Here is a 288,358-nt window from a genome sequence, read left to right as displayed (position 1 = left end):
TTGATTCGTTTTTTCAAATCGAATGTATTTTTCACTTAAATACCACGTCACAATACCTTGCCAAATTACATTGAAACAACGTTGATTCAACCAGTTTGTGCCCAGTGGGATAAAACTCAAACAACATCGGTCAACAAAATCATTCATGAGACACACAGACAGATGTTTTTCACGTAAACATCAAAGTGAATGTTTACACAAATGCTTCTAATGATATTCCATTAAAAGTCTAGCTTGTACCGAAATAGATATGTGCTGGTAAGGGCAATGAGACACTAACTCTATTAGAATACATTACACATGGGCCTCCAGAGGGGCACAGTGGTCTAAGGCGTCACTACAGACCTGGGTTCAATCCCAGGCTGTGTCACAGTCGGCTGTGACCGGGAGACCCATGAGGCGACACACAATTGGCCCAGCATCGTCCGGGTTAGGGGAGGGTTTGGCCGGCCGGGATTTCCTTGTCCCGTTGCCCTCTAGCGACTCCTTGTGGCGGGCAAGGCGCCTGCCAGCTGACTTCGATCACCACATTGGTGCGGCTGGCTTCCAGGTTAAGTGGTGGTGTTTCGGAGGCCTTTGCCTCTCCGGAGTCCATAGGGGATTTGCAGCAGTGGGACAATCAATCAATCAATCAATCAAATGTATTTATAAAGCCCTTCTTACATTAGCTGATGTCACAAAGTACTGCACAGAAACCCAGCCTAAAACACCAAACAGCAAGCAATGCAGGTCTAGAAGCACGGTGGCCAGGAAAAACTCCCTAGAAAGGCCAGAACCTATGAAGAAACCTAGAGAGGAACCAGGCTATGAGGGGTGGCCAGTCCTCTTCTGACTGTGCCGGGTGGAGATTATAACAGAACATGGCCAAGATGTTCAAATGTTCATAGACGACCAGCAGGGTCAAATAATAATAATCACAGTGGTTGTAGAGGGTGCAACAGGTCAGCACCACAGGAGTAAATGTCAGTTGGCTTTTCATAGCCGATCATTCAGAGTATCTCTACCGCTCCTGCTGTCTCTAGGGAGTTGAAAGCAGCAGTTCTGGGACAGGTAGCACGTCCGTTGAACAGGTCAGGGTTCCATAGCCGCAGGCAGAACAGTTGAATCTGGAGCAGCAGCACGACCAGGTGGACTGGGGACAGCAAGGAGTCATCAGGCCAGGTGGTCCTAGGGCTCAGGTCCTCCAAGAGAGAGAAAGAAAGAAAGAAAGACAGAAAGAAAGAGAGAAAGAAAGACAGAAAGAAAGAGGAAAAGAGAGAGAGAATTAGAGAGAGCATACTTAAATTCACACAGAACACCGGATAAGACAGGAGAAATACCTCTCGACACAAACTATTGCAGCATAAATACTGGAGGCTGAGACAGGAGGAGTCGGGAGACACTGTGGACAAGACTGTATCTACCAATTGGAGTCAAACATATTTCATTACCCATACAGTAGGTTCCTCTTATGTAACTTTGTAGTGGATGTCATTGCGCTGATTCATAGCCTTCTATAAATCAAATCAAATATAAAATGTTGGTCACATATTTCGCAGATGTTATTGTGAGTGTAGCAAAATGCCTGTGTTCATAGCTCCAACAGTGCAGAAATATCTAACAATACAAAATAATACACACAAATCTAAAAAGTAAAAGAATGGAATTAAGAAAAATATAAATATTAGGACGAGCAATGTCTGAAAAACAAATAATATATACAGTACCAGTCAAAAGTTTGGACACACCTACTTATTCAAGGGTTTTTCTTTATTTGTACTATTTTCTACATTATAGAATAAAATTGAAGACATCAAAACTATGAAATAACACATATGGAATCATGTAGTAACCAAAAAACTTTTAAACAAATCAAAATATATCAACCTTTATCTTGATTACAGCTTTGCACACTCTTGCAATTCTCTCAACCAGCTTCACCTGTAATGCTTTTCCAACAGTCTTGAAGGAGTTCCCACATATGCTGAGAACTTGTTGGCTGCTTTTCCTTCCCTCTGCAGTCCATCTCATCCCAAACTATCTCAATTGGGTTGAGGTCGGGTGACTGTGGAGGCCAGGCCATCTGATGCAGCACTCCATCACTCTCCTTCTTGGTCAAATAGCCCTTACACAGCCTGGAGGTGTGTTGGGTCATTGGCCTTTTGAAAAACAAATGATAGTCCCACTAAGCGCAAAGCAGATGGGATGGCGTATTGCTGCAGAATGCTGTGGTAGCCTTGCTGGTTAAGTGTGCCTTGAATTCGAAATGAATCACAGACAGTGTTACCAGCAAAGCACCCCCACACCATCGCTGCTTTCCTGTGACACCTCCATGTTTCACGGTGGGAAGCACACATGCAGAGATCATCTGTTCACCTACTCTGCGTTTCACAAAGACACGGTGGTTGGAACCAAAAATCTCAAATTTGGACTCATCACACCAAAGGACAGATTTCCACCGGTCTAATGTCTATTGCTTGTGTTTTTCTCTCCCAAGCAAGTATCTTGTTCTTATTTGTCACCTTTAGTAGTGGTTTCTTTACAGCGATTCGACCATGAAGGCCTGATTCACTCAGTCTCCTTTGAACAGTTGATGTTGAGATGTGTCTGTTACTTGAATTCTGTGAAGCTTTTATTTGGGCTGCAATTTCTGAGGCTGGTAACTCTATTGAACTTATACTCTGCAGCAGAGGTAACTCTGGGATTTCCTTTACTGTGACTTCCTTTACTTTACATAAGAGCCAGTTTCATCACAGCACGGGATGTTTTTTGTGACTGCATTGAAGAAACTTTCTTGAAATTGTCCAGATTGACAGACCTTCATGTCATAAAGTAATGATGGGCTGTCGTTTAACTTTGCCTATTTGAGCTTTTGTTGACATAATATGGACTTGGTCTTTAACCAAATAGGGCTATCTTCTAGATACCACCCCTACCTTGTCACAACACAACTGATTGGCTCAAATACATTAAGAAGGAAAGACATTCCACAAATTAACTTTTAACCAGGCACACATGTTAATTGAAATGCATTCCAGGTGACTACCTCATGAAGCTGGTTGAGAGAATGCCAAGAGTATGCAAAGCTGTCATCAAGGCAAAGGGTGGCTACTTTGAAGAATCTCAAATCAAATATATTTTGATTTGTTTAACACTTTTTGGGCTGCTACGTGATTCCATACATGTTATTTCATAGTTTTGATATCTTCACTATTATTCTATAATGTAGAAATAGTAAAAATAAAGAAATGAGTAGGTGTGTCCAAACTTTTGAATGGTACTATATATATATACAGTATATATAATGGGATGTATAGACAAGATGGACAGTATATGCATAGAATATGTAGTATATCTGCAGAGTAGTACAGTCGTGGCCAAAAGTTTTGAGAATTACACAAATGTTAATTTTTACAAAGTCTGCTGCCTCAGTTTGTATGATGGCAATTTGCATAATCTCCAGAATGTTATGAAGAGTGATCAGATGAATTGCAATTAATTGCAAAGTCCCTCTTTGCCATGCAAATGAACTGAATCTCCCAAAAAACATTTCCACTGCATTTCAGCACTGCCACAAAAGGACCAGCTGACATCATGTCAGTGAGTCTCTCGTTAACACAGGTGTGAGTGTTGACGAGGACAAGGCTGGAGATCACTCTGTCATGCTGATTGAGTTCGAACAACAGACTGGAAGCTTGGAATCATTGTTCTTCTTGTGTCACCCACAAGGAAACACGTGCCGTCATCATTGCTTTGCACAAAAATGGCTTCACAGGCAAGGATGTTGCTGCCAGGAAGATTGCACCTAAATCAACCATTTATCGGACCATCAAGAACTTCAAGGAGAGTGGTTCAATTGTTGTGAAGAAGGCTTCAGGGCGCCCAAGAAAGTCCAGCAAGCGCCAGGACCGTCTCCTAAAGTTGATTCAGCTTCTGGATCGGGGCACCACCAGTACAGAGCTTGCTCAGGAATGGCAGCAGGCAGGTGTGAGTGCATCTGCACGCACAGTGAGGCGAAGACTTTGGAGGATGGCCTGGTGTCAAGAAGGGCAGCAAAGACGCCATTTCTCTCCAGGAAAAACATCAGGGACAGACGGATATTCTGCAAAAGGTACAGTGATTGGACTGCTGAGGACTGGGGTAAAGTCATTTTCTCTGATGAATCCCCTTTCCGATTGTTTGGGGCATCCGGAAAAAAGCTTGTCCGGAGAAGACAAGGTAAGCGCTACCATCAGTCCTGTGTCATGCCAAAAGTAAAGCATCCTGAGACCATTCATGTGTGGGGTTGCTTCTCAGCCAAGGGAGTGGGCTCATTCACAATTTTGCCTAAGAACACAGCCATGAATAAAGAATGGTACCAACACATCCTCCGAGAGCAACTTCTCCCAACCATCACCAGTTTGGTGATGAACAATGCCTTTTCCAGCATGATGGAGCACCTTGCCATAAGGCAAAAGTGATAACTAAGTGGCTCGGGGAACAAAACAGCGATATTTTGGGTCCATGGCCAGGAAACTCCCCAGACCTTAATCCTATTGAGAACTTGTGGTCAATCCTCAAGAGGCGGGTGGACAAACAAAAACTACAAATTCTGAGAAACTCCAAGCATTGATTATGCAAGAATGAGCTGTCATCAGTCAGAATGTGGCCCAGAAGTTAATTGACAGCATGCCAGGGCGGATTGCAGAGGTCTTGAAAAAGAACACTGCAACACTGAAAATATTGACTCTTTGCATCAACTTCATGTAATTGTCAATAAAAGCCTTTGACACTCATGAAATGCTTGTAATTATACTTCAGTATTCCATAGTAACATCTGACAAAAATATCTAAAGACACTGAAGCAGCAAACTTTGTGGAAATTAATATTAATATGTGTGTCATTCTCAAAACATTTGGCCACGACTGTATGTGTACAGCAATAGTTAAATAGGATAGGCCTTGACCAGAATACAGTATATACAACTGAAGTGGGTAAAACAGTATATAAATATTATTTAAAGTTATCAGTGTTTCATGACTATGTACATAGGTCAGCAGCATCTAAGGTGCATGGTAGAGTAACCGGGTGGTAGCCGTCCAGAGACGGTGACTAAAGTTCAGGGCAGGGTACTGGGCAGGGACCGGCTAGTGGTGACTATTTAAAAATGTGATGGCCTTGAGTTCGAAGCTGTTTTTCAGTCCCTCGGCCCCAGCTTTGATGCACCTGTACTGACCTCGCCTTCTGGATGGTAGCAGGGTGAGCAGGCCGTGGCTCAGGTGGCTGAGGTCCTTGATGTTTTTCTTGGCCTTCCTGTGACACCAGGTGCTGTAGATGTCCTGGAGGGCAGACAGTGTGCCCCTGTGATGTGTTGGGCATACTGCAGCACTCTCTGGAGAGCCCTGCGGTTGCGGATGGTGCAGATTCCATACCAGGCGGTGATACAGGATGCTCTCAATGGTGCATCTGTAAGTTTGTGAGGGTCTTATGGGCCAAGCAGAATTTCTTCAGCCTTCTGAGGTTGAAGAGGCGCTCTTGCGCCTTCACCACACTATCTGTGTGGGTGGACCATTTCAGTTTGTCAGTGAGGTGTACGAGGAACTTTAAGTTTTCACCTCCTCCACTTCACCTTCTCCCCGTTGATGTGGATGGGAGTGTGTTCCCTCTGCTGTCTCCTGAAGTTTTGTTGACGTTGTAGCGAGAGGTTATTTTCCTGGCACCAATCCACCAGGGCCCTCACCTCCTCCCCGTAGGCTGTCTTGTCATTGTTGGTAATCAGGCCTACCACTGTTGTGTCGTCCGTAAATTTGATGATTGAGTTGGAGACGTGCGTGGCTATGCAGTCATAGGTGAACAGGTAGTGCAGGAGGGGCTGAGTACGCACCCTTGTGGGGCCCCAGTGTTGAGGATCAGCGTAGTGGAGGTGTTGTTGCCTACCTGGGGGCGGCCTGTCAGGAAGTCCAGGACCCAGTTGCACAGGGTGGGTTTCAGACGCAGGGCCCCGAGTTAAAAGATGAAATAGACTAGAACTATGTATTAATCATCTGTAGCCTATGACGTCATTTGTTGTCATCCAGTAGGTGTGTACTTGAAAACACTCTTGTATAATAGTTATTTTGATCAAATCTATTTTTAATAGAAAAACCAGACACTTCATGCTCACGCACACAAACAAAATAAATTGCTTTGTATTTAATGTGAAGGACAACATTAGTAACACAGCCCAGCCATGGTTGTTCTGGCCTTTCTGGCCTATCTGTGAGTGATTAGGGCCCATGGACAGTAAATTAAGCTCTTACTTGTTTTGACTGAGCCCTTGGCCCAGCTGGGAGACGCACAGCACAGCTCAGCACAGCACAGCACAGCGCTCCAGTCCAACCTCCAGTTCTCAGTACTGAGGAAACTGATCATACTCAGCTTCAGCTGGACACACCAGACCAGAGGGATAATACAAGACGTGTTAACCAGATTCTCTCTCTCTCTCCCCCCACACCCCTCTCTCTCTCTCTATCTCTCTCTCTCTCTATTTTTCTTTGTCTCTCTTTCCCTCTTTCTTCCTCCTTTTGTTCTCTGTCTATCTCCCTCTCTTCACAACAGCACAGGTAACTGTCTGAGTTCTGAAAAGGTCTTTCTGAAATGATAGCTCCATAGTAGATGAAGAAAACACCATGTCAACATTCAAACTGTTGTGAAGTACTGCTATGCGGTCAGGTCCTATACACTTTGACAATCAGCACACACAGGGCTAATTTGCGGGCCATGTGTAGGTGAAATATGCAAGTGCACTGTTTATTTTCATATAGTATACATACCATGGTTATTACTCCCAGCTAACAGAGGAAGGGGGTTGGATTGAGCGTTACCCATTGCAACACAAGCCATATAAGGTGAAGATTGGAATGTGGCAAATTCTATATCTAAACAGTAGCTAGGTTTCCATCAAATTGGTCACAGATTTTTCTGTGAATATAAAAAAAATCTGCATAAAGAAAATATGCACATTTTCCTACTAGTGGTTTCCACCAAACGGACTTGTTGCAGATAAAAATAAGTAGTTCACACAAAATTAATTTTACACTTAAAGACGCATTATGCTGAAATTGCTCTGCCATTTCTCGGTTGCTAAAATTATAATAGTAGCCTATTTTCAGTTTATGTGACAAAACAAGCAAGTATAGTGTAGAGAATCATTTCCCCATCTAAACCACTGTGGAATATCTTTTCCATAACCAAAATATTGTATTTTCAGCTGTTTGACACTGGTGTACAAAACCAAAAGTAAAAGATGCAAAAACTAAACTTAAGAACAGGAAGCATAGAAATAGAGTATATAGAACAGATATACCGCTGCTTAGACTTCTAAGTGAATTTGGTTGGGTCGCCCAAAAAGTTAAATATTGCAGCTTTTTGTTTTCATGTACCGAATAAAAATTGTGTTTCTATCGCATTTTCAACTCTACCAATAGTTTTGTAGATTTCGTATGATATGTTATGAATTGCAATTCATACAATATGTTACAAATTGCAATTCATACAATATGTTACGAATTTGCTAAATGTATGATGTGTTATGAATTCCAATTTGTTGTGGCTAATGTTAGCTAGGTGGCTAATGCTAACGTTAGCTGGGTGGCTAACTTTAGCTAGGCTAGGGGTTAGGGTTTAAAGTTAGGGTTAAGGTTAGGATTAGGAGTTAGGTTAAAGGGTTACATCTGCTTTTACATCTGAATTACTTGCTGTATGGGGTTTTAGGCTGGGTTTCTGCAGAAGCACTTTGTGACATTTGGTGGGGTAAAAAGGGCTTTATAAAAATATTTGATTGTATTTTATTTTACTTAAGGTTAGGGGAAGGGTTAGCTAACATGCTAAGTAGTTGCAAAGTAGTTAAAAAGTAGTAAGTAGTTGCAAAGTTGCTAATTAGCTAAAATGATTAAGTTGTCCATGATGAGATTCGAAAATGCAACCTTTGTGTTACTAGACGTTCACGTCATACATGAAGAGCAAGAATATGTTAATTTGTCAAACAGCAGTCAAGCATCAATCATCATGTCACCAGAATAAGACCCTCAATATTTATTGGAAAGGAACATCAAGCTCATCCCCGTGCACTTTCACCACCCTGTGAAGTTCATCATCATCATTATTTATTTCATCTGTAGCCTAGTAAACTGTAGGGTTTCCTGAGTTTTCGTGGGACGACCACACTCCAATTTGACTTCGATATGATGGTTATTATATCAATATTTGCTCATAAAGGGGTTTCCACCACCATTTCTTCCATAGTTCATTTTACCAACAGAAAGAGATCCCGCCATGTTGAACAAAAAAATTATCTGTTGGGATTTCAAAAGTTGTACAGAAACGACCTATTTCCATCAAAGCTGTTATTGTATACGGTATGACTTTAGTGAGGGGGATATGACAGAGGAGATACTACACTGATATATTTGTTTTTCTACATGGCAAATTGCTGTAAACTGCCATTCGCCCGCCCTAGAGTATCCACCTCCGAACGAAGGGAGATACCATAGCTGTGGAATTATGATTACAGGAGACAGAGGGAAGGAATGTAACTAAAACCGGGTTACAGTGTAGCCCACAACTCCTTCTATACCCACACACAGCAGCACCACAGCCCACCACCACAGTGTTTTGACTCTGCTCTGGGCACACTGTAGACACACACAGACTGGTGAAGGCTCACAGTGTGCCCTTTCTCAATGTTAGACTGTTTGAGTATCAGACGCTTTTCCAACTGCACAGATGTTCTAACGGGTAGGGTGTTCCCAACCCGTCATCCTTGTACAATGGGCATCTGTGTCTCATCTGAAGTCTGTGGTCTGATCGAGGGCCAGTCACATGACCTCTATGTCTGCCAATGTCGGCCCTCTGTTTGGTACATGCTGGTACATCCCCGACCTGACGGATGGTTTTCAGAACAGTGGATTAATAACATTGACCTGAAAAATCCTTTCTATTTTACCTCGTGTGAGTCACCTTAGATATCAATGTAAATGTTTCCAGAGTGGAACATGAGAGAGACATGCTTTTTGTAAAGGCTAGATTTGAAAGATTACTCATACTCACTGGAAAAGTAAATGAGACATTGGATATAGATCTGTATGTGCCTATCTGTGTTCTCTCCTACACTGGGTAATGGTTTTTCAAATTAGATTGAACTGAAGGCTTTTCAACTAATTTCCCAACCATAAAGAAATTCTGAGGGCAATCAGTACGTATATTATGGACAGCAAACCTAGGAAATTCACTCAGTAGCAGCAGTGTGGGTTGAAAGAAATAATAATTTGTAAATGGCTAGTCATGTACCATATCTTACTAGGAGAGCCTGTACCTATGTTCCTGCCTGCCTACCTGACTATCTGCCCAAAAAGTCCAAAAGCTGTTATTCTTTTCTATTCTAGTGTGATCCTGTTCTCCTCTTGTTGCTGAACATTGACGTGGAACCAACGTGGAATAGATGTTGACATCTGTGCCCAGTGGGCAGAGCATCTGGGCGTAGACATCTGGGCGTAGACATCTGGGCGTACACCCACAAAGCTCTGACTGGCCTGTTAGGAGTGATTGAATAAGGCTTCAACCAATGACACGCATGAGGGCGTGTGTAACGCCTGTCGTCGGAAGGAGTGAACCAAAGCGCAGCGTGAAAAGTGTTCATGATTTTATTTATTATCAAAAAACACTCGAACAAAGTAACAAAACGAAAGCGAACAGTTCTGTCAGGTAACAGACTACCCACAAAACACAGGTGGGAAAAAGGCTGCCTAAGTATGATTCCCAATCAGAGACAACGATAGACAGCTGCCTCTGATTGGGAACCACACTCGGCCAAAAACAAAGCAATAGAAAACATAGAAATAAAGAAACTAGAATGCACACCCTAGTCACACCCTGGCCTAACCAAAATAGAGAATAGAAACCTCTCTATGGCCAGGGCGTGACAGCGTGTCCCATAATGAGATGACCAATGAATCGACTGAAAGAGAACTGACAACCCCTCCAGCACACCTGTTCATCTGACTGGGAGACACATTCTGAAGCTCTATTTCAGACTCGAGTGAAAGCCAGTCGACATCATGTACATTTCCATGGCAGAGCAAGGCGATTATGCATGATGCAACTATTCTGTATCTGCTACGATAAAGTACATTTTGAGCATTATCATTATGAACATCTGTGACAGAACACTTTTAATCAAATTTGGCAACTGACAAACTCCTTGTGTTGAGTGAAACTATTTTGAAAGGGCACTACTATGTTTTAATTTTTAGTAAAATTATACAGACAAACGCTTGGGCGGGAGGAATTGAAAACAGGCCAGTCTGAAAATAACCAAGGAGAAAAAATGGTTTCCCTCCTATTCCTTTATGGCTTGCCTAGATGCATTAGCAAATGAGAACAATGTGGACAGTGTACTTGAACCAGTTGTCTTATAAATCAAACATGGAGATCATGCAGTGGCGTTAAAGTCCCTCTCTAGAACAGCACTTCAATCTTTTCACGTGGATTCTGCTCTGCAGTAGTGTGCTTCCGAACTGAAAGCTCCAACCTGGTCATAGAGAGTGTGGGTGTGGGAGGCCTGTATGTCACATGCAGCACAACACAGGAAGCCCTGTTGAGAACAGCTAGCCCCCACCTCCTCCACCCCTGAGACAATGGCACACTTCAAAGGGCTGATTTGTTTGGACATTGCTGTTAAGGAGGGAATAATTACAGGAACTTTCCTGCTCTTTCACGGGAAGAGGTTGCAAGCTAAAAACAGAACGAAAAGAAAGAAAGAAAATAGGATTAGAGAAAGAGGCCTTTGTTATCCTGTGCATCATTAAAGACCTTGTCGCAAAAAAACAACAACATCCAAGACGTCTGACATCTGGAATGTGAGGCATTTACCAGAAATAGGCCAGAGCCCTGACTGTTTGTTTGCTATAAATTAATGGTCTATTTTTTTGCCCTGGGGGTTTTCATGTTGAGAATGACAGGAAGGGGAAAGGGAAGGGGAAGAGATAAAGGCATCAACTTGACTAAGACGTCCGTGCTTCCCAGAAATGTTGGGCGGAAGAGTAGGCAACGCCATGGATAGATGTGACCATTACGCTTGCACACGTATCCCACCTAAAATAGACCCATTCCATGACGATACAAAATAACATTTAAAAGGGATCAGTAGTAGGGGAGAGTGGGGTAAGTGGGGGAGGTGTTTTACATTCAGCATAACTCATATAGTATTCTTTCTAACTAAGATATTGTCACGTTCCTGACCTATTTCTGTTAGTTTGTTGTATGTGTTAGTTGGTCAGGACGTGAGTTTGGGTGGGCATTCTATGTTGTCTGTTTCTATGTTGGTTTAAGGGTTGCCTGGTATGGCTCTCAATTAGAGGCAGGTGTTTGGCGTTCCTCTAATTGAGAGTCATATTTAGGTAGGTTGTTTCACAGTGTTCGTTGTGGGTGGTTGTCTTCCGTGTCAGTGTTTTGTCGCACCATACGGGACTGTTCGGTTTGTTTGTTCATGTCATTTATGTGTAGGCTATTTTCCCTGTAAGTGCGTTCTTCGTTTTTATGTGAGTTCGTCGTCCAGGTCTGTCTACACCGTTTGTTGTTTTGTTAGTTTTAGTCAAGTTCGTGTTTTCGTGTTTTCTTTAATAAATTATGTGTTCACAACCCGCTGCGCCTTGGTTCCATCACTACTCCTCCTTTTCGATTGAAGAGGAGGAGGACCACCGTTACAGAACCACCCACCAATCCAGAATCAAGCAGCGGTGTAAACGGAGTAAGGGACATCGCAAGAAGGAGGAATGGACTTGGGACGATGTATTGGACGGTAAAGGTTGCTACACATGGGAGGAGATCCTGGCTGGAAGGGATCGCCTCCCATGGGAACAGCTGGAGGCACTGAGGAGAGCAGAGGCTACCGGAGTGAAGAACCGGAGTTATGAGGGGACGCGTCTAGCACGGAAGCCCGAAAAGCCCGTGAGTAACACCCAAAAATTTCTTGGGGGGGGGTTAAGAGGTAGTGGGCTAAGGGCAGGTAGGAGACCTGCGCCCACTTCCCAGGCTAACCGTGGAGAGCGGGAGTACGGGCAGACACCGTGTTACGCAGTAGAGCGCACGGTGTCTCCTGTACGTGTGCATAGCCCGGTGCGGGTTATTCCACCTCCCCGCACTGGTAGGGCTAGATTGGGCATTGAGCCAGGTGTCATGAGGCCGGCTCAACGCGTCTGGTCTCCAGTGCGTCTCCTCGGGCCGGCATACATGGCACCTGCCTTACGCATGGTTTCCCCGGTTCGCCTACATAGCCCGGTGCGGGTTATTCCACCTCCCCGCACTGGTCGGGCGACCGGGAGCATTCAACCAGGTAAGGTTGGGCAGGCTCAATGCTCAAGAGAGCCAGTATGCCTGCACGGTCCGGTATTTCCGGCGCTACCTCCCCGCCCCAGCCCAGTACCACCAGTGCCTACACCACGCACCAGGCTTCCAGTGCGTTTCCAGAGCCCTGTTCCTCCTCCACGCACTTTTCCTATGGTGCGTGTATCCAGTTCGGTGCCTCCAGTTCCGACAACACGCACTAAGCCTCCTGTGCGTCTCCAGAGCCCTGTACACACTGTTCCTTCTCCCCGTACTCGTCCTGATGTGCGTGCACTCAGCCCGGTGCCACCAGTGCCGGTACCACGCACCAGGAATATAGCACGCTTTGAGAGTCCAGTGTGCCCTGTCCCTGCTCCCCGCACTAGGCTTGAAGTGCGTGTCTCCAGTCCGGTGCCTCCAGTTCCGACACCACGTACCAGGCCTATAGTGCGTCTCAGCCGGCCAGAGTCTGCCGTCTGCCCAGCGGTGCCTGAACTGCCCGTCTGCCCAGCGGCGCCTGAACTGTCCGTCTGCCATACGCCGTCTGAACTGCCCGTCTGCCCAGCGGCGCCTGAACTGCCCGTCTGCCCAGCGGCGCCTGAACTGCCCGTCTGCCCAGCGGCGCCTGAACTGCCCGTCTGCCCAGCGGCGCCTGAACTGCCCGTCTGCCCAGCAGCGCCTGAACTGCCCGTCTGCCATACGCCGTCTGAACTGCCCGTCTGCCATGAGCCTGTAAAGCCGCCCGTCTGCCATGAGCCTACAGAGCCGTCCGCCAGACAGGAGCCGCTAGAGCCGTCCGCCAGACAGGAGCCGCTAGAGCCTTCCGCCAGACCGGATCAGCCAGAGCCTTCCGCCAGACCGGATCAGCCAGAGCCTGCCGCCAGACCGGATCAGCCAGAGCCTTCCGCCAGACCGGATCAGCCAGAGCCTTCCGCCAGACCGGATCAGCCAGAGCCTTCCGCCAGACCGGATCAGCCAGAGCCTTCCGCCAGACCGGATCAGCCAGAGCCTTCCGCCAGACCGGATCAGCCAGAGCCTTCCGCCAGCCATGACCGTCCAGAGCCTTCCGCCAGCCATGACCGTCCAGAGCCGTCCGCCAGCCATGACCGTCCAGAGCCGTCAGCCAGCCATGACCGTCCAGAGCCGTCAGCCAGCCATGACCGTCCAGAGCCGTCAGCCAGCCATGACCGTCCAGAGCCGTCAGCCAGCCATGACCGTCCAGAGCCGTCAGCCAGCCATGACCGTCCAGAGCCGTCAGCCAGCCATGACCGTCCAGAGCCGTCAGCCAGCCATGACCGTCCAGAGCCGTCAGCCAGCCATGACCGTCCAGAGCCGTCAGCCAGCCATGACCGTCCAGAGCCGTCAGCCAGCCATGACCGTCCAGAGCCGTCAGCCAGCCATGACCGTCCAGAGCCGTCAGCCAGCCATGACCGTCCAGAGCCGTCAGCCAGCCATGACCGTCCAGAGCCGTCAGCCAGCCAAGAGCGTACAGAGCCAGCCAGCCAGGATCCGCCAGTCATTCTGGTGTTGCCCCTCATTCTGGTGTTGCCCCTCATTCTGGTGTTGCCCCTCATTCTGGTGTTGCCCCTCATTCCGGTGTTGCCCCTCATTCCGGTGCTGCTCCTTATCCTGATGATGCCCCTTAATTTAGGTGGGGTTATTTGGAGGGTGGGCATTGTGAGGGGGATAAAGAAGCGGGGATTGATTATGGTGGGGTGGGGACCTCGCCCTCAGCCTGAGCCACCACCGTGGTCAGATGCCCACCCAGACCCTCCCCTGAACTTTGTGCTGGTGCGCCCGGAGTTCGCACCTTAGGGGGGGGGGTTATGTCACGTTCCTGACCTATTTCTGTTAGTTTGTTGTATGTGTTAGTTGGTCAGGATGTGAGTTTGGGTGGGCATTCTATGTTGTCTGTTTCTATGTTGGTTTAAGGGTTGCCTGGTATGGCTCTCAATTAGAGGCAGGTGTTTGGCGTTCCTCTAATTGAGAGTCATATTTAGGTAGGTTGTTTCACAGTGTTTGTTGTGGGTGGTTGTCTTCCGTGTCAGTGTTTTGTCGCACCATACGGGACTGTTCGGTTTGTTTGTTCATGTCATTTATGTGTAGGCTATTTTCCCTGTTCGTGCGTTCTTCGTGTTTATGTGAGTTCGTCGTCCAGGTCTGTCTACACCGTTTGTTGTTTTGTTAGTTTTAGTCAAGTTCGTGTTTTCGTGTTTTCTTTAATAAATTATGTGTTCACAACCCGCTGCGCCTTGGTTCCATCACTACTCCTCCTTTTCGATTGAAGAGGAGGAGGACCACCGTTACAGATATCTACAAATATTTCACGATGTTGTGTATCCCTGGAAATAATCAGAATTCATGTAAGCATTACAGTTTTGAAAACATTTCTGTACTGAATGAAATATTAACACTACCTTTCAAATATCACTATCTTTATTTCCGAAACATAATTCAACACAATCACAATCACTTGTTTGTCTTATAATTATTTGAATATTTTTTTAACACAGGCTTAACACCTAACAAACAGTTTGTACTTTTTTCTACACTTTTAACATAGGCCAGGCCCTGTTGTTACCTCATATCCCAGCAATAATACCTTGCATTATGCCTGGGAAGAAAACACTTCAATTTGATCAACTTGCCATTGGCTCAATCATTGTTTCAATTTACCCCATCACCATTGGCTCAACTCAACACAGCTACACCTTTCAGGATGCACTTTCATGCTAGGTTTAGGACATCATATTGAAGCTTATAGAGACCCCAACTGATGTATAGAACAATCTTGATATTATTTACTTTGGTTTAGATACAAGCATCATGAAACCTCCAACACAATACATTAATTTGATTTACTAAAAATCTGTTTTTTGGACAACTTGCTTACCACTTTTTCCATGTGGTTTCTTCCTTCACAGACTCCATGAAATGACGAACTCTTCATAAATATTTGGTAAAATTATTCATTTTGTGGATGGTTTCCTAGAAACAAGGTTGGCTCAACTTACCCCTTTGGCTCAGCTTACCCAACTATCCCCTATTTAAACCTCTATAGCTGCAGTCCCGATATCGGGACCAATATGACAACAGCCAGTCCAAGTGCAGGGCGCCAAATTCAAAAACCAGAAATCTCATAATTAAGATTCCTCAAACATACATGTGTCTTATATCATTTTAAAGGTAATCTTGTTGTTAATCCCACCAAAGTGTCCGATTTCAAATAGGCTTTTCAGCGAAAGCACTACAAACGATTATGTTAGGTCACCACAAAACCAAAAATAATCACAGCCATTTTTCACAGCTAAATATAGCTTCACAAAAACCAGAATAGAGATAAAATGAATCACTAACCTTCGATTATTTTCATCAGATGACACTCATAGGACTTCATGTTACACAATACATGCATGTTTTGTTTGATTAAATTCATATTTATATCAAAAAATCTGAGTTTACATTGAGGCTACAAGAGGCTACAAGTGACTTTGCATAGCCCATCGTTTCAACATGAATACTCATCATAAATATAGATGATAATACAAGTTATACACATTGAATTATAGATATACCTCTCCTTAATGCAACCACTATGTCAGATTTAAAAAAGACTTTACGGAAAAATAATTGCACGCTATAATCTGAGACGGCGCTCAAAGTAGCATACCACAGCTGCAAAGATAGCGTCACTATAAACAATAAAATACATGATAAATATTCCATTACCTTTGTTGATTAGGATCAGAAAGCACACCAGGAATCGCAGGTCCACAATAAACGTTTGTTTTGTTCGAAAAAATCCGTTATTTATGTCCAAATACCTTATTTTGTTAGAGCGTCTGGTTAACATATCCAAACGCTAATTCTGGTCAGCGTTATATCGGACAAAAACTTCAAAATGTGATATTACCGGTCGAAGAAACATTTCAAACTAAGTACTGAATCAATCATTAGGATGTTTTTAACATATAGCTTCAATAAAGTTCCAACCGAAGTATTCCTTCTTGTCTGCATGAGCAATGGAACGTCAGTGCCTTGCATGAGGAAAATGCATGATCAGCGCATGACTGCTTGATGGACACCTGACTGATTCTGCTCTCATTCTCTCCCACAACATCATAGAAGTCTCATTGGAATTTATATTGATTGCTGACATCTAGTGGAACCCCTAGGCAGTGCAACATCAGTCATAACTCAATTGGATTTCTTAAAGGACTCTGGTGAATACAGACAAGCTCAGATTTCTGACTTCCTGTTTTGATTTCAACTCAGGATTTTGCCTGCCAATATGAGTTCTCTTAATCTCACAGACATAATTCAAACAGTTTTAGAAACTTTGGAGTGTTTTCTATCCAATACTAATAATAATATGCAAATATTAGGAACTATGACTGAGGAGCAGGCCGTTTGAAATGGGCACCTTTCATCCAAGCTACTCAATACTGCCCCTGCAGCCATAAAAAGTTAAAGATGAGACAGGAAAGTGATTAAAAGTAATATGCGAAGATGGTGCCGATGGAGAATGGAGTCATCTCCAACCCGACTTTGCTATTTAGTGACTTTTTTCTTGTTTATCTTTACTTTTTATGTACAGAAGGTTCATACTATTGTCGCATATGACCGCCAAGCACTTCTGAACAGATCGACAGTCACTAACCTCGATTTTGACTACAAATCCGACTTCAACTTCGACTCAGCTGTTCCTTGTTCATACCGAACCCCATTCCTTTGTTTCATGGACTACCAAAGCGCTGCAGGCGTAGATTCGGGAGACATTGCGGTATCCTTGTGAGATTGCGATGAAGAGAATATCGACATGCACTCCCCTCCGTTCTATTGACAAATGTCCAGTCATCCGAGAATAAGATGGACGAGCTTCATTTGAGAGTCTCCTACCAGAGAGACTTGAAAAGCTACAATATTATATGCCTTGCAAAGACGTGGCTGGAGAACTCTATGTATGTAGAACTCAGTGGTTTTTTTCCCAAGCAGTGCCAGGGGGGTGGGGTGTACTGCTTCCAATGTGAAGGAAATCTTGAGTTTTTGCTCACCTAATAGACAAACAAAAAAACGCTCACCCAGAGGCAGCATTATTGGTGGGCGGAGACTTTAACTCAGGGAGACAGACGTAAAACTGTTCTACGTCACTTTTACCAACACGTCCCCTGTGCAACGAGAGGCGCTAAAACTCTACACCACTTTTATTCTACCCACAGAAATGCATATAAGACCTCCCTGATCCTTCCTTCTGAAAATCTGACCATGACCCTATTCTCCTGCTCCTTGTTTACAAACAAAAGCTAAAACAGGAAGTACCCGTGAGAGGAAGTGGTCCGATGAAACAGATGCAAGGCTACAAGACCGTTTTGCTTGTACAGACATTGATATGTTCCAGGATTCATCTGATAGCATTGAGGAGTTTACCACATCAGTCACAAGGTTCATCAATAAGTGCATAGACAACGTCATCCCCGCAGTGACTATACAAACGTATCCAAACCAAAAACCATGGATTATAGGCAATATCCGCTCCGGGTTAAAGGCTAGAGCTACCACTTACAAGAAACAGGACACGGACATGTACGCATACAAGAAAGCCCGCTACGAGACATCAAACATGCAAAAGGACAAGTTAGGAGGAAGGTGGAATCCTATTACCCAGGCTCCAACGCTCGTTGTATGTGGCAGGGCTTGCAACCGATAAGGAATTACAAACAGAAACCCAGTTGTGAGATACCCAGTGATGCAGAACTACCATAGAAGGCTAAATGCCTTTTATTCTCGCTTCGAGGAATACAATACTGAGTCTTGCTTGAAAGCCCCTGTTGTTCACGACGATAGTTTGATCTCGCTCTCTGTGGCCGATGTGAATAAAATTCTTAAACAAGTCAACACTCGCAAGGCCGCAAGACAAGACGGAATACCAGATTGTCCCAATCTGTAATTCCAGTATGTTTCAAGCTGAAACCCACATACATTCCTACTGTATACATTACATATGCACACACTTTCATAACACACACACACATAATGACAACACCAACACACATACACACACACACATGCACACCAGCACAACACAAACACACACACACACACACACATACACACACTTTTACACTCATTATATGCTGCTGCTACTCTGTTCTTTATTTTACTCTTATTATCTATCCTGATGCCTAGTCACTTTACCCTGCCTTCATGTACATATCTACCTTAATTACCTCGTACCCCTGCACATTGATCTGGTACAGGTACTCCCTGTATATAGCTCCATTCTTGTTTATTTTATTTCTCATGTGTTACTATTTTTCTTTTTAATTATAATTTTTTACTCTGCATCGTTGGGAAGAGCTTGTAAGCAAACATTTCATGGTAAAAACTACACCCGTTGTATTCGGTGCATTTGGCAAATACATTTTTATTTGTATGTGTTTTTCCTCAGTTTACTGCAAAAACACAGCTTTCCAATCTATGGAGTCTGCTCCTTAAATCAGGCTCTTTTCATGAATGGTTATTGAATAAATCCAACATTTCCACTTTGACTGTTTGAGCTCAACCTAATGCAATAGAAAAACAGGGTGAGGATGAATGAGTGTGGCCTTCCATCCAACCCTCCTCCTTCCTGCCAAATGGGTTTATACCAGAAGCTGGTATAAACTATCCAGAGGTGAGGTTCACTTTGTTAATACAATTTTATGGCTTTTGCCCAATTCAAATCCTGGGAATGCGCCCGCAAAATCATAGCTTTGGCTTGATATTGTTATGAATTGTATGACACACACACACTCCTAAGAAAAGCACAGCCTGTCTGTTTGTGTCCTTATGGCTCTGTGGGGATATTTTTGACCATTTTAGGCGTCATCAGTGTGGTCACTGGTGTGAGTAAGCACTAAGCAGGAAGTGTGATGTCAGAGCTGAAACAGTAGGAGGTTCCGGTCACAGCAGCTAAGTACTATGCACTTGATATGGAACCACAATGGATGAGAGTTATCATGGATCTAACCCATAACGGAAACGCTGCGTCCATAACTCACACACAGCATGAGACAGGCAGGACGGGGATTTTTAAAATTTTAATTCAGGGCCATTACCAACTCTACCAGTGTATTTTAGAAAGTTAAGCACTTACAGTAAGTCATTCTATTAAGGGGAAGAGAGGAACAACTACACAATGGATGCATCCCAAATGGCACCATATTCCCTATGGGCCTTGGTCAAAAGTAGTGCGCTAAATAGGGAATAGGGTGCCATTCGGGACACAGACAATAGCTTTCACAAGTAGGCCAAGCAACTTAAAATACCTGACTTTAACTTATTTAGAATCCAATGGATGTAGATGATTTATCTGTCTCCCAGAGAACTATGCGAAGGGACAGTCTATAACACCAGGTGTTATGGGAAATGACCGTCATTGAAGCTCAACTGATCGGTTACATTTAGTAAGTGCAGTGCTATTATTAGCTTCAACCTCTGCTCTGCTTTAATTTGACATACTGTATTGTCCCACTAATACCTCCTATGAAAAAACACTACACGTAGGCCTCGACTCCAGTAGGGTCATTTGTATTGTCTCATGCTCAGTAGTAATAGCTAGAAAATTGCTCTCTGAAGAATTTCATAGCAGTTCAAGAAAGGGAGAGGTACATAAATCAACCATCAGTTGCTGTAGAGGAGAGGTTTCAGAATCCATCAGAATGTGTCTATGCAGCACAAATCATCTATTAAAAAACAGTTGCAGAAAAGCTCTGTATGTGAGAGGCCCACCACACACCATGGAGAATTATTTGGCCTGTCAGAATTCTGCGGGCCCGGGCTCCCTGCACCCCATCCCCTTCTCTCTCTCTCTCTCGCTCTCTCTCTCTTTCTGTCTATCACTTTGTCTCCCTGTCGCATCAAATCAAATCAAATCAAATTGTGTTTGTCCCATATGTAGAATACAACAGGTGTAGACCTTACAGTGAAATGCTTACTAGAAAAAAAGTGTTATGTAAAAAATAGATAAGTAAAACATATTTTTAAAAAGTTAAAATAATTAAACAGCAGCTGTAAAATAACAATAGCGAGGCTATATAGAGGGGGTACCGGTACAGAGTCAATGTGTGGGGGCACCGGTTAGTCGAGGTAATATGTACATGTAGGTACAGTTAAAGTGACTATGCATAGATAATAAACAGAGAGTAGCAACAGCGTAAAAGAGGGTTCTGGGTAGCCCTTTGATTAACTGTTCAGGAGTCTTATGGCTTAGGGGTAGAAATTGTTAAGAAGCCTTTTGGACCTAGACTTGGTGTTCCTTTACCGCTTGCTGTGTGGTAGCAGAGAGAACAGTCCATACCTAGGGTGGCTGGAGTCTTTGACAATTTTTAGGCCCTTCCTCTGACACCGCTTGGTATATACTAGGTCCTGGATGGAAGGAAGCTTGGCCCCAGTGATAGATGGGGTCGTACGCACTACCCGCTGTAGTGCCTTGCGGTCAGAGGCCCGAGCAGTTGCCATACCAGGCAGGGATGCAACCAGTCAGGATGCTCTCGATGGTGCAGCTGTAGAACCTTTTGAGGATTTGAGAACCCATGCCAAATTTTTTCAGTCTCCTCGGGGGGAATAGGCTTTGTCGTGCCCTCTTCATGACTGTTTTAGTGTGTTTGGACCATGATAGTTTGTTGGTGATGTGGACATCAAGGAACTTGAAGCTCTCAACCTGCTCCACTGCAGCCCCGTCGATGAGAATGGGGGCGTGCTCGGTTCTCCTTTTCCCGTAGTCCACAATCATCTCCTTTGTCTTGATCACGTTGAGGGAGAGGTTGTTGTCCTGGCACCACACGGCCAGGTCTCTGATCTCCTCCCTATAGGCTGTATCATCATTGTTGGTGATCATACCTACCACTGTTGTGTCATCGGCAAACTTGATGATGGTGTTGGAGTTGTGCCTGTCCATGCAGTTGTGAGTGAACAGGGAGTACAGGACTGAGCACGCACCCCTGAGGGGCCCCCGTGTTGAGGATCAGCATGGCGGATGGGTTATTACCTACCCTTACCACCTGGGGCGCCCCGTCAGGAAGTCCAGGATCCAGTTGCAAAGGGAGTTGTTTAGTCCCAGGGTCCTTAGCTTAGTGATGAGCTTTGAGGGCACTATGGTGTTGGACTACGGACTACTATGGACTACGCTGAGCTGTAGTCAATGAATAGCATTCTCACATAGGTGTTCCTTTTGTCCAGGTGGGAAAGGGCAGTGTGGAGTGCAATGGAGATTGCATCATCTGTGGATCTGTTGGGGCGGTATTCAAATTGGAGTGGATCCAGGGTTTTTGGGATAATGGTGTTGATGTGAGCCATGACCAGCCTTTCAAGGCACTTCATGGCTACAGACGTGAGTGCTACGGGTCGGTAGTCATTTAGGCAGGTTACCTTAGTGTTCTTGGTCACAGGGACTATGGTGGTCTGCTTGAAACATGTTGGTATTACAGACTCAGTCACGGACAGGTTGAAAATGTCAGTGAAGACACTTGCCAGTTGGTCACTCTCTCGTTCTTGCTCTGTCTCTGTGTCACTCTCTCTTTTTCCTGCTCTCTCTGTCTCTCTCTCACTTGCTCTCTCTCTCCTTCTCTCTTTGTCTCTCACCCCAATTAATTCAATTCAATAGACTTTATTGACATGGCAAGTTAAATCACTTAAAAATACAATGGTCGGACTAACAGTAATAAAGTAATGATAATTATAATCGTAGTAGTGCTAATGATATCAATATTAGCAGCAACTACAACAATAATGACAATAATAGTAAACGTAATTGTAGTAGGCTAGTTATCACATGATTGAAAGGCTGCATGACATGAAAGACAACACAAAACAAAATGGCAAATGCTATTGTTACATTGTACTTTCCACTGTCTGTCCCTCAAGGTTGTGGCAGGAGGCCACATATTTCTCTCTCTCTCTCTTCCATCCTTTTGCTTTTGCAGTTCCTTGGGATGTTGCAAAGTGCTAGAGCAGATGAAGAGCAGTGTCTTTAATTGCAGATGAATCAGGTAACAGACATGCATCCCTTGTTTCTCTTCCGGACCAGCAGAGGTAAAAGGAAAAGCATGCACACACAAATGTCAACAATGCGCCTCTGTTTTCATAATAAGAGGCTAAATATGAGGAGGAGAGGGGTCCTCTGGGGGCATGTGATGGGGGGATTGCAAGGCAAGCAGGGAGAGACAGAGATAGAGAGAGAGAAAGAGGGTGAAAGATAGAGAAAGAGACAGCGAGGTGGAGTTACGGAGGAGTGTTTGTGCAATTTACAATGGATTTGTCTACAGCCATGACAGGGGTCTGTCAAAGTATTTTATGGTGGCGGGATCTTGGCTGCAGCCTCGCTGGGGGAGTCCCAGAGGAAGCTATTGCTTGTTCAGTTTACATTCAATGGTTCTCTTCCTGCTCCTGCCACAGCCCCCGGAGGCTGGAGGCCAGGGTGCAGGGCTCTGTGTGCGTGTGTGTGTGTGTGTGTGTGTGTGTGTGGGTGTGGGTGTGGGTGTGTGGGTGTGGGTGTGTGGGTGTGGGTGTGCCTCTGTGTGTGCCTGTGTGTGTGTGTGTGTGTGTGTGTGTCCACAATAATAGTAAACAAACTCAAATTTGACCATCTGGGGACAGTTTGTAAGTCCCCACAAGGTCAAATGCTATTTCTACGGGGTTTAGTATTAAGGTTAGAATTAGTGTTAGGGTTAGGGTTAGTGTTAAGGTTAGGTTTTGGGGTTAAGGTTAGTGTTAGGGTAAGGGTTAGGTTTATGAATGGGACTGACTTCTGTGTCCCCACAAGGTTAGTTATACAAGACTGTGTGCGTGTGCAAGTATGTACATATGTGTGTAAGTGTGCACATGTGTGTGCCTCCAGCGTCCGGGGCCTCCAGCTTCCGGTGCACCGCAAGCGGTACCGGAGCACCAAGTCTAGGTCCAAGAGGCTTCTAAACAGCTTCTATCCCCAAGCCATAAAGACTCCTGAACATCTAATCAAATGGCTACTCAGACTAATTGCGTTGCCCCGCCCCAACCCCTTTTATGCTTTTTACACATATTACCTCAATTACCTCGACACTGGTGCCCCTGCACATTGACTCTGTACCGGTACCCCCTGTATATAGCCCCGCTATTGTTATTTTACTGCTGCTCTTTAATTATTTGTTATTCTTATCTCTTACTTTTTTTTTGTATTTTCTTAAAACTGCATTGTTGGTTAAGGGCTTGTAAGTAAGCACTTCACTGTAAGGTCTACACCTGTTGTATTCGGCGCATGTGACAAATAACATTTGATTTGATTTGAGAGAGAGAAAGAGAGAGGGAAAGTGAAAGAGATAGAGGGAGAGAGAGCGGGAGAGGGAGAGAGAAAGAGGGGAGAGAGAGGGGGGGGAGGAAGGGCCCTGCCTGACCAGCTTGCTGGGATGTGTCTCATTGTCCAGTGAACCTATCATCAGCCATAGCCTTTAACACATGGAGCAGAATGGCCAATAGCAGGGGGCACACTTAACTACAGTTACCAGTGCTGTTAGCCATTTGGCTCAGCTGCTTCAGCCCACCGCCAAGCCTAAAGTATGTCTGCACTGGCCAATCACTGAGGAGATACTGTAATGCCTGCTTCCTGCTTGTGATCACTTCCTGCTTTATTGCAAATAAACTCTTAATCAAGAGATAGTGATACATTTTAGAATAATTACGTTGTATGGTTATTGAGCAAGACAGTGCATAGACACTCTCTGGATAGCAGAATACTCTTTTTATGTAACTGTACATACATAAAATGTCAAAATAAGGAATTATTGCAATCGAGTTGCTTTAAGGTAGTAATTGTTTACCATATTCAGTCTCTCTGCCTCCTGCTGCTTGCAGAATCATCGTCATTGCTTACTTTCACTGTATAGGACAGGGCTACATTTAAATGTGTAAGAGAGGAGGAGTGTTACCATTTTCTGTTACAGAAAAATAAGTGAACAGAAACTGTTTTTCTCATCATTGTGTTGCAAGACAAAGAAGATGATTGCGGACTACAGGAAAAGAGCCGAACACGCCCCCATTCACATCGACGGGGCTGTAGTGGAGCGGGTCGAGAGATTCAAGTTCCTTGGTGTCCACATCACCAACAAACTATCATGGTCCAAACACACCAAGACAGTCATGAAGAGGGCACGACAAAGCCTATTTTCCCTGAGGAGACTGAAAAGATTTGGCATGGGTCCTCAAATCCTCAAGTTCTACAGCTGCACCATTGAGAGCATCCTGACTGGTTGCATCACCGCTTGGTACGGAAACTGCTCGGCATCCGACCGTAAGGAGCTACAGAGGGTAATGCGTACGGCCCAGTACATCACTAGGACAAAGCTTCCGGCCATCCAGGACCTATATACTAGGCGGTGTCAAAGGAAGCCCCAAAGAATTGTCAAAGACTCCAGTCACCCAAGTCATAGACTGTTCTTTCTGCTACCGCACGGCAAGTGGTACCGTAGCGCCAAGTCTAGATCCAAAAGGTTCCTTAACAGCTTCTACCCCAAGCCATAAGACTGCCATAAGCATTTCACTGTAAGGTCTACCTACACCTGTTGTATTCGGCGTATGTGACAAATAACACTTGATTTGATTTGATATCTACAAGTACTGTATCTATACTGAAATAAAAAAAAATTAACATGCAACAATTTCAACGATTTTACTGAGTTACAGTTCATATATGGAAATAATTCAATTTAAATAAATAAATTAGGCCCTAATCTATGGATTATGGGCTGGGGCACACGATGGGTGGGCCTGGGAGGGCATAAGCCCACCCACTGGGGAGCCAGGTCCAGCCAATCAGAATTAGTTATTCCCCACAAAAGGGCTTTATTACATTTTATGTATCTACAGTTACATAAAAAGAGTATTCTGCTATCCAGAGAGTGTCTATGCACTGTCTTGCTCAATAACCATACAATGTAATTATTCTAAAATGTATCACTATCTCCTGATTAAGAGTTTACAGACAGAAATACTCCTCAGTGTCATCAGCTGTCTGGGTGGCTGGTCTCAGACAATCCTGCAGATGAAGAAGCCGGATGTGGAGGTCCTGGCCTGGCGTGGTTGCACATGATCTGCGGTTGTGAGGCATGTTAGACGTACTGTACTGCCAAATTCTCTATAACGACGTTGGCTGCGGCTTATGGTAGAGAAATTAACATAACATTTTCTGGCAACAGCTCTATTGGACATTCCTGCAGTCAGCATGCCAATTGCACACTCCCTCAAAACTTGAGACATCTGTGGCATTGTGTTGTGTGACAAAACTGCACATTTCAGAGTGGCCTTTTATTGTACCCAGCACAAGGTGCACCTGTGTAATGATCATGCTGCTAAATCAACTTCTTGATGTGCCACACCTGTCAGGTGGATGGATTATCTTGGCAAAGGAGAAATGCTCACTAACTGAGATGTAAACAAATTTGTGCACAACATTTGAGAGAAATAAGCCTTTTTTTGTATATTTAATCTCAGGAAACATGGGGCCAACACTTCACATGTTGCATTGATATTTTTGTTTAGTATACTAACCAACACTTCTATTTCAGAAGTGAGTCTCTTTGACACGTTTCCTAAATAGGCCAAATGAATTGATCAAGATACAATGCTGCCACCCTATGGCCATTTTCAACATCTCTTCTCAGTATTCATAATGAATATGACAATTCTGTACTAACAAACACAAGTGTGACAAAATGTACAAAGGTACATTCTGAAAAAATAAGAATGTGACACAAAGGATTTCAATAGGCCTAATGTAACATCAGTATAATAACCTTTGTAATAACTTTGTATAGGCTATTTGTTATGGGACAGGCTATGAACCATATACATACTGAAAAAATATATAAATGCAACATGTAAAGTGTTGGTCCCATGTTTAAAGAGCCGAAAGAAATGTTTCATAAGCACAAAAAGCTTATTTCTCAAAAATGTTGTGCACAAATGCGTTTACATCCCTGTTAGTGAGCATTTCTCCTTTGCCAAGATAATCCATCCACCTGATAGGTGTGGCATATCAAGTAACTGATTAAACAGCATGATCATTACACATTACATCATTACACCTTGTGCTGGGGACAATAAAAGGCCACTCTAAAATGTGCAGCTTTATCACACAATACAATGCCACAGCTGTCTTAAGTTTTGAGGGAGTGTGCAATTGGCATTCTGACTGCAGGAATGTCCACCAGAGTTGTTTGCCAGAGAATTGAATGTTAATTTCTCTACCATAAGCCACCTCCAATGGCGTTTTAGAGAGTGGGTGGGTCTATGCCCTCCCAGGCCCACCCATAGCTGCGCCACTGCCCAGTCATGTGAAATCCATAGATTAGGGTCTAATTTATTTATTTCAATTGACTGATTTCCTTATGAACTGTAACTCAGTAAAATCATAGAAATTGTTGCATGTTGCGTTTATGTTTTTGTTCAATATATTTCCAACATATGCTCCAATATTTAACATGAAATTGTATTTCAATGAAAATATGCCCATTCTCTTGTAAAAACAAACATTTGATAGGTTATTAGCAAAATTGTATTAATATATATTCTCCAACAAACATGACAATTTTTTTTATATAAATGTGAGTGTGTTTGTGTAAAACTAAATGCTGTTATCATACAAAAGGAATACAAATACAAATTATAATATCATGATTGTTACCGATACTTTTACGTAATGGGTAGCCCTTCCCTGCAGTCAATTACCAACAGTGTCCTTTTTCGCCTCATGGGTGGAATGTAATTAATATTTTGTATAATTTCATAATTAATAAAGATATATTTTTTTTAACAGACAAAAATCTGATGTTTTTATGTCAAACGGTTTTGTTATATTTCAGTCTTCTGTGATGTATATAAAGTGTAAAATTGGGATGCAAACTCAAAATTGAATAAATGTCAACTCTATATCTGACATGGTACCCTAACCGTGTGTGAGGTGTATACTTTTGTTTCAAACTAGATTTGTTTAAGACTAACAAGGATCACTCTGTGTGACCCTGATTACGCCCACTGCAGTAAAAGGTTTTTAAGAGCACATTGGTCAAAGTGAACGGAGGTGATTGATTTCTGTAGCATGGTCCTTGTTGACATTTGCTGTCTTTTGCCTTCACATGGGGGTGTTGTCAACAGGTCGAGGCAGAATAGATGGTTTTGTGGCCTATGTGTGTTCTTGGGCCAGCTTTAGGCTGCCCGTTCCTCTGGAGCCCTAGGAACCAGTCTTTGTCCTGGTACTTTTGAGACCTGTTCGTGTTGTAATAGTTCTCCTCCGTCTTCTCCGGGAAGTAACACTCATCCTTCAAAGTTTCCTGGAATAGACAAGGTTAGATTAAGAACACATAAGGCCTCGTCCACATAAGGCCTCCTCCACGTAAGGCCTCCTCCATTCAAGCTACACAGTATTTTTCCACCTGACTTCTGACTTGTAACTTTTTGATTTGAGGCAGAGTTCAATACAGTCATTTATACACTGTGTTACCAGTCACTATTGATCCATGGAGATTACAATCTTTGTCTATGGCCAGGTAGCGGCCCGACTCATGGTCCTTGATGGCCACCACACCAGCACTCACTGCTTTAACATTTAGAATGTCTAGAGCACAAATACACAAGCATGGTGTCAAAGCTAAGGGGTGATTGTATTGGTAGTTGCCATTAGGTTGTGCCATAATGAGAGCATCATTAGAGAGGCCTGAGAATGAGGCTGCTCTCTCCAAATTCTTCCTAAAAGTGATATAATTTCATAATGGAATAAACATATTCAACAATCTATTATGTACATAACATATTATAGATCAGTAGCTTATAGGCCTATAGGCTATTCCCTAACTGTAAACAAAAGGTGGAAGTATGCTGTCTATACCAAAACAAAACATTAACTATATACATTTTTGTAGGCTAATCTAAGTACAGTAGTGTGTACCATATTTGTTTTCATCTCTGCCACCCGCTACAGTTCCATCCGGTAAGATCTGAAGATGTCCTCCGTTCATACAGTAGAGCCTTGTGAGAGGTCTGCAGTCTTGCTTTGACAGTCCTGTGTCGTTGGCCCCAAGGATAGTAAAGTGATTTCACCCTCCGCCATTCTGTAGCGTGCCTCTGGATGTGCTGTGCCCGTTAAATGCCCCTGTGGCTGGAAACAAGCGACCAGACCATTGTTGATTCTTGTATCGCGAAACGTTTTAGAAATGTTATTCAAGAGGGGAAAAAAGTTATAAATGGGGATGTAAAACCGCATTATAATTTGATTATAATAAAAAGCCGGCTGCCTTACATGGACCTTTGTTTTGTGTACGAAATGATGCATGAATCAGATTGTGTTGCGAGTCAAGCAAACCACCACATGTGCAGACTTGTTTGCTTTCATTGTATAAACCAATGTGAATAAATTCACATAGAAATTAGTTGCAGATGGTAGTGATTTAATATTACACATTTTGAAACAAATCAGTAACATTAGAAAGCAAAGTACTCAGAGAAAATTATATTTGTATTAGGCTATGTTTGTACAAAAAATTAAATATAGGAGCTTTCTAAAATGACTCAAATGACAACACAGTCATAAAACTTTACAGCATATCAACATGTCTCTGGCATGCTCTAATGCAGAATGCACAGCCACAGGTGATCAGTCTATTCCCAGCAGTTTGGCTCCAAGGTTACCTGTAGTGTCAATCACTCTAATCAGTCAATCAGGCAATAGAGTCAACCTCTAGAGACCGATCCCTGATAAAATCAACTAGGTTCCTGGTCCGAATCAGTAGCCAGCACTGTCACTTTCACCCCAAAAATGGAGACGACTTGCAGTGGAAATCTTCATAATTTTATCCCCTGGAAAAAGAGTGCTGTACAGCTGTCATTGAGCCTTGTTCTAGCCTATTTAATTTTAAGCGGAACGGTAGCTATGTTATCATTAGCATCCACAGGCTTAGCCAGACTCCACATCCGGAATGTCTTGGAAATCCATCAGGCCTTGGTTCAGAAAAAAAGCCACAGGAGGAATGCGAGGCCTACCCATATAGAGCCTATTTTTCCAAGCAATAAGAAGTAGAAGGAAGAGGAGAAGGAAAAGAAGCAGTGAGTCTCCTGGGAGATCTGGCCCCTCTGGTGCAGTGGCTGCCTGGGTGACTGTCTGTATTTCTGCTCCATCATCCAGGGGCCGACCAGCGTCACCAAAATCTATTTCAAGAGGGAAAGGCTGTCGTCAGAGCTATATTCAGTGGTGGATACTTGAGTAAAAGTAAAGTTACCTTAATAGAAAATTACTCAAGTTATAGTGAAAGTCACCCAGTAAATTTCTACTTGAGTATACTTAATAAGTATCAAAAGTAAAAGTATAAATCATTTCACGTTTCTTATATCAAGCAAATCAGACTGCACGATTTCCTTGTTTTGAAAATGTACGGATAGCCAGGGGCACACTCCAACACTCAGACATTATCCTGGAAACAGGAGGAAAAGGGCTGTGAGACATGGGTTTTACTCTGGACACATGAAAGGTGGGATGCATACAAAGGGTACGGGGCAACAGAAGACGAACAGCAGAGGGGCTAATGGAAATGGGGAACTCGCCGATAAACCGGGGGAGAGTTTGTTGGATTCCACCCGGAGGGGCAGATCCCGGGTGGATAGCCATACCTTCTGCCCGAGACAATACCGGGGAGCTGGAGTCCGATGGCAATCCGCGTAACGTCGATACCTAGAGGTGGTCTTAAGGAGGGCAGACCGGGCTCTCCTCCAGGTACGACGACAGCGGCGGACAAATATCTGGGCAGAAGGTATGCCGACCTTCTCTTCCTGCTCAGGGAAGAGCGGGGACCGATATCCCAGGGAACACTGGAATATCAGTGGGTCAAGGGTGTTGCGGGCATATTCCAACCACACCAGCTGCTGGCTCCAGGTGGTTGGGTTGGCAAAGACCAGGCAGCACAGAGGGGTCTCGAGGTCCTGGTTGGCTCGCTCCGACTGGCCGTTAGACTGGGGGTGGAACCCGGAGGACAGGCTGGCCTGATGACCCAGTGAGGGTTCAGAACGCCTTCCAGAACCGGGATGAGAAATGAGGGCCGCAGTCGGAGACCGTGTCCACTGGCAGTTCATGGATCTGGAAGACGTGCTGCACCATGAGCTGGGCCGTCACCTTGGAAGAGGTGAGAGGAATGAAGTGGACGGCCTTGGAAAAGCGATCCACCACGGTCAGGATGGGGGAGACCCGTGACAAAGTCCAGGGAGATGTGAGAGCAGGGGCGATGGAGGAGGCCAGCCGGAGCTTGACGAGGGGTCTGCTTCCATGTACAGACCGTGCAGGTGGCAAAGGCGGCCACGTCTGGAACCACGGTTGGCCACCAAAAGCATTGTCGCACGAAGACCAGGATCCAGGAGCCTGGGTGGCAGGCAAGCCTTGAGGAATGGGGCCACTCCAGGACCGCGGAGCAGACAGCACAAACATCCGATTATCTGGACCCCCCAGGGTTTGGCTGGGACCGCTGCGCCACCCGGACCTGTTTCCAAATACCACAGCTGGGTGCCGTCGCCAGGCACGAAGTGGGAAGGATGGTCTTGGGCTCCGAGGTGGTAGCCGTTGGGTTGTAGTGGCGAGACAGGGCATCCGCCTTGACGTTCTTGGACCCCGGCCAGTAGGAGAGGGAAAAGTTAGACCGGGTAAACAGCAGGGACCCTCACTCCAGGTTTTTGTGGTCGGTCCACAAATGCAGCTTAAGGTCCAGGGCAGAAAGTTGGGACAGGACAGCCCCCACTCCGACATCCAAAGCATCGGCCTCCACCATGAACTGATGGGAAGGGCCGGATGAACCAGGATTGGAGCCATGGTGAAGCGGTGTATAAGGTCCCGGAACGCCCGGTCAGCGGCCGTAGACCACGTGAACGGAACTTTGGTAGAGGTGAGGGCAGACAGGGGGGAGGCCAGGGTGCTGTAACCCCGGATAAAGCGGCGATAAAAGTTTGCGAACCCCAGGAAGAGTTGCAGCTGCACCCTGGACGTAGGCTGAGGCCAACCCACCACCGTTTTCACCTTCTTGGGATCCATTTGGACACTCCCAGCAGAGACGATGTAGCCCAGAAAGGGAATGGGGGAGCGATGGGGCTCGCACTTTTCTGCCTTAACGAACAACTGGTTCTCCAGAAGGTGCTGGAGAACTTGCCGGACATTGAACACCTGTTCCCGGGGGGAGCGGGAGAAGACGAGGATGTCATCAAGGTAGACGAAGACGATCCGGTTCAGCATGTCATGGAGAACATCATTCAACAGAGCCTGGAACACAGCAGAGGCATTGGTGAGGCCAAAGGGCATGACCAGATATTCGTAGTGGCCGCTGGCCGTGTTAAGGGCGGTCATCCACTCGTCCCCCTCTTGCATCCGCACCAGGTGGTAGGCATTTCGTAGATCCAGCTTGAAGACAATTGTGTTCCCCTGGAGCGACTTGAAGGCCGAGGAAATGAGTGGTAGCAGACAACGTTTTTTCACAGTGATGTCATTGAGTGGGCGCAGGTTCTTGTCCTTTTCCACAAAGAAGAACCCTGCGCCAGCGAGAGAGGAGGATGGATGAATAAATCCTGTAGCTAGGGAGTCCCCAATGTAATTCTCCATAGCCTTGGTCTCTGGTCCCGGCAGTGAGTATAGACTTCCCCGGGGCGGCGTGGTACTAGGGAGAAGGCCAATCCCGCAGTCATAGGGGCGGTGCAGCGGAAGGGAAGTGGCCCGGGGCTTGCTGAACAAGCAAGGAAGGAAGTCCTGGTACTCCGTGGGAATGGAGGAGAGGTCCGGAGCCACCTCCGAGGATCCAGGAAGACGTCCCGGGCAGGTTGCGATGATTTCAGACAGTGCGCGTGGCAGAACGGACTCCAGCCCATGATAGCCCCCGTAGACCAGTTGATGAGTGGATTGTGTCACTGGAGCCAGGAGAATCCCAACACTATGGGAATCTGGGGGGACTTGATGAGCAGGAACTGAATGGTCTCGCTGTGATTCCCTGATGCACGTAGGTTGATGGGAGTGGTGGTATGGGTGAACCGACCAATAGAGCACCCATCCAGCACGCTAACATCCATGGGAATGGAGAGAGGCTGAGTGGGGATGTTCAGTTCGGAAGCCAGTGTGGCGTCCAAAAAGCTCTCATCGGCCCCAGAGTCAATGAGGACCCGGAGAGATCTGGACTGGTTCCCCCGCAGCAGAATGACATGAAAAGGAGTGGAGTAAAGGAAGCAGAAATGTTCTCCATATGGCCCAGCAGTGTACTCGCTCCCTGGTGAGCCTGGTCCTTTACCGGGCACGAGGACACAAAATGACCAAAAGTCCCGCAATACAGACAACTCCTTGTGCTGATCCTGTGTTGCCATTCCGCTGGCGACAGCCCAGATCTGCCTAGTTGCATGGACTCGGGAAACAGTGCCTTGGCCCTCTTCACTGACTCTCGAGGAAGGTCGGGAAACCTCAGGTGCTCTCGGCCACGGGACCATCGTGAACTTCCGGGATGGCTCGGAGGCAAGGTGGAATCCTTGGACGTGTGAGTGACGTCAAATTCCCTCTCCATCCGTTGTTTCCACAATCTCCCATCGATGCGGAAGGTCAAAGTGATGAGGGAGTCAAGATCTGTGGGCAATTCCCGAGCCGCAAGCTTGTCCTTAAGAGCTTCGCTTCATGCAGTTATACATATGCTTCATTACACAATTGCATTTATGGATTCTAGCTATGACATTTCTGCTGGAGCTTTTGTCGCGAGTGGCATGTTAATGACAGATCGGTATCTCAATGCATTTTTTTGTCTAAATTACTATATATTTTGCAGTGTGCAGACCTCCACAATCAACCTGATACCCAAAATATTTTGGGGGGATAAGCCTCAATCAATTATGGACATGTTGACCACCCCCTCCCTCCCAGCACTCATTCTTCTGCCGAGGTTGTTGTCCTGGTATCACACGGCCAGGTCTCTGACCTCCTCCCTATAGGCTGTCTCGTCGTTGTCGGTGATCAGGCCTACCACTGTTGTGTCATCGACACATTTAATGATGGTGTTGGAGTCATGCCTGGCCGTGCAATCATGAGTGAACAGGGAGTACAGGATGGAATGAGCATGCACCCCTGATGGGCCCCGTGTTGAGGATCAGCGTGGTTGATGTGTTGTTACCTACCCTTACCACCTGGGGGCGGCCCGTCAGGAAGTCCATGATCCAGTTGCAGAGAGAGGTGTTCAGTCCCAGTGTCCTTAGCTTAGTGATGAGCTTTGAGGGCACTATGGTGTTGGACTACGGACTACTATGGACTACGCTGAGCTGTAGTCAATGAATAGCATTCTCACATAGGTGTTCCTTTTGTCCAGGTGGGAAAGGGCAGTGTGGAGTGCAATGGAGAATGCATCATCTGTGGATCTGTTATGGTGGTATTCAAATTGAAGTAGGTCTAGGGTTTCTGGGATAATGGTGTTGATGTGAGCCATGACCAGCCTTTCAAGGCACTTCATGGCTACAGACGTGAGTGCTACGAGTCGGTAGTAATTTAGGAAGGTTACTTTAGTGTTCTTGGGCACAGGGACTGTGGTGGTCTGCTTGAAACATGTTGGTATTACAGACTCAAACAGAGTGAGGTTGAAAATGCCAGTGAAGACACTTGCCAGTTGGTCAGCGCATGCTCGGAGTACACGTCCTGGTAATCCGTCTGGCCCTGAGGCCTTGTGAATGTTGACCTGTTTAAAACTTCATCGGGATAGGGGGCAGCATTTCGACTTTGAACAAATTGCGTGCCCAAACGAAATTTCCTCCTACTCTGTCCCAGAAGGTAATACATGCATATTATTGTTACTATTGTATAGAAAACACTCAGAAGTTTCTAAAACTGTTTGAATTATTTCTGTAAGTATAACAGAACTCATTTGGCAGACAAAAACCTGAGAAGAGGTCAAAACAGGAAATGAGAACTCGATTTTCAAAACAGTGTCAAATGAGACCCATTGTAGATATGGCTGAACAAACACTGCCTAGGGCTTCCACTAGATGTCGTCGTCTTTAGATTTTAGTCTTATTATTCTACTATAAGGGAGGGGCTCACAGGAGCTGTTCTAGTAAGTGGTCATCAGAATTCTCAGTCAGGATTTGCGCGCGAGGGAGAGAGAGAGCTCTCGTTCCAATGCTCTATCTTCAGACAATGAAATTCTCCGGTTGGATCCTTATTGATGAATAATGTAAAACACATACTAAATATGGATTGCAAACATCATTTGACCTGTTTCTACAACCTGTAACCAAACTTTTTGAGTTTTTGTCTGGAGGTTTGCTCGTGTGTCATGAAAATGGTTTCCTGGGATGAACATGCTAACAACAAGTGGCTAAATGATGGGCTTTATGGAACTTTCAGTCATTTATTGTCGATCTGGGAATCCTGGGAGTGCCATCTGATGAAGTTATTCGAAGGTAAGTGCATATTTATAGTGTTTTTGTAGCTTTTGTTGACGCCAAAATGGTGACTATTTCTTTGGCTGGTTGGGGCTCTGGGCGTCGTTCTCAGATTAATCTTTTTCCGTAAAGTTTATTTTGAAATCTGACACAGCGGTTGCATAGAGGATAAGTCTTTAATTATGTGAATAACACTTGCATCTTTTATCAATGTTTATTATGAGTATTTCTGCAAAATCACCAGATGTTTTGGAATCAAAACATTACTGCACATAACGCGCCAATGTAAACTGAGATTTTCTTTATATATATATATGCACATTATCGAACAAAACATAAATGTATTGTGTAACATGATGTTATATGTCTCATCTGATGAAGATTTTCCAAGGTTAGTGAATAATTCTATCTCTATTTGTGGGTTTTGTATAAGCTACCTGTGCTGTGAAAGAAATGTCTGTGCTTTTTTGGATTTGGTGGTGAGCTAATATAAATATACGTGGTGTTTTCGCTGTAAAACATTAAAAATATCGGACATGTTGGCTGGATTCACAAGATGTTTATCTTTTATTTGCTGTATTGGACTTGTTAATGTGTGAAAGTTAAATATTTCCCCAAAATATTTTTGAATTTCGCGCGCTGCCTTTTCAGTGGAATGTGGGGGGGGTTAGCGGAACCCCAGTCCTAGACAGGTTAAAAGTCTCACTCACATCGGCTGCAGAGAGCGTGATCACAGTCGTCCGGAACAGCTGATGTTCTCACGGATGTTTCAGTGTTACTTGCCTCGAAGCGAGCATAGCAGTAATTTAGCTCGTCTGTAATTTAGCTTCCCTTCATAGTCTGTAATAGTTTGCAAGTCCTGCCACATCCGACGAGCGTCGGAGCCGGTGTAGTACGATTAGATCTTAGTCCTGTATTGATGCTTTGCCTGTTTGATGGTTAATCGGAGGGCATAGTGGTATCTTCCGGGTTAGAGTCCCGCTCCTTGAAAGCAGCAGCTCTATCCTTTAGCTCAGTGCAGATGTTTCCTGCAATCCATGGCTTCTGGTTGGGGTATGTACGTACTGGCACTGAGGGGACGACGTCATTGATGCACTTACTGATGAAGCCAGTGACTGATGTGGTGTACTCCTCAATGCCATCAGAAGAATCCTGGAGCATATTCCAGTCTGTGCTAGAAAAACAGTCCTGTAGCTTAGCATCTGCTAAGTGGTGCTTCCTGCTTAAATTTTGCTAGTAAGCAGGAATCAGGGGGATAAAATTATGGTCAGATTTGGCAAATTGAGGGCGAGGGAGAGCTTTGTACACGTCTCTGTGTGTGGAGTAAAGGTGGTCTAGAGTTTTTTTCCCTCTGGTTGCACATTTAACTTGCTGGTAGAGATTTGGTAAAACGGATTTAAGTTTCCCTGCATTAAAGTCCCCGGCCATTAGGACGGATCAGCGTTTTCCTGTTTGCTTATGGCGGAATACAGCTCATTGAGTATGGTCTTAGTGCCAGCATCGGTCTGTGGTGGTATGTAGACAGCTACAAAAAATACAGAAGAAAACTCTCTTGGTAGATAGTGTGGTCTACAGCTTATCATGAGATACTCTACCTCAGGCGAGCAAAACCTTCAGACTTCCTTAGATATCGTGCACCAGCTGTTATTTACAAATATACATAGACCGCCACCCCTTGTCTTACCAGAGGCTGCTGTTCTATCCTGCCGATACAGTGTAAAACCTGTTCTCATGTCGTCGTTCAGCCACAACTCGGTGAAACATAAGATATTACATATTTTAACATCCCATTAGAAGTTTAATCTTGCTCATAGGTCATCAATTTTATTTTCCAAGGATTGCACATAGGCCAATAGGACGGTTGGCAGAGGGGGTTTACTCGCTCGCCTACGAATTCTCAGAAGGCAGCCTGACCTCAGCCCACTTTTTCTCCATCTTCTCTTCACGTAAATTACCGGGATTTGGTTCTGTTCCCAGGAAAGCAGGATATCCTTCACGTCGGACACGTCGGACTCGTTAAAGGAAAATGCTTCTTCCAGCTCGTGGTGAGTAATCGCTGTTCTGATGTCCAAAAGTTATTTTCGGTCATAAGACACGATAGCAGTAACATTATGTTTAAGTTGTAAAATAAGTTACAAACAACGCAATTTTCTTTACAAAATATAAACTTCTTCCTTATTGTCAGTGTTCACATATTACATCTAAATATTACCCAATGTCTCTAGCCTTTCTAGTGAGGGTGATCAGGCTTCACCAGAAAGTCAGGACAGATGTCAGAGGTCATTCAACCACATGATTAAGATAATGTTTCTTTCCCTGTACCCCAGATTAATTATTTAAAGAAATGTTTCTGATCATCCATAGTCCCTATAGTCAGTCTATAGCATCTATAGTCCCTCAGAATTTATAGTCTCAATAGTTTATAGAGTCATAAATGCTATAGTTACTATTTTTAGAAATGTTATTTAACTAGGCAATTCAGCTAAGAACAAATTCTTATTTACATTGACGGCCTAGGAACCGTGGGTTAACTGCCTTGTTCAGGGGCAGAACGACAGATTTTTACCTTGCCAGCTCGGTGATTCGATCTAGCAACCTTTTGGTTACTGGCCCAACGCTTTAACCACTAGGTTACCTGCCACCCAATGTAATTATATAGTCTTGCTACCTTCTATACATATAGAATAACACATCATGCTATTAAAATACCCTCCGTAGTCCTTACCGATGACAAGCATACCCATAGCATGATGCAGTCACCACTATGCTTGAAAATATGAAAAGTAGTACTCAGTGATGTGCTGATTTGCCCCAAACATAATGCTTTGTATTCAGGGCATAAAGTTAATTTAGTGCCTTATTTCAAACAGGATGCATGTTTTGAATATTTATATTCTGTACAGGCTTCCTTATTTTCACTCGGTCATTTAGGTTAGTATTGTGGAATAACTACAATGTTGTTGATCCATCCTCAGTTTTCTCCTATCACAGCCATTAAACTCTGTAACTATTTTAAAGTCACTATTGGCCTCAGGTTGAAATCCGTGAGCGGTTTCCTTCCTCTCTGGCAACCCTGTCTTTCAAAGATAAAAATCCAAATAACTTCACAGATCTTCATTGTAAAGGGTTTAAACAATGTTTCCCATGCTTGTTCAATGAACCATAAACAATTAATGAACATGCACCTGTGGAACGGTCGTTAAGACACTAACAGCTTACAGACGGTAGGCAATTAAGGTCAAAGTTATGAAAACTAGGATACTAAAGAGGCCTTTCTACTGACTCTGAAAAACACCAAAAGAAAGATGCCCAGGCTCCCTGCTCATCTGAGTGAACGTGCCTTAGGCATGCTGCAAGGAGGCATGAGGACTGCAGATGTGGCCAGGGCAATAAATTGCAATGTCTGTACTGTGAGATGCCTAAGACAGCGCTACAGGGAGACTGGACGGACAGCTGATCGTCCTCGCAGTGGCACACCATGTGTAACAACACCTGCACAGGATCGGTACATCCGAACATCACACCTGCGGGACAGGTACAGGATGGCAACAACAACTGCCCGAGTTACACCAGGAATGCACAATCCCTCCATCAGTGCTCAGACTGTCCGCAATAGGCTAAAAGAGGCTGGACTGAGGGCTTGTAGGCCTGTTGTAAGGCAGGTCCTCACCAGACATCACCGGCAACAACATCGCCGATGGGCACACACCCACTGTCGCTGGACCAGAAGGACTGGCAAGAAGTGCTCTTCACTGACGAGTCGCGGTTTTGTCTCACTAGGGGTGATGGTCGGATTCGCGTTTATCGTCGAAGGAATGAGCGTTACACCGAGGCCTGTACTCTGGAGCGGGATCGATTTGGAGGTGGAGGATCCGTTATGGTCCGGGGCGGTGTATCACAGCATCATCGGACTGAGCTTGTTGTCATTGCAGGCAATCTCAACGATGCGCATTACAGGGAAGACATCCTCCTCCCTCATGTGGTACCCTTCCTGCAGGCTCCTCCTGACATGACCCTCCAGCATGACAATGCCACCAGCCATACTGCTCGTTCTGTGTGTGATGTCCTGCAAGACAGGAATGTCAGTGTTCTGCCATGGCCAGCGAAGAGCCCGGATCTCAATCCCATTGAGCACGTCTGGGACCTGTTGGATCGGATGGTGAGGGCTAGGGCCATTCCCCCCAGAAATGTCCGGGAACTTGCAGATGCCTTGGTGGAAGAGTGGGGTAACATCTCACAGCAAGAACTGGCCAATCTGGTGCAGTCCATGAGGAAGCGATGCACTGCAGTACTTAATGCAGCTGGTGGCCACACCAGATACTGACTGTTACTTTTGATTTTGACCCCCCTTCGTTCAGGGACACATTATCACATTTCTGTTAGTCACATGTCTGTGGAACTTGTTCAGTTTATGTCTCAGTTGTTGAATCTTGTTATGTTCATACAAATATTTACACATGTTAAGTATGCTGAAAATAAATGCAGTTGACAGTGAGAGGACGTTTCATTTTTTTGCTGAGTTTATGTGTGGGGTACAAAGATGAGGTAGTCATAAAATAATAATGTTAAACACTATTATTGCACACATTATTTCTATTATTTCTCTATTTTGGGTAGGTCAGGGTGTGACTAGGCTGGGCATTCTAGTTTCCTTATTTCTAGGTTAGTGTGGTTCCCAATCAGAGGCAGCTGTCTATCGTTGTCTCTGATTGGGGATCATATATAAGTTGTCATTTTCCGTTTGGGTTTTGTGGGATGTTGTTTTCTGTTTAATGGTTTTTCCTGACAGAACTGTGCGCTTTCGTTTTCACCTTTTGTCAATTTGTTTGAGTGTTTTTTTTTACATTAAATCATGAACACTTTCCACGCTGCACTTTGGTCTCATTCCGACGACAGCCGTTACAGAACATCCCACCACCAAAGGACCAAGCAGCGTGGCCAGGAGGAGCAGGGATCCTGGGCCCGGGAGAAAAGGGAGTACAGAACATCCTGGACCGTGGAGGAGGTAATGGCAGGGGCCAAGACCCTGCCATGGAAGCAGGCGGAGGTAGCGAGAGAGGAACGGCGACGCTATGAGGAGTTGAGACAACAACGGAAGCCCGAGAGGCAGCTCCCCAAAAATGTTGGGGGGGGGGGGGGATCACACGGGGAGATTGGCGGAGTCAGGGTTTAGACCTGAGCCAACTCCCCGTGCTTACCGTGGGGAGCGTGTGACCACTCAGGCACCGTGTTATGCGGTGATACGCACAGTGTCTCCAGTGCGCATTCACAGCCCAGTGCGCTCTGTTCCAGCTTCCCGCAGTTGCCGTGCTAGAGTGGGCATTCAGCCAGGACGGATTGTGCCGGCTCAGCGCTCTTGGTCTCCGGTGTGTCTCTTCGGCCCAGGATATCCTGCGCCAGCTCTACTCACGGTATCCCCAGTTCACCAGCACAACCCAGTGCGGCCTGTTCCAGCTCCCCGCACTTGCCGGGCTACAGGGGGTATTCAGCCAGGACGCGTTGTGCCAGCTCTACGCTCCAGACCTCCAGTGCGCATCCACAGCCCAGTATATCCTGCGCCGGCTCTACGAACTATGCCTCCAGTGCGCCTTCATAGCCCAGTGCGTCCTGTGCCAGCTCTCCACACTCACCGAGCTAAAGTGGGTATCCAGCCAGGACGCGTTGTGGCAGCTCCACGTACCAGGCTTCCAGTACGTCTCCTCAGTCCGGTGAGACCTGTTCCGGCTCCACGTACGAAGCCTCCAGTGATGATCCATGGCCCGAAGCCTCCAGTGATAATCCATGGCCCGAAGCCTCCAGTGATGATCCATGGCCCGAAGCCTCCAGTGATGATCCATGGCCCGAAGCCTCCAGTGATGATCCATGGCACGAAGCCTCCAGTGATGATCCATGGCACGAAACCTCCAGTGATGATCCATGGCACGAAGCCTCCCGTGATGATCCATGGCACGAAGCCTCCAGTGATGATCCATGGCACGAAGCCTCCAGTAATGATCCATGACACGGAGCCTCCAGTGACGATCCATTGCCCGGAGCCTGCAGAGACGATCCACGGTCCGGAGCCTGCAGCGACGATCCCCGGTCCGGAGCCTGCAGCGACGGTCCCCGGTCCGGAGCCTGCAGCGACGGTCCCCGGTACGGTGCCTCCAGCGACGGTCCCCAGTCCGGAGCCTGCAGCGACGGTCCCCAGTCGAAGCCTCCGGCGATGATCGGTGTTCTGGTTCCTCCGGCGATGATCTGCGGCCCGGTTCCTCCAGTGAAGGTCCATGCACCAGGGCCGCCACCAAAGCGGAGGGATCTGCGGGCGGAGGGGGGTCTACGTCCCGCACCGGACCTGCCGCCGTGAATGGATGCCCACCCGGACCCTCCCCTTTAGAGTCAGGTTTTGTGGTCGGAGTCCTCACCTTTGGGGGGGTACTGTCACGCCCTGGCCATAGAGGTTTTTATTCTCTATTTTGGGTAGGTCAGTGTGTGACTAGGGTGGGCATTCTAGTTTCCTTATTTCTATGTTAGTGTGGTTCCCAATCAGAGGCAGCTGTCTATCGTTGTCTCTGATTGGGGATCATATATAAGTTGTCATTTTCCGTTTGGGTTTTGTGGGATGTTGTTTTCTGTTTAGTGGTTTTTCCTGACTGAACTGTGCGCTTTCGTTTTCACCGTTTGTCATTTTGTTTGAGTGTTTTTTTGAACATTAAATCATGAACACTTTCCACGCTGCACTTTGGTCCCATTCCGACGACAGCCGTTACACAGAGTGAGTCCATGCAACTTATTATGTGACTTGTTCAGCAAATTTCTACTGAACTTATTAGTCTTGCCATAACAAAGGGGTTAAATACTTATTGACTCAAGACATTTCAGTTTTTTATGATTTATTCATTTGTAAAAATCTAAAATGATTCCGCTTTGACTTTATGGGATATTGTGTGTAGGCCAATGACACAAAATCTCAATGTAATCCATTTTAAATTCAGTCAGTAACACAGCAAAATGTGGAAAAAGTCAAGGGGTGTGAATACTTTCTGAAGGCACTGTAAAGTAAAACCGTCACATAAACAACATTAAATTGAAACAGTGTTGAGTGACAGTGTTACACCGTAACTCCCTCCATGACATTGCAGTAAGAGAAAAGTAAACCTCTTGTTATCTTCTGTTTGTTTCTATTTTTACTGTGGTAGGCAAGGTGAAGCAAGGCAGTGAGTGTTGCTGTGGAGCCACACTGTCACCAACATACGAAGTGCAGGCTGGATTAATCATTTACTCTACCTCATGTGGACTGCTGCTTTAAGTCTTCAAGGGTGCTTTCCCAAACTGTGGCCATTCCATCATTCATACTCTAATCATTTATAATACAGGCTAAGTTGGAGAAACAAGAAAAAGTCTCCACAAACTTCCATTTAGATGCAAATGTGGTTAATTGTGGCTGAGCTTTCAGTCTGTCATCATCAGTATGTCCTCACAAACAATAGTGGGACAAATAAGGCCACACAGGCTGCATTTATGTTCTGTTCTGTTCTATCTAGTCTTTATATGGCCCATTTGGGTACTTTAGATTACCACGGGTATCTGTAATTATATCTGGCTCACAGTGACTGCGTTTAGACAGGCAGCACAATTCTGATCTTTTTTCCACTAGTTGGTCTATTGACCAGTCACATTAAATTTTTTCATATCAGATCAGCTGATCTGATTGATGAAAAGACGAATTAGTGAGTGAAAAAATGCAGAATTGGGCTGCCTGTCTAAACGCAGTCACAGTGAGCCAGATATAATTACAGACACCTGTGGTAATCGAAAGTACCCAAAATGGCCACTAGATGTCATAATATTAGATAGAAAAAAACATATAATAGATGTATTTCTACTAGAACAAAACACTGGGTTACTAACAACATTTTTTTTGTTCTAGTAGAAATACATCTATAATATGTTATATTCTATATAGTTAGTATAAGGAACCCATACTCTCAAAAAGAGTAACACAGTTGAAAAGCGTAAAAAAAAATGAAGTAAAGGTAAACACTTATACAACACTATATACATATGTAGAACCAGGAGAAATCTAGAAAATAACTAGATAAATGTAAAGGTTAATTAAGGTAACCTGTCGGGGACGTATCGGGCCAATAGGCCGTCATGAATACAGGACACCCTAATACGAGGAAGCTGAGATGATGACAATAGGAATTCACAACATGACCCTCATATCAAAAACCTCATTAAGTCCTAACGGCTGTAGTATGGATACGGTCGTTATCTTCTGTTCTTGGTGATACTTCCACCTTCTCAATGTTCTGGAATTGTTGAGAAGAGACACTGTGAGAGCATTTGGGCAGAGTGAAAATAAACATTTTCATCCTTTGCGTCTTACAGAAAGAAGTCTTACCTTTGCTTATTCTCTGTGTCAAGCATCTGGATGTCTTGCACAAGTACATTTTGTCACAAACACAGTGTAGAATGTAAATCAAATGTTTTGTGTTGCATGTGACCACACCTTTAACACAGTATGTTTTTTTCCCGACCTAGGCTGTCAGAACTCAAGTTGTTTTTGGTGTTGTTGCACTGAGCACAATTGCCACAAGGGTAGCTTCCATCTCTCAGGGGAGTAAGGGGGGTTTTGTTTAGGACCGTGTTAAAGCTGGTTTGGACTAGTCCACTGTGAAGATTGGGGGCACGTTTGTTGGGGGGCTCCTTGAATTCCTGGCTGAGTGTTGGGTCTGAGGTGAGCATATGCCAGTATTTCATCCATATGTTTTTAATCATAAGGATTTGGGGTGACGGTAGTGATGCAAGTGAAAGAATGTTGAAAATACATCAGGCAACTTTAAAGCTAGAATCCTTAAATGAAACAATAACACATCTGTTTCTCTGAAAAGCTGAGGGATGGGCCTGGAGAAATGTAACCACTCTCAAAATTATAGACAGAGCTATATGGATGCAAGGACTGACCATGCATGATATCAATATTATAGTTTTAACCATGTTTTGAGGCTATAAAGTGTTTTTTTTAATATTTTTTTTTACATTTACTTTGTTTACAAACATTGGAGTAAAACAAGCTTATATTTTGGGTTCTGATGGGGTAAAACAGTTGAACTCAGCTCATGAGATATTTATAAGTCATGTTCTTCAAGAACCAATGGGTATATATAATACATTCATAAGTCAAAAAATGAATGAAGCAATTATGGATTCTAGCTTTAAACACTTAGATTGGAGGCAGGATAAATGGAGTGTATCCAAACATAACAGATTTCCATAGAAAAATCTAAATGTTACAGTTGATTAAGATTAAGATCACTTTACTGATCAATTGCACACAAGATCCAACTGAAATTTGACTTCCTCTTTTAACCCAACCCCTCCAAAAGACAAACATACGTACACATGTATACAGGTGTTGGAGAGGTGCGAACGTGTATCCTCACGCTGTTGATTAGTATGGTTAAAGAGGGATACTTTGGGGGAGATGTGAACTTCAAACATCATGATCGTTGCATGTTAATAGCAACACACACACACACACACTCTCTTACCTACTTATTCCTCACCTATTCATTTTTCACAGCAACTTGAAAGTCCTGGATTTGATGAGCCCCCCTGCAGTACTTACTTCAACCAGGAGACGGCAAAACAGATCAATGGAAATATAAGCACTCCTTACAAATGCCTCATACTGCAAATACAGTAGATTCCAATCACAGATGACTGTACATGAATAGTAAGTGTTCTCTGGGGGCACTATGCAGAGGAAGTAGAGGTAGTCATTACCAATAAGCGAGGCGCAGCCCATGCCTTAGGGCCGGCATGTTAAGACTTCCTTTGGTGAATGACACCCAGTGTAATCCATTTGTGAATTGTATAACCCCAGCAGAAATGACAGAAATGGGCCCCTGGCTTCTCTGGAAAGAAGAGAAGAGAATATGGCAGGTTCTTAAGTGTCTTTCCCATCTACGAGTGTTCTGGAGCCTAGCTGAAATGTCCCAGCTATGAGATCACCCCTGGCCGGCCTGGCTGATGAGTGTATGAGAGTGCTCTCTCAAGACTTCCTGATAGGGGTTTCTAACCACCTTGTGTGAGAGGTTCCCTCTATGGAAAAAAAGCTTTTGGATGGATACCAGGGGGACTCAAAGGTCCACTGTGTCTCTTGCTACCTCTCAGTGGGCTGGGGCTGGATTACCCAGGCTAGCCCTGGTTTAGACTGGAGAGAGAGAGGGGCATTCTCCTTCCCAGCATGTCAACCAGAGGGGAAGACTTTCTCCTCTCTGTATGAGTCACTGGCTCAGGCCCCAGGGAATGGTGCATGTACTTAGTTTCCTGACATGGTTGGTTAAGAGTTCCACATGGGTGATTACACACCACTCATTCAACAAGGAATACTATTTTGGATGAACTATGTGATTCCAAAATTCATTCTTAGCCTATACAATTTTGTTAAACTGCTCCCATATCTTGTAGAACATTCAATGTGAATGTTTATTATGGTATTGTTGCAGTGGAGGCTGCCGAGGGGAGGACGGCTCATAATAACAGCTGGAACAGGGCGAATGAAATGGCATCAAATATATGTATTTGATACAATTCCACTGATTCCGCTCCAGCCATTACCACGAGCCCGTCCTCCCCAATTAAGGTGCCTCCAACCTCCTGTGTTTAGTTGAAAGCAGCTGGAACAAACCACCCCATAATATAATACTATAGACTACTGCACTCTTAGAAGAAAAGGTGCTACCTAGTCCAGAAAGGGTTATTCATAGGAGAACCCTTTTTGGTTCTAGGTAGAACCCTTTTGGTTCCAGGTAGAAAACGTGTTCCTTCCATGGAGAACCCGTTCCACAGAAGATTCTACCTGGAACCCAAAAGGGTTCTACCTGGAACCGAAAATGATTATCCTACGGGAACAGCCGAACCCTTTTGGAACCTTTTTTTCTAAAGTGTACAGAATGGGTTACTGGGACACTACTACAATAAATGGAACACTGTACTATACAGCAGATATGGAACACTGATATAAAACAAACAATTCAAATTTGATTTGTCACATGTGCCGAATACAATGCTTACTTATGAGCCCTTAACCAACAACGCAGATATTTTCAAAAGTAAGTAAAAAAAAAGTACTAAATAAACTAAAGGAAAAATTGTAACACAAAAATAACAATAACGAGGGTCCATACAAGGGGTACAGGTACTGAGTCAATGTGCAGGGGTACAGGGTAGTCGAGGTAATATGGACATGTAGGTACACATAGATAATAAACAGAGAGTAGCAGCAGCGTGTGTGTGTGTGTGTGCGTGTGTGTACGTCGAGCCTGTGCAAGAAAAATAAGAATAGATTTAGAATAAAATAAGGGGGTCAATGCCAACAGTGTTCCAGGGTAAGTAAAAAACATGCAAGGAAGTGAATGATCCAGAGTCACGTTATTTACAACGAGAGGGCTGGTTGAAGGCCCTTCACAGATGTAAAATGATATGATTAATTCTAGGAGCGTATGGAACCCATTGGTAAAGTAGACCCCAAGCAGTAAATAATTTTTTATCTTATCTTATTTATAGGCTCAAATCGGTATGAAATCCCTAAAGTTGCAGATTTTTAGCACTATTTGCAGTTGCAAATTAAAACTGTATGGAAACTGAGTAGCCTAATTAGCATTCATCATGATCATACTGTGTTGGAGGAAGTTGCACATCTAAATCTGGAGTTGCCAACACAGTAAGCACAAACAAGTGTGGACTTGTATCTCCAATGCACTGCTAAAATCTTAAGTGAAATAACAATTTTTCCTGACATGAGGTGATGATTTGTTACATAGATAAACAGCACAGACTCTGTCTAGACTGACACAAACACGCGCGCACGCGCGCACACGCACACACTATGATTTACAAAGGGGTTATACATAATTTATAAACAAGCCAATTTATTAGTTTCAAACTGTAATAAACAGTTAAGGCATTAGTTGAGTTTGTGATTGATTTACGGTCCTATTATTGATAACATTTCCATTTGCAAGTGTAGCAGATTAAATAAAGGCCTGTGATGTGTGGAATTACCAAGGCCTAACACTTGCTCACTAAATGGGCTCTTAATTTAAACAGTTTAAGATTAAACAACAATTTGTCGCTTTGCTAATCCGAGCCTGAGCAGGTTGATGTAACCCCCCCAGAAAAATTCCCCTTTCTGAAGTGACTTCGATGCGTTCTTGACCAACCAGCCCGTTCTTTACGCACCCATCTCCTGCAACTGTAGTGCAGTCATTGGTAGTGTGGCTTGCCTCCTCGGACCGTTTTGGAACTCAGCAATACTATTGGTCTACAGCCGCATCCATCATAAGATTATCTGTTTCGGGGTAGGTTGGTACGGACGCCAAAGCTTGAGAGAAAGGGACTGCATTTAATCGCCCAGTCGAAGAATTCGCAACTACTACCGTGTCTCGTTGTTTCACTTTCCTCCCCTTTTCATCACTAATATGATGTTGTCATGAGGAATGCACAGAAGGTTTACCTGGATTATTTGACAGCCAAGAACTGAATATTATTTCAGCACGTCCCTCCCGGACAAGCACAGTTTTTCGCGTGCAGTTTTTTGGTGATGCCTTTTGGATCCTAGGCTAAAAGAAGCCAGATCCACGTTTGCCCGCCTGCATGTTGTCAGAAAGGTTATTGGGTGTGTAGTGTAATGTAACCAGGTATCTGAATTTTGCTCTCTGTGTTCTGCTACCTTCTTATAATTGGATTGCACATCATAAGTCAAAGATTTCTTCATCCTCCGAACTCGGGTACTGTGGACTGGGAGAAAACATGGGACTGCCTGCTCTGGAGTTTAGTGACTGCTATCTGGACAGTCCCCAGTTCCGAGACAGATTGAAGTCTCACGAACTAGAACTGGACAAGACCAATAAGTTCATCAAAGAGCTGATCAAAGATGGGAAGGCGCTCATCCAAGCACTGAAAAGTAAGATAATCCATTTGCTCTTTGTGGGGGAAGAAAGGGAGTGTACACATGACATTGACACGGTTGCAACAATGTAGCACTTTATTGTGACGATGACTGCGCTACTGTGTTCAGCTAAATTCCCAAACAATTATGAATGAAGACATTGCCCAATGTATTAGAGACGTATGTGTTAGCTCTCTAATGATCTTAAGTAGTTTACCCAAAATATTTTCACTAATAGCAAAGTGGATTTTAGATTTAAAGTAGCATACAGTTCATTCAGAAAGAATTAAGAACCCCTGACTTATCCCACATTTTATGTTACAGCCTTGTTCTAAAATGGATCAAATGTTTTTTCCCCCTCATTGATCTACACACAATACTCCATAATGACAAAGTGAAAACGTGTTTTTAGAAATGTTTGCAAATGTATTAAAAATAAAAAAAACAGAAATACCTTATTTACATAAGTATTCAGACCCTTTGCTATGAGACTCGAAATTGAGCTCAGGTGCATCCTGTTTCCATTGATCATCCTTGAGATGTTTCTACAACTTGATTGGAGTCCACCTGTGGTAAATTCAATTGATTGGACATGATTTGGAAAGGCACACACCTGTCTATATAAGGTCCCACAGTTGACAGTGCATGTCAGAGCAAAAACGAAACCATGAGATCGAAGGAATTGTCTGTAGAGCTCCGAGACAGTATTGTGTCGAGGCACAGATATGGCGAAGGGTACCAAAAAATGTCTGCAGCATTGAAGGTCCCCAAGAACAGTGGCCTCCATCATTCTTAAATGGAAGAGGTTTGGAACCACTGACTCTTTCTAGAGCTGGCCGACCGGCCAAACTGAGCAATTGGGGGAGAAGGGCCTTGGTCAGAGAGGTGACCAAGAACCCAATGGTCACTCTGACAGAGCTCCAGAGTTCCTCTGTGGAGATGGTAGAACCTTCCAAAAGTACAACCATTTCTGCAGAAATCCACCAATCAGGCCTTTATGGTAGAGTGGCCAGATGGAAGCCACTCCTCAGTAAAAGGCACATGACAGCCCTCTTGGAGTTTGCCAAAAGGCACCTAAATGACGCTCAGACCATGAGAAACAAGATTATCAGGTCTGATGAAACCAAGATTGAAATCTTGGGCCTGAATGCCAAGCGTCACATCTGGAGGATACCTGACACCATCCCTACGATGAAGCATGGTGGTGGCAGCATCAGCATCATGCTGTGAGGATGTTTTTCTGAGGCAGGGACTGGGAGACTAGTCAGGATTGAGTGAAAGATGAACGGAGAAAAGTACAGAGAGATCCTTGATGAAAACCTGCTCCAGAGCGCTCAGGACCTCAGACGGGGTGAAGGTTCACCTTCCAACAGGACAACGACCCTAACATGCTGACCAGACCTGTCTGCGTGCGCCATCACGCACATTTTGATTTTGTCCACCCACACCAGACGTGATCAGGACACGCAGGTTGAAATATCAAAACGAACTCTCAACCAATTATATTAATTTGGGGACAGATCGATAAGCAAACATTTATGGCAATTTCGCTAGCTAGCTTGCTGTTGCTAGCTAATTTGTCCAGGGATATAAAAATTGGTTTGTTATTTTACCTGAAATGCACAAGGTCCTCTACTCCGACAATTAATCCACAAATAAAAGGGTAAAAATGTTTGTTTTCTAGTAATCTCTCCTCCTTCAGGTTTCTTCTTCTTCTTTGGACTTTATATGGCAGTTGGCAACCAACTTTAAGGTGCATTACCACTACCGACTGGACTGGAGTGTGGACCTCAGTTCATCTTTCAATCACCCACGTGGGTATATGCTTCTAAAAATCAATGAGGAGATGGGAGAGGCGGGACTTGCAGCGCGTTAAGCGTCACAAATAAAACCACGTTCTATTTTAGCACCTGTCCACACAGACACGCGCGAGCAGTGTGAGGGCGATGATTGAATAACATTTATGTGTACATTTATTTTGCAACGCTCACGCACGCCACACAAGCGATGTGGTCAGCATGTAAACACACAGCCAAGACAACGCAGGAGTGGCTTCGGGACAAGGCTCTGAATGTCCTTGAGTGGCCCAGCCAGAGCCTGGACATGAACCCGATCGAACATCTCTGGAGAGACCTGAAAATAGCTGTGCGGCAACGCTCCCCATCCAACCTGACAGAGAGGATCTGCAGAGAAGAATGGGAGAAACTCCCCAAATACAGGTGTGCCAAGCTTGTAGCGTCATACCCTAGAAGACTTGATGCCCTCTTCCAAAGGTGCTCCAACAAAGTACTGAGTACAGGCTCTGAATACTTATGAAAATTTGATATTTTAGTTTAAATTTCAAAAAAATCTGTTTTTGCTTTGTCATTATGGGGAATTGTGTGTAGATTGATGAGGGGGGGGGACTATTAAAATCCATTTTAGATTAAGGCTATATGGTAACAAAATGTGGAAAAAGTCAATGGGTCTGAATACTTTCCATACCAATAATTTGGTATTTATTTTATTTTACCTCTATTTAACTAGGCAAGTCAGTTAAGAATAATTTCTTATTTTACAACGACGGCCTACCGAATGCACTGTGTATTGTGTGTATATATAAAGTGTGTATGGTAATGTGAAACATTTCCATTATCGCCTGATCTTTTCCTGCAGAATACGGTTGTAAGATGAAGGACTTAGTCATTAAACAGCATCAGTCAGTGACGGTTCAGATAGAGGGGAGGAGAACACTGCCTGAGTTGACAGGTGCTTGCTGGTCAGAGTTGGGATTTGGAACAATCCACAGCATCAAGCCTCAAACAAAAGTCCCATGTTCACAAGTCACCAGGCAGCTAGTGTGAAGTACAAGCGCTAGTCTTTACATTTAGCTACTCTTGCCTCATACAGTAACACACTGTTACGACACTACTATACATTACCTAAAGTTTTCACTCCACTCTAACTCATGATAGATGTTCAAAACCGGCCAAAAAACGCCATGCTCTTCTGTACAGTCCACTGTCAGCTAACAGTCACAGTCTGGACAGTTCTGCTTTTGTCTATCAGGGACATCTAGAAACAGAATGACCCGTATTGACCCTAGTCCCAGGTCAGAGGGGAACTGGGGTTAGGGATCGTCAACTATTGTAACTACTGCTGTTTGTGTAGCTGCAGAAACCACAGGCCATATAAAGTGTGTTTTAATTGCATATTACATGGGGATAATGTAAGCCTATGTTACAGTTCCCTTTTCACATTATTTTGAAGCACTCTACTTTAGCGAGAATTGAATCCAGAATCAACTTGTCAATCCTTGTTCTGGTTGCTAGCGGTGATTGCACAACAACAAGCACATGTTTGTAACCTCTAACATACATGAGGTGTCACTACTCGCCACAAGAGAATGTAAACCATACGTTACACCTGAGGAGTGACTTTAGGCTACTATTCAACCCCCTGTCACATCTGAAATATCAGTGTCATTTACCGCCTCCCCATCCTGTTGGTTGGAGTGTGGTTCCTGTGGGCCAGGCCTACAGTCAGTCACAGACTTCACAGAGCACCAACACCAGCTGTAGTCCACAACCAGCCAGCCAGCCACACCAGCCCGCCTCTGGTGCAAGATGGATGTTCTGTAAGCAAAGGGCAACCTGTCATTAGGGATCCAGGTGAAACGTCTTACACCTGACCTTAAACATGACATTTCGTTAATCACTCAAATTAACCCAAATTAGGGTTTACCGAACGCTGTTCTGCGGATGGGAAGGCTACATATTTTGACATAAAATGTTGCCTGTTTTGAGTAAATGGGATAAAATGAAAACCAGGTTTTGTTTGAGTTTGCTTTGTGTAAAAGGAACGGCTCTTGAGTTTAACCCCTGCCATTGGTTCACCTACTGCGGTATGTCACTGTCACAATAACATAGCTCGAACACACAGGCTTTGCAATTTTAGTGTGAGGTCATCATCGTCTAGAATGGCAAAGTTGTCACAGGGGTTTTCTGAGGTGAAGAATGCTTCAGCACCCTTGAGTATTTTTACATGGCGATGACTGAGAAGCATATATCGATTTCCACACGGGTTTAAATCATTTAACAACAGACACAGCATTTCAGCGAGGAGAGGTGAAATGAACGTCTCCCGTTGCAGGTTTTTATGGACTGTCTTCTAAAGGAGTCTTTCGTGAGTGTGAATCCAAGGCCTATGAAACATGAGTTTACATGTATTCACATGTATTCTGTCCTACAGTGGGTTGATGAAATGACACCAGATGGAGGATTAGGGAGTATGCCTGAGTTTCCCCCTCAACTCAGCAGGCTGTTTGTTTCTCATAGTTAACTGTTTATATTTTGCCACCTTACATAAGATCATGTCCTCTCACACTGTCGACGACTGGTATTATTAGGATCAGATGACCAAATTATACATTTTAGGATATTGTAGTTACATAGTTATTGTAGTTACATAGTTATTACCGCAGTATTTGCTGTAGGTAGGTGTTACCTTTCTCACCTACACACTCTGTCCCACAAGGATGTACTTAACGCTTGGTTCCTAATGGAACCCTATTCCCTATGTAGTGCACTACAGGTCCTATGGGACCTGTTCAAAAGTAGTGCACTGTAATAGGGGATAGGGTGCCAGTGTTTGTTTAGTTGATGCTGTTGTGAAGTGAATGCAGCTAAGAGAAAGTGAAATGGTCCCTGCATTCTTTCACGTAGCCGTTAAACATCCAGGTTCAGCTATAGAAACAGGCCTCTATAAACAGAGGCTCTAAATAGTCTACTCCACTATGTTCCCCTGTTGAAGCATCTCCAACCCTTTGAGAAGCAGAGTGAGAATCCCCAGGACAGAAGTTAGGCCTACCTCAAGAGCACTCTGCTTGGAGGTCCCCCAGTGTGTTTTATGAGTGGTGATGATAGAGCTGGTAAATTACTATCTCTCTACTGTGGTGATGGATGAACCCAATGCATCCACACAATGTGACTGTGACTAATATACACACAACTACTGGCCCAGCGAGTCTCTTTCTCTGTAGGCCCTTTCAGAGGTGTGTGTGTGTGTGTGGGGGGGGAGGGGGGGGGGGGAGCTCTTGCCTTTCAGAACAGAGTCACATTATCCCAGTTTGCCTGTGGGAGGGAGAGAGGAGTGGGTGGTGTCATGAGGAGTGGGGGGGGTGTAGTGAGGAGTGGGGGGGTGTAGTGAGGAGTGAGGGGTGTTGTGAGGAGTGGGGGGTGTTGTGAGGGAGTGTAGTGAGGAGTGGGGGGGTGTAGTGAGGAGTGAGGGGTGTTTTGAGGAGTGGGGGGGTGTTGTGAGGAGTGGGGGGATGTTGTGGGGGGTGTCGCTAGGAGTGGGGGGGTGTCGCGAGGAGTGGGGGAGTGTCGTGAGGAGTGGGGGGTGTCATTGCGTCTCAGGGCATTCTACTGAATGCATCAAATGGGAACAAAGGACAAGAAATATGTGCGTGCACGTATGTGAGCGCAAGTGTGTGCGTGTGTGTGAGATGTGGGGGTTGGCATGGGCGGTATTCCTTAAGCAATGACGTAAAGGCGGGGAAATTAGGGCACCCTCACCACACAGCTCTGTCTACTATTGCCATTTCTTTGTCAGGGGAAGCTTCTCCGAGCCCTGAACCTACAGTGGCAGAGCTGCACTTATCACGTATGCTCAGATGGTCCAATCATGTGTTTGGGTTATTTTGGCTTTCTACCAAGATGAGCTAACACAATCCAGGTGGACACAGAGTTGGTAAATATTTGAACTTTAGAAGCTTTATTTAGTTACATGCTTCATAATTGCATAGTCATTCAGCCACTCAGCAGTTTGTGTTCAGGCATATTCCTTCATGTGTTTCCACTCACAAAGACGTGAAACGTATTTCCATGGTATGCACCAGTCTAATTCTCTCTATAGGCTATATACATATAAATGTATGCACATGTTGGTTGCTTTTTCCACCACATTCAGCTTGCTGTTCATTTTTCTACAGAGTAGTGTTACTGAAATTGAAAGCCTGCCCTGCAAACCTCCTGCCATGAATTCAGGCCTATTTTGTTTTGTGCAGGTGGACTTCTTCCAAGCGGGCTTCACATAAATGTTGTGAGTGAAACATAGCTGGCCTCTCTCTCTATGTGCGGGAGAGCAGAAGTGCTGGAGGCACTATTGATGACCCAATGACAATGTCTGTAGGGGATACACTTAAAGAGGGGATACACATATGAAGAGTGCGAAAGAGAGAGGATGAAAGGCAAAAGAAAAGGGGAATTGAAAACCATTAAGACCTGTTTGGTTCTTTTTAGAAACATGAACATTTTCCATCTGGCGAAAGTATGCAGGTAGGCTATGGTTTCTGAGCTGGTCTCCACTCTGGCCTCCTAACTGGGAAAGAGGAAGTGGGATTTACACATACAACGTGGAGTTTATTTTCAGGGCTCCCACTCTTGAAAAGGACCTTTCTAATGGCCTTTAGTTACATACAGAGCTGTGTGAATTCTTCACACAAACAGTTGAAGTCAGAAGTTTACATACTTAAAAAAAAATATATATTTTACCTTTATTTAACTAGGCAAGTCAGTTAAGAATAAATTCTTATTGTCAATGACGGCCTAGGAACAGTGGGTTAACTTGCTCAGGGGTAGAATGACAGATTTGAACCTTGTCAGCTCGGAGATTTGAATTTGCCAACTTTCGGTTACTAGTCCAACGCTCTAACCACTAGGCTACGCTGCCGCCTCGCGGCATTGAAGCAACATCTCAGACATCAGTCAGGAGGTTAAAGCTTGGTCGCAAATGGGAATTCCAAATGGACAATGACCCCAAGAATACTTCCACAGTTGTGACAAAATTGCTTAAGGACAACAAAGTCAAGGTATTGGAGTGGCCATCACAAAGCCCTGACCTCAATCCTATAGAACATCTGTGGGCAGAACTGAAAAAGTGTGTGCAAGCAAGGAGGCCTGCAAACCTGACTCAGTTACACCAGCTCTGTCAGGAGGAATGAGCCAAAATTCACCCAACTTATTGTGGGAAGCTTGTGGAAGGCTACCCGAAACTTTTGACCCAAGTTAAACAATTTAAAGGCAATGCTACCAAATACTAATTGAGTGTATGTACACTTCTGACCCACTGGGAATGTGATGAAAGAAATAAAAGCTGAAATAAATCATTCTCTCTACTATTATTCTGACATTTCACATTCTTAAAATAAAGTGGTGATCCTAACTGACCTAAAACAGGGACTTTTTACTAGGCTTAAATGTCAGGAATTGTGAAAAACGGAGTTTAAATGTATTTGGCTAAGGTGTATGTAAACTTCCGACTTCAACTGTAGACATTGGCTACACTGAATCATTCTCACCCTAGCTACCCACTATCCTGGTTCTAGTCCTCCTTCAGCATTATGGCCTCTTACAGTAAGTCTGCTTTGAAAAATAGAACCCTTACTGGACCAATAGAGAAAGACATGAGTGTGTGTTGTCACGGATCCCCCGGAACTTTCATTGCGCACACCTGGCCCCTATTCCCACTGATTGTATTTGTATATACTGTATGTGCCCTTTGTTCACCATAGTGCTGTCAATTATTGTTACTATGTCCGTTGGTGCGTGTCAGTGCCTGTGCTGTGTGTTTTTGTCACATGAGTTAACGCTGGAGAGACGAATTAGGCACGGGGAGTAAAACATTTAATAAAGAACGTACAAGGAACAAGACAGGAACAGCGTCAGCATACAAGAAAACAAAGACAAAAAACAATCAATGCAGAACCGCTTCTGCATTGATTGTTTTTTGTCTTTGTTTTCTGATGTGCTTGACGAGGGAAGGCAGGTGTGCGTAATGAAGGAGTGCGTGATGCAGGGCAGCCTGGCGTGCTCAATCGCCAGTGGGGGGGGGGGGGAGCAGACGTGACAGTTTTGGGCTTTCGTGCCCTTCTGGATTGCGCAGATGATTACGGGTCTTGTCCTGTGTGATAATCATTTTGCGCTAGGGTTATTTATTCAAGGTACTCCTCGCTCTTTTGTTTGGGTTTCAACCCTGTGTTTTTGTTACGTGTTTGTTTAGAGTATCCTTTACACGGCACGCCGTAATTTGGGGCTTAAAAAAACTCCTATTACGCATTCCTGCGCCTGTCTCCCGAATCCATTCGTACCAACGTGCAGAATAATCGACCATTGCGGCACCGCCGCAATTTCAGCAGCTGCAACTGGGTCGTCCGACGTCGCCACAACTGGTCTGTCCGATGACGCAACTTCAGCAGCCACAACTGGCCTGTCCGACGCCGCCACAACCGGTCCGTCCGTCCGACGCCACTGCAACTTCGGCAGCTGCATCGGGTCCTGATCGACCCGCACTGCGTTCCCTGTGATCGTCCTCGAGACCGGTGTCGTTGCGCTGCTGGTGCAGCGCGTTGGTGGGGGGGACTGTCACGGATCCCTCTGGAACTTTCCTTGCGCACACCTGGCCCCTATTCCCACTGATTGTATCAGTGGCACTATATGCACTGAACAAAAATATAAATGCATCAGGCAACAATTTCTAAGATTTTACTGAGTTACAGTTCATGTAAGGAAATCAGTCAATTGAAATATATTCATTAGGCCCTAAACTATGCATTCCACATGACTGGAAATACAGATATGTATCTGAAAATCACAGATACTTTTAAAATAAGTAGGGGTGTGGATCAGAAAACCAGTGTGACCACCATTTGCCTCATGCAGTGCGACACATCTCCTTCACATAGAGTTGATCAGGCTGTTGATTGTGGCCTGTGGAATGTTGTCCCACTCCTCTTTAATGGCTCTGCGAAGTTGCTGGATATTGGCAGAACTGAAACGCTGTCATGCACGTCGATCCAGAGCATCCCAAACATGCTCAATGGGTGACATGTCTGGTGAGTATGTAGGCCATGGAAGAACTGGGACATGTTCAGCTTCAAGGAATTGTGTACGGATCCTTGCGACATGAGGACGTGCATTATTATGAATGGTATGATAATGGGCCTCAGTATCTTGTCCCTGTATCTCTGTGCATTCAAATTGCCATCGATAAAATGCAATTGTGTTTGTTGTCCATAGCTTACCGCAAAAATAATATTTTTGTGCATATGGAGCATTTCTGGGATCTTGAAACATGTGACCAACACTATACATGTTGTGTTTATATTTTTGTTCAGTATAGATGTACTGTGTAATGTAGTCGTGTTGCGTCCAGTTGTTGTGACACCAAAGGCAGGCTAGGGTCATTCAGGGGACTCTCCATAATATAAGCTGTGCTTTGTGTCATTTGGGTGTTTCTGTACTTTGTGCTTTGATACACATTGATTGGATCTGTGTGCTGACTTCCAACATTCTTTTTCTGTGGAAACATCATAAAAGACTGGGGGAATAGAACAGTGCAGGTCAGGAACAGGAAAGTTCTGAAGGAGGAAGGCCTGTTTACAATCTCCTGGAGGTTATCTGATGGATAATGTGTGGTCATAAAGAAGGAACAAGGTTAAGATCTGAAACAGAACACATGGTTCAATCTGAATAGGTAGCCGTAAAGTATACTTGGTTTAGTCACTTTAAAGGCATTGCAATTGTTGTTTTGACGTTTAGAGCAAACCTACTGTATGTATGGTGATCAGGCTGCCCTACCTCTGGCTCTCTGTCACCACACACGCATGTGCACACGCACACACACATACACAACACAGCCTACTGTATAGTCATCATCAGGTGATGATGCCAGTTCTACCTCTGGCTGTCTCAGGGATGTTTACTGTAGGAGTTGCTCTGAGGGATGACGTGGTGTAGGGCCTATAAAATACATTCAATTTCTTTTGCCTGATTTTGTTTAGTTTTTTCCCCAAATTCCATTTTCTTAGTTGTTTTACCAGGCTTCTGTTTTTTCAGGTTTTCGCTCTCAAAATCACACTGTTTTAACAGAAAAACAACAAAATGGAATGTTCTAAGTCCAGAACAATGTTTAAACCACATCAAGAGACAATTTTTTAGATCTGGAAAAAATTGAAGATATTTCAATTTTGGGGTAACAACCCTTTAATGCAAGTGCACATCAGGAAGAGACCATTGTTTGGTTAAAGGGATTCCTTGGGATTTTGGCAATGAGGCCATTTTACCATTCATCTGACTCTGGGGAAGTAGATAAAGGGCATCATTGCCAAAATCACGAAGTATCCCTTTAAGCGGTGTTGCTGTAGCGCGCATGGGATTGCAGAGTTTGCAAAACAAATTGCCATTTGGTTTGATGAAAATAATCTTAATATTATTCTGCCAGGTAGGCTACTTTGTAGTCACAATTTAATTGAGAAGGTTTTTAGGAAAGCCTTTCCATCTCCATCAAAAGAAGGTGATCATTTGCATTATCGCTAACGGCTACACAAATTATAGACATAAGCAAGCCCCGCACACATACACACAGACAGGGGCATTCCTGTGCCATTTCAGAAAGTTGCTGATGCATTTTGTTCATGTCTTACATTCAGTGTCGGTAATACCGGCTGTTCTAGCTGGCTAACTAAATGCTAAACGAGCGCATTGCCAACATTTTATACGGTCTCTGAACTAAAGTATTTGCAGGACAGACATCCCAGCTCATAAATTTATACAAGTAACAAAATGCTACTCACAGTTTGCTGCACGCACAAAACATATCTTAGACAGCAAGGCTCTTGATTCATGAGGTGATTCTCTGCTGTTACCAAGGGAACCTTCATTTTGGAAGAAGATATCCACTTAGCTAGATAGCTAAGTAGCTATTAAATTAGCAAACCAAATGCACAACTGCAGAGCATTTAGCACATTTTAGACCGTTAACTTAATAGTTATAAGATATCTAGCTGGCAAACATTTAGTTGTGAATTCCATACTGTACCTAGATCACCTGGCGCATGCTGCACAACAGTGCTGCACAACACACTCATAAGGCTCCAGTCACTCGTCATCGTGTGCTTGTAAACAAACACCCCGTGACAGGGGACTACCGGTAAGCTTCATAATGAACAATTACAGTGGCTTGCGAAAGTATTCACCCCCCTTGGCATTTTTCCTATTTTGTTGCCTTACAACTTGGAATGAACATTTATTTTGGGGGGGTTGTAACATTTGATTTACACAACATGCCTACCACTTTGAAGATACAAAATATTTTTTATTGTGAAGCAAACAAGAAATAAGACAAAAAAAATGACTGTGCATAACTATTCACCCCCCCAAAGTCAATACTTTGTAGAGCCACCTTTTGCAGCAATTACAGCTGCAAGTCTCTAGGGGTATGTCTCTATAAGCTTGGCACATCTAGCCACTGGGATTTTTGCCCATTCTTCAAGGCAAAACTGCTCCAGCTGCTTCAAGTTGGATGGGTTCCGCTGGTGTACAGCAATCTTTAAGTCATACCAGAGATTCTCAATTGGATTGAGGTCTGGGCTTTGACTAGGCCATTCCAAGACATTTAAATGTTTTCCCTTAAACCACTTGAGTGTTGCTTTAACAGTATGCTTAGGGTCATTGTCCTGCTGGAAGGTGAACCTCCGTCCCAGTCTCAAATCTCTGGAAGACTGAAACAGGTTTCCCTCAAGAATTTCCCTGTATTTAGCGCTATCCATTGTTCCTTCAATTCTGACCAGTTTCCCAGTCCCTGCCGATGGAAAAACATCCGCACAGCATTGTGCTGCCACAACCATGCTTCACTGTGGGGGTGGTGTTCTCAGGGTGATGCAAGGTGTTGGGTTTGCGCCAGACATAGTGTTTTCCTTGATGGCCAAAAAGCAAAATTTTTGTCTCATCTGACCAGAGTACCTTCTTCCATATGTTTGGGGAGTCTCCCACATGCCTTTTGGCGTATACCAAACGTGTTTGCTTATTTATTTTCTTTAAGCAATGGCTTTTTTTCTGGCCACACTTCCTTAAAGCCCAGATCTATGGAGTGTACGGCTTAAAGTGATCCTATGGACAGATACTCCAATCTCCGCTGTGGAGCTTTGCAGCTCCTTCAGGGTTATCTTTGGTCTCTTTGTTGCCTCTCTGATTAATGCCATCCTTGACTGGTCCGTGAGATTTGGTGGGCGGCCCTCTCTTGGCAGGTTTGTTGTGGTGCCATATTCTTTAAAAAAATTTAATAACGGATTTAATTGTGCTCCGTGGGATGTTCAAAGTTTCTGATATTTTTTATAACCCAACCCTGATCTGTACTTCTCCACAAATTTGTCTCTGACCTGTTTGGAGAGCGCCTTGGTCTTCATATTGCCGCTTGCTTGGTGGTGCCCCTTGCTTAGCAGTGTTGCAGACTCTGGGGCCTTTCAGAACAGGTTTATGTATACTGAAATCGTGTGACACTTAGATTGCACACAGGTGGACTTTATTTAACTAATTGTGTGACTTCTGAAGGTAATTGGTTGCACCAGATATTATTTAGGGGATTCATAGCAAAGGGGGTGAATACATATGCACTCACCACTTTTCCGTAATTTTTGGGGGGGAATTCTTTGAAACAAGTAATTTTTTTCATTTCACTTCACCAATTTGGACTTTTTTTGTGTATGTCCATTACATGAAATCCAAATAAAATTATATTTAAATTACAGGTTGTAATGCAACAAAATAGGAAAATCCCAAGGGAGATGAATACTTTTGCAAGGCACTGTATGTGACAGGTGAAATGAAGAACACAATCTTCTTTGTCTCCTAACGTATTGCACAAGTTGACTACAGGTATTTACTTAAAAAGTAGCTACAAATATAACAATTTATTTAAAAAACTTCAAAGAAATAGTTTCAACGGTATTGAAAAACCATCCTGTGGCTATTTCCAAATACCCCGGTATACGGTATACCGCTCAAGCCTAATATGTTTGTGTGAGTGCTCATAAAGAACCACACAGTGCCATAGAGCGTAGTTGATGGTGTCCGTATAACAAACATGGAAATCCTAAAACAAAATATTCAGTTGTGGGCTATTGTAACAGTAATATTTTATCTCCATGTAGGTTAGGGGCATTTTCATGACAAATGAACCATGAGCAATAACATGTGAAGTTCATAGGAGCACATCAAATTTGGTGTCAAATTAAAGCTAAGAGTACATTTTTTTTAAATGTATAATTAAGGCAAAAACATTTTTCTACCATTTTTCCATACATTTTTCCAGTTACCAAACTTTACATCTGCACTGTTCTTCGAGTAAATGTGTTTTTTGTAAAATGTTGAGTGGAAATTGTTAAAAGTAGGTGACATCACCAGGTGGGACATTGGTAAATAAACCAATAAGAAAGCGAGTTCCAAACCTCTCTGTCAATAACAGCTAGTTTTCAATTTTCCCTCCCCACTCAGACCACTTCCAGGCAGCCCTAGCAGAATTCTTGCTTGAGAAATTGCTCCTTGCTAAGATGCTATTTTTGATAATTTTTGACCATTTTAATTGAAAATAATCACAGTAAGGTACTTAATTGTTACCCAGAAATGATTAAATATTGAGATAAAAACGGCTTTGGACCGTCAAAAGGTATTAGAAATACATCAAAACACAATAATATTGAAGTAAAAACCCCTGCCAACTAATATCAATACTTATATTTAGTTTTGGATAAATTATTTGCCTTTAATATGTTTAAGAAACATTGCCTTGTGCCTTGTAATTCCGTTACCAAAAACCCACATACAGTATCTTAAAGATATTTTCTAATTTCTCTCCCTCATGAGGAGGGAGGCTAATGAAAGTTCCCATAACTAACAAGTAAAGGAAGACCTACCAAATAGTTCTAGTGTTTTTACTGATAACAATTTGGTTTATGATTTATTAAGTGATAAAAAATGTGCCATTCTGTTACCAAATAGGTAACAGAATGACCAGAAAAATCTGTAACAGAATGACTGCAACTGAATTGGCTACAATGTGAAATCATATTATTCACAAACCACTGTTGGGTCACCTGCTAATTTCTGTATAGTACAGATCAGGAGCCTATAGAGTCATTCTGTTACCATCATTCTGTTACCGGGTGTTAATCCACTTCACGTACTGTAGTTCAGTAACCCAAATTGATTTTTTTTTAAACTCAAGATGTCATATCATAGCTGACATCCCATTCTTTCAGCAGACATCTTAGAATCTGAATTCGGAGTAGATATTTAAGTTTCGGAAAACTTCAGCACATAAAAAAACTGAGGACGATTTTTACTCTCATTCTGTTACCAAACTTTACATCTGCACTGTTCTATGAGTAACTGTGTTTTTTTGTAAAATGTTGAGTGGAAATTGTTAAAAGTAGTCGTTGTGTTTAAATTTGCAATCAGTGGTTTTTGTTTGAAATACTTTAAAAGAAAAAATCGGAATCTTAGCTTCATTCTGCTACCATGAAATTGCCATTCGTCTGCCACCAAGAAAACAAAAAAATTGGGCTCAATTTCTCGCCATTCGTCGTCATCATCATCATCATCATCATCACATAGCTTTGCATTATGCTCCCCTCCATATTTTTTACTTTTTTATTTAACCTTTATTCATACAGGCTTTTCTCATTGAGATTACATCTCTTTTTCAAGAGAGACCTGGTCCAATAGCAGCAGGGGTAGTAACAAAGTTTCAGACAAAACAACTTACATACACTAACACAACATTAAACAAAACTATAGACAGACATACAGTACAACAATTACATATTACGGTAAAAAAACACGAACGTCTTGACTAAAAGACAGCTGTCCTAAAGACAATTACACTCTTCTATGATATTTATATCGATCAACTGTTTAAACTCCACCAACGCATTTTTAAATGTTCTGGAGAGAATTCCAGGACCACGGAGCTGAGTAACTAAAACTATTAAGATAGGCCTGAGGACAGGTGTACTGCCCCCTCCCTTCCTTCATCCTCTCCTCCAAAACAAGGCTGGTGACAGCGGCCTTTGGTCTGTGTGATTTCCCCCTCTCCCACCTCTCCCCCTGTATGAATGGTGATCATTGTGTGGGCAGGCCTTTTCACCCATTGCAGTCAGTGGGCTCTGTGTCTGCTCTGTCTGCTGAAGACAGGCTTATGTCTGCTGCTGTCCACTCCATGAGGGCCAGAGAGGGGGTGGATAGGAGAGGGCGGAGAGAGGGAGCAGAGAAGAAAGACTGAGGAAGGCAGAGAGACAGCAAGACAGTGTTCCACTCCACCCAGAGAAAGAGAGAGGTGACAGACCCCAAGGTTTGGTGTCATGGCAGGCCAGCTTATGTTTTTTTTTCTCTCTCTCTCTCTCTCTCTCTCTCTCTCTCTCTCTCTCTCTCTCTCTCTCTCTCTCTCTCTCTCTCTCTCTCTCTCTCTCTCTCTCTCTCTCTCTCTCTTTCTAGTCTCTCTTTCTAGTCTCTCTCTCTCTTTCTAGTCTCTCTCTCTCTTTCTAGTCTCTCTCTCTCTTTCTAGTCTCTCTCTCTCTTTCTAGTCTCTCTCTCTCTTTCTAGTCTCTCTCTCTCTAGTCTTTCTCGCTCTGGTCTCTTGTCTCTCGTCTCTTGTGTTCCAAGTCTTGAATGTGAGGAGTTCTGGAAATCGAGGTTCCCCTCTTTCTATATCCTCCATCTGAAGCTTGCCTGTCTTTTTATTGATGTTCTATCTAAGAGCCAGTAGCCATAAATACAGTAATAATTGTGATCCAGGACAAGCCTTTTAATCGTTACTACTGGAATGTGTGTTCGTTTTGTAACACAGAGGCTGGAGCAGTGCTGTGGTAATATGGAGCCAGACGTTCCCTGTCCCCTGTGCGCTCTTACTCTTTCCCCCTGCTAATAAGTGCATTCTTCGCCGAAGACACAATTCTGCATGCTCACGCCACGGTTTGGTTTACACTCCACTAATAAATAACTCTTACCGACCCCTAAATACCTCTTTAGTTTAATAACTATAGAAACTGTATGTTGGGATGATTTGGAAAGCGCACAGCTTGGTCAGATAGTTCCCTCAGCTACACCCAGAGCTCTACTGAACATGGTAATGTATTGTGAGAGTGGTTGGTGACTGTAAAGTGGCTAAAGGGAGAAGGGGTGGTGTGGAGAGAGAGAAGTGGTGGTGATGCTGAATAATTTATTTTATTTATTGTATTTTTTTAACCCTTTCTCTCCTCAATTTCGTGATATCCAATTGGTAGTTACAGTCTTGTCCCATCGCTGCAACTCCCGTGCGGACTCGGGAGAGGCGAAGTTCGAGAGCCATGTGTCCTCCGAAACACGGTACCCCGCCAAGCCGCACTGTTTCTTGACACACTGCTTCCCAGGAAGCCAGCCGCACCAATGTGTCGGAGGAAACACCGTACAGCTGGCGACCGAAGTCAGCCTGCATTTGCCCGGCCGCCACAAGGAGTCGCTAGAGCGTGATGGGACAAGGGGATCCCAGCCGGCCAAACCGTCCTCTAACCCGGATGACGCTTGGCCAATTGTGCACCGCCTCATGGGTCTCCCGGTCGCGGCCAGCCTCGACACAGCCCGGGATCGAACCCGGATCTGTAGTGATGCCTCTAGCACTGACCGCTGCACCATTCGGGAGGCCGATGCTGAATAATTAACCAGTTGCCTTAACTGGGTGGGTTGCAGAGGTCCAGCCTCTATGTGGCCTCCCTCTCTCTGTCTCTGTCTCTACTCTTACCCTGTCAACATGGGCGTCCCACCTGTTGCTGCTAGTTACAGTTGAAGTCGGAAGTTTACATACACCTTATCCAAATACATTTAAACTCAGTTTTTCACAATTCCTGACATTTAATCCTAGTAGAAAATCCCTATTTTAGGTCAGTTAGGATCACCACTTTATTTTAAGAATGGGAAATGTCAGAATAAGCGTAGAGAGAATTATTTCTTTCAGCTTTTATTTCTTTCATCACATTCCCAGTGGGTCAGAAGTTTACATACACTCAATTAGTAATTGGTAGCATTGCCTTTAAATTGTTTAACTTGGGTCAAACATTTCAGGTAGCCTTCCACAAGCTTCCCACAATAAATTGGGTACATTTTGGCCCATTCCTCCTGACAGAGCTGGTGTAACTGAGTCAGGTTTGTAGGCCTCCTTGCTCGCACGCGCTTTTTCAGTTCTGCCCACATATTTTCTATAGGATTGAGGTCAGGGCTTTGTGATGGCCACTCCAATACCTTGACTTTGTTGTCCTTTAGCCGTTTTGCCACAACTTTGGAAGTATGTTTGGGGTCATTGTCCATTTGGAAGACCCATTTGCGACCAAGCTTTAACTTCCTGACTGATGTCTTGAGATGTTGCTTCAATATATCCACATACTTTTCCTGCCTCATGATACCATCTATTTTGTGAAGTGCACCAGCAAAGCACCCCCACAACATGATGCTGCCACCCCTGTTCTTCACAGTTGGGATGGTGTTCTTTGGCTTGCAAGCATCCCCCTTTTTCTTCCAAACATAACGATGGTCATTGTGGCCAAACAGTTCTATTTTTTTTCCATCAGACTAGAGGACATTTCTCCAAAAAGTACCAGCTTTGTCCCCATGTGCAGTTGCAAACCGTAGTCTGGCTTTTTTATGGAGGTTTTGGAGCAGTGGCTTCTTCCTTGCTGAGCTGCCGTTCAGGTTATGTCGATATAGGACTCGTTTTACTGTGAATATAGATACTCTTGTACCTGTTTCCTCCAGTATCTTCACAAGGTCCTTTGCTGTTGTTCTGGGATTGATTTTAACTTTTCGCACCAAAGTATGTTCCTCTCTAGGAGACAGAACGCGTATCCTTCCTAAGCGGTATGATGGCTGCGTGGTCCCATAGTGTTTATACTTGCGTACTATTGTTTGTACAGATGAACGTGGTACCTTCAGGCATTTGGAAATTGCTCCCAAGGATGAACCTGACTTGTGGAGGTTTATAATTCTTTCTGAGGTTTTGGCTGATTTCTTTTGATTTTCCCATGATGTCAAGCAAAGAGGCACTGAGTTTGAAGGTAGGCCTTGAAATACATCCACAGGTACACCTCCAATTGACTCAAATGATGTCAATTAGCCTATCAGAAGCTTCTAAAGCCATGACATTATTTTCTGGATTTTTCCAAGCTGTTTAAAGGCACAGTCAACTTAGTGTATGTAAACTTCTGACCCACTGGAATTGTGATACAGTGAAATAATCTGTCTGTAAACAATTGTTGGAAAAATTACTTGTGTCATGCACAAAGTAGATGTGCTAACCGACTTGGCAAAACTATAGTTTGTTAACAAGAAATTTGTGGAGTGGTTGAAAAACGAGTTTTAATGACTCCAACCTAAGTGTATGTAAACTTCCGACTTCAACTGTACCTACTATCAGCACTATCAGCAGTCCAAGTCCGAGAACAGATCGATGGGTGGGTCGCTTGACCTTTCAGATATAGCCACACCCTTATTGTCTGAGCGTCACCACCAGGCACATACACTGTCTGGAACAATAGAAGGACATCTATAGTACAGTACTAGTCAAAAGTTTGGATACACCTTCTCATTCCAGGGTTTTTCTTTATTTTTACTATTTTCTACATTGTAATAGTGAAGACATCAAAACTATGAAATAACACATATGGGAATCATGTAGTCACCAAAAAAGTGTAAAACATATCAAAATATATTTTATATTTGAGGTTCTTCAAAGTAGCTACTCTTTGCCTTGATGACAAGTTTGCACACTCTTGGCATTCTTTCAACCAGCTTCATGATGTAGTCACCTGGAATGCATTTAAATTCACAGGTGTGGCTTGTTAAAAGTTAATTTGTGGAATTTCTTTCCTTCTTAATGCGTTTGAGTCAATCAGTTGTGTTGTGACAAGGTAGGGGTGGTATACAGAAGATAACCCTATTTGGTAACAGACCAAGTCCATATTATGGCAAGAACAACTCAAATAAGCAAAGAGAAACGACAGTCCGTCATTACTTGATTTTTTTTTGAACGTTTCTTCAAGTGCAGTCGCAAAAAACTTCATGCGCTATGATGAAAATGTCTCTTATGAGGACCGCCACAGGAAAGGAAGACCCAGAGATATCTCTGCTGCAGAGGATAAGTTCATTAGAGATACCAGCCTCAGAAATTACAGCCCAAATAAATGCTTCACAGAGTTCAAGTAACAGACAGAGCACAACATCAACTGTTCAGAGAAGACTGGGTGAATCAGGCCTTCATGGTCCATTGCTGCAAAGAAACCACTACTAAAGGACACCAATAAGAAGTTGAGACTTAGACCATTGGAAATCTGGCCTTTGGTCTGATGAGTCCAAATTTGAGATTTTTGGTTCCAACCGCCGTGTCTTTGTGAGATGCAGAGTAGGTGAATGGATGATCTCTGCATGTATGGTTCCCACCTGGAAGCATGGAGGAGGTGTGATGGTGTGGGGGTGCTTTGCTGGTGGCACTGTCTGTGATTTATTTAGAATTCAAGGCACACTTAACCATCATGGCTACCACAGCATTCTGCAGCTACAGTGGGGAGAACAAGTATTTGATACACTGCCGATTTTGCAGGTTTTCCTACTTACAAAGCATGTAGAGGTCTGTAATTTTTATCATAGGTACACTTCAACTATGAGAGACGGAATCTAAAACAAAAATCCAGAAAATCACATTGTATGAGTTTTAAGTAATTAATTTGCATTTTATTGCATGACATAAGTATTTGATACATCAGAAAAGCAGAACTGAATATTTGGTACAGAAACCTTTGTTTGCAATTACAGAGATCATACGTTTCCTGTAGTTCTTGACTAGGTTTGCACACACTGCAGCAGGGATTTTGGCCCACTCCTCCCTACAGATCTTCTCCAGATCCTTCAGGTTTCGGGGCTGTCGCTGGGCAATACGGAGTTTCAGCTCCCTCCAAAGATTTTCTATTGGGTTCAGGTCTGGAGACTGGCTAGGCCACTCCAGGACCTTGAGATGCTTCTTACGGAGCCACTCCTTAGTTGCCATGGCTGTGTGCTTCGTGTCGTTGTCATGCTGGAAGACCCAGCCACGACCCATCTTCAATGCTCTTACTGAGGGAAGGAGGTTGTTGGCCAAGATCTCGCGATACATGGCCCCATCCATCCTCCCCTCAATACGGTGCAGTCGTCCTGTCCCCTTTGCAGAAAAGCATCCCCAAAGAATGATGTTTCCACCTCCATGCTTCACGGTTGGGATGGTGTTCTTGGGGTTGTACTCATCCTTCTTCTTCCTCCAAACACGGCGAGTGGAGTTAGACCAAAAAGCTCTATTTTTGTCTCATCAGACCACATGACCTTCTCCCATTCCTCCTCTGGATCATCCAGATGGTCATTGGCAAACTTCAGACAGGCCTGGACATGCACTGGCTTAAGCAGGGGGACCTTGCGTGCGCTGCAGGATTTTAATCCATGACGGCGTAGTGTGTTACTAATGGTTTTCTTTGAGACTGTGGTCCCAGCTCTCTTCAGGTCATTGACCAGGTCCTGCCGTGTAGTTCTGGGCTGATCCCTCACCTTCCTCATGATCATTGATGCCCCACGAGGTGAAATCTTGCATGGAGCCCCAGACCGAGGGTGATTGACCGTCATCTTGAACTTCTTCCATTTTCTAATAATTGCGCCAACAGTTGTTTCCTTCTCACCAAGCTGCTTGCCTATTGTCCTGTAGCCCATCCCAGCCTTGTGCAGGTCTACAATTTTATCCCTGATGTCCTTACACAGCTCTCTGGTCTTGGCCATTGTGGAGAGGTTGGAATCTGTTTGATTGAGTGTGTGGACAGGTGTCTTTTATACAGGTAACGAGTTCAAACAGGTGCAGTTAATACAGGTAATGAGTGGAGAACAGGAGGGCTTCTTAAAGAAAAACTAACAGGTCTGTGAGAGCCGGAATTCTTACTGGTTGGTAGGTGATCAAATACTTATGTCATGCAATAAAATGCAAATTAATTATTTAAAAATCATACAATGTGAGTTTCTGGATTTTTGTTTTAGATTCCGTCTCTCACAGTTGAAGTGTACCTATGATAAAAATTACAGACCTCTACATGCTTTGTAAGTAGGAAAACCTGCAAAATCGGCAGTGTATCAAATACTTGTTCTCCCCACTGTATTTGACCAAGGAGAGTGATGGAGTGCTGCATCAATTAACCGACCTCAACCTAATGGTTTGGGATGAGTTGTACAGCAGAGTGAAGGAAAAGCAGCCAACAAGTGCTCAGCATATATGGGAACTCCTTCAAGACTGTTGGAAAAGCATTCCTCATGAAGCTGGTTGAGAGAATGCCAAGAGTGTGCATAGCTGTCATCAAGGCAAAGGGTGGCTAATTTTAAGATTCTGAAATACAATTCATTTAACACTTTTGATTTGTTGAACACTTTTTTGGTTACTACACGATTCAATATGTGTTCTTTCATAGTTGTGATGTCTTCACTATTCTTTTGCAATGTAGAAAATAGTACAACTAAAGAAAAACCCTTGAATGAGTAGGTGTGTCCAGTCTTTGACTGGCACTGTCAATGGGAAGTAAGATCCCTGTCTGGTAATATGATAGCCATGACCATAATGTCATGTTAACTTGACTCCATCTGGTGAGAGGAGTATAACGGCAGCACATATCGCTTATCTTTATACCCACTGTTGCAGTAGTTGCAGCAGCATTGCTCAGCTCATTCTTTTTGTCAGAGACTCCTTTTGGCAGATGGCTACCCACCAACACCCCACAACCCCCCATCCTTCCTCCCCACAGCCATCCATCGTAACACCTCATCCACCCTACCATCTTCCACCCTACTCCCTTTCTGCAGTCTTCCACACTACCACCTTCCAGGCTTCCACCCTCCCTCCCCTCCTTCACAGCCTTTGATGAATTACCAGATTATCAGTCTTCCTCAGCACTGCTGCAGGTCATGCTGGGGTTATTTTTCTCCCTGTGTGTGTGCGTGTGGGTGTGTGTGCACCGCTTCTGTCTGGAGAGGGAAGAGCCGTCTCTGGCACTGCCTGGGTCAACTCAAACAAACACAACACACTGGCAACTAGAGCAGCGAGAGAGTGTGTGTGAGTGACTGTGTGTGTGAGCTTCCGGCCGTTTCCTCCAGCCAACTCCAAAAATAACCCCCGCTAACAATATTTAATCCCCGGGCCGCCCACTTTCTGCTGGGGTGAGTGGGGAGGTGCAGGCAGGCCTAGGTATTGTTCAAATTCAGGCTTAGTGGGTAATCTGGGTCGGGGGGCTAGTGGGAGCCTAGCATGGACTAGGAGCTGTTGGATGGAGAGAGGGGGATGACAGTGGGGTGATGAGGTTAGAGTGTGTCCTACATGGTAGACTGACTGATCCTGAACATCTCCTCTCTAACCGCCATGATAAACCTTTAATCTCTCACTCCGTCACGACACAGATCACCTTCTAATGGTCCCTTCATCAACCGGCCTGGGCCCAGATCAGATCTGTAGCCTAGTATGTGCTTTATCCTAAGCCATCTCCTCTGGCTATGGCTGTTATTGTTTTATTGAACCTTTATTTAAACTAGGCAAGTCAGTTAAGAACAAATTCTTATTTACAAGGACAGCCTACCAGGCAACAGTGGGTTAACTGCCTTGTTCAGGGGCAGACACATTTTTACCTTGTCAGCTCGGGGATTCAATCCAGCAACCTTTCGGTTACTGGCCCAAAGCTCTAACCACTAGGCTACCTGCCACCCCATGTAGCATATGTTGGCTAAAGCACATACAGGTCTGGGACCGCGCTATGCTAAACTCTCTCTCTGTGTGTGTGTGTGTGTGTGTGTGTGTGTGTGTGTGTGTGTGTGTGTGTGTGTGTGTGTGTGTGTGTGTGTGTGTGTGTGTGTGTGTGTGTGTGTGTGTGTGTGTGTGTGTGTGTGTGTGTGTGTGTGTGTGTGTGTGTGTGTGTGTGTGTGTGTGTGTGTGTGTGTGTGACTGCTGGTTTCTGTAACCATTCGAATATCCCTTTATCATTGACTGTGTCATCACCCTGTCTGCCTGTTTTTATTAGGCCAGAGATACTGTTACACTACAGCAGGTCATGTTGAAGCAGCGATGGCTCCGCAACGTTATAAGTTGTCGTCGACTTGTAACGTGAGACTTGAGGTCAAAGAGGGTTTGCCGTGTACGATGTCTCTCCAGACATGGGTATACACGTGTGTTGCTCCAGGAGAAAACGGTGAAAGCTTTAAAGATGTGATTGGGTTTAGTGTTTCATAGATAAGTCCTTTATTTAGATAAAAGGACATCCAGTCTAAATATAGGCAATTGAATAACCCAAGAAGTTAGATGTCTAATAGACTCTCTTGTTGTGACAATCTTGGTATAAGGATGGAGAAGATTGTGTAAAGTTAAGTGGTGTCCCCACAAGGGTTGGTGGAGATAGGCTCTGATGAAGGTCGACTGAGCGAACGCTCAGCTATATTAAGATACATTTGCATCTGACTGGGAAGTGTGCAAAGACTTTTTCCTGTTTCACCAGTTTTGCCTTATGCCTCCAGCACCTTCACAAATCAGCTTTGGGTGTGCGGTAGATTCTGCCTATTGTCTACATTCCATGGTTTACAAATCAACCTTGGAATGACTTGTCATGTGAGATAAATCCGATTTATGTGATTTGATTGTATAACTCTTGGCAGACATTGACCATATTTTATTACACCACTACTTTCATGATGTCTTTATGTTGCCTTGTGACATGAATACCTCGTAAAGGCACATAAAAGCACCTTAATGGAACATACTGGAACATTACTAGTCAGTGGTCAGGTCACCTCACATTTTATATGATGGTATTATCTGTTTAGTTGTTTTTACAGTGAACTTCTCTAGCTGACACAGAATTTGGCCTCTGCTGAGAGTGCTGAAAGTATTACTTTCTTAGCTACAGTATACATATCTCCCTGGCATGTTACATCATTTATGCAGCAGCATACAAGACATTTTTGGACTCACCTTGTTGTGCTGTGCTCACTTGAACAGGAAGGTGGTGCGGCGGTCCTTCTTGTGGGCAAATTTTGTCATCAAACTTTGTCATCAAAGTCTGGCATTCTCTGGATTTATGGTGCTTTCAAGACAACTGGAAACTTGGGAAAAAACAAGGTCGAATCATGACGTCAGTGATCTTTAGGTTGGAGCTCTAGAATGAGGCCTGAGTTCCCGACTTGGAATTCCGAGTTGGATGACCGTTCAAAACTTATTTTCCCAGTTGGAGCTCATTTTTTTTCTGAGTTCCCAGTTGTCTTGAACTCACTGAAGTCTGAGATTTCCCAGTTCCAAGTTTCCAGTTGTTTTGAACGCGGCAGAAGTCATTCTGGATTGACAGCATGGCCAATGCATTCAACCTTTTCTGGCCCGTGGCATGTGAATGTTTATCCTTTTAAGCTTGGAAAAGAGACCCTTAAACCCAGACTTGGACCACACACCCACTCCACTGAATATCAGACTAGTGTTTGCTTTACAACACTTGCAGTTAGCCACTGATTCCTTCCAAACCACTCATTGTTGAATTTGCGATTTCCAACTTGTTGTGTAATGTTTATGGCCGATGATGCACCGATACGTTTGATCTATCATTTCTCTTCATATGACAAGGATTGAAAAGGATTTGCCAGTAGATTGCCGACGTGATTCATGACGACGACGGCTTGTCTAGCTGGCTAGCTAAGATTTTGAAAGTATGATGTTGACATGATCAGTCCAATCACAGCTACTGTAGATATAACGTGATTTGACATCATTTTATCTGTTGCCATTGACCTAGAGCCTTCTTGGATTGGCACTTATAATGTAACTCTATGGCAGCACCCAAGAGGCTTGAATTGTTTTGCTCTCCCCGTAGATTTTGCAGTGACGTAGTGTCCCCATGAGTGACAGAACTAGAGAATATTACAAAACCCTACGCTATGTATTTTCCGCATGGCTGCCCCACCACCACAGAAAGCACTGGGCTAGGCTGAAGCACCTGCATTTTGGAGCTGCCTTACTCAAGAAAGCATTAAAGAGACCATGTTTGTATGCGGCTTTATTAACGCAATGATTTTTTTCTTTTTAATATTGTTTGCAAATTGATATGTGACACGTATTAATGACAAAATAACATGCAACACAGGCAACAACAAAAAAGCTAATTACGTGGTCCTCAAAACAGGTGGGGCTCTGCCCTCTGAATAGCACACATACACAATCCTTGTCTCAATTGTGTCAAGGCTTAAAAATCCTTCTTTAACATGTCTCCTCCCCTTCATCTACACTGATTGAAGTGGATTTAACAATTCACATCAATAAGGGATCATAGCTTTCACCTGGATTCACCTGGTCAGTCTATGTTATGGACAGAGCAGGTGTCCTTAATGTTTTGTACACTCAGTGTATAGGGTTGTAGTTGTAGTGCAGGATAGAGGACATCTTTTGTATTCGTGCTTTAATGTATGTAGCCTTTTCTGAGAAGCTCCAGGTTCTGTAGGCCATCTGGGCAACTGTATGTCCTGTCCTCCTGTCATCCCTCTATCATCCTCCTCTTCTTTCCCTCCGTTCCCGTTCTTTCCCCCCCCCGATCGTCTGGCTCTGTCTCCCGCCTTATGGTCTGTACTGTCTGTCCGTCTTTGGGACTCCCTCTCGAAATGTTTACCCCCTCTCCCTCCCTCTGTATTTCTTGGGCTTTAAATGAAAGGTTTCTACCTGCCTTTGACTCTCTCTTTTTACTGTCTCTCTCTCTCTCACTCGCTCTCTCTATCTCTCTCTCTCTTTGTGAGGGATAGTAAAGCACTGTCTGCCACCAACTAAAGACCACCATGCATGTCCACAGGCATCCTTGATTTAAACTGACTCCGACTCCGGAGTGGAGATAGCTAGCGGTGCTAGCGCAGAGTCCCAGACTATAATAGCTCCATCACAATGGAGTGAATGTGAACGCGAGCCTGGCCTGCATCATGGTCTGGTCTCTCTCTATGTCGGGCCGCTCTGACTCCCTTACCACATTGGCTGGGATTGAGAGTTAATGGTTTAGAACGTTGCTAAGGCTGCTGATGCCAGAGGGCAGTTTTGAGCTCCCGGTTAGAGGCTGTTAGAGAGAGACTAGGACTGGGAGGGAGAGGGAGAGTGGCTGGGCTTAGGCTGGCTTGCCAAACAGCCATAGGGCTCTCACAGAGTTGAAGGCTACTGGAGCGTACACTCACTGTGCCACATCGTGTCCATTTTCTCCTCATTATGTCCCAGAGTGCTGTCCACTGTACTGGCTGTACATATCTAAGCCTTTCTGACTGTACTGTTATATTGTCTTCTCCCTGATCCCACATTTCCTCCAGTAATTCATCGGTATAGTTACATATTGCATATAATTTTTGGACGATTTATATCGACGTTTGTAGAAACATTTATAATAATAATACTTATTCTACTGTGGGTAGCGTTTGTTAGTGCAAGTTGGTTGTACCTGCGGCAAAACATTTTCATCATGTAGCTTGTTCTCCATCTTCTTTTTAATTAGTGAGCCAACATGTTTTCAGCACTTTAATTTCCACACTTTTATTTCCCCTCGTTTTGTCAAATCAAATCAAATGTTATTAGTCACATGCGCCGAATTCAACCGTAAAATGCTTACTTACGAGCCCCTAACCAACAATGCAGTTAAAAGAAATGCGGATAAGAATAAGAGATACATGGGGGTACCGATACAAAGTCAATGTGCGGGGGCACCGGTTAGTTGAGGTAGTATGTACATGTAGGTAGAGTTATTAAAGTGACTATGCATAGATGACAACAGAGCGTAGCAGTGGTGTAAAGAGGGGGAGAGGGGAGCGAAGGGGGCAATGGAAATAGTCTGGGTAGCCATTAGACTAGATGTTCAGGAGTCTTAAGGCTTGGGGAAAGGAAGCTGTTTAGAAGCCTCTTGGGCCTAGACTTGACGCTCCGGTACCACTTTCCGTGCGGTAGCAGAGAGAACAGTCTGTGGCTGGAGTCTTTGACAATTTTTAGGGCCTTCCTCTGACACCGCCTAGTATAGAGGTCCTGGATGGCAGGAAGCCTGGTCCCAGTGATGTACTGGGCCGTTCGCACTACCCTCTGTAGTGCCTTGCGGTCGGAGGCTGAGCAGTTGCTATACCAGGCAGTGATGCAACCAGTCAAGATGTTCTCGATGGTGCAGCTGTAGAACCTTTTGAGGATCTGAGGACCCATGCCAAGTCTTTTCAGTCTCCTGAGGGGGAATAGGTTTTGTCGTGCCCTCTTCACGACTGTCTTGGTGTGCTTGGACAATGTAAGTTTGTTGGTGATGTGAACACCAAGGAACCTGAAGCTCTCAACCTGCTCCACTGCAGCCCCGTCGATGAGAATGTGATTGTGCTCGGTCCTCTTTTTCCTGTAGTCCACAATCATCTCCTTTGTCTTGATTACGTTGAGGGAGAGGTTGTTGTCCTGGCACTACACAGTCAGGTCTCTGACTTCCTCCCTATAGGCTGTCTCTTTGTTGTCTGTGATCATACCTACCACTGTTGTGTCATCAGCTAATTTAATGATGGTGTTGGAGTCGTGCCTGGCCATGCAATCATGAGTGAACAGGGAGTACAGGAGGGGACTGAGCACGCACCCCTGAGGAGCCCCTGTGTTGAGGATCAGCGTGGTGGATGTGTTGTTACGTACCCTTACCACCTGGAGGCGGCCCATCAGGAAGTCCATGATCCAGTTGCAGAGTCACAGTCATGCTCTCTCTTGTGTTTCTAATGCAGACATATAGTGAGCAATATGTTTGGAAGATCAAATCGCAATAAAATCGCAGTATCGAATCGCAATACATTTAGAATTCTGAGAATTGTGAGAATTGCAATACGTATCCTAGCCTCTCCCAGCCTCCCTCCCCCACCACGCTGTCTGCCCAGCCCAGATAACAAACCTGCCCGCCTGCTCCACCGCCTGCTCACCCCTTTACAGCTCAACCCACAGCTTCCTGCGGCTGGCCAAAACCTGTGAAATGTGTTTACAGGCCCTAACAGCACACACACACACACACACACACACACACACACACACACACACACACACACACACACACACACACACACACACACACACACACACACACACACACACACACACACACACACACACACACACACACACACACACACACACACACACACCAGATCAGCAAAAAAGCAAACCAACAAAGACACACACACTCCATAAGTGCTCGTAGACAGCCACGCTTAGACCCACAAACACAAAAAGACGCTTTATTCTCCTTTGTCTCTCTCTCTCTCTTTTCCTCTCTCTTCTGTGTGTTTCCCTACCCCCCTTTGCACCCTCACTCGCTCTTTGTAACACACACAGAAGCGAGCGCTTAGGGGTTTAAAGTTAACCGTCACGACTTGCTGTAATAATACGATTATCCTCCCCGGCAACCCCAGGCACGGAGGAGAGGAGAGGAGAGGAGAGGAGAGGAGAGGAGAGGAGAGGAGAGGAGAGGAGAGGAGAGGAGAGGAGAGGGAGAGGGAGAGGGAGAGGGAGAGGATGAAGTGAAGGGTGGCAAATGAGGTGAACTGAGGAGGAGGAGGAGAGAGAGGGAGAGAGAGAGGATGAGAAGAGAGAGGAGGACGAGAAGAGAGAAAGAGAAAGCAGGAGAGAGAGAGAAAGATGGGAATACTAAGTCCGGTCCCCTGCAGCAGCCACACCTCCGGGGAATGGGAGATGCTCCTGTATCCTGGTCTCTGTGGGACCGCCATGCCTGGCACACTCTGCATCAGGGACAAGCTGTTTTAAGGGAAGGATGGTCTAGAGATGCAGCCAATTACTAATTTGAATGCTTAAGGCCCTCTTTCTCTTCTCTCTCATGCTGTGGGGATGCGCTGATGGGTCTGAAGAGGATCAAAGTGCATTCTGATTTACGAGCTCAAGTTCTGTTTGAAGTGGGATTTCAGCATCATTATCTCCTTAACAACAAATGATTTGCTGCTTTATGGCAATTCCATGGTAATGAAATCTTACCCAAACAAAAACCATTGATTTCGAAGTTTAATAATCCATACAACAACTCTATGCGCAAGGACTCATTTTAACAATTTCCACAGAATATTTTTACAAAAACACGTTTACAGGAAGAACTGTGCAGATGCAAAGTTTGGTAACAGAATTTCGTTAAAATCTCCCTCAGTTTTTTATGTGACGTCGTTTTCCCAAAACTATGTTAAATATCTCCTTAAGGGTGTTTTCACATTTATACCTCTTTAAAAGAACCGATCTCAGTCCTCTTTAAAGTGAACTCTGGGGTAGAAAAACCCAAAAGAACTCAGATCTTTGTATTCACACTGCATTTGCCTTTGAATGAGGATTCAATGCTTTTGCCAGTTCACTTCACCTATTTTGTGGTCCAAGTCCTCTCTGCATTCACATTGCTATGTTTAGAAAGGAACCAAGATCTTTTTCCAACATTCACGCAATGCACTCTGGGTTTTTACAAAGTGCAGGACAAGCCCTTCCATCAGAATGTGTTATCGGACAGCTACATACAGTACATTCTGGAAACGAATAGATTGTTTTTAGTTAAAAGATTAGTCATAATCATTGTAATCAGAAGATATTCAAATCAAATCAAGTTTATTTTATATAGCCCTTCGTACATCAGCTAATATCTCGAAGTGCTGTACAGAAACCCAGCCTAAAACCCCAAACAGCAAGCAATGCAGGTGTAGAAGCATATTAACATGTAAATATTATTGGTAACAGAATAAATAGCAGGATAATAAATGCAGATTAAATAATGCTGTAATTGAAAATTGTACACCCAATGTCGGCTACTGTCCCTTTAAGAGCTAGAATAGATTTTGTACCCTGCGTTGGGATTCTTCTCACTATTCAAACCCTAGTTTATGAAGCTCTCTTAGCCTATAGATCACATCTTACAAACAAATAATCTGAACTAAAGACTGCACACGTTTTGGAGTTTCTGTGCATCCCTGACAATCGCTAATCAATAGGCCTAACCAAAAACAGCACACCTTTTTTTTTCTGTGAACCTGCACACCATCATCTTTTGTCGTTTGTGACACCAACGTGAGGGGTTATAGCAGGGGAAAAGGTGTTGCAGTAGTCTAGTTTGTGGTGCGGGAATAATAACAAGTGAACCTGGGGAGCTTTGTTTTCACAATTGCCCTGAAAATGGGAACTGGTCCGCGGAATTCAAGCGAACCGAACTCAGACCACCTCTCGAGATGGTCTCAGTTCGGTTCGCTTCAGGGGGCTCTTCTGGGGGGTCTGAGTTACTTTGGAGTGTTCACACTGCACAAAAAATGAAGCGAACTGCACTGAGTTCACAAATTAGCTGAAAGGGACCAAGTGTGACAAACACACTAAGATTCAAGAAAGAATGGGGTGTTAGCTATGACATGACACCTTGACTTTGAAGAAATCTCTTTTGGTTATTGACCTACAGTAAGTTAAGTGGATTTATACCCTGTAATGGAATTACATCATTGGTCCCTGATCTGTACTATACAGAAATGCTAATCATGGATATAAATATAATTTATCATGGATATAAATAGAATTAACTTCATGGTGATGCATCCTGAGTAGGTTCACAAAGGTAGAAATATGCAATATCCTCCTTTGCATATTTGGGTATTATTCTACACTGGCTACTATTCTAATGAGATCCGCCCCCAAACAACCACATTTTGGTTGGTCCGGACCAGACCAAATCTGAACCAATCATAGACGTCTATGTATCACAAGTTTGGACATCACAGTAGTAAGCACAGTAGAGTACAGTAAAGTAAAGTAGATATGTACAGTAGAGTACAGTACAATACAGTACATTATACTTTAGTGTAATACTGTACTCTACTTTTCTTGACTTTACTGTTCTGTACTCTACTGTACTTTACTTTGCTCTACTGTACTGTACTGTGTTGTCCAAACTCGTAAAACATAGACGTCTAGTAGGAATGGAACGATTCACTGATACACATCGGTCCCCGGTTCAAATGTATACGGTCACGTGTCTCTCTATTGAGTGTGGGAATACTTGGGAACAGATTTCTTCAATTAAAATCACTTGGAGCTGATTTCCTGATTTGTTTTTACAGTCTTTTATGTCCAACTATTAACAGAAATGTGTCCCGCAGGCCGCCAGTTGAGGAACCCTAGTCTAAACCATTAGATTATGAGACGGGGCTGAAATCCAACGTGGCGCTATATATCCGTTGCCTATGTCATAGCAAATGTTTTCAGATGCATATTGATGCATTACTAGCTCTAACACTTTTAATCTGCAAAAATGACAAATAAATGAGTGGGTGATGGTGATTTCACATCGAAAGTGGGCCCCTCCCCCTTATCTGATAGTGGGGTGGTGCTCAGCTCAGGTGCCTACATACACCATAGACATATACATAATCCCCCCCCCCCCCCCCCCACCCCCACCCCACCCCACCCCACACACACACACACGCACACGCACACGCACGCGCACGCACACACACACACAGAGAACTCTCATAGAGGCCCAGCAGCAGATTTTTTATTTAGAATGAAAAAGGAATATGTTGATGCATTCGTGCTGCAGCTGTAATAAATTAGTAGCCAAGAGTGTCGATAGCCCTGGGTTTTTACTATCATTATTAGTGTCGTGTCTATTTCATGTCAAGGAATATTTCACTTTCTCTGGTCATAGGAACAACATGGATTTGTGCATGAGGCAGATGCGGTGTGACTCAAGTTTTGCCATCGGTTGGAAGACAGTGTTCCTTCTCTCTGGTCAGTCTCACTGGTGGAGAGGAAAGGAAGGACTGTCTGCTGTTGTGGCATTTTGCGTCATTCTGATTGGTCACAATTTTTTTCTTTTTTTTTCTTCTGAGACTATCCGGATATCTCATAAAATGTATGCTATTATTTGAATAATTTCAAATGCCCATCCCTAGAGGACGGTAGCAGGGGACCCAACTGTGGTTTGTGACTACTATGATTTCCCATTGTAGCCAATGTTTTAATCACTGAATAATTTATATACAAACTTGATATCAGTTAAAACACTATAACTAATTGGTACGTCTAGCTTTACTTGTTACTACCTCTGTGAACTTTCATTATCCTCCCTCCTCATGAGGGAGAAAAATTTGAAAGAAACTTGAAGATACATTATGTCAGTTTTTGGTAATGGAATTACAAGGCAATGTTTCTTAAACTTACAGAAGGCAAATGATAATGTAAGTGTTGATATTAGTTGGCGGGGGTCTTTTACTTCAACGTTAATGTGTTTTGATGTATTTTTAGTACATTTTAAGACTTTTTCTAGTAGATGCCGTATAAGACTCCTTTTCCATTTGTTTGACCAGAAAACAAAGCCTTTGCTTATTCCAAATTTTTAGGATGGTAAATGGTTGAAAAATGTATTTTTTATAGAGTATTGGCTTTCCATGGGTTCATGGGTCCTTTTGAACCATGCTGCCAGGGCTGGGTATAGGCCTAGCTGTCAGGACTGGTAAATGTCAGATCGAATTGGAAACACACCAAAAGGATTCCTTTTGTGTCATGACACGTTCTCCAGAGCTGTCGTGATGCCTCCGTGTTCACTGAGTCATTTAATCAGCTTTAGAGTGAGACGACTTTGTTGTTGTGGAGCTCTATCAGTAGTGATATGTTGCGTCCCAATTGGCAACCTATTCCATCCAAAGTGAACTACTTTTGACCAAGGCCTATAGGGGACACAGTAGACCCAGTGTTTGCCTGTTCACAATCACAAGTACTAGTCTGTCTGTGTGGATGGATGAAAATGCAGTAATTTTCAAGAATTCCTGTCACATTCTTCACATTCATCACTTGTGTGTCACTAATAATGTTTCATATTCATACACAGTCTAACTACAGCTTGCTGCTGACTCTATGGTCATAGATGGACGTCTGTTTTGATTGGCTGTGAGTGAGGAAATCACTTCCTGTTGTGCACTTCCTGCCCTGGGCTGAGGAATATCTGATTGAATATCACTACAATGACGGCCTCACACCTCATGTTTGGTTCGTACATCTTACACATTGGCTGTCTTACAGAGCTCTGGTCCACTCCACAACCGTGCCCCCCCCCCCCCCCCCCTTGCCTCCCATCAGGGCACTTTCTCTCTCTCTTCACACATCTGTCTCCCCCTTGTCTGACTGGCTATTGTACAGCTCCATTTGTAGCTCTCTGCTTTCTACCTCTTCATGTCTGTCAGTATCCTGTCTGACTACTTCAGTCTTACTCCCAGCTCTCTCCCCATGCTGTCAGCCTGCTGTACACCTCCGGGCCTGCCCGCCCCACGCAGCCTTGAGCCTTGCCCTCCTTACCACTCAAACTCACTGCCCTCTCTCTCCTGTCAGTCAGTCTAACTGTCTCGTGGCTGTCTTCAGCCTTGCTCTCTTCCTTCCTCTCCTCCTCTCCTCAGCTCTCAGTCTCTTTTAAGGCTCCGTCGCACAGGCTCGGCCCACAATGAGAGAGCTGATGGAATGGGGTCAGATGATCGCCGTGGCAACCAATCAACCTGGAAACGGTCAATTTTCAGGTCAAGTGTCACACCAAGGGGCCACTGCTGTGTCTGTAATGCAATGTGCTGGAATGCTGAGAAGTACTACACCCGAACTAGCACCACTTACAGTAAACTGTCAGAAGAAGCAAGTATGTAACATAACATGAGGTCTGTGTTTGGCTTTAGAAGATAGCCTATTATCAAGGTCTTTGAACTGGAACAGTGTCCTTACGAGTGCATTCATCAAGGAACTGGTGTTGACACGGTTGTCACTAGTATTTAGCATTTTATTAGGATCCCCATTAGCTGTTGTTGAAGCAGCAGCTACTCTTCCTGGGCTCCACGTGATTCCAATCCTTTTCCTGTTGTGTTTGATTTCTGTAGTGTAAGCGGTAAACCACATGATATATTAGAACTGTAGGATACAGCCAATTGTATTTGCAGTGAACTATTTTAAACCAATCCCGTTGATTGTTTATGTCCAAGAAGGCGGAGCCCTCTTGCTAAGTCTCTGCGGTGACCTCCGTGTAAGTGACCTCACTGCTATGACCTGCTCCATGTGTGACAGAAGGAGTGTCTCAGAGTTCTTTGTTGTACCAATCTATGTCTGCTGTTTCTGTTGTGTTTCAACAGCAAACTGAGAGGCCCTCCTGTCCTTACTCCAATGTTCTAGCTGTGTCTGAATCAGTGGGGGATGCTGGGAGGAGAACGGCTCATAATAATGGCTGGAATGGAGTATAATGGAATGGTATCAACCACATGGAAACCATGTGCTCCATTGACTCCATTGCAGCCATTATTATGAGTCGTCCTCCCATCAGCAGCCTCTAACTGGTCTAAATACACTTGAAACCAGCACAGGGTCCCTGTGTTGTTGAATGATGGTTGAAAACCGTTTTACCGTTTTATTTTAGTCTCGTTTTTCACAAATAAATGTACACTTTTGTTTCTGGCTCCCAAAATGAATCATGCATAGTGTTTATGTCTGTTAGTAAGTGGCTGAAGCCAAGGTCAAGTTTGTGGTAGCTGGAGAGGCTGGCTTTTTGGAAATGGCCCTGGACTAATCTGGTTTGTGATATGCAGCAACTCATCCCTCCAACCCCCCCCCCCCTCGCCCCCCTCTTTGGCATTTTATATTTTGTGAAGTGCCCAAAAGACCCTCACAGTGCTAAACACGAGGAGAATCACTTTGTTGTATGTTCCTCAGCAGCCATGCTTTGGCTTGTGTCGCAGTCTCGCTCTTTAATAGATATTTTTTTAACTCTCTCTAGTCTCTCTCTCTCTCTCTCTCTGCTGTCCTGGAAGAGAACAAGCTTTTTGGGGCCATATGACTTCCTGTTTTCAAGAGGGAGGGGTCACAGTTAAATTATCGCTGCTGCACCACATGAAACGTCATGGACGCACAGAGGAAATGGTTTCCATTCTATGGTTCCTGTGTATCTCATGTTTAATGTGCTGCTGGCTGCACTGCTGTTTTTGTGATAGTCGTTGGATGATTTCGTTCATACCCGGTTTCTCTACTTGCTGTATCTTTGGAAGAGACAAAATTAAGAAATCCTCCTGTTCTTTATGGTAGCCTTTGTTGTGCCCGTTGATAGGAGACGGAACGAGCTATGTGGCCAAACATTGAGCCTGGTTTCGGACAAGAGAACAAACACCGATCAGAGAAAGAAAGAAAGCAGTGGAAAGAGGAGAAACCTCTGGGGCTGTACTCTATTGTGCTCTACTCTACTGTACTGACCAAACTTGTGAAACATAGATGTCTATGATTGGTTCAGATTTAGTCCGGTCTGGACCGGACCAAATCTGAACCAAACATTGACCAGACCAAAAATCAACGTCCTTGGACTTTGAAATCAAGGCCAGTCCGGACCGCACCAGAAAATGAACAAAAAAAGACAGCCGGTCCTGACAGGATCAAATAAAGATGTCCAAAAAACGTTGCTGTCGTTCTGTTCTTAGTGGGACAGTCCTCCTGTGTTCCTTGTTCTTTACTTCTGTCTCCAAGTCACTCTGAACTGGGCTCTTAACTTTTTATTTTAGTTCCCAATAACTGACAGACATTCTCACTGTTCTTCCCCATTTCTCTGGGCTTCCTAGCAGGGCCTTTGTGGTACTGATCCATTGTCGTCTTGGTTTGAGTTAGCCATTGTTACAACTCTTTGTTTGGTTCCAAGGAGCATTCTGTTTGTGATGAGGCTTCAGCGTTCAGGGGGAAAACAGCAGCCACTAAAATGCTAACAGTCTTTTTCTCATTGGTTTTTGTCTGATTGACTCCCTGGGATGCTCTGTTTCGGTTTGTCAGTCAATAAAGCACTGGAAGAGTGTAGCAGTGAGAGTGTTGTGTTTGTGTGCGTTTCCCCCTAAAAGTATTTTCTAGGTTGCTTCGCTGATGATAGTAATGAGGCAAGCAGGGTGTGACAAAATCCTCGCATGACCTGCTTTCATCACTCATCAAACTTGACACACGCACACACACACACACACACACTCCCATGCCTTCATTCTGCATGCTGACACATGCAGATGTGATGAAAGCCAGCTGTTCAGAGAGACAAAGGGCGTGTTTCCAGTGTATTTGTTCAAGGGCTCTATTTTGTCAGCCAACGCGGTGTCATGAGCTGCCCTGTTTGCTATTGTAACTAACCAAATCAAATCAAACACTTGTATTGGCCACATACACATATTGAGCAGATGTTATTGCGGGTGTAGCGAAATGCTTGTGTTCCTAGCTCCAACAGTGCAGTAGTATCTAACAATTCACACCAATACACGCAAATCTAAAAGTAAAACAAATGAATTAAGAAATATATAAATATTAGAACGAGGAATGTCGGAGTGGCATAGACTAAAATACAGTAGAATAGAATACAGTATATACAGTTAAAGTCGGAAGTTTACATACACTTAGGTTGGAGTCATTAAAACTAGTTTTTCAACCACTCCACAAATTTCTTGTTAACAAACTATAGTTTTGGCAAGTCGGTTAGGACATCTACTTTGTGCATGACACAAGTAATTTTTCCAACAATTGTTTACAGACAGATTATTTCACTTACAGTGAATTATATCACAATTCCAGTGGGTCAGAAGTTTACATACACTAAGTTGACTGTGCCTTTAAACAACTTAGAAAATTCCAGAAAATGATGTCATGGCTTTAGAAGCTTCTGATAGGCTAATTGACATCATGAGAAAATCAAAAGAAATCAGCCAAGACCTCAGAAAAAAATTGTAGACCTCCACAAGTCTGGTTTATACTTGGGAGCAATTTCCAAACGCCTGAAGGTACCACGTTCATCTGTACAAATAATAGTACGCAAGTATAAACAACGTTGGACCACGCAGCCGTCATACCGCTCAGGAAGGAGACGTGTTCTGTCTCCTAGAGATGAATGTACTTTGGTGCGAAAAGTGAAAATCAATCCCAGAACAACAGCAAAGGACCTTGTGAAGATGCTGGAGGAAACAGGTCCAAAAGTATCTATATCCACAGTAAAACGAGTCCTATATCAACATAACCTGAAAGGCTGCTCAGCAAGGAAGAAGCCACTGCTCCAAAACCTCCATAAAAAAGCCAGACTACGTTTTGCAACTGCACATAGGGACAAAGATCGTACTTTTTGGAGAAATGTCCTCTGGTCTGATGAAACAAAAATAGAACTGTTTGGTCATAATGACCATCGTTATGTTGGGAGGATAAAGGGGGAGGCTTGCAAGCAAAAGAACACCATCCCAACCGTGAAGCACAGGGGTGGCATTATCATGTTGTGGGGGTGCTTTGCTGCAGGAGGTACTGGTGCACTTCACAAAATAGATGGCATCATGAGACAGAAAAATTATGTGGATATATTGAACCAACATCTGAAGACATCAGTCAGGAAGTTAAAGCTTGGTCGCAAATGGGTCTTTCAAATGGACAATGACCCCAAGCATACTTCCAAAGTTGTGGCAACAATATCAAGGTATTGGAGTGGCCATCACAAAGCCTTAATCTCAATCCAATAGAAAATGTGTGGGCAGAACTGAAAAAGCGCGTGCGAGCAAGGAGGCCTACAAACCTGACTCCGTTACACCAGCTCTGTCAGGAGGAAGGGACCAAAATTCACCCAACTTATTGTGGGAAGCTTGTGGAAGGCTACCCGAAACGTTTGACCCAAGTTAAACAATTTAAAGGCAATGCTACCAAATACTTCTGACCCACTGGGAATGTGATGAAAGAAATAAAAGCTGAAATAAATCATTCTCTCTAAATTTATTCTGACATTTCACATTCTTAAAATAAAGTGGTGATCCTAACTGACCTAAGACAGGGAATTTTTACTAGGATTAAATGTCAGGAATTGTGTAAAACTGAGTTTAAATGTATTTGGCTAAGGTGTATGTAAACGTCCGACTTCAACTGTACATATGAAGTTAGTAAAGCAGTATGTAAGCATCATTAAAGTGACTAGTGTTCCATTATTAGAGTGGACAGTCATTCCATGTCTATGTATATAGGGCAGCAGCCTCTAAGGTGCAGGGTTGAGTAACCGGGTGGGAGCCGGCTAGTGATGGCTATTTAACAGTCTGATGGCCATGAGATAGCTGTTTTTCAGTCTTTCTGTCCCAGCTTTGATGCACCTGTACTGACCTTGCTTTCTGGATGATGGCGGGGTGAACAGGCCGTGGCTCAGGTGGTTTATGTCCTTGAAGATATGTTTGGCCTTCATGTGACATCGGGTGCTGTAGGTGTCCTGGAGGGCAGGCACTGTGCCCCCGAGGATGCGTTGGGCAGACCGCACCACCCTCTGGAGAGCCCTGCATGTGTAGGTCCCTGTATCGGTCACTGTGCCCTTGCCAGAGTTCCTGCATGTGTTTGTGTGCATGTACTGTACTATCTGTGCGTATGTCCTGGCTTTAAGTCTGCTAAGTCAAGGTCTGCCCTCTCTCGACCCTCTTAAAGTGGATGCCACTTTAACGTTTGTCAAGTTTTAATAATTGGATCATTGTGACATATTGTAATCTCCTGAACCCTGATTTCCTTCCGTCTTTCTTGCATTTGTCTGAAAGTGTGGCAGTGTGAGACTATACTGATGTATGTGCTGTGTGGACCGACTTCACTGGACAGACTACATGGAAGGCCTCTGTGTAGAGCGCATCCATTCATTCCCTGTGGGAGAACCACAGTACATCTGTAGCATAGCTCTATGCCTAACCTTACCTTCTCACTGTCTTCATGAACATTCAGGTAATTGTTCTGTCATCTGTAGTGCTCTCTCTCTCTCCCTCCCTCTCTCTGCCTGGCCTCAGGGAGTGCACCTCGGGCCTGTGTCTCACGCTGCAGTCAAACCACCAGCGGGATATTGACACAAGTGAGAATAATTAGCGTTTGATTGAGAGGTATGTGTGTAATGTGTGTGTGTCAGTGTGTGTGAGAAGTGAAAGAGTGTGTTTCTGTGTGTGTTTGTGTAGCGTGTGTCACTATGTGTGTAGCGTGTTTCGGCCTGTGCTGTAGTGGGCGCGGTGGAGCAGAGCGAAGCAGGGGGTGCTTCTACTCTCCTCTGGGCTCTGCTAGTTTGTTCTCTGCTCTTTTCTCAACTCTGCACGCTGGTTTGGCAAGGCCGTAGGGGGAGAACACTGGGGAGCAAGTGGGGAGAAGAGGGAAGAGGAGAAAGGGAGTTAGGCGTACAGGACTTTGAGTATTTTGGCAAGACCTGTGTCTGTTGAAACATGCTGCTCTGACCCCGGCAGGTGATGATGGGAAATGAGTCTCATTCTTTCCACTTCTCCTTTCCTTCAAGCCTGGAGGAGGCTACGAAGCAACACCAAACAGTAACAATGTGTTGTAGTTTTGTATACCCACACTACCTTCTCAACAAGGGCACAGGGAGAGAATGGGAGCCTGGATGTGATTGGCACACGAGGGAAGAGGGTAGAGAGCTGTATTTATATTAGCATGGATAGTTTTGCTTTAGGAAATAGTTACTAGAGAAAGAGAGAGAGAATCTAAGACTGGGCATCTGAATTAAATATCAGGATTAGAAATCAACCCACATACATTTAGCTAAGAGCCTCATCGGAACCCTGATTATCTGGAGGTATTAATATGACTTATAATACGTGTGCATGCAAATCATATTACAGGAAGTTAAATGGACTAGGGCTGTGACGCTCATAGAATTTTGGATGACGTTTATTGGTTAGCCAAATGACTGCGGTCACCGTAATAACCGTCTGACCTGTTTCAAAAAGCTAGGCGTATCTCACACGTCACCACAGTACTTCACAGGAGAGGCATTTAAACGTAATTTAAAAAAAAATGCCTTTATTAAAAACTTGATTGCCATCTGTAAATACGAATAAAATTTGGCCACAGAAAATGACAGGAACCTTCCTGCTTTCCATGATTGGCTGAGATAATGGATGGGCTGGACATGCCGAAAGATGAGTTCGGATTGGTCTGCCATGTAGATTGCTTCTGTCTATAACCTGAGCTGTTCAGTATGTGTACATAATCCTTGCTACTGCGGCTTTTTTGAAAGATATCACAGAGAACTGCAGAAGTGTTGCTACTGCTCTCAACATTCCTGCCCTGAATTTAACATGCACTATAGACAAAGATCAGTGGTAACATTTGTGATGGACTACTTTCTGGAGTACGATCATTCTAGCTAACGTTACGTGTATGAACATTGTTTAGCTCACTCTGTTTAGCACATGGCCTCACAGAAAAATCCTTAAGGAGATGGGTGGGACTAAGGCTTAAGAGGGTGTGAACGATGCTGAATGGGTGTGGACAAAGAAGACCGTCTCCAGTAGACCAAAACATTCAAGGTATGTATGATATACATTGTATGATATACAATGTTCTAGCTCTGAGTCTCTACTTTTATCCAATGTAAAACCATAATTTCCAATTTTTATACATATGACCGAATCGAGGTGGTGGGTCACATATGGTGCCGCTGCCGTTTTACAGGCTCCTAACCAATTGTGCCATTTTGTGTGTTTTTTCGCATTGTTTGTAACTTATTTTGTACACAATGTTGATGGTACAGTCTCTTATGACCAAAAAAGCTTCTGGATATCAGAACAGAGATTACTCACCTCAAACTGGACAAATACTCTTTCTTTAATGAGTCTAATGCGAAGGATATAATGTTTCTCCAGGACAAGGCCCAAATCCCTGTCATTCGCATGAAGAAAAGAAGGAAATACAGGGGGCGCAGTTCAGGGTGCCTTGAGAGAATTCGTAGGCGAGGGGGTAACCCACCTCTACCATCCATTATATTGGCCAATGTGGAATCACTGGAGAATAAACTGGATGAGCTCCGTTCGAGAATATTCTACCAACGGGACATTAAAAACTGTTATATCTTATGTTTCACCGAGTCGTGGCTGAACGATGACACGGATAATATACAGTTGACTGGGTTTTCTGTGCATCGGCAGGACAGAACAGCTACGTCCGGTAAGACGAGGGGTGGGGGTGTGTGTCTGTTTGTCAATAACAGCTGGTGCGCGATGTCCAATATTAAGGTAGTCTCGAGCTATTGCTCGTCTGAGGTAGAGTACCTCATGATAAGCTGTAGACCACACTATCTACTAAGAGAGTTTTCATTTATATTTTTCGTAGCCATCTATTTACCACCACAAACCGACCCTGGCACTACTACACACTCAACAAGCTGTATATAAGCAAACAAGAAAATGCTCATCCAGAAGCGACGCTTCATCCAATGGCATTGAGGAGTATATCACCTCAGTCACCGGCTTCATCAATAAGTGCATCAACGACATCGTCCCCACAGTGACCGTACATACATATCCCAACCAGAAGCCATGGATTACAGGCAACATCCACAACGAGCTAAAATAACTTTTATGCTCGCTTCGAGGCAAACAACACTGAAGCATGCATGAGAGGACCAGCTGTTCCAGATGACTGTGTGATCACGCTGTCCGTAGCCGATGTGAGCAAGGCCTTTAAACAGGTCAACATTCACAAGGCTGCGGGGCCAGACGGATTACCAGGACATGTACCGAGAGCATGCGCGTATCAACTGGCAAGTGTCTAAACTGACATTTTCAACCTCTCCCTGACTGAGTCTGTAATGCCTACATGTTTCAAGCATACCACCATAGTCCCTGTGCCCAATTAAGCGAAAGTAACCTGCCTAAATGACTACCGCTCCGATGCACTCACGTCGGTAGCCATGAAGTGCTTTGAAAGGCTGGTCATGGCTCACATCAACACCATCATCCCGGGAAACCCTAGACCCACTCCAATGTGTACGGCCCAGTACGCACTACCCTCTGGACGATGCTAGAGCTGTGGTACGTAGAGTGATCATAGTCTGTGTCATTAGAGTGGGAGGCTCTTGTGAACATTATGTCAGTGTCATACGATTCAACAACCACGCTCCGTTCAGAGTTAAGGGTTGGGTTTGGTACCGGTTGGGGAAGCCTGGCCAGGATGTGCTTGAGGGCAGGCTCAAAGGTTGCCATTAGACTGTCCAGTGACTTAATCGCCTTCTGCATCTCAGTGCAGTGATTGCAAGAGCTGCTATCCTGTGCAGCCACTTGAGCATGTTAAACTCCCAAGCAAAGAACGCAAAGTGTGTGCTCATCTGATGCTTGGAGTTGTTTTTTCACACTGTTGACATGGGTGTTCAGCACTGAATCAGTGTGCACGTAAGATAAGTGTGTTCCAAGAAAAAGTGGAAAAAATGTGCCTCTGTATCACTTCGGATGCTTTGAGAGAAATTTATACTTACCTTTGTCTCTGACCCGTTGTGCTTCGTCGTCGAGACTTCCGCCTAAATATATATCAAGGTCAGGGTTCGAAAGTCACTTCTATATGAAGCTATTTGACTGGCACAGTCAAGCGTGGACTGTCAGGTTTGGCATTGGTGGACTCTGTCACGCAGCCTACAGCATCGCTGAGCTCTGTGATCACAGCAAAACTCCAAGTGAGGTAGTGGTAATGCTTGATCAACAGGCTGGTGTTTCAGTCAAGCTGGCACAAAGTGCTAACAACAGGTACAACAAGCTAACTAGCTACAGTAGCTATGTGTGGCTAATTTAGCTAGCTAGCTTCTGAGGTAACGGGATAGGCCCGAAGCTAACCAGCTAACTACAGTAGCTAACACACAAGGATAGAACTGCTCGACAAAAAGCAATAAAAGATAGCTAAAATGGGAAGGCACAATAACGAGGGAGAGGGGGAGTAGATTAGATAAAAATCAACTTGTAATTCCATAAGAAAGTAATCTGAAGGGGATTAATAGCAATCTCGTGATATAAAACACATAAACGTGAGAGTGAAGAAAAGACAGTATGTCACACCACACCGACTTTTATAGTGACAGGTCATGTGGGTACAGTAAGGGTGTAGCATGACTGTAAACATCTTTGATATATATATATATATATTTTACCTTTATTTAGCTAGGCAAGTCAGTTAAGAACAAATTCTTATTTACAACGACAGCCTAGGAACAGTGGGTTAACTGCCTTGTTCAGGGGCAGAACAACAGATGTTTACCTTATCAGCTCTGGGATTTGATCTAGCAACCTTTTGGTTATTGGCCCGAATGCTCTAACCACTAGGCTATTAAGCATCTCAATCACATCGCGTGAAGGGGAAAGAGTTCCCATAGTTCGTATGGCGGTTACACAGTTATACAGTAATTGTGCCAGCCCTACTTGGGACTGGTGGCATGTTATGTTGTTCTCTTTTACACAGTTTGAACTCCGTCATCCTGGGGTCATATAAGGGGAAGTCAGTGCCGTTTCTAGGCATAAGCGACATAAGCGGCCGCTGCTAGGGTGCCCGCAAGATGGGGTGGGCCCCAACCAAATCTCACTTAGGGCTCCAAAAAAGCTAGAAACGGCCCTGGGGGAATTTCCTGTGCATCATGTCCGGGGTAATGAGAAGGTCACAAGCCCACAAAAAGAGAGCACAGGCCCAACATTGACTTCTCCCCATTCATGTAACCAGCCTCCTCAGAGAGAGAGAGAGAGAGAGAGAGAGATGGCTGTGACTGATAGAGCTGACAGAGCAGAACATAATGATGACCCCTGACCCCTTGCTTCCTGTTGACAGGGTCACCTGGCACATCCCGGAAGTGGAATACACTCATTTCCACTCCTCTTACCTCCCATTTGTCTCTGAGAACAGCTCTGAGACCTCTGTTTCCTCCCTGGGCCACGTCACAGAAACACGTGTTGTCTGTATCCAGATCAGTTTATAATCATCATTCTGACAAACAGATACAAACGAAAGGACTCAAACTCCAAGACTTGTATATACTTGTAGATACATTACATGTTTCCTTAAGTTAATGGGATGCTAAGGTCATTGCCATAGAGATTGAGGAGGAAGAACATAGTTGTCTGTTGTCTCACCCCTCCTTCCCTTTCTCCCTTGCTCTCTCTGGAGAGGAAACTGTGGAATTGGCCTGTGTTGTTTTTGGGTCAATTTCACAGCGCTGCGATTTCTGCTCAGTCAGTTTGAAGTCAGCAAGATATGATTAGAGGGACTGGGTGGCGATGCTCTTGTTTAGCTTGATTGCTGTTAGAATACTCATTATGTGTTATATTCCTTTGTTTGATGGAAGGTCTATGTATAGAAATGTGGGTTTAAATGAACAAACGTCAGAGAAATCTGTAATTGTCAGCTGGAAGTAACACGAGATGATTTTGTTGGTATTCTATCTGAGTGACAGCTAAGGGACACACTGTGAGGATCATTTTCAGGAAATTCTGTGTCTCATTTGATAACTATCTACGCCTTGATACACTACATGACCAAAAGTATGTGGACACCTGCTCGTTGAACAATCTTATTCCAAAATCATGAGCATTAATATGGAGTTGGTCTCCCCTTTGATGCTATAACAGCCTCCACACTTCTGGGAAGGCTTTCCACTAGATGTTGGAACATTTCTGTGGCGACTTGCTTCCATTCAGACACAAGAGCATTAGTGAGGTCGGGCACTGATGTTGTGCGATATGGTCTGGCTCGCAGTCAGCGTTCCAATTCATCCCAAAGGTGTTCGCTGTGGTTGAGGTCAGGACTCTGTGCAGGCCAGTCAAGATTTTCCACACCGATCTTGACAAAACATTTCTGTATGGACCTCACTTTGTACATGGGGGCATTGTCATGCTGAAACAGGAAAGGGCCTTCCCCAAACTTTTGCCACAAAGTTGGAAGCACAGAATCATCTAGAATGTCATTGTATGCTGTAGCATTAAGGTTTCCCTTAACTGGAACTAATGGGCCTAGCCTGAACCATGTCAAATCAAATCAAATGTATTTATATAGACCTTCTTACATCAGCTGATATCTCAAAGTGCTGTACAGAAACTCAGCCTAAAACCCCAAACAGCAAGCAATGCAGGTGTAGAAGCACGGTGGCTAGGAAAAACTCCCCAGAAAGGCCAAAACCTAGGAAGAAACCTAGAGAGGAACCTGGCTGTGCCGGGTGACAAATAGCCCCAGTCCATTATTCCTCGTCCTCCAAACTTTACAGTTGGCACTATGCATTGGGGCAGGTAGCATTCTCCTGGTATCTGCCAAACCCAGAGTTGTTTGTCGGCCTGCCAGATGGTGAAGCGTGATTCATCACTCCAGAGAACGCGTTTCCACTTTTGGACAGTTTGGAACTTGGTAGTGAGTGTTATAGCCGAGGACAGTTGATTTTTAGGCGCGACGCGCTTCAGCACTCGGCACTCTGTGAGCTTGTGTGGCCTACCACTTTGTGGCTGAGCCGTTGTTGCTCCTAGACGTTTCCACTTCACAATAACAGCACTTACAGTTGACCGGGGCAGCTCTAGCGAGGCAGAATTTTGACGAACTGACTTGTTGGAAAGGTGGCATCCTATGACAGTGCCACGTTGAAAGTCACTCAGTATGGGCCATTCTACTGCCAATGTTTGTCTATGGAGATTGCATGGCTGTGTGCTCGATTTTATACACCTGTCAGCAATGGGTGTGGCTGAAATAGCCGAATCCACTAATTAGAAGGGGTGTCCACATACACCCCTTCTACATACATACTTTTGGACATGTAGTGTACTTTTCAATGTGTGCTGATGCTATTCCTCTTATTAGCCCTAAGACTGTGGTCTTATCTTTCTTTTTCACACAACTGTATTTGCCAAGCCCAAACAGAAGTGAATGTAGTCACATATCCAAGCCCTAACTGAAAGGACGGTAGTCACATATCCAAGCCCTAACTGAAATGACTGCAGTCACATATCCAAGCCCTTACTGAAATGACTGCAGTCACATATCCAAGCCTGAGCTGAAGTTACTGTAGTCACATATCCAAGCCCTAGCTGAAGTGACTGTAGTCACATATCTAAGCCCTAACTGAAATGACTGTGATGTAGCCACACTTCCTTCAACTTAGCACTGTTCTCATGTTTCCTTAGCTGTCTGGGTCAAGTCGGAAGTTGAGCCACATCCGATGGTGTGTTGCTGCTAGGGCTGTTGCGGTCATGAAATTTTGTCAGCTGGTTATTGTCATGCAAAAGCCTGCCGGTCTCACAGTAATTGACCGTTAATTAACATAAACACTTTTAGTATCTCCAGGCCTCCACCCATACAAAAAAGTATAATAAATCAATTGAATATACGCCACCATAATAAATCCATTTATGTATTTTTGTCAGGTCTAAAGAAACATTATGGTATGAAGAAAATGTATTTCAGAAGAACAGAATATGAGTTGGCATACTGTATGTTATCTGGCTATGCTCCATGCCATAGGCTATAGGCTTGTTCGTTTAGCTGACAAGGTATGCTTTTAACTCCCGTGCCATTATTTTATATTATATGATTTTATAGTAAGAAGAATATATTTGAACTTATCTGAGTAAAATAGAAAGGATATTTTTCCCCTTCCGGAGCTAGTGAGCATATGAAGTGGCTATGTTGAGCATAAAAGTGATAATTTGAAACAGGTCCTATATGCTAGATTTAGAGATATTTGGAAACTTTAGTTGTGAATGACACGAACCTTAGAATGTCTTAGAAAATCCAAACATATATGGGCTGCATGACTATCAGCTATTGATGATTTGAGAAAGTAGCAAAAAAAAGCTAGTGCTCTGTTCCGCGCCTCATCAAGTGATCATATTTTCACGTTCCCGCTTGGCTTCTCAAAGATTTCAGACAAGGATCATTCCTGGTCGACCGTCACTGCCAGGCCGGCAGGCTGGGACTGGACAATGCCGTACATCTGTCCAGTGACTTATTTGGCGACTTCCGTTGTGAATAACACAAACCTTGGAATGTCTTAGAAATCAAAACGTATATATGGGCTACGTGATGCGACTATAGGCTATTGATGATCAGACTATTATAAATGTAATCTTCCCAGGGTTGTGGGTTCATTCCCCACGGGGGGACCAGGATGAATATGTATGAACTTTCCAATTTGTAAGTCGCTCTGGATAAGAGCGTCTGCTAAATGACTTAAATGTAAATGTAATGTGGAATTGACTCATGACTGCCGGTGTGGCGGTAATACGGTCACCGCGACAGCCCTAGTCGCTGCTGTAATATGCCTTTGTTTTCCGAAATGAATAGTGCTTCTATTCAGATCCGTGTGCAAAAAAGCGCTGCATAGGACTCTGGGTACTTGTGGATATCCTGTTGATATGGTTACAGGGCACGGGCTTTATACTGAGGGAGCCTCTGTACAGACACATGCGCGCGCACGGACACGCACATACTCACAGACAGGACTGTATTTGTTTCACTGGTATTTCCCCAGCAATCTTTAATGATACAGAGCTAGGACCGCAGCAGGGAGGATGTGTGTGTCTGTGGTACAGTTGAAGTCGTAAGTTTACATACAGTTAGGTTGGAGTCATTAAAACTAGTTTTTCAACCACTCCACACATTTCTTGTAAACAAACTATAGTTTTGGCAAGTCGGTTAGGACATCTACTTTGTTCATGACACAAGGAATGTTTCCAACAATTGTTTACAGACAGATTATTTCACTTATAATTCACTGTATCACAATTCCAGTGGGTCAGAAGTTTACATACACTAAGTTGACTGTGCCTTTAAACAGCTTGGAAAATTCCAGAAAATTGTCAGGGCTTTAGAAGCTCCTAATAGTATGCAAATATAAACACCATGGGACCACGCAGCCATCATACCGCTCAGGAAGGAGACGCGTTCTGTCTCCTAGAGATGAACATACTTTGATGCGAAAAGTGCAAATCAATCCCAGAACAACAGCAAAGGACCTTGTGAAGATGCTGGAGGAAACAGGTACAAAAGCATCTATATCCACAGTAAAACGAGTCCTATATCGACATAACATGAAAGGCTGCTCAGCAAGGAAGAGGAAGAAGCCACTGTTCCAAAACCGCCATAAAAAAGTCAGACTGCACATGGGGACAAAGATCATACTTTTTGAAAAAATGTCTTCTGGTCTGATGAAACAAAAATAGAACTGTTTGGCAATAATGACCATCGTTATGTTTGGAGGAAAAAGGGGGAGGCTTGCAAGCTGAAGAACACCATCCCAACCGTGAAGCACGGGGGTGGCAGCATCGTGTTGTGGGGGTGCTTTGCTGCAGGAGGGACTGGGGCACTTCACAAAATAGATGGCATCATGAGGCAGGAAATGTATGTGGATATATTGAAGCAACATCTCAAGACATCAGTCAGGAATTTAAAGCTTGGTCGCAAATGGGTCTTCCAAATGGACAATGACCCCAAGCATACTTCCAAAGTTGTGGCAAAATGGCTTAACCTTTCTCGCCCAGGGGTTCCGCTAGCGGAACACCCACAACATTCCGCTGAAAAGGCAACGCGCGAAATTCAAAAATATTTTTTTGAAATATTTAACTTTCACAAATTAACAAGTCCAATACAGCAAATGAAAGATAAACATCTTGTGAATCCAGCCAAAGTGTCCGATTTTTAAAATGTTTTACAGCGAAAACACAACATATATTTATGTTAGCTCACCACCAAATCCAAAAAAGCACAGACATTTTTTCACAGCAAATATAGCTTTCACAAAACCCACAAATAGAGATATAATTAATCACTAACCTTTGAACATCTTCATCAGATGAGTCATATGACATCATGTTACACAATACATTTATGTTTTGTTCGATAATGTGCATATATATATATAAAAAAAATCTCAGTTTACATTGGCGCGTTACGTGCAGTAATGTTTTGATTCCAAAACATCCGGTGATTTTGCAGAAATACTCATAATAAACATTGATAAAAGATGCAAGTGTTATTCACAAAATTAAAGATAAACTTATCCTCTATGCAACCGCTGTGTCAGATTTCAAAATAAACTTTACGGAAAAAGAATAATCTGAGAACGGCGCTCAGAGCACAATCCAGCCAAAGAAATAGTCGCCATTTTGGCGTCAACAGAAGCTACAAAAACACTATAAATATGGACTTACCTTCGAATAACTTCATCAGAAGGCACTCCCAGGATTCCCAGTTCGACAATAAATGACTGAAAAGTTCCATAAAGCACATCATTTAGCCACTTGTTGTTAGCATGTTCAGCCCACAAATCCATTTTCATGACACACGAGCAATCCCTCCAGACAAAAACTCAAAAAGTTCCGTTACAGGTCGTAGAAACAAGTCAAATGATGTATGCAATCCATATTTAGGATGTGTTTAACATTAATCATCAATAAGGATCCAACCGGAGAATTTCATTGTCTGAAGAAAGAGCATTGGAACGAGAGCACTCTCTCTCGCGCGCAAAATGAGACTGAGAATTTCTGAAGACCACTCAGTAAAATAGCTCCTATGAGCCCCTCCTTTATAGTAGAATCATATAAACAAAATCTAAAGACGGTGACATCTAGTGGAAGCCCTAGGAAGTGTTTGCTTATCCATAACTATATGGGGTATCATTTGGCACTGTTTTGAAAATCGAGTTCTCACTTCCTGTTTGGAAGTCTTCTCAGGTTTTTGTCTGCCAAATGAGTTCTGTTATACTTACAGACATAATTCAAACAGTTTTAGAAACTTCAGAGTGTTTTCTATACAATAGTAATAATAATATGCATGTATTACCTTCTGGGGCAGAGTAGGAGGAAATTCCGTTTGGGTACGCAATTCGTTCAAAGTGGAAACACTGCCCCCTGTCCATAACAGGTTTTAAGGACAACAAAGTCATGGTATTGGAGTTGCCAATACCCAAACCCTGACCTCAATCCCATAGAAAATGTGTGGGCAGAACTGAAAAAGCGTGTGCGAGCAAGGAGGCCTACAAACCTGACTCAGTTACACCAGCTCTGTCAGGAGGAATGGGCCAAAATTCACCCAACTTGTGGAAGCTAGTGGAAGGCTACCCGAAGCGTTTAAACTATTTAAAGGCAATGCTACCAAATACTAATTGAGTGTATGTAAACTTCTGACCTACTGGGAATGTGATGAAAGAACTAAAAGCTGAAATAAATCATTCTCTCTACTATTATTCTGACATTTCACATAAAATAAAGTGGTGATCCTAACTGACCTAAAACAGGGAATTTTTACTTGGATTAAATGTCAGGAATTGTGAAAAACTGAAATGTATTTGGCTAAGGTGTATGTAAACTTCCGGCTTCAACTGTTTGTCATGCATCTGTATCACAGGGGCCATGCTCATTGAGGGTGCACTGAGGGTGAGATTAGACCAACTGTGTGGTGAACTATAGATGGGGACATCATTAACAAACCATGGCCATATCTCAAACGTGCACACACACACACACACACACACACACACACACACACACACACACACACACACACACACACACACACACACACACACACACACACACACACACACACACACACACACACACACACACACACACACACACACACGAGAGGGCATATCAGGGCCTGAACTACACAGCGCTGCTGGCACTACCAGGCCCCTAACCACTCTCCTAACCACTCCAGCCTAAAACACACACAGCCTAAAGAGCTGTGATAAGATTCATTAATGTTTCTCTCATACCCCCCACACACTGCTTCTCCCACTCCACCCTACTGTGGACTGACTTTCACTGACACGGTCAATGTGTACTGCTGCTATCGTTTGTCATATTTTACGTTTCTTTGTTCTGGGTGCAGGCACTCTGGCGGATTCCCGCTCTCTCCCTCTCTCCCGGCCTGTGTCTGTCACTGTGGGAATGTGTTCCGGAGGCTAGAGAGCAGGACTGTGCGGCACCATTGTGTCGCGGGCCGGAGATCAGGAAGCAGAGAATAGCGTAGGAGAAGAATGGGGGAAATTTTGATGCTGAAGTGGGGGAAGAGGGCTGGAGAGGCGGGTGTCAATAGGGTCATTTATTTTTAGCGAGTGTCCCTGGCCGCTATCCTTCCTCCTCTGGCCTCTCAGGACATCCAGACGTCCAGTGGCAGAACAGCAGTGGCAGCAGTTAGCTTAATGCTAATGTTGCGCTTAGGTAAACAGGGCAATTGACATATACTGTACAGATAGATCCATAGTTTGCAATGAACAGAAATCCCAGACAGTGTTATCAATGCTCCTCTCTGTATGAGCCAGTTATCCAGGCAGTTATCCAGCTAGACACATGGGACTCATTTGTTGACGGTGTTTTCCTTTGCCTTGTGATTGAGTTAGAGCACCTCTCACAAGAGACCTCTTTCCAAAAACCCAACTGGCTGCAGAGGTGATTCATATTATTTCATTTGTGTTGGAATGATTGCAAATGGCTAGAATGAACCGAATGCGCCAACAATGTGGTTTTGATTTCACAAAACATTGTAAATTCAGCATGCATCTCAGTTCTCTTGATGATGAGTGATTCTTCTGGTAAAATGTAGTGTGTATATGTATTGATGCCAATACACAGAATAATGCTAGTGTGACTGTGATGTATTGCTGTCCATTAGCCAGAACGTATTGGATGTTTATTTTGCCAATTTGGGTTGGGCCGATATATGATTAAATCGATATTTTGACATTGACGCTATATCGTGATGTGCAAGACTGTACTGTATTTGAACTTTACAAATCAAAACTGTGCAGTTTTATCAGTTTGGCTGTATCAATAAGTTGAAAATGAAGTCTAAATCAATTAACTAAGCCTTATTTTTTTAGTCACACAAAGATTATTTAATGAGAATGTGACTATAATGTCGTAAATAAGCACAAATATTGCACAGTCAGGAATTATTTAGTCAGTAAATGCGCAAAACAATTATATTGGATATCGCGATATTTGGAGTGGCATGCCGTAGAAGCTCAACCCTAGTGCCAATATGTCATACAGGGCCCTACACACTTTGGAAAAAAAGGTGCTATCTATAACCTAAAAGGTTTCTTCGGCAGTCCCCATAGGACAACACTTTTTGGTTCCAAGTAGAACCCTTTTGGGTTCCATGTAGAACCATCTGTGGAAAGGGTTCTACATGGAACCCAAAAGGGTTCTACTTGGAACCAAAAAGGGTTGTCCTATGGGGACTGCCAAAGAAACCTTTTGGAACCCTTTTTTCTAAGAGTGTAGACACTCCCAGAAATGCATAAGTGCATGAAACAACCCATTAAGAGACTTATTGTCGTCAACGTTGACCAGACCTCTCCCAATGAATCAACTTCTCGAGGAAGTCCTGGAAGCCTGTTTTATGGCAGCATACTTTCTGGAGCAGGCTGGGTTTTTAATGCTCGTATAAATTGTAACATCCAATCCATGTCTCAGGCCGCCACGTCCATGCCAATATCCAGTCTGGGTATGGGGCCTGGGGTAGGGGGTGCAGGAGCTGGGTTACCCTGGCCATGAAGCTCCGTGCTGGGACTCAGGCCAGGGCTTCTCCTGGTCACGACCTGGGTGAGGATGGTTTAAGAAGGTTAAGAAATCGGTTTGTGCATTAGCTAACTATGTCATGTTCATTGTCAAAGCAAACATATACACTGAGTGTACAAAACACTGAGTGTACAAATCCACTTCAATCAGTGTAGATGAAGGGGAGGAGACAGGTTAAAGAAGGATTGTTAAGCCTTGAGACAATTGAGACATGGATTGTGTATGTGTGCCATTCAGAGGGTGAATGGGCAAGACAAAATATTTACGTTCCTTTGAAAGGGGTATGGTAGTACAGTAGGTGCCAGCCGCACCGGTTTGAGTGTGTCAAGAACTGCAACGCTGCCGGATTTTTCACACCGAACAGTTTCCCATGTGTATTAAGAATGGTCCATCACCCAAAAGACATCCAGACAACTTGACACAAAACTGTGGGAAGCATTGGAGTCAACATGGGTCCTTGTAGAGTCCGCGCCCTAACACATGGAAGCTGTTCTGAGGGCAAAAGGGGGCGCAACTCAATATTAGGAAGGTGTTCCGAATGTCTTGTGCACTCAGTTTATGTTGTCATGCTGCCTACAGAGTGGCAATACAAGTCTGAAGTTGATGAAAAGCAGAGAAGAGAGAGAGACTGAGCGATAGAGGCAGGATAGAGGCAGAGCGGGAGATAGAGAGATCCAACGAGGGATTCAGTGGAGGACGTGCTGGAGAAATGTGTGGAAAACCTCACGGAGGAGAGGTGGCATGACAGGCCTGCTGTCTGATATATCTACAGTGGAAAAGTCAGGCCTTTCCCAGTCCTAGCTCCAAGTCTTTCTCACATCTGTTACCCCGTACTGCTATTTGTGTGACAGGGTGTTTGGCTTACCTATCCTCTACAGCACAGTCTGTCACTCACCTAATCCTTCTTCAACAGTCTCCAACATTCCCCTTACCGAGAAACAACAATGCCGAAACTCGTAATATCTCATTTGAGCCATTTCAGAGGTGTAGTGAAACATGACAAGGACCTGGTGTTGGATCAGGTGGCCAGCCTGATGTACATCAGCTTTACTACCAGCGACACATTGTGACTCACTTTTTTACGAGAGTGAACTCTGAACCAATTGGCGTTTTATAGTCAGCGCTGAGGTCTCACTCCTGAGGTGAGAGCTTACTTGAAATGCTGAGGCATCCAGTATTTATGAAAAAGTGCAAGGGCCTGTTTCATTTATTCGGACCGGCAAGAGATTGTAAATCTTTCCGCACATAGGGCCGCAGGAAGGGCTCATGCTATTTACACAAGCATGGCCAATTTCTGTCCCTCCCTCCCTCTCTCTCTCTGGCTGTGTGAGAATGGTTGACACAAAACCTGTGCAAAGTAGAGCAAAAAAGCTGGAGCTTTTGTCTCAGAGGAACCTTTAGCATCTCGTGCATAAAAAAAAAAAAAGATGCCCACATGCCTCCCTCTTTTTGCTAACGTGACGTGCCCTTTCTCTGTCCCCGTTCAGATCTGTCCACAGCCAAGAGGAAGTTTGCAGAGTCTCTCAATGAGTTTAAGTTCCAGTGCATAGGAGACGCAGAGACGGACGACGAGATATGTATCGGTGAGCTAGTAACGCCCTCCATCACATTCTGCTGTACCACACTCGACTGTCCTGCATGCTATTGTTGTGTAGTAATAGTTACCACCCTCAACTGTAACCGACTGCTGCACTACATTCATATCAACTGTAGTAGTGCTAATGCACTCAATTAGTCTGCACTCAGCTGTACACATTCTGGCCTGGCTGTCTTGTTCCACCTAATTGCACTTATAGTGCACCTAATTGGTACAGGAAGGCTGTTATAAACACAATTAGGCTCATTGGATGGAGTTGGATGAAATGTAATAACCTCAAATAAACTTGCCATTATGTTGAAAGTACATTCCTGGAATATTTTTACAGTAGGAATTAAAGTTATAAGCGACTTGAGGTCTACATTTGGAGAGTACTATTCTGTCAAGTGGAAATGTTGGAACAGGATTGTGGCATCTCAAGTGGAAACTCTGACCCAAAACAATGCAGTCATTCTTGGCTAGACCTAGAGCAGGGAAGGAACAGGCAATAGCTTGCTAGTTGAAAACACACTATGGTCTAAAGCAAGCATGTAAACTAGGATTTCAAATGAAAAGCCTTGTTATGCAAGCAAGGTCACTAATGTGGAATGGTAGATTTTGTATGGAGCCAAATGATGACCACTGACTCATTATATATTGTTATCTTCCCTCTGTATCCCCTCTCTGCCCCTGTCTGTCTGTCTGGCTGGCCTGTTTATCTCTATCCATCTACAGCAAAGTCTCTACAGGAGTTTGCTGGAGTTTTACAGAACCTGGAGGATGAGAGAACGCGGATGGTGAGTGTCAGATATATGCTGGAGCATGGGCTCACTGCTTTGGAATTCAAGTGTTGCATAACCAATAAGTGAAGGTCTGGCGGCAGGCCTCTCTGTGTTTATCCAGTATGTCAGTAGAGGGACTTCCTGTCAGCTGTCTTGTGACTTCCTGTACCCCTCCTCAGATTGAGAATGCCGATGATGTGCTGATCATGCCACTGGAGCGTTTCAGGAAGGAGCAGATCAGTGCTGCCAAGGTAAGGAGATATTATGATTTGACTCCCCCCATGCTAGGGTGGGGGATCCCCCTCTAAATGTCCTGATAATCCCTACTACTGGGTCTCCCTTGTGGAGTATAAAGTGAATTATAGTCTTTTTTTGGGTTATGTAGCCATCTCATAATCCCTATTAAACCTTGAAAGACAAGGGACTTTTGAACCTATCCGGTGCTACAGTACCAGATTTTTAAGAAATGCACTGATCACTCAAATATTAGCAGTTTCCCCCTCGGTCTGGCAGGTAACTGACTTTGTCCTGGTTGTTCCGATTCCAGAAGTTACGTTTGTGTAGGTCTAGAATGTATACACCACAAGGAATAGCATCCCTTTATTAAATCCCCATTGATGACAGCCTTCAGAGCTCTCCCTATACTGTACCTCTGAGTCTAAACTGCTCTCCGCTCTGTCCGCCAGAGCTGACGGGCCTGTTGTGATAAGACACTGCCACCATCTGGTCAATTCAGGTATCACATGAAGGGCATCAGGATTTACTTGGTTGATTGTCAATGAAGACATGTTAGTGAACTTAAATACATATTACATATTGAAATAACGCTTTCTGATTTTACCTCTCACCATATCATTATTTTGAAGTCTAAGTTAGAAGAATGTGTAGGTTAATTAAATGTTTGAAGAATAATTTAGTGTTCAAAAAAGGGATACATGAACTCAAAGAGCCCACATTGAAACGTGTGGTATGGGTTAATTTATTATTAAGGGTTAGAGCAAATTGAAGGGTCCTTTGTTAATTACATTAGGATGCTCTGTAATGACGTGTTGTGCAGCTGTTGGTAGTGGTCCTTCTGTTCTGAGGAGGGTTGGTTCTACGTCCTGTGGAAACTGGCAGGCGATGAAAGGCCGGGTCATGTGACCGGGTGGACAGGGATGATGATGACATCAGTCAGTAGTAGGTGTGGACACAGTCAGTGCACCCCAGGGCGAGGAGTGCTGTACTGTATGTTACTGACACACCCTGCTCTATCTATCCGTCTGTCTGTGAGAGAGCCTGGGAGAGACACCTTGGTCTGTCTGTCTGTCTGATTACTGTACGTGAGAGAGGCTGGGAGAGACATCCTGTTATGTCCGTCCGTCTGTCTAACGTGCGGGTTTAAAGTGCTCTATTGTTTTCCCACCAGCTGTGGGCTGTCTCTGTTGGCTTCATTAGCACTAGAGGAGATGTGATTTCAACCTGCATCTCACAATATGTTCCTCTAAATCTGTCTGTAAAGCTAAGCCCTGGACATACCAATAATACCCATGACTCGTTGGAAAGGATGGTCTGTCGGAAGGCGGCAGCGATGATGCCAAAACAGAGCTCTATGTGTTATATATAGAGGTTTTCCCTGAGAAAGAGGTCTTCTGACCTCAATGGGACATCCTCTTCAGTAAAATGTCCATAGAAATTGTACTATGTGGTGTCCAGGACCTGGAAACAAGGTGACTGGTGGTGACCTTTTGACTGTCTATCACAGGAAGCCAAGAAGAAATACGACAAAGAGACAGAGAAGTACTGCGCTGTCCTGGAGAAGCACCTAAGCCTATCGGCAAAGAAGAAAGAAGCACATCTTCATGAAGTAAGCATACATTGTTCTCCTTTCCCACAATCAACATGGGCTAGAGTTGGCTAGGCATTAAAATGTGTGTTTATGTTAAGATGCTTGTGTATGAGTGTGGGCAAGTGTGTGTGTGTGTGTGTGTGTGTGTGTGTGTGTGTGTGTGTGTGTGTGTGTGTGTGTGTGTGTGTGTGTGTGTGTGTGTGTGTGTGTGTGTGTGTGTGTGATGTAAGTCAGTTCAAACAGAGTCAGAATCACGTTTATTGTCCTACGAGAGGAAAATCTTGTCACAGCTCACACATAGATACTTAAAACAAATATGAGAACATAGAAGAAACAAGCAACAGCCAGGCAGGTATAGTCCCCCCACCCCCCCGTCCATGGGAGAAATTACATGGAATTGTTCTCGATGGTGATAGCCCTCGGGATGAAACTCCTCCTCGACACGCACAGTGCGCCTCAGAATTGTCCGGTATCTCACACCTAATGGGAGGAGATCAAAGCAAAGTTGAAGTGGGTGGAGATAATGTGGACGAGCATTCAGATGGGAGAGCAAACAGCATTACCTCACTATGTGTTTCACCTGAAAGTTATTTAAAACAGCATCCCATCATTTTGTGTGCGGTGCAGGCAGACAGTCAGGTGGACCACGTGCGGCAGCATTTCTACGAGGTGTCTCTGGAGTACGTGTTCAAGGTGCAGGAGGTCCAGGAGAGGAAGATGTTTGACTTCGTAGAGCCGGTGAGTGAGCACGTCAATCTCCCTCAGCATGCTGTCTATACTGTTTAGGGTTGCAAAATGCCCCTAACTTTCCTAAACTTCCAAGGTTTTCCAGAAATACTGGTAGGAAGTTGCCGATTTCCTGCTTATTCCCTCCTGATTCAGGTTAATCTTCCAACCAGGATTTTGGGGAAATCTGGGAATTTTGGGAAGTTTACTGGAGTTTTGCAACCTTAATACTGTTACTGTACTCTATATACCTTACATGCTTAGTCATCTCTCCTTGATCCACACTGTCTACAGAATAAATGTAGCTGGCAACAAGTACCTTTCAAATCAAATTACAGTAGATTAGGTTGATGGAATTGAATTACGTTTCTCAACCATGTTTCCTTTCCGTTTCGTCCTTTGTGTCAATTCTAGTTGCTGGCATTTCTTCAAGGGCTGTTTACTTACTATCACCATGGGTACGAGTTGGCCAAAGACTTCAACCACTTCAAGACAGACCTCACTATCAGCATTCAGAATGTAAGATACATATCAATGCCATACATTACAGCCATTAGGTGCTGGTGAGATTTCATATTTTGCTACACCAAAGACATTTCAAGGCTGGGCTGGGCATTGTATTTGACTATATACCTGTATTGATGCATGGACCGGTTTGTGTTTTTACTTTACCTTCAATAACGGTATTTCAATGTTTGGTTTGTTAAATGTGATACGCAACTCAGCACGTGTTATGTCAGTTTTCATAGTTTACTCCGTTTGCTAGTTGAGTTGTCTTTCTCCCTCCTCCTGCTGCATGCCTCTTCCTACACCAAGCCCCGCCCCCTGTCACTCAAGGAGAGAGCAGTTGTTCGACCACAGAGTCGCGAACACTTTCTTGTCGCCGTCTGCATAGGCAGATAGATGCTACAAGATGTTGGTGAAAACAATGCTGCTTTCCACGAGCGTTCTACAATTCCACTATTAGTTTGTGTATCTTACTGTTTGCAAACTACTGTCTGCTAGTTCGTCTTTTCTTAGCAAGTTGTGGCTAAAATACATCTGGTTAGCCGCTAATGCTAAACACTAGTTAGCTAGCTTGCTAAATGTACTAAGAGTCAGAGCAAATGTAGATAGCTAATGAATACAGCCTGGTACTAATGCTGGTCTAGGCCTAGATACGTATGTTGTTTGTGCAATTGTATCTTAAAAAAAGATAGGAATAGGTGAAACATGAATATGTTAGCTATGTTTTATTTGTATTTATTATGGACCCCCATTAATTGCTGCCAAGGAGCAGCTACTCTTCTTGGGGTCCAGACACATTAAGGCACATCACAAAATAAATCAACAAAAAACAAAATAAAACAGTACATCACATAACCACACCACTACATATCCACAACACAAAATGTACAATACCATACAACAATATTAAAATGTGTTTCTGTGCCAGTGTGTCTCTTCACAGTCCAGTTTACATACACTTAGGTTGGAGTCGTTAGAACTCGTTTTTCAACCACTCCACAAATTTCTTGTTAACAAACTATAGTTTTGGCAAGTCGGTTAGGACATCTACTTTGTGCATGTGTAACGGATGTGAAATGGCTAGCTAGTTAGCGGGTACGCGCTAATAGCATTTCAATCGGTTACGTCACTTGCTCTGAGACCTGAAGTAGGGTTTCCCCTTGCTCTGCAAGGGCCGCGGCTTTTGTGGAGCGATGGGTAACGACGCTTCGTGGGTGTCAGTTGTTGATGTGTGCAGAGGGTCCCTGGTTCGCGCCCGTATCGGGGCGAGGGGACGGTCTAAAGTTATACTGTTACATTGATGCTGTTGACCCGGATCACTGGTTGCTGCGGAAAAGGAGGAGGTTGAAAGATGGGTGAGTGTAACGGATGTGAAATGGCTAGCTAGTTAGCGGGTACGCGCTAATAGCATTTCAATCGGTTACGTCACTTGTCTGAGACCTGAAGTTGGGTTTCCCCTTGCTCTGCAAGGGCCGCGGCTTTTGTGGAGCGATGGGTAACGACGCTTCGTGGGCAACTGTTGTTGACGTGTGCAGAGGGTCCCTGGTTCGCGCCCGTGTCGGGGCGAGGGGACGGTTTAAAGTTATACTGTTACACATGACAAGTAATTTTTCCAACAATTGTTTACAGACAGATTATTTCACTTATAATTCATTGTATCACAATTCCAGTGGGTCAGAAGTTTACATACACTAAGTTGACTACCTATTTCAAGGCCTACATTCAAACTCAGTGCCTCTTTGCTTAACATCAAAGGAAAATCAAAAGAAATCAGCCAAGACCTCAGGAAAAAATTGTGGACCTTCACAAGTCTGATTCATCAGGAAGGACGCGTGTCCTTCCTGAGCGGTATGACGGCTATGTGGTCACATGGTGTTTATACTTGCGTACTATTGTTTCTACAGATGAACGTGGTACCTTCAGGCATTTGGAAATTGCTCCCAAGGATGAACCTGACTTGTGGAGGTTTATCATTTTTTCTGAGGTTTTGGCTGATTTATTTTGATGTAGGCCTTGAAATACATCCACAGGTACACCTCCAATTGATTCAAATGATGTCAATTAGCCTATCAGAAGCTTCTAAAGCCCTGACATCTTTTTCTGGAATTTTCCAAGCTGTTTAAAGGCACAGTCAACTTAGTGTATGTAAACTTCTGACCCACTGGAATTGTGATACAGTGAATTATAAGTGAAATAATCTGTCTGTAAACAATTGCTGGAGAAATGACTTGTGTCGTGCACAAAGTAAATGTCCTAACCGACTTGCCAAAACTATAGTTTGTTAACATGAAATTTGTGGAGTGATTGAAAAACAAGTTTTAATGACTCCAACCTAAGTGTATGTAAACTTCTGACTTCAACTGTATATACTAAATAAAAATAAAACCCCTGGAAACCCCCTTTCCAGGTTTTAAAAAAAGCTGGTAATCCTGAGGTATCATAGTTGCAATCTGATGCCGCGTTCAAAACAACTGGGAACTCGGAAATGTCCAACTTTTGACTTAAGTGCGTTCAAGACAACTGGGAACTCGGAAAAAAACAAGCTTTGACTGGGACAAATCGTTTTGAACGGTTATCCAACTCCTACCTGAAGATCACGGACATTGTGATTTGACCTCGTAATTTTTCAGAGTTCCCAGTTGTCTTGAAGGCACCTTCAGTCAGTCAAGTGAACTATCCCTTCACCTAATTTTTTATAACATCTTTGGTCTGACAGACCAGAATGCATTGTATGATGTAAACAAACATGGCGCCACACATAGCTGGCAAATAGCTTAGCATTAGCTCATAATAATCAGTGCAGTCTTCAAAAATGTATTTTACACACATCGTGTTTCCATTACAATATATGCAAGAGTTGGAACGTAATGATTTGTCACCAGTACATGAAAACGTGAAAAAACTGTAAATACATTATGCTCCATACATATATACGGTATGCTACAGTAGAAACAACAACACGGTATACAGAAAATAAGGCATTTACTTTGATAGGAACGGACACATGACCAAAGTTATTATTTTTAAGGAAAATAACAATGAAGGCAATGCAGGCGCAGACAGAAAATGTGTTCTGACTAGAGATGCACATTGTCTTCATACTTGATCTGGGGAAACACTCGGGAAGTACTTGGGCTTGGCTAGCTCAATAAAACCTCAAACATAAATTGTCTGCAACAGTGAAATGGGCTACTTCTTATGTGAATTAATGAGGAGGCGGAACACACATCAATTCAAACTGTTGTTCGAAAATAATTTTAAATTGACAAGTTTGAACAAAGCTTATAGATAATTAGCAGGCAGCGTGCCCTGGTTTGAGGGCAGCGCGGGTTAACTGTCCTGGTGCGTAACACATTTTGGAACAGTGAGTGCGTTCTGATAGCACACACATAAAACAGCTGACTGTAGGGTGACCGTTAGAGACATTTGGAATTCACATGTGAAAAGGTTATGTTGCAGTGATTTCACTTGCTGTGGTAGCTGACGTGTATAATGTCGAGTCATGGCGTACATACAGATAATTCGGAAAGTATTCAGAACCATTTACTTTTTTAACATTTTGTTACGTTATAGCCTTATTCCAAAAACAATCGTCATCAATCTACACACAATACCCCATAATGACAAAGAGAATATCATTTTTTTATTTTTTATTTTAGCACATTTCTTAAAAATAAACACATACCTTATTTATATAAGTATTCAGACCCTTTGCTATGAGACTCAAAATTGAGCTCAGGTGCATCCTGTTTCCATTGATCATCCTTGAGATGTTTCTACAACTTGATTGGAGTCCACGTGTCGTTAATTGAATTGATTAGACATGATTTGGAAAGGCACACACCTGTCTATATAAGGTCCCACAGTTGACAGTGCATGTCAGAGCAAAAACCAAGCCATGAGGTTGAAGGAATTGTCGGTAGAGCTCCGAGACAGGATTGTGTCGAAGCACAGATCTGGGGAAAGGTTACCAAAATATGTCTGCAGCATTGAAGGTCCCCAAGAACACAAATCAAATCAAATGTTATGTCACATGCGCTGAATACAACAGGTGTAGACCTTACCGTGAAACGCCTACTTACAAGCCCTTAACCAACAATGCAGTTCAAGAAATAGAGTTAATAAAGTATTTGCTAAATAATCTAAAGTAAAAAATCGAATCAATCAAAAAGTAACATAATACATTTTCATAACAATAACAAAGCTATATACAGCGGGTACCGGTACCGAGTCAATGTGCGGGGGATACAGGTTAATCGAGGTAATTTGTAGAGTGACTATGCATAGATAATAAACAGCGAGTAGCAGCAGTGTAAAAACAAAGACGGGGGTTCAATGTAAATAGTCCGGGTGGCCTCCATAATTCTTAAATGGAAGAAGTTTGGAACCACCAAGACCCTTCCTAGAGCTGGCCGCCCGGCCAAGCTGAGCAATCGGGGGAGAAGGGACTTGGCCAAGAACCCGATGGTCACCCTGACAGAGCTCCAGAGTTCCTCGGTGGAGATGGGAGAACCTTCCAGAAGGACAACCATCTCTGCAGCACTCCACCAATCAGGCCTTTATGGTAGATTGGCCAGGCAGAAGCCACTCCTCAGTAAAAGGCACATGACAGCCTGCTTGGAGTTTGCCAAAAGGCACCTAAAGGACACTCAGACCAGGAGAAACAAGATTCTCTGCTCTGATGAAACCAAGATTCAACTCTTTGGCCTGAATGCCAAGCATCACATCTGGAGGAAACCTGCCACCATCCCTACTGTGAAGCATGGTGGTGGCAGCATCATGCTGTGGGGATGTTTTTCAGCGGCAGGGACTGGGAGACTAGTCAGGATCGAGGGAAAGATGAATGGAGCAAAGTACACAAACTCCCCAAATACAGGTGAGCCAAGCTTGTAGCATCATACTCAAGAAGACTCTAGGCTGTAATCGCTTCCAAAGGTGCTTCAACAAAGTACCGAGTAAAGGGTCTGAATACTTATGTAAATGTGATATTTCAGTTTTTTTAATACACATTTGCAAACATTTCTAAAAACCTTTCTTTGCTTCATCACTATGGGGTATATATTTAATCAATTTTAGAATAAGGCTGTTATGCAACAAAATGTGGAAAAAGTCAAGGGGGCTGAATAACTTCCGAATGCACTGTAGGTACACAGGCTTTACTCAGTGCCAGTGGCAGGTCATTAGTAAATATTTTAAACACTAAGGGGCCAAGACAACTTCCCTGGGGAATGCCCGACTCTACCTGGATTTTGTTGGAGAGGCTTCCATTGAAGAGCACCCTCTGTGTTATATTAGACAGGTAACTCTCAATCCACAATATAGCCAGGGATGTGAAGCCATAACACATACGTTTTTCCAGCAGCAAATTATGATCGGTCTAACAAAACAGCTTCTTATTATCAATTTCTTTCAGCTAATTTCTTTTCAGTCATTTGTTTACTATGAAATATAATTATCTGGCCAAACACATTTTTTCCCAAAAGTTTACTAAGGGTTGGTAGCAGGCTGATTGGTCGGCTGTTTGAGCCAGGAAAGGGTGCTTTGCTTTTCTTAGGTAGCGGAATGACTTTTTCTCCCTCCAGGCCTGAGAGCACACACTTTCCTGTAGATTTAGATTGGAGAGATATAGTCTGTTGTCATCCGCAGTAATTTTCCATCCAAGTTGTCAGACCCAGGTGGCTTGTCGTTGTTGATAGACAACAATAATTATTTCACCTCTTTAACACTCACTTTACAGAATTCAAAATGACAATGCTTGTCTTTCATAATTTGGTCAGTTATGAATGGATAAGTACGTTCAGAGTTTGTTGTTGTCATGACATGCCTAAGTTTGCTAATCTCTCACTAATTAGGGTCCCCTGGAAACATTGGCCAACACTTTGGTTCCTACCCTGTCAATAATTCCTCCCTGGCTTATTCATTCATTGTCATGTCAAACAACAATGCATTCAATGTGCTGCCCACTTTATTTGAACTATAGAGTTAGAATAATCATTTTATTTCCATGATTCCAACAGTTCAGCTTTTAACTAGGCCAAGATGTTTTGCACATATCATGCATCTCTCCGTGGCACAGTGTGGAAATTATTACAAAAGTACAGGAAATGCAGAGATTGTAGAAAATGCTAAAAATGTATTTAGTTTGAACAGTATAAAACAATCAAAATTAAGAAATCCCAATTACAATCAATTATAATTTATGTGTTGCCACTCTAGGTCATGACCTACTCATAAAGCATATTTAGAACTTTTATTATTAAAAAACATAAAATACCATAATAAATGTGAAAAATATTGTGATATAAGGTTTTGGCATAGCCCTAACACACTGACTGCAGACAATGGTGAATTGCACAGAATGCAGGGTGTTAGGATGTTTCCATCAGTGTCTGTCTCCTTTCCTGCCCCGTTCAGACGCGGAACCGTTTTGAAAGCACACGGTCTGAGGTGGAGTGTCTTATGAGGAAAATGAAGGAGAACCCCCATGAGCACAAGAGTATCAGCCATGACACCATGGAGGGATACCTGTTTGTACAGGAGAAACGTGAGTGTCCCATCCTGCTATCTCTCTTCTCTCTTTCTCTCTCTCTCTCTCTCTCTCTCTCTCTCTCTCTCTCTCTCTCTCTCTCTCTCTCTCTCTCTCTCTCTCTCTCTCTCTCTCTCTCTCTCTCTCTCTCTCTCTCTCTCTCTCTGTCATGCTGCAATGGGATACAATTTCACTACTCAGTGATTTATTTTTACCGCTTAGAAAAGCATGGTGGCGGTAACATCACGACGACCGTTTTAGTCACACCAGTGTTGTTTAGACACCAGTGTTGTTTGAAATAGATTTCAATTTTCCCATAGGAACAACAAGAGTAATTCTATTCAGGATGAGAATATCACGCTCTTAGAGGTGACGGGGGACCCAGCGTGTGCAATAACCATGGTAACACACAAAATGTGTTCAATACTGCCCCCTCTCTGCTTCTCAATCTGCTCCTCTCTCTTCCCTCTCTCAGGCTCTTTCGTGTCAACCTGGGTCAAGCACTACTGCACCTACCATCGAGAGCCCAAACGAGTCACCATGGTCCTGTTCGACCAGAAGTCCGGTGGCAAAGTGGTGAGTTGACTCGGAGAGGAAGAGGTAAAGCCAGAGGCATAACTGGGCCCAAAATCTGTCTTTTCCAGCAGCAAGGAGTTTTTGTATGGAGGTCAATGAGAGAGTGTCGAATTTGGTTGACAAAAAATGTAACGGCTTGATTTGCTACGTATAGCTTTATTTGATCAAATAGAAGCTTCACAATGCTTCGTTTGTTAGGAGTGTACTGATATAAGTAGGACACGTGACAACATTGAGATAAAACACTTGTTGTTCACACTCGTATCTGCTCACTCATTGTCTAGAATGGTCCCACCTGACTTTGCCTCCTCCTGACTAAATGTATCCGCTGTTATTTAGTATAACCGACAATAACATTTGAACATCAGATCGGCAATTAGTTACCTCAATCCCAGCTTCAACTTCGACTCATCTGCCCTGGGCTCTTTCTGTAATTCCAATTCCGGCGTTACAGAGGCAAGAGAGGGGGAGTCCTGGCGAGATTGAGGTGAAGGGAAATCCGGACACCTCTTCCCTCCATTCTATTGGCCACTTAATAATAAGATGGATGACCTCCGATCGCGGATTTGCTACCAACGGGACTCTTGTCACTTCAATATTCTCTGCTTTTCTGAAACATGGCTTTCGAGCAAGACACCCACCCATGGCTATCCAACTTGATGGATTCTCCATTCACCAAGCGGAGAGGACATTGGAGTCAGGGAAATTGAGAGGGGGAGGGATTTGCCTCTTCATCAACAACAAATGGTGTGCTGACTGAAGCGCAGTGAAAGTCTCAACCTATTGTTCACCCGTCTTGGAATACCTGATGGTCAAATGCCGACCCTTCTACCTCCCGAGGGAGTTTTCAGCTGTTATCCTGACTGTTGTATACATTCCACCTCAGGACAAGAAAAATAACAAGCTAGCACTTAACAAAATTCTCAGAGCAGGCTCAGAACAGCTGGCAGGCATATTCACGGTCATTTTCAACCTCTCCTTGTCCCAGTCTGTAATCCCCACATGTTTTAAGATGACCACCATCATTCCTGTCCCCGAGAACTCCAAGGCTTCATGTTATAATGAGTACCGTCCTGTAGCACACATCTGTAATCATGAAGTGGTTTGAAAGTCTGGTTATGGCACACATCAACTCCATCATCCCAGACACCCTAGACCCACTCCAATTTGCATCCTGCCCCAACAGATCCATAGAAGACGCAATCTTAATTACACTCCACACTGCCTTCACCCACCTAGATAAGAGGAATACCTATGTGAAATGCTGTTCATTGACCACAGCTCAGCGTTCAACACCATTGTCCCCTTCAAGCTCATCACCAAGCTTAGGACCCTGGGACTGAACACCTCCCTCTGCAACTGGATCCTGGACTTCCTGACGGGCCGACCCAAGGTGGTGTGGTGAGGGTAGGCAACATCATCTCCACCACTCTGACTCTCAACACGGGGGCCCCACAGGGGTGTGTGTTTAGTCCCCCTCAGGAGGCTGAAAAGTTTTGGCATGGGCCCTCAAATCCTCACAAAGTTCTACAGTTGCACCATTGAGAGCATCTTGACTGGCTACATTACTGCTTGGTATGGCAACAGCACCGCCATCAATCACATAGCGCTACAGAGGGTAGTGCGGACAGCCCAGTACATCACTGGGTCCGAGCTCCCTGCCATCCAGGACCTCTATATCAGGCGGTGTGAAAGGAAGCACCGTAAAATGAGTCTCCAGCCACCCAAGCCATAGACTGTTCTCTCTGCTTCCGCATGGCAAGCGGTACAGGTGCATCAAGCTTGACACCAACAGGCTCCTGAACAGCTTCTATCTCCAAGCTATAAGACTGCTAAATAACTAAATCTGAGTTGACCCTTGTACTTTTTGTTGTTGTTGCACTGTCTCTATGCACACTCACAGGAATCTAAGCACTCACGCACACTGACATTCCAACACTCACTTAATTTGCTCACACACACATAACATGCACTCACATTTATAATTACTTTACACACACGCACACACACACACACACTCACACACACACTCACATATTCATCATATACGCTGCTGCTGCTACTCTGTTTATCATATATCCTGATGCCTATTCACCTTACTACATGAAAGTATGTGGACGCCTGCTCGTCGAACATGTCATTCCAAAATCATGGGCATTAATATGGAGTTGGTTCCCCTTTGGTGCTATAACAGCCTCCACTCTTCTAGGAAGGCTTTCCACTAGATGTTGGAACATTGCTGGGGGACTTGCTTCCATTCTGCCACAGAGCGTTAGTGAAGTCGGGCACTGATGTTGGGTGATTAGGCCTGGCTCGCAGTTGGCGTTCCAATTCATCCTAAAGGTGTTTGATGGGGTTGAGGCCAGGGCTCTGTGCAGACCAGTCAAGTTCTTCCACACAGATCTCGACAAACCATTTTTGTATGGACCTCGCTTTGTGCACGGGGGCATTGTCATGCTGAAACATTAAAGGGCCTTCCCCAAACTGTTGCCACAAATTTGAAAGCACAGAATTGTCTAGAATGTCATTGAATGCTGTAGCGTTAAGATTTACCTTCCCTGGAATTAAGGGACCTAGCCCAAACCATGAAAAACAGCCCCAGACCATTATTCCTCCTCCACCAAACTTTACAGTTGGCACTATGCATTGGGGCAGGTAGCGTTCTCCTGGCATCCGCCAAACCGAGATGTGTCCATCGGACTGCCAGATGGTGAAGCGTGATTCATCACTCCAGAGAACGCGTTTCCACTTCTCCAGAGTCCAATGGCGGCGAGCTTTACACCACTCCAGCCGACGTTTTACATTGCGCATGGTGATCTTAGGTTTGTGTGCGGCTGCTCGGCCATGGAAATCCATTTCATGAAGCTCCCGACGAACAGTTCTTGTGCTGACGTTGCTTCCGGAGGCAGTTTGGAACTCGGTAGTGAGGGTTGCAACCGAGGACAGAAGACTTTTACGCGCTACACGCTTCAACACTCGGTGGACCCGTTCTGTGAGCTTGTGTGGCCTACCACTTTTGCGACTGGATGTTTCCACCTCACAATAAAAGCACATACAGTTAACTGGGGCAGCTCTAGCAGGACATGGTGAAATTTGACGAACTGACTTGTTGGAAAGGTGGCATTCTATGAAGGTACCACGTTGAAAGTCACTGAGCTCTTCAGTAAGGCTATTCTACATCCACTGTTTGTCTATGGAGATTGCATGACTGTGTGCTCAATTTTCTACACCTGTCAGCAATGGGTGTGGCTGATATATCCAAATCCATGAATTTAATGTGAAAGGAAGCACCTCTATCCGTCCAGTATCCTTGCACATTGTAAATATGGTATTGGAACTGACCCTGTATATAGCTTTCTTACTTTCTCATGTTCTTCTTCTTTGTATTTTTTTAACGTGTTTTTGTTTTACCTTATGTTATTTGGAGTGTCACGTTGATATTGATTAATGCGTTGTTGGGTTTGAGCAGAGAGAGAAATGTTTCTCTCTCTTCTCCCTCTCTCTCTGCTCCAACAACTACAAGGTCACACGGCATGGTAGAGTGGCATTTTGGGCAGGTAAACAAACAGACAACCACAAATGATCCATTATATTGACAGGATACTCAAGTAGTCGTTTTAATGTCACGTGCCTTTGGACACATAGCTGGCAAGTTAGCAAACCATATGAATAGCTGGAGCCCTGAGCTAAGGACTGGGGAAACAGCCACCCAGTCATGATTTCAAGCAGAAATCATGTGTGACATCTGTCTCTAGAGATTTGAATGACTGCAGTTGATTAGTGCTTCATAATACATCTGTGTGCTGGAGTCTGGCCTTGTGGTAGTGCTGCCGACTCCGGACTATAACTTGACCTTTCTGGTATGGGTTCAAACCCCGCCTGTGTCTTCATGTCTGTATTCCTTTACCTGAATGTCTTCCCCTTTCGTTTGTGACTTTCTATCCCAATAAAGAGAAAATACTACTACCGATATTTACTGGCAAAAATATAAATGCAACATGCAAGAATTTCAAAGGTTTTACTGAGTTACAGCTCATATAAGGAAATCAGTCAATTTAATTAAGTTCATTAGGCCCTAATCTATGGATTTCACATGAATGGAAATACAGATATGCATATTTTGGTCACTGATACCTTAAGAAATGGGCCTCAGGATCTCGTCACGGTGCAGTGTCTCTGTGCATTCAAATTTCCATCAATAAAAGGCAATTGTGTTTGTTGTCGGTAGCTTATGCCTGCTCATACCATAACCCCCATCTCCCCCCACCACCATGGACAACGTTGACATCAGCAAACCGCTCGCCAACACAACGCCATACACGCGGTCTGCGGTTGTGAGGCCGGTTGGACGTACTGCCAAATTCTCTAAAATGACATTGGAGGCGGTTTATGGTAGAGAAGTGAATATTCAATTCTCTGGCAATAGCTCTGGTGGACATTCCTGCAGTCAGCATGCCAATTGCACACTCCCTCAAAACTGTGGCATTGTGTTGTGTGACAATACTGCACAATTTAGAATGGCCTTTCATTGTCCCCAGCACAAGATGCACCTGTGTAATGATCATGCTGTTTCATCAGCTTCTTGATATGCCACAACTGCCAGGTGGATGGATTATCCTTGCAAAGGAGAAATGCTCGCTGACAGGGATGTCAACTTTTGCGAACAACATTTGAGAGAAATAAGATGTTTGTGCGTATGGAACATTTCTAGGATCTTTTATTTCAGCTCATGAAACATGGGACCAACATTTTTACATGTTGCTTCTATGTTTTGTTCAGTGTAAATGTAAAAATGCATCTGAAAGAGTGATTCCTGGTAGGCACATCTGCCCCCGACACCTCAGTGTTGTCACTGTCAGTGGGCAAGGACAAACACTCAGTGGTAGTATATCGCTCCTCATGTCACTGTTCCTCTCATCCTCTCGCACTGATTGAAGTGTACTGTGGAGAAAAGGATGGCAGAAAGAGGGCGATGAAGTGATGGAGGAAGAGGACAAAGGGATAGAGGATGAGACACGGGAGGAGAAAGAGCAGGGGAGGAGAGAGGTGATGGTGGGAGAGCAGAGCAGTAAAGTAGGAAGGGCAGAAAAGGATCATGGACACGAAGGAGGAAGGATCAGAGAGGAGAGGAGGTACCATTCAGAACACATCAGCGTGGCTTGATGCTCCGTCTCAGGATTGCTGCCATGTGTCTCCCAGGATTCTCTGTGCAAACAGTGGTGACAGTTCAGTTGCTAATGCACTCCCTTTGAAGGAGCGAGGAGGTGGGGAGGAGAGGGAATGACGGGGAGATGGGGAGGAGATGGGCTGTGAAATGGTTGCACTGAAATAACCTACATCAAAGTTTCTCATCTGTTTTTTTCCAAAGACAAAGTCCATCCATCCTTGTCCACAATTCACTATGAGAATCAAAGACATGTATCTTAAAATGACTTGGTTCCATACACGTTGCGAAAGGCACTTCACATTGTTTGAACTTGAGTGTCATAAATGTCTCTTCTTAAAGGTTGATTAAGGTTTCCGCTGTCTTTCAGGGGGAGGAGGAGAGCTTCACTCTGAAGTCCTGCACAAGGCGGAAGACGGATTCTATAGAGAAGAGGTTCTGTTTCGACGTGGAGGCTGTAGACAGGTGAGTCATTGCTGCTGGCTAGTAGCTTGTTGTTACCCATTACAACCACATGGTGGTGCTCACGAGTGTTGCTGGGCTGAGGCTGTGGCCGACTGACTGTGGGTCGGAGCTCAACACAGAGGATCTTAATAGGGATTGGCAAGCGGTGGATGTTAGATGACGAACGCTAAGTGAGATATCTGCCACCTCTCCAGCCCGGTCATAGAAGGGTGTTGTCTGACTGTATATAAAGCAGCAGAGCCAGTGACTCCCTAACTCTAACGCTAGCTCTACTGTGGCCGCTTCAGCCACTGATCTCCCTCCTCCTGCATCGGCCCATTCCTTCACTCAACCCTCGTAATTTATTCATGGTGTTTGTTTGTCCTCTGCCCAGAGTGTTTGTGTATGTGTGTGTGTTTGTTCGCTCGATGCCGTGCACTGCTGTTGTTAGCAGCAGGAAAGTAAAAGCTGGCCTCAACATGCTTTAGCACGCAAAGGCATCGCAAAGACATAACTTGAGGGTGACTGTTAGTGAGAGCGTGCGTTATGGCGTCCTCTGCCCCAGAGTGTGTGTGTGTGTGTGTGTGTGTGTGTGTGTGTGTGTGTGTGTGTGTGTGTGTGTGTGTGTGTGTGTGTGTGTGTGTGTGTGTGTGTGTGTGTGTGTGTGTGTGTGTGTGGGTGTGTGGTTTTAATGGAGGACTGTGTTGACAGCTGAAGGTGAGCCTGCTGCCAGGGCCAGGTGAAATATGGTAACGCCGGCCAGAGATGAGCGTAGCTTAGTTGTAGTTTCGGATAGGGCCGGGATTGGATTGATAGAGGTGTCAGTCTGTGTTGGGATGTTCGTGGTGGACGCAGCAGATTGACTTGATGGGGGATAATGTTTAATAATGTCAGAGGACCTAAAGAGGGTGGACAACCCCCTTATGTAGCAGTGCTTTCCTTCTGTCAGTCACTGCTACATGGTGTGTTGCGCTTGATTAAAGACTGATCTTTGTGCGTGTTTGTTTGTGTGTGTTTGTGTGTTGCAGGCCAGGGGTGATCACCATGCAAGCTCTATCGGAGGAAGACCGCAGGCTGTGGATGGAAGCTATGGATGGGAGAGAACCGGTACGTTGCCAGCGTTACACACTCATCCTGTGCGTGTGTGTGCGTGACTGCGTGCGTGTGTACTCATATGCGTATAGCTCACCACAGGGATTCCAGGCATAGCTGACTAACTAACCTTCAACTCCTTTAGGAAGCCACTTCAGTCCGTAGCAACTTCCATTGATGTCAATGTACCGTACTACTACTCACCAGGCAGGCAGTGTGGCATGCTGTGTACGACACTGTTTATTACAGCATAGTGTACATGGGCTTATGCAAGTACAGCCTGTGTTCAGTTCACGGATAGGTGTTTGTGACCGGTGGTGGTGGTTGATGGCGGTAACGCTAAGCTGTGTAACCGTGGTAACTGGGTGTCTCTGTTCCTTCCAGGTCTATAACTTAAACAGAGACAGCCAGAGTGAAGGCCGTAAGTGACACATCGGTATTATTTTGCTTTACTCTACCATCCGTCCGTATGAATGCACACTGATAATTGATGGGGTTCATTCACTTCTCTACCTCCGTTTCTCCCTCTATTTGTCTCTCCACCTATCTCTCTTCCTCCCACTCTTTCTCTCTCTACCTTTCTCTCTCTCGTCCTCCCCCTCCCCCCTCGCTCTCCATCTTTCAGTGGCCCAGCTGGATGTGGTTGGCTTCAACGTTGTGAAGAAGTTCATCTACGCTGTGGAGACCAGAGGTAATGAACTAAGGCTTGGCTGCTTAAAGGCTTCACAGGTCTCTAGTACTACTGTTATTGTGAACCTGGTGTCACTGGTCACTCTTACAAGTCCTATACAATCTTTATAGATATCTGTCCTGTTCTGTCCCACAGGCATTGACGAGCAGGGCCTGTACAGGATTGTTGGAGTAAACTCCAGGGTGCAGAAACTCCTGGGTCTTGCCATGGGTAAGACAGAGAGATAATGGAGCTGTGTGTGTGTGTGTGTGTGTGTGTGTGTGTGTGTGTGTGTGTGTGTGTGTGTGTGTGTGTGTGTGTGTGTGTGTGTGTGTGTGTGTGTGTGTGTCTGTGTGTGTGTGTGTGTGTGTGTGTGTGTGTGAGAAAGATTGAGTCCTTGCCGCAAAAACAAATCCAAACAGGTAATATTTGGGGGCAAGATTGAATCGAACTTATTTAACATTTATGCAGTAGTTTTGTTTGCACAACCTGTCTTATTCTGATAGCCAGAATTTCCTGCTCCTCCTGTTAGGGGAGTCTATACTGTAGTAGAAAACAGTAGAAAACCATCCTGCGGATTTATGTGAATAGCTATGGGGAATAGGCAATTTATGCAACTGTATAAATAATGCAAAACAAGTTGAATTACTGTAGATATACCGTAGCTCTGAGACTGACAGACGGAAAAACACAGGAGGAGGTGACCATAGAACTGGTAGAGGACTGGATGAGAGAATATACTGACAACTGGAAAATAGAATACACGAGATAGGTTCAATCACAAACGTCTGAAATCACAAAGCTCCTCAAATGACAGCTGATGACATCTATCCTCTCCCTCTGACAGATCCTAAAACATGTGCTGACGTGGAGCTGGACAGTACAGAATGGGAGATCAAGACCATCACCAGCGCAATCAAGTACTACCTTAGGTACAGTACTGTGAATCCATTGCCCAGGTCTCGTCATGGAAATGACTAAAGATAGTTAAGAAACACAGGCTCTCTATGAGTACTGCAGTTCGTGTGTACAATAACGCTGCACTGAGTGAGAGAGGGCTGAGAGCATGTGGTTGTCCATTATGGCCCTGGCCTGCTGAGTAGAGTTAAGGAGGACAGGATCGAGGGCCATGGGAGAGAGCAGAAGGGTTAAGTCTAAAGAAGAGGAGATGAGAGAGGAGGAGGGGGTTGAGGGCTAGGACTGAGGAGACCCACATACACAAACAGCCCAGTTTTCCGCCTGCCTAATGAAGAGGGAAATCAGCCTGATGAGTGGAGGGCCATGACTCCCTGCCTGCCTGCCGCTGTGCCCATTGACTCTCTGTGTCTTCTCTCCTCAGAATGCTGCCCGCGCCCCTTATGACTTATCAGTATCAAAGGAGCTTCATCAAGGCAGCCAGTGAGTCTTTTCTCTCCCCCTCCTTCCTCTCTCTTTCTCGCTCTCTCTCTCTCTCTCTCTCTTTCTCTCTCTGTCTCTCTCTCTCATAACAGTTGATCTGGTTCCACTTCTTTTGCCCTCTTCCTCTTCCTGATAGCAGCTCCGCTGACTTTGTTTTGATAAACCAGTCTGGTTTTGAATTTGATGGCCTGGTTTAGCTCCGTTGGGCTGTAGTGGGGTTGACGTGTGAAGGAGAAGCAGGACGTAAGGGTGTGTGTCCTTGGCAAGCCATAAAGGAAATGGCTTTATAGTGGGGCCAGCTGGGATGATGGAGGATGGGAAAGATAACCAACAACAACAACAAGTATAGCCTATAATATATTTATTGCCCCCTCCCCCAAACTTCCCTTTACCATCTCCCTGTCCAATAATTGGTCCTTACATTAGCCAGAGCTGCATTTCTCTCTCTCTCTCTCTCTCTCTCTCTCTCTCTCTCTCTCTCTCTCTCTCTCTCTCTCTCTCTCACCCCATCCCCCTCTCTCTTCCCCCCCTCTCCCTCTCTCCCCGTTCATATCTGCTGTGTCATTGGCTGCCGCCTACCTGCCTGCTCTGAGATGTCTGTTTCCTCCAGGCACTGCATGCTGGTTGACATCAGGCCATTGCCCCAAGATGAACTCTTTTTTTACGAGCACCTCCTCTTCCTCCTCCTGAGCCGCCCGCCCCTCTTTGCTCTGCTCCGGTTTTGGGAGGGAAGGCTGCGTGCAATCAGGAACCTAGTCTGAGGCATGCACCAGCAGGAAAACACACACCTACCAGACACGAACACTCATACTCATACACTTTCTGTCACACACAAACTCACTTAAATGACCACAGACACACACCACACACTAATCTTAATCTTAACCCGAAAACTTAACCCTAAACTTACTTCTAACCTTACCACAAAATATTTTTTTTCATTCTTTTTATTAAAAAAAAATACATTTTTCTCCCCAATTTCATGATATCAGATTGGTGGTTAGTCTTATCCCATCGCTGCAACTCCCCGGAGGAGGAGCCGTGCGTCCTCCGAAACACGACCCTACCAAGCCGCACTGCTTCTTGACACACTGCTCACACACACACACACACACACACACACACACACACACACACACACACACACACACACACACACACACACACACACACACACACACACACACACACACACACACACACACACACACACACGCCCTCCCAACACAGTCTGACTCTTGCTATCTTGCTTTCTTCTTAGACTTCATATCCTTCATCTTAGATTCAGATAAGCTTTATTGGCATAAATGACAAGGCCACTGTTGCTAAAGTGATGTGAGATAATGACGTCAACAGTAACAGTAAAAACATTTATAATAGTTATGGTGATTCGAGAAGGGGGACTCAGCAGCGTTGCAGTTCTTGACACAAACCGGTCTGCCTGGCATCTACTACCATACCCCGTTCAAAGGCGCTTACAGTGCCTTCGGAAAGTATTTAGACCCCTTGACTTTTTCCACATTTTGGTAGGTTACAGCCTTGTTCTAAAATTGATTCATGTTTTTTTCCCCTCATCAATCTACACACCATACTCCATAATGACAAAGCAAAAACAGGATTTTAGACATTTTTGCAAATTTTTATATATATATATTTAAAAAACTATCACATTTCCATATGTATTGAGACCATTTACTCAGTACTTTGTTGAAGCACCTTTGGCAGCGATTACACCCTCGGTTCTTCTTGGGTATGACGCTACAAACTTGGCATACCTATATTTGGGTAGTTTCTGCCATTCTTCTCTGCAGATCCTCTTAAGCTCTGTCAGGTTGGATGGGGATTGTCGCTGCACAGCTATTTTCAGGTCTCTCCAGAGAGATGTTCGATCCGGTTCAAGTTTGGGCTCTGGCTGGGCTACTCAAGGCTTAGGGTCGTTGTCATATTGGAAGGTGAACCTTCACTCCAGTCTAAGGTCCTGAGCACTCTAGAGCAGGTTTTAATCAAGAATCTCTCTGTACTTTGCTCCATTCATCTTTCCCTCGATCCTGACTAGTCTCCCCAGTCCCTGCCGCTGAAAAACATCCCAACAGCATGATGCTGCCACCACCATGCTTCACTGTAGGGATGGTGCCAAGTTTCCTCCAGACGTGATGCTTGGCATTCAGGCCAAAGAGTTCAATCTTGGTTTCATCAGACCCTAAAATCTTGTTTCTCATGGTCTGAGAGTCCTTTAGGTGCCTTTTGGCAAACTCCAAGCAGGCTGTCATGTGTATTTTACTGAAGTGTGGCTTCCATGTAGCCACTCTACCATAAAGGCCTGATTGGTGGAGTGCTGGAGAGATGGTTGTCCTTCTGGAAGGTTCTCCCTTCTGCACAGAGAAACTCTTGAGCTCTGTCAGAGTGACCATCAGGTTCTTGGTCACCTCCCTGACCAAGGCCCTTCTCCCAGAATTGCTCAGTTTGGCCGGGTGGCCAGCTCTAGGAAGAGTCTTGGTGGTTCCAAACTTCTACCATTTAAGAATGATGGAGGCCACTGTGTTCTTAAGGACCTTCAATGATGCAGACATTTTTTGGCACGCTTCCCCAGATCTGTGCCTCGACACAATCCTGTCTCGGAGCTCTACGGACAATTCCTTCTGACATGCACTGTCAACTGTGGGACTTCATATAGACATGTGTGTGCCTTTCCAAATCATGTCCAATCAATTGAATTTACCACAGGTGGACTCCAATCCAGTTGTAAAAACATCTCAAGGATGATCAATGGAAACAGGAATGCCTTGAGCTCAATTTCATGTCTCAAATCAAAGGGTTTGAATACTAATGTAAATAAGGTATTTCTGCTTTTAATTAGTAATACATTTGCTCAACTTTTGTGTAGATTGATGAGAAAAAATAAACATTTAATCAATTTTAGAGTAAGGCTGTAATGGAACAAAATGTGGAAAAAGTCAAGGGGTCTGAATACTTCCCGAATGCACTGTATATACTGTATATATATATATGGGGCTGCAGGTAGCCTAGTGGTTAGAACATCCCCAAATCCCCATGCTGACAAAGTAAAAATCTGTCATTCTGCCCCTGAACAAGGCACTGTTCCTAGGCCGTCATTGAAAATAAGAATTTGTTCTTAACTGACTTGCCTAGTTAAATAAATTAATAATAAAAAATATATATACACACTGCCGTTCAAAAGTTTGGAGTCACTTGGACATTTCCTTGTTTTTTAAAGAAAATAAAATTTGTCCATTAAAATAACATCAGAAATCAGAAATAACATCAGAAATACAGTGTAGACATTGTTAATGTTGTAAATGACTATTGTAGCTCGAAATGGCTGCTTTTGTTATGGAAAATCATTATCAGCAACCATCACTGCTGTGTTCCAATGGCACGTTGTGTTACCTAATCCCGGTTTATAATTTTAAAAGGCTTATTGATCGTTAGAAAACCCTTTTGCAATTATGTTAGCACAGCTGGAAACTGTTGTGCTGATTAAAGAAGAAATAAAACGAGCCTTCTTTAGACTAGTTGAGTATCTGGAGCATCAGCACTTGTGGGTTCGATTACAGGCCCAAAATGGCCAGAAACAAAGCCATTTCTTCTGAAAATTGTCAGTCTATTCCTGTTCTGCGAAATGAAGGCTATTCCATGCGAGAAATTGCCAAGAAACTGAAGATCTCGTACAACGCTGTGTACTACTCCCTTCACAGAACAGCGCAAACTGGCTCGAAACAGAATAGAAAGAGGAGTGGGAGGCCACGGTCCTCAACTGGCAGCTTAATTAAATAGTAACACCAGTCTCAATGTCAACAGTGAAGAGGCGACTCCGGGATGCTGGCCTTCTAGGCATAGTTCCTCTGTCCAGTGTCTGTGTTCTTTTGCCCATCTTAATATTTTATTTTTATTGGCCAGTCTGAGATATGGCTTTTTCTTCTAGGCAACTCTGCCTAGAAGGCCAGCATCCCGGAGTTGCCTCTTCACTGTTGACGTTGAGATTGGTGTTTTGCGGGTACTATTTAATGAAGCTGCCAGTTGAGTACTTGTGAGGCATCTGTTTCTCAAATGTTACTGACAAGAAGCACATGGCTGAGCTCTTTAATCAGCACTTCATTAAGTTAGAATTCCTATTTGACTCGGCTATGCCTCCTTGCCCGTCCAACATTTCCTCATCTCCCACCTCTTCTAATTTTTTATTTTACCTTTATTTATCTAGGCAAGTCAGTTAAGAACATATTCTTATTTTCAATGACGGCCTAGGAACAGTGGGTTAATTGCCTTGTTCAGGGGCAGAACAATAGATTTTTACCTTGTCAGCTCGGGGATTCAAGCTTACAACCTTTCGGTTACAAGTCCAATGTTCTAACCACTAGTCTATTCCCCTGCCACGCTACAAAGTTTATCCCTGCAGGCAGTCACTGAGGAGCTCCTTAAACTTGACCCCAAAAAACCATCTGGGTCACTGCAACCTTAAAGGTCCTCAAAGATGTCACCATTGCCCTTGATTCTAAGCAATATTGTGCTGCTATTTTTATTTACTTGGCCAAAGCTTTTGATACGGTAGACCATTCCATTCTTGTGGGCCGGCTAAGGAGTATTGGTGTCTCTGAGGGGACTTTGGCCTGGTTTGCTAACTACCTCACTCAAAGAGTGCAGTGTATAAAGTCAGAAAATCTGCTGTCTCAGCCACTGCCTGTCACCAAGGGAGTACCCCAAGGGTCAATCCTAGGCCCCACGCTCTTCTCAATTTACATCAACAACATAGCTCAGGCAGTAGGAAGCTCTCTCATCCATTTATATGCAGATGATACAGTCTTATACTCAGCTGGCCCCTCCCCGGATTTTGTGTTAAATGTTTTATAACAAAGCTTTCTTAGTGTCCAACAAGCTTTCTCTACCCTTAACCTTGTTCTGAACACCTCCAAAACAAGGTCATGTGGTTTGGTAAAAATAATGCCCCTCCACAGGTATTATTACTACCTCTGAGGGTTTAGAGCTTGTGGTAGTCAACTCATACAAGTACTTGGGAGTATGGATAGACGGTGCACTGTCCTTCTCTCAGCACATATCAAAGCTGCAGGCTAAAGATGCATCTAGACTTGGTTTCCTCTATCGTAATCGCTCCTCTTTCACCCCAGCTGCCAAACTAACCCTGATTCAGATGACCATCCTACCCATCCTAGGTTACGGAGAAGGGTGCTCTCGAGCGGCTAGATGTTCTTTACTATTCGGCCATCAGATTTGCCACCAATGCTCCTTATATGACACATCACTGCACTCTGTACTCCTCTGTAAACTGGTCATCTCTGTATACCCGTCTCAAGGCCCACTGGTTTATGCTTATTTATAAAACCCTCTTAAGCCTCACTCCCCCCTATCTGAGATATCTACTGCAGCCCTCATCCTCCACATACAACACCCGTTCTGCCAGTCACATTCTGTTAAAGGTCCCCAAAGCACACACATCCCTGGGTCGCTCATCTTTTCAGTTCGCTGCAGCTAGCGACTGGAACGAGCTGCAACAAACACTCAAACTGGACAGTTTTATCTCAATCTCTTCATTCAAAGACTCAAAAATGGACACTCTTACTGACAGTTGTGGCTGCTTTGTGTGATGTATTGTTGTCTCTACCTTCTTGCTCTTTGTGCTGTTGACTGTGCCCAATAATGTTTGTACCATGTTTTGTGCTGCTACCATGTTGTGCTGCTACCATGTTGTTGTTATGTTGTGTTCCTACCATGCTGTGTTGTCATGTGTTGCTGCCTTGCTATGTTGTTGTCTTAGGTCTCTCTTTATGTAGTGTTGTGTTGTCTCTCTTGTTGTGATGTGTATTTTGTCCTATATTTATATTGTATTTTTAATTAGATTTTTTATCCCAGGCCCCCGTCCCCGCAGGAGGCCTTTTGCCTTTTGGTAGGCCGTCATTGTAAATAAGAATTTGTTCTTAACTGACTTAACTTAACTGAAATGTGAATGTGTGTACGCGCGCAGGTATGTGTGTGTGCGAAGACACTGGGAGTCGATGGCGGTGGGGAGGTGACAGTGGGGGTATGATGTAGTGTCACCCCCTGTGAACGCTCTGTACACTGGCTTTGTGGTGACTGATGAGGGCCATCCATCAGCTGTCTGCTCCCCGAGGCCTGGCTGGCTCTCTGGCTGGAACCTAGCTGGCTGGACCACACTGATTCAGAGCCCAGGAGACAGCACAGTGCACTGACCTGCAGACACACAGACCTGCCCAGTGACCCATTTTTGCAATGACCTGCAGTCCTGGGTTCAAATGGCATTTGTCTTATTTCAAATGTATCTGTGTTTCGAACTTCAGCTGCTTTTCATTGTGTTTGCCTGGCTGGCACAATGGAACCAATGAAATATAACTATATGCTCAAATTATTTGAAAGATAACCAATTCGATTTGATTCTATTCTATTTGAACCCGGTTGGGCAGCCCTGTCCCAGTCCAGAAGACACTAGAAGAGAGAGAGAGGTAGCCTCAACTCCAGCTGTTGTTCAGTGTTGACTGGGGTTCTGGTAGGGTTCTGGAGTGAAGGTGTTCTGAGGCAAACCTCTCTCAGGTTAATGGAGGATAATGATAATGCTGGCTGCATTCAGAAGCTACGTGCAGGTTGTAACCGATAGTATGTTTACCACAGTCTCCAAGGAATAAGTGCTTTGATCAAATCTGTAGTATGATAAGCTCTTGTGGTAAGCAGCAGTATAGTATATTGGCCGTCTGGGCAGTTAAAGGGGAATTGAACTAAGGGCAGGGTATTATAGTATTATTTTCACCAGGCTTCTGGTAAATGCAATAGCGCCAATATGTTATGATACTGGCGAAAAGAGTATTCTACATGAAGTTGTCACTGTTGTTTAGACAGAGGATTACCGGAAGCCAGTGTCCTTACTAACCTCACCTTCCACCTTCATCTCTCCCCCTCCGCTCCATCTCTTCCCTCTCCTCCATCTCTCTCTCTCGCACTCTCTCCCCCCTCCATCTCTTCTCTATCTCTCCCCTCCTCTCTCTCTCTCTCTCTCTCTCTCCCCCCATCTCTCCCCCACCATCCCTCCCTCCATCTCTCCCCCCCCCCCCTCTCTCTGTAGAACTAGACAATCAGGAGGCGAGGATCACAGAGATCCACAGCATCATCCACCGGCTCCCAGAGAAAAACCGCCAGATGCTGGACCTGCTTACCAAACACTTGGCAAAGTAGGTTAAGTTTAGGCCCGTTTACTGTGTTACAAATCCCCCTGACCGCACTGCGCTGATGACCATGACTACCTCTGAGTCCCAAATGGCACCCTTTTCCCCTATACAGTGCACTACCTTTCACCAGAGCCATATGGGGCCTGGTCAAAAGTTGTGCACTCAATAGGGAATACGGGGCAATTTGGGACTCCGTTGTAGTCGTGGTCATCAGCGCAGTGCGGTCAGGGGGATTTGTAACACATTAAAAGGGTCCGGCCATGACCATGACCACACCTATAAGAGGATTGGCTTGGTAATGAACTCTGCACTGTATTGTTGACAGCAGTATGCAGTAATGGCTCCTAGCTTTCCCCTGTGTTCCCCCCCCTACTACACGCCACGATCAACACACAGCATTAGTTTGGTCCTGGCCTCATTCTATCCTTTTTGGTATTGTTGTCCAATTGAGGCAGTGGAGCCATCTGTCTGTCTCAATGATCCTCCAGCATTAGGATTATGTCAGGGTGACGGTAGGATACTGTCAGAGGCAGGCTGCAGACCTAATACTCTTACCCTCTTTGTTGTTGTCCAGCATGCTGAGATAGGATTACGGATCATCCCAAACTGGTCTTGGTGGGTTAGATTTCACTTGCATACACCATGTCTATTTACATATCTATTTGCATTTCATGTGCTGTTACCTATGAGATGGTAAGTCCAGAAATCGTAGATTTCAGTGTTTTCTATAGATCGAAATGGGCAGATGTTGGATTATAACGGTGTTGAAGTGTTGGAAATATAGCTAAAAGAAGGGCTCGACTTTGTTGGCATGTGCACTATGATGCAGCAGTTTTTTTGGGCCAACTGGCAACTAGCGTTAGTGATATGTGTCGCAATTAAGGAACACATCAGCGACAGCGAAGGGTCGTCCGCTAACGAACGGCTCTTTTTAGAACGGTTATTTTTTGGTTATTTTTTTTGTGATCGTCGGGAGCCAAATCGCATCTTTGAAAGAGCTGTTCATTTGTCTCACTCATTTGCATACTTTAACTACTGCTTTTTGAGCTCCAAACAACAATTATCTGCACATGAGTTATAAAAACATTCGCTAAAGATTGCAATTCCTCACTGCAGGAACAATATATAGTGAGGAGAGAGCCTTTTTCTGGTCCACACATTTTTACAGTGCGTGCGTATTGTTTTTTGCAGGCCATCTAATCATTTGGTCAGGTAAAAATGTATTTGAACTTGCATGTCACAATCGGACGTAATTTGTTGGCTTTAAAATGTATTTGAACGTGCATGTCACAATCGGACGTAACTTGTTGGCTTTAAAATGTATTTGAACGTGCATGTCACAATCGGACATGACATGGTTTTAGGTACATTTTAAGCGCTACTGAATAAAGAGCCGTTTGGAAGCCACATCATCATATCTTTTAGCTAAACAGAGCCAAATAAGCCAGCTCACTGAAAGACTTAGATTCTAATAAGAATCACTTATTTTGTGTCTTATATGGCACTCTATTCCTATTATAGCACACTAGCTAGATGTTGTTGTTGTTGGGGGTGGTCAATTTATTGTATTTAATTACATTTATGGTAACACAGACAAAAAACTGAACACCCACTCATTCCCACCCCGCACCCACACAGGACCCCATTTACTGAAGATATCATAGCAATTCTCTTCTTTTTTTCAGTCGACCATAGCTCAACATTTGTCTCTTTAGCACCATGCATATGGGACACAGAAAGTTTCATGTTAGCTGGGTCCATAAATGAAAGCGCCCTTTTGACAGAGAGTAAGGCTCTTGCCAACGCAACACGACCATCTTTTTGGCTGCCGTAAGTCCGGCTAGCCATATTGTTTTTTCGCCATCGGTAAGTTCCATTGAAGAATCGTCATTGATTGTTGTTGGTGAAAAGGGTATATTTTTAGAAACAAGGGTGGATAAAGACATTAAAACCTGATTCCAGAATGGGAGGACCTCTGGGCATTCCCAAATCATGCAAAAACATGCCTTGGGCATGTCTCTCTCTCTCTCTCCCTCCCTCTCTCTCTGTCTCTTTCTCTTTGTCTCTCTCTCCTTCTCTCAGTTTCTCTCTGTCTCTCTCTCGTTCTCTCTCTCTCTCTGTCTGTCTCACTCTCGTTCTCGCTCTCTCTGTCTCGTTCTCTCTCTCTCTGTCTCTCTCTCTCTCTCTCTCACACACACACAAACACACCTTTTCATCTTTCTCCTTTCTTTCCCATCCCTCCCTCCCTGCTCCTCCCTCCCTCCCCCAGTGTGGCCAGTCACCACCAGCAGAACCTGATGACTGTGGCCAACCTGGGCGTGGTGTTCGGCCCCACTCTGCTGAGGCCCCAGGAGGAGACTGTGGCCGCCATCATGGACATCAAGTTCCAGAACATTGTGGTAGAGATCCTCATCGAGAACCACGAGAGGGTGAGTCAGACGGTCAGTTGTTCAACACAGTCCAACACCCAGACGTGAATGACGGCACAAGTCTCTAAGTCGCAGCCCCTATCACTCACCGCTTACCACATTTCTCTTTCCCTGGACATACACCATTGTGTGTAGGGCAACTGTTCAACCTCTGTCCAATACCCAGTACCTAAATTTGTTTGTAAGTTAAGCACATTCTGAAAAGGGGCCCACGAGAGGAAGGGAGGAAGGGTGAGAAAAGTCACAACTATAATCCGGTTAGCCAGGGTGGAGGAGTATTTCTCACTAAGCATACCGGTGAAAACTAATGACCCACTTTTACTTGAGCAGTGATTGATCTGAGATTCATCAGCCCCAGAGTTTTGATTTGATTATCTGAATGGAACGGGAGCAGTGTTGTCAGAGGAATGTCGGCTGCAAGACAGTGTTGGGAACATAAGCATCAACAGTATTACTTGCTGATAACATCTCTGAAAACCTGAAACCATTATGGGAGTGAAATGGAAAGTATTACGCTATGTATAACTGATCATTCTAGTCTCCTCTCTTCTCACAAAGGGCCTACTATAGGACTGTCAAACTAATTATAGTTGTGTGAACTAATGTATAGTTAGTTGTGTGAGTAAGTTATATTAGCCATGGGTGGGTACCGGTAGTCTGTATGTGTAGGTTGAATTTGCCAGTCCTGTGTGTGCAGATATTCAAGGATATGCCAGTTCCGGGAGGTGGCCCGGCCAACCTACAGCTCAACCTGCAGCCTCGGAGGAAAAGCGCAGAGAGCAAAGCCCCGTCCTGCAGTGAGAGACCCCTCACCCTCTTCCACACACCCACACACACCCAGAAAGGTAGGCAGGAGCACAACACAGTCTCTTTACCACACATACCCTTCTTCGATGTTCAAAGTGTCAGTCGGGACAGGAGACATCCACATTGCCTGAGATTTGTTCGTCCTCCTTATAAGAAATGACTTTATAGGCAGAAAAACATCTATTGACAGTATTTACTTTAGCGGCTGACACGTTGATCACCAATCTTAAATATCCTCCTCAGCCACTCACATTTTGTATACTCAGTGTACATCTTCTTCTTGCTGTTACGTAGTGGAGAAGAGGAACAGCGTGGTAGTGAACTCTACTGCAGAGCCCCAGCAGCTTCAGCCGGCCCAGGCCAATGCCCCCCACAACAACCCATCAGCCACCCGCTCTTCCTCCACAGCAGCGGTCAACCATAACAGCAGCGGCAGCCACGGCCACAGCTGGACCCAACGCAACAGCCTGACTAGCACTGACGGAGATCAGGATGGGGGCCTGATGGCCAGGCAGAACTCACAGAGCCGCCCTAACTCACTGTGAGTACACATGCATAAGCACGATGCACGCACACACACACACACACGCACACACACGCACGCACGCACAGACACACACACACACACACACACACACACACACACACACACACACACACACACACACACACACACACACACACACACACACACACACACACACACACACACACACACACACACACACACAGCTCTCTTTCTCTCCCCCTCCTCTCTCTTTCTTTCTTCAGCCTCCTCTCTTTCTTTCTTTCTTTCTCTTTCTCCTCACCAGACAAGGGGGTTTCTCTGCATTGACATCAAAATAACATTTTATTGGTCACATACACATGGTTAGCAGATGTTATTGCGAGTGTAGCGAAATGCTTGTGCTTCTGGTTTCGACAGTGCAGCAATATCTAACAAGTAATATCGAACAATTACACAACAAGTACCTAATACACACAAATCTAAGTAAGGAATGGAATAAGAATTTATAAATATAAATATATGGATGAGCAATGTCAGAACGGCATAGGATAAGATGCAATAGATAGTATAGAATACAGTATATACATGAGATGAGTAATGCAATATATGTAAACATTATTAAAGTGGCATTATTAAAGTGACTACTGTTCCATTTATTAAAGTGGCCAATGATTTCAAGTCTGTATGTAGGCAGCAGCCGCTCTGTGCTAGTGATGGCTGTTTAACAGTCTGACATAATACCAATTCAAGTGATGATAGAAGACATGTTTGATGGAATTTGATCTTGCCTTGTGAAATCTCCCAAAGGTAGACAAAAGTAATATTGCCCACTGGGAGTTGTGAGATGTGTTCATAAAGGCAGCCTCTGGCACATTCAACCTACACATACTACAGGTACCCACCCATAGCACGTGTGCGTCCTCTCTGATTACAAAAATACTGGAATTGTAATCCATTACATTACAGGCTAAAATATTGTAACCATATTACAGATACTTTTGAAAAACTAGATGATTACTTCTAGGATTACTTTTAAATTCAGAAAGGATTGTGAAAAGATTCTTTGACACTTTTCTATTTTGTCAATGACATTCAAATCAGCATTTAAAAAAGTGTGATTCACCTGAGCGAGTCTGACCACAAGTCTCACTCTCCCTTGCTCAGCATAGGAGGTGGACACAGCAGATTGAATAAGAGCAGATTGAATAAGAAATACATTTTAAGCCACAAACGGATGTCATGTGGCTTCCATCTGGCCACCCAGATTGTGCTGTAGAGACTTTTGTCCTTCTGGCAGGTTCTCCAATGTCAGCTAAGGAACTCTGTAGTTCTGTCAAAGTGGTCATTGGGTTCTTGGTCACTTCCCTGACCAAGGTCCTTCTTTCCCGGTTGCTCAGTTGGACGGCCAGCTCTAGGCAGAGTCTGGGTAGTTCCATATTTTTTCCAATTTTCCAATGATGGAGACCACTGTGCTCTTGGAAACTTTCAACACTCCAGAAATTGTTTTACACTCTTCCCCAGATATACACTGAGTGTATAAAACATTAAGGACACCGGTTCTTTCTGTGAATTCAAGTGAAAGCTTTGATCCCTTATTGATGTAACTTGTGCTCATGTAAATCTGAGGAGGAGCTAGATGGCACCGATAAACATGGTTTCAGGCTCCTAAGCAAATTTTGCAGTATTTAAAAATATATATATATTTCTCACGTTATTAGCCCAGAACTTTCTTTGCATTATTAAATATAGCTGGAAAGAAGTTTTGATTATCAGAGAGGTGGTAACTCACCAGCATTTTGACCAGGAATACGACTTTCCTGAGTTGGATCCTTTGTTTGTACCTTCCAAGGAGATGGAACTTATGCCAGAGGCTGCTCCAAGACGCCGCCGGCGTATTCGGAGTGGACCTTTAGTCCAACTCAGGAGGCGTGCACACCATCCACCGCTTCCGAGTATATTACTTGCTAATGTTCAGTCCCTGGACAATAAAGTAGACAAGCTCAGGGCGAGGATCTCCTTCCAGAAAGACATCAGGGACTATAGCATACTCTGTCACAGATCATAGCTCACTCCAGATATACTGACCCCGTCCATACATCGTGTGGATAGGAATAAAGTTCTCTCCGGGAAGAAGAAAGGTGGAGGTGTATGTTTCATGATTAGCTACTCATGGTGTGATTGTGGTCCTTTTGTTCACCCAACCTAGAATAGCTCACAATCAAGTGCCGACCGCATTACCTCCCTAGATAATTTTCTTCGGTTATCGTCACAGCCGTGCATATTCCCCCTCAAGCCAATACCACGACAGCTCTCAAAGTACATGACTGGACCGAGAAGGCTATCCAAAACATCCAGTGACTCTGAATTTTTCAATCTACTCTGCAGTACCCAATCGTCGAGACCAGGGACTTCCTCCTCAACATGCACGGACACAGCATGACAAACAGAACGTATCAGTACCGGCCAAAAGATCCGGGTTAACGTCCTCTGCGAACTCCCATTGTTCGGCCCCAGAGGAACATGCATAATAGGATTTTAGTAGATTTACATGGCACAGTTGGTGCGCTTTCCTCCATTCCCAGAGTGGTAACTAGATAGTTTTGCTGATTACACTGGCGCACAACCGTGTATGGACCTTGAAAAAGAGAACCAACAATTGGCAGCAGAGCAAGAACCTGGTCATCTGGACTAAAGTGACGAGACTCAGCTCGCCGATTAAATATTCCTTTCATCCTCCCCTGTGAAGATGACAGCTTCTCTTTGGCCATCTCACCGGCGTGACCGGAAATCAGGCATCACCTGAAATCACACACAAAAGATAACAGGCACTGAGGTGGCTTGGGAGACTTCCAACCATCCTGGAGCACTGCTAGAAGCCCACACACACTATGTCCGAACACTAGGTCGTTTGGACTGAAACCTGTGCTCTCCTGTGAAACCTCCCTGGCGGCTAACAGTAACCATGGCAACCCCTCCTCCCAATCCTTGTCCATCTCCGTACAATAAGCTCTCAACAAAGACTTAAGTGTGTGATGGAAACGTTCCAGCGCTCCTTGACTCTGCGCGTGATAAGCGCTAGCCAAATTGTGTTGAATATGGTGCTGTTGGAGAACCTGACCAAACAGATGAGAGGTGAAATTAGAACCTAGGTCACTCTGAATGACCTTAGTTTATCTCGCTGTTTGGAATCCCTGAGTCAAAGCTTTTAGCACGGACTTAGTCATGATAGACCGGAGAGGATAGGCAGCAGGAAACCTAGTGATCTGACACATCACAGTGACCAGTTAACTACTACCATTCTTAGAGCGAGATGGCCAACACAGTCAACAATCAGATACTCAAAAGGCTGGCTGACTACGGGAATAGGAAACCGCAGTAGCGGCTTAATAGCTTGATGAGGTTTACCCGTTAATTGACAGTTGTGACAGGTTTTGATGAACGCAGAAACATCCCTATTTAACCTAGGCCGAAATAAATGTCTCAGTATGCAATTGTAGGTTTTCCTCATGCCCAGATGTCCAGCAACATCATCGTGGGAAGTTTTCAACACCAACTCACGAAGCTTAACTGGTACAACAACCTGACTAATAGCCTCCCCCACAAAACAACTACTATGAGGCACCTATTTTCTCATCAGGACGTCATCCTGGAGAAAATAGCCATGAGCACCATCTCCCAACTGTTCGGCAAGTACAATTTGGTCACGCAACGATTGTATTCTAGGGTAAGCCAACTGCTCCTTGATTAGATCGGAGCGGAGCACTGATAACGGGATAACAGGGAAAGTAGTGACAGATTTCTTTAGAACATTATTGTCACCCGGCGCAGTGACCAGGTCGCCCAGGCTCATGGAATGTGTCACCGCTCGCGCAGAGAACACTCTGCGTGCTCTCATCGGGAATCCTTACAAACGACGGCTTAGCGGAAACCACTAGAGGTGGAGACACAACAGGCCATACACGCTCTCCAGCCAAGTTATTCCCAAGGATAACGTCGATACCCTCAACAGGCAATGAAGGACGCACCCCTACAACAACCTCGCCTTTCACCAGTTCAGAATCCAACATCAGTTTATGCAAGGGAACTGACAGTGTTCAACCCGATTCCCCTAATTAAAACACTGTTCCCCGAATCGGTCTCATCAGGGAAGGGTAACAAAGACTCTAACACAAACGACTCAGAGGCACCTGTGTCCCTCAGGATCTTCACTGGCACTGGGTTGTTACTTCCTAACAGAGACACAAAACCCTCTGTAATGAAAGGTAAATAATCTGGGTCAATTGGGAATTTCACATGTACCTGGGCATGAGACGGAGTGAAAGGAGAGAACGGATGTGGGACAGTGCGAGTACTACATTTACCTTTAGCCCTGAGAACAGGACATTAGTTTTTCCAATGACCTGAACCCTGACAGTAGTGACACCCTTGACAGAAGCCAGCTTTACCACGGGAGCCAGGCTCAACCCTAGATGAATGAAGCTCTGCCTGTGAACCAGAGTGTCTAGGTGGGCAAAAACCAAATCTCTCCGAACGCTCCCACTCACTCCGAATACGTGGCTCTGCAAAGCCACTTTTGTGAGTCAAAACATACTTGTCCGCCAAAACCGCAGCTTCAGAGACAGTCATCACTTTTCGTTCGTTAATATACGTCGCTATTCGATCAGCGATTGTGTCCTTAAATGTCTCTAGGATCATCAGATCACACAGCCCCTGGAAAGTCTTAACTGCAGAGGCAGAACACCAGCGATTAAACTGTAAACTCAACATGAGTCTGTTTATCAGCCTTTTGTAAAGTTCTAAATTGTTGGTGGTAAGCCTCAGGAACCAATTTGTAAATCTGTAACACAGCCATTTTAACCTTAGCGTAGCTGATGCTGTCGGCTACACCAAGAGCTGAATATGCTTCCTGCACTTTACCAGTCAACACACACTGCAACATTAAAGTGCGATCAGAATCAGGCCAACTCCTAGTGTCAACAACACACTCAAACAACAACAAAACATTTCTCGGGGTCCTTCTCATTACATTTTGGCAACAGCTGTAAGTTTCCAACAATATCAAATGTGTCCGGGGCACGACCGAGAGAGGAGCGACCCCTATGTAAATCAGGGTCACCTTCCCTAAGCAAACTCTCCCCCGAGAGCTTTCCATTCCTAACCAATTCCAGCCGCTCTTGTTGCAGCTTGATTTTAACGCTCCAAATCCTGTTTACATTCCAATTCATTTTCATACTTAACACGATCATGTTCTTCTAGCTTAGCACAATCATGCTCTAGCTTAACACGATCATGCTCTAGCTGTAACATAAGCAGTTCTTTCTGCTGTTCAAAAGGAAGACTACTATGGCTAACAGATGGATCGGCCATTGTAGCGATACGGGGAGACAGCTGGGGGAGTGGGTAGTCCTTGGCAGAGGCTGCCTCAGCGTTAACTACGAGTATACCACTCTCCATCAGATTGGCCTTCAATATCAACTTAACAGAATTTTTTTAATGTTTATCACTAATTTCAACCTGGTAGTGTTCAGCGATCTTCAACAGCTGTTCTTTAGTACATAATTCTCACAGTTCCTCTGATGGAACACAAATGACCTCGTCTACAGTCATGGCCAAAAGTTTTGAGAATGACACAAATATGAATTTTCACAAAGTCTGCTGCCTCAGTTTGTATGATGGTAATTTGCATATACTCCAGAATGTTATGAAGAGTGATCAGATGAATTGCAATTAATTTCAAAGTCCCTCTTTGCCATGCAAATGAACTGAATCTCCAAAAAACATTTCCACTGCATTTCAACCCTGCCACAAAAGGACCAGCTGACATCATGTCAGTGATTCTCTCGTTAACACAGGTGTGAGTGTTGACAAGGACAAGGCTGGAGATCATTCTGATTGAGTTCGAATAACAGACTAGAAGCTTCAAAGGGGTGGTGCTTGGAATCATTGTTCTTCCTCTGTCAACCATGGTTACCTGCAAGGAAACACGTGCCGTCATCATTGCTTTGCACAAAAAGGGCTTCACGGGCAAGGATATTGCTGCCAGTAAGATTGCACTTAAATAAACCATTTATCGGATCATCAAGAACTTCAAGGAGAGTGGTTCAATTGTTGTGAAGAAGGCTTCAGGGCGCCCAAGAAAGTCCAGCAAGCGCCAGGACCGTCTCCTACAGTTGATTTCAGCCGCGGGATCGGGGCACCACCAGTACAAAGCTTGCTCAGGAATGGCAGCAGGCAGGTGTGAGTGCATCTGCACGCACAGTGAGGCGAAGACTTTTGGAGGATGGCCTGGTGTCAAGAAGGGCAGCAAAGAAGCCATTTCTCTCCAGGAAAAACATCAGGGACAGACTGATATTCTGCAAAAGGTACAGGGATTGGACTGCTGAGGACTAGGGTAGAGTCATTTTCTCTGAATCCCCTTTCAGATTGTTTGGGGCATCCGGAAAAAAGCTTGTGCGAAGAAGACAAGGTGAGCGCTACCATCAGTCCTGTGTCATGCCAACAGTACAACACATCCTCCGAGAGCAACTTCTCCCAACCATCCAGGAACAGTTTGGTGACGAACAATGCCTTTTCCAGCATGATGGAGCACCTTGCCATAAGGCAAAAGTGATAACTAAGTGGCTCGGGGAACAAAACATCGATATTTTGGGTCCATGGCCAGGAAACTCCCCAGACCTTAATCCCATTGAGAACTTGTGGTCAATCCTCAAGAGGCGGGTGGACAAACAAAAACCCACAAATTCTGACAAACTCCAAGCATTGATTATGCAAGAATGAGCTGCCATCAGTCAGGATGTGGCCCAGAAGTTAATTGGCAGCATGCCAGGGCAGATTGCAAAGGTCTTGAAAAAGAAGGGTCAACACTGCAAATATTGACTCTTTGCATCAACCTCATGTAATTGTCAATAAAAGCCTTTGGCACTTATGAAATGCTTGGATTTATACTTCAGTATTCCATGTTATGTTTTTAATTTGTACACTTAGTGGCGTTATTTTATGTTTTTAATTTGTACACTTAGTTTACAAACATTCTGCCAACCATGGATTTCCAGTGGTGGGGTGTTGGACTGATCTTGTTGATCGTGTACATACCCGCTACGAACGGACTAAATAATGAAAACGCTGCTGGCAGCGGAATCCAATACAGCAGGGAGTTTTTACTACAATGCAACTCAAATACGAACGCGATGGATATCCCAATGGCCCATCTAATACCTGATTGTCTGCGAGTGGATTACAAACCCAAATGCAAACGTGGAAAACGCGGGGGAATCAGACAACGACTTAAAAAAATTAAGAACAAACTTCCCTTACCCACCACCTTGCTGATTAATGCCCAGTCACTGAGGGGGAAAGCGGATGAGTTGTCAGCGAATCTGCGCTTCCAACACGAATACCGGGAGGCCTGTTTGCTGGCATTTACTGAGACTTGGCTGGATGACAGAGTCCCGGACAGAGAAGTGGAGCCGGCCGGCTTCACCCTGGTCAGAGCGGACCGCGATCTGACAGTCACAGGGAAACTTCACGGCGGGGGCGTCTGCCTGCTTGTCAGGGACCAGTGGTGTAAATCGATCCTGGTAAGAGAGCGACTCTGTACCCCCGACATTGAACTGCTTTCTGTGTCACTGCGACCTTACTATCTGCCCCGTGAGTTCCCCCAATTGTTTGTTACCGTTGTGTACATTCAACCAAAAGCTAATATAACAAAGGCATCAGAGATTATTTATAATCTGTCACAGAAACTGGAATCCATCTCCCCCGACGCACCCAAATTTATTTTAGGGGATTTTAACAACTGTACCTTGCGCAAAGTTTTGCGCACATACCATCAGTATGTGAAATGTCACACTAGGAAAAATAGGACTCTTGATTTGTGCTATGGGACAATACCAAAGGCGTTCTCTGCCACCACCAGACCTCCTCTGGGGACATCAGACCACAATGTGGTCTACCTCAGGCCAACTTACTGTCGCCTCCTGGAGAGGGAGAAACCCACAGTTAAAACTGTCCAGATCTGGAATGACAACAGTAGCACTTGTCTCCAGGGGTGTTTTGACTGTACAATGTGGGAGGTATTTGAGGACAGCAGCTCTGATCTGGATGAACTCACAGAGGTTATTTCAGACTATGTAAACTTCTGTGTTGAGTCAGTTGTGCCTACTAAGACCTGTAAAATCTTCCCTAACAACAAGCCTTGGGTATCAAAACATCTAAAATCACTACTTGATAGGAAGAAGGCAGTTGATGCTGGGGGTGATAGACAGGCTTTAAGAGATGTACAACGTGAGATAAAAAGACAGATACTGGTGGACAAGGAGGCATACAAGCAAAGGGTGGAGAGGACGCTCTCCTCAGGAAACGCAAGGGTGGCCTGGCAAGGGATTAAATCCATGGCAGGGGAAAAACCAGTGCTGACCTTGGGGGATATGAGGGCCAGAACATGGCTAATGAACTGAATGTTTTCTTCTCAAGATTTGAATCAGACAACTTCGTGTCGGAGGTAACAAACAAATGGAAGCATCATTACAAATGTTTGAGAGAGTTGTTGTCCAACAGTCTGATGTTCTAAAGTTGTTCAGGGGATGTAACACATACAAAAGCCCAGGCCCAGAAAAAATAAGTGGGCATGTGTTAAAGCACTGTGCTGAACAACTGGCTGGTTTTTTAACAGACATTTTCCAATCCTCACTCAACCAGCAACACGTTCCAGTATTGTGGAAAAAATCAATAATTATACCAATTCCTAAAGCATCTAATCCCTCTGTGCTGAATGACTATCGCCCTGTCGCTTTGACATCCTTAGTAATGAAATGCCTTGAGAAAATTGTGAAAAAATTGTGAAAAGTCATATTCTCAGTGTCACCCAGAAGCTCCTCGACCCATTTCAGTTTGCCTATCAGACCAGCAGAGGAGTTGATGATGCTTACCCTCCTTAACATGGTCTATAGACATCTAGAAGGTACCAAATCCCATGTCAGGGTTCTGTTTGTTGACTTTTCTTCTGCCTTCAACACAATCCAGCCCTACATTCTGGCACAGAGACTCATTCGGGACTTTTCCTTAGATGGGGGGCTGGTTTTGTGGCTGTTGGACTTCCTGAGCCAACGCTCACAGCGAGTCAAAATAGGTCCCCATGTGTCGGATATACGCAATACCAATACAGGCTCTCCTCAGGGATGTGTTTTGTCCCCACTTCTGTACATCTTGTACACTAATAGTTGTACTAGTTCCCATACTGACAGACACCTCGTTAAGTTCGCTGATGACACTGCCTTGATCAGCCTGTTGCATGATGACGAGGAACATCATGGCCCGGTCCTAGATGACTTTGTAGAGTGGTGTGAGGAATCACACTTGGTCCTCAATACTAACAAGACCAAAGAGATGTGCATAGACTTCAGGAAGCGTACAACACCTACCTCTGCAACATCTATCAGAGGCCAGAATATAGAAATTGTAGAGGAATATAAATATCTGGGTGTCTTTTTGGACAGTAAGCTTCAGTGGAGTAAATGTACAGACCAGATCTACAAAAAGAGCCAACAGAGACTGTACTTTCTAAAAAAGTTGGGTTCTTTTAATATAGACTGTACTATATTGACTCTGTTTTACAAATCCTTTATTGAGAGTATTTTAACTTTTTGTATTGTTTGTTGGTTTGGCAATGCCACTGTCAGTCAGAGAAACATGCTGAGAAGGATTATTACCACAGCAAGCAAGGTACTTGGAGTCAAACAGACAGGCCTGGATGAGATTTTTAAGGTCAGGGCCCTCCGTAAGGCTCACAAAATCATTTTAGACCCAAGTCAACCCCTGTACCTGGACTTTGAATTACTCCCCTCTGGGCGCAGGTATAGGGCACCCCTCAGCAGGAAAAATAGAACGAGACAATCATTTGTGCCAGGTGTGATATCCCTCTTAAATAGCTCGGGCAAATGTTCCCATTGACCCCGTAAGGCCAGCAGGCTAGTCTTTTCTTCTTTTTAAATTTTAAATGTTATTTTATTTATTGGTGCGTGACTGTTATTGAAAGTTGTATTGTCAATCTTGTTTTGTATTTAACGCCACTTTAAATGTGTACATGACACTGCAACAAAATTTCCCCATGGGGACAATAAAGTAAGTAAGTAAGTAAGTATAGTAACATCTGTGTAAGGGGTGCGTACTGGCGGCAGAGAAGTCAGGCGCAGGAGAGCAAAAACTATGTTACAACGACGCAGATTAATAATAAAGATCACCGTAAACAAAACAATCAATACAATGGGTACAAAACCCGCCGCACACCAGACAACGTGCACAAGCACTTACAATAAATCATTCCGGACAAGGACATGGGGGGAACAGAGGGTTAAATACACAACATGTAAAGATGGAATTGAAACCAGGTGTGTGAAGACAAGACAAAAGAAGTGGAAAATTAAAAGTGGATCAATGATGGCTAGAAGACCGGCGACGCCGACCACCGAACGCCGCCCGAACAAGGAGAGGAACCAACTTCGGCGGAAGTCGTGACAATCTGACAAAAATATCTAAAGACACTGAAGCAGCAAACTTTGTGGAAATTAATATTTGTGTCATTCTCAAAACTTTTGGCCACGACTGTACATTTAAAGGACTCCCAAACAATAAGGGGATTTGCTGAACCTATATTGTACTGGAGAAAGTCTGTCATAAATTATTTTGTTTTAGTCAAGAACAAGTTGTCCTCCAGTAGACTTTGATTCAAGTTAGATGGTGATCTGATCTCATTCTGTCTCCTATCAATACTTTTTAAAGATTTGATGCAAGAAAGAAAGAGACAAGAAAGTAGTCAAGACGACTAGCTTGATTAAGTATCCTCCATGTACTGTATATCGCACTAGACCAGGGTTTTTTAGTTTCCAAATATCCACTATTTCTAATGTGTCCATAATATTTGCGATCTCCTTAAGGGCACATTGATGATAGTTTGTAGAGTGATTTCCTTTACAGTCCATTGAGGTACCTAACACTGTGTTATAGTCTTCAACCATAATGATTTGATTGTGCAAGTTCAATAGATTGGTCAAAATGTTTTAGAAGAAGTGTGGATAATCCTGATTTGGACCATATAGATTAATGAGCCAAATCTGTTTTTCATCCATTTTCATAATCGAACGTAAGTATAGCCAGTTATATTCCTTTTCTATTAATCTGCTAAGCCGTTACAATTATAACTGGCTATACTTATTTCACCCCTTACCATAACTAGATACTATTCTCAGTTTAAATTTACCATAATTAGTGCTTGTAAAATTACTGCCATAAGAGGTATCATGGCGGTCAAAAACAGAGATTTCAAATGTCTAATGTTTAGAATTCAAGAAACAGGTATTAGCAATATGCACAAATAAATGGTGTTTTCATGTTCCTTTTGTTCGCTTTTAGTTTTTTTGCATTCCCTTGCCTGTTTGCCTGTGAGCCAATGCCACAGATGTTAGAAAATTGAGTTATAATATTATGTGTGTAGTAGATCTGAGTAAATTGATGTGTGTGATATTGGATGTGATTTAGTGAGTGTGTATGATGTCTGGATAAGAGTAAGACTATAATGTGTGATGTCTAAATAAATAATAAACCAGCCAATTTGCATGGTTGAGTGTCTATGTGTGTAACATGAAGTGAGTGTAGCCATAATATTCATGATGATAATTGTAATCCATATAGTATCAACATCATTAGTTGCATTAAACATCACATTCATAGAAAAACACATCGCAGAATTTCCATAGTAATTGACGTTTCACATAATTATGAAAGAGACATTGCATTACTATAGAGACGTCTTAACTACAGCCCCCTGTAATCATTTTATTTATTTTCATTCAATTGACTCTCATGACGGAAACCTGGAGTGGAGGTTTATATTCTAGGCGTGAAGATATTTCAACGTCAGGTCTAGACGATAAAAAGCTACACTGATAATTTGTGCTTGGCTGCCAAATGTATAGGTGTCCCCATAGTATTTCAATTGAGGAAGTGTAATCATAATCATTATTTTAGCGATCCATGGTAGACTTGGCGGGGTTTATTACTTTTTGGCTATGGTAACCAGTGACGACCAGGCACAACTCCGATATCAAGTGTTTTTTCTCAAAGTTGCAAGGATGTCACAGGTCCTACTTATATCAGTACACTCGTAACAACCTAATCATTACGAAACTTCTATTTGATCAACTAAGCCTCACGTAGCAAATAAGCCATTATATTTTTTGTTAACCAAATTTGACAGTCTCATTGACCTCCATACAAAAACTCCTCACCAAGAAAAAACGGAAAACTTTTTGGGGCCCAGATATCCCTCTCGCTTCACCCCTTCGCCTCTTCCTCTCTGATATCATTCTATAGGTTTTTGAGCATCTGTTTAAAATATTTACAGATGTTATTAGACAAAGACAACCAGAGCAACATATAGCAGGGAGTTCCAATATGATCATTAAACTACAGACGGGTTATATTGATCACTGAGAATGACTGTCCGTCATTTATTGTATTAGTCATCTCAGGGTTCCTACTTGAAAAAGTCACAGAGAAGCAATTTCTGGTTTTGCTCATCAATAAACAGTCGATAGACATGAAATCATAAAATGACACTAAAACTGTGTAGGAAATCATTAAAGACTTCATAATAACAACCAAAGTGTGAAAAGGAGCGGAGTTGTTCTTTAATAGCTGGCTTTTACATGGTGGCTGAAAGAGTCCCTCTTTCAAACCTGTCAAGTGAGTGGTCAAGTCTGGGAAAACCTAGCCATTAGCCAATCAGATCCAATACTACCCTTCAACGATTGCTTCAAAATAGCCAGGATGCTAGACAGTGAACGGTTGGCACCACGAACTGCCATACAAGTTATTTTAACACAGCACTTGTTTGACTATACAAACATTTTGATTAGATTTTCTGAATGAAGACAGAGACCCTGGAACCTTTAAATCTGATAAGCTGTTTAACAGTACCATGGCTCAGAAATAGTAATACTGGTAACGCTAAGAAGTACTAGGAAAAGCCTGCCCCTGACCTCAGTGGAAACCTCAGTAAAGAGGCATACTTAGGGGGTCAAAGGTTCAGGACATCCAAAACAGCCTCTGAAAGTGATACAACTTTTACCAATGCACCTTCAGTTTCGTCTCGGTCGTCTTTGTAGTTTTATCAGATGGCGAAATTATGATTTTACGCAAACCTCAGAAAACCATCTGTCTGTTTTGGTTAAGTTGAATCTTACAGATCCTTTGGTTGGCCTCAGCGATGACCCCATGGCAGGGTCAAGGTCTTTTCCTCTCGGGATCTCAGCTGTTATTGTTGCTTCCTCATCTATTATGTTTTATTAGAAGGAGCGCTGTGGAGCAAGGAAGAGAAAAAACAAGTACCTGGTGACTCAGACCTCAAACATTTCCTTTTCTCCCACTCAGCCAGTTGTACACAGAGACATCAATCAACAGGGCCAGTCAGAGCCTCAATAACAGTTGCATAAATTGCCTATTCCCAATAGCTATTCACATAAAAGAAATAGGTCTGTAAATATGGCTAAATTTAAACAGTGTAGTTATTCCCTCCACAAGGCAATCAAACAAGCGAAATGCCGGAACAGGGACAGGGTTGAGTCTCCAGTCAACGGCTCAGACACAAGACGTATGTGGCAGGGTCTACAGGAAATCACGGACTACAAAAACAAAAACAGCCACGTCACAGACAACGACGTCACGCTTCCAGACAAACTAAACACCTTTGCTCACTTTGAGGATAATACAGTGCCACCGTCGCGGCTCGCTAACAAAGACTGCGTCCCCCCCTCTCCTTCTCCGTGTCTGACATGAGTAAAAAAATGTAACTTGTTAACCCTTGCAAGGCTGCTGGCCCGGACGGCATCCCTAGCTGTGTCCTCAGAGCATGTGCAGACCAGCTGGCTGGTGTGGTTATGGACATTCAATCGCTCCCAGTCTGTTGTCCCCACATGCTTCAAGATGACTACCATTGTTCCTGTACCCAAGAAGGCAAAGATAACTGAACTAAATGATTACATCCCCGTAGCACTCACTTCTGTCATCATGAAGGGCTTTGAGAGGCTAGTCAAGGATCATATCACTACTACCTTACCGGCCACCCTAGACCCATTTCAGTTTGCATACCGCCCCAACAGGTCCACAGATGTCGCAATCGCAATCGCCATCACACTGCACACTGCCCTATCCCTTCTGGACAAAAATAATACCTATGTAAGAATAGAATTGACTACAGCTCAGCATTCAACACCATAGTACCCTCCAAGCTCATCATCAAGCTGGAGGCCCTGGGTCTCAACCTCGCCCTGTGCAATTGGGTCCTGGACTTTCTGACGGGCCACCCCCTGGTGGTGAAGTTAGGAAACAGCAATATATTCATATTTATAGCCTTAGAAATAAGGTTCATGAAATCAATAACTGATCAATAACATCAGATAACATTCATATATTAGCCATTTCTGAGACTCACTTAGATAATTAATTTGATGATACAGCAGTAGCAATACAAGGATATAACATCTATAGAAGAGACAGACATGCTTATGGGTGAGGTGTTGCTATATATATATTCAGAGCCATATCCCTGTAATGCTTAGATAAGATCTTATGTCCAGTGTTATTGAAGTGTTGTGGTTGCAGGTTCACTTGGCACATCTAAAGCCTTTTCTTTTGGGGTGTTGCTATACGCCACCAAGTGCTAACAGTCAGTATCTAAATAATATGTGTGAAATGCTTGATAGTGTATGTGATGTAAACAAAGAGGTCTACTTTCTTGGGGACCTGAATATTGACTGGTGTTCATCACGCTGTCTGTTCAAGAGGAAGCTTCTCACTGTAACCAGTGCCTGTAATCTGGTTCAGGTTATTAATCAAACTACCAGGGTATTTACAAACACTACAGGAACAAGATCATCCACATGTATCGATGACATTTTTATTAATACTGTAGAAGTTTTTTTATAAAGCTGTATCCGTACCCATTGGATGCAGTGATCACAATATACTGTCTATATCCAGGAAAGCCAAAGTTCCAAAAGCCAAGCCTAAAATAGTGTATAAGAGATGATATAGATGATTTTGCTGTGACTCTTATGTAGTTGATGTTAAAAATATTTGTTGGTCTGATGTCATTAATGAGGAGCACCCAGACGCTGCACTTGATCAATTTAAGAAATTGATTCTTCCAATTATTGATAAACATGCACCTGTTAAGAAACTGACTGTTAGAACTGTTAAGGCTCCATGGATTGATGAGGAATTGAAAATCTGTATGGTTGAAAGAGATGGCTAATATGTCTGGCTGCACATATGACTGGCTGACTTTCTGTAAATTGAGAAATGATGTGACTAAACTCAACAAAAAGAAGAAGAAACTGTATCATGAAGCCAAGATCAATGATATAAAGAATTATGGAAAACAACTTTGGAGTACTTAAAATGAAATTATGGGCAGAAAGACCAATTCATATTGAATCAGATTGCTTATCACAAAACCATTTGATGTTGCCAATTATTTTAATGATTACTTCTTTGGCAAAGTGGGCAAACTTAGGCAGGAAATGCCAACAACGAAAAGTGAGCCATCATATTCGTGCATAGAAAAAACAAATAATGAAAGAAAAGCATTACAAGTTAGAATTTTGTAAAGTTAGTGTGGGAGAGGTGGAAAAATTGTTATCGATTAATAATGACAAACCTCCTGGCATTGACAACTTAGATGGTAAGCTACTGAGGATGGTAGCTGACTCTATAGCCATATAGAGGCTGTCATATCTTTAATCTGCAACCCAAGAGTGGTAAAGCGGCCTTTACTGGTTCTAACAGCAGACATATAAGCTTGCTGCCAGCTCTTAGCAAACTGTTGGAAAAAATGGTGTTTGACCAAATGCAATGCTATTTCTCTGTAAACAAATTAACAACAGACTTCAGCATGCTTATAGAGAAGGGCACTCAACATGTACTGCACTGACACAAATTACTGATGATTGGTTGAAATAAATTGATAATAAGATTTTGGGAGCTGTACTATTAGATTTCATTGCAGCCTTTGATATTATTGACCATAACCTGTTGTTGAAAAAACATATGTGTTATGGCTTTTCAACCTCTGCCATATCGTGGATTCAGAGCTGTCTATCTAATAAAACTCAAAGGGTTTTCATTAATGGAAGCTTCTCTAATGTCAAACATGTGAAGTGTGGTGTACCGCAGGGCAGCTTTCTAGGTCCTCTACTCTTTTTTCTGTTTGTCCTGCCACTGACATTAAACAAAGCATGTGTGTCCATGTATGCTGATGATTCAACCATATACGCATCAGCAACCACAGCTAATGAAGTCACTGAAACCCCTAACAAAGAGTTGCAGTCTGTTTTAGAATGGGTGGCCAGTAATAAACTGGCCCTGAACATCTCTAAAACTAAGAACATTGTATTTGGTAGAAATAATTCCTTAAGTTCTAGACCTCAGCTGAATCTGGTAATGAATGATGGGGCTGTTGGACAAGTTGAGGAGACTAAATTACTTAGCTTTACCTTAGATTGTAAACTGTCATGGTCAAAACATATAGATTCAACGGTTGTAAAGATGGGGAGAGGTCTGTTCGTAATAAAGAGATGCTCTGCTTTTTTAACACCACACTCCTAAAAGCAAGTCCTGCAGGCTCTAGTTTTGTCATATCTTGATTATTGTCCAGTCGTGTGGTCGAGTGCTGCTAGGAAAGACCTAGTTAAGCTGCAGCTCGCCCAGAACAGAGCGACACGTCTTGCTCTTCATTTTAATCAGAGGGCTGATATAAATACTATGCATGCCAGTCTCTCTTGGCTAAGAGTTGAGGAGAGACTGACTGCATCATAAGAAACATTATTGTGTTGAAAATCCCAAATTTTGTGCATCGTCAAATTACACACAGTTCTGACACCAACACTTACCCCACCAGACATGCCACATTTTCTTAGGTTACAGCCTTATTCTAATTTTTTATTTATTTTTATTCCCCTCTTCGATCTAGACACAATACCCCATAATGACAAAACAAAAACAGGTTTTTAGAATTTAAAATAAAATAAAACCCAGAAATATTACATTTACATAAGTATTCAGACCCTTTACTCAGTACTTTGTTGAATAACCTTTGGCAGCAATTACAGCCTTGAGTCTTCTAGGGTATGACGCTACAAGCTTGGCACACCTGTATTTGGGGAGTTTCTCCCCTTCTTCTCTGCAGATCCTCTCAAGCTCTGTCAGGTTGGATCGGGAGCGTTGCGGCACAGCTATTTTCAGGTCTCCAGAGATGTTCGATCTGGTTAAAGTCCGGGCTCTGGCTGGGCTACTCAAGGACATTCAGAGACTTGTCCCGAAGCCACTCCTGCATTTTCTTGGCTGTGTGCTTAGGGCTGTTGTCCTGTTGGAAGGTGAACCTTCACCTCAGTCTGAGGTCCTGAGAGTTTTGGAGCAGGTTTTCATTAAGTCTCTGTACTTTGCTCCGTTCATCCATGCCTTGATCCTGACTAGTCTCCCCGTTCTTGCCGTTGAAAACAGCATGATTCTGCCACCACCATGCTTCACCGTAGGGATAGTGCCAGGTTTCCTCCAGACGTGGCGCTTGGTATTCTGGCCAAAGGGTTCAATCTTGGTTTTAGCAGACCAGAGAATCTTGTTTCTCATGATCGGAGAGTATTTAGGTGCCTTTTGGCAAACTCCAAGCGGGCTGTCATGTGCCATTTACTGAGGAGTGGCTTCCGTCTGGCCACTCTACCATAAAGGCCTGATTGGTGGAGTGCTGCAGAGAGGTTTGTCCTTCTGGAAGGTTCTCCCATCTCCACAGAGGAACTCTAGAGCTCTGCCAGAGTGACCAATGGGTTCTTGTTTACCTCCCTGACCAAGATTGCTCAGTTTGGCCGGGCGGCCAGCTCCAGGAAGATTGGTGATTCCAAACTTCTTCCAGTTAAGAATTATGGAAACCACTGTGTTCTTTGAGACCTTCAATTCTGCAGAAATGCTTTGGTACACTTCCCCAGATATGTGCCTCGACACAATCCTGTCTCAGAGCTCTACGGACAATTCCTTCGAACTAATGGCTTGGTTTTTGCTCTGACATGCACGGTCAACTGTGGGACCTTATATAAACAGGTGCGTTCCTTTCCAAATCATGTCCAATCAATTGAACTTACCACAGGTGGACTCCAATCAAGTTGTAAAAACATCTTAAGGATGATCAATGGAAACAGGATGTACTTGAACTCAATTTTGAGTCTCATAGCAAAGGGTCTGAATACTTATGTAAATAAGGTATTCCTTTTCTTTTTTTTTTCATAGATTTGCACAAAATTCTAAAAACCTGTTTTCGCTTTATGAGGTATTGTATGTAGATTGTTGAGGATTTATTTTATTTTATACATTTTATAATAAGGCTGTAATGTAACAAAATGTGGAAAAAGTCAAGGGGTCTGAATGCTTCCCGAAGGCACTGTATTTTTTATTTTTTTATTTATGTAATTCTGTTCTTGTCTATTAATGTTCTGTATTATGTCATGCTTCATGTTTTGTGTGGACCCCAGGAAGAGGAGCTGCTGCTTTTTTAACAGCTAATGGGGATCCCTAATAAAATACCAATACCAAACTCATATTCATTACTTGCCATTCCAAATAAAGTGAAATATTTTTTTCTCAAATAATTTAGGCAGGGCGGTAAGTAAATAGGTAATATGACTAAATAATTAATCAGGGTGATTTTTCCACAAATAGACAGATATTTACTTTTCCATGGTAGCAAGATCTCATCTATTCTTGCAAACTTTCTGTAAAAATGTGTTGTAGTATGTTCCTTTATTTCTTTAGGTATATGAATACCGAGTATGTCCACTTCACTGTCAGACCATTTTATCGGTAAACTACACGGTTATGTAAAAGTAAAAAAAAATTGTGATCCAATACGTAATAGTTTGATTGTAATCCAGATAGGCTGTGCAGGGATCCAGATTGCGGATTTAAGAGGACATTTGAGTGGTCAGCGTACAATGACACATTTGTTTTTAAACCCTGTATTTCTAGCCCCTCTATACTATTTTTGGATCTGATTTTAATAGCTAACATTTTGATGGCCATAATAAATAGATAGGCCGACAGTGGACAACAGTGTTTAACTTCTCAACAGTTTAATACTTTCTGAGAAGTAGCCATTATTTATTATTTTACACCTGGAGTTACTATGCATAACTTTTACCCATTGTATAAGAGATTCTCCAAAATTTAAATAGTCCAGGCATTTATATCTAAATTCTAGACGTACTTTATCAAAAGCCTTTTCAAAATCTGCTATGAATACCAGACCTGGTGACCAAGATTTTTTTATAGTGTTCTATTGTTTCATGTACTTGTCTATATCATCTTCCATGTAAAAAACCTGTCTGATCAGGATGAATAATATTCAACAACACCTTTTTAATTCTATGTGCTATGCATTTTGCTAGGATTTTTGCTTCACAACACTGAATTGTAAGGGGCCTCCAGCTTTTTGAATTGACTGGATCTTTATACTTACCACATGGATCCTGTTTCAGTGATAGTGAAATCAAACCTGCTTGCTGTGTCCATGATAGTTTACCATTTTTATAGAGTGGTTAAAACATAGTGGATCTTTGCATTGATCAAAGATCCCGAGTGGTGCAGCAGTCTAAGGCACTGCATCTCAGTGCAGGAGGTGTCACTACAGTCCCTGGTTCAAATCCAGGCTGTATAACATCTTTGGCCCAGTTGTCCAGGGTAGGCCGTCATTGTAAAGAAGAATTTGTTCTTAACAAACTTGCCTAGTAAAATATGTTTTATTTTTTTAAATTTCATATACCTCAACTGGTATGCCATCCAGCCCTGGAGTTTTCCATGGCCTAAAGACTGTAATTGCATCAAGAAGTTTCTCCTCTGCAATTTGGCCCTCACACAAGTCTTTCTGTACAGCTGTTGATTTTACACTATTATTATTAGAAAAATCCATACAGTTAATTTCAGTTAGTGGAAATGGAAGAGACCACATATACTTATGATCCATTGGGGTACTTAGAACTGTATTATAATCTCCCACCATAATAATAGAGTACAGTCGTGGCCAAAAGTTTTGAGAATGACACAAATATTAATTCCCACAAAGTGTGCTGCATCAGTGTCTTTAGATATGTTTTGTCAGATGTTACTATGGAATACTGAAGTATAATTACAAGCATTTCATAAGTGTCAAAGGCTTTTATTGACAATTATATGAAGTTGATGCAAAGAGTCAATATTTGCAGTGTTGACCCTTCTTTTTCAAGACCTCTGCAATCTGCCCTGGCATGCTGCCAATTAACTTCTGGGCCACATCCTGACTGATGGCAGCTCATTCTTGCATAATCAATGCTTGGAGTTTGTCAGAATTTGTGGGTTTTTGTTTGTCCACCCACCTCTTGAGGATTGACCACAAGTTCTCAATGGGATTAAGGTCTGGGGAGTTTCCTGGCCATGGACCCAAAATATCGCTGTTTTGTTCCCCGAGCCACTTAGTTATCACTTTTGCCTCATAGCAATGTGCTCCATCATGCTGAAAAAGGTATTGTTCATCACCAAACTGTTCCTGGATGGTTGGGAGAAGTTGCTCTCGGAGGATGTGTTGGTACCATTCTTTATTCATGGCTGTGTTCTTAGGCAAAATTGTGAATGAGCCCACTTTTTTCCGGATGCCCCAAACAATCGGAAAGGGGATTCATCAGAGAAAATGACTCTACCCCAGTCCTCAGCAGTCCAATCCCTGTACCTTTTGCAGAATATCAGCCTGTCCCTGATGTTTTTCCTGGAGAGAAGTGGCTTCTTTGCTGCTCTTCTTGACACCAGGCCATCCTCCAAAGTTGTCGCCTCACTGTGCGTGCAGATGCACTCACACCTGCCTGCTTCCATTCCTGAGCAAGCTCTGTACTGGCGGTGCCCTGATCCCGCAGCTGAATCAACTTTAGGAGACGGTCCTGGCTTTTTTGGACTTTCTTGGGCGCCCTGAAGCCTTCTTCACAACAATTGAACCGCTCTCCTTGAAGTTCTTGATGATCCGATAAATGGTTGATTTAGGTGCAATCTTACTGGCAGCAATATCCTTGCCTGTGAAGCCCTTTTTGTGCAAAGCAATGATGACGGCACGTGTTTCCTTGCAGGTAACCATGGTTGACAGAGGAAGAAGAATGATTCCAAGCACCACCCTCCTTTTGAAGCTTCCAGTCTGTTATTCGAAATCAATCAGCATGACAGAGTGCTCTCCAGCCTTGTCCTCGTCAACACTCACACCTGTGTTAACGAGAGAATCACTGACATGATGTCAGCTGGTCCTTTTGTGGCAGGGCTGAAATGTAGTGGAAATGTTTTTTGGGGATTCAGTTCATTTGCATGGCAAACAGGGACTTTGAAATTAATTGCAATTCATCTGATCACTCTTCATAACATTCTGGAGTATATGCAAATTGCCAGCATACAAACTGAGGCAGCAAACTTTGTGAAAATTTATATTTGTGTCGTTCTCAAAACCTTTGGCCACGACTGTAATTTGTCGCTTGTGAGCTCGATAGATTAGTAAATATTTTAGAAGAAGTGTGGGTCATCCTTATTTGGACCATATAGATTAATTAACAATTTTTTAACATGACATGACAAAATAAACATGACATCTATTGGTGATTGTATGTCCCGCCATCCCCTTCCTGTGTTCTCCCTATTCATGCAACAAGGCACCCTGAGCAGTAATATCCTGCATTACATTTGACCAGAGGCAGCTGAGTAACCTAGGGCAGTCATTTTTATTTAGTCTGGCAGTGTTGAAACCCCATCTTATAAAGCTCTCTGGGCCTGGCACTATGTAATTTAATGATGTTGTCGAGATTGATGGAGTCTGTAAAAAAAAGCGTGGGATCAATTTCATTAAGCCAGCTCAGGGGTAGCGTGCCGCTCTGGGAGGAGGAGGAGAAATGTGCTGCTAGGCTAGAGATATACAGTGGTGTTGAAAGATGCATTCAGAAGACGCTGCTTTACATAAAATATGGTAGACAAACAAAGGGAGAGATGTACCTGATGTAGATTATAAAAAATAAATAAAAATCTTTAAAAGAAAATACTAAACAATTGATCTGTACACCTTGGTATGTGATTTAGTGTGTTTGAGTTCATTACTAAATTACTTAATGTCATCACCATGGCAACACTTGCTGGAATCACTGAAGAGGGATCAGGTGGAGCCTATAAATAATGAGATTGATGCGTATGAATTCAATTATCCTTGATCTGTACATCGATGGCTATATATTGGGAACCCATATAGGCTACCTATAGATTCTATGGTGTACTTATTGAAATCAATGGTCTCCACACTGTTAGTGAATGGTGTTGTGCTCTCTGAAAGACCTCTACTAATTGGGGTTGTAGAGTGTAAAGTGGTGTGCTGCTCTAGTGTCGGGTCTCAACCCACAGTGAGCTCTGTGTGGGTGCTTGGAACCCTCTCTCCCCTGTCCTCTCCTGCTCCTTGGTGCACAACCCTCCACCACCACCTCTCATGTTGGCAATCTTGACAGGGCCCATCCCCATGTCACTGCCTTCACTGACGGATGGAGTAGGTTGCATGTCGATATCACACTCCCGAGGAGAGAGAGAGAGAGAAAGAATAAAATATGACTGTGCACTGGCTGGAAGATGGACTTCCAAGTGGTTTGCAGTGAATCTCCCAGCTCCATTGCTGGGAAGGAGGGATGACTGGGGGGAGAGAGGGATGGAGAGATGACTGAGAGGCATAGGGATGACGACCCGTACTATTCTCCACTCTATTTCTATTCTGTTTGGCAGTGGTGCTCATGCTCTAACACATACCAACAAACAAACTCTTCATTGAATGGTGACTAGCTCGCAGCCATCTAGCCACATGCCTGCTATGTTGGTGTATCCGTGTGGCCTGGGGCATTTCACGCAGCGCAGATTGGGTCAGTGAGTTTGCTGAAGGGTGTTATGTTGCAGCAGGCAAAGCTAGCTATGTGGAAGCTATGCGGAAAGTGTTATTCGTGGTCTGCACTGTTGTCACTGATGGGCGTGTTTCTAAATCTGACAGCACCTACTGTGTAGAAGCACAGTGCCCATATATTAAATATAGGCTTCAGCCTGCCTTATATAACCACTGTATTCAACTGTAATGTGAAGCAGCATGACTAACTCGATCTCCTCCTTTTGTGACTCCAGGCTGAACCCAAAGAGCCGCACCAGTATCCCAATGAGGTATGGATGTGTTCTTCACGCCCGTTCGTCACTAACCAATGACGCAAATCCATCACAAATAACACGACAATTCAGTTATTGCATGAGGCAAGATGTGTCTGTGCAGTCACAATAACACATCACCTAGCATCAGTATTGCAAGCACTTACCAGTTCCAGTTCCCCCCCCCCACACATACTGATCTATAATTAAAATGCACCCTGATCACAATCAGATATATTTGATCACAGATGCCATCAAACTACAACCACTCTAGTGTAGTGGGAATTGTCATCATATAAAACCAACAAAGAACAACCAAATTCCAGCTGATGATTAGTTCCACTTGATGCCTGTATGTGGCCTGTCCAGTTTGCCTCACGTCCCTGCACTCGATACTGGGTATAGCCACTTCATGCTGTCACTGTAGTCATTGTGGCTGTTGTTTGTGTGTCTCTCAGCCCAGCCTCACCGCGCTCCCCCTCCTGGCCGATGTTCTCTGCATCCTCCAGCCCCCAGCCGGCCTCCTCCACCTCCAGTGACTCCTCCCCCATCAGGTGTGTCACCACGACACGCCAACTCTGCCCACCACTCCAGCTTCGCTCGCACCTCCTAACCACAATGCTAATCCTGGAGCTTTGCACTGCAGCACCCCCTCCTCTTCTCCCCCACCACCGTGCATGATAACTGACGGGCAGTTCCTGATCACTCTGAGGCTTACCCTTTTCACACTATCCTGCCAACTTGAACGGCACTGTACTAGCTCGGATTCATTATTTCCTTCCCAACAAGAATCCAGCAACTACGGCAGATGTGTAACCAGGCCCTCAAAGTACAGCTTGGCTCAGCTCAGTAGTGTGAAAAAGGTATTAGTAACGTGGATCAAGGGCTCATCTTTGGTTAATGCACTTTACAGCCAGTCGATCAGACTTCCAAAGGTTTCTATGCATGTAGCCAGGTAATTCAGATGAACTCCAGATTATAAATACCTCGAGTCAGGTCTAGACAGGTTTAGAATAACCTTGGGCCATTTTCTTGGAAGCTGTGTAAATATCTGTCGGAAAATAAGTCTACTGACGGTAAATCTTGCAGCCAGATTTATAGCATAATTCGTTGCTGCATTTTGCTTTACAAGGACATATTTTCTTGTCCAACTATATAAATGTATTTATATGGCCGATGATTATGGGGGAAAAGTGAATTGTAGGCACACCGAGACTTTCCATACGGGAGCAATGATGATGTTATGAGACACTGATACAGTCGGTGCTTTACCTTTCATTGCTCCCAAGAGATAGTTAGGAGTGGAGGGACACTCAAAGTGCCCAATGTGATATCCTGGTGAGTTGGATTATAACATGTCATTCTCTCTCTCCCTTTTTAGTGGGCCAGGCAGGAAGGCTAGGGCCCTCTACGCCTGCAAGGCAGAGCACATCTCTGAGCTCTCATTCATCGCAGGGACCATCTTTGAAAATGGTGAGTATGGACCACTGTGACTGTTATATAAGTGAAAAATGTGGGATGGTATTATTCTAAAACCTTACATTGGTTGGTCAGATGAGAAATGAACCATGGGCTTTCTCTGGCCTGCAATGTGAGTATTCCTCCCTCTTCTTCATCCTCCCTGGTACCAGTGTGTGGTGGAGGAGGAGCAGCAGCAAGGAGGGCCAGGCTGAGGCTTGTCATTACCTTGCCTTACCTTTTTTAAAATCTTCTCCAGGGATGAATCTGATCCTAGCCAGGCTTCCAGGGTCCAGTGATCCGCTCGTACCTTATCTTAATTGTCCCGCAACCACAGTGATTTACACTGAATCACGTCTCTGTCTTAATTTTTCTCCAATGTTCTTATAAAAACCACATTACATTTAAAAAAAATAATAATATTAAAGCTAGCTGAGGAGATTTGCCTCTCGCCGATCAGAATGGCATTTACTGTAGACAGAGGTGCAATTTGAGCGAGTAGGGTTATAGATGAAAATAGTTATTTCGATTTGATGAAATACACTGTGTGAATGTCAAAACTCAGTGTAGCCTGTCTTCACAGGTCTCTTAGTACCAGAAGGATTATAGTGTATATCTGGTTGTGTCCAGGGTCTTATGCTTAGGGAACAGCCACACACCCACACAGGTTGCTGAGGTGCAGGAAGAAAGATGGAAAAATTATTGAATGAGGCCCTGGTCAAAAGTAGTGCACTATATAGGGCAGGGGTTGGCAACAGGTGGCCCATGGGCCAAAACCAGCCCATGAGAGGTTTTAGTTTTGGTGCAAAAAATAAATAAAAATCTATTTCATTTAGTAAATCTGTTCACCAAGTATTCCCATGAATAAAAATAGATATATGATCGTGTCTCAATATAATCAAGGTATGAAATTGTTATTTTCAAATACACTATCTTTTTGGGCTTAGTTGTGGTCAATTTGCTGCGTACAAATTAAATATAATTATGTTCCGGCCCCCCGACAAAAATTGTCCCGCGGGTGAATCTAGTTGCCTAGCCCTGATATTGGGGATAGGGTCCCATTTGGGGCACACCCTAGGTCCATAGCTCTGGGGAGGGTTTGCCGAAGCCTTCCTAGATACAGTTCCTAGCTACCAAAACAAGACTAGGGGCTCTATTCAATCCGTATCGTGGAAATTCAGCGTTACAGTGTGATTGAAATTTAAAGGCAATGTTGCCACATTAGCGGTGACTGCATTCACGGCAAACGCTGCAGATGTCAGCTCAATAGGAAATTACCTTTACATTTCTGTAACTAATCTGTAACTTATCAGCGATACATATTGAATAGAGCCCTATGTCATTCAAGACCTAATTGAAAGTTTACACATTCATTTGTTTGCAAAAGTTCTCTCAACTCTGAGTAACCTGTAATTTATTAGTCCCTATATTTGATTTGTTCAAAATGTTTTGGGAAAAATATATATAGAAAACACAGGCTAAATGGACTGAGACATTTACACTTTTAATTACCCATTTAAGTACTTTAAGTTGTCATTTCAATGACCCCTTATGTAAATTCTATCTATAGCAAGCCCGATATGGCTCTTCGGGTTTCACACGTCATACTAGCTTGGGTTATTTCAGGAAGAGGGTGGTTTGGGGTCTCAGTGCTGCAAGGGGTCACAGTTGTACACTGGGGTCTTGTTCATCCTATACCGCCTTCACAAAAAGGTACGCAGCGGTGTGTGTTGCCCCTTCTCCCATTCTTCCCAAAGCCACCAGAGTGCAACCATCCCAGCTGTCAGTAGCCACTCACCATATGGATCTCTGCTTTCAAATGGGGACTCTCTAATGTCCTGTTGGTCCCTTAGTTCATCCCTCGAGGGAGCCTGGCTGGCTGGAAGGCATCCTAGACGGCAAGAAGGGCCTGATTCCAGAGAACTACGTGGAGTTTCTGTAGCCCTGGACCAGGACTGTACTGGACTGGGGAGACCACGCAGTTACACTGTGCCCCTACAACTTATTGGAAGAGTCTGGAGTACAGAGCGCTTCCTGCTGTGCATGGTCATGAATCTGGAATTCAGCAGCAGACTGATGTGTGTGTGTGTGCGTGCATGCATGAGATGCATTGAGTTGTTGCGACGAAGGCTCATTCCCATATTCAGATAGTCCTTGTGTCATTAAAATGCACTGCCACTTCTTTTAGCGTCTTCTATTATCAGTTGGGAGGGACTTCAGAAGACGTTTTAGTTTTGGGATACGAAAAGGGGAAAAGTTCACTCTGCAGCCCTACTTCTCTTCCAGTGTACAGTACGGTCTGTAGGAATGAAGATGATTGTATAGGGAGCTTTCATCTCTAAATGATGGGGGGTGTTTTTCATTGAACACTGCTATAAATGTGAGCACTTGCTGCCTTGCCCGGTATTCCCCTAGACAAGACAGAACACAACTGCTGTTTACCTACCTGCACATTATAGAGGTGGGAGCATCCTGAATGTCTTTACTCCCTGTTCGACAGATTTTGTAATAGCTCTTTTTTTTGCTCAGAACTACTAGGTGAAATTGTCTCGATAAACCTGGAAAGGAAGTTAACCGAACTGTTTTCATTTAGGACAATAACAATTTTTTTGTATTTTTTTTTCCATCTCTTAACATGTATATAAATGGGGAGTGTTATGTGAAACTAGACTACTTTGTTCATATGTAAGCCTCGTATTTATAATAATTTTCAAAGATGAGATCCCGAACTGTATTCTTTTGGGGTGTAATAACATTTGTAAATACATGACATTTGATAAGATCAAATTTTTTAACTAGCAAATTTTATATTTTGTATTGTAGCATACTAAGTTAATTTTAGCATCTCAGTTGCTAAATTTGTCGTCATTTGGTTCATGGCCATTGGGAGCCTTAATATTCTTTCTGATCAAATAAATCATGAACAAGGTTGTACAGAATTTCATCTATTAAAGATAAACAAACTGGCAGTGCTGTCCTAGTTTCTTCATGTCTCGGTGCCTTGGATTTTATAGACCTGTTCTGAGTAATGCTAACCCTACTTCATACAACGGATGGGTCTAATGATGAATGCTGAATGGTTAAAAAACACATTCCAGCCGGCGTCTACTCAACAAGTTACCACCAGCTAAATCTATGACGTTGAAATGCCTATTTACTCTGTTCCATCTGATTGCGCAATCTACTGTCTCATCATCCCAGCCAGGCAATTTAAATACTAGATCTACACTGTAAAAAGCATCTAGACATTATCACCAATTTCTTTTAGACTAGCATTTGATTTTCAGGAGATTTGTATTAACCTTGCTGTCTGTCTCGCTGACATGTTGCAACATTGTTTCAATATTGAAATTCGATCTCCAGCTGTCGCAAGACACACCTGGGTCATATTCATTAGGCACCAAACAGAACAAACCGGACTATGGGCTCGATTCAATAGCACGATTGAAATGTAAAGGTAATTTTCAATTGAGCTGACATATGTAGCATTTACGGGGAATGCAGTCTCTGTGAACGTTTGAACATTGCCTTTAAATTTCAATCGTGCTATACTGCAGATCTTCCTCTATGGTTTGAATCAAGCCCTGAAACAGGGAGGGACCACCTGAAGATGTTCAATAGGACCCCCCCCCCAAAAAAAAACGTTGGGTTGCAAAATGATACATTGTGCCCGACTAAATATGACAGAATAGGATTGTGATTACAGAGCTGGCTGAGATAAAAGCGACACTTCACCGGAATAAAAAATGTGCCTCATAATGGACGTTGTAGATTCCCTGTTAGCATGCTCCAGATAACACACCTCCTATCCATGACCTCATACTTCAAACAAGCTATGTTAGCAATGTATGGTGCGTTCAAGAGAACTGAGAACTCGGGGGAAGGGGGAACTAGCTCTGACTGGGAAAAATTGTCAGTGATTTTCAGGTCGGATGAGTTGGAGATCTAGGATGATGCCAGAGTTCCCGACTTGTAATTTGAGTTGGATGACCATTCAAAACCATTGGAGCTTGTTTTTCCAAGTACCCAGTTGTCTTGAAAGCACCAGTAATTCCTTAAACACAGAGGATAGGCTTACGGTCATTTCTCAAGTGGTGAACAGGTTCCCAGCCCCAGAAGGTTTTTGACAGGGAGTCAAAACATTTTCATAATATACAGTGATATGGAAATGTGACTTTTTTTCAGCTCTTTTTGACTTTTATGTACATCTGACGCATTTGATGTCATCCAGCACAGTTAACAAAAAATGGTCATCCATCAAGACATATTTGGAGACCATAGAAATTACTTGTGAATGAGAAACCCTTTATTTTAGATTTATATGGAGAAACAACTGATAACCATCGGAGGTCATGAAGCGAAGCTAGAGCACCCAACCAAAGAACTACACAGATATTTTAGTCAGGAGAAAATATCGACATTGACTACAGAAGAGGTGTAATACAGAGGTAATACATTTTTTTTTTTTTAACAAATACACAACATATATTCTTTACATTGGATTACATTTACAGAACTGAAATACGAACAACAGACTTTAATGAAAGCCATATACCAGTGAAATATGATCTGCCCTTAATCTTTAAAGATAATATTTGTATGTATTTTATACAGAAAATAGACTTTGTCAACTAGTATGAAGTTGAAACGAGGTAGTGAATGAACATTATAGATTATTTTAGGCAGTTTGTGGTGCGTAGACCAGGAAATAAGGAAAGTCAAAGACTGAGTGACGACCTTCCTCATTTCCTACTCATTATGAAACGTGGTAGTGCAAATTCTCTCCGGTAGATTACGTTCAAACACAGTTTTTACCTAAAAAAAACATTTAAAAAAACAAACATTCGAAGCGACTGGTTAATTCTCACAGCAATATACAAAAGACCAAAGCCTAGACCATTACAAAATATTTTAAAATAAAATAATAAGCACTATAATTGGATAATAAGTGCTACTGTAAATGTAACTGCTCGAATACTTATGTTCTCTCTGCTTTGGTCACTCTGTTGTACTATACAAAATATACTCCAGTCCCTCTTCCCCTCCCAATACCCTGATTTTCTAATTTCCTAAAACACAGTGCTTTCATAGTCTTTCCCATTGATTTATATAATTTATAGTTACTTACTAACAAGTCAGACATGTTTTAACAATGTCTAAGTACATATGCAATACATCCATCTTTGTCAAACACAAACAGAAAAATAAAATAATGACCGTCTTACTCATCCAATGTACAAAAATACTGAGTAAAATGATTCATATCAAAGAGGATCAAACTGATATTGAAAATATTGTATTTTTTAAAAGAAACCCATTTTCTAAAGCATCGATAGTTAAGTTGTCCTGAATTTAAACCCAATTTTTATGGCTCTTGGTCTCCCTTTCGCAAGGCTTTAAGTCTAACTTTCTTTCCCTTTAAAAAAAAAAGAAAAGAAAAAAAGATAGGGACATACAGGTATGTAAAATTATTCTGTAAAAGTTGTCATGAAACATGTTATAGTCAAGAAACTGCTTCACTTTCATGAGATATGTTATGCTACTGTATGTACATCTATGGCAATGCAGTGATCATTAGGATGTGATCAAGCTGGTTTGTCCAATTGAAAACCAGAACTGAGACAAAGTCCTCTGTAAAACTTGTATGAGAAAGTATTCCAAAATATGTCAACCTCCCCCCCAAAATACACGATAGACACATACAGGGAACGCATACAGAGAGGAGCACCAGGGGATCCTTCTCACATGGTCATTCCACAAAATAGTCCAAATTGGTGAAGTGAAATGAAAAGATATATATAAAAATAAAAACAGAAAAGTGGTGTGTGCATATGTATTCACCCCCTTTGCTAGGAAGCCCCTAAATAAGATCTGGTGCAACCAATTACCTTCAGAAGTCACATAATTAATTAAATAAAGTCCACCTGTGTGCAATCTAAGTGTCATATGATCTGTCACATGATCTGAGTAGATATACACCAGTTCTGAAAGGCCCCAGACTCTGCAACACCACTAAGCAAGGGGCACCACCAAGCACCATGAAGATCAAGGAGCTCTCCAAACAGGTCAGGGACAAAGTTGTGGAGAAGTACAGATCAGGGTTGGGTTATAACATGGCACCACAACAAACCTGCCAAGAGAGGGCCGCCCACCAAAACTCATGGACCAGGCAAGGAGGGCATTAATCAGACGCAAACAAAGAGCAAAGATAACCCTGAAGGAGCTGCAAAGTTCCACAGCGGAGATTGGAGTATCTGTCCATAGGACCACTTTAAGCCATAAACTCCACAGAGCTGGGCTTTACGGAAGAGTGGCCAGAAAAAAGCCATTGCTTAAAGAATAAAATAAGCAAAAACGTTTGGTGTTCGCCAAAAGGCATATGGGAGACTCCCCAAACATATGGAAGAAGGTACTCTGGTCAGATGAAACTAAAATTTTGCTTTTTGGCCATCAAGGAAAACGCTATGTCTGGTGCAAACCCAACACCTCACATCATCCCGAGAACACCATCTGTGGGGATGTTTTTCCATCAGCAGGGACTGGGAAATTGGTCAGAATTGAAGGAATGATGGATGGCGCTAAATACAGGGAAATTCTTGAAGGAAACCTGTTTCAGTCTTCCAGAGGTTCACCTTCCAGCAGGACAATGACCCTAAGCATACTGCTAAAGCAACACTCAAGTGGTTTAATGGAAAACATTTACGTTTCTTGGAATGGCCTAGTCAAAGCCCAAACCTCAATCCAATTGAGAATATGTGGTATGAGTTAAAGATTGCTGTAAACCAGCAGAAGCCATCTAACTTGAAGGCGCTGGAACAGTTTTTCCTTGAAGAATGGGCAAAATCCCAGTGGCTAGATGTGCCAAGCTTATAGAGACATACCCCAAGAGACTGGGGTATGACTGGGGACTGTAAATGCTGCAAAAGGTGGCTCTACAATGTATTGACTTTGGGGGGGTGAATAGTTATGCACACTCAAGTTTTCATTTTTTTGGTCATATTTCTTGTTTGCTTCAAAAAAAAATAAAAAAAAATAATAATCTGCGGTTTGGCACTAGAATAATACATACAGGTGACTTTTAAACCATCATGATGATGTGGCAAGTGACACGTTGATTTTTGAAAATCCTACATCTTGAAAACTTGACTGGTGACATGCAAATAATTTTGGGACTGTTTCAACAGTAGACCAATGAAAAAAACAAAACAAAATATCACTTGAGTGGATTTTTCTTTTAAGCTTGGGTAATTTAACAATTTGTTTGCAACTCCCAGAGAATAGTGACTGTGCGTATGCTCTCTAAAATTCAGCTTGACGGATCATATAAAAAATAGATACATACGTTTTAATATCATATGAACAAACAAACGTGTTCAGGCCGTTTCCTTTTTGCGCTCTCTCACTCACATATACACACCAATCATATGATCATTAGCCAATTCTGCAAACTCCCATCCCATCTCCCTAGCCCAATGCTGCCCTTTTCATTTAACTCGCAAATCATGGATGGTTTTAAGATGGAGTCTTGCTTTTATCATGAAGACAACCTATTACACACATAAAAGTTGATCTGATCTTTTTTTTTTCTTACTGTTGAATTATGATGTACTACAGGGTTTCCCAAACTCGGTCCTGGGGTCCCCCCTGGGTGCACATTTCGTTTTTTGCTCTAGCACTACACAGCTGATTGAAATAGTCAAAGCTTCATGATGAGTTGGTTATTTGAATCAGCTGTGTATTCCTAGGGCAAAAACCAAAACTTGGACCCAGGGGGGCCCATTACTGACTGGGGAACCCTGATATACTGTCTGTGACATACGCTCAGACATGGGCAGGAACCTTCTATTCAACCTAATGTTTGCGCATAACAACTGCTGAAAGGTTGCGGAGAATGGAATTGAACATATTGTTGGTTTTATTATTTACTGTACACTTCACTTCTGGGGATCATTTAACTACACATTTTAGAAAATAAACATGGCTGCTTAGAAAGAGAACAGACACAAATACATACAAAGGTGTTTATATTAAATTCCTATGCAAAATACTTGCTTTTGACAGTTTGAGAAAAATGGCTATGGAAAGCTTGTAAAGCTAAAAAAAAAAGGCACGTTTTCCCTTTTCTGATATTCTTGCGTAAACGTTTCAGCGGTCTGTGCATGCATTAAATCAATAGAAAATATTCCTTTCTCTTTTTGTTGTTAAAATTTGATTCCTCCAATCTCACAATAATCAAGTCTTTTGAAGTGATTCACGGTCTAAACACGATTCTAGAACAGTTGAATCCTTGTTTCATCCAGAAGGGTCAGTTAGTTTGTCGCCATGTCGCTCATGGTCAGTGTCAATCTTACACTCCTGTTCTCTCTCTTTTTCACATTCTCTCTCCACCCAAGTCCTCTGGGAACCAATTTGAGTGCACACTCTCACTACATTAATCCGTACTGGTAGGGGACCTGGTGGGACGTCTGCAGGGAAAACAGGTTGGTCTGGCTGGCGAAAGGGGAGGCTGGGGTTTTAAGGCATTGTGTCATGGTTTAAGGCATGATGAAACAGAAGCGGCTTGACACTCCCATCTTTGAATTTTGGTATCTGGTTGCTGATGATCTCGGCCAGCATTTCAGGGAACTCCACACTAAGAGATTTATTCACAAAAGTGTAGAAGCAGATCTGCAGGAGGCCCCCCACCATCTGTGGAAACAACCAGGTATTTCTTAGAGGTCTTTCAATAAGAGCACAATGGCAACAACAGAGCAACATGCCAGGGTGCGTAGCTACAGTTTGGTAGAGCACACACTATGTCAAACCACTCATTGATGCCATGATGAACAACTTTGATATTGATAGCATAGCTGGAAAATTAAGCTTGTAATACATTCTAATGGTCTCATCTCTAACTTAAGAGGTTCACAAATACACACACAAAAAAAAACAGTCTTGCTTGCTCTTAATACATATTGGATCTCTAACAGGTATTCAAGTCACACTCTTCCAGACTTGACTCCCTGATATAAGGTACTCCAACCAAAAGGAAACAGGTTGATTTATTGGTATGCTGACGAGTAGAAGAGGGGATGAGTATGCATGTACGCTCATTCATTTAATTTTATTTGTGTTTATTAAGCCAGGATAGTCCTGGGTTCCATAACTACCTGGAAAACGTCGGCAAGTGTTACTGAGTGTTGCTGAATGCTGTTGTGTGGCTGTGGGAGCAGGTGGGCTCAAACTCACCTCCTGCATGGAGTCCAGTAGCTTAGTGAGTTGGTAGAACCTCTGCCAGTTCTGGCTGGAGTTCTCTTCCCGCTTGACGATGGCCTTCCCCAGCTCCTTGATGTAGGTCATGCGGATCTCATCAAACACAGCCTGGCTCTTCAATCCATCCTTTGGTACTGTGGGGGGAACAAGCAGACATAACATCTTACTCATCGTGCATGATTTGTTTTAGGCAATGCACGTCAATATAGTCCTCACGTCTCTGTCGTTACAAAAAGGCATAATAAAGAGTTTCGGATGTCAAGAACGCAACCTCACTCAGTCAACCAATATTCACACAATAGAAACTCTGACATTGTTAGGTTAGGCCAGGAAGGAGTCTATCAGTTTTTACCCAGTCTCCCAGTCTGAACACTGCCCGTTATCCTGCCACTAACGTCTCGCCACTACCGTCTCATACAAACCACCCTCCGTCCCATCACAACCACACTTAGGTATATGGAAAATATGCAAAACCACAGGTAACAATGGGTTTTATGAGGCCCCATTCTTCCCTGATGAGAGCCAGATGAAGGATCTACCCTGGACTGAAGGGTTCTGGGATCTTGGACTTGGGCCCAGGCAAAACTGCACTCAATGGACAAGAGATTATGCAAAACAACACAGGAGGTAAAAGGTAAAATACTCTCCAATTGTCTTATCAGATGAGAGATACAAACTGGCTTTCTCCTGTATATTTTTCTGGTTTGGATGTAGCTAATGATGTCCTTTTTCAAACATGAAAGAGAAGGATTTTATGCCTCCAGTCTAGAATAACTGACAAATGACTATTTACTAATGGTGCAACGGATCACAAAACTCACGGTTCAGATCACGGTTTTGAGTCACGGATCGGATCAGCCCCCCCACCCCCCAAAAAGTGAGACAAATATAACTTTGCTTTCCATTTATTACTTAAAGAACACTTAAAGCGAGGAACTTTTCAATGTTTAAATAAAATCTTAAAAATTAAATATTCAATGCGCAATTGTTAAATTAAAGTGCAATATGAGGAATGATACCTTTGAACAATAGTGAATGAAAAAAATAGCCTGTGTCAACATAAAAAAAAAGTGAAAAAAGAAAGAAAGCAAAGCAGACCTGAGCATATAACTTCAAATTATATATAAAAAAAAAATGAGGATGTCTACATTGTCTGGGGAGAGGGTAGACCTCTTTGCAGTCACTATGTCCCCTGTCGTGGAGAACACCCTCTCGCTAGGAACTGAAGTGCCAGGCACAGCCAGGTAGCATCTTGCCATCATGGCAATGTGAGGTTATTTACACTCATTGCTTTTCCACCATGCCAGTGGATCACCACTGGAATGCTGCTTGCTGCCTTGTAGGATGCCACCTCCTCTTTGATGGTGTTGGCAAACGTTTTTCCTGTGTCCTTGCTCGCAAAGGTCTCCCCGAAAAGCTCCTTCATGGCCAAATTATTTTGGAGGAGATTCCTCTGAGTCTGCTCTGTTGCTTGACCCTGCAGAAAAAAATACTTGATCTATTAAACTACCTAATTATTTATTTTCATATTTCATAGAACTATAATTGTGGCAATAACATTTAATAAAATATATTATTATTCTAAATAAAACATGGATGATTCTAATAGCAATAGCATAGACTAAGATTAGACTGCAGTATATTTAAGTAATTCACTCATTTGTTTTTTTACATTTACATTACATTTAAGTCATTTAGCAGACCTCTTCAGTGGCCACAATCTCAGTGGTGAGATCACTGTATGTCCTCTGGCGTAGGACAGGGTCTAGATGAGACAGGGACTTGAAGCTTGGATCCAGTGCAGTAGATCTATGAAGGTAGTCCTGTACATTAGGGGGGTATCTGGGGTTCAGGTCATCTAATGGCAGCCTTGACATCTCTAGTGATGGTGCTGTCTTCCTCACTTGGGGCCATGGATTGTAGAATCCTTGTTTTCAGAGGTAGCATCATGGACACAGACGGTGCAATTCCAGTGCTCAATAGGGTTGTAACCGTTTTGAGGCGTTTGAGCACCTGGAGGACCTCCTCTGCCACTTTCACATCATCATCAGACAAGGTGACGATGTCTTCATTTTTTTTCAGGGTCTTGTCTGTCAGTGCAGCGTATACAGCTGCCTGCTGCTCAAGATAGCGCTCCAACATGTCATAAGTGGAGTTCCATCTTGTTGTGACATCGTGTATGAGGTTGTGGGTCGGTAGCTGTAGCATTTCTTGCTTGATCTTAAGCACATGAGCGGCTGTTGTGCTTCGGTGGAAAAAGAAACCACCTTCCTGATCCTCCCAAGGAGGCGGTCCATCTGGTTCACTGAGATTCCCCTTCGGGATGCTAAATTGATCACATGTGCAAAACCAAGCTACCTGTGGCACCAGTCCAGCTTCTATCACTGCACTTACTTGGTTATTGCATTATCTGTGGTGGTTGGGATATTGCTATTGGGCCTCTCTAGCCTCCACTCTGCGCCTAGCAGTACCTGCGCCAGATTTGTGCCTGTGTGACAGGAGGTGGCGTGTCTGTAGCACCAGACTTCGCATCTGCCACTCCTCTGTGGTGTAGTGAGCAGTTGCAGTCACGTAGCTTTCTGTTGCCCTGGAGGTCCACCTGTCTGTGGTGAGGGCAACAGAGGATGCCTTGGATAATTCATCGACAATTTTGATCCTTTCCTTTTCATAAAGATCTGGCACGATCTTCATACTGAAGTGGGTGCGAGAAGGGATTTCGTAGCGTGGCTCAAGCACTTTCACCATATTTTTAAACCCTTTGTTTTCCACAACAGAGTACGGCCTCATGTCTGCAACGATAAACATCCCAATAGATTTGGTGATGGCTTTAGCCCGGTCTGATTCTGCAGCAAAGGGCTGCTTAAATGCCGTGGTGAGAAGTTGTTGTCTCTTGGCTGACTTGGCTCCCGTCACTGACCCACCAGGGTGATGACGCTTTAAATGTGTGGCCACGCTCGATGTATTTCCATGATCAGCTTTGTTGTGGCACAATGCCTACACACCGTAATGGTGTTGTCCACTACCCTTCTTCCATCATCATATTTGACAGGGAAGCCAAAATGCTCCCATACATGAGACTTAAATGAAGCGGGAGGCTTTTCCAGTTCTTCAGCTCCTCCGCTAGCCATGTCTGTCACTGCTCTTTTTTCTTCTTTGCAACACGAGCATCGAGGATTGATTCGTTGGGATTCAACATGCCCCGGTCACGTGAACAGTACACACAACTGATAAAAAAAAAAAATCAAATCAACCTTCAGGCTTCAGAGTAAAACACAGCACGCATCTGTCTTGTCTTTATCTTTTCACTGCAACTCTGCATCGAGATTTAGGGAATTATTACTTTAAAAAGTAACAGCGGCAGTAAAACTGTATTTCACACTATGATGGTTAAACTTTGCAATTGATCCGCGGTTCACATGCGTGCCGAACCGTGGGGGGGAGTGATCCGTATGGATCATGGATCAACTCCGGTCCGTAACATCACTACTATTTACAATACTAACAGGAGAGAGGTCTATAGGTCTATAATAGCAGGCAATAGGTCTACATCTGTTACACCCTGACCTTAGAGAGCCTTTTTATGTCTCTATTTGGTTTGGTCAGGGTGTGATTTGGGGTGGCCATTCACCACGCTCACAACGCTGCACTTTGGTCCACTTCTTTTGACGGCCGTGACAGAACTACCCACCACCAAAGGACCAAGCAGCGTGGCCAGGAGGAGCAGGGATCCTGGGCCCGGGAGAAGAGAGAATGGAGGACATCTTGGACATGGGAGGAGGTTATGGCAGGGGACAAGACCCTGCCATGGAAACAGGCTGAAGTAGCGAGGGAGGAACGACTTCGCTACCAGGAGTCACGGCAACGGAGCAGGCACGAGGCACCCCCCCCAAAAAATTGGGGGGCACACAGGGAGATTGGCTGAGTCAGGTTGGAGACCTGAGCCAACTCCCCGTGCTTACCGGAGGGAGCGGCGTACTGGTCAGGCACCGTGTTATGCGGTGGAGCGCACGGTGTCTCCAGTGCGCGTTCATAGCCCGGTGCGCTACATTCCAGCTCCCTGCATTGGACGGGCTAGAGTGAGCATCCAGCCAGGACGGAAGGTGCCGGCTCAGCGCATCTGGCCTCCAGTGCGTCTCCACGGCCCAGGATATCCTGCGCCGGCTCTGCGCACTGTGTCTCCGGTGTGTCTGCACAGCCCAGTGCGTTCCTGTGCCAGTGCCCCGCATCTGCATGGTGAAAATAACCATCCAGCCAGGACGGGTTGTGCAGGCTCTACGCTCAAGACCTCCAGTGCGCCTCCACGGCCCAGTGTATACTGTGCCTGCCCCCAGACCCAGGCCTCCTGTATGTCTCCCCAGCCTGGTAAGTCCAGTGGCAGCTCCACGCACCAGGCTGCCAGTACATCTCCTCAGTTCGTTGAGACCTGTTCCGGCTCAACGGAGGAAGCCTCCAGTGATGATCCATGGCACGAAGCCTCCAGTGATGATCCATGGCACGAAGCCTCCAACGAGGGTTCCCAGTCCGGGGCCTCCAGCGACGGTCCCCAGTCCGGGGCCCGCAACGAGGGTTCCCTGTCCGAGGCCCGCAACGAGGGTTCCCAGTCCGGGGCCCGCAACGAGGGTCCCCAGTCTGGGGCCCGCAATGAGGGTCCCCAGTCCGGGGTCGGCGACGAGGGTCCCCGCACCAGAGGTGCCACCAAAGTGGGGTGAGCCAGAGGTGGAGTGGGTTCTGCGTTCCGCACCTGAGCCGCCACCGCGGATAGATGCCCACCCAGACCCTCCCCTATAGGTTCAGGTTTTGCGGCCGGAGTCCACACCTTTGGGGGGGGGGGGGGGGGGGGGGTACTGTCACGCCCTGACCTTAGAGAGCCTTTTTATGTCTCTATTTGGTTTGGTCAGGGTGTGATTTGGGGTGGGCATTCTATGCTTTGTTTTCTGTTTCTTAATTTCTATGTTTTGGCAGGGTATGGTTCTCAATCAGGGACAGCTGTCTATCGTTGTCTCTGATTGGGAATCATACGTAGGTAGCCCTTTTTCCCTCCTTTCAGTGTGGGTAGTTATCTTTGTTAGTGGCACTATAGCCCTGTAAGCTTCACGGTTGTTTTTTCGTTTGTTGTTTTGTTGGCGACATTTCTTTAAATAAATAAGAATGCACGCTCACCACGCTGCACTTTGGTCCACTTCTTTTGACGGCCGTGACAACATCGATCAAAAGTGGTCGCCTGGCGTATTTCTTTTACATTTCTAGTTTGAATTCTTTAGATAACATTATCGATGAGCCAATCAAAATAAAACACTTGAAAACGTGTACATTCTGTCCTGGTTGGAAATAAAATCAGGGAAGATTGCTCACTGGTTTAAAAAAAGCACAGCTCTGCATGTAAATGTAATTTTCATTTCCTTAGGAAGCAATCAAAACACACTAAGTGTGTGCGCTTTCCAAAACCACTCATTTTGAGTAATTTGAAAGGCATAAAATCGTTTTTTCCCCCAGTCAATCCAAGTCAACAGTGTTGCAATAAACAGTATCTTCTGCTTAAATATGGTTTTGTAATGGCTTGTCACGCTGGGAGTCCCCCCCGAGGCCTCATTTGTACAAAGCTCATTCAAAAGCTGCAGCTTTAGTTTGTCTGGTTTCCCTCCTCTTTTTCTTTTCTCTATTTATTTTTGAACACATCTGAGAAGTCAAAAAAATGTGTTCTGCTTTTCCCCAGCAAACTGCATCGGACGGCCATAATGAATAAGTGTTTTAATCTATGGATTCATTTATGTTATTTAAGATTTGAAATGTAAATATGTTATACCTGTGCTGAGCAGCAGCAGGACTTTCATACACAGGTACTCGTCGTAGGACACCTGCAACCTCACAAACTCAGTGGAGATCTTCAGCATCTGCTCACACTGGTCGGTCATATAGGGCAGCTTCATCCTCTCACTGAGACACACACACACAAAGTGACAGTTATAAATCAGACCAACACCCCGTTTCCCTCTCTGCAATTCACATAGTGTATTTTTTTTTTTTGTCAATGATCTACACAAAATACTCTAATGTCAAAGTGAAAGACCATTTGTACTTTTAAAGATTAAGATTTGTTTTTTTAAAGATTAATGAATAATAAAACACTAATAGAACTTGATTAGGTAAGTGTTCACCCCCTGAGTCAATACATGTTAGAAACACCTTTGGCAGTCTTCTTGGGTAAATCTCATAAGAGCTTTCTTTGCACACCTGTATGGTGCAATATTTTCCCATTATTCTTTTCAAAATTCTTCAAGCTGTCAAGTTGTTGGGATTCATGGCTAGACAGCAATTTTCGATTCTTACCATAGATTTTCAAGCAGATTTAAGTCAAAACTGTCCACTCAGGAAGATTCACTGTCTTCTCGGTAAGCAACTTCACTCTAGATCTGGCTTTTGTGTTTTATGTTATTATCCTGCTGAAAGGTGAATCCCTTTCCCAGTGTCTGGTGTAAAGCAAACTGAAGCAGGTTTTCCTTTAGAATTTTGCCTGCGCTTAGCTCCATCTGGTTTCTTTTCATCCTGAAAAACTCCCCAGTCTTTGCCGATGTCAAGCATACCCATACCATGATGCAGCCTCCACCATACTTGAAAATAAGGAGGCAGTTACTCAGTTATGTATTGTGTTTGCCCTAAACATAAGGCTTTGAATTTAGGCCAAAAAGTATATTCCTTTGACATGTTTTTTGTTGTTGTTGCAGTATTACTGTAGTGCCTTGTTGTTTTGGAATATGTGTATTCTATATATTTGTATTCTTTCCACTTTGTCATTCTTTCATTGACCAATCCTCAGTTTTCTCCCATCACGGCCATTGAATTCTGTAGCTGGTTTAAAAATCACCAATGGCCTCATGGTAACATCCCTAAGCAGTTTCCTTCCTGTCCTGCAGCTCATTTCAGAAAAACGACTGCATCTGATGTGTCTGGATGGTTTTAATACTTAATCCACAGCAGAATTATTAACTAATAAACTTCTTAACTAATTTAGGCTGGCCTAATCAAAGGGGGTGAATACTTATGCAACGACTATATTTTACTTATTGAATTTTTATTAAATTATATACAGAATTATCTTTTCACTTTGACATGGAGTACTGTGTAGATCAATGGCCATTTAAAAAAATTGATATATTTCAATCTCACTTTGTAATGCAACAAAAGGTGAAACAAGTTAAAGGGGGTGTAGACGTTCGGTAGACATACCTTTTTCATTCCAGCAATATAGTTTTCCTTCCCTCCCTCCAGAAAGGCTCTGCTTGAACTAGCTATCTATAGAACTCCACCCACCATCCAGGCTACCTTTCTCATCTCCAGAGCCCCCAGCCAGCTTCAGCCCTCCAAGGTGTCTCTCTGATGCTCTTACTCAGAGAGAGTACTGGACTAAGTACTGTAAGTAAGTACTGGACTTACTCATTAATAACCAGGTCAGGGGCGAAGCAGAGCATGCCCCCATTACACTGCTGGTAGGAGCGCCAGCCCAGGCCGAATGACATGAGGAACAGCCAGGAGCACTGCAGCAGAGTCATCTGATCATCCAGGTGAAGGTTCCGGAACCCTGCATGAACACACAACACACAGAGCATTGGTCAGGATTGCAGTGTTGTTAGTGCTGGTCTTTTGAGTAATATAAACTCAGCCAAAAAATCAACATCCCTTTTTCAGGACCCTGTCTTTCAAAGATAATTTGTAAAAATCCAAATAACTTCACAGATCTTCATTGTAAAGGGTTTAAACACTGTTTCCCATGCTTGTTCAATGAACCATAAACAATTAATGAACCTGTGGAACGGTCGTTAAGACAATAATAGCTTACAGACAATAGGCAATTAAGGTCATAGTTATGAAAACTTAGGACACTAAAGAGGCCTTTCTACTGACTCTGAAAAACACCAAAAGAAAGATGCCCAGGGTCCCTGCGTGAATGTGCCTTAGGTATGCTGCAAGGAGGCATGAGGACTGCAGATGTGGCCAGGGCAATAAATTGCAATGTCCGTACTGTGAGACGCCTAAGACAGCGCTACAGGGAGACAGGACGGACAGCTGATCGTCCTCGCAGCGGCAGACCATGTGTAACACCTGCACAGGATCGGTACATCCGAACATCACACCTGCGGGACAGGTACAGGATGGCAACAACAACGGCCCAAGTTACACCAGGAACGCACAATCCCTCCATCAGTGCTCAGACTGTCCACAAGAGGCTGGACTGGGGGGTTGTAGGCCTGTTGGTCCTCACCAGACATCACAGACAACAACGTTGCCTATGGGCACAAACCCACCGTCGCTGGACCAGACAGGACTGGCAAAAAGTGCTCTTCACTGACGAGTTGTGGTTTTGTCTCACCAGGGGTGAAAATTGGATTTGCGTTTATCGTCGAAGGAATGAGCGTTACACTGAGGCCTGTACTCTGGAACAGGATCGATTTGGAGGTGGAGGGTCCGTCATGGTCTGGGGCGGTGTATCACAGCATCATCAGACTGAGCTTGTTGTCATTGCATGCAATCTCAACGCCGTGCGTTACAGGGAAGACATCCTCCTCCCTCATGTGGTACCCTTCCTGCAGGCTCATCCTGACATGACCCTCCAGCATGACAATGCCACCAGCCATACTGCTCGTTCTGTGCTTGATTTCCTGCAAGAAAGGAATGGCCAGCGAAGAGCCCGGATCTCAATCCCATTGAATTTCCCCCAGAAATGTCCGGGAACTTGCAGGTGCCTTGGTGGAAAAGTGGGGTAACATCTCACAGCAAGAATAGGCAAATCTGGTGCAGTCCATGAGCAGGAGATGCACTGCAGTACTTAATGCAGCTGGTGGCCACACCAGATACTGACTGTTACTTTTGATTTTGATCCCCCCTTTGTTCAGGGACACATTATTCAATTTCTGTTAGTCACATGTCTGTGGAACTTGTCCAGTTTATGTCTCAGTTGTTGAATCTTATGTTCATACAAATATTTACACATGTTAAGTTTGCTGAAAATAAACACAGTTGACAGTGAGAGGACATTTCTTTTTTTGCTGAGTTTATAATGATAAAATTATATGTCTATTTGATCAAAACATTGATAGAATAAGACAGACAAGACTACATTTAAAACATTTTTTCAATCATGGCCGGTTGTGATACAGCCTGGATTCAAACTAGGGTGTCTATAGTGACGCCTCGAATACTGAGAGACAGTGCCTTAGACCACTGCGCCACTCGGGAGCCCCATAGAGACTAAGATCGGGCATTGTAATTCTAATACACTGTATTGCAGCCATGTAGTGACCATGTTGAATGTGCAGCACACACTGATGCGACCAAGTAAAACTTTTACTCGGACAGCCAAGTCAAAGGGTCGCCAAATGTGACTAAATGGTTGCAGTCTGTAGCCCTGAAAGTGGCCTTTAATTGCAGTTCAATTATCTCTCATTGTTGACACTTTAAAAGTGGAAGTCTTTTCAGATCATATTTGCTTAACCACTCAGTGGTTATGTAAGATTTCTCCACGTCCTTCCCTTCCATGCTAGCTGGCTGCTGGGCGAGACCAAGGCAGAGAGTAAATACTTGGGGGGGGGGGGCGATTACCAAACCATGTGCCTTCTTTCTCATGATTAGGGGCTGGGGATCAACTCAATCCCATTCCATGATCGATAAAATAGAAAATCATGAGATGAATTGAAAATATTATAATTCATTTGAAAGTCACTGGATTGACTTGATTTAGACCTAGATCATTTCCTGAATAAACTTGAGTTGAAACGGAATGGACCAAGCCTAGCCCATTATGGTTAGTCAAATTAGTGCTAAAATGGTCCCTGCGGTCTATGGTCACAGTGTTAATGGAGGTGTACCAGGTGGTCTTACCTGGTAGGGACTTGGCCCACTTGACGGCTGAAACGACCTGCTGTCCGCCCAACCTGTTGAGGGTGGTCATAAGGCGGGTGGAGGTGTCGGGGATGGTGCTGTCGTAGCCAGAGTAAATGGCCTCTGGCTCGATGGCTTTAAGCAGGGACAGCATGGTGGGCACCAGCTGGGGCATGGACTTTGGGATCAGGGTGCATGCCCTTTCATCAGGTGCGTTCGGCTCTGTCGTGGCCTGCTGACCTTTAAATCGGATCAGCTTCTTGTTTTTCCTTGCTGCAAAGACCGAGAAGAGAGAGCGAGAGAATAGAGAGAAGAAAGCGCTAATCAGTAATTTTCCCTGTTAACCCATAACAGTCTAAGCCCTGTCTAAGCCAGAGGAGGGCGGGGGGGGGGGGGGGGGGGTTCTACTAAGCTATATGAAATTGTTTTAAGAAGGTCATACCAAGGATCATTTAGCAATTTGATTTAGACTCCTTGAAGTATCAAAAAAATATAGAAAAAAAACATTTGATTTAACGATTATTTTTCCCCTTATTTGCCCATACAAATGCATTGAATAACAGATTCACTACATGGAACAGATAATCCGTTCCAAAAAATTCAAAAGGAAGTTTGTTCTGAAGTGTCTGTCCTATATCTAAGAGATATAAGAAAGATCAGGAAACATTTGTTATTTAAAAAAAATATAAAAAATATTTAACCCCTTATTGAAGGGGATTGTTTTATTATGCTAATTTGATTTCCGCGGGGGCGTGGACATCGACCTTAGAGGGTTATGGCTAGCTATTGTTTCCCACCTAACCCAGGTGGTGACAGTGTATAGACCACACATACCCTATTCATAACAAAAATATGCAGCCTATAAGATGCTTCATCAGATTACCTCAGCTACAGTTTGCTCATAAAGGTAGGTCATCCACATTGTGTTACGCTTCAAAAGAGTACAGAGTTCAAGGTTTAATTCATTGAAACGAAGAAACTTACTTTCTTGTGTATTTCTATGGGTCTTTAAAAAGAGCAGCGCAACACAAAAAAACACAATGTATTTTGGATTTGTTGAAAAACTTTGATCGATTTATCTTTTCTGTTACAATATGTGCTGAATGCCTCCGGTTGAGAGGGTTACCATCAAAAACGATGTATTTTTTCCCCTCCTTTTTTAATTTCCTCCATAAATGTTTCTATGGCAACTAAGAGCCTTTCTGGTACGTCCCCAGGTTTTGGTTGTCTGCTGATGCACCCGCATCCGTCAATGTATTTTTTCCGCCCACTCTGATTCGTACATCTAAATCATTAACAATTTCATACCCTGCAGCCCTGAATTAATGAACATATATAAATAACAAGAAGTGCATCAACGTGAATTATTGTCCATTTCCATTTTTTGTTGAAGTCCACAGTGGCAGAGTAGAGCTAATGTGAGCCTTCAATCTTTCTATGGCTCAGGGACATGGGAGGAACTGGGTCTGAGCGAATGATTGTTGTTGATCACTGGCTCTGACCCTTGTTTGAAACACTGGGCCAGAGATGATACATTAGGTTAGCTCATGTCAACATAAACTCTGGGAATCAAGGCCCTCTACTGGTTTATGTGAATCCAATACTAAATCCTACCTCTAATCACAACCTCTATAGGGGACAAAACATATAAAGCCCTGCCTTTCAGAGACAACACATGCTGAAAATGTCCTCTGATTCAACTTTGCTGAATAACTATGCTTGCCATAAGACTGTGTATATACACTACACTTCCACTTATATGAGAACAATATGAATGTGGTGGTGCCACTTACCTTCCAGGTTCATCCCTGCTTGGAGACACTTGCGGAAGCGGCACGCCGGACAGTTCTTCCTGCGGATCCTGTCTATGATGCAGTCATTCCTCCCGGCACACAGATAGTTGTGTTGTCCTGGCGATGGAGGAATAAGGTAATTACTAGCAAGAGGGTTGAAGATGATTAGCCCAAGCACTACAGGTTGCCCGCACACCAAACACCTGTTTGACTAAACCTGCCGGCATCATGACATAACAGTCAGCAGCCAACAGTTAAGGTGACAGCTCGTTCACTTTCTGTGGTTGACACCCCTCCACGGCCAGCCAAAATAGTAGCCTGTTTTTTAAAACGGGGATGAAGAGATTTTCACGTATTCTTTTTATACTCTGCCTATGCTCTGGGTGTAATGTTTTTAGCTGTTGACAATGTGTCTGAAGTCAGATAAGTAGTTTTAAATGAGTGGGGGTTGATTGTTTGACAGAGCCTGGATAATGTCAGCGGAACATAATCTTTTGCCAGATTAACAAATTCTTTGAGGCATACTTTAATATAAGCAACACGTAACCAACTCAGTGGTCCCTTACAACATTTCACAGTTTTTAAAAAAGGACCCTAGTTAATCTATTAATATACTGATAACATTTTTAAAACCAACTAAAAAAAATAATACTTATTAATGAAATCAAATGCTACAGGACAATCTTCCTATGTGATATCTTTAAAAAAAAAAACGTTAAAAAATAATGTAGTCACATTTAGTGAAAGCTAAGAGTCAAAGCTCTGCAGAACAATGCCAACCTGGAACCTGCAACGTCAAATCCAGCTAACTGTAATGCAGTGCTAACTCAGCCTCTAAGTCAAAATTATGTTCACAGTCCCCAAATCCAGAACAAATTCAAGAAAGCGTACAGTATTATATAGAGCACTTATTGCATGGAACTTCCTTCCATCTCATGTTGCTCAAATAAACAGCAAACCTGGTTTCTAAAAACAGATAAAGCAACACCTCGCGGCACAACGCCTCTCCCCTATTAGACCGTTTTTGTGTATGCATTGATATATCGGCTGTTTGCCTTTTTAAAAAAGTATGTAGTTCTGTCCTTGAGCTGTTCTTGTCTATTGATGTTCTGTATTATGTCATTCTGTATTATATTTCATGTTTTGTGTGGACCCCAGGAAGACTAGCTGCTGATTTCGCAACAGCTAATGGGGATCCTAATAAAATACCAAATACCCAAAAAATTGGCTATATCGTCAAAAACATTTTTGGTTATGAATTTAAGTTTAGGCACGTGGTTAAAGAGAAATTTCAAAATATTTCAACTTCATATTCATCATTTCCAGCACCACCCTAACACCAACATATGTGAAAATGGCGCATTTCTATGTTTTGTAGATAAAAACTGAGTGTTTCCAATGACATGGATGTGCATCATGTGATTTTAACCAATTATGATGATGAAATTGGAAACACATCTTACTCTGTATTTTTTACTACAAAACATAGAACTGCGGAAATTTCACAAACACTACATGACCAAAAGTATGTGGACACCTGCTCGTCAAACATCTCATTCTAAAATCATGGGCATTAATATGGAGTTGTTCCCCCACTTTGCTGCCACTCTTCTAGGAAGGCTTTCCACTAGATGTTGGAACATTGCTGTGGGGACTTGCTTCCATTCAGCCACAAGAGCATTAGTGAGGTCGGGCACTGATGTCGGGCGATTAAGCCTGGCTTGCAATCGGTTTTCCAATTCATCTCAAAGGTGTTTGATGGGGTTGAGGTCAGGGCTCTGTGCAGGCCAGTCAAGTTCTTATACACCGATCTCGACAAACAGTTTCTGTATGGACCTTGCTTTGTACACGGGCATTGTCATGCTGAAACAGGAAAGGGCCTTCCCCAAACTGTTGCCACAAAGTTGGAAGCACAGAATCGTCTAGAATGACATTGTATGCCGTAACGTTAAGATTTCCCTTCACTGGCACTAAGGGGCCTAGCCCGAACCACGAAAAACAGACCCAGACTATTATTATCCGGGTCCCGTTCTGTGAGCTTGTGTGGCCTACCACTTCGCGGCTGAACCGTTGTTGCTCCTAGACGTTTCCACTTCACAATAACAGCACATACAGTTAACCGGGGCAACCCTAGCAGGGTAGCAATTTGACAAATTTACTTGTTGGAAAGGTGGCATTCTATGACTGTCCCACGTTGAAAGTCACTAAGCTCTTCAGTAAGGCTATTCTACTGCCAATGTTTGTCTATGAAGATTGCGTGGTGGTGTGCTGAATTTTATACACCTATCAGCAACGTGTATTGCTGAAAAAGCCAAATCCAATAATTTGAAGGGGTGGCATTGACCCTATAAATAGTACTGTTAGGAGATCTGGAGAGACCGGGTCAGTCAATTACTAATACGCTTATTGAAAGTATTTATCTTAAATTCACAATCTGTGGATTCTATCCGATTAGAAAGATTGAAATTGTACGTTAAACATCCCAGCATAGTTGAAAGATATGTGTTGCGTAGAAACCCGAAGTGGGTGGCCAGCAGAGATAGATGGGATGGGCTAAGGGAAGCTGAGGGTTGGGATGTGGAATTGGAGACAAGTCGGAGTAGAGTTGCTGTGTGGGAGATAGAATGATGGTCAAAGATAAAAGTTTTAAAAAGTCTAAATAAAACACAATATAAAGTCAGTTTGAATGACACGGAGGGGCAGTGTTTTTACAACTAATGCCGGTTTGCCTGAGGCTGATGCCGTGCATGTGTTTGTACACATGCATATACACACACACATTCAAATAAACACACACAAGAATACACACATACATGTAATAGTGCCAGGCATGCACACAACCATATAGAGTTGGCATTGCTGTTATGATTTTAGTTGTCCTTGATGTCCTTTGTTCAAAATGTATTATTTTGTTTAATTATTATTTGTTGCATTTTTATTTGCTGTTTTCTTCTGTCTTTTCCTTGTTTCTTTTTAGTTAATTCTCTTGGTTATTGGAGCATTGGGGGTTCTTGGAGTGTGGAATGGAATTAATTGTATTTTTTAGTTTTCTTCTTGGGGGAGGGTTGACTGTGGGAGGGGTCTCGAATGGTTGAGGGAAAACTATTGGGGAACTGTGGGGGAATCGGGTTCACGTTTTTGTCCTGGTGGTAGATCTGTCCATTGATTGCTTCTGTGTGTCGCTCTGAATGGGAATCTGTTGAATGACTGGTATGATGTAGTTGTGGAGCGGCTTCACTGCAAGTGTATTGTATGTTTCGGATATTCAATAAATAAATAAATAAAAATAATAATAAAAATAATAATTTGAAGGGGTGTCCACATACTTTTGTATATATAGCGTAAGAACTTTGAAGTGAGGCTCAACTTCTCAGCTGTTTTGGTGCCCTGACTACCATGCCGTGAATAGCGTGAAGCGAACCTGTGCACATGCGTAGATACTGTGTGTGACTTTGTGAGAGCGAAGTGTTGAATCTCGCTTTTCTCAATATCTCCGGTGCTGCCCGTGGCAACTTCATTTTGATGAGTCTACCTTTAAGAAGAGAAATAGGTGGGGTTAAGCCATTTGTGGCTGTGGTAACTAGTGACAACTGCAGCCATTGCAAACAGCAGTGCAAACAATCCATCCATAAACTAAACAAACAGTGCCAGCTAGAATCCCAGAAGCATCCGCTCTCTAATCCATTCGTCATACTATAGGCTAGTGAAGAGGACTTGGCTGGCGGTGCGAGGCTAGCCCTGTTTGCCAGGCTACCTCCAGTCCTACTAAGAACATGATCAGGATTAATGGAAATAGTGGGAGATGGAAGAGGGACGGGAACTCTTGTTGGAAGCAATTGCCATCCAAACATGACTTGGGTGTCCTGTTAGTAAGAGAGCTCCTGCGAGAATCCCAGGGGTGCCTTTATACACAATATCATGCTATATCTTACAGTGCCTTCAGAAAGTATTCACACCCCTTGACTTTTCCCACATTTTGTTGTGTTAAAGCCTGAATTTAAAAAGGATTAAACCCCCATAACGTCAACGTTGGATTATGTTTTTAGAATTTTGTACTAATTAATAAAAAATGAAAGGCTGAAATGTCTTGAGTCAATACGTTTGCAATGCCTTTGTTATGGCAAAGCCTAAATAAGTCCATGCGTCAAACATTTCTTAAGAAGTCCCATAAATTGCATGGACTCCGTGTGCAATAATAGTGCTTTAGTGCTTAACACAATCGTTTCTTTATGACTACCTCGTCTCTGTACTCCTGTGGTGGTTCATTTATTTACTGTCAAATGAGGAGAGACTAACTTAACACACAAGTCAGAGTTATACTTAAACTAGGATCTTTAATAGTGAGAGCTTTGCAATAGCGATGGCAGGTCGACGAATCACCGTTTCTGATGATCCGTTGAGAGCGGCGAGACAAAAGTACAAAGGTCTTTTATTGCCAAGATACACCCCTTTCAACCTACATGACGAACAACAGATATATAGAACGGGTCACAAGGTTAAGATTTGTATGAAAAATACCTATAATATATAGCAAACAGTATCTGCTGTGTCAACAGTTTTCATTGTATAGACCAGTGTCTGTCCCTCCGACTCCAAACTGGAACCATCTCTCCCTGGTACGGTATAGAACAGAAACATTAACTCATGCTCTGGAATGCTCTTTAGGTTTTATCACCCAAAAGACATCGTAAATCTCCTGTCAGTGTGATCTCCCAGAGGCCCATCGTCAGTAGAACACACACACACACACACAAAAGTTAAGAATACTCTATTCTGTTCAATAAAACAACCATGATGCAATAAAGGTATTTTAACATAATCTTGCCACCATACCCCACACATACAATTATCTCAGTCGAGCAGTGATTTTTAAACACAGATTAAACCACAAAGACCAGGGAGGTTTTTCAGTGACTAGCAAAGGGAACCTATTGGTAGATGGGTAAAAAAACAAAACATGGAATATCCCTTTGAGCATGGTGTTATTAATTACACTTTACACGCAGTCAGTACAAATATACATGCGTCCTTACAAACTAATTTGCCAGAGAGGAAGGAAACCGCTCAGGGATTTCACCATGAGGCCAATGGTGACTAAAGCTGCAATATGTAATATTTTGGGAGAACTGACCAAATTCACATAGAAAGTGAGGTATATATATCTGTCATTTTTATTCAAAGCAAGTCTAAGAAGGTTATGGAAAAGATATTTCACAGCGGTTAAGATGGTATAGAATAGAGCTAAGCACAGGCAAAATCCTAGAGGAAAACCTGGTTCAGTCTGTTTTCCGAAAGACACTGGGAAATAAATTCATCTTCAGCAGGACAATAACCTAATATACACTGTAGTTGATTATCAAGATGCCACTGAATGTTCCTGAGAGGCCTAGTTACCATTTTGACCATTGTCTTGAAAATCTATGGCAAGGCTTGGCTGTCTAGCAATGATCAACAACCAACTTGACATAGCTTGAAGAATTACAAAAATAATGCAAATATTGTCAAATCCAGGTGTGCAAAGCTTAGAGACTCACAGCTATAATCACTGCCAAAGGTGATTCTAACATGTATTGACTCAGGGGTGTGAATACTTATGTAAATGTACTTCTGTATTTCAATAAATGTGCTAACATTTCTAAAAACATGTTTTTGCTTTGTCATTATGGGGTATTGTGTGAAAAAATTATATTTAATACATTTTCAATTCAGGCTGTAACAACAAAATGTGGAATAAATCAAGGGGTATGAATACTTTCTGAAGGCACTTGTTGGTATGATTTACCTAAAAAAAAATATTGTATTGTCACTAATAACACACTTATTTTGAATATTTTCGTTCCAGTTTTCAATCCATCACAGGGCGATGAAGAGGATAACTACTGTTAAGTCCAACTGAGTGGTTAGTTATACAAAAAAATAGCAAAATAGAAAAAAGCCCCATTACACTAACACTGCGACCGTGGAAATGTTTGTAATGACCAGCAGCATACCACCCTGCATACCACTGCTGGCTTGCTTCTGAAGCTAAGCAGGCTTGGTCCTGGACAGTCCCCTGGATGGGAGACCAGATGCTGCTGGAAGTGGTGTTGGAGGGCCAGTAGGAGGCCCTCTTTCCTCTGGTCTAAAAAATATTCCAATGCCCCAGGGCAGTGACACTGCCCTGTGTAGGGTGCTTTCTTTTGGATGGGACATTAAACGGGAGTCCTGACTCTCTGAGGTCATTAAAGATCCCATGGCACTTATCGTAGGGGTGTTAACCCTGGTGTCCTGGCTAAATTCCCAATCTGGCCCTCAAACGGTCACCTAATAATCCCCAGTTTACAATTGGCTCATTCATCCCCCTCTCCCCTGTAACTATTCCCCAGGTCGTTGCTGTAAATGTGTTCTCAGTCAACTTACCTGGTAAAATAACGGATAAATAAAAAAACACAACACGGTAATGGCTGAAATGGGCTACGATGGAATACATTGGCTTTCTGTTGAATATATAAGAACGCTAAAGTTTCACCTGTGACTTAACGCACAAAAACAACCTTATTTTGATGGTTGTTAATTTTTTGTGGAATTGAAAAAGTAATAATTTAATACAGTTGAAATGTTTACAAATTAGATGCGCTGAAATGAAAACAACTTCTGAAAATGGACACTCGAACTATAGTGATACAGTGCATTCAGAAAGTATTCAGACCCCTCAACTTTATCCACATTTTCTTACTTGACAGGATTATTCTAAAATAGATTAAATAAAAAATAAAAATCCTCATCAACCTACACAAAAAACAGGTTTTTAGAAATGTTTTCTAATTTATAAAAATAAAAACAGAAATACCTTATTTACATAATTCTTCAAACCATTTGCTATGAACCTCGAAATTGAGCTCAGGTCCATCCTGTTTCCATTGATCATCCTTGATGTTTCTACAACTTGGTTTGAGTCCACCTGTGGTAAATTCAATTGATTGGACATGATTTGGAAAGGCACATACCTGTCTATATAAAGTTGACAGTGCATGTCACAGCAAAAACCAAGCCATTAGGTCGAAGGAATTGTCCGTAGAGCACAGAGACTGGATTGTATCAAGGCACAGATCTGGGGAAGGGTACCAAAACAATGTCTACAGCATTGAAGGTCCCCAAGAACACAGTGGCCTCCATAATTTTTAAATGGAAGAAGTTTGGAAAGACCAAAACACTTCCTAGAGCTGCCCGCCTGGCCAAACTGAGCAATCGGGGGAGAAGGGCCTTGGTCAGGGAGGTGACCAATAACCGATAGTCACTCTGACAGCACTCCAGAGTTCCTCTGGCGAGATGGGAGAACCTTCTAAAAGGACAACCATCTCTGCAGCAACCCACCAATCAGGCCTTTATGGTAGAGTGGCCAGACGGAAGCCACTCCTCAAAAAAAGGTACATGCCAGCCCACTTGGAGTTTTCCAAAAGGCACCTAAAAGACTCTCAGACCATGAGAAACAAGATTCTCTCTGGTCTGATGAAACCAAGATTAAACTCTTTGGCCTGAATGCCAAGCGTCACGTCTGGAGGAAACCTGGCACCATCCCTACAGTGAAGCATGGTTGTGGCAGCATAATGCTGTGGGGATGTTTTTCAGCGGCAGGGACTGGTAGACTAGTCAGGATTGAGGGAAAGATAAACGGAGCAAAGTACAGAGATCCTTGATGAAAACCTACCAGAGAACGCTCAGGACCTCAGATGGGGGTCAAGGTTCACCTTCCAACAGGACAACGACCTTAAGCACACAGCCAAGACAACGCAGGATTGGCTTCGGGACAAGTCTCTGAATGTCCTTGAGTTGCCCAGCCAGAGCCAGAACTTGAACCCCTTCTAACATCTCTGGAGAGGCCTGAAAATAGCTGTGCAGCAACGCTCCCCATCCAACCTGACAGAGCTTGAGAGGATCTGCAGAGAAGAATGGGAGAAACTCCACAAATGAAGGTGTGCCAAGCTTGTAGTGTCATACCCAAGAAGACTCGAGGGTCTAATCGCTGCCAAAGGTACTTCATCAAAGTACTGAGTAAAGGGTCTGAATAATTATGTAAATGTGATAGTTTTTTGTTTTTAATACATTTGCAAAAATGTCTAAAAAGCTGTTTTTGCTTCGTCATTATGGGGTATTGTGTGTAGATTGATGAGGAAAATTAACAATTTAATCCATTTTAGAAAAATGCTGTAACGTAACAAAACGTGTATTAAGTCAACGGGTCCAAATACTTTCCAAATGCACTGTATGTCTGGTTTCGCAAACAATGTAAAGTATGTTTAGATAGGTGTAATCTAGAGCCAAGTGTGTTATTTAGAGGGTATCCTGCTATTGACACGCTTGTTGAATTATACAAGAGAATGTAACAACAACAGTCATTAATAAGGCAGTCTAGACAGCGCAGGTGAGTGCAGGTAGGTTAGACAGCAAGTGTCTGGTGGATGCACCCCTGTGGCAAAATTTGAGATTGTGTTTTTTTACATTGGATAAAAGTAGTGACTCAGAGCAGCTAGAAAATTGTATATCATACACTACAGTTGAGGAACAATGGGAAAGTATTTCTGCTTTGAAAGTTGATAAACTTGTAACCTCACTTTTGAGAAAATGGCCCATGAATGTTTTGGTAAACCTACCTCTTTGTCTATACCCATTTAGCATCGTTCACACCCTCTTAAGCCTTAGCCCCACCCATCTCTATAAGCATTCACATGTGAGGCCATGTACTAAACAACCAAAGACTAAAGGCTGGTTTATACTACAGGTGCATTTGTAAATTCAATCTGGAGTGCCAGAGTGCAACCTGGGCGTTCGTAAAATTCAGAGCGTTTCGCTCTCGGAGCACTGGACGCTCTGGCCGAGGAGTAGGGTTGATCCGAGCCTTCTGACCTAACAACAGCAGTCAAGCTCCCAAGCTAACTGGCTAACATTGTCTAGCTTGCTAGCTACAGTACTTCCAGACATATGAGAGAACAGCTCACTCACCCTATCAGAGCTGGTTTGACTGTTTTTATGTTATCATGAGCGTTGGTGACTGCGACTATGTTACTGGCAACAATTTAATCACCCTTTGTTTACCAATGTTTACTGACACCGGCCATATTCAAATGGGTTGTTGAGTGTTCGTAAATTCGTCAGTTATTCTGCGATCTGGCACTCAGGCGAGAGTGCTCTGAAATCGGAGTAGATAGCCAGGCAAATGTTTTATGTGCTATAATTGAGTTAATAGCTGATGGATTATAAAAATTCATCCATTGTCCAACTGTAGCATTTATTACAATTGTTTTTAAAACCTTTTAACAATTTTGATGACCGTTGCTACTAACAAATTCACAAAGACCTTATCCAGTAAAACCAAATAATGTGAAGTGCATTTTTTATTTAGGATGACAACTTGATCAAGTGCCCACAAATCATTAGAATCATTGCAGTTATAACGCTATTGGGTTTTGTGCATAAATACATTTCTTAACTCTCCTAGCGAAGTGATAATAGACCCACATTCCAAGCAGGAATTAAAACAGGATTTAAAGCCAAATTAGATGATGAATGATCAAATCACTAATTCATGCAAAGGAGGGCACAGGAGAGACTGTTGGTGTTTAATATTGCATATCAGGTCAAATCAAATTTCCAGTACAGTGATTGAGGGACATTAATAAAGTAGAAGCATTATTAAAGGTGGGTTTTATTTACCATCTGTGTTTTGTCGTGCTCTCCATCCTTCACCATAGCGACATCAACCATAGAATGGGGGAAGAAAGACAAAAATAACAGATATAACATCTTATTGCTTAAAGTACACCTAAGTATTACAAATGCATATTTACAAATGGTTTAAAAAAAATGACTTGGTAATTTACAGTTGAATAATGTATACAATATGTTGAGATTATCCTTGAAATAAAAATAATGCTCAAATATTGAATTTCACTCGCTGATATTTAAACTCAAGGTTTTAATTTGACAAATGGAAAGTAATTTCAATTATTTTGAATACAATTAACACACTCATGTATGCACTTTCATGTGAATGAAATGGTTGTGTTAAACTATACTGTAAATACACCTACAGTAACCTAAATAAATATATTCAGATGGCCATGAACAATGACAATAGGGGTAACAATAGCATTGCTGCCGACTTTTCAAATATTCAGAACAGTTCAATGGACTTCAAAAGGGATTGTAGTGACTGGTACATTGGTAGTGACTGTGGTAGTGAGCTTGGAATAACAATGTAGGCTACGTTAAAGCTGCGATATGTAACTTTCTGAGCGACCTGATCAAATTCACAGAAATGTTAGTTATAGATCTGTCACTAAGCAGCGGTAGATCGGTTCTGTGAGCGCCATTTCTATGCTTCCCGTTCTTAAGTTTCGTTTTTGTGTCTTTTACTTTTGGATTTGTACACCAGCTTATTTTTTAGTAGAGAGCGCTGGCTAACAAATACATTTTGGGTTATAAAAAAATATTTACGTGGTTTACATGGTACGATGACTTTCCACACTATACTTGCTTGTTTTGTCACAAACTGAAATTAGGCAAACTAGACCTAATTTGACCTAATCCGCTCGCGCGCATTTTGATTTTGTACACCCACACCAGCCGCGATCAGGACACGAAGGTTGAAATATCAAAACGAACTCTAAACCAACTATATTAAATTGGGACAGGTTGAAAAGCATTAAACATTTATTACAATTTAGCTAGCTAGCTTGCTGTTGCTAGCTAATTTGTCCTGGAATATAAACATTTGGTTTTTATTTGACCTGAAATGCACAAGGTCCTCTATTCCGACAATTAATCCACAGATAAAAGGGTAAAAGTTAGTTTTGTAGTAATCTCTCCTCCTTCAGGCTTCTTCTTCTTTGGACTATATGGCAGTTGGCAACCAACTTTAAGGTGCATTACACTAACAACTGGACTGGAATGTGGACCTCAGTTGATTTTTCAATCATCCACGTGGGTATATGCTCCTAAAAACCAATGAGGAGATGGCCCATGGGTATAAGCTCCTAAAAACCAATGAGGAGATGGGAGAGACGGGACTTGCAGCGCGTAAAGAGTCACAAATAGAACCAAGTTCTATTTTAGCGCCTGGCTACGCAGACGCTTGTTGACGCGCGTGAGCAGCGTGGGTGCAATGATTGAATAACATGTATGTGTACATTTATTTTGTAACGCGAGCGCACGCGACGCGAGCGGTGTGGTCAGCATGTAAGAGTCCAACTAACTCCAGACACTGGTCTGAACGACAAGGCAACTTCCTTGAGGGGAAATGCTTAGTTTGGCAGGAAGTGCCTAGGCTATATAAACAAAAAAAACACAGCGAGGGAGCAGCATTGTGTGTGTTCACCTCCTGCAAAGCACACGTCCTTATCATCTAGCTCCATGTGCGAGCCGCAACAGCCACACTTCACTCATTCTATATAGCCCCTTTGCCTCATTAGATGAAACTAATGTAAAGACCATTTCTTTTCCTAAAACAGTAATTATACAAAATACAAACTCAAGATCATGTCAAGATAACCCCTTGAAGATGTAACGCAAGACACACAACGCCACAGCATCTCTCGCATATGGAACAAGTAAGCAGATCATGTAATTCTAATGACCAACAGTAGTTTGGACAGGCTGTTCTGAGGTATAGGACGCAAACAATCCATTCTAGTGTTGCATACAGTGCATTCAGAAAGAATTCAGACCCCTTGACTTTTACCACTTTGTTATGTTACTGCCTTATTCTAAAAATATTTTTTTCTTCTCATCAATCTACACACAAAACCCCATAATGACAAAGTCAAAAAAGGTTTTTATAAATTTTTGCAAATGTATAAAAAAAGAAGAAATATCACATTTACTTAAGTTTTCAGACCCTTTTACTCAGTACTTTGTTGAAGCCCGTTTGGCAGCAATTACAGCCTTGAGTCTTCTTGGGTATGACACTACAAGCTTGGCACACCAGTATTTGGAGAGTTTCTCCCATTCTTCTCTGCAGATCCTCTCAAGCTCTGTCAGGTTGGATGGGGAGCATTGCTGCACATCTATTTTCAAGTCTCTCCAGAGATGTTAGATGGGGTTCAAGTCCTGGCTCTGGCTGGGCCACTCAAGGACATTCAGAGACTTGTCCAGAAGCCAATCTTGCGTTGTCTTGGATGTGTGCTTAGGGTTGTTGTCCTGTTGGAAGGTGAAATTTGCCCCATCTGAGGTCCTGAGCGCTCAGGAGCAGGTTTTCATCAAGGATCTCTCTACTTTGCTCTGTTCATATTTCCCTCAATCCTGACTAGTCTCCCAGTCCCTGCAACTGAAAAACACCACCACAGCAATATGCTGCCACCACCATGCTTCACTGTGCCAGGTTTTCTCCAGACGTGACGCTTGGCATTCCCCGATTCCTCAGTTTGGCCGGGCGGCCAACTCTAGGAAGAGACTTGGTGGTTCCAAACTTCTTCCATTTAAGAATGATGGAAGCCACTGTGTTCTTGGGGACCTTCAATGCTGCAGACATTTTTTGGTACCCTTACCCAGATCTGTGCCTTGACACAATCATGTCCCGGAGCTCTACGGACAATTCCTTTGACCTCATTTTATTTAACAAGGCAAGTCAGTTATGAACAAATTCTTATTTACAATGAAGGCCTACCCCAGCCAAACCTGGTACAATTGTGCGCCGCCCTATTGGACTCCCAATCACGGCCAGATGTGATGCAGCCTGGATTCGAACCAGGGACTGCAGTGACGCCTCTGGCACTGAGATGCAGTGCCTTAGACCGCTGCACCACTCGGAAGCCTCATGGCTTGGTTTTTGCTGTGACATGCACTGTCAACTGTAGGACCTTATATAGACAGGTGTGTGCCATTTCAAATCATGTCCAATCAATTTAATTTACCACAGGTGGACTCCATTCAAGTTGTAGGAATATATCAAGGATGATCAATGGAAACAGGATGCACCGGAGGTCAAATTCGAGTCTCATAGCAAAGGGACTGAATACTTAAGTAAATAAGGTATTTCAGTTTTACATTAGCAAACATTTCTACAAAACTGTTTTTGCTTTGTCATTATGGGGTATTGTGTGTAGATTGATGAGGGAAAAAAAACAATTTAATCCATTTTAGAATAAGGCTGTAACGTAACTAAATGTGGAAAAAGTCAAGGGAAGGGAGAGGAAAGGGCGATACCTAGTCAGTTGGACAAATTAATGTATCCAACTGAAATGTGTCATCCGCATTTAACCGAATCCCTCAATCAGGTCTGAATACTTTCCGAATGCACTATATATGAACATTATGGGTTGGACACAAAAATAGCAACACAGACACCACAGCCTTATGGAACACCATGAGACACTAGCCTACCCCTAGCTGGTGTAATACTAAGGCAACCTTTTCTGATTATTGTGTGGACCTAAAATGTCTCTCCTCCTAATCTTACTTTTTTTTTTAAAGAACATTTGTTCAATAAAATATTATACTCAAATAAATGTTTTAATAAAGAACCAAGTGGTATGCTTTTGTTCTAATATCTAGGCTATCCTATAGGTAAGGACAACACTTAGAGAGTCCACATGTTGTGTCAACGAAAGGATATACAAGTGTACTGCTGCAGAACTCAATGTATATATCACCACAATAGATGTGCCATTATGTATGTTCTACTATAGTCGGTCAACGAAGGGTAGGACTGTGCATGAATGGAGTTGTGTGCGTGAGTGTTTAGTATGTCACCAACCTTCAACGGCCCTCTTGAAGAAGACCTTGCAGCTTCCGCAGGTGAGGACTCCATAGTGGCAGCCAGAGGCCTCGTCAGAACACACCAGGCAGATCTTATGGGTTGGACCGCTGTGCTTGGCAGGGGCTGAAGATGTGGAGCTGCTGACCTCGGGTCTGGCCGTTGGACTGCAACACAACAAATACAACACAGAGGTCAATATATCACATCAATTCCAAATGTATTTATAAATTTTTCAACTGCATTTATTTGGCTTTTATCACAGATGAATGTCGCTCAGATCCAGACTGCTTAAGGCTAGAGTCTTGCCTCGGGTCAGTTCACCGCAGTTGAACCTCCCCCAAAAAATCATCTGGCGGGTGGACTGAAAACTTTATTGCTGTTCAGAACAATTAAATTGCGGTTCGAAACATTTCAAAACATTATTTTCATTTTTTTTTTAGTCAGGAGCTTCTTATGTTGAATTATGTTGCAAATTCCATTAGGCTATGTGAGCGGTGAGGCAGACCTACCCTAGGCTACCAGCCACGCAGCGAGAAAGTGGAGCAGGGAACTGTCCATTAGTAGCCTATGTGTGTGGTGCTGGAACATTCATAATTTGTTGCTGCACATGGAAGAGCTTTGTTCTCCTCTGCCACGTGACAATATGTCGCCAAGTTTGTTTTCCCTGACTCCTAGCTCATGCGAAAATGGCGAACATAACAGTTTTGAGTCATTGTGGACAAGGATGACAACAACCTGGTAGATGGATACACAGCCTGCAAAAATGCAAACAGGTATTTGTTTACAATAATTCAGTTAATTATCAGTTTGGTCGGCGAGGGGAGGGTGCAGCTCCAAAAAACGGATCCGTGCAGAACTCTAATATAGGTAACTTCTGAGAGATTATTGAATGTCTCTGCAAAAACAAATCAAAGAAAATAACACGAGCCGAAAACAACTAGTGGAGATTTTACAGTGAAATGCTTGCTTATGAACCTTTCCCAACAATGCAGAGTTTAAAAATAACAAAGAATTTAATTGTAACTGACACAAGAGGAATACAATAAAATACACAAGAATGGAGCTATATACAGGGCTCAATGTGCAGAGGTACAAGATATTTCAGGTAGATATCTACATAAAGGCAGGGTAAAGTGACTAGGCATTCAGATAGATAATAATACAAGTAAAATAAAGAACAGAGTAGCAGCAGCAAATGATGAGTGCAAAAGTGTGTGTGTACGTATGTGTGTTTGTGTTGTGTCGGTGTGTGTGTACACTCGCGCACGCGTATGTGAATGTGTGATGGTTGTGTGGGAGTGACAGTGTAGTGTGTGTGTATACAGTGCATTCAGAGCCTGTTGGTAAGAAGGACGCTCCGGTAGCAGAGTGAAAGGTAGCAGAGTGAACAGTCTTTGGCTTGGGAGTCTGGCAATTTTTCAGGAACTCGTAGGCCAATACAGCAGTAAGGCTATAACTTTCATTGTCAACTAAGTCAAAATACATGAAGCTGACAAAAAATAAAAGTAGAAAATTAAAAATTCTGGTTCTTTCAATTGCATTCATCTCTCTACTCAGCCTTTTCTATAGGTCTTTAACTACTCTTTTTAGCAATTCCGCATTACATATCTTTACTAATGGTGACATACAGTTGAAGTCGGAAGTTTACATACACCTTAGCCAAATACTTTTAAACTCAGTTTTTCACAATTCCTGACATTTAATCCGAGTAAACATTCCCTGTCTTAGGTCAGTTAGGATCACCACTTTATTTTAAGATTGTGAAATGTCAGAATAATAGTAGAGAGAATTATTTATTTCGGCTTTTATTTCTTTCATCACATTCCCAGTGGGTCAGAAGTTTACATACACTCAATTAGTATTTGGTAGCATTGCCTTTAAATTATTTACTTGGGTGCAAACGTTTTGGGTAGCCTTCCACAAGCTTCCCACAATAAGTTGGATACATTTTGGAATATTCCTCCTGACAGAGCTGGTGTAACTGAGTTAGGTTTGTAGGCCTCCTTGCTCGCACACGCTTTTTCAGTTCTGCCCACACATTTTACATGGGATTGAGGTCAGGGCATTGTGATGGCCACTCCAATACCTTGACTTTGTTGTCCTTAAGCCATTTTGCCACAACTTTGGAAGTATGCTTGGGGTCATTGTCCATTTGGAAGACCCATTTGCGACCAAGCTTTAACTTCCTGACTGATGTCTTGAGATGTTGCATCAATATATCCACAATTTTCCTACCTCATGATGCCATCTATTTTGTGAAGTGCACCAGACCCTCCTGCAGCAAAGCACCCCCACAACATGATGCTGCCACCCCTGTGTTTCACGGTTGGGAGGGTGTTCTTCAGCTTGCAAGCTTCCCCCTTTTCCCTCCAAACATAAATGGTCATTATGGCCGGACAGTTCTATTTTTGTTTCATCAGACCAGAGGATATTCCTCCAAAAAGTACAATCTTTGTCCCCATGTGTCCCCATACTTTTGTACCTGTTTCCTCCAGCATCTTCACAAGGTCCTTTGCTCTTGTTCTGGGATTGATTTGTACTTTTCGCACCAAAGTACATTCATCTCTAGGAGACAGAACGCGTCTCCTTCCTGAGCAGTATGACGACCGCATGGTCCCATGGTGTTTATACTGGCGTAGTATTGTTTGTACAGATGAATGTGGTACCTTCAGGCATTTGGAAATTGCTCCCAAGGATGAACCAGACTTGTGGAGGTTTTTCTGAGGTCTTGGCTGATTTCTTTTTATTTTCCCATGATGTCAAGCAAAGAAGCACTGAGTTTGAAGGTAGGCCTTGAAATACATCCACAGGTAAACCTCCAATAGGCTAATTGACATAATTTGAGTCTATCAGAAGCTTCTAAAGCCATGACATCATTTTCTGACATTTTCCAAGCTGTTTAAAAGGCACAGTCAACTTAGTGTATGTAAACTTCTGACCCAATGGAATTGTAATACAGTGAATTATAAGTTAAATAATCCGTCTGTAAACAATTGTTGGAAAAATTACTTGTCATGCACAAAGTAGATGTCCTAACCGACTTGCCAAAACTATAGTTTGTTTACAAGAAATTTGTGGAGTGGTTGAAAAACAAGTTTTAACAACTCCAACCTAAGTGTATGTAAACTTCCGACTTCAACTGTATATACCATTTCCAGCCTTTCATAATAAAATTAATTAGACTGCACACAATGCCCACAATTCTTCATTATCATTACACTATTGTTCTAAATTCAATCATTCAGTTCATTGAAGTCACATGCACCATTATCCGTTTCTATCTTGTTTGTATAGCCCATTCATCCATTGATGACAGAATAGCATATTTTTATTTTACCTTTATTATGTTACTAGTTTTTGCTTAGTAGCCAGAGCAATGCTGCCACACGAGTGGTCATATGCTGAATGCATGGACAGCACAGACATTCTTGGGAAAAGTGCAATTTTGGAAATAGAGCTGCAACTCTTGAATTTTGAGAATTATTTGACAAAGGTGTCATAGAAACTTCAGAATATGCCCTTTCTGATACTATACAGAAATCTAAATGTTTTACCTGCATGTGACTGAAGGAGGATTGGATAAAGTGACGCTCCTTTCCCTGCATCTGTCAATTACAAGACGCGCCCATCTCTTCATGTACAATTTGACAACTGATAGGCCTACTATTGTCACTCATCAGATAGACAAGATTAAATTGACAAACTTATTTGTGAAATTAGTTTTGGTATAGTTAAGGTGTAGTTTCGATGGGCCAGCTGTGCAGGCTGATTGGCATCGTTTGTTTCCTACTCATTCATTTTGATCGAGTCAAGAATACGTTTTGCATTATTCTAAAAGCCTACTGCAACACAGTAGCATGTTTTCTTTCCCTTACAATACATTTGATTAGTAATATAGTTACAGTAAATAAAACAGTTCTGCAACAGCTAATTTTTTTAAAGTAAAATTTAAGAGAATGGTATCAACCAGCAAGGTGAGGTGCACTATCCAATTATTAACATGAGCGCCAACGCTGATAAATAGGCATAACACAAACTCATCTTCTAAATTAAATTAAAATCAACCTCTTCACCCTCATCATTCCGTTAGGCCTAATTTAAATTTGATTGTGAAGTAACTTGCACAATTATCGCCCATTCTATCCATTTGTCATTCAGTGGACTGGCATTGTTTGGTTCACTGGATAGAGTCAAGGATATGTTTTGCGTTATTCTTAAAGCCTACTGCAACATGTAGCATGTTTTCGTTCCCATTAGAATACATTTGATTAGTAATAGAGTTATAGTAAATAAAACAGTCCCACAACAGCTTGTTTTTACAGAGTAAAACGTAAAAGAGAACGGTATCCATGCCCAAGGCACGCAGTCAAATTATTTGCTGCTGATAAATAGGCATAACACAAAATCAATACACTATTGTCTTTCTAAATTAAAAGAAAATCAACCTCTTCACCCTCCTGATCATTCAGTTAGGCCTAATTAAAATGAAATTGTGCAGAACGATGCACAATTATCGCCCATTCATTCAGTAAGGAGAGAGATGCATTAGCACCTGGCTGGGTACCAAAATCCTACAGCACATTGTCTTGAAGGGTACTTTTGGGAATGTGTGTATTTTTTTTTATATATACTGTATATAAAAACAGGTAATAAGGCTCTAAATACTTTTCGGTTTGTGATTTCTAAATTCTTACAAATAAGTAGTGTACAATACAAAGATTTAGGAAAAGTAGGGGTAGGAGCAGGACACAGCTTTTTGGCCAGATTTTTTAATTTACTAAATCAAACAACATTGGCCGTGTTAAGGTAGCCTAGCGCCAGGCTATCCAGAGTTTAAGGGAGTATGTGTCCAAAAACATAAGGGGAGAGAGTGTGGAGTGAGGTCACATTCTATCTGACTAAATGTGACTCGTTTCAGGAAACTAGGCGTATGTCGCAAGTCACGACTTCACAGGAGAGCCATTTTAACGTTTTATTTATTTTATTTTATCAAAATACATTTTTTGGCAGAAATGTATTCTGGAACATGTGAACTTTCATGTGCCTTAATAACAAACTTGTATGCCATCTGTAAATAGGAATACAATTGTTAAATTACGAGCCTTGTTGGTTAAGCCACACAAAAAGTGAGCAACCTTCCCACTAGCCATGATTGGCTGAGGTAATGAGTGGGCTGGACTTTCCGAGAGAGGAGTTCGGATTGGTCTGCCATATAGCAGGCTTCTGTCTATTTGAGCTGGTCAGTCTGTTGGTAATCGTGACGAACGCGGCTTTAAAAAAAATGTATTGTGGAGTGTAGCTGCATAAGTGTTGCTCTCCACTTTCTGGAGGATCGAGTTTTGAAATAAGTGGAATTAGAGTGCGATAACTAAAGAGATGGAGAAAACACCTGTCTCTAGATTACATCTTCAAAACTAAAGGGCAACCGTGGCATGGCATCCGTGACAGAAAGACGCGTCCATCATGCATGATGTATACGGGTAAGATAGTCTAGCTAGCTACTTTCAGATATTACACGTTTCTAATTTTGACAGAAAGTGGTTTCATTTCAAGCTAAAGTGTATTGTTAGCTAGCTAGATAACGTTAGCTAGGGAGCCAGACAACTAGCATTACGTGTATGACGTTATTATTAATATCCCAGAACCGTTTGCTTTTCTAGTTAGAGCCTAATGTTAGCTAACACTGAACCTGGTGGTTAGCTCGCAGCAGATTCATGCAGGGTAGTAACGACATGATTTGGCACTATGTTCATTGTTGTTTAACTTACCTAACATTAGCTGGCTGGCTCGTTAGCTAACATTACCTGTGTGATCTTACACATTATTTACCAAGCTATGTTCATTGTTTACCTAGCTAGCTGGCTACATGTCTTAAGCTAAAGTGTACAACACCCGTTAAATATGGCCGGGGTCAGTAAACATTGGCAAAAAAGTGTAATGAAATTGTTGCCAGCAGAGCTGGTTAGGCTGTTTTCCTGTTATCCAGAGGTGAACAAATTATTGCCCAGAGCGTCAAGTGTGTGTGCTCTGAACACTCCAAGAGCGAAACAAGATGGGTGGGGCTAAAGGTCAAGCGGGTGTGAACGATGCTGAATGGTGTAGACTAGATACAAAAACATTCAAAAAAGGCCATTATCTCAAAAGTGAGTTTACAAGTTAATCAACTTTCAAAGCAGAATTACTTTCCCATTGTTCCTAAAAAATGCAGTGTATTTACCATTTTGTAACTGAGACTACTTTTATCCAATGTAAAAAAAACACAATTTCAAATTTTGCTACATAAGACCGAATCCAGGTTGTGTGTCACAAATGTATTGGGCATGTCAAATGAGACTTTGCTAGTCCCCCTGAAGTTTAGCAGGTATTGATAGTGAGGCTGTCAAAGTGCACCTGGTCGGTACTCTCATCCTTTCTCCAAATAATTCAAATACTGAGCTACATTGTTTGCTCCAAAAAATTGGGAAACTATATTATTTTATACTAACACAATTGCACAGAGAAAGATATTTTAACAACATTTATTTTTCTCAAAAAAGGTAGGGGTCAAAATTTAACACGGTTATGCCTCAAATCTTTATTAACATTTTCATTTCGGATCCCACTGTATTTCACTGCACCCAGTGGTCTGGAAAAAAAGATCCTTAAAGAATGCAAACAAAAAAATACCAGGAAAAAGAGGACGGTCTATGTTGATGTACTGTATTTGCTAAACATAATATAACAGGCTGAAAACAAGGGTTTTTCAATAGAGCTCTTCCCAGGCAAACCCGTCCCACTACAAGCAGCGAGTATAAAGGAGGTCAGGCAAATCATGGGATAATCCGATTCATCTACTCAAAGACAGCCAGACACATACATATTTCTGTGTTGCACTGCCCTGTGATTTAAAGGGGCCTTTGGTCACTAAAGAGGAACCTTATGAGCATTATAAAGCTTCCCTTGTTTGCTAACTCATGTGATGCATTCATGAAGCCAGACTGGGCCGAGTGGGGATTTTTAACACAACATTAACGGCCATTGGACTACTAGGCTATTGTAAAGATAGGGACTAAAAACTAAATCTAGCCTACAGAATCACCATATCAACCCATTTCAGAGGTGTTTCTGCCTGAAGCTGACTTTGAAAACTGGTAAAGAATAGTCACCAAGAGCGACAGACTATTGAAAGCACTTCAACTTCCTCCGGGGTTGAACGTGGTGTGTGTGAATTTGCCCGTTAACCAATAAAGGGTTACTATCAAAGCATCTATGTAGTGGGGGGGGGGAAATCGATAGTTACATAATCACAATATTATTTGCGGGACAATATTATATTGATATTTAACTCCAAGTATCAATTTGTGAAAATGACAACTATGTATATATACACTGCTCAAAAAAATAAAGGGAACACTAAAATAACACATCCTAGATCTGAATGAATGAAATATTCTTATGAAATACTTTTTTCTTTACATAGTTGAATGTGCTGACAACAAAATCACACAAAAATTATCAATGGAAATCAAATTTATCAACCCATGGAGGTCTGGATTTGGAGTCACACTCAAAATTAAAGTGGAAAACCACACTACAGGCTGATCCAACTTTGATGTAATGTCAAAACAAGTCAAAATGAGGCTCAGTAGTGTGTGTGGCCTCCACGTGCCTGTATGACCTCCCTACAACGCCTGGGCATGCTCCTGATGAGATGGCGGATGGTCTCCTGAGGGATCTCCTCCCAGACCTGGACTAAAGCATCCGCCAACTCCTGGACAGTCTGTGGTGCAACGTGGCGTTGGTGGATGGAGCGAGACATGATGTCCCAGATGTGCTCAATTGGATTCAGGTCTGGGGAACGGGCGGGCCAGTCCATAGCATCAATGCCTTCCTCTTGCAGGAACTGCTGACACACTCCAGCCACATGAGGTCTAGCATTGTCTTGCATTAGGAGGAACCCAGGGCCAACCGCACCAGCATATGGTCTCACAAGGGGTCTGAGGATCTCATCTCGGTACCTAATGGCAGTCAGGCTACCTCTGGCGAGCACATGGAGGGCTGTGCAGCCCCCCAAAGAAATGCCACCCCACACCATGACTGACCCACCGCCAAACCGGTCATGCTGGAGGATGTTGCAGGCAGCAGAACGTTCTCCACGGCGTCTCCAGACTCTGTCACGTCTGTCACGTGCTCAGTGTGAACCTGCTTTCATCTGTGAAGAGCACAGGGCGCCAGTGGCGAATTTGCCAATCTTGGTGTTCTCTGCACGGTGTTGGGCTGTAAGCACAACCCCCACCTGTGGACGTCGGGCACTCATGGAGTCTGTTTCTGACCGTTTGAGCATTCACATGCACATTTGTGGCCTGCTGGAGGTCATTTTGCAGGGCTCTGGCAGTGCTCCTCCTACTCCTCCTTGCACAAAGGCGGAGGTAGCGGTCCTGCTGCTGGGTTGTTGCCCTCCTACGACCTCCTCCACGTCTCCTGATGTACTGGCCTGTCTCCTGGTAGCGCCTCCATGCTCTGGACACTACGCTGACAGACACAGCAAACCTTCTTGCCACAGCTCGCATTGATGTGCCATCCTGGATGAGCTGCACTACCTGAGCCACTTGTGTGGGTTGTAGACTCCGTCTCATGCTACCACTAGAGTGAAAGCACCGCCAGCATTCAAAAGTGACCAAAACATCAGCCAGGAAGCATAGGAACTGAGAAGTGGTCTGTGGTCACCACCTGCAGAACCACTCCTTTATTGGGGGTGTCTTGCTAATTGCCTATAATTTCCACCTGTTGTCTATTCCATTTGCACAACAGCATGTGAAATGTATTGTCAATCAGTGTTGCTTCCTAAGTGGACAGTTTGATTTCACAGAAGTGTGATTGACTTGGAGTTACATTGTGTTGTTTAAGTGTTCCCTTTATTTTTTTGAGCAGTGTATATTTTTAAAGGTAGGTAACATTGGCTAGCACTAGTCGGCTGTACCTACGCACAAACTTTCATCCTATAGCTTCTTCTCCATCTTTTTAAATAGAGAGCCCACGTTTTTAGCACTTATTTCCCTGACTGATAAATTTGTTCTCTTGCTCTCTCTAGTCTCTCTGCAGCAGACGCACTGAGTATACCAAGATACACTGAGTATACCCCCCCACGCTCAATTTTAGGGTGCATGGACTCGAAAAGCGTTCCACAGGGATGCTGGCCCATGTTGACACTCCAATGCCTCCCACAGTTGTGTCAAGTAGGCTGGATGTCCTTTAGGTGGTGGACCATTCTTGTTAAACACGGGAAACTGTTGAGCTTGAAAAACCCAGCAGTGATGCAGTTCTTGCCACAAACCATTGCGCCTGGCACCTACCACCATACCCCGTTCAAAGGCCCTTACATTTTATGTCTTGCCCATTTACCCTCTGAATGGCACACATGCACAATCCATGTCTCAAGGCTTAAAAATTATTATTTAACCCATCTCCTCCCCTTCATCTACACTGATTGATGTGGATTTAACAAGTGACAATAATATGAAATCATAACTTTCACCTGGATTCACCTGATCAGTCTGTCAGGGAAGGAGCAGGTATTCTTAATGTTTTATATACTCAGTGTATAGTGAGCAATATGTTTGGAACATCAAATCGCAATATCGAATCGACGCCTAAGTATCGTGATACTAACGTATCGTTAGGTCCCTGGCAATTCCCAGCCCTACACCCATGCCATGTTTCTCATTACCCACAATTTCCACTGATGCTGCCAATGAAAGACGGAACTTTCATTGAGAAACTAAAATAGCTCTGGAACAGCGCCATCTTTTAGATTAATTGGTCTTTTCACAAGGGGTAAACAACATATTTCAAGGTCCTAAAATATATTTGTACCAGAATGCGAAGCAGGGAATCAATTCAAGTGCTACAGCCCAATCGAATGTCTTATTTGAGACTAACTATTTTACAGTAGTAAAGCAAGGAGGGGCAAAATGCAAGTGAAGACTGCCAGATGGACTCGGGAGAGAGAGGTGAGGCATGAAAGGGTAGGCCAAGAGCCAGAAACAGGAGAATCTGCTCACAAAATGGCTCCTGCTCCCATTTTAGAGAATCAACACGAGGACAAATATCTCTAAGAAAGCATGCAGCCTGTGGAGGGATGCCAAGGGCACCATCCGGGAGCATACCGGTCCTTTTCAATCTGTCATTTCTGCCCGTGTCACTTCTGCCCCCTGCAGTAGATCAACAGCAGTCTCCTTTTCAAGCACACTCATATTTTGCAGAACGTACTAATGTGAGGGATGTCTGGCCTTCCTCAGTCAGAGACTGTTAGGTAACAATAGTCCTAGGTTAGGTTATTTCCCAAATGGAACCCTATTCCCTTCCCTATATAGTGCACGATTTTAACCAGAGTCCTATGTGCTCTGGTTAAAAAGTAGTGCACTACATAGGACATATGGTGCCATTTGGGATGCAGGCTAAGTGAGGGTATCCTGTAATGGAGCTGTTTATTGCCTGCGTCCAGTGATAAAAGATGTTCATGTCTTCAGTGCTGGGGACCTTGCTTTGCTCCCCCAGATTAAATTTGCTCCTGACACCTCTTATGTGCTAAAGCAGACGGATGACGAGGGCTCCAGAGCACAAAGCGCCATTTCCCTGTTGCCCTTATGCGATTACCTTTCATTTAGCACATTAATGCTTTAGCCATGGTCGATGGAAACTTCTGCTTTATCGTATGTGACTGGAGACAGAAAACACCACAGGCCAGACTTTGTGCCTTTGCTTGACTCAAAGCAAGTTGTAAAAGATTTATCACTAGTTGTGTTGACGATTAAAAATAGTTGACAATTGTGGTGTGTAACTATTATTTGTGTTATTACATTGTAGTTAAGACTGTACTACTTGCTGCCTAAAGCAGGGGAGAGGAGTAGCCCATTTTAAGACATACAGGAGAGAAGAAAACAGTGCAATATACATTTTTACATAAAAAAGAAACATACAAATCATGATATAAACACCGCTCAGTTTAAGCGGAAAACTAAATTGCATAAGCACAAAAGTTTGCAATACAAAACGTACCCAAAACAGAGAGGGAGAGATGAAGATAGCGAAAAATAGGGGAGATGGAGACAGAGAGAGTCAAGGCAAAATGTGATACTCAAAAGTTGTGCTACAGTACTTACTTCAGAAAGTATTCATAATCCTTGATTTATTCCACATAGTTGTGCTACAGCTGGAATTCAAAATAGATTAAATGTATTTCCCCCCCCCACCCACCTACAAACAATAGCCCATAATGACAAAGTCAAAATATGTTAATTCTTTTTCAAAATATTTTTCTGAATGAAAACAGAAATATCTCATTTATATTTTGTATTAGTCAAAAGTTTGGACACACCTGCTCATTCAAGGGTTTTTCTTTATTTGTAACATTTTCTACATTGTAGAATAATAGTGAAGACATCGAAACTATGAAATAACACATACGGAATCATGTAGTAACCAAAAAAAGTGTTAAAGAAATCAGAATATATTTTAGATTCGTCAAAGTAGCCACCTTTTGCCATGATGACATCTTTGCACACTCTTGGCGTACTCTCAACCAGCTTCACCTAGAATGCTTTTCCAACAGTCTTGAAGGAGATCCCACATATGCTGAGCACTTGTTGGCTGCTTCTTCTTCACTCTGCGGTCTCATCCCAAACCATCTCAATTTGGTTGAGGTCGGGTGATTGTGGCAGGTTAAGTGTGCCTTGAATTCTAAATAAATCACTGAGTGTCACAAGCAAAACACCCCCTCACACCTCCTCCTCCATGCTTCATGGTGGGAACCACACATGCGGAAATCATCTGTTCACCTACTCTACATCTCACAAAAACACAGCGGTTGGAACCAAAAATCTCAACGGTCTAATGTCCATTGCTCGTGTTTCTGGCCAAAGCAAGTCTCTTCTCTTCTTCTTATTGGTGTTCTTTAGTAGTGGTTTCTTTGCAGCAATTCGACCATGAAGGCCTGATTCATGCAGTCTCCTCTGAAAAGCTTATGTTGAGATGTGTCTGCTACTTGAACTCTGAAGCATTCATATGGGCTGCAATCTGAGGTGCAGTTAACTCTAATGAATTTATTCTCTGCAGAATAGGTAACTCTGCACCTTCCTTTCCTGTGGCGGTCCTCATGAGAGCCAGTTTCAGCATAGCGCTTGATGGTTTTTGCTACTGCACATTCAAAGTTCTTGAAATTTTCCAGACTGACTTACCTTCGTGTAATGATGGACTGTCGTTCTCTTTGCTTATCTGAGCTGTTCTTTACATAACATGGACGTGGTCTGCTCCCAAATAGGGCTATCTTCTGTATACCACCACTACCTTGTCACAACACAACTGATTGGCTCAAACGCATTAAGGAAAGAAATTTCACAAATTAACTTTTAACAAGGCACACCTGTTAATTTAAATGCATTCCAGGTGACTACCTCGTGAAGCTGGTTTTGAGAACGCCAAGAGTGTGCAAAGCTGTCAAGGCAAAGGATGGCTACTTTGAACAATCTCAAATATAAAATATATTTTGATTTGTTTAAAACTTTTGGTTACTACATGATTCCATGTGTTATTTCATAGTTTCGATGTCTTCACTATTGTTCTACAATGTAGAAAATAGTAAAAATAAAGAAAACCCTGGAATGAGTCAGTGTGTCCAAACTTTTGACTGGTACTGTATTTACACATCCTGAGTCAATCAATACATGTTAGAATCACTGTCAGCAGTGATTACAGCTGTGAGTCTTTCTGGGTAAGTCTCTAAGGGCTTTGCTTACCTGGATTGTACAACATTTCTAGATTATAATTTGTTTAATTCTTCAAGCTCTGTCAAGTTGGTTGTTGATCATTACTAGACAGCCCTTTTCAAATCTTGCCATCAATTTTCAAGCCGATTTAAGTCAAAGCTGTAACTAGGCCACTAGGAACATTCAATGTCGTCTTGGTAAGCAACTCCAACGGATATTAGGTCTTGTGCTTTAGGTTACTGTCCTACTGAAGGTGAATTTGTCTCCCAGTGTCTGCTGAAAAGCAGACTGAACCAGATTTTCCTTTAGGATTTTGCCTGTGATTAGCTTTACTCAGTTTCTTTTTATCCTAAAAAAATATCCATCTTCTGTACAGGTTTCCTTTTCACTCTGTCATTTAGGCTAGTATTGTGGAGTAACTAAAACGTTGATCCATCCACAGTTTTCTCCTATCACAGCCACTAAACTAACTGTTTTAAAGTCACCATTGGCCTCATGGTGAAATAACCTGAATGGTTTCCTTCCTCTCTGGTAAGTTAGGAAGGACGCCTGTATCGTTGTAGTGACTGGGTGTATTGATACACCATCCAAAGTCTAATTAATAACTTCACCATGCTCAAAAGGGACATTCAATGTATGTTTGTTTTTTTACCCATCTACTAATAGGTACCTTTCTTCATTGGAAAACCTCTCTGGTTTTTGTGGTTGAATCTGTGTTTGAAATTCACAGCTCAACTGAGGGACCTTCTCGATAATTGTATGTGTGGGTTACAGAGATGAGATAGTCACTCAAAAAGCATGTTAAACTCTATTATTCCTCACAGATTGAGTCCATGCAACTTATTATGTGACTTGTTAAGCAAATGTTTGCTCCTGAACTCATTAAGGCTTCCCATAACAAAGGGGTTGAATACTTAAGACTCGAGACATTCCAGCTTCTCATTCATTCATCAATTTCTAAAAACTCAAAATCTCAATATTTCATCCATTTTAAATTCAAGCTATAACAAGAAAATGTGGTAAAGGTCAAGGGGTGTGAACACTTTCTGGAGACACTATATCGTGGGGCTGAGGATGGGTCAATACGGCTGCGTTTTTCGCTCTGAAAAAGATCTGATGTGACCAATAAGTAAACAAAGATCAGAATTGGTCTGCCTGTGTAAACACAGCCTATGACATTTGATTCTGAAACCAACAAATGGTCAATCTGGTCTTGTGGTGAAGTAAAGCCGTCAGCATACACTTAATGAAGCCGAATATGTAAGTACCATTATGAAAACAGAGGGGGAGATAGAGCGAGAGAGAAAATGAGATACAGCACCTCCATTGTCTTACTCCCTTTTGTTTTTCTCTCCTCAAAGCCTGTCTCTATGACTAATAGTGGAGAGACATGAAAATGTTTTCCAAATACAGTATGTGAGGAGGCAAGCAGCTCTCAGCTATGTAGGTCAGTGTGACTATGTTTAACCATGACAAAGTGCAAACACTGTGCACATGCTGTCATATTAAGGACCTCAATCCTCTGTGTGTAACCCCCAGGTAATGGACAGAACAGTATGCATTCATTTTACATTTATCAGCGAAGGGTAGGAAAACACTAAATTAGTGTTTGTGTTAAAATATTATTTTACTGTTAAAATAGGTCTCCAGAATATTATTATTTTGTTCAATAGAGATGAATTTGCCTACATCTTTATGTCCACTAACACTAATGTTTTTCTCTGCACTGTTGGGAAGTAAGCATTTGTCTGTTAGTCTACACAAATAAAATCGAATTTAATTTATAGATCTAATTATTTGGGGTTATTCAGCACCTGAGTAAGTGGAAACTCAGAATGCATTAGCTAAATCTAAATCTAATACCCACTGCTAGTAGCCATGTATTAATAACAGAAAAGTGAATATCCTAAATAACTGTGCAGTTGTAGCCTACTACCCAATTAGACCTATGCAATCGCAAAGGCTGATGCGCATTTCACATGCTCTGTATCTCAAAGCCATGTCAAATATACTGGTGGTAAAATAGTTGCCATTGAGCACAATATGAGAGTTGAGAAATAAAAAGTATACCTACAGAGAACCACCTCTATTCAACTGTGACAATAGCGGTACACGTGATAGCTGTGTTTTCCCCTCATTTGGATTTTGACCTGTTCTACAATCAGAAAACTTCACTTTCATGTTTTATTTTGTATTTTATTTACACCTTTATTTAACTAGGCAAGTCAGTTAAGAACAAATCCTTATTGACAATGACGGCCTACCCCGGCCAAACCCTATGGGACTCATCACAGCCGGATGTGGACAGGCTGGATTCGAACCAGGTACTGTAGTGGCGCCTCTTGCACTGAGATGCAGTGCCTTAGACCGCTGCGCCACTCGGGAGCCCATTTATTAAAGGAATCATTAGGATTAGGGATGAAACGGTTACCGGTTTCACAATAAACCACAGTAAAATTCCCAACGATTAGTATTACCGTTTCAAATTTGAATTATCATTAAAACCGTGTTTGACTACCAAGATTTGAAAAACTCACGGTAAATACTGTCCAGCATCAACAGAAGTAAGCAACAGTCTGATGCAGGCGCAGAATGCAACGTGGGTTTTGTTTTGTGTGAAAACATGGCGGGAGGCAGTGACAGCGTTCAGAAGATTTTTCAGCCCTTTAAGAGGACTAAATCTGAAGTGTGGTCGTATTTGGGGTTTTACAAGAGTGCTGAGGGAAACTTAAATCGAAGATGGTCACCCTGTCTGCAGAACATGCAAAAAAATATTTAAAAAATAATAATAAATAAATAAATCGCTGCAAAAGGGGGCAACACTTCACATCTCTTGAGTCATTTTTGTGACCACCACCCACTACTTTATAGCGAATGAAAGGTAAGTTAACTTTTAGCTCAATGCATGATGTGGGGACTTCGGAAAGGGGGAAAATGTCATTGTTTGTCTAACTTGCTAATAGCTTGTCAATAATGTAAACTGAAGCTTTCAGTGTTACCTACTCTTGTTAAAACACTACACGTTGTTCTGCTGATGTGTGCGTCGTGTGTCTGCAGACTCTATTCCCCCATTGCACACGGTAACACGTTATGTAGTTTAGTAACCCACCCAACATATTTTGTTCATTTAAAATCCTGCAGACGTCGACTTGGTTGTAAAAGTGTTCCAACAGGAGAAACACCATAGACTCCTATACACGACTCCTGTATTTATGTCAATTGTTCGGCTCATTGCAATTACTATCACTGTCTTCTTAAGACTCGTTTGTATTTATGTAAATTGTGCATGGGGTCATTGCATATACTCAAATGCAACACAGAAGATAGACGTGTGTGTGTAAGTGAATAATAATAGAACACCAATAATAATATATTTGCTATTCCTTTGTTTACAGAGTGGGCGTGCAGCAGGCAAACCCAGTGATGCTACTGGTCCCTCATCTACAGTTGTGACACAGACACTCCAGCAAGCATTTAAAAAAGGCAGGCTGCTTATGCACCCACATCAAAAAATGCTCAAGACCTCACTGCAGCCCTTTCATATTACATTGCAAAGGACATGATGCCATTTCATATTGTTGAGAAGCCTGGCGTTCTGAGGCTGATGAAGGTTGCCGTGCCTCACTACAAAGTGAGTGCTGCTAATTTTGTGTTGTTTATTTGGTTGTGTTCATTTAAACCTGCACTAGGGAAACTTACCTCTGATGGCCAGATGGTGCCATCTTTAATGTTAATTCTATTATTTTAATGTTTATGCACACAAAAAGTGCATAGTGATGCTAATTGTATTTGTTGTTTGTTGGTTTTCAATATAAAACTTGATGAAATGATTTCAGTGTGTGTGTGTATATCAGTATTTTTTTTAAATTTCCAGCACATTTTAACAATACCGCAATAATACTGATAACTGTGATAATTGTGGTTGTAATAATCATGGTTTTAGCCTCCGAAAAAATTTAGAGTTTTGAGTAAGGTGACCATCTTTAACTTGCAGAACCAATGTAACCAATACATTTTTTTACTTGCACGGCCAAAGTCAAAGGTTCACGAAATGCAATTACATGGTTGCAGTTTGGAGACCTGCATATAGGCCTATGAAAAGCAGTTCACCTTATTCAACCATCAGAATGAAGCCTAAAAATACCAAGCTGTTTCTCTGTTACATAATGACACAGCACAAGGCAAGTCAATAAAAACTCTTTACAAATGGTTGATTTATCTAGCCTAGTTGGGCGGGCAGCAAACTTTAGCCCATAGTCCATAAGGACAAGGGCCAGCCAGGCTATTTATTATGCGTCCTGCTTTCAATAACAGTAACAAGCCCTAGTGAAGTCTATTATCGTTCGCCACTGCCTATCATTAACCTATACAAAATACTTCCTCATGGGATCTCACACAAATACAATGTTATTTTCAACAACAAAAATGACTACGTGGTTGGAGAGTTACTTATCCAATAGAACCCAGAGAGTGTTCTTCAACGGAAGCTTCTCTAACATCAGATATGTACAGTGTGGTATCCCTCAGGGCAGTTGGCTTCGGCAGTTAACTTTTCCTTTTACAAATTATTTGCCTCTTGTCTTTAAAGAAGCTAAAATTACTATGTAGACTGATTACTGCACACATCAGAACCTACAGCCAGTGAGCTCACAGACTCTTAGCAAGGAGTTACAGTCAGTGTCAGAACGGATAATTAACAATAAACTGGTCTTAAATACATTTAAAAACCAAAAGCATTGTATTTGGTTCAAAGCATTCTCTTAGACCTAAACCTAAGGTGAAGCTGTGCATGAAGGGTGTGACCATTGAAATACTTGAAAAAGCTGAACTCCTAGGAGTAACATTGGATTGTCAGTAATCATAGTAAAGTTATTCACAAAGTTGGTGTGAAGATGGGGAGAGGTATGTCTGTTTTAAAAATAAGTTCTGCGTGTTGATACAAAGATAAACTGTACAAGTTGTTCAGGTTCTGATCTTGTCCCATCTTGATTTCTGTCCAGTAATATGGTCAGGTGCAGCTAAAGACCAAGCACAGCTGTCTCAAAACAAAGCAGCACACCTTGCCCTTAACTGCAAAGACAGAACTAAACATCAACATGCTTGATAGTATTTCATGATTGAGGAGAAATTGAATACTTCACTTCTAGTCTAAGAAACATTGTTTTGAAAATGCGTAACCACTTGCAAAGACTTCAAACAGATATACAATGCCTTCGGGAAAGTATTCAGACACCTTGACTTCTTCCACATTTTGTTATGTTACAGCCTTATTCTAAAATTGATCAAATTGGTTTTTTCCCTCATCAATCTACACATAATAACCCATTACGAGGTTTGAATATAACAACTTTATTTTGAATTGAATGTAATATCTTAAGTTGTTCTGGTCTATAACTGTTCTGTACTTTCTCATGTATTTGAACGTTTTATGTGGACCCCAGGAAGAGTAGTTGCATGTGCAGTAGCTAATGGGGATCCTAATAAACTAAAATGTATCATTCCACACATACACTTAACTGTGAAAAGGTGTTGCCAGGGCATTTCCACCATTACCACTGAAAAGAGCAGCACAGTGGAATAAAGGATGTTGCATGGGTTTCCTCTGAGATTTCACAACAGGGAGACCGATGGAAAGGGGCGGAGAGCGAGATATTAAGAGAGGGTGAGAGCAATACATGGCTTGAGTGATAAATATTGAATGAGGGAGAGAGATAAATATTTAGGGGGGGGGGGGGGGCAATGGAGAAAACCCAAGATTCAAAACAAAGTAACAGTTAGTACCAGGGTGCAGAGGGAATGCCCGTTTACTGGAGTGCAGAAAGATATGGAGAGACAAAAATTGCAACCTATAATTTTAATTTCCTATGGGACGGGCAATGGAGCATGATTTTGATCCAGATCTTTGGCTCTGCCCGAGGGAAGAGGAGCGTCTCACGGATGTTAGCTTTCACTCAGGTGAACTCAGGGACTTCAATATAAAACTGTACAATGCAGACAGGGCCAAGGACCTTGATAAGGTTATCAACAGTGATTAACTGCAAACAGCTGTGCCAGTCCCTGGAAGTGTGACCTAAATGATGCTGATTAAACCGCTATAAGGACATCACCAATAGCCGTGTCCGCACAGGGTGACCTACGCTAAACTGTTGTTTGCCAGTATAAAATTAGGTATTGGTTTAGACATCTAATGTCACATAGTGGGCAGGATTCTCTTGACTTGACTTGTGAATAAAGGACTCGGACACTAGGGACTCGACTCAGACTAGGTTTAATGACTCGACTACATCACTGGTTTAGACATCAGTGTTCATGTTGCAGTTCTCTTTGTCCTGGGAATTTGTCATCAAAGAATTATCCACATACAGTTGAAGTCGGAAGTTTACATACACTTAGGTTGGAGTCATTAAAACGTATTTTTCAAACACTCCACAAATTTCTTGTTATGTTTCTTGATGTATTTCAAGGCCTACCTTCAAACTCAGTGCCTCTTGGCTTGACATCATGGGAAAATCAAAAGAAATCAGCCAAGACCTCAGAAAAAAATTTGTAAACCTCCACAAGTCTGGTTCATCCTTGGGAGCAATTTCCAAACGCCTGAAGGTACCACGTTCATCTGTACAAACAATAGTACGCAAGTATAAACACCATGGGATCACGCAGCCGTCATACTGCTCAGGAAGGAGACGCATTCTGTCTCCTAGAGATGAACATACTTTGGTGCGAAAAGTGCAAATCAATCCCAGAACAACATCAAAGGACCTTATGAAGATGCTGGAGGAAACAGTTACAAAAGTATCTATATCCACAGTAAAAACGAGTCCAATATCGACATAACCTGAACGGCCGCTCAGCAAGGAAGAAGCCACTGCTCCAAAAGCGCCATTAAAAAGTAGCCATCACAAAGCTCTGACCTAAACCCCATAGAAAATGTGCGGGGAGAACTGAAAAAGTGTGTGCGAGTAAGGAGGCCTAAAAATCTGACTCCGTTACACCAGCTCTGTCAGGAAGAATAGGTCAAAATTTACCCAAATTATTGTGGGAAGCTTGTGGGAGGCTACCCAAAATGTTTGACCCAAGTTAAACAATTTAAAGGCAATGCTACCAAATACTAATTGAGTGTATGTAAACTTCTGACCCACTGAGAATGTGATGAAAGAAATAAAAGCGGAAATAAATCATTCTCTCTGCTATTTTTCTGACATTTCACAATCTTAAAATAAAGTGGTGATCCTAACTGACCTAAGACAGGGATTTTTTACCAGGATTAAATGTCAGGAATTGTGTAAAACTGAGTTTAAAAGTATTTGGCTAAGGTGTATGTAAACTTCCGACTTCAACAAGCAACTTCCAACCTTCCACCGGCCCAGGAAGGATATCCTTTTGATCAAGCGGGATCCAGGGGGGGAAGGAAGATAACCCAGAACAAAATTAGAGCTTAAACCCAGGAATCAGAGGTGCCAGAAAAGGCTGTCCCGTGTAGCTCAGTTGGTAGAGCATTGCGCAACATTAGGATTGTGGGTTCAATTCCCACAGGGAACCAGTACGATAATGTATGCACTCACTAGTGTAAATCGCTCTGGAGTAGAGTGTCTGCTAAAATGACAAAAAATAAATAAGGGCGAACACAATACAGATCAAATCAAAGTTTGTTGCATACACTGATAAATTACACAAATCTAAATGTAACTTCTATTGCCATTGCGAACTATGCAAAAATAGCCTACAAAACCAACAAATAAAAATATTTCAGCCTGCAGGTAGAAAATAACCCGACAAAAATAAATCACAATTGCTACGTGTGGCCTGTCTGCAAGGAACTCTAAATATTGTATCAACTATCAAGTTGGTCTAGCACAAAGCTTGTACTAACAGACTTGCAACATCGTATAAAATATCTTGGATCCTCAGTTTCCTGCATCAGTGACCCCCGGACTGACATAGCGGTCTGCTATTTGGGCAAGGGATAAGAAGTAATCAGGTAGGCATATTTTATGATGTTTCCACCGGATCAGAGCATGACATTGTTTTTCTCCCTTTCACGCCAAGTGGTTATTGAAAGGGGGAGAGCTAGGCTACATTGAGGAACTATTGTCATTCTCAGTGGATGTAAAAACAGACTTTGTTTACTTCCTGTTTGAGGTGAAGAAAAAAATACTTTCAGAACCTTCACAGCTCATTAGTGGTGGTGAGTTAAGACAATCAGAAAAACTACCAGATCCCCAAATGAGCACATTTATAAGCCCACATTTGCACCTAGGCCTACTTCTATACGTAATGAGGTGCACGTCCTTACTCAACATTCACAGCAGCGCTCCAAACAAAACACAATGAATAAATTCACTCGTAAATGGAATGGTATAAGCCAAAAACACAAGTGTAGCCTACGTTGTGCACTCTGCAAACAACGTGCCCACTCCGACAATGAGAACTGTAAATGACTGTAGTAATAATAATCATTTTAATGCATTAACAGAAATTACGATAACCAAACAAACATTGTAGATGAGAAATTACGGGAATTAACGGTAAATGTACTACTGGTGTGCCACCCCAGTGAACCCGCAATGGATTAATCTACTGAGACTGGCGTCAATCAAGATGTGACAATGTATTTTGGGGCAACTGCCTGACAAAAAAAAATATTGGTCGACCAACAGCCTACCGACCAAACAATCGACCGAATTGGGTCAGCCCTAATAGACATTATGGACAATATACAGTGCAGTGGGAAAATATTTAGAACCCTTCCCCTTTTCCACATTTTGTTACATTACAGCCTTATTCTAAAATGGATTACACACATTGTTCTCCTCATCAATCTACACACAATACCCCAATCTACTGCATGTCAGAGCAAAAACCATGCCATGAGGTCGAAGGAATTGTCCGTAGATCTCCGAGACAGGATTGTGTCCAGGCACATATCTGGGGAAGGGTCCCAAAACATAGCTGCAGCATTGAAGGTTCCCAAAAACACAGAGGCCTCCATTCTAAAATGGAAGAAGTTTGGAACCACCAAGACTCTACCTAGAGCTGGCCGCCCGGCCAAACTGAGCAATCAGGGGAGAAGGGCCTTGGTCAGGGAGGTGACCAAGAACCCGATGGTAAATCTGACAGAGCTCTAGAGTTCCTCTGTGGAGATGGGAGATCATTCCAGAAGGACTACCATCTCTGCAGCATTCCACCAATCAGGCCATTATGGTAGTGGCCAGACGGAAGCCACTCCTTAGTAAAAGGCACATGACAGATCACTTTTAGTTTCCCAGAAGACACCTAAAGGACTCAGACAATGAGAAACAAGAAACAAGAAATATTGAACTCTTTGGCCTGAATGCCAAATGGATCATGCTGTGGGGATGTTTTCCAGTGGCAGTGCCATTAGTCAGGATCAAGGGAAAGATGAACGGAGCAAAGTACATAGAGATCCTTGATGAAAACCTGCTCAGGACCTCAGACTGGGGCGAAGGTTCACCTTCCAACAGGACAACGACCCTAAGCACACAGCCAAGACAACGCTGGAGTGGCTTTGGGACAAGTCTTTGAATGTCCTTGAGTGGAGCCCAGCCCGAGCCCGGACTTGAACCCGATCGAACAACTCTGGAGAGATCTGAAAATAGCTGTGCAGCGACACGTCCCATCCAACCTGACAAAGCTTGAGAAGATCTGCTGAGAACAATGGGAAAAACTGCCCAAATACAGGTGTGCCAAGCTTGTATCGTCATATCCAAGAAGACTCGAGGCTGTAATCGCTGTCAAAGGTGCTCCAACAAAGAACTGAGTAAAGGCTCTGAATACTTATGTTAATATATATATACACACACACAAACATTTCTAAAAACCCGTTTTTGCTTTGTCATTATGGTGTGTAGATTGAGAGAAAAAAACCATATTTAATCCATTTTAGAATAAGGCTGTAACGTAACAAAATGTGGAAAAAGGGAAGTGGTCTGAATACTTTCCGAATACATTGTATAAGTAGGAAAAAAAGGTATGTACAGCAGTAGTTACATACACTGAACAACAATATAAATGTAAACATGTAAAAAGTGTTGGTCCCATGTTTCATAAGCTGAAATAAAAGATCCCAGAAATACACACAAAAATCTTACTTATCTCAAATGTTGTGAACAAATTTGTTTATATCCCTGTTAGTGAGCATTTTAGAACAACAGATTTTTTACCTTGTCAGCTCGGGGATTTGATCCAGCAACTTTTCGGTTACTGGCCCAATGCTCTAACCACTAGGCTACCTGCCACCCCTGACCGGTGTGGCATATCAAGAAGCTGATTAAACAGCATGATCATTGCACAGGTGCACCTTGTGATGGGGACAAGTTGAGGGGCCGTGCAATTGGCATGAATACTGCAGGAATGTCCACCAGAACTGTTGCCAGATAATTGAATGTCAATTTCTCAACCATAAGCCACCTCCAATGTCATTTTAGAGAATTTGTCAGTATGTCCAACTGGCTTCACAATAACGTGTAACCACGGCAGCCCAGGACCTCCACATCCGGCTTTTTCACCTGCGGGATCGTCTGAGGAGGGGGGTGCTGAGGAGTATTTCTGTCTGTCATAAAGCCCTTTTGTGGGGAAAAACTAATTCTGATTGGCTGGGCCTGGCTCCCCCATGGGTGGGCCTATGCCTTCCCAAGCCGAGCCATGGCTGCACCCCTACTCAGTCATGTGAAATCAATAGATTAGGGCCTAACAAATTCATTTCAAATGACCGATTTTCTTATATGAACTGTAACTCAGCAAAATCTTTGAAATTGTTGCATGTAACGTTTATATTTTTGTTCAGTATAGGATGAGCTACTGTGGGTCCTCATTTAAAAGTTGCGTCATACTGCAGCACAGCTTGCGGGGATGCTGCGGAATGGTATGGCACGTTGGAGTGCATGACGTCATAGTATTTTACTGTTAGCCATTAATGCTAGTTATACCCTATCCGAAAGAGCATATTCCAAGGTTTTTAATTAACCTAGTTTTGCCAAACACAAAATGTTTTAGAGATGGTCCCTCTTTCAAAATATAAATATTTTCCTAGAATAACTGCAGCTCCATGCCTACTGATGACAAGCAGCAAACACCCAGTTGGGGAAAATATCCTTTCTATTGTATTCCATTATATTCCATCATAATCATATTGTAAAGGACTGGGAATATAAGCATGTGATTGATGTGTGCTAAATTAACAAGATCATTTCATTGACATGGCGCAACCATAGCCTCAGCTACTATAGCAGATAAATAAATCTTAAAACATATTCTGTTCTTTTTAAATAAATTGTCTTAGTACCATGTTTTTCATGACCTCCCTAAACAAAATACGAATGGATTTGTTTTTTGTTGTTGTTTTTTTTTTACAATTTATTAGACTAGCGGCTATTGGTAGGCTACTCCTCGAGTCCAGGCTATTCTACTCTTAATATGCATATGGTGCAGCAGACTATGGTGCTTTGAGGATGAAATACTCAAAACTTTCGTCTTTTAAATTTATTTCAATGTAGGCCTAATGCTAGAGTGTAAAATACACATATTTAGAAAAAGTCAGGGACAGGTGGGTTCATGGTTTTTATTGAAATTAAGTTATTGAATCGCTGTACTTGAAGCGTCACTACAGACCCAGGTTCGATCCCAGGCTGTGTCACAACCGGCCGTGACCAGGAGTCCCATAGGGCGGCGCACAATTGTTCGGGTTAGGGGAGGGTTTGGCCGGGGGAGCTTTACTTGACTCAGCGCGCTCTAGCGACTCCTTGTGGTGGGACAGGCGCCTGCAGGCTGACTTTGGTCATCAGTTGAATGGTGTTTCCTCCGCCACATTGGTGCAGCTGGCTTCCGTGTTAAGCAGGCGGGTGTTAAGAAGCGAGATTTGGCGGGTCATGTTTCGGAGGACGCATGACTCGACCTTCGCCTCTCCCAAGCCCGTTGGGGAGTTACATTATTGAAATGACAGAGCTGTAGGCCTAAGTGTCCTGTTTACTGTCTTAACAAATTACTTATTGGCATAATGGCTTACTTCAATATACAGTATATCAAATCAATAATTTCTTTCATTTGTGCATGGCATCACACAGCATAGGCTAAAAGTGATCCATGAATAAATACAATCAAGCATTTTAATTATAAAATAAAATAATTGAATAATTAAACCGCAGCATGTCAGCTAAAGCGAATTAATTCATGAATGCATTTATATTGCCATAGATAAAATGCAATGGTGTTCATTGTCCCTCACTCTGTTCACAATGATGGAATCAGCAAAACCGCTCGCCCACACAACGCCATATACGCTGTCTGCCATCTGCCTGGGTACAGTTGAAACCAGGATTCATCCGTGAAGAGCACACTTCTCCAGCGTGCCAGTGGCCAACAAAGGTGAGCATTTGCCCACTGAAGTCGGTTACAAAGCTGAACTGCAGTTAGGTCAAGACCCTGGTAAGGACGACGAGCACGCAGATGAGATATCCTAAGACTGTGTAGAAATTCTTCAGTTGTGCAAACCCACAGTTTCGATCTCACAAGTGAAGAAGCCAGATGTGGAGGTCCTGTGCTGGCATGGTTACACGTGGTCTGCGGTTGTGAGGCCGGTTAGACGTACTGCTAAATTCTCTGAAACAACATCGGAGGTGGCTTATCGTAGAGAAATTACCATTAAAAATTATCTGGCAACAGCCCAAGCTCATGTCTCAAGCACAAGCCCACGTGCTAGTGAGTATCCAGCTAATCTTTATATTTAAAGTCGAGCCAACTTGGATCTATTTGCTAGTTGAATAGCTATAAACACACCCTTCTGTCCTTCTCCAACTGTTTGAAGAGCATGCTAGCCTGTCCACTTTGCTCAGGTGTTGAAATTGCATTTCTCAGAATGAGAAAGAGTTGCCAATTCCTTATATAATAGTATATAATTCCTGTGCCCAAGAAGTAACTGAACGACTACCGACCAGTAGCGCTTCGAGAGGCTAGTCAAAGATCCATGTCACCTCCTGGACACACTCGACCCTCTCCAATTCGCTTGCCGCCCTGACAGATCCACGGACGAAACAGTCGCACTACACACTAACCCTTGCCAACTGGACAAAAGGAATGCATATTTGAGGATGCTGTTCATCGACTACAGTTCGGCCTTCAATACCATAGTGCCATATAAGAGCATTACAAAGCTCACGGCCCTGGGTCTGAACTCCTACCTATGCAACTGGGTCCTGGACTTCCTGACGCGCCGCCCCCAGGTGGTGAAGGTAGGCAACATTACCACCTAGACACTGATTCACAACACGGGGCTCCACAACGGTGCGTCCTCAGTCCCCTCCTGTATTCCCTGTATACCTATGACTACATGGCCTCACACAGTTCCAACTTGTTCGCTGATGACAACAGTAGTACGCCTCATTACCAACAACAACGAGACAGCCTACAGGGAGAAGGTAGGCACTCTGATGGCGTGGTGCCAGGTAAACAACCTCTCCCACAAAGCAGCCGATTGTGGACTTGAGGAACCAGACTGGACAGGCGTACACATCTCAGAGAAGCTGAAATAGTGTAACCACACGGACACCGTGGAGAAGGCGGTAACGACAGTGACTCTTCAACCTCAGAATGCTGAAATAATCTGCCTGTCCCTGAGGGCCCTCACAGTGTTCTATAGGAGCACCATCAAGAGCTCAATTTCGGGCTGCATCACAGCCTGGTATGGCAACTCCACCGTCGTGGACCGCAAAGTGCTTCAGAGGGTGATAAGTCCAGCCGAACGCACCATTGGATGCACACACTGCCTGCCCAACAAGACACCTACAACACCATTGTCGCAAAATCAACAGGGACCCAAGCCACGCCCTGTTCTTCAGGCTTCAAATCACTCAGATGCAGGCAGTACAGGAGCATCATGGCAAAAAGTGGAAGACTGGCCAATAGTTTCTACCCCAACACCATAGGGCTGCTGAATAACCACCACTAGTCAGCTACCTGCTCCCCCCTCCCCCTATGGACATTCACCCCCACTACTTCCCCCGAATGACATTAAATCACTGTTGCAGTTGTTAATATGGATATAATTTTTTGCTTAATTTGAATTGTTATTGTTTCCATTTCACTTGGTCCCTTCAAAATGGTCCCTTATGGTCATTACCCCACACCCCCTAAACAGTCTTCACTCTGCCTCCACCCCAATGAACATTATTTAACCATCACTGATGCAATTATGTATATAGTGCCATTTCGTTTTTTATTTTTACCATTTTCATTATTTTATTTCACCCAGTCCTGCATGTTAGCGCCTAAGATTTTCACTGTACCTTGCAATCACACCTGCAACCCTGTACATGTGACTATTAAACACTATCTGAATTTCATTGCACATTTATAAAAACAGACTAGACAACTAGTATAACAGTCTGGCTAAAATGCTGCTAGCGATACCCGCGAGCGACAGAAACTGAGCATTCATTTTTTCCCCCCAGAATCAATGTCATAGACACTCCCCGTTGTAGTAGGGCCTTCTCGTTGAGCAATTTGAGGAGTGGAGAGATAAAAAAGGGTATCGTTAGACAAACAACCTTTCTATTACAGTAAAATAACGCCTCAATGTGTTTCGGTGTCCATATGACCTATTGTGTTGGACCACATCTCAAACGCAAATAGTGAGTTGAAGCCGCCTGTCAGAGGAAGAAGTGATCTCATCTTTGTTGTTGTTGTGAGTTGCAGGGGGAGAGGCTTGATGTGTGTGTGTGTGTGTGTGTGTAAATGGGAAGGTGCACACTCACAGCAGAAAGAACAAAGGAGATGAGACTAAAAAGACATGAGAACAAGCTCTCATTAAAACACAAAAAACCTTGATTATTGCGATACAGGCATTTGGAATATCACACTAAAACAAACTCAAATAAATGTATTATAATTGGCCAGCCCTACTATAAGCATGTAATTATGTTGACAGTCATTGATCTACAATTAATTTTGTATGCCAAACAATCCCAGGCCATTAGTCACTGTGCAATTCGTTAGGCCATGGACTCTACAAGGTGTTGAAAGCGTTCCACAGGGATTCTGGCCCAGGTTGACTCCAATGCGTCCCACAATTGTGTCAAGTTGGCAACTGCAGTAAGCTGAATTCACTGTCATGTTTGTGGAACAATTCCTGGACAATCCTAGTATGTGGCATTATTCTGCTGGGGGGGGGGGGGGGGGTTCAATTTGCAGATGGATACACTGTTGCCATGATGGGATGCACCTGACTAGCAATAATTTTCTGAAAATTTTGTGGCATTCAACCGTTGCTCCACTTTCATCAAGGGGCCCAATGTGTGCAATGAAAACACACCCCACACTATCATCACCAGCAAGCCTTAAAAAACACCTTTATCTACACCGATTGGGGTGGATTTAACAAGGGATCACAGCTGGTCAGTCTGCCATTGAAAGGTGTTCCTAATGTTTTGTGCACTCACTCTGTGTAAATTATTTGTATGTCTATGGTGTACACTCAGTTTCCGTTAAGAAAATGTGGAGCCGGACATTTTGACTGGAAAAATGTTTATTTACTGGCCATTTGAAATGGATAGGACCAATATGCATTGGGTATATAACCTATTGTGGCAGTGGGCACCAACCTTTTCTGAGTCAAGATCAGATTCATAATGCATGCCGTGATCTAACGTTTACATTTTCTTTAAACATGACTTAAAAAACGTAAGCCTATGTAACATTGATGAATTAAAAACAGTTCTGTAGCAATGAGGTTTATGAAGTAGGCTACAGGCACAATACATTATCACCGCATATTGGCTATGCTTGAATTGCCCTGCCAATGTCATTCCTCTCAGACCATTTTGAAATGATACACGAAAGAAATGCAGGTACATTGCATTTGGAAAGTATTCAGACCACTTTACTATTTCCACATTTTGTTTCGTTACAGACTTATTCTTAAATGGATGAAGTCGTTTTTCCCCTCATCAATCTACACAATGACAAAGCAAAAACAGGTTGAGATTTTTGCAAATGTATTTAAATATATATATATATTTTTTTAATGTACTCAGACTGTTCAGACCGTTTACTCAGTACTTTGTTGAAGCACCGTTGGCAGCAATTACAGCCTTGAGTCTTCTTGAGTACGACATTACAAGCTTGGGAGTTTCTCCCATTCTTCTCTGCAGATCCTCTCAAGCTCTGTCAGGTTGAATGGGGAGCGTCGCTGCCGAGTTTTGCCGAATCGGCTTAAAGTCCGGGCTCTGGCTGGGCCACTCAAGGACATTGAGACTTGTCCCGAAGCCACTCCTGCATTGTCTTGGCTGTGTGCTTAGGGTCGTTGTCCTGTTGGAAGGTGAACCATCGCCCTAGTCTGAGGTCCTGAGCGCTCTGGAGCAGGTATTCATCAAGGATCGCTCTGTACTTTGCGCCGTTCATCTTTCCCTCGATCCTGACTAGTCTCCCATTCCTTGCCGCCGAAAATCATCCCAACAGCATGATGCTGCTGCCACCAAACTTCACCGTAGGGATGGTGCCTGGTTTCCGGAAGACGTGATGCTTGGCATTAAGGCCAAAGAGTTCAATCTAGGTTTCATCAGACCAGAGAATCATAAATGGTAGAAATATGAACATTAAATTATCTGGCAACAGCTCTGTTGAACATTCCTGCAGTCAGCATGCCAATTGCACACTCCCTCGAAACTTGAGACATCTGTGGCACTGTGTTGGGTGACAACTGCACATTTTAGAGTGGCCTTGTACTGTCCCCAGCAGAAGGTGCACCTGTGTAATGATCATGCTGTTTAATCAGCTTCTTGATATGCCACACCTGTCAGGTGGATGGAGTATCTTCTCAAAGGAGAAATGGGATGTAAACAAATGGGTGCACAACATTTGAGAGATACGTTTTCTTTGCCATGGAAAAATTTGGGGTTCTTTTATTTCAGCTCATGAAACATGGGACAAACACTTTACATGTTATGCTTATATTTCTGTTCAGTATATGATTTCAATAGGTTTCTTACAGAAGATTGACAGTAGTACTTAAAACAATACTCCCATTCAAGTCAACATTCTCTGATGTGTGGACCGCCAACCATCTTTGTGCATATTTGTGCATATATTTTCCTGTTATGAAGACATGGGGGTTCTCTTGTTTGGGCAAAAGACTGTCCTCTCTCCTCCGTGACATGGAAACCGATAAGTGGTCGAGAACTGTGTCAATTCGTTTTTAGGCAAATGGATAGCGTCCGTTGGGCTAAGAAAGTACAAGTGTATCCTCCCTGAGTCCTTCACAGAAGTGTTTAAAAATCTGCCACATGGGGGGGGACAAAATGTCCACCAAGGTAGAGAAAGTGTTGAAATGAATCAATCTACAAGCTACTTGAATGCCAGGAGGTGAGAATGGTGTGAGGTTCCCTGGGGTGACCTGTTTAGGGGATCAAGGTAACCAGTCTGACTCGGCTTAGAGGCCTGTTGAGAGTCTCGCCACCAAGAGTGGTTTAGAAAGGCACTGGGCAGCACTCCAACAGATTACAACCACGAGTAGGCCAACTGCTGACGTGTGCTTAAAATATAAAAAACTGAAGACTGTCGGAGTCTAAGTGTGATGACATTCAGCAGGTGTGAGAATTGCTCCAATCATTGGACAATCAGAACTTCCTTCTGAAAGCCCCCAAAAATTCACAACATTGTAATTGGCTCCTACTGCGTTAGCTTTTAAGCCAATGCTTTGTGCTTTCTACACCTGTGTGAGATAAAGGCATGGCTTCTAATACGGTGTATAACATGACTGACTATCAGAATTTGTTTGTCAGTGCAGCTTGACACAGATCTATGTGCTTTTGGCTGTCCAACAGAAACACAAAATGAGGTACAGTACGTAGCCAGTACAGGCCTAAATCAGCAAAAGAGGAATGTGTTCATCCTTAGGGTAAAACTAACTCGTGATAGATTTACAACCTGAAACCACAGAACCTGCCAAGCATGTTTTTTGAGATATGCAGCCGTTAATAAACTAGACACTTCCATTGTCTGTCTCGCAAATGGTAGCAGAACATTTGTTTAAATCAGAAGTCCATGGTAATTTGAGTAGCTTGAATTACTACTGCGTCTACCTAAGATGGATTTTATGTAGACCTAGGTCTATAAACCTTTTAGGCATAGGTACTACTGACTGAGCATTGTGGTTCTGGTATCCTAGCTATGCAAATGGGCGATAGTTGACAGACATACTGTAGGACTCTGCCATACATGAAAGTGCAAGAGGTCAGAGGAATAAAAAAAAAAAAACACAGCCTTATTCCAGATTGATGCCAATTCTATTTTCATCTGAGGGAGCAATTTGCTGTTCATTTCAATTATGATCAGACAGTAACTAATTTATCGTCAAAAAAACTAATGTGAATCAACCAACATAAAACATTGAAGCAGTTCAATAGCTTAGTTTTAGAGGGTGGTAAACATTTCCAGTGATATTAGACTGATCTATGCTGGCGGAAAATCTGATGGACATAAAATAGCATGTAACATTCATGGAAAAACTGCCTACTAGGCCTACTTTGAAATAGTATATTTCGGTCGTAGTCCTAAACCCTTTACCTGCTTAATTAAATGTAGAGAGATGTGCTGTTCACTAAATGCTAGTTGGCAGCTAATATATTTGTGTACAAAACAAAGTGCAACTTAATTTGCAAAACATCTTGGAGGTCAGTGTAGGAATTTCCAAAATCTGTAAATATTAACCCCATACAGAAAGAACAGTGCGTGAAGATTGAAAGCGAGTACAACATTTAAACCTGCAAACCAGTCAAAGAAAGAAAGAGAGAGAGAGAGAAAGAGAGAAAGAGAGAAAGAGAGAGAGAAAGAGAGAGAGAGAGAGAGAGAGAGAGAGAGAGAGAGAGAGAGAGAGAGAGAGAGAGAGAGAGAGAGAGAGAGAGAGAGAGAGAGAGAGAGAGAGAGAGAGAGAGAGAGAGAGAGAGAGAGAGAGAGAGAGAGAGAGAGAGAGAGAGAGAGAGAGAGAGAATACAGTAAGAGCTCTGTTAATCATTGTGTCAGACAGGTTCAGTAACGGCTAATAAAAATGCATCACCGAGGGGGCGTGACAACAAATCAACCCTGCAAATCATGTGTGAACAAAGACCTTGCTGAAATGTAGCAGTAGTGTTATTCAAGAATTACTCCATTTTTTTACAGTATAATCAATACAGAATAAAAAATTTAAACCATAGTTCACCATTTTTGGTGGGAGGCTGAATATGAATGATTACAAGAGCGAAATAGGGGCACTTGAAAGAGACATAAAGGAGCCAGTCCGCCATCCCGAGCCCTGTAGCGTGAGAATGGAACACTTTGAATCAGGTATTGCTGCCTTGATGCCATGCCCAGCAGCCAGAAAGCAAATCCCAAAACAAATGCAGAGGCACAAATAGATCACTCAAAACCTCCAGGTCACAACTCAACCCTCATGTTTCGCCACCTGGCCCTAGTCAACAACACATTTAGCCATTTCAGATACAGTTAACATATCATAATAGGCCTAACAGTTACATTCCTTGTCATAATGTAAATGATAACTGGTATAATTTATCAGATTACTGTCAATGCTGTCTTATAAAGCGTAAGTCTAACAGTTATTGTATCCAAGTATAGATACACAACAAATTGCCAAAATTTAGGTCTGTGGTAATATAATTGACAGTAGATCTAGCTGGTCTTTCGTAATATAATTGAGACAGTAGATTTAGCTGGTCTGCCATAATATATTAGAGACTGTAGATGGTCTGTCATAAAATATTAGAGACAGTAGATATAGCTGGTCTGTCATAATATACTAAAGACAGTAGATCTAGCTTGTCTTCCGTAATATAATTGAGACAGTAGATCTAGCTGGTCTGCCATAATATAATTGAGACAGTAGATCTAGCTGGTCTGTCATAATACAAAAGCATTAAGTTAAAATCATATGGGTATACTACACCAGCTTTAGAATAAGTTGAGGTCAGCGCTTAATTTGTAAAAATCGGGAATTGCCAGATCAAAAGGTGAAAGGGAGTACAGGGTGACCTGGGGGGCTCAATTACAACAATTACAAATCAAATATTATTTTGGGACGATATTATATCAATACATACAGAACCAGTCAAAAGTTGGGACACCTACTCATTCAACTGTTTTCTTTATTTGACTATTTTCTACATTGTAGAATAGGGAATACATCAAAACTATGAAATAACACATATGGAATCATGTAGTAACCCAAAAAAAAGTGTTAAATCAAAATATATTTCATATTTGAGATTCTTCAAAGTAGCCACCCTTTGCCTTGACAACTTTGCACTCTTGGCATTCTCTCAACCAGCTTCATGAGGTAGTCACCTGGAATGCATTGCAATTAACAGGTGTGCCTTGTAAAAGTTCATTTGTGGAATTTCTTTCCATAATGCGTTTGAGCCAATCAGTTGTGATGTGACAAGATAGGGGGATATAACAGAAGACGGTCTTTTAACAAATAGGGCTAAGTCCATATTATGGCAAGAACAGCTCAAATAAGCAAAGAGAAATTACAGTCCATCAGAATTTTAAGATATGAAGGTCAGTTAATCAAGTGCAGTCGCAAAAACCATCAAACGATATGATGAAACTGGCTCTCATGAGAGGAAAGGAAGACCCAGAGTTACCTCCGCTGGGGAGGATAAGATCATTAGCGTTACCAGCCTCAGAAATTGCAGCCCAAATAAATGCTTCACAGAGTTCAAGTAACAGACACATCTCAACATCAACTGTTCAGAGAAGACTGTGTGAATCAGGCCTTCATGGTCCAATGCTGCAAAGAAACCATTACTAAAGGACACCAATAAGAAGTAGAGACTTGCTTGTGCCAAGAAACACAGACCGGTATTAATCTGTCCTTTGATCTGATGAGTCCAAATTTCTGATTTTTGGTTCAACCACCGTGTCTTTGTGAGACACAGAGTAGGTGAACGGATGATCTCTGCATGCGTGGTTCCCACCGTGAAGCATGGAGGAGGTGGTGTGATGGTGCTCTGCTGGTGACACTGCCAGTGACCTGACATCCACAATCACCCGACCTCAAACAAATTGAGATGGTTTGGGATGAGTTGGACCGCAGAGTGAAGGAAAAGCAGCCAACAACTACTCAGCATGTGGGAACTACTTCAAGACTGTTGGAAAAGCATTCCAGATGAAGCTGGTTGAAAGAATGCCAATATTGTGCAAAGCTGTCAATCATGGCAAATTGTGGCTACTTTGAAGAACATATAATATATTTTGATTTGTTGAACCCTTTTTTGGTTAGTACATGATTCCAATTGTATTGTGTAATAGTTGATGTCCTCACTATTATTCTACAATGTAGAAAAGAGTCAAAATAAAGAAAAACCCTTGAATGAGTAGCTGCCTAAACCTTACTGGTACTGTATGTATTTATTTGCTACTGTAGGTTGCGTTAGTCAGCTGTACCTTAATCAAAACAACCATTTTTATTCTTACAGCTTGTTCTCCATTTTTTAACCCCCTAGAGTCGATTGACACACTGGTGCGTCAATCCTAGTTACATAAAATCCCAATCAAAATCCATACGTTAAAAATATACACACCGCATCCGCCAGTGTCGCACTTCCGCATATGCACTGAAAAGGTGGCAAAGCTAGAGCGGTGTTGGTCAGACCATGTAAAATCCCGTTTTGGTATACGACCCCCACATGTCAGTAGACTCGTCTGAAATTGATACTGTCAATGTGGCACCTTCTATTTCATAGCATCCAAACCGTTTGGGTTACAATCTACTGGGATTCGTCTGAAGGTAACCGGTAATTTAATGAAAGTATGAAGGTAGTTTTGTGCCTACCCAAAAAAAAGGTTAAAATGTAGTGATGCACCGATATGACACGTTTGGCCGATACCAATATCTGATATGTTCCTAGTAAAAAAAAAACGATACAGATAACTGATATTTCAAATGTTTGCGGCCTTTTAAGCATTCTAGTACAGTTAAATAGTTACACGCAGCGGTCTAAGGCACTGCATCTCAGTGGTAGAGGCATCACTACAGTCGCTGGTTCGAATCCAGGCTGTATCAAATCCGGACATGATTGGGAGTCCCATAGGGCGGCGCACAATTGGCCCACCGTCGTCCGGGTTTGGCCGGGGTAGGCCGTCATTGTAAATAAGAATTTGTTGTTAACTTCTTGACGCTAGGGGTCAGATTCTTTTTTAAATAACGTTCCCAAGGTAAACAGACTATTTCTCAGGTCCAGATCGTAGAATATGCATATAATTTACAGATTAGGATAGAAAACACTCTAAAGTTTCCAAAACTGTCAAAATATTGTCTGTGAGTATAACAAAATTGATTTTGCAGGCGAAAACCTGAGGAAATCTAACCCGGAATTGTATCTGTGTTTCATTTCCTGTCTTTCTTCCATTTAAAGGGGTATCAACCAGATTCCTTTTCCAATGGCTTCCTCAGGCTGTGACCAGGCTTTAGACATTGTTTCAGGCTTTTATTTTTAAAAATGAGAAAGATTTTTCAAAACAAGTCAGGTGTCCTCGCGCACCTACAGTGCTGGTCATTAAAACAAAGCTAGCTAGCTCACGGATGCAAACAAATGTTCTTCCCTAAAAACATAGCAAAATGACATCTGTTTCAGTAGCTATCGTTAGCTAGCTAACTAACTATACAGCTAGGTGTCATCTAAAATAGCCCTAATATATAAGTTCTTATTTAATTAATGGTCAGCCCCATCTATGTGAAGCTAGGCACAATAAGGATTAGCCACAAGTGGGAAACAGGCTTAAGTAGCTGGCTAGCCATTTATTTTCATGAACTGAAGATCAATTTCAATAAGCAAACAACAATACTTACAAGGATTCCTAAATCATTGCTAAGACGAATGAAAATGACTGCAGTTTCTATTGGTCATTGTTTTCAGGCTGGTTGTATTGGTGCTAGCTAGGTACCAAGCTACAGCTAGCTACAGTGGTTCCTCCTTAAAAAGTTGTGTTCTGTGCATTCTGTGGCACGTCATTTAATTCTCAGCCATTTTTTCTGTTACTGCAAGTTATTGCTAGTTTGACCACCAGAGGGCATCTTTGAGAATCATTTGATAGTATTCCGTATCGGCATAAGCAGAGAATTTAAAACCTTTTTGTAATAACAGTCTATATATATACAGTGGGGAGAACAAGTATTTGATACACTGCCGATTTTGCAGGTTTTCCTACTTACAAAGCATGTAGAGGTCTGTAATTTTTATCATATGTACACTTCAACTATGAGAGACGGAATCTAAAACAAAAATCCAGAAAATCACATTGTATGATTTTTAAGTAATTAATTTGCATTTTATTGCATGACATAAGTATTTGATACATCAGAAAAGCAGAACTTAATATTTGGTACAGAAACCTTTGTTTGCAATTACAGAGATCATACGTTTCCTGTAGTTCTTGACTAGGTTTGCACACACTGCAGCAGGGATTTTGGCCCACTCCTCCCTACAGATCTTCTCCAGATCCTTCAGGTTTCGGGGCTGTCGCTGGGCAATACGGACTTTCAGCTCCCTCCAAAGATTTTCTATTGGGTTCAGGTCTGGAGACTGGCTAGGCCACTCCAGGACCTTGAGATGCTTCTTACGGAGCCACTCCTTAGTTGCCATGGCTGTGTGTTTCGTGTCGTTGTCATGCTGGTAGACCCAGCCACGACCCATCTTCAATGCTCTTACTGAGGGAAGGAGGTTGTTGGCCAAGATCTCGCGATACATGGCCCCATCCATCCTCCCCTCAATACGGTGCAGTCGTCCTGTCCCCTTTGCAGAAAAGCATCCCCAAAGAATGATGTTTCCACCTCCATGCTTCACGGTTGGGATGGTGTTCTTGGGGTTGTACTCATACTTCTTCTTCCTCCAAACACGGCGAGTGGAGTTAGACCAAAAAGCTCTATTTTTGTCTCATCAGACCACATGACCTTCTCCCATTCCTCCTCTGGATCATCCAGATGGTCATTGGCAAACTTCAGACAGGCCTGGACATGCACTGGCTTAAGCAGGGGGACCTTGCGTGCGCTGCAGGATTTTAATCCATGACGGCGTAGTGTGTTACTAATGGTTTTCTTTGAGACTGTGGTCCCAGCTCTCTTCAGGTCATTGACCAGGTCCTGCCGTGTAGTTCTGGGCTGATCCCTCACCTTCCTCATGATCATTGATGCCCCACGAGGTGAAATCTTGCATGGAGCCCCAGACCGAGGGTGATTGACCGTCATCTTGAACTTCTTCCATTTTCTAATAATTGCGCCAACAGTTGTTGCCTTCTCACCAAGCTGCTTGCCTATTGTCCTGTAGCCCATCCCAGCCTTGTGCAGGTCTACAATTTTATCCCTGATGTCCTTACACAGCTCTCTGGTCTTGGCCATTGTGGAGAGGTTGGAATCTGTTTGATTGTGTGTGGACAGGTGTCTTTTATACAGGTAACGAGTTCAAACAGGTGCAGTTAATACAGGTAATGAGTGGAGAACAGGAGGGCTTCTTAAAGAAAAACTAACAGGTCTGTGAGAGCCGGAATTCTTACTGGTTGGTAGGTGATCAAATACTTATGTCATGCAATAAAATGCAAATTAATTATTTAAAAATCATACAATGTGATTTTCTGGATTTTTGTTTTAGATTCCGTCTCTCACAGTTGAAGTGTACCTATGATAAAAATTACAGACCTCTACATGCTTTGTAAGTAGGAAAACCTGCAAAATCGGCAGTGTATCAAATACTTGTTCTCCCCACTGTATATATATATATATATATATATATATATATATATGGGATTGACTAAGAAATTTGGCTTAATTCATTTGATTAATATTATGGTGTTTCTATTCAGAAATAAACAAAAAACAAAACCCTCAGGGTTTCTGTTAGGATGGAATGTAAAATACGGCGCTGTACAACTGCATTTAGAAAGTTTATCATTATTTTATAAACACATTTCGTTAATTAGGCTACTGTGCAGTCTATAATACATACTGTAGTAAACATGGGAAAGTGCTTAATTCCTTACATAAGGGAGAGCAGGCCATGTCTGTACCACAGAATGAGGGGCACGCGGGAGACCGGGGATCAAATCCCCATTGGGGAGGAAGGAGTAGGCTGTCCTTGTAAAAAGGAATTTGTTCTTAACCAATTCCATATGTGATTTCATAGTTGTGATGTCTTCACTATTATTCTACAATGTAGAAAATAGTACAAATCCAGAAAAAACCTGGAATGAGTAGGTGTCAACTTTTGACTGGTACTTGCTGGAACGGAAAATGACGGTCGGCAGTACAGTACTGGGCTATTTACGAGGAAGGAGTAGGCTGTCCTTGTAAATAAGATTTTTGTTCATAACTGACTTGCCTAGTTAAATAAAGGTTACACTAGGAGCATAACATTTCTGCACCCTAATTTTCTAATTCTTGTCTAACCAATTTGTCCTTTTTTCCTCGTTATTTTACTAACGAAAACATAAAGATGTTGAATAAATACTGTATTGCTGTTTTGAATTAGAAATGTAACACTTTAGAGTACTTAAGCATTGAATTCCTTGCAGGTTGAGGGATTTTCAGAACAGTAGCCTGGTTATAAAAAGTCTATTGTCCTGCTAATAGGAAACATTTGCATGATGGGCTACACCTGCTACAGTTGTGATGTCATCACTATTATTCTACAATGTAGAAAGTAGTAAAAATATAGAAAAATACTCGAATGAGTAGGTGTCCAAACTTTTGACTGGTACTTGCTTAATTAATATTATGGTTTTTCTACTCCATGAAAAACCCTCGGTTTCTGTTAGGATGGAACGGAAAATATGACGCTGTACAACGTGATGTCCGGCAGTACATTGAGACAAGCACGACACAGGGATTCTTTAGCTAAATAGCCCAGTACTATTTAGCTAAAGAATCCCTGTGTCGTGCTTGTCTCAGAGCAGCACAAAAGTGTTAAAAAAGTTGTAGGCTTTTGCTTCTAACTTCAATATGCTCTTTAAATAAGACCTACACCATTTAACAGTATATTTAAAAAATAATATTTTTCAATGATGTGACTCTCCACCAATAATTTCATTTAGAGAATTGGAGGACTCTATATTAATATCTAGTCATCTGAAATAAGGGCATAATTCCTGTTCAAATTTACAACATAACTTATAGGCATTTCATCATTATTAAGACCTTTAAGAAATAATGTCTGGAGGGTGAAAATCTCAAAAACATTCTGGCTGATTTTCTTTTGTGGCTGGCAGTTGGTATGGACCAATTTATCAGGTAAATAAAACATGTCAGTGTTTGACCGCATCTCCCACTTTTCGTGAGTTCAAAGTATATGTAGTTGTGAACATTACAGAGTGTTCTTCAGCGGGTCTCTTTTGTAGCAGTTCATCTCGTGTTTTCCTCAATGCCAAATTAAGAGCTTCATCCACACATTGTGGAGAATATCCTCTTCTTAGAAACCTATTGCGCATCTCTGCTGCTTTTTCTAGATAGTCCTGAAAATGATTTATTGCAAGTTGGGGAGGAGGGGGGATTTCACACCTAGCTCGGCTAAGACCGTTCTTTACTAAAGGTTGAACAGTGTATTGTTCAGCTAATAGCCTATCCTGCTATGCTTGAGAAAAACACAAGACTCCAATTAACAGTGCTTTTAGCCACAATCCGCCCTAACCCCAATTAATACATTTGGGCACAGTCGATAGCGTGCTGGACTTCAGGCTAGAATGTTGAGGGTTCGTAACCTGATCCCTGCTTGCTATAATTAATGAGTTTGATACACCTAGTGTTGGATTTGGCTGGAAAAAAATCTTGCTAAACAGCGATTTTCGTAAATTAACTTTGACAAAAAAATATGCACAATCGTTTGTTTCTACATTAACTAACATATTCCTCTCAACTGTACATGTTTTGCATTACTTTTTATAACTACATACATTTTCTACCCCCGTAATGTTTTACCAGCCATCTTTGCTGATGTCACCGGGGACCAGTGGCCCGCGTCAAATTTGTCATTGGAACCACTCGATATGATTGGTCATATAAAAACCTTGCTACCCAAATGCATGAGTGCTCTAACTCCCGCTTGTGGTGGTCTGGAGCAATGAAGCTGTGACGATGGGTACCTCTAAGTCCCGCGATGTAAGCTCGCAACTTTTAAAGGAGGAACCACTAATTACCCCAGAAGTTGTGGTCAAACAAATTATGCTTTATTACCAACGCAGTATTGTAAACACATCGTTCGTGGCCGGTGTTTGCAGACTTTTTTGTCCAGCTTTGACAGTGCTACTATCTTTTTTGACACGCAAAGACCCAAACAGTGTTCCATAGTATGTAGGTCGTGGAGCTAATAGCAGTGATGCTATTACTGTGTAACTCCGGATGGGCAACATCTGAAAAATAGCGCGCTTGGTAGTGTGTACTGGTGCTCAACCAGTCGGCGAAAGCCAACATCACCCACGACAGAGAACGGTTGATTGTCAAGGGCAATAAATTCCATTATCTTGGCTTTAATTGATTTCGCCTTTGAGTTGTCTAGCTGAAATGTTCTTACTCTTTCAAGTAACTGCTCAACTTGTTAACTGCTCGATCCACACAGCAGACATTGTGGGCTAGGTTAGGAATGCTGTGTTGCACGTGTAGCGCAAAATTGTACGTTGCGTCATTACATCATGTACCAACGTTATATAGGTACGCACGGTAGCTTTGACATCGGTTTTGCACATTGGCGTTAAACTAGACATCGGGCCAACACCGATGTTGGCATCTTTAGCTAATATCGTCCAATTCCCATATGTTCACCGATATATCATGCATCCCTAGCAGTGAAAACTAAGGATGGAGCAACACCACCACAGTTAATCCACAATACTATCCTAAATTACAGAATTAAAATATTCTGTACAGGCTTCTTTTCAAACATGTATCCTGTAAGGCACTAAAGTAAAACTGCAAAAAAAATAAAAGAAGTTCACTTCATATCCTGAATACAAAGTGTTATCTTTGGGGCAAATTCAACACAACGCGTCACAGAGTACCACTCTTCATATTTTCAAGCATGGTGGCGGCATCATGTTATGGGTCTGCTAGTTATCGGCAAGGAATATGGAGTTTTTTTAAGATAAAAATAAACAGAATAGAGTTAAGCACAGGCAAAACACTAGAGGAAAACCTGGTTCAGTCTGCTTTCCAACAGACACTGGGAGACAAATTCACCTTTCAGCAGGAAAATAACTTAAAACAAGGCCAAATATACACGAGTTGCTTACCAAGAAAAAAATACCCTGAGTGGACTAGCTAGTTTGACTTTAAAAAAAATACAATTTGGGTTAAATCTATGGCAAGAATTGAACATGGCCGTCTAGCAATGATCAACAACCAACTTGACAGAGCTTAAATCATTTAAGAACAATGTGTAAATGATGCACAATCCAGGTGTGGAAAGCTCTTAGACTTAACAGAAAGACTTCCAAAGGTGATTCTAACATGTATTGACTCAGGGGTGTGAATACTTATTTAATTTAAATATCTTTAATTTTCAATGAAGTAGCAAAAATGTCTAAAAACATGTTGTTTTCACTGTTATTATGAGGTAGTGTGTTGTGTGTAAATGGGTGAGAAATATGCAGCAGATGCTAATTCTGTTCAAATTTCTGCCAGAACCATAAAGGAAAACTATCCCTGACCCTGGCAGTTTGACCCTTCTTCACCCGGGAGTAACACTATCCAATCAAATGGAGCCAAGGAGTTGCGCAGAGCATTCCTTCTAGATCAACCGAATATTCACAGTGAGACAAACTGCAGATGGTGGAATCTGGGTCAAGGGGAGGACAGCCAGGCAGTCACACAGACATGCACTAGTCAGCCGCAGGCCGATTTTCATCCGAGGGGATGGTTGAGGGGCCGAAGTATAATTATAATAATGTGTACCCAGCAAATTGACACAAAAAGAGATTGTATTGAAAATAAGTAATTTCATACACGGAATACATTGAAACACAATCACGTCTATTTGTAGGAATACTCTATAAACAGATTTCCAGAATAATTTGAGTGAAATCTTGGTGATTTACCATCTTTTTTTTTATGTGCCATCCCCTGCACTAGTCCATCGACTTTGCTCTCTTCTGTTCTGAGCGTAATATTAGAGTGCTACTGGAAATCAGGCCAGGGAAGGAAATTCCACTAACTTGCTTTCCAGTCTGAATCAAGGTTCAACAACACTCAGAATTCACAGGAGGGAAGGTAAAAGAATGACATGCAGTGTGTGTTTGGGTGGATTTATATTAGTAAAATATGTTTAGTGAGAGCCCTCTTCAACATTTTTAACTTTTTTGTATACACTAGCCTTGAATGTGGTGTGACCAAAGCCACATTTCTGCTTAATGTGTGAGTGCAGCTATTAGCATACCGTAAATACTATTGATGCACCAATATGACATTTTTGGTCTATACCAATATCCATTATGCTCCTTGCCCAAAATTATTATTATTATATATTTTTTTTAATACCGATATCCGAATATTTACAATTTTAGTGGCCTTTTAAGCATTCTAGTACAGTTAAATAGTTCACACACACACGGCGGTCTAAGGCACTGCATCTCAGTGCAAAAGGCATCACTACAGTCCCTGGTTCGAATCCAGGCTGTATCACATCCGGATGTAAATTGGGAGTCCCATAGGGCGGCGCACAATTGGCCCAGCGTCATCCGGGTTTGGCCGGGGTAGGCCGTTATTGTAAATAAGAATTTGTTCTTAACCGACTTGCCTAGTAAAATAAAAGGTTACACACACACCAGAAAGTTATTATTGGCATTGACGTATGTTCCCATTACCAGTAAAAAACACATTTCTTTCACTTACTTGCTGTGCTGTTTCGTTGTTCATTTGTTCAGTCGTTTCATTTCAACCAGGATTTCATCACACATGTCAAGCAGTGAAGTTTCAGCTCTGTCTGTCCACGGCCTCTCTTCCTCAGTGCGCATAGTCACTGTGTCTGTTTCCATCTTGTCCAGCTATGTATGTAACATTTCACGTAAACCCTGTTTGTCTGCATCGAGGTAGCGGTCCTTGTACATAGCATCATGCATGGTGGTGACATAAGAGAATGCCACCGAATCGCTTGTTCACAGCCTGTGTCGGCAGTAATGTTGTGCAGGCATCTCAATGTGGAACGCTGTTTAGGTCATTGCATGTCAAAAAAAATATGTCACATAACACTATTTGATACGTTAAATAAGCTTTAAATTTGACACGTCAAATAACAGTTCTATTATAGAATCTTCTCTGTTCTGAACTTGCACGTGCAAGCCAAGCGCCACCACTACTATTAGTTGAACTCAACGCTGTAAAAAAAAAAAAAAAAAAAAAAAGTCTACAAACAAGCAAACACCAGCCACGAACTATGTGTTTACAATACCGCGCTGGTAATAAGGCATTTGTTATTCCGAAACGTCTGGGGTAGCTAGCTTTAGCTTGGTACCCAGCTAGCACAAATTCAAACAGCCTGAAAACAATGACCAGTAGAAACTGCAGTCATTGTCATTATTCTTAGCAATGATTTTGGAATCCTTGTCAGTAAGTATTAGCTAGGTAGCCACTTATTGTTCACCTATTGAAATTGAACCTCAGGTCATGAAAATAAATAGCTAGCCAGCTACTTAACCCTGTTGCCCAAAGCTAATGTGATAAGAAGCCATAGTGAGGTTCGACCGGATCGGGTTGTGAAGCTAGCCACAATAAAGATTAGGCACAATAGTGGAATTTGCTGTTTGCCTTCCAAATAAAAGTACCTCTTTGAAAGTGATGCAGAAGGTTACAATTGGTGGAGTCATGCCATATTTAGACTAGATAATGTTTAACAAGGTTGGAATGTGAAGCAATGAAATGGGGAATCAGTCTACTCGGTGACACCCACAGAACACAACTGAAGAGTTTATGCAAATATTAAATCGGGGACTGTGACTGTGAAATCACCTCCCCAGTCAGCCTATTGTGTGTATTGACTAGAGGTCGACCGATTATGATTTTTCAATGCCGATACCAATTATTGGAGGACAAAAAAAGCCGATACCGATTAAAGCGGCCGATGTATTATAATTTTTTTATTATATTTTTTATATATAATATCATACATACACACATTTTTGTAATAATGACAATTGCAACAATACTGAATGAACACTTTTATTTTAACTTAATATAATACATAAATACACACGCACACAGCTCTGAAGTGACAATGATACTGAAGAGTCTGCTTAGGAGACAAATACTCTCAACTGTCTGAATAAAAATAGAGTTTAAGTTACCTGTGATGAATGTTGAAAACAAAAACTTTAATTTCTATATGCAGGAAATCCTATTTTAATAATGGGCATGGTAAGAATTGACAACCAAAGTGCGAGTCATAATTCCCATGACACCTAGCAAAATCTGAAAAGCGGTTCCTTCATTTATTCCATAGGATATTTTTAGATTCACTTAAAATAAGGTCTGTGTTTCGTGTAGGCTTACATCACCGTGTCAATTTTATAACTGTGTAGATATCCATAGGACAAGGTAACTCTGATCAGTATTGGCTAAATATAAGCGAAGATAAAAAATAAAAAATTGTAGAGTGGATTTATGAAAATATGTTGACAAACGTTACCTTATCCTAGTGAGATTTACACGGGTATCAAAACGTCGAGGCGGTTTAAGCCTGCACGAAACACAGACCTTATTTGAAGTAGATCAAGACATTCTCTATGGAAGACATGAACGGTAAAATATCGAAGGAACCCCTTTCAAATTCAGCCGCAAGTTATTACAGGAATTATAACGCGTCGACTATTTCTCTCTCAACCATATATATACAGTGGGGAGAACAAGTATTTGATACACTGCCGATTTTGCAGGTTTTCCTACTTACAAAGCATGTAGAGGTCTGTAATTTTTATCATAGGTACACTTCAACTGTGAGAGACGGAATCTAAAACAAAAATCCAGAAAATCACATTGTATGATTTTTAAGTAATTAATTTGCATTTTATTGCATGACATAAGTCTTTGATCACCTACCAACCAGTAAGAATTCCGGCTCTCACAGACCTGTTAGTTTTTCTTTAAGAAGCCCTCCTGTTCTCCACTCATTACCTGTATTAACTGCACCTGTTTGAACTCGTTACCTGTATAAAAGACACCTGTCCACAACCTCAATCAAACAGACTCCAACCTCTCCACAATGGCCAAGACCAGAGAGCTGTGTAAGGATATCAGGGTTAAATTGTAGACATGCACAAGGCTGGGATGGGCTACAGGACAATAGGCAAGCAGCTTGGTGAGAAGGCAACAACTGTTGGCGCAATTATTAGAAAATGGAAGAAGTTCAAGATGATGGTCAATCACCCTCGGTCTGGGGCTCCATGCAAGATCTCACCTCGTGGGGCATCAATGATCATGAGGAAGGTGAGGGATCAGCCAGAACTACACGGCAGGACCTGGTCAATGACCTGAAGAGAGCTGGGACCACAGTCTCAAAGAAAACCATTAGTAACACACTACGCCGTCATGGATTAAAATCCTGCAGCGCACGCAAGGTCCCCCTGCTCAAGCCAGCGCATGTCCAGGCCCGTCTGAAGTTTTCCAATGACCATCTGGATGATCCAGAGGAGGAATGGGAGAAGGTCATGTGGTCTGATGAGACAAAAATAGAGCTTTTTGGTCTAAACTCCACTCGCCATGTTTGGAGGAAGAAGAAGGATGAGTACAACCCCAAGAACACCATCCCAACCGTGAAGCATGGAGGTGGAAACATCATTCTTTGGGGATGCTTTTCTGCAAAGGGGACAGGACGACTGCACCGTATTGAGGGGAGAATGGATGGGGCCATGTATCGCGAGATCTTGGCCAACAACCTCCTTCCCTCAGTAAGAGCATTGAAGATGGGTCGTGGCTGGGTCTTCCAGCATGACAACAACCCGAAACACACAGCCAGGGCAACTAAGGAGTGGCTCCGTAAGAAGCATCTCAAGGTCCTGGAGTGGCCTAGCCAGTCTCCAGACCTGAACCCAATAGAAAATCTTTGGAGGGAGCTGAAAGTCCGTATTGCCCAGTGACAGCCCCGAAACCTGAAGGATCTAGAGAAGTTCTGTATGGAGGAGTGGGCCAAAATCCCTGCTGCAGTGTGTGCAAACCTGGTCAAGAACTACAGGAAACATATGATCTCTGTAATTGCAAACAAAGGTTTCTGTACCAAATATTAAGTTCTGCTTTTCTGATGTATCAAATACTTATGTCATGCAATAAAATGCAAATGAATTACTTAAATATCATACAATGTGATTTTCTGGATTTTTGTTTTAGATTCCGTCTCTAACAGTTGAAGTGTACCTATGATAAAAATGACAGACCTCTACATGCTTTGTAAGTAGGAAAACCTGCAAAATCGGCAGTGTATCAAATACTTGTTCTCCCCACTGTATATATATATATACACACACACACACACCTTTGACTAATCCGGAAACTATCACCTCGAAAACAAAACTTTTATTCCGTTCCGTATTTTATCTAATGGGTGGCATCCATGAGTCTAAATATTCCTGTTACATTGCACAAACTTCAATGTTGTCATAATTACGTAAAGTTCTGGCAAATTAGTTCGCAAAGAGCCAGGCGGCCCAAACTGTTGCATATACCCTGACTCTGCGTGCAACGCAAGAGAAATGACACAATTTCACCTGGTTAATATTGCCTGCTAACCTGGATTTCTTTTAGCTAAATATGCAGGTTTAAAAATATATACTTGTGTATTGATTTTAAGAAAGGCATTGATGTTTATGGTTAGGTACACATTGGAGCAATGACAGTCATTGATTGATTGTTTTTACAAGATAAGTTTAATGCTAGCTAGCAACTTACCTTAGCTTACTGCATTCGCTAACAGGCGGGCTCCTCGTGGAGTGCAATGTAATCAATGCAAGATTGGATCCCCCGAGCTGACAAGGTTAAAAATCTGTCGTTCTGCCTCGTTTCTAGGCCGTCATTGAAAATAAGAATGTGTTCTTAACTGACTTGCCTAGTTAAATAAAGATTAAATAAAGGTGTTTAACAAAATGTAAAATAAAAAAAATTCGGCCCGATTAATCGGTCGACCTCTAGTATTGACATTCATATTGCACTGTACAGCTTTACTTAAGGATTGGGGATCAATAAAATGGGGTATCAGTCTACTCAATACCCAATATATTTTTTTCAAACATCTTCCTCAGAGTTACCAGACTTCAAAACATCCACGCAGTATTATTTTTCCTCTGGAATAGTGTTCAATACACATAGGTTGACAATAAATGTCTCTCAATTCACAGTTGTTTCAGAGTCCCGCAATAAGAGCTACAACGCTAATGTTCTCTGGGTGTCACTGAGTAGACTGATACCTATGGACTGTGGATCAATGACATGGGGTTAGGCTGTACAGTGAAATAAGTATGCCCACATTGCAATTCTAAAGTATAACGCATCCAGTGTGATTTCTACAGATTGTCAAATTAACAAATTATTGAATTTTGTTGATTTTATATAACATGCCAAACTCGTTTAGCATGATCTATTCAATTGTGGCATAACTATACTATTTGTATTCTTTTGAATCATTTTCAATTACATACTTTTATTTTGAAGGCTAACCGCAAAGTCCACTATTGTGGCTAATCCTTATTGTGGCTAGCTTCAAATACATGGGTCCGACCACCATTAATTAAATAAGAACTGTCTTATTAATTAGGGTTATTTTAGATTACACCTAGCTAGCTAACGATAGCTACTGAAACAGATGTGTCCATAAGCTAGCTAGCCCTTTAAAAAAAAAAAATGAACAGCACTGTAGGTGCGCAAGAACTTGACCAGCATAGCATACGTATCGATTAATCATTGTGACATATGAAAAACGAGTGATAATTACTACACATTGATTACACTATGTAAAAAATGTATGAACACGTTAAATGTGACGTGCTGTTATATTCAGGTCCTGATTGGTCAACAAGCTTATTTGACACGTAAAATAGTGTTATTTTACATGTATCTTTTTTGACAAGCAAAGAGCCAAACGGCGTTCCATATTTCAATGCCATGACAGAGGGTCTCACGTCTGCTGCAGGCAGTTGATGAGCTTATTTCTCAAGTCAGTTGTTCAAATGGAGCTAGCTGGTGTGTTCATGTTTCATGTTCTCAAATGCTATTGAAAATGGCAGCAGTGGTATGACAACCAGCACATTCATGAGCATGCAAAGCGACTTTCCTCAATACGAATTCCTCGACGACCCACTGTGCTGTCAAACTCAGACATCGCTTAAAGAGAGATTTGAATTTAGAGCCGTTTCTTTAAACTACACAAATAAAATTTTATTTGTCACATACACATGGTTAGCAGATGTTAATGCGAGTGTAGCAAAATGCTTGTGCTTCTAGTTCCGACCATGCAGTAATATCTAACAAGTATCTCTCCTGGACCTAGTTTGTGTAATCAAAGTAGTGTAATGTAAAGAGGCCCTTATTTATATTGGAACATTACTGGATCAGAGGCTCATGGAATCGGCCAAAGACAATTACATTCACATGCTACTGACCTGAGCGCTGAGGATCCATAAGAGAACATTAGTTTGATATAACCTTGCAGGGACTGTAAAGTGGCACAGAGATAAACAGCAGAAAAACAATACTGGTTGGAGCCTAAAACGTGAAGAGCTACTTGAAGTGCCTATTTACATTGGTTTTGTTCACAAGCTAGGTTGTTTTTCTATGTTTGAGTTTGAACTGCTAGGGAAGAGAATACAACACTTCTACTAGTCAGACTCAATCTCACAGGCACAAATATGACTCGAGTCACTACCACAGTAACCTCCCCCTTAAAGGGACAGGTGACAATTTTAACCAAAATTTCAAACAATATACCACATTAGTTCTTACTAGTAATACATTTGTTTTAGAAAGATTACAAAGCATGCATCTGTCTTTTTGTGTGTGTAATTTTAGCAGCCCCAAAATATTTTGGCTGGTTAAATCAAAAATCAGAGTGGCTGATAGATTAAAAAAATGATTATCTAATGCAACAGTGGCTGGTGGACCTAAAGCTGTATTTTATGCCCCAATACTGGTAAAACGGGCTGTTCAAAGTTAATTATTTTCCCCAGCATGTTACGGTCTAACGATGACATTAAAATGCATACTGGTTTCAAAAAGGTAAACACTACGCCCAGAGCTTGATGCCATCAAAAATTTGAGAACGAGGACAACGTAGGCTAATTTATAGTTAAATTAAACTCCCTCCCACACAAGTATGTTGATGGCTGCACAATACTTTTAAGCTGGTAGAGCCACTAAGATGGTGTCCAAAGATGACATTACATTTCCCTTTATCTTCATTTTGCACATTTCCAAAACCATCTACAGCAGGGGTATTCAACCAGGGATCTGCGGACCCCAAGGTACTGTATTTCAATATTTTTATGAATATCATTAGCAACAGAATAAACCAATTTTGAATTACATACCTAAAGTAAAAAAGATAATACAATTTCTCAACTCTTAATACTGAGCAAATTACTCATTGGAGCCAATTACACTCACTGGATTATCTGACAGAGCCTTTAAAAAGCCCGCAAATAGGCTACCAGTGCGGAAAGTGCCGCTGGCCAACGTTCCCTCTAAACTCCCTCCCCCTGGACTGCAGCGCAGAAGAAATAACAAATCAGCGTTTCCCTTTACTGTGGGAATTGTGATCGACTCAACATTAGGCACTTTCAATGCAACATACCGAAACAAAACAAACGCATGCAAGACTTGGTACGAAAAACTAACTAAGCAAGAGATTTTGTTGTAGGCAGAACACAGAGTAATATTTTATTTCACTGACAGGCACGACTCAGGCCCGTAATCTACACAGACCGGAGCGCCATGACCAATCAGAGCTGCAGTAGGCCTACATGCAAATAGACAATTGCCATATATGGATCATTCACTTTGAACTGGCCTGTTTTTACAGCATGAGCGGTGGTGAGTAGATGTGCTCGTTTTAAGATCAAAGAGAGAGCAGAGCTACTTGTAGCGACGTATGCACATTTCTACACTGAATAAAAATATAAAAACGCAACAATTTCAAAGATTTTACTGACTTAAAGTTCATATGAGGAAATCAGTAAATTGAAATAAATGAATTCACGACTGGTATTACAGATATGCATCTGTTAGTCACAGATATCTTAAAAAAAATATTTAAAAAATAAACGGTGCTCACAATGGGCCTTAGGATCTTGTCATAGTATTTCTGTGCATTCAAATTGCCATCGACAAAATGCAATTGTGTTCGTTGTCCATAGCTTATGCCTGCCCACTCTGTTCACAATGTTGAAATCAGCAAACCACTTACCCACACATACATGTGATCTGCAGTTGTGAGGCCGGTTGGACGTGCTGCCAAATTCTCAAAAACAACATTGGAGGCGGCTTATGGTAGAGAAATGAACATTCAACTCAGGTAACAGCTCTGGTGGACATTCCTGCAGTCAGCATACCAATTGCACTCTCCCTCAAAACTTGATACATCTGTGGCATTGTGATGTGTGACAAAACTGCACATTTTAGAGTGGCCTTTTGTCCCCAGCATAAGATGCACCCGTGTAATGATCGTGCGGTTTAATACGTTTATTGATATGCCACACCTGTCAGGTGGATAGATTATTTTGGCAAAGGAGAAATGCTCATTAACAGGGATGTAAACAAATTTGTACACTATATTTGAGAGAAATAAGCTTTTTGTGCATATGGAAAATTTCTGGGATCTTTTATTTCAGTTCATGAAACACGGGACAAACACTTCACATGTTGTGTTTATATTTTTGTTTAGTGTTAAATTGTTCATGTCCTTTGCTAGCTAGTGACTTATTAGCCCAGTTGGAGATAATTTGCAGTCAACAATGGGGGAGTGATTGCTTCCTACAAGAGCACACAATGTGTGCATTTCTAGACATATTTGAAGAGTCAGGTAAAGAGCTTTTTTTGTCTTAAAATGGGCAGTGTTGTATTTTGAGACAGGCTTGAATGAGCTAAGGCGGCAGAGGGTAGCATAATCTGCCTGATAATGGTATGGGAATAAAGATGCATTTTATTTTGTAAAGTGGTTTCTTGCGTCAAACATTTTCAGTCACCTTTTTCAGACAAGTGGATAAACAGGTTAATGTCAAGCCTTGCATGTTTTTTTTTAAAGTCTCATGGAATGTAGTCCTACATTGAACACCACACATTGGCTGCTACTGTAGGCTGAACGATAGAACAGCATAAATGTTATGGGATGGGCCTCCCGTGTGGCGCAGTGGTCTAAGGCACATGGTGTTTCATCTGACACATTGGTACGGCTGGCTTAAGCGGGGCATTGTGTCAAGAAACAGTGCGGCTTGGCTGTGTTGTGTTTCGGAGGACGCACGGCTCTCGACCTTCGCCTCTCCCGAGTCCGTATGGGAGTTGCAGCGATGGGACAATTGGATACCATGAAATTGGGGAGAGAAAAACAAATAAAAAATATGAAAAACATGTTATGGGATGCATTTGCTCCATTGTTTTTGATGGGTCGGCACACTCTAATAGGCTTACATTATGATCAACTATCCACAGCAGCCTACTTGACCATTGTTAAAAAAACTAACTTAAAGCGGGTCCAGACTCAGTGTTCACAGTAAATAAGCGGCAGAATTCGCACAGAATTTTGAACAGCTCAGTGCCGATTTTTTTTGTTTATGATACATTGCCGCTGGCTGCTGGTAAGCTTTCTTGAGATGGACATACGTCTTTTCCAACACATGGCTAAAATTTGTTTAAACAGCTGCTCTTAGCAAAAATGTGTTTGGAGTTACCTCTAGCTAATAGGCTGTTGAGAGTTTACACTTCCTATTCCAAATATAATTTGGGGAGGTTAATATAAACTTACAAATCTATTCATAAAAAATAAATAAAAAAAGATTACTTCTCCTTGCCATTATCATTCACCTGATGCCAAGACGTGATCCTTTTGTTTTTGCTAATGTATGATGATGGGGGTCCCTAGGTCTCCGGTTTGCCTGGGAGGGAGTGCCTGGGCAAGAAAAGGTTGAAGACCCCTGATCTATAGCATTTTTACATTATTCCACGTACAATTCTGTCATTTACTAAGCCTATTCTATCGCTTTCAAGGTAACCTTACATTAAAATGCACACCTAATGAACTAGTTATAGCAGTTAGAAATGTTTGTCTGTTCAGGCCAAACAAAGCAGTCTATTTGTATTCCAAAAACACATCTGATAAGAAACGTTTATAAAGGACTCAACCAACAAATCAACCTAATCCTATATTCAGATCAGGTGTGTCATACTGTCCCAAATGTCTGGAACAACATAGGGAACATATGGCTTTGTGGGTGAATTTTGGCCCATTCCTCCTGACAGAGCTGGTGTAACTGAGTCAGGTTTTTAGGCCTCCTTGCTCGCACACACTTTTTCTGTTCTGCCCACACATTTTCTATAGGATTGAGGTCAGGGCTTTGTGATGGCCACTCCAATACCTTGACTTTGTTGTCCTTAAGCCATTTTGCCACAACTTTGGAAGTATGCTTGGGGTCATTGCTCATTTGGAAGACCCATTTGTGACCAAGCTTTAACTTCCTGTCTGATGTCTTGAGATGTTGCTTCAATATATCCATCAAATTTTCCTTCCTTATGGTGACATCTGTTTTGTGAAGTGCATGAGTCCCTCCTGCAGCAAAGCACCCCCACAACATGCTGCCACCCCCGTGCTTCAAGGTTGGGATGGTGTTCTTCGGCTTGTAAGCCTCCCCCTTTTTCCTCCAAACATAACGATGGTCAAACAGTTACATTTTTGTTTCATCAGGCTAGAGGATATTTCTCCAAAAAGTACAATCTTTGTCCCCATGTGCAGTTGCAAACCATAGTCTGGCTTTTTTATGGCGTTTTTTTGGAGCAGTGGCTTCTTCCTTGCTGAGTGGCCTTTCAGGTTATGTCAATATAGGACTCGTTTTACTGTGGATATAGATACTTTGTAAATGTTCCCTCCAGCATCTTCACAAGGTCCTTTGCTGTTCTGGGATTGATTTGCACTTCTCGCACCAAAGTACGTTCATCTCTAGGAGACAGAACGCGTCTCCTTCCTGAGCGGAATGACGGCTGCGTGGTCCCATGGTTTTTATACTTGCGTACTATTGTTTGTACAGATGAACGTGGTACTGAGTTTGAAGGTAGGCCTTGAAATACACCCACAGGTACACCTCCAATTGACTCAAATTATGGCAATTAGCCTATCAGAAGCTTCTGAAGCATGACATAATTTCTGGAATTTTCCAAGCAGTTTAAAGACACAATCAACTTAGTGCATGTAAACTTCTGACCCAATGGAATTGTGATACAGTGAATTATAGGTGAAAAAATCCGTCTGTAAACAATTGTTGGAAAAATTACTTGTGTCATGCAAAGTAGATGTCCTAACCGACTTGCCAAAACTACAGTTTGTTTACAAAAAGTTTGTGGAGTGGTTGAAAAACAAGTTAATGACTCCAACCTAAGTGTATGTAAACTTCCGACTTCAACTGTATACACACACACATGCATACACACAACGAGCAACGTGATCATGCTGTTTTTATGTGGCTGCTATGAAAGTGAACTGCTCGCGTGTGATCAGGGGTGTATTCATTCCGCCGATTCTGTTGAAAAACATTTCTTAAAAATGATACAAAACAGGGATAAACATACCTGAATTTGTCCAATAGAAACTCTTGTTTGCAACTGTTGGACTAATGATTACACCATAGCTAGATGCAGGAAACTGTACAAGGCGGTATTGAATGTGTCATTCCCTGTCAGCTTGATTACTCAATTCTCTCGACCCGTGCACCTACACTGTAAACATTCATTCATAAGCTAGGTTATAGCAACCTCAGGATGGGTACCACTGAATGCAATATTATGCCTTGAACATGTTCGTTAAAGAAATCATTCATTTCAATCCAAAAATGATTGTACTAATCCTAGATTGCCCATTTAAAAACCTATTCGTAGGCTATTCGGAAAAAAAGTCACACTAGAGATACTGTACATCTAACATCTGAGAAGTCATAAGGAAAAACGTATTGACCCGAATGAGTCTCAACTTGCTTAACACATTGTGCAATTATCAACAGTTTATGCAGACATTCCTTTTGATGGGAAAGTCTGTTGCAGCACTGCACTCCCTATGCACTATGAGATCATGCCATCTCCAAATATTTCACTGAGAACCAAGTATGTTAGTTTAGGACAAAATCCAAGATTTAAATGGATATAACGAGAGGTTCATATCATAGCAGTGGCTTTGCCTACTTATTTGTATCTGAAACTAACAGTAACCAAGCCATCATGCAAAGGCCTACTGTTAATTTAAGATAGCATTTCAGCCTATAGTCAGTAAATCCATGTACTCCTCAAAAGGCTCTATCGCTTGCAAAATGCAGTTGAAATACTACTTTGTTCGCCTGATCCACACTTAAAATACAAAAGCCTCGACTCATAAAAGTCATGCCTGGAATCTAAAAATTACCACTCAGATCAGTGCAAAGTTGTAGTCAGCTCCAAAACTATGGTGGTGGTCTCTCCTCTCAGTGCAGTATTTCAGTAGAATACACAGTACATTAAAAACCTACAGTTGAAGTCGGAAGTTTACATACACTTAGGTTGGAGTCATTAAAACTTGTTTTTAACCACTCCACAAATTTCTTGTTAACAAACTATAGTTTTGGCAAGTTGGTTAGGACATCAACTTTGTGCATGACACAAGTCATTGTTCCAACAATTGTTTATAGAGATTATATAACTTATAATTCACTGTATCACAATTCCAGTCGGTCAGAAGTTTACATACACGAAGTTGACTGTGCCTTTAAACAGCTTGGAAAATTCAAAAAAATGATGTCATCGCTTCAGAAAGGCTAATTGATATAATTTGAGTCAATTGGAGGTGTACCTGTGGACGTATTTCAAGGCCTACCTTCAAATGCAGTGCTTCTTTGCTTGACATCATGGGAAAATCAAAAGAAATCAGCCAAGACCTCAGAAAACAAATGTAGACCTCCACAAGTCTGGTTCATCCTTGGGAGCAATTTCCAAATGCATGAAGGTACAACGGTCATCTGTACAAACAATAGTATGCTAGTATAAACACCATGGGACCACGCAGCCGTCATTCCACTCAGGAAGGAGACACGTTCTGTCTCCTAGAGATGAACATACTATGGTGCGAAAAGTGCAAATCAATCCCAGAACAACAGCAAAAGGATCATGTGAAGATGCTGGAGGAAACTATAGAAAAATATCTATATCCACTGTAAAACCGAGTCCTATATCGACATAACCTGAAAGCAAGGAAGAAGCCACTGCTCCAAAAGCGCCATAAAAAAGCCAGACTACGGTTTGCAACTGCACATGGGGACAAAGATCGTACTTTTGAGAAATGTCCTCTGGTCTGATGAAACAAAAATAGAACTGTTTGGCCATAATGACCATTGTTATGTTTGGAGGAAAAAGGGGGATGCTTGCAAGCCGAAGAACACCATCCCAACTGTGAAGCACGGGGGTGGCAGTATCATGTGGGGGTGCTTTGCTGCAGGAGGGACAGGTGCATTTCACAAAATAGATGGCATCATGAGGCAGGAAAATTGTGTGGATATATTGAAGCGACATCTGAAGACATCAGTCAGGAAGTTAAAGCTTGGTCACAAATGGGTCTTCCAAATGGACATTGACCCCAAGCATACTTCCAAAGTTGTGGCAAAACGGCTTACGGACAACAAAGTCAAGGTATTGGAGTGGCCATCACAAAGCCCTGACCTCAATTCCATAAAAAATGTGTGGGCAGAACTGAAAGTGTGTGCGAGCAAGGAGGCCTACAAACCTGACTCAGTTACACCAGCTCTGTCAGGAGAAATGCGCCAAAATTCACCCAACGTTTGTGGGAAGCTTGTGGAAGGCTCCCCGAAACATTTGACCCAAGTTAAACAATTTAAAGGCAATGCTACCAAATACTAATTGAGTGTATGTAAACTTCTGACCCACTGGGAATGTGATGAAAGAAATAAAAGCTGAAATAAATCATTCTGACATTTCACATTCTTAAAATAAAAAGTGGTGATCCTAACTGACCTAAAACAGGACATTTTTACTAGGATTAAAATGTCAGGAATTGTGAAAAACTGAGCTTGAATGTATTTGGCTAAGGTGGTCGTAAACTTCCGACTTCAACTGTATATCTCACTCAGATGTGGTGGATGCCAAAGAACTTTGCTGAGAAAGTACAATGAGCCCTCAACCAAGGTCAATGTGACCTTGGATGAGAGAGAGATGTATGGGGATTAACAACAAAACTACGGTAGTGTGTCCGTTTTAATCTCTGAATGAGCAGCAGCTGGAGCAAACACAGATAAACTTGTTTGCTCAAGGGCTTAATGACAGGTTACTCCGTTAATTCTAGCATCTGCTACTGTAAGCCTACACAGAGTCAATCAACCCACACATTTGCAGTGATGTACTGTCACATCCTTCCTCTCCCTAGTATTATTGCTCCTGATCCACAGTAAGGATAGAAAAGGAAGAAAGCGTCAAACTCCTGAGGAATTTGTATGCGCCTTTTGGGAGCAAGGAGTACTCAGAGGGGACCATGTGTTTGTAATGAAGGAGGTTTGATGAGTCAAGGCAGCGCACCAAAGCAGATCTGGAAACATGGCTCCCAGCTGACAACGTACCCCGTCTACTCTGACTCATATTGACAAATGAGTGCATTTGCAAAAGGGCAACTGCAACAAATTGAGAGGTTGACTTGTGCCAGATCAATTCAAATAACAAAATTATGTAACAGGTTCACCCATACACATTCAGACAGTGCTTCCATTTTAAAATTCACAAAGCAACAACAAAGCAAGGATGTTTCAGATTCAGGAATGTTCAAATAAAATCTATTTATATTGCTAAAATCATTCCCTATTCATAAATCATGCTATGTTAAATCATCCAAATGTGCACACAGTACATTAAACCATGTGTAATAAGTGACTTACCTGCTGAAGCTGACAGGAAAAGATGAGCTGGATGGAGTTGACATCCCTGATCCATCCCCAAATTCCTGGCCTCTGTTCCAGCCATCACTGACTGAGGGCAGTGGCGGATACAGGCCAAAGACAGGCTTCTGATCCTGTTGTACGCGCACTGCCGTCGATGTGTTTCCGCCGTAGTGGTAACTCGGCCCACTCATGGAGCCCACCGAGCTGTGGGTACCAGGTATGTCCAGGCTGGATATCTGACAGTAGCTCTGGCGCTCGTTCTCCTGCTTGATTACACCTGGGGTGTAAAGCTGGATGAAGGAGGTGTCAGCGTCCTTCTCTGTCTTGATGACAGGCATGGAGATCCCTGGGCCCAGTTGCTGCCGATGCTGGTCCGCACCATTCACATTTTTACAGTTTCCCCCACTGCTACTGACTATGGGCTTGGTTTCCATGTTGCCGTCACCGAGCAGGGCATCATCCACTGACAGGGAGGAAAGGAAAGCGGCCTCGTCAGCCAGGTAAAACTCATTCAGGTCAGACAGAGAGCCAGGCAAGTCCAAATCCCGAAGAATGTCCAGCGTATTGTCACCAAGGAGCCTCTCGTTGACATCCAAGTCCTTCAGTGACTGTCCAAAGCTGACTGTCCCCATGTCAAGCCTGTCCTTATCCATTGGTGAAAAGTCCTCAGTTTTCAGAGGGAAAAGGTAATTAGAACATCCAAGTACAGAGCTCCCTGGGGTGTTGGATCTATTCAAATCTGAAATGCTCTCCTCCAACAGAGCAAAGTTCTCAAACAGCTGCTGCTGTTGATGATTCTGCTGCTGTTTCTGTGCGTTCTGCATTCTCAGGGCCTTGCCCATTAACTTCACTTCAGCCTCCTCTATAGAGAGTCCAATGGAGGCTGTCCCTGCTGTGGAAAGCTCACCCTGAATCTTAGTGACATTCAGTCCGTTAGAGGAGTCTCTGGCTGGAGGCTGGGGAGTGGAGCCAGGCAAATGCATCACGGAAATTAATGTGGTGGACTTGGAACTGCCTGCGTTAACCGAGAAGCATCCCTCTTCACCTCCATCTAAGCTCTTGTCCTGGTTATCCATTTCTTGATCCTGCTTGACACACACAGGGATGAAAGCACTGGTTTAGAAAGTGCTTGTAATTCAATTGAAAATGGCAACAGAGACTGATCATTTTAAAAAATTGCCTGAATTTAAAATGGGTACTCTGTTATTTACAATGTTTCTATACAATGCAATCATTTCAACGCACATATTTGATATTTAAACCATATGATCACATCTCCCCTGGCTTCTACATGACTGACAATATGACAGCAGTGTAAATAATATTCCAATGTTGTAGCTACCACCAATAAACTAGCAAAAAATACCTTCAATCCAGAAATCAGAGATGTAGCCTATAATATAGACATTTGAAACAGTGTTTACATTAATATTTTAAGGTTACGTCCATTTTGTTAGACTCAAGCGATATTTTTCTGTATGCAAGCATGAGCATGCTTTTTTCGTTTCTCGTATCACCACAATGGGAAAGAGAAAGCACGCGCATGCTCGCACATGGAAAAATATCACTTAAGTCTAACTAAATGGAATATAACGTTGCGGACAAAGTTTGGAATTACACAATTGAATATGTACAACATCTAAAGACCTGCAGCAGTATATCGAAAGCTTTGCCATTTCTGAAAGGATATGAGTGATTGGGCCCTTTGTTCATGTTCATCCATGGCCACCATACTGCATAACGAGCAACGAGTCTTGCTGGTGGGGTTTCACAAAATGTATTTGTATCCGCTCTCATTAAATTTCGGCTGCATATTTTCCGACATTTTCTTCAAATCTGAAAACGATGTGAAGCCAAGCCCATTTTCTTTAGAATTGCATTATGGGCCCTAAAAGCATGGAAATAGTGTCCACTGCTTGTATACTTTGCATTTTGGTGAATGTAGTACGACATCCGGGGACTTTTAGCATACTAACTATATCCATAATATGACTAATAAGCATACCATATACTCAATTTATTTCACAAATAGTACTGTTGGTGCAGTTAGTATGAGTATTTGAACACAGCTCAAGTCAGAGTTTCCTTTAGGATTTTTTTCAGCAGTGGTGGCAAAAGGTGGGGTTAGGGAGCTCTTTGCTGGAAGGCTCTCTGACTTTCAAAAAATACATACTACTCTAAAATGCATGAAAATGTAATTATGTTGACACCATCCGAAATATAACTGATGGCCGCCACTGCACTGTAGGGAGGGAGATAAGGAGCAAGTGGAGGCTGTATGCTCGTGGATCACAGTCGCACCACTGCTCGCTCTGTATGCTACAAATATATACAAACTTGACACGGATCATAAAGGGATAGTTCGACATTTATGACCCTTTTCTACTATGCCAGAGTCAGATGAACTCATTAATAATTTTTAATGTCTCTGCGTGCAGTTTCAAGGAAGTTCAATGCATTTTTGCGAGCCATTGCTAACTAGCGTTAGCAGAATGACGAAGAGTTTACAGGAACAGCTAGCATGCTAAATTAATATAGGAAAAACACTGCAAGCGAAATAGCAAAAAGTGTCTGTACACTTCCATAACATACGATATACACTCAGGTTGTGGAAAAAGCACCGAATTGTCATACTTGAGAAAAAGTAAAAGATACCTTAAATAGAAAATGACTCAAGTAAAAGTCACCCAGTAAAATACTACTTTAGTAAAAGTTTAAGAATTTGGTTTTAAATATACTTAAGTGTCAAAAGTAAAAGGTACGAATAATGAAAAATTCCTTATATTAAGCAAACGGCACAATTCAATTATTATTTTTTTGCGGCTTGCCAGGGGTACACTCCAACACTCAGACTTCATTTACAAAGCATTTGTTTTTAGTGAGTCAACCAGATCAGAGGCTTTAGGGATGTTCTCTTGATAAGTGTGTGAATTGGACTATTTTCTGTCCCGCTAAGCATTTAAAATTTAACAAGTACTTTTGGGTGTCAGGGAAAATGTATGGAGTAAAAAGTACATTATTTTCTTTAGGAATGTTGTGATGTAAAAGTTGTCAATAATATAAATAGTAAAGTAGAGATACCAACCAAAAACAACTTAACTACTTTAAAGTATTTTTACTTCAGTACTTTACACCACTGTATACACTGAACAAAAATATAAAATGAAAGATGCAAAGCGTTGGTCCCATATTTCATGAGCTGAAATTTTAAAAAATCCCCAAAATGTCCCATAGGAACAAAAAGCTTATTTATCACATTTTGTGCACAAATCTGTTTTACATCTCTGTTCATGAGCATTTCTCCTTTGCCAAGATAATCCATCCACCTGACAAGTGTGGCATATCTAGAAGCTGATTAACCTTTTCTCAATACAGGGGGTGCTGTTTCCACTTTGGAAAATATCGTCTCCAAATTAAACTGCCTCATACTCAATTCTTGCTCGTACAATATGCATATTATTATTACTATTGGATAGAAAACAATCTCTAGTTTCTAAAACCGTTTGAATTATGTCTGTGGGTGAACCAGAACTCTTTCTACAGCGAAACTCATGACAGGACATGCGAAGCTCTGAAAAATAGTCTCTGATCTCGGATCAGTTTTAAGCTCTGTGTATGCCCTATGGATCGAAATGAACTGCATCCGCCTTCCCCTGGATGTCAGTAACCAATGAGAAGTGGAATGGTGTCTCTAGGTGGTTCTCAGAGTTTATAAAAGGGAATGGAGTGAGATGACCCTTCTTTTTGACGCTCGCCAGGACGCAAGGGAGGACATCAGAATCGCATGCTCAAAAGCTCTCGTTATTGATCAAAGATCTATCCGTCTGTGATTTAATTCGATATAGGTGTTAGAAACATCATAACGAAGTTATTTGAAACCGATTTATATCAGTTTATGCGAGTATATTGCTATTTTTCTGAATTTCCTTAGTATTGCGTTTGACGATTTGGGCATGTGTGTGCCGTGTAGCTATCGTTAGCTGCTAGTTCTGAAGTTGAGGAGGTCGTTTTACAACAAAGCAACGATACTTTTGGACAAAGGACACATTGCCCAAGATACTGATGGAAGCTCGTCCAAAAGTAAGAGTTATTTATGATTTTATTCCGTATTTATGTGGAAACATGTAAACGCAGTTGTCAGCCATTTTTTGCGGCACTAGTCTGGCTGTAACTCACAATGTATGTCTAGTAACGTAAATTTAAAAAATCTAAAATCAGCGGTTGCATTAATAACCAATGCATCTTTCATTAGCTGTCCAACCTGTATTTTTTTAGTCAATCTAATCGATAAATAATCGTAAACATAGGTGCCTTTCCAAGATGGCGCCGGCCCGAATGCATTCCTTGTTTTGACAGTTTACATTGCATAACCACGATTTGTGATGCTAAATATGCACATTTTCGAACAAACTCTATATGCATTGTGTAATATGATGTTACAGGACTGTCATCTGAAGAATTCTGAGAAGGTTAGTGAAAAAATTAATATATTTTGGTGGCGATAACGTTATCGCCCCCTTTGCCTTGATTTAATGCTGGTGTGATGTTAGCTCATGTGGATTGCTAATATAACGATATATTGTGTTTTCGCTGTAAAACACTTAGAAAATCTGAAATATTGTCTGGATTCACAAGATCTGTGTCTTTCGATTGCTGTAGGCTGTGTATTTTTCAGAAGTGTTTTAGGATGAGTATTTTGGTAATTGACGTCGGTCTCTGTAATTATTCCGGCTGCTTCCAACGCTATTTCAGATTGCAGCTGCAATGTACAACTGTGATTTATACCTGAAAAATGCACATTTTTCAAAAAAAACATCCTATACCATAAATATGTTATCAGACTGTCATCTTATGAAGTTGTTTCTTGGTTAGTGGCTATATATATATCTTTATTTAGTCGAATTAGTGATAGCTACTGATGCAGGAAAAAAATGGTGGAGTAAAAAAAGTGATGTCTTTTGCTAACGTGGTTAGCTAATAGATTTACATTGTGTCTTCCCTGTAAAACATTTTAAAAATCAGAAATGATGGCTGGATTCACAAGATCTGTATCTTTCATCTGGTGTCTTGGACTTGTGATTTAATGATATTTAGATGCTTGTATTTACTTGTGACGCTATGCTAGGCTATGCTAGTCAGCTTTTTTACTGTGGGGGGTGCTCCCGGATCCGGGATGAGTACCAAGTAAAAGTTAAACAGTATGGTCACAGGTGCACCTTGTGCTGGGGATAATAAAAAAGCCACTTTAAAAATGTGCAGTTTTGTCACTGCCAGAGATGTCTCAAGATTTGAGGGAGAGTGGAATTGGCATGGTGACTGCAAAAATGTCCACCAGAGCTGTTGCCAGAAAATGTAATGTTCAGTACTCTACCATAAGCTGACTTGTTTTAGAGAATTTTGCAGTACGTTTTCTGTAGTTGGGAATCAGACTGGCACAACGGTCAGGAGGAATTTTGGACCATTCCTCTTTACAAAACTGTTTCAGTTCAGCAATATTCTTGGGATGTCTGGTGTGAACTGCTCTCGAGGTCATGCCAGAGCATCTCAAAATCGTGTTGAGGTCAGGCATATTTTCTTCTGTTAGAAGTAAATCAACAGAATGGCTTTACTTCTGTTTTGGGTCGTTGTCCTGTTGCATCACCCAACTTCTGTTGAGCTTCAATAGGTGGACAGAGAGCCTAACATTCTCCTGCAAACTGTCTTGATAAACTTGGGAATTCATTTTTCCGTCGATGATAGCAAACTGTCCAGGCCCTGAGGCTGGAAAGCAGCACCAAACCATGATGCTCTGCTATCATAGTTTACAGTTGGGATGAGGTTTTGATGTTGGTGTGCTGTGCTTTTTTCCCCCCACAGTGTTGGGTGTTCCTTCCAAACAACTCAAATCTAGTTTCATCTGTCCACAGAATATTTTGCCAGTAGCGCTGTGAAACATCCAGGTGCACTTTTGCAAACTTCAGACGTGCAGCAATGGTGTTCATCCCATGAACACCATTCTTGTTTAGTGTTTTACGTATCGTAAACTCGTCCACAGAGATGTTAGCATGTTACAGAAGACTCTGGAAGTCTTTAGCTGGCACTCTAGGATTCTTCTTAACCTCAGCCTTCTGCGCTGTGCTCTTGCAGTCATCTTTGCAGGACGGCCACTCCTAGGGAGAGTAGCAACAGTGCTGAAATTTCTCCATTTACAGACAATTTGTTTAACTGTGGCTTGATGAACATCAAGGCTTATAGAGATACTTTTGTAACCCTTTCCAGCTTAATACAAGTCTACAATTCTTCATCTTAGGTCTTCTGAGATCTCTTTTGTTCGAGGCATGGTTCATATCAGGCAATGCTTCTTGTGAATAGAAAACAAAAATTGTGTGTGTTTTTTATAGGGCAAGGCAGTTCTAACCAACATCGTCTCATTCATTGGCCTCCAGGCTAGCTGACTCCTGACTCATTAGCCTAGGGGTTCACATACCTACACTGAGAATGTTTAAATTATATATTCAATATAGACAAGAAAAATACAATAATTTGTGTGTTATTAGTTTAACCTGTTTACACACACTTGTCCTTCAGACAAGGTGGTGACTGAAAAATGTTGTGATTGATACAAGAAACCAAAATAAAATGCAATATTATTCCCATACCATTATTACAGAGAATCAGACAAATTATGATACCCTATGCCTATTGGCTACTTAAAGCCCATCTCAAAATACAACATTGCCCCTTTAAGACAAAAAAGAAAGCTTTTTACCTGACTCGCTTTTCAAAGATGTTTAGAAATGTACACATTTTGTGCTCTTGTAGTAAGCAATCACTCACATTGTTGACTAGAAATTAGCTATAACTGGTCTAATAACTCACTAACTAGCAAAGAATATAACAAATGTGCACAGGTTGCTGCATGCAGCTCTCGCTTTGATTTCAAAACAAGCGCATCTACTTCCGACCGCGCATGAGGTAAACACAGTCCAGTTCAAAGTGAATGGCACAGATCCATACATGCAATTAGTATTTGCATATAGGCCTACTGCAGCTCTGATTGGTTATGGTGCACCGGCCCGTGTAGAATATGGGACTGAGTCGTGCCTATCAATACAATCCTACTTCAATGCGCTCTGCCTACAAGAAAATCTCTTGCACAGTTAGTTTTGAATACTAAGTCTTGCATAGCTCATTTGGTCATGTCAAATCAAATTTTATTTGTCACATTCTTAGCAGATGTTATGGCAGGTGTAGCAAATAGAGGTTGACCGATTAATTGGCATGGACAATTAATTAGGGCCGATTTCAAGTTTTCATAACAATCGATAATCAGCCTTTTTGGACGCTGATTACATTGCAATCCACGAGGAAACTGTGCGGCAGGCTGACCACCTGTTACACGAGTGCAGCATCAAAAGGACCTTGTGGCTGCAAGGAGCCAAGGTAAGTTGCTAGCTAGCATTAAACTAATCTTATAAAAAAACAATCAATCTTCACATAATCACTAGTTAACCTAGTAATATCATCAACCATGTGTAGTTAACTAGCTTGTCCAGCGTTGCATATAATCAATGCGGTGCCTGTTAATTTATCATCGAATCACAGCCTACTTCAACTTCGCCAAACGGGCGATTTAACAAAAGCGCATTCGTGAAAAAAGCACAATCGTTGCACAAATTTACCTAACCATGAACATCAATGCCTCTCCTAAAATCAATACACAGAAGTTATTTTATTATTTTAAACCTGCATATTTAGTTAAGAAATTCATGTTAGCAGGCAATATTAACAAGGGAAATTGTGTCACTTCTCTTGCGTTCAGTGCAAGCAGAGTCAGGGAATATGCAACAGTTTGGGCCGCCTGGCTCGTTGCGAACTGTGAACTAATTTGCCAGAATTGTACATAATTATGACATAACGTTGAAGGTTGTGCAATGTACCAGCAATATTTAGACTTAGGGTTGCCACCCGTTCGATAAAATATGGAACAGTTCCGTATTTCACTGAAATAATTAACGTTTTCGAAATGATAGTTTCCGGATTTAACCATTTTAATGACGTATTTCTGTGTTTATTATATTATAATTAAGTCTATGATTTGACATTTGATAGAGCAGTCTGACTGAGCGGTGGTAGGCAGCAGCAGGCTCGTAAGCATTCATTCAAACAGCACTTTACTGCATTTTCCAGCAGCTCTTAGCAATGCTTGAAGCACAGCGCTGTTGATGACTTCAAGCCAATTAACTCCCGAGATTAGGCTGGCAATACTAAAGTGCCTACATGAACATCCAATAGTCAAAAGTATATGAAATACAAATGGTATAGAGAAATGGTCGACATGTCATCATTCCTATAATAACTACAACCTAAAAAACTTCTTAACTGGGAATATTGAACCACCAGCTTTCATATGTTCTCATGTTCTGAGCAAGGAACTTAAACGTTAGCTTTTTTACATGGCACATATTGCACTTTTATTTTCTTCTCCAACACTGTTTTTGCATTGTTTAAACTAAATTGAACATCTTTCATTATTTAATTTTAGACTAAATTAATTTTATTTATGTATTAAGTAAAAATATTTAAAAGGGTTCATTGTTCATTCAGTATTGTTGTAATTGTCATTATTACAAATATATAAAAATCGGCATCGGCTTTTTTTGGTCCTCCAATTTTTATTTTACCGTTATTTTACCAGGTAAGTTGACTGAGAACACATTCTCATTTACAGTAACGACCTGGGGAATAGTTATAGGGGAGAGGAGGGGGATGAAGAGCCAATTGTAAGCTGGGGATGATTAGGTGACCGTGATGGTATGGGACAGCTTGGGAATTTAGCCAGGACACCGGAGTTAACACCCCTACTCTTACGATAAGTGCCATGGGATCTTTTGTGACCACAGAGAGTCAGGACACCCGTTTAACGTCCCAGCCGAAAGACGGCACCCTACACAGGGCAGTGTCCTGGGGCATAGGGATATTTTTATTTATTTTTTTGACCTGAGTAAAGAGTGCCTCCTACTGGCCCACCAACACTACCTCCAGCAGCATCTGGTCTCCCATCTAGGGACCGACCAGGACCAACCCTGCTTAGCTTCAGAAGCAAGTCAGCAGTGGGATGCAGGGTGGTATGCTGCTTGCATAAAACGTTATCAGAGTTGAAAAAAATCATAAAAATCGGTCGACCTCTAGAAGCAAAACACTTGTGTTCCTAGCGCTAACAGTGCAGTAGTATCTAACCATGCACACAAATCTAAAAGTTCAATAATGGAATTAAGTGCACACGTTGGAGAGGTGTGTGGTGACTAGTCCTCTCACTCAAACCCTTGCATTTTTTTTGTCCTACCCCACATTTACAGGAATATTCTTACTGAATGTATCCAGCGTATTTTCAGATTTCGTTAACAAATGTGGCCAAAAGTATAGTAAATGTAAAATGTACATAAAATCAAGTGTAATGTTTGGATTTAGTCTTGTCAATTGTTGGGTCCACAACTTTGGTTTAACAATTTCCCATAATCTCCAAACTGTTCCCTTTCAATTGCTACCATGCTTATACATTTCATATTTCTTCTGTAAGAAACATTTCAATTTATCCCTATACAGTGCTTCTGGAAAGTTTTATTACGTTACAGCTTTATTCTAAAATTGACAATTGTTTTTGTTCCCTCCATCTACAGATGTATGCCATCATTTTTTCTTCTACAGAAATATTTACATAAGTATTCAGACCCTTTGCTATGAGACTTGAAATTGAGCTCAGGTGCATCCGGTTTCCTTTGATCATCCTTGAGATGTTTCTACAACCTGATTGGAGTCCACCAGTGGTAAGTTCAATTGATTAGACATGATTTGGAAAGGCACGCACCTCTCTATATAAGGTCCCACAGTTGACAGTGCATGTAAGAGCAAAAACCAAGTCATGAGGTCGAAGGAATTGTCCGTAGAGCTCTGAGATTGTGTCGAGGCACAGATCTAGGGAAGGGTACAAAAGCATTTCTGCAGCATTGAAGGTCCCCAAGAGCGCAGTGGCCTCCATTATTCTTAAATGAGCTGGCCGCTCGGCAAAACTGAGCAATTGGCGGAGAAGGGCCTCGGTCAGGGAGGTAACCAAGAACCCGATGGTCACTTTGACAGAGCTCCAGAGTTCCTCTGTGGAGATGGGAGAACCTTCCAGAAGGACAACCATCGCCTTTGAATGTTTTGGTACACCTATTGGAGAGCTCGTCTTTGTTTACACCAATTCAGCATCATTCACACACTTTTAAGCTTTAGCCCCACCCATCTCAAAGGGTTGATCCAGCAGTCAAACACCCAAACTAACATTCGCTAGCTTAATAGCTACTTCCTGAGACAAATGAGAGAACAGCTAACTCTGACCATTTTACTCGCCCTAACAGAGCTGGTTAGGCTGGTTTTATGTTATGAACCATAATCCCAACTCATGACGTTACTACCCTGCAGGAATCTGCAGGTAGCTAATCAACCAGGTTCAATGTTAGCTAGCTAACACTAGGCTATAACTAGCAAAGCAAATGGCTCCGATACAAATAATATTACCACACAGATCATACACGTAACGTTAGCTAGCAAGCAAGCCAGCCAGCTAACAGTACACTAACTTGAAATGAAAACGACTGACAAAATTAGAAGTGTAATATCTGAAAATGTAGCTAGCTAGACTATCTTACCTGTATACATGGATGGAGGCTTCTCCCTCTCTGTCACGGATGCTATGGTTGCGGATGCCCTCAGTTTGAAGATGTAATCCGGAGACAGGTGTTTTCTCCATCTCCTTAGCTATCATACTGTAATTCCACTGATTTCAAAAGTCGGTCCTCAAAAAAGTGGAGAGCAACACTTACGCAGTTCTATTATGGAATACATTTTTTTTAAAGCCACGTTAGACAGGATTACCTACACATACTGACCAGCTCCAACGTGCTACATGGCAGACCAATCCGAACTCCTTTCGGAATGTCCAGCCCACTCAATAGCTCAGCCAGTCATGGCTAGCGGGAAGGTTGCCGACTTTGTCTGTGGCTCGTAATTTAACAGGTGGCATACAAGTTTGTTATTAAGGCACATGAAAATTCACATGTTCCAGAAGGCATTTCTGCCCCCAAAAAAACACATTTGATTTAAAAAATAATAATAATCTAAATCCTGTCCAATCAATATAATTTACCACAGGTGGACTCCAAGTTGTAGAAACATTCAGGATGATCAACGGAAACAGGATGCACCCGAGGTCAATTTCGAGTCTCATAGCAAAAGGTCTGAAAATGTATGTAAATAAGGTATTTCTGTTTTTTTGTCACTATGGGGTATTGGGTGTAGATTGATGAAAATAATTTTATCAGTTTTAGAATAAGGCTGTAACAATTTGTGACTCACAACCTGGATTCGTTCTTATGTAACAATTTTTTTTTTTTATTTTTTTTTTACATTGGATAAATAGTAGAGACTCAGAGCTACAACATGGTATATCATACACTGCATTTGAGGAACAATGGGAAAGTAATTCTGCTTTGAAAGTTGATAAGTGGCATTTTATTGTTTGGTGAGAAAGCTCGTCGTCTACACATTCGTTCACACCCTCTTAAGCTTTAGCCCCAACCATCTATCTCCTTGCTTTCAGAGCACACACACTTGACGCTCTGGTCGTTGATTGGTTTACCTCTGGATAACATGAAAACAGACTAACCAACAATTTCATTATGCTTTTTAGCCAACGTTTACTGACACCGGACATATTCAACTGGTGTTGTAAACTTCAGCTTAAGACATGTAGCTAGCTACCTAGGTAAACAATGAACATCGCTAGGTAAACAACATGTAAGATCACACACACATCAGCTAACGAGCCAGCCAGCTAACGCTAGCTAATGTACACTTTAGCTTGAGATAAAACCACTGTCAAAATTAGAAACGTGTAATATCTTAAAATGTAGATAGCTAGGCCATCTTACCTGTATACATAATCATGCATGTTGGATGTGTCTCCCTGTCACGGATCCATGACACAAATGCCCTTAGTTTGAAGACATAATCCTGAAGCAGGTGTTGTCCCAGCTCTTTAGCTATCATACTCTAATTCCACTGATTTCAAAACTCGATCCTCCAGAAAGTGGAGAGCAACACTTATGAATCAACATTTTTTTTTTTTTAAAGCCACGTTCGACAGGATAGCCAACAGACTGACCAACTTAAATAGACAAAAGCCCTCTATGGCAGACCAATCCGAACTCCTCTCTCTGTATGTCCAGCCCACTCATTATCTCAGCCAATCATGGCTAGTGGGAAGGTTGCGGTCTTTTTATGTGGCTTAACCAACGAGGCTCGTAATTGAACAATTTTATTTGTATTTACAAGATGGCATACAAGTTTGTTAAGGCACATGAAAGTTCACGTTCAAGGCATTTCTGCCACAAAAAAAAAACATTTTGATAATGTTCTGACACCTTAACACACTGTCATAACATAGGCAGGAGGGGAATCTCCCCCTTGCTCTTCAGTATTGGTAAAGGAATGTCCTTGTCTACAGAAGACTTGCTGCCAAAACTACCATCCCAAAAAGTTAATATTGGAACAATGCTGCGAATATAGGAATGTTGAGAATATTCTTTAGGTCCCTGCTGACCAATGTCATATTACTTTTCATTTTGTGAGGATATTAAAAACTGTATGAACCAAATACTGTAACTTAGGAAGGAAACCCCCTCTAGCTGTCAAGTTTCCATCCAATACATTGTCTGAGATATGAAAATGGGTAAAACTATTTTTGTTAAGATAGGAATTTGATTTTAGGAGTCATAAGAGAACTTCTAATCATATCCTTAGCACATTAAGTAGCCACGCCCCAAATGAGGTCAGAGAGCTTGTCAGCGTGATGGAACCGCCCTTTCCGACCAGAGTGCTTAAAAGGACTCGCTAAGAATTAATATATCAGACCAAAAGATGTGAGACCATGGTCCACACGTTGAAATGGTTAGAAACTGAAACTCTCAACACGAGTTGAAGAAAATGAACTTACCAGATCAGGACCCCGCCAGTCTGCAGCTGCGCGTGTAAAGTGAGTTTGGAACTTTGACAATCTATCCGAGGAAGAGAGGAGAAGCTCACCTCAGACAATCACTGGTGAATCATTGAAGCCACAGACAACTAAGGACATTGTGACCTCTGGTGGACAATCAGAGACTTACACCCCCGGGAGAGCCCAAAGAAACAACCTTCCGAGAGAGCTTGGTCCTGACCGAGATGGACAACAAACAAAGTCGTTCAACGCATAAATGCATTCATTATTTTGTTATCCCAAAAGGGCAGTGGTTCGTGTGCAAGGTATATGATTAATATGAGAAAAGTTCTAGAATTTGTCCACGATAAGTGTCCTTTTCCTCTCTCTCTCCCTCTTTCCCCATCTGCAACATTATGTTGTAACAAGCCGTCATATCTTGTCAGTCTACTAGGGACCTTTGTCTCATGTAAGTGTGCATGTTATTCTGTGTTATTATATAGTAGCTAGTAAATAAATTAAATTTGTGTAGTACTGAATAATGAGCTAGGCTGGGGTTCTTACGGATCCAAGAAGGTTGCGACCGATCAGAATGAGACTGATATGAGGTAATGATTAATAAGTGACTGTTATAGATATATAATTTATATCTTCTAGTTTAATTCGGGAGATGGTAACTCATTAAAAAACGTATTCCGTGGTTCCCCAAATTGTTACGATAAAAATAAATATATATATATATATACACACTGCTCAAAAAAATAAAGGGAACACTTAAACAACACAATGTAACTCCAAGTCAATCACTATTTTTAGTTGTTACCCGATTTAAAAAAAAATCACACTTCTGTGAAATCAAACTGTCCACTTAGGAAGCAACACTGATTGACAATAAATTTCACATGCTGTTGTGCAAATGGAATAGACAAAAGGTGGAAATTATAGGCAATTAGCAAGACACCCCCAATAAAGGAATGGTTCTGCAGGTGGTGACCACAGACCACTTCTCAGTTCCTATGCTTCCTGGCTGATGTTTTGGTCACTTTTGAATGCTGGCGGTGCTTTCACTCTAGTGGTAGCATGAGACGGAGTCTACAACCCACACAAGTGGCTCAGGTAGTGCAGTTCATCCAGGATGGCACATCAATGCGAGCTGTGGCAAAAAGGTTTGCTGTGTCTGTCAGCGTAGTGTCCAGAGCATGGAGGCGCTACCAGGAGACAGGCCAGTACATCAGGAGACGTGGAGGAGGCCGTAGGAGGGCAACAACCCAGCAGCAGGACCGCTACCTCTGCCTTTGTGCAAGGTGGAGCACTGCCAGAGCCCTGCAAAATGACCTCCAGTGACCAAAACATCAGCCAGGAAGCATAGGAACTGAGAAGTGGTCTGTGGTCACCACCTGCAGAACCATTCCTTTATTGGGGGTGTCTTGCTAATTGCCTATAATTTCCACCTTTTGTCTATTCCATTTGCACAACAGCATGTGAAATTTATTGTCAATCAGTGTTGCTTCCTAAGTGGACAGTTTGATTTCACAGAAGTGTGATTTTTTTTTTTTAATCGGGTAACAACTAAAAATAGTTAGTGCATTGAATTAACTTCTTGAGGCTAGGGGTCAGATTTTTGTGTGATTTTTTTAAATAAATAACGTTCTCAAGGTAAACTGACTATTTCTCAGGTCCAGATCGTAGAATATGCATATAATTTACAGATTAGGATATAAAACACTCTAAAGTTTCCAAAACTGTCAAAATATTGTCTGTGAGTATAACAAAACTGATTCTGCAGGGGAAACCTGAGAAAATCTAATCCAGGACGTGATATATATATATTTTTTTTAATCTGTGTTTCCTGGCCAGTCTTTCTTCCATTGAACGGGGTATCAATCAGATTGTTTTTCCAATGGCTTCCTCAGGCTGTGACCAGGCTTTAGACAGTTTCAGGCTTTTATTTTGAAAAATGAACGAGATTTTTCAAAAGTAGTCAGGTGTCCTCTGAATAGTTCCTGCGCTCGAGAGGGGAGCTCTCCATTTTCCTTTTCTCTCTTATTGAATAGGTTACGGTCCGGTTGAAATATTATCGATTATGTTTGTTAAAAACAACCTGAGGATTGATTATAAAAAACATTTGACATGTTTCTACGACCATTACGGATACTTTTTGGAATTTGTCGAACGGAACGAGGCTGTAGTTTTCTGAACATAACGCGCAACCCAAATGGCGTTTTTTTTTGTTATAAAAGTAATATTTATCGAACAAAAATAACATTTGTGTAACTGGGAGTCTCGTGAGTGCAAACATCCGAAGATTATCAAAGGTAAGCGATTAACTTTATTGCTTTCCTGACTTTCGTGACCATGCTAATTTGGGGCTAGCTGTTGTAGCATTGATTGATACACTCACAAAAGCTTGGATTTCTTTCTCTGTAAAGCATATTTTCAAAATCTGACACGATAGGTGGATTAACAACAAGCTAAGCTGTGTTTTGGTATATTTCACTTGTGATTGCATGATTATAAATATTTTTTGTAATATTTTTGAATTTGGCACCCTGCAATTCAGCGGTTGTTTAGGGAAATGATCCCGTTAAAGGGATCTGTGCGCAGAGAGGTTAATAACAGTCATCACATTAATTAAATTCACGTCACGACAATGCCTAGTCTCCCTTATGGCTCAGCTCAGGTGCCTATATAGTACACACACACACACACACACACGCCACACCATACATGTATTGAACCGTTCAGTACGGGGACCTCGGTTCGGTCCGCACTGTGAGGCCGAATGAAAGCATAAGAAAAAATGTGAAACACTGGACCTATTCTATTCCTACACTGTTGTATGCCTCCTGAGTAAATCTGTGCTGAAAAAACATTAATCTATTCTGTTAACTAGAACTTATGCGCACGTTGTAATCAAAATGTAAATCTTAAATTGCCACATTTAAAAACTGTCCTTCTGTGAAGCGCAGTCAGGAACTAGTTCAGTACGATGGCAAGGTCGATAAACCAGGAGGATTCGCCATCATCGTTTAAATCTCCAGTTTAAAAAAAATCTTTGACCCTTCTGTTGTTTTCAATGAAATTCAAATCAGCATTGAAAAAAGGAGCAAGTTTAAGTTTGTTCCACCTAAATGAGTCTGACCACAAGTTAGAGATCACAATCATGGCACACCAAATGTGTTTCATGGATCGTGGGAAAAGAGTAGGAATAGGCTTTTTTAGGCTACGTCTTCAAATGGTGCAACTGCTGTCGGCATCCAAAGTTTATCCAACTTGAATAAATGCTTGGAGGTAAGGACAACTGCAGTGGTGTAGTCTACGGCGATACGGCTATCACTTATTATTGATATCTACAAAGTGCATTGATGTGAATCACACTGCTGCTCTCATTTAGCTATTTGCGCCTTACAGATTGTGGATAGCTGTTCACAAATCTAAAATTGTATTTGAACCCAATAATGGTTCAATTCAAGAAGTTTAAGCTGCCTAGCAATCATTGTTTTTGAAACCAGTGGACAGCCAGTGGAAAAAAGTGTTCTTGCAACAGCTGCATAGTGCGGAGCCAAGACTACAAAATAAAAAAGTGGGGCTTATTGCTCAATCTAATTCACTGATTAAAAAAATCCACAGGCCTAATGGACACATGCTCAAACTTGCACACTTTTGATTGACCCTTTGTCTATTTTTGGACTTACACACAGGTTTTTATTTTTTACATCACAACTATGAAATAACACATAAGGAATCATGTAGTAACCAAAAAATATGTTAAACAAATCTTAAAATAGTCAACCTTTGCCTTGATGACAGCTTTGCACACTCTTGGAATTCTCTCAACCAGCTTCACAAGGAATGCTTTTCCAACAATTTTGAAGGAGTACCCACATATGCAGAGCACTTGCTGGCTGCTTTTCCTTCACTCTGCGGTCTAACTCATCCACAAACCATCTCAATTTGGTTGAGGTCGGGGATTGTGGAGGCCAGGTCATCCGATGCAGCACTCGATCACTCTCCTTCTTGGTAAAATAGCTCTTACACAGTCTGGAGATGTGTTGGGCCACTGTCCTGTTGAAAAACAAATGATAGTGGGACTAAGCCCAAACCAGATGGGATGGCTTATCGCTGCAGAATGCTATGGTAGCCAAGCTGGTTAAGTGTACCTTGAATACTAAATAAATCACTGACAGTGTCACCAGAAAAGCACCCCCACACCATAACACCTCCTCCTCCATGCTCTACGATGGGAATTACACATGCGGAGATCACCAGCACCACGTCTCACAAAGACACAGCAGTTGGAACCTAAAATCTCAAATTTGGACTCAAGACCAAAGGAAAAATGTCCACAGGTCTAATGTCCATTACTCATGTTTCTTGGCCCAAGCAAGTTTCTTCTTATTGGTGTCCTTTAGTAGTGGTTTCTTTGCAGCAATTCGACCATGAAGGCCTGATTCACACAGTCTCCATTGAACAGCTGATGTTGAGATGTGTCTGTTACTTGAACTCTGTGAAGCATTTATTTGGGCTGCAATTTCTGAGGCTGGTAACTCTAATGAACTGATTCTCTGCAAAATAGGTAACCCTGGGTCTTCCATTCCTGTGGCAGTCCTCATGAGAGCCAGTTTCATCATAGCACTTGATGGTTTTAGCAACTGCACTTGAAGAAACTTTAGAAGTTATTGAAATGTTCCACATTGACAGACCTTCATGTCTTAAAGTAATGATGGACTGTCAATTCTCTTTGCTTATTAGAGCTGTTCTTGCCATAATATGGACTTGGTCTTTTACCAAATAGGGCTATCTTCCATATACCCACCTACCTTGTCACAACACAACTGATTGACTCAAACAAATTAAGAAATAAATTCCACAAATTAACAGGGCACACCTGTTAATTGAAATGCATTCCAGGTGACTACCTCATGAAGCTGGTTGAGAGAATGCCAAGAGCATGCAAAGCTGTCATTAAGGCAAAGGGTGGCTACTTTGAAGAATCTGAAATATATTTTGATTTATTTAACACTTTTTTAGTTACTACATGATTCCATGTGTGTTATTTCATAGTTTTGATGTCTTCACTATTATTCTACAATGTAGAAAATAGTAAAAACAAAGAAAAACCCTTGAATGAGTAGGTGTTCTAAAACTTTTGACCGGTAGAGAGAGAGTGTGTGAGTGAATGAGTAAATATATATCCATTGATTCTTGAGGAATATAACTTATGCCTCATGAGCTTAGTTCAACTGTCACACTCAATGAGAACCCAAAATATAAGCTTGTTTTACACCAATGTTTGTAAACATTGTAAATGTTTAACATTGTAAATGTAAACATTGTAAAAAAACACTGTATAACCTCATAACATGATTAAAACAACTATTTGTATATCATGGAGGGTCAGTCCTTGCATCCATAGCTCTGTCTATTAATCTAAGAGTGGTTACATTTCTCCAGGCCCATCCCTCAGCTTTTTACCAAAAGAGGCGGGGCGACCATTTTGTTATTGTTTCACCTGTGGATTTACCCTTTAAAACAGCTGCATATTATCAAGATATCAAAGTGTCACCAACAAAAAGGAAAACAATAGGCCTACAGCAAATGTACTTTTCAGTAGTGCTCAAAGCATGCCATTCCATGAGCGCAGCATTTATTTTTCAACTCAAATCAATGAGCCCAATCAGTCCACCATGACAACAAATAAACAACAAAGTACGACTGGCTAATAAGTCCTTAGTTTTGGGGTTATGCTCAGGTAAAACAATTTGGCTAATCTATACTTCCATATTTATTCATTTATTGGAATGACTGGAATTCTGATATATTTACATTAAAAATCAAAGTCTCATTTAATCATATTGTTATATGTAGTAGAACGCAATGGGTTAGAAGCCTACATAACCAACCCATTAAGTAAAACGTAACATCCATATGGCCAGCTATGTAAACTTTAACATTGATTTATCCTGCAACATACATTTTTGTCTTCTAATGCCTCTTAAGGGGAAAGTAATCTACAAGTAACGGAATGTAATCAGATTACGTTTTTGAGTTAGGGTAATCCAAAAGTTACATTACTGATTACATTTAGAAAGAAACCTACCCAACCCTGCTAATGACGACAACTTTATTTCTCAACTCCTAATACTGAGCCAATTACACTCACTGGAGTACCTAGCATAGGCTTTGAAAACGCACACAATAATAGGCTACCAGTGCAGCAAGTGCCACTGACTGAGACAATCTTTCTTGACTTGAATATTAATTTTCACGAACACAGGGCTAACCAACTAAACAGCTGCTCTTAGCAAAAAATTAGTTAACAGCCTAACAGCCTATTAGCTAGAAAGGTAAGCGTTTACACTTGCTCCAATTATGCGGGAAATCAATCTACCAAATCTATTAATCTTAACATGTTGATTACTTCTCCTTTCCATTATCATTCACCTGTCAACAAGACAAGAGGTGAACAGTTGTGTGTGGGGTGGTCCCTGGTTGTCTGCGAGGGGGTCCCTGGCAAATAAAAGGTTGAAGACCCCTGTTCTCGCTAGCTAAATATGAAGGGTCGCAGTGGTGCAACCTGTTGGCTGCGACTGGGAATTGCATCAAGTTAAACAGGAGAAAGTGATTATCACATCATATAAACTAAAGTATGTACATGAAGCTTGTATGCTTAATGTGGCTAATAAAATCACCAATGGGCTCGGGGATTGACATGGCGATATAATGCTCTACTGAGTCGCCTAATTTTTACACTGACAAGGGCGTCGAACTAAAGAAGAGAGCACAGGGGTCACACTACCTTATAGCTGAATCATTGCACAATAAAATATCTACTAACGTTATGAGGTAACGTTGCGGGATGTATGGCTGTAACATACGTAACTACCTAGATCATGCAAGATAGCTACCAAATACAGTAAACAAGATGCAATCAAATTACACATTCGACGACATGTTACCTTAGTCAGAAATGGGAGTTTTCCAAACTAGATCATATCCATTCAGTTCGACTTTGCTGGAATTCTGAGCTCTATGGCTTCTAATCCGTCTTCACAGGAAATATTCCTCGTGTAACGCTGAATGGTTTGCTGCATTCCCGTTGAAAAAGTATTGATGTAGCTAGTTCGTGCGCTGTTATTCCCTTGCTCACGTGACGTAGCTATCTACAGTTTATATCTGGGGCTGGAAAACGTTTAAAAAGAAGCTAACAGGATGCAGTCAAGTTAGCTATTTTTGCTAGCAATCTACTGAACTCAGGCAGTAAGCAAAAACTAACATGAATTCGTTAGCTATAAATTCTAAATGGACAGCAGAATTGACATAACCAGCACTCTATGATGCAGTACAGTAGAATAGAATAATCATTGACATTACATAATATCCAAGCTAGCTGGCGAGCTACCGTTAACGTTACAGTAGTTACAGATTAAAACATTAGCTGGTGCTGCACATTAGCAAATTGAGGGCGGCTAGGTTGACACTTCACGGTAAACGCCCCTCTAAAGACAAACGGGACTACCGTTATACTCTAAAAAGCTGTCAAAAACACGGCTGCACACGTTGGCTGGCCTCTCAAGCCAATGTAGAAATAACGTATCCAGTAAACAAGCTAACTTGCAAATAGAAAAACACTTTTAAAGTGTATTCGATTACTTGTAACGTTGCCTCTCTTTATCAAGTTACGCCAAACTCGTCCATGCAACGTTAGCTAATTTCGCTAGCTATAACCAATGGTAGCGACGTTAACTAGCTTACGTTGGGTAGCTAGCTGCTACCTTTCAAAGCGTGGACTTTGTTAACGTTTGTCAATAATGACTAGTTATAACACATGATTGAGTTAAAACATATGATGTTACTTACGAATGACAACACATTGCTAGCCAATAAGTACGAAAACAGAGTCCTAGCTAGCTATAGCCAAACGGAGCGCGTGCCACTCAACTTCCAACGCAAAGAAACTTTGTAGACGACGTCCTTGAGGCGCGCTCCAGGTGACACTGCAGTATGTGACGCTAGCTAGCTATTCTAAACACAAACTAACAACGTTATATAGAGACATTTAAGTTCGGCACAATTGTGTAAACTTCAAAAGCACGGCAAACTGTGACTAACACGAATCATTTCAATGGCGCAACACAGTCCGTATAAAATGTACATAGGGGCGAAGGGACCTATGTGAGCAAGCCACAAAAAGGATTAGTCACAATAGTGGCGTTTGCGGTTCGCCTTCAAAATAAAAGGTCCTTCATTGAACGTGATGCAAGCGGATAAAAATAGTGTAATCACGCCATATTTTGGCTAAATAATGCTAAACAAGGTTGGAATATAGAAATTCAACAAAAAGCAATAATTTGTTAATTTGGTTAAAAAAATTAGAAATCTGTTTAACTCAAACTGTGAATGTATAAGACTTCAGAATTGTATTGGGGGCATACTTATATTTTACTGTACAGCCTTACCTATGGTTTGTGGATCCATGCAATGGGGTATCAGTCTACTTAGTGACACCCACAGAACACAACTGTGAAGTTTACACAAATATTAGCGTTGTAGTTCTTATTGAGGGACATTGACTATGGGAAATCACCTCCCCAGTCAGCCCATTGTGTGCATTGAGATTCATATTTTACTGTACGGCCTTACCTATGGTTTGTGGATCCATGAAATGGAGTATCTGCCTATATAATGACAACCACAGAACACAACTATGTAGAGTTTAAACAAATATTAGCATCTAACTCTTATTTCAGGACTCTGAAACCACTGTGAAATGAGCCACATTAGCTTAGCAGTCAACTTACTATGTGTATTGAACATTAATATTGCAATGTCAATATGCACAGTAGGCTGGATAGTGAGGTGATTACCCACAGTTAAAGTCCCACTATAAGAGCTACCCTACTGGGAACACCATGTAATTTCAACGTGAATAATTGGGTAATATTTGGTTGAGACATTAATCAATGACATTACAACCTATATTCACCCACTCAAAAAGACAGCAAAAAGGTAGTTGAATTTCCAATGTGTTATCACTATGCTTTTAAGCATCTACAAGTTAAAATGGGAATACAATACAAATACGATGTCAGATATTTAGTTTATTTATACAACAGATGAATGTGTTATCACTGTGCTTCGTCTAATAGCTTAACCAAATGACCTGGATCGCAGTTTAGATTACATTAAAAAGACATGATGCAGGTGATCAATGCCGTTCGAGATGTTACGCAGATTATTACAGGAATTATGAAGATCTCCACAGACCTGCGACGACCTATGCAAGCTATCTTGAACGTGCATGCTTTACATGATTACATAAGAAAATGTGGCTATGGATGTGTTATTCAATTTAAGGTTGAATGTTACATTAGTTTGTAAGATAACTTTAGGCTATTTACTGTATTACAAAAGTAATATTGAATTCTGTTTGGTTGACAACACAACCAAATATCAACATTTAAAATAGATCTATCTACTGCTTGGATAGTTCCATCTGAGCCACTGGCTTAATCCCATTCTTTAACTTTTATTTTTGGTTGAGTTGGAGATGTGAATCCAACATATCATTTGTTAACTTATCAACAAGTTCATTGGCTAAATGTATGTTATTTCAAAAGGGATATTGAATTGTGTTTGGTTGTCAAAGCAACCAAATGTCAACATTTGAAGGAGATTTCTCTTCTGCTTGGATAGTTCCATTATATGCCACGTCACCGTCTCAAACAAAAATCTAAGTTAAAGAATAGAACTAAATCAAATATAAAATAAATGCACTTTAAATACAGTTTAATTTGTTTTATTTCTATTCTTCAACTTAGATTTTTGGTTGAGATGGAAATGTGAATCCATCACATCAATTATTAATTTGTAGACAAACTGGAATTAAAGCCAAACTATACTGAACAAAAATATGAATGCAACATTTTTAATGATTTTACTGAGTTACAGTTCATATAAGGATCCACCCCTTTTTTTCAAATTTTCCCCTAAAATGACATACCCAAATTTAAATGCCTGTAGCTCAGGACCTGAAGCAAGGATATGCAAATTCTTGACACCATTTGAAAGGAAAGACTTTGAAGTTTGTGGAAATGTGAAATTAATGTAGGAGAATATAACACAGATATGGGCAAAGATAATACAAAGAAAAAAACAATCGTTTTTTGGTATTTGTTTTGTACCATCATCTTTGAAATGCAAGAGAAAGGCCATAATGTATTATTCGCGGCCTGCTGCGACAGAGCCTGGACTCGAACCAGGATCTCTAGTGGCACAGCTAGCACTGCGATGCAGTGCCTTAGGGCCTCCCGAGTGGCGCAGTGGTCTATTTACTTTTTAAGTGGAGATCACTCAACAAATCATTCTCACGATAGCACATTGGTAATACTCAGTGACAAATATCAAAGCTGGGCTTGGTTAAAACCCTGGATAGGAGACCAACGGTAGGTGTAAATAGATAATTTCTCCAGTAGGAGGTGCTGTCCAGCCTATTGTTTTTTCTGATAGTGGATATAACGATGAACATGTGACCTTGTTTTAAAGGTACAAATTTAACATATGTTAATATTTGGATACCATAATAATCTAATCCTGTGGTTTAAATTTCACCCTCAAAACAACAGTTTGATTACATTTTTCAAATCAAGAGTATTTTCCACGTAGATTACAAGTCACACTACGTTAACAAATTACGTTTAAACAACGTTGATTCAACCAGTTTGTGGCCAGTGGGACAACACTACTATTTGTGTAAACAATTCACAATTGTGTTCTGTGGGTGGCACTGAGTAGTAGACTGTTACCCCATTTCACTGAGCCACAATCCATACCAGAGGAGGCTGGTGGGAGGAGCTATAGGAGGACGGGCTCATTGTAATGGTTGGAATGGAATTTTATCAAAAACAAACATATGGAAACCACATGTTTGACTCCATTCCATGTATTTCATTCCAGCCATTAGAATGAGCCCATCCTCCTATAGCTCCTCCCACCCACCTCCTCTAATCAATAGGTAAGGCTATAGAGTGCTATATGAATATTCAATATGCACAACAGGCTGACTGGGAAGGTGATTTCCCACAGTCAAAGTCCTGCAATAGCTACAACGCTAATATGTGTGTAAACTATTCAGAGTTGTGTTCTGCGGGTGTCACTGAGTAGACGTATACCCCATTGCCTGGATCCACAAACCATAGGTAAGGCTGTACAGTAAAATGTAAGTATGCCCCCAATGCAATTCTGAAGTCTAATACATTCACAGTGTGATTAACTGATTTTTTTGTCCAAATGTACTAATTATTGTATTTGTGGAATGTATATAACATTCCAGCATTGTTTAATATTATCTAGTCTAAATATGATATGATTCCACTATTTGTATCGTTTGCGTCAATTTCAATTAGGGACTTTTCTTTTGAAGACAACGCGCGATTCCGCTATTGCGCTTAATTGTTATTGTGGCTAGCTTCACATAGGTGGCGAAGGGCATGGTCACAGCCAAAAACGCTATGGAAATTAACAAAACCTATGCCAGCTGGATCAGACCTATGCCAGTTGGATCTGGAGCGCTGTTTTTCTTTTTCTCCGCTCTCTGAAAGAGTAACTACATCAGTGGTGACCCATCATTCAGGGCAGGTGGAGCAGAGTCTGTTGTTTTGCATGTTATTTTGGCGTTAATGTGTCACATATCCGTTTGCAAACAATGTAAAAAAAATATACATAACTGAGTTAATAAAGCTGTATATAAACATCACCTCTTTTTTGCTTTCTTTAGTAAGTCAGCTCCAAAATGCAGGTGTTCAGCCTAGATCAGTGCTTTCTGTGGTGGTGGGGCAGCCAGCTGGAAAATATGGAGCATAGAGGTTGGTAATATTTTACATTTACATTTAAGTCATTTAGCAGACGCTCTTATCCAGAGCGACTTACAAATTGGTGCATTCACCTTATGATATCCAGTGGAACAACCACTTTACAATAGTGCATCTAACTCTTTTAAGGGGGGGGGGGGGGGTTAGAAGGATTACTTTATCCTATCCTAGGTATTCCTTAAAGAGGTGGGGTTTCAGGTGTCTCCGGAAGGTGGTGATTGACTCCGCTGACCTGGCGTCGTGAGGGAGTTTGTTCCACCATTGGGGTGCCAGAGCAGCGAACAGTTTTGACTGGGCTGAGCGGGAACTGTACTTCCTCAGAGGTAGGGAGGCGAGCAGGCCAGAGGTGGATGAACGCAGTGCCCTTGTTTGGGTGTAGGGCCTGATCAGAGCCTGAAGGTACGGAGGTGCCGTTCCCCTCACAGCTCCGTAGGCAAGCACCATGGTCTTGTAGCGGATGCGAGCTTCAACTGGAAGCCAGTGGAGAGAGCGGAGGAGCGGGGTGACGTGAGAGAACTTGGGAAAGTTGAACACCAGACGGGCTGCGGCGTTCTGGATGAGTTGTAGGGGTTTAATGGCACAGGCAGGGAGCCCAGCCAACAGCGAGTTGCAGTAATCCAGACGGGAGATGACAAGTGCCTGGATTAGGACCTGCGCCGCTTCCTGCGTGAGGCAGGGTCGTACTCTGCGAATGTTGTAGAGCATGAACCTACAGGAACGGGTCACCGCCTTGATGTTAGTTGAGAACGACAGGGTGTTGTCCAGGATCACGCCAAGGTTCTTAGCACTCTGGGAGGAGGACACAATGGAGTTGTCAACCGTGATGGCGAGATCATGGAACAGGCAGTCCTTCCCCGGGAGGAAGAGCAGCTCCGTCTTGCCGAGGTTCAGCTTGAGGTGGTGATCCGTCATCCACACTGATATGTCTGCCAGACATGCAGAGATGCGATTCACCACCTGGTTATCAGAGGGGGGAAAGGAGAAGATTAATTGTGTGTCGTCTGCATAGCAATGATAGGAGAGACCATGTGAGGATATGACAGAGCCAAGTGACTTGGTGTATAGCGAGAATAGGAGAGGGCCTAGAACAGAGCCCTGGGGGACACCAGTGGTGAGAGCACGTGGTGCGGAGACAGATTCTCGCCACGCCACCTGGTAGGAGCGACCTGTCAGGTAGGACGCAATCCAAGCGTGGGCCGCGCCGGAGATGCCCAGCTCGGAGAGGGTGGAGAGGAGGATCTGATGGTTCACAGTATCAAAGGCAGCCGATAGGTCTAGAAGGATGAGATATTGTTCTTTAGTTGAGCTGTGATTGGCTCAGTGTTCTGTCACACATGGGGACACTACTTTTTTACATTTAATTTGACCTTTATTTACCTAGGCAAGTCAGTTGAGAACAAATTCTTATTTACAATGATGGCCTACCAAAAGGCAAAGGGCCTCCTGCGGGGACGGGGCCTGGGATTAAAATAAATACAATATAAAATTTAGTAAAAGACACACATCACAACAAGAGAGACAACACAACACTACATAAAAAGAGACCTAAGACAACAACATAGCAAGGCTGCGACACATGACAACACAGCATGGTAGCAACACAATATGGTAGCAGCATAAAACATGGTACAAACATTATTGGCCACAGACAACAGCACAAAGGTCAAGAAGGTAGAGACAGCAATACATCACGCAAAGCAGCCACAACTGTCAGTAAGTGTCCATGACTGAGTCTTTGAATGAAGAGCTTGAGATAAAACTGTCCAGTTTGAGTGTTTGTTGCAGCTCGTTCCAGTTGATAGTGGTAGAGAACTGAAAAGAGGAGCGACCCAGGGATGTGTGTGCTTTGGGGACCTTTAACAGAATGTGACTGGCAAAACGGGTGTTGTATGTGGAGGATGAGGGCTGCAGTAGATATCTCAGATAGGGGGGAGTGAGGCTTAAGAGGGTTTTATAAATAAGCATCAACCAGTGTGTCTTGCGACGGACGGGTATACAGAGATGACCAGTTTACAGAGGAGTATAGAGTGCAGTGATGTGTCCTATAAGTAGCATTGGCGGCAAATCGAGCGGCTAGAACATCTAGCCGCTCGAGAGCACCCTTACCTGCCAATCTATAAATTATATCTCCATAATCTAGCATGAGTAGGATGGTCATATGAATCCGGGTTAGTTTGGCAGGTGGGGTGAAAGAGGAGTGATTACAATAGAGCAAACTAAGTCTAGATTTAACTTTAGCCTGCAGCTTTGATATGTGCTGAGAGAAGGACAGTGCACTGTCTAGACATACTCCCATGGAATTGTATGAGGTGACTAACTTCAAGCTCTAAGGTAGTAATAACACCTGTGGGAGGATGGGCATTCTTCTTACCAAACCACATGACCTTTGTTATTGAGGTGTTCAGAACAAGTTTGAGATCAAATTCAATCAAATGTATTTATAAAGCCCTTCTTACACCACCTGATGTCACAAAGTGCATACAGAAACCCAGCCTAAAACCCCAAACAGCAAGCAATGCAGGTGTAGAAGCACGGTGGCTAGGAAAAACTCCCTGGAAAGGCCGGAACCTAGGAAGAAACCTAGAGAGGAACCAGGCTACGAGGGGTGGCCAGTCCTCTTATGGCTGTGCTGGGTGGAGATTATAACAGAACATGGCCAAGATGTTCAAATGTTCATAGATGACCATCCATAGCCACAGGCAGAACAGTTGAAACTGGAGCTATAGGGGAAGGTCCGGGTGGGCATCTACCCTCGGTGGCGGCTCCGGTGCGGGACGCAGACCCCGCTCGTGGCGCCGCCAACTTGTGGCGCCTCTGGTGCGGAGATCGTCGCCGGAGACTCCGGACCGCAGACCGTCGCGAGAGACTCCGGACCGCAGACCATCGCGGGAGACTCCGGGCCATGGATCGTCAATGGAGGCTTCGTGCGTGGAGCAGGCACAGGACGTACCAGGCTGGAGACACGCACTGGAGGCCGGGTGCATGGAGCTGGCACAGGATATACCAGGCTGGAGACACGCACTGGAGGCCGGGTGCATGGAGCTGGCATAACCCGTCCTGGCTGGATGCTCACTTTAGCCCGGCAAGTGCGGGGCGCTGGAACAGGACGCACTGGGCTGTGAAGGCGCACTGGAGACACGGTGCGTAGAACCGGCACACATTGTAGCGGAACGGTAACACACACCTCAGGGTGAGTGCGTGGAGGAGACACAGGACGCACCGGACTGAGGAGGCACACTGGAGACCAGATGTGTGAAACTGGTGCATATGACACCGAACTGGTGTCACGATCCTCAGCACGCCCGCTCTGCAGCGCTCTCAACGCCAACACCTCTCTCCGGAATCTTTCATCGAGTTCCTCACTCGACTCCCTGACTGGCTCTGGTTCACCCTTCGGCTCCGCCGATCACTCCGTGTGCTGCCACGGGCTTCCGTCGTGGTTGCGAACCCCGGAGTCGTCGTTGATCCTCCTTCGCGGCCTCTGCCTGCTTCCATGGCAGGGTCTTGTCCCCTGCCATAATCTCCTTCCATGTCCATGATGTCCTCCACTCCCTTTTTTCCCGGGCCCAGGATCCCTGCTCCTCCTGGCCACGCTGCTTGGTCCTTTGGTGGTGGGATCTTCTGTCACACTCGTTGATGGAATGATCGGACCAAGGTGCAGCGTGGTAGGCGTACATCTTTCTTTTATTTAAATGACTTGCTGCTACACAGCAACTAAACAAAATCAAGATCCCACAAACTAAAAGGTGGAAAAAAGGCTGCCTAAGTATGATCCCCAATCACTGCCTCTGATTGGGAACCATACCAAACAAAGAAATAGGAAAACTAGATTGCCCACCCTAGTCACACCCTGACCTAACCAAAATAGAGAATTAAAAGGATCTCTAAGGTCAGGGCGTGACACCTACTGCCTGAGCTATGTTGTTGATGTAAATTGATAAGAGCGTGGGGCCTAGGATCGAGCCTTGGGGTACACCCTTGGTGACAGGCAGTGGCTGACACAGCAGATTTTCTGACTTTATACACTGCACTCTTTGAGTGAGGTAGTTAGCAAACCAGGCCAAAGTCCCCTTAGAGACACCAATACTCCTTAGCCGGCCCACAAGAATGGAACGGTCTACCGTATAAAAAGCTTTGGCCAAGTCAATAAAAATAGCAGCAAAATATTGCTTAGTATCAAGGGCAATGGTGACATCATTGAGGACCTTTAAGATTGCAGTGACACATCCATAACCTGAGCGGAAACCAGATTGCAGAAACCTGAGAGAATACTATAGACATCAAGAAAGCCAGTGAGTTGATTATTGACAAGTTTTTCCAACACTTTTGATAAACAAGTGTCATGACGTTGGCCTGGGGGTAGGTTTATGACAGTCATAAATACCTCTTTCCCCCCTCCCCCGCTCCTCTTCCCTACTCTACTGATGTGACATTAGAAAGCCCCTTTGGTTAACATAGAGATTCTGGGAACATCAGAAGTTGGGGGGAAATTAACTATATTCTGGTAATCCGACCAACTGAACATATGCGGTGGTACTTAAGGTATATTATGTCAGTTCGGTTGCCCTCTGACACATTCTCATCAATGATAGAATGACATAAACTCTACTGTGGAAAGTCTAAACATCAGAGGTATCGGATTCACATGGAATTGTTGTTTAATTCAAATGTTTGAATGTGAAATTATTTGTGAAGAGATTAAATGTAATTTTAGCTTCCAAATGAGAGATTTGGGTTTTCATAAGTTTGGGCCTCTGCTCAACCAGTGGCCCGCCCCTGTGAAGAGACATGGGTTACAAACTTTTCAGACACACCCCTCTCCCTCCACCTATATAAGCCATTGACAAAAATATAACTTCCTGTTCCGAGGATATGAGGGTGACGATCTCATGTCAGAATGGTTCAGGTAATAACTACAGAACTAAGCCAACATCAGCATGAGCTTTGGTTGTGAATGGTATGAACTTTGAACTCGTATTCACTACAGCAGTGATACCTCCTAGCCGTTGAGTTAGCAACAGCTGCTACAAACGCAGGTTAGGAAGGACAGTCAGAGTATCCCGTCTACTACACAACGACGTTACTACAACGTATCCAGTGACCACCAGAGACATTCTTCAAAGGACAGAGGACTCGGTTTGGCAACACGGTCTTCCATCTACCACCAACCTACTGAAGCGCAGCTCAGAGTAAATATTTATTGCATTTTCCTTTTCCAAATGGGCGGTAATTTAGAATGCATAAGATACTGTATTTACGATAGCACAGCTTCGCCTCTGTTCCAGTCTCCCGCTCTTTCACTAAAACCCAGCCCCCTTTCCTTTGTGTAACAAGCTGTCATATCTGTTCCGCCCGCTAGGGACGTTTTCATTTATGACGGCAATTTGTAATCAAGTTATGATTTAATTGTGTATGTGTGATTCTGTGTGATTAGTTAGGTATTTAGTAAATAAATAATTAAACCCAATTTTGTATTGCTGATTCAACTTGTTAGCCAGGATTCTTGCAGATAACCAAGAATTTACAACTTTCAGAATATGAGACTGAAGTAAGATGACGATTGATGTTGACTGTTATTGATGTAAAATATTGCTAAATCTTTAAGAGTTTATTCGGAAGATAACAGCTCTATAAATATTCTTTCGTGGTGCCTGACTCTCTAGGTAATTACATGTACCCAATTAGCTCAATCAGGCGATATTAATTACGGAGAAAGTATTTTATAGAATAGCATGTCATAGCAATTAATCCGGCATAGCCAAAGACACGACACAAGGCAAAATAGACCTATAACAGTTAGGATCAGCTTGATCTCCCCCTTAAATAAAGGACGAACTGTGGCTGCCTTCCAAGTAATGGGAACCTCCCCAGAAAGGAGTGACAGGTTAAAAATGTTGGAGATAGGCTTGGCGATGACAGGGGCAGCAACCTTAAAGAAGAAAGGGTATTAACCATCTGATCCAGATGTTTTTTTGGGGTCAAGTTTAAGGAGCCCCTTTAGCACCTCAGACTCAGTGACTGCCTGCAGGGAGAAACTTTGTAGCGGGGCAGGGGGAAAAGATGGAGAAGCATCGGGGATAGTCGCATTAGAAGGGGTGGGAGATGAGGAAATGTTGGACGGGTAAGGAGTCATGGCTGAGTCAAATAGGAATCCTGACTTAATGAAGTCGTGATTGAAGAGCTCAGCCATGTGCTTCTTGTCAGTAACAACCACATCATCAACATTAAGGGACATGGGCATCTGTGAGGAGAAGGGTTTATTCTCCAGGACTTTAATCGTTTACCATAACTTCTTGGGGTTAGACCTACAGAGAGATAACTGCTCCTTAAAGAACTTTGGCCTTCCGCCTGAACGATAGCCAGTCAGCCTGAGTATGCGTGTGCCGAGCCTTTCGCCAAATGCAATTCTTTAGGTGAGTGCTACACCGCAAATTCTACAGGTAGAGCTTAAATTCAAGTGCTGCCATAGAGGTACATTAGAAGTGCCCATCCAAGAAGGCCACAGATAAAATGTCAAATCATGTTATATCTACCTTATCCTTGATTGGACAGATCATGTCAACGTCATACTTTCAAAATCTTAGCTAGCAAGCAGTCATCATGAATCAAGTCAACAATCTACTGGAAAATCCTTTTCAACCCTCATCATACGAAGATGAATTATAGATAAAACGTATTGGTGCTTATCGGCCATTGGACATAAACATTACACAAGTTGAAAATCGCAAATTCAACAATGGGTGGTTTGGAAGGAATCAGTGGCTAACTGCAAGCAATCACTAACCTGCTATTCAGTGGAGTGGGTGTGTGGTCCAAGTCTGTGTTGAAGGGTCTCTTTTCCAAGCTTAAAATGATAAATATTCACATGCAATACCATGGGCCAGAAAATATTCAATACATTGGCCATGCTGTCAATCAAGACTGAAAATACATTCTGAATGGTCATCCAACTTGGAATTCCAAGTCGGGAACTCAGGCCTCTTTCTGAAGATCACTGACGTCATGATTCAACGTTGTTTTTTTTCAGAGTTCCAAGTTGTCTTGAAAGCACCATAAATCCGTAGAATGCCAGACTTTGATGGCAAAGTTTGATGATGAAATTTTCACACAAGAAAATCCGCTGCGCCACCTTGTTCAAGTGAGCACAGCACAACAAGTTGACTCCAAAAATGTATTGAATGCTGCTGCATAAATGTTGTAATATGCCAGGGAGATATGTATACTGTAGCTAATGAAGTAATTTTAAGTGTATGTCATGTAGTAAGCTGTTAGTAGCCCATGTACGTCACCCTAATAAGTTGGTCCCTTTTCCCCTCATAACTTAGCCTACTGTTCTGACTTGGTGGTGCACATGTAGCCTTTAGCCTGTTTTAGAGAAATGTAATCATCAAATATTGTAAGCGCTTTCGTTGTCTGCTTATATACCCCCTTTATTTATCCTATCGTTCTGACTTGGTGTACAGGGACAATACTGTAAGAATGACCAATGTTCTGAATTCTGTCGCTGTACATTTCAAAAGTGCTCAACAAATAGTTATATTGACTACATTCGTCCTAGCTCGCTCATTAGCTCATTAATGTCTTAATCGAAATTACGGATTGCCTCTTATCCACTCGTCGTCCCCTTATGCCATAGTTTGTACATCTCAATTGTCAGTAGAAACCACATTTGTTTAAGCAAGTCAACCATATCAGCTATATTTTTTAAAAGGCAGTAAATGATCTGGCTGAATGAACTGTTTCGCTGCCAGACAAGGCTCCGCTGACTGCCAGGTGTAGCAGTGGTAAGGATTCACTCCATGGTGGTGAAAAGAAAGCTCTGCTGTTGGGACAGCTTTATGTAGGCCCTAACAATTTGTGGGCAACGTTTGTCACGGTTATAGTGAAATTAATGTATTGTTTTTTTTGCCCCACCAAGATTTACATGCTAAAATCGCCAATGATCTACATATCTGGAAAAATAATTATCGGATTCGATGAAATGCAATAGTCGCTAAACGTGAGACTTTGAACTGCTAGTAAAGAAGAGACTCTGGCTAAGAACTGACATGCGCAGAGAGAGGCTAATAACCAATGTTATTCACACTTAAGTGAAAATCAGGCATCTTCACTGTTACAAAGTAACAATACATGTTTGTCTGACATTAACAATTCAACCTGTTAGCAGGACCTGTCTAGATTGCCGTAATACTATAAAAGAACAGTACAATTAACTGTAAATATACAGTAAGATGCATGAGAGAGAGAGCTTGATAGGCAGATGTTTGTATGTGCCACAATAACACCTTATTAAAAGGCCTTCATGCAATGGCAATAGTAACAATATGTTACTGCATTTATAAAGTGCTCATACATGGTACTCACAATCAGTGCACGAAACCTTAACCGTTTGTAATTTTGAGACCTTGTGGATGATGAATCTTGGAAATTAATTGACACATTTCTGGATCTAGTCTGAGGTTTTGACTTCATTAATAACACCGCAGTCATTTATTAGGCCAACTGTAGGTGGAATTGTGTAACCATAAAGACCTGAGGTCAACAGTTTTGGAAAGCTGTGCTGTGACCTCGCAATAACCAAAATGATTCATACTAAAATATGTTTATCATAATAAACTACTTGTAATTTCCCCACAACACAAACTAAAAAGGATGCATGAGGTCACAAAGAGGTCCAGGACCAAACATGACCTGGCTGCATCATTCTGGACACACACATTCAGGATACATCTATATACCAAGGTGGTCTGTTACAAAGTATGAGGTTCTACAGCTGTTTGAGTGAAGTGAGGTGGGTGGTGCACCAGGGAGGTGGGTTCAGGGTCTAGGACAGAGGAGACAAGGCAAATACAGGGTTCCATGTAAACCAGTTGATTAGGGCTGACGGGTGTGTCATTGGCATGCGGATGGCTCATTAACAGGGAGCAATGGCTTGAGAGAGGCAGGAGAATGCACACATCCCCCTGGGGCCACAGGGAGAGAAGAAGATTTTTATTTTTTTTTAATCACACTGTTCTAAACAGATAGGGAACACTCCGCTTAATGTCCAGCCAGAATAGGCCCTCCCACTATTGAATAAACAGTGAAGTTAGTTGCACCATTGGGGACAACGTGTCATCAATTGATGTTACGGATATTGTAGTTTCAAAGAAGATAATATACATATATATATAAAGAAGAGACTCTGGCTAAGAACTGACATGCGCAGAGAGAGGCTAATAACCAATGTTATTCACACTTAAGTGAAAATCAGGCATCTTCACTGTTACAAAGTAACAATACATATACATATAGTATACAGTAGCAAATTGTTGCATCATGTATCGATCTCCATGTTTATTATGTATGAAAACAAGATGAAATCAGTGAAAAATCTGAACTGCTCTGGCGAATCTGCTCCTCGACCCAAACCTAAATGCTGCTTGTTCACATTTGTAACCTTCCTTGCAACAACAGCAGGACCAAGACATCTGCTTAAGAAGGAGGGCGTTCCCCTTTTTAAAGAATGTCAAGAACTCCACTGACCCAAATAATCAAGCCGCTGGCATGAGCAGTGGCTATGCAGTGTGGATCTCAGAGTTGCTATTTATACAGCATGATTTATGTCACTTCAACTAAATCAGCCTCTTTCTTCCCTTTTCTCTGATTAAGGAATTTCGGTGGAGAAATATGCAGGTATGGAGGAGCTCAGCTTGAAGGGTTCCCTCCTTATCTTGTGAAATTAATACTCATTGACACTTTCTTTTTATTAGGGAATGTGCATAATAGAACGAATGTGCTGCTCATGCATGCTCTTACGAAAAGTGATTTGCAGCCTTGAGGGTGTTTACTTTTTTGTAAAAAGTGAATCATGTCGAGTCAGTATCCTAATTTCCTGGCACATGCACTAAGCCACAACCATGGCGTAGGAGCACATGCTCACATTAACTGCCCAATTGCTAGGATCTTTCCATGACATTCACTGACCAGGTGAAATCTATGATCCCTTATTGATGTCACTTGCTAAATCCACTTCAAATCAGTGTCAATGAAGGGGAGGAGACAGGTTAAAGAAGGATTTTTAAGCCTTGAGACAGAGACATGGATTGTGTATGTGTGCCATTCAGAGGGTGAATGGGCAAGACAAAATATGTAAGTGCCTTTGAACAGTGTATGGCAGTAGGTACCAGGCACATCGGTTTGTGTCAAGAACTGCAAACCTGCTGGGTTTTTCACACTCAGTTTCCTGTGTGTGTCAAGAATGGTCCTCCACCCAAAGGACATCCAGCCAACTTGACAACTGTGAGAAGCATTGGAGTCAACATGGGCCAGCACCCCTGTGGAATGCTTTCAACACCTTGTAGAGTCCATGGCCCCATAAATTGAGGCTGTTCTGACATGAGGGTGAAACTCAATATTACAAAGGTGTTCCGTATACTCAGTAAAGCAAAGTTCAAATAGGAATACAATGTCAGATATTGTTTATTTATACAATAGATTGTGTTATTACTGTGCTTCATAATTTTTTCTGATTGTGGATATAATGTTTAAGATTTGACGTTGTTTTAAAAGGTACAAATGATTTTCCCTAATTAGGAATTGGAGCTCAACATAAGCAATGAGAAAGAGAGAATGGTCAAAAGAGGCTTATTTTCAAAGGAAGTTTTTTTGCGAAACAAAAATACTAATTTCCCCCTTGGGGATCAGTGGCGAATTGTCTCTTGACATGGTTCGTCCGGTGGAGTTGACATGTTTTTGTTCAGCTGTGTCACAGTGGGTAGGAAAGTGTGGGGGCATAATACCTTTTTCTGACGTTAGGAGAGCACAGGTTGTTTAGGTGTTAGTGTAGAGAAGGATTCCAGGGTGGGAGGCAGAGAGTGGAAGTACGGAGCTCAGTCCAGTAGCTATGCGTGGGTAAAAATCACCAGGGAAACCAATCCCCCCAAAAATTAAATACTTGCGTTTGTGTCACGTCTACTCCCGCTCCCCCCTCTACGGGCGTTGGACATCGCCGGTTTACAAACCACTGGCCCTGGCAATCATCATTACGCACGCCTGGCAACATCGTTTCGCGCACCTGCGCCTCATTATGAGGCACACCTGTACTCCATCACGTCACTGATTACCTACCCCATATCTGTCACTCCCTTAGATCCGTTCCCAAGGCAGTATTGGTTATGTGTTTCATGTCCAGAAGCTACTCTTGTTTTGTTTCGTTCCATGTTTATTGTACTATTAAATTCATCACATGCTTTCCCGACTCTCAGTGTCTCGGTTACAGTTTGCTCTATAACCTGTTAGTTCATATGCCTTGACACCGTAATATATAGGCCTAAGGCCGAGACAATGAGAAGACAGTGGCATAATAAATTCAACCACACATTTGTTTCATTACAAAACTGGAGAGCAACATCTGTCCGGTATAGTCTAATCACATGACCTACAGCAAATTACCTATTTTTTGGGTCGGCACAAAACTACCTTCATACTTTTATTCATTTTTTAAAACCGGTACCAGTTACCTTCAGATGAGTTCTGAGACACTTGTGGGGGTTGTAGAGCAAAACAGAGAACACCATCGTGTTCCCCTTTCCACAGTGGTGTCACATTAGTTTGTAGCCCAGACGGTACTGACTTCAGATGAGTAGCCTGACACCTGTGGGGGTCATAGAGCCTTATTGTACCAGGTAAGTTGACTGAGAACACACTCTCATTTAAAGCAATAACCTGAGGAACAGTTACAGGGGAGAGGAGGGGAAATGAATGACCCAATTGGAAGCTGGGGATGATTAGGTGGCCATGATGGTATTCAGGCCAGATTTGGAATTTAGCCAAGACACCAGGGTTAACACCCTTACAATAAGTGCAATGGGATCTTTAGTGACCACAGAGAGTCAGAACACCCATTTAACATCCCATCCAAAAGACAGCACCCTACACAGCGCAATGTACCCAATCACTGCCCTGGGGAATTGGGATATACAGTATATATTTTTTTAAATTCTTTTTTTAACCCCCTTTTTCTCCCCAATTTCATGGTATCCAATTGTTAGTAGTTACTGTCTTGTCTCATTGCTACAACTCCCGTACGGGCTAGGGAGAGACGAAGGTCGAGAGCCATGCGTCCTCCGAAACACAACCCAACCAAGCCGCACTGCTTTTTAACACAGCACGTATCCAACCCGGAAGCCAGCCACACCAATGTGTCGGAGGAAACACCGTACACCTAGCAACCTGGTCAGCGTGCAGTGCACCCGGCCCGCAACAGGAGTCGCTAGTGCACGATGAGACAAGGATATCCCTACCGGCCAAACCCTCCCTAACCTGGACGACGCTAGGCCAATTGTGCGTCGCCCCATGGACCTCCCGGTCGCGGCCGGTTGCGACAGAGCCTGTGCTCGAACAGATGCAGAAGTCCGACATCGGCGGATGTAGTGGATTGAGACCAGTGGAGGCTGGTGGGAGGAGCTATAGGAGGACAGGCTCATTGTAACGGCTGGGATGGAAGGAATGGAACGGAGTCAAACGTGGTTTCCATATGTTTGATGTGTTTGATACTGTTGCATTTATTCTATTCCAGCCATTACAATGAGCCCGTCCTCCTCCCACCAGCCTCCACTGATTGAGACACATCCAATGCAAAAAAAATGATTTTTTTATTATGTTATTTAGATTGACACATGTTGTGTTAATGGACTCTAGGGAGTTTTAACGTGCATGTGCACATGCACTCATTTTCGAATCAGAAAAGCAGACAGGATGGGTCTTGTGATGCTACTTTTTAGGCCAGAAAACGTGTCTACGGTGGACTCCCTCCCATTTTGGATGAATACCCGGTAAAATATGTTGTATTGCCTGGTGAAATACAGTACAACATTTACAGTTGCCTGGATTTGTGGTGGGGTAATTTTATTTTCCTGCAGATGGCCTGATTCCCTTTTTATTCAAAGAAAAACTGGAACAATATTTAAAATATTTATACAGTAATTGGATCCCTGATGGACTGTAATAGAAAGAATATGCTGTTGCTTGGGAGCTTTTGGTTCAAACAAACACAAACCAGGAAAAAGGACCTCTTGTGTTAAGGATTGCTCCAGAAAGCATATAGTCCATTCGGAAAGTATTCAGACCCCTTGAATTTTTCCACATTTTGTTACATTGCATTCTAAAATTAAATAAAAATACATCCTCAGCAATCTCCACACAATACCCTATAATGACAAAGCGAAAACAGTTTTTTAGATATTTTTTGCAAAAGTATTCAAAATAAAAAACATGAATACCTTATTTACATAAGTATTCAGACCCTTTGCTATGAGACTTGAAATTGAGCTCAGGTGCATCCTGTTTCCGTTGATCATCCTTGAGATGTTTCTACAACTTCATTGGAGTCCACCTGTGGTTAATTTATTGATTGGACATGATTTGGAAAGGCACACACCTGTCTATATCAGGTCCCACAGTTGACAGTGCATGTAAGAGCAAAAACCAAGCCATGAGGTCGAAGGAATTGTCCCTAGAGCTCCGAGACAGGATTGTGTTGAGGCACATATCTGGGGAAGGGTACCAAAACGTTTCTGCAGCATTGAAGGTCCCCAAGAACACAGTGGCCTTCATCATTCTTAAATGGAAGAAGTTTGGAACACCAAGACTCTTCCTAGAGCTGGCCGCCCGGCCAAACTGAGCAATCGGGGGAGAAGGGCCTTGGTCAGGGAGGTGACCAAGAACCTGATGGTCACTCTGACAGAGCTCTAGAGTTCACCTGTGGAGATGGGAGAACCTTCCAGAAGTACAACCATCTCTGCAGCACTCTACCAATCAGGCCTTTATGGTAGAGTGGCCAGGCGGAAGCCACTACTCAGTAAAAGGCACATGACAGGCCGCTTTAACTATTTGGCCTGAATGCCAAGCATCACGTCTGGAGGAAACCTGGCACTATCCCTACGGTGAAGCATGGTGGTGGCATCATTATGCTGTGGGGATGTTTTTCAGCAGTAGGGACTGAGAAACTAGTCAGGATCGAGGCAAAGATGAACAGATCAAAGTACAGAGAGATCCTTGATGTTAACCTGCTCCAGAGCGCTCAGGACCTCAGACTGGGGTGAAGGTTCACCTTCCAACAGGACAATGACCCTAAGCACAAGGCCAAGACAACGCAGGAGTGGCTTCGGGACAAGTCTCTGAATGTCCTTGAGTGGCCCAGCCAGAGCCCGGACTTGAACCAGATTGAACATCTCTGGAGAGACCTGAAAATAGCTGTGCAGCAACGCTTTCCATCCAACCTGACAGAGCTTGAGAGGATCTGCAGAGAAGAAGGGGAGAAATTCCCCAAATATTGGCGTGACAAGCTTGTAGCGTCATACCCAAGAAGACTCGAGGCTGTAATTGCTCCCAAAGGTCATTCAACAAAATTAGCAAACATTTTTTTTAAATCTGTTTTGGCTTTGTCATTATGCGGTATTGTGTGTAGATTGATGAGGAAAACAACTTAATCAATTTTAGAATTGATTAACTAGATGCTGAGGGGACTTGCTTTCATTCAGCCTCAAGAGCATTGGTGAGGTCGGGCACTGATGTTGGGCGGTTAGCCCTGGCTCGCAGGCGGCGTTCGATGGGGTTGAGGTCAGGACTCTGTGCAGGCCAGTCATGTTCTTCCACACCAATCTCAACAAACCATTTCTGTATGGACCTCCAGCTATGCTAGGTTGGCGATACCAGTTAGTCTAGTTGTGGGAAGTAGAGGTAAATGCCACCTGTATAAAGATTTGGATCTACCTGTATCAAGCCGACTGTCAAACTCTCACCGTGGCCTGAAGATTTACATCAATATTCCATGGTGTATCGTCACCTGCTTTGCATTGTCTGGCACGACTCTTTAACCTACATTCCGCTCTTCTTCTGTGAACTTAGGCCACCTGCTGGGGGTGCATTACTGGCCGGAGGTTAGCAGCAGTGCTATTTACATTTCCTGCACACCAGCAGCTATGTGTCCCACCCGTCCATCAAGAGGAGTCTCTCGTAGTGGCGAATCTCAACGAGCCTATGAAGTCTGGCAACGCAAGATTAGCTGGTGACAGTAACTAAGAAACTAGTGTTGCTGCTGCTGGGACTCTGGTGAGATAGATTTCAGACAGAG

General features: G+C 42.7%; 3 protein-coding genes and 1 long non-coding RNA gene across 13 annotated transcripts; 2 read left to right on the top strand and 2 right to left on the bottom strand.

Moving 5' to 3' along the window:
• Positions 1 to 27,001: 27,001 nt before the first annotated feature.
• Positions 27,002 to 28,459, bottom strand: LOC139568178 (putative fibroblast growth factor 1). The gene is made up of 3 exons (XM_071389919.1): positions 28,272 to 28,459; positions 27,835 to 27,941; positions 27,002 to 27,657 (listed from the first exon to the last, which is right to left on the bottom strand). The coding sequence occupies exons 1-3, from the start codon at positions 28,339 to 28,341 to the stop codon at positions 27,475 to 27,477; spliced, it is 360 nt and encodes a 119-aa protein (XP_071246020.1). The 5' UTR covers positions 28,342 to 28,459; the 3' UTR covers positions 27,002 to 27,474.
• Positions 28,460 to 47,119: 18,660 nt separating this feature from the next.
• On the top strand, positions 47,120 to 159,831 carry LOC139583798 (rho GTPase-activating protein 26-like). Of its 3 annotated transcripts, XM_071415268.1 has the most exons (24): positions 47,121 to 47,708; positions 101,389 to 101,484; positions 102,213 to 102,274; positions 102,439 to 102,510; positions 104,004 to 104,105; positions 104,715 to 104,825; positions 105,228 to 105,332; positions 111,735 to 111,864; positions 112,322 to 112,422; positions 117,957 to 118,051; positions 119,059 to 119,137; positions 119,507 to 119,543; positions 119,748 to 119,813; positions 119,949 to 120,023; positions 120,640 to 120,724; positions 121,132 to 121,190; positions 128,296 to 128,401; positions 130,668 to 130,827; positions 131,525 to 131,672; positions 131,929 to 132,175; positions 155,387 to 155,422; positions 155,863 to 155,958; positions 156,786 to 156,877; positions 158,716 to 159,831. In XM_071415268.1, the coding sequence occupies exons 1-24, from the start codon at positions 47,555 to 47,557 to the stop codon at positions 158,802 to 158,804; spliced, it is 2,403 nt and encodes an 800-aa protein (XP_071271369.1). In that variant the 5' UTR covers positions 47,121 to 47,554; the 3' UTR covers positions 158,805 to 159,831. The 3 variants fall into 3 exon arrangements, with proteins under 3 accessions (XP_071271379.1, XP_071271389.1, XP_071271369.1); XM_071415278.1 differs by lacking the exon at positions 155,863 to 155,958 and having other exon boundaries at positions 47,120 to 47,708; XM_071415288.1 differs by lacking the exons at positions 155,387 to 155,422; positions 155,863 to 155,958 and having other exon boundaries at positions 47,120 to 47,708.
• A 1,315-nt stretch (positions 159,832 to 161,146) lies between these two features.
• LOC139583754 (glucocorticoid receptor-like) lies at positions 161,147 to 284,205 on the bottom strand. Of its 8 annotated transcripts, none has more exons than XM_071415216.1 (12): positions 268,333 to 269,541; positions 259,276 to 261,455; positions 259,050 to 259,166; positions 248,377 to 249,464; positions 191,510 to 191,676; positions 187,471 to 187,497; positions 177,781 to 177,897; positions 175,988 to 176,260; positions 173,546 to 173,690; positions 171,918 to 172,048; positions 166,091 to 166,248; positions 161,147 to 165,550 (listed from the first exon to the last, which is right to left on the bottom strand). In XM_071415216.1, the coding sequence occupies exons 4-12, from the start codon at positions 249,453 to 249,455 to the stop codon at positions 165,377 to 165,379; spliced, it is 2,271 nt and encodes a 756-aa protein (XP_071271317.1). In that variant the 5' UTR covers positions 249,456 to 249,464; positions 259,050 to 259,166; positions 259,276 to 261,455; positions 268,333 to 269,541; the 3' UTR covers positions 161,147 to 165,376. The 8 variants fall into 8 exon arrangements, with proteins under 8 accessions (XP_071271317.1, XP_071271308.1, XP_071271299.1 ...); XM_071415207.1 differs by having other exon boundaries at positions 259,280 to 261,455; XM_071415198.1 differs by having other exon boundaries at positions 248,377 to 249,467; positions 259,050 to 261,455.
• Positions 205,081 to 208,085, top strand: LOC139583793 (uncharacterized). Its single transcript, XR_011676618.1, has 2 exons — positions 205,081 to 205,515; positions 207,651 to 208,085. It is a non-coding gene; the product is annotated as an uncharacterized lncRNA (long non-coding RNA).
• Positions 284,206 to 288,358: the final 4,153 nt, after the last annotated feature.

This window comes from Salvelinus alpinus, chromosome 1 (genome assembly GCF_045679555.1).
Source record: "Salvelinus alpinus chromosome 1, SLU_Salpinus.1, whole genome shotgun sequence".
Classification (NCBI taxonomy): Eukaryota; Metazoa; Chordata; class Actinopteri; order Salmoniformes; family Salmonidae; genus Salvelinus; species Salvelinus alpinus.
Note: the sequence above shows the minus strand (reverse complement) of the source record. Positions and strands in the feature narration are given on the sequence as shown.

What these genes read in the sequence shown, in the direction of transcription:
- LOC139583798 (XM_071415268.1), top strand. Translation starts at nt 47,555, where the DNA reads ATGGGACTGCCTGCTCTGGAGTTTAGTGACTGCTATCTGGACAGTCCC. An exon ending in AGCAGATCAGTGCTGCCAAG is followed by an intron (nt 102,511 to 104,003) that starts GTAAGGAGATAT and finishes TGTCTATCACAG; the next exon opens with GAAGCCAAGAAGAAATACGA. An exon ending in AAGAAGCACATCTTCATGAA is followed by an intron (nt 104,106 to 104,714) that starts GTAAGCATACAT and finishes TGTGCGGTGCAG; the next exon opens with GCAGACAGTCAGGTGGACCA.
- LOC139583754 (XM_071415230.1), bottom strand. Translation starts at nt 249,455, where the DNA reads ATGGATAACCAGGACAAGAGCTTAGATGGAGGTGAAGAGGGATGCTTC. An exon ending in CTTCAAGAGGGCCGTTGAAG is followed by an intron (nt 187,498 to 191,509) that starts GTTGGTGACATA and finishes GCTATGGTGAAG; the next exon opens with GATGGAGAGCACGACAAAAC. An exon ending in CCTGCTGCTGCTCAGCACAG is followed by an intron (nt 166,249 to 171,917) that starts GTATAACATATT and finishes TTCCCCCCACAG; the next exon opens with TACCAAAGGATGGATTGAAG.
- LOC139568178 (XM_071389919.1), bottom strand. Translation starts at nt 28,341, where the DNA reads ATGAACGGAGGACATCTTCAGATCTTACCGGATGGAACTGTAGCGGGT. An exon ending in CAGAGATGAAAACAAATATG is followed by an intron (nt 27,942 to 28,271) that starts GTACACACTACT and finishes TTTGTGCTCTAG; the next exon opens with ACATTCTAAATGTTAAAGCA. An exon ending in GTAATCTCCATGGATCAATA is followed by an intron (nt 27,658 to 27,834) that starts GTGACTGGTAAC and finishes TGTCTATTCCAG; the next exon opens with GAAACTTTGAAGGATGAGTG.